Source organism: Simochromis diagramma, unplaced genomic scaffold (genome assembly GCF_900408965.1).
Source record: "Simochromis diagramma unplaced genomic scaffold, fSimDia1.1 OVJJ01000107.1, whole genome shotgun sequence".
Taxonomy (NCBI): domain Eukaryota; kingdom Metazoa; phylum Chordata; class Actinopteri; order Cichliformes; family Cichlidae; genus Simochromis; species Simochromis diagramma.
The window spans coordinates 5,760,902-6,041,202 of record NW_024387209.1 but is presented as its reverse complement, the minus strand read 5'-3'; the positions used below and the strand labels follow the sequence as shown (position 1 = coordinate 6,041,202).

The window sequence follows — 280,301 nt, the reverse complement described above, 5'->3', positions numbered from 1 at the left end:
CTAACTGACCTAACTGAAAATGGTATTAATACAAGGGAACAAACTTTCTAATGATTTTGCTCACCTTGACTACATGTGATGTAGAACAAAGTGAATTTTTAAGAATAGCTCTATGCTGTTGTTGAGATAAACCTAAGATGGAAAAAGAATCACTTAGAAATAATTTGTAATAATTTAAACTGTGAGTAGATTATGTTTACAGGCTGTGATCAGCTGACCTGTGATGCTGCTGCCTGAGGAATTCAACAAGATCTAAGCATGGAGACAAAGTCAGAGAGGCAAGGACTGGACATATGCAGAGGACGGATAGTCGATATAATGGACAAAGGTGATGAAGATGGAGTTGCAAGAGAGAGAAGAAAAGAGGAAGTAAAGTAAAAAGTAAAGTAAGAACTTCACTTCAATAGCACCTTTCAAGATATTTGTCACAAAGTGCTGATCAGAAGCAAGAAAAAACATTACACATCAGTACACTGAAAAAGTTACTTAAAAGCAGTTGTAAAAAGAAGTTTTTAGTTGCTTTTTAAAAAGCTCAACAGAGTCTGCAGACCTCAAACTAAAGGGGAGAGAGTTCCAGAGTTCTGGTGGTACTATTGAGAAGGCTCTGTCACCTTTAGTTTTCAGGACCTTAGGGACCCCCTAGAGTTCTTTTTCTTTAATATATGCCAGTGCTTGACCATTTAGAGCCCTATAAGTGAGAACCAAGAGCTTGAAATGTTTTCTGGAAGCCACTGGAGCTGGACGAGTAGTGCTGTGACATTAGAAAATCTCTTTGATTTGGCCAGAATTCTGGAAGCAGTGTTCTGTACAGTCTGCAGATGGTCCAATGATGCTTTAGGAAGGTGAATAATGAGCTACAGTAATCCAATCTCGAAGAAACAAAAGCATGAATAACAGTTTCAAGTTTTGTTTGTGAGATAATACTACTTAACTTAGCAACATTTCATAAGTGATAAAAACATGAATAAACCAGATACAGTAATGACCATCTAAAGTAAAACCAGAGTCAAAATTTGATGGAAGGTTTAGCATGAGATGCTAATCCATCTTTTTGCACTGTCTAAGCACTTGTGTAAGACACGCAGTTGTGATACCTCATGAGGCTTAAAAAAGAAACATATAACTGAATCATTCCAGTAGCAGTGATATGAGATATCTTTAAAAGTGCTTAAAATGTTCTGTAGAGGGAGCACATAAATCGGAAATAATATGCATAATAATAATAAGCAGCCACATCAGAAAGATATGATGTAAAGGATTGTAAGGCAGTGGTCTTGGGAATATTTGTGATTGGGGTGGTCTGCTCATCTCCACTCCAGAGTCTGGACTCTGGAGTGTGTGTACAGTGTTCATTTCTGTGTGTGTCCGTGTTGGGCGAGAGCTGAGTGTTTGTGTATGTGTACGTGAGGATGGGAATAAATGTTTGTGTCTGTGTCAGGTCGGGTCTTAGATTCCACTCCTCTCTCCCGCCAGGTATGGGGGTTTAGCTACCCCCACCATACTCCCTGCCAGTGGCTGGTGCCCCACCCGCAGGTACATTGGTGGTTCTCTGCGTCCAGGGCTGAGTGCTCGGGTGTGCACTGGCTCACTCCTGGTGACTGCTTGGCAGGGCCTGTGCAATATCTCAGTCTGCCCCCCCGGCTCTGTCTATCTTTTCTTTCCAGTCCCCCGGTCCTCTCAGTTCTGATTGTAAATACTTAAATAAATAAATAAACAATCCTGATAAAAAACTTCTAAATATGACAATCAAGTGGTCCAGTATAGCAAAAGAACACTTAGGAAAATAAATATTAGACAATAATTCTGTTTGCTACAGCGCTGTAAAGGACAGGCAAAGAAACCCCAAACATAAATAAATAAATAAATAAATATTTGTGATTGGCTGTCCAATGGGGAGAGGCCAAGGTTTAGCCTCAGCACTCCCTGATTTGTTCTCTTCATAGTCCTTCCTCATGGCAAAGACAAAGATTTAATTTCAGTGTGAGCTCATCTGAGATTGTCAGAAAGAATCAACAGGAAGAACATTTTAATGACCTTTTACAGATTAACTGAACATGAACATTTGCCAGTGCTCAGACACCTGGTTAAACTTAGGTCTAACCCTGAACTAAGTTTTTTGGCACAAAAAAAGCAGGTCAGAGTAGATTCAATCAATTCTGAGTATTTTCAGTATTACTTATCATCCTGGTGCACTTTATCATAAGTCAGAGTCCATCACTGTAATCATGTTTTATAGTGGAAACCAGTGCTATTTTGATGTTAGCACATTTCCCCGTGTCAGACTTTACACAGTGCTCTGTCGGTGTCTGAATAATGAACTGTTTCTTTGCCTGTGTTGTCTTTGGGGAGTTGGACAAACCCAAGTACTGCATCGAGCTGTTGTCTCACACAGTGTGCCTGGTGAGAGTTTGGAGGGGCACGGTGGTTGGCTACACCAATAGCCTGCAGGGCTTCAAGCTGAAGGTGAGCACCACCCCTATGTGTGAAGAGTAAACTTTGCAGAGGACATTGCGGCAAACAAATCTCAAAAATCTTTTATATAATCAGATTTTATAACTTAGAACATCAGACACAACAGAATGCTTGTACAGTGTTTGTATTAGATGTTCTGAGTAGAAACTTTAGATGACCATTTTTGCCATTCCTGCCTGCCATCAAACTCTACTTTAATATGCTGGAGTCCAGCCTTGCCAAGATGCTCAAGATGAGCACCATGGTTCAGGGTCTGGGTCTTCAAAATGACCCTGAATGTCCAGACCATCAGGATCACTTACACTAAGTAACGGTCATTCTGTTGATGAAGAATCAAACTGTAGTGATAAAATATTGTGGATTAACTTCTGATCTGTGAAAGTTTTAATTGCTCTTTAGTTTTTAATTTTGGTTTTAATTATATATCCAAAAGCAGCATAAAGAGTAATGTTTTCTTTTCTTTTTATTGAACAGACACTGCTGAGATAAAGCAGCAAAGATGCAGTTCTTATGCTTCAGCAGAGCTATCAGACCCTTCAGGTGTCCAAAAGACACACAAAAAACTGACCCTCAGACCTTCCCTGACCGTTGTTCTTTCACTCTGTTTTTAAACATGTTTCCAGTGTGTCTTGTTTCGCGACATGTCTACCTGAACCTGCTAAAAGTAGTAATAATTAACCGTGCCCAGATGTAACTATTAGCTTTCAAGGACATCCAAACAAGCGTTTATGGAACCCCTCTGTGTCAACATCCGAGTGTTACAACAGAAGAGAGAACACCATCAAGTGTATACAAATATTTAGGCATAATAATAAATTCAACTTATATCAAAAACACAAAAAGGTTATGAATAGAGTAAAATTATTTAGCTTGGCAGTATTATTAACAATTTCACTAATGAGGACTCAGATCTCAGTGCTTTGATTCTCTTTCCTAGGTTCATCTGATCAAGTCAAGTCAAGTCAAGTTGGCTTTATTGTCACTTCAACTATATACAGTTAGTACACAGTGAAGCGAAACAACGTTCCTCCAGGACCAAGGTGCTACATGCAACATAAATTTACAACATAAATTAACAGAAAAACATTAAACTAGCTAACTAAGAGGCCTAGTTAGCTGGCTAGCAGAGACAAGACAGACTGACCTAACATAAATTACAACATAAATTAACAAAAACTAACTATCTAACTATCTAAGGAAGACTTTTTTTTTTTTTTATACAGACAGCAGACAACAAAGTGCACGTGCAAATGTGCAAACAAGAGCAGCAAAGTGACAGTGTGACAAAAAAAACCACAATGTAACATAATAATAATAATAATAAGGTTTTGTGATGATGAGTTGAGGTAGTGGAGGAACAGTAAACATTCCTTAGTGTAGCAGCAAAAATTAGGAAGTAAAGAAGTTAGTGCAAAAAGACCAGTAATAATATTGTGCAAAAGAGCATTTACAGGTTGGTGTGTACGATAGTTACATCAGCAGATGAATAGAAAGCGTGTGTGTGTGTGTGTGTGTGTGTTCCTGTGTTTGTGTTTATGTTGGGCGGGGGGGCGCATCTCATTTGCATTATAATTATAAAATTCTACCTAATACAGCTAATTATAGTGAGGAAACATGATTCGACTTGCAGATAATTTTTACTCCTGAATAAAATATCTACATCTGCCCAAAAATTTTCAGATAAAATTTTGGCCAGTCTTTAATTATCAGGTAGCAAAACCTGAAATAATAAACCCACAGAATGAGGAACTTCTTTCTGCAAATCTTTAAAACCTATTTTTGGGTAATCAAATATAATCTGAAGTAGCTTATTTTTTTAACTCATTGCGTATTTTGGGTACTGTGCTAATGTGCTTTAAATTGGAGATTATGTATCGGAATTTCAGGAGCAGGACCACGCCTCCAAACACGCTCCTTCCGGCTGTCATCTATATAGGTTCCCCTAGTTCTGCAAGCTGATCATTCTTGTTTACGTGCCCCACCTCCCCTCCCTCCTTCTTCTCCAGTCTTCAACTTCTTCACTTCTATTTCGTACATGGGGATCTGCCCGGCCCGGGAGCCGCTGCCAGTCCCCTTTGAGGCCTTCCCCAAACCACAGCTCAATTCATGTCAAAGCATTCACCTTTACCTACTAAAACACTGTCAAACTTAAAATGAGGACGTGGGCCCAACTAGTGACGTATGAGTTTTTATAACTGATTTTAATATTTGATGTTTAATATGTAATGGGAATGTTTTCTTTTGTTCGGTACCTCTCTCAAACTCAAAAAGCAGAGAAGAGTATCCCGGTATCAAACACTCTTATCATTAAATGATTCTTAGATGCTTAGATGATTCTCAGTGTTCACTTTTTCTTTATTGTCGATAAATATTTTCAGTTTGCAGTGACTGCAGTAGGAAGTTAGCTTGTGTGGCTAAATCTGTCATATTTACATAAAGAACTTAAGTGCTGTTGTTAATTAATATGTTCTACTCCTTTTGAACTTAATACGAAATAAAGAATATATAATGTATTTTATAATAAAAGAAAAAAAGAATTTACAATCTTAAAATGAATCTGATAAAAAATTTGCTTAAAAGACTGATAGACTCATCAGAACATAAGAAATGTGTATGAGACTGCAAACTTTGTATCAATCCGATACAGAGTAAATACAGGGCCTGTATTGCCGACACCATTACTGATACTAATACTTTTAGCTTACATATTTAACTTTTGAAGTTCTTTACCACAGCTAAAGCCATAGAGTTAGATTTAGTCTCTTGTTTGGATTGCAGAGACCTGGACCCTAATAAAGACTCAGATTTGTAAATACTGGGATTACTTGCGTAACCAAGTGATGCAACACAAGCACAAACAGACTCAAGAGTTTCATCATCAACATTTGAATAATCAAAACTCCAGAATGTGTTTGTTTTCAGCTGCTGACACATTCAAACTGCAGGCTATATATGCTGTGAGAGTAACAGCAGAAACTCAGTATCTGGATCAAAGCTGAAGGTCTAAAGATGAGACGCATCCTAGTTTTACTGGGTGAGGAAATCCCAACAGCGATTTAGCCGTTTACATGTTAAACCTGTTAGAGGTCAATATTTCTGAATGTTTCGGTGGTTTTATGCATTCAATTTGTTCCTACCAACAACATATAACGTATAAAAATTCACTGCGAATGACAAGAGATCAGAAGAAAAAATGAACTTAAAACACAACTTTCGTCAGTAAAAACATAAACTTACATTTGGGCTTGTGTCTGTTTACCTGAATGCACATTTAATTAACATATTTATAAACTGTTTAAGTAAAACTTTAACCAGTCAGCTAATAAAATTGTTTTTAGATGACCAAATTTAGTTTATTATTAAGATTTATAATAAAACATTAAGGTTGCATCTATGAAAGTCTGAGTATTTCTGTGTATCTCCAGCTGTGGTGTGGATGTGTGATGCTGTTAAGTTCGGTCAGCTCTGCAGTGACAATGTATGCAACACCCAGAGGACATCAGACAGCTGGGGAGAGGGACACTACGGAGCCTCGCGGTAAGCTGTGAACACATTTTTGTTTTTAATGCAAGGCTGGATGATGTGAAGCAGCTGCTCACAGTTGGATGTCTGCTGGATTTCAGGGGTGGGAGACTTCACAAAGGTGTGGACATCGAGTGCAGTGACGGCTCAGATGTCTTAGCCCCGTTTGATGTGACAATCAAAGGGAGCCTGATTGTCTATAATGACCCCAATAAGAAAGCTATCGACGAGGGCATCAACCTCTCAGGAGAAGGTCAGCCCACCGCCCATCTTGTTACTGATTGTGTTATTGATCCTGGTTTTGATTTAATGACTGAGTGGTTGTGTTTGTGTCCTGCAGGTCTTTGTTTCAAACTTTTCTATGTGAAGCCAATCAAAACCTCAGGAACGGTGGACAAGGGTGAGAAGATTGGCACAATGCTGCCCATGCAGAGCGTTTACCAAGGGATCACCTCGCACATCCACGTCCAGATGTGTAACAGAAGTGAAGACCCCACAGAGTATTTCTCTGACTTATGTCAGACTCGTGTCCCTTCTGAAGAAACTGAATTAATACCAGGACGATTCTGGTGGTTTGATTTGCCACACTATTACGCCTAAGAAAGAAGCTTTTACTTATTCTTTTCTTAACTGTGTCTGTTTTATATAAAATGGCCTGCACAGCTTTAACCCTTTTGAAAATGGAGCATTTATTCAGGCTTTTGACAATTAAAAAAAGTGAAATATTAATTTGCTTTTGACTTTGACTTTAGAGCTTTTATTGTCATTGTGCTGTTTCTTGCACAGCGAAATTGGGTAGCTGGAACACAAAGGTGAAAAAGCAAGGGAAACAATATACAATGAGGAAAATAAGCAATATATATATATATATATATATATGTGTGTATACACATATGTGAGTAAATTATATACATGGTGTATGCATAGAAACATTGAAACAGAAACATTGTGGGGCTGTATACAAGTCCAGTTATATAATATAATAAATAAATAAGGCTATGGTCATTTAGGATGGTAATTCCACTCAGACCAAAAATATTGCTTATGGGCTAAAAATATTGCACAGAACAAGGAAAGACTGAGATATTGCACATGAGAGGGCAGCAACATAGTTGATCAATAGTAGCGCCGGCGTGGTTGTATGGGAGATGTTTGTTCACACTTGCATTAAGAGTTCTGACAGACCACATGAAGAAGCTGTTTTTCAGTCTATTGGTTTTGCACCTGATGGATCTGAACCTTTTTCCAGAGGGCAGGATGCTGTTAGGTGGTGGTTAGGATGGAGGTAGTCTTTTACAATTGCCCTGGCTCTGGAGAGACATCTCAAGCTGGCACGGTCGAGATGTCCAGGGAGACCGTTCACAACCTTGACTGATTGTGAACGGTCTGTGAGAAAGTTTTTGATCCATGCACATGTGGCGGGGGGGGGAGTCCAAGTTTACCACCTTGGCTATAAGAAGGCCTGGGATGATGGTATTGAAGGCCGAGCTGAAGTCAACGAAGAGCATCCTTACTGATGTTCCAGGATTCTCCAGGTGATGCAGAGCAGAGTGGAGGGCAGTGGAAACTGCATCCTCAGTGGACCTGTTTGCCTTATAGGCAAACTGGTGGGGGTCGAAGCTGGGTGGGAGGCAGTCCTTTATGTGCTTTAGGACCAGCTTCTCGAAGCACTTTGCAACCACTGGAGTCAGAGTGATGAGTCTGTAGTCACTGAGGCTACTGATGGTGGTGGACTTGGGGACTGGGACTATTGTTGCTGATTTCAGGCAGTGAGGGACAGTGGCATGTGACAGGGAGAGGTTGAATAATGGTGAACACAGGAGCCAGCTGGACAGCCCAGGCTTTGAGCATTCTCCCAGATATTCCGTCAGGGCCAGCAGCTTTCCTCTGATTTACTGCTCTTTACACATTGCGAACCTGGTGTTCTTGGAGACTAAAGGTGTGAGGGCTGTGCTCAGAGGAGGCTGTGGGCAGGGCGGTGTGCATGGTGGGGGTGTCTGCAGTTTTCTCAAAGCGGGCAAAGAAGTGGTTAAGTTCCTCTGCTAATGAGATGTCTATATTATCTGTATTTGTCCCTGTAAACATCCACGGCAGACCCAGTGGCATTTTGATGCTTTTTATTAATGCTTTGACGGTTGCTGTCCACAATACTCACAGAGCTGCAGCTCTCCCGCTGCCCGCTCAACATTATCACAACAACCACGCCAACCACAGGACCCAGTACAATATGTAATTCGGCGGGGTGTGATTGCGGATGCTGTGCAGGTGCGTCCGCCTCCTCTGCACGGCACCGCAGGCCACGCCCCGCCACAGTCCCTTTGCCTTGTGATGTGTTTCAGGCCCTCCCATACCTTTCTGGAGTTGTTATCAGAGAGGTGATCCAATAGCTTGTTCGAGAAGTCCAGTTTTGCTGCTCTGATGCCTTTTTTAAGGTCTGCTCTTGCTCTGCTGTACATATCCTGGTCCCCAGATTTGTATACAGAGTTGTGTGCCTTTAACAATGCCTCAACCTAACTTGTTATCCAGGGTTTACAGTTGGGGTAGACCCGGACACGCTTTTCCATGGTGACAGTGTCCATGCAGTGCGTGATGTAACCTAGCACTGCGGTTGTGTGAGTCTCTAGGTCAGGGGTCCCCAACTCCAGGCCTCGAGGGCTGGTGTCCTGCAGTTTTTAGATTTCACCCTGGGTCAACACACCAGAATCAAATGATTAGTTCATTACCAGGCCTCTGGAGAACTGCAAGACATGTTGAGGAGGTAATTTAGCCATTTGAATCAGCTGTGTTGGATCACGGACACATCTAAAAACTGCAGGACACCGGCCCTTGAGGCCTGGAGTTGGGGACCCCTGCTCTAGGTCATCATGCTCGAAGACACTCCACTCTGTGAGGGCAAAACACTCCTGCAACTGAGCGAGAGCTTCCTCAGAAAAGGTGCTAATGGTTCTGATGATGGGCTTTGTCCTTTTCCTGAGTGGTGTGTATGCCGGGACAACGAGCAGAGAGAGGTGGTTGGACATACTCAGGTGGGGGAGGGGAAAAGATCTGTAGGCTTGCTTAATATTTGAGTAAACATGGTCCAAGGTGTTATTCTCTCTCGTAGGGCATTTCCCATGTTGAACAAATTTAGGCAGCACAGTTGTTAAACATGCTTTGTTGAAATTTTGTTTTTATAGCTCACCTGTTTTAATTACAGCTTAAAGTTTGCATTATTAGGGGTGTGATTTTCTTCAGTTTAAGAGGTCAGAATAGTATTTACAAAGAAACACAAAAATATTGTTTCCAGGCAAATGTGTCTGATTAAAACATATCATTTGAGATGCTTGTCTGCACTTTCCATAGACGTCTACACCTTTCTGCACTCCTTCCTGGCTGAAGAAGTGTAAATATAATTACTTCCATAATTATACACTACGTTACTAAAAATAATTTGCGAGTGAGAAAAGTGGTGGAGGAACATTTCAAATCATTGCTTTAGGAAAAGAAGGACTAAAACTTTTTGAAAACACTTAAGTACACATAAAACTGTATTATTGGAAAATTGATATCTTATGCACAAAGTAAAAATAATTATTATTTATAAATAATTATTATTTTTGTTAGCAGCCTGTGTCTCTGGTTTCAAAAGGTTAATATGATGACACTGGGGGTTTTGCGGTTTATTTAAAATTTCCACAACAACACACAAAACACAAAGCTCCAAACCAGTGAGTGGCATCAGAGCGGTTTTAAATAAAGGGCTAATAAGCATCACACAACAGGACACACATTGTTTAATTGGCCTTTAATGACGCTGATTCCGTCCTTCAAATGCTGCATTATTAAATGTTCCTTATTTATTCCACAGTGTAAAAATATCTTTTGCACAGATTTCTGAAAGGCTCAGAGTTTTCAAACTTTAAACCTTTCACTTTCAGTTTTCTGTGAACTCCATGGACACAAAGTGTGACATTAAATCCTTATTTATACTTCAAAAAAGATGAAAGAAAACGTGCTTAAGCAGCAAAAAAGTGAAGTCCGGATAGCACAGACATTCAGAATCAAATTTATATGAAAAAAAAAAAATGTGTCATTAAGGGAAAAAAACAAAAACAGCCGAGTTTGATAGCAAGGTTCACCATTTCATTCATCATTGAAGAGAGAAAAAAAATCAAAACAAAACCATGTGGGAATTAGAAAATGTAAGCTTCACGTCATCTCGTGTCCTCAAAATGGCCAGTAATATAAATAAAAAGCTACTGTTCCCTTTTGAAAATCCTACAAGCTCAAGAAACTGAAACAGATTTTGACAAGGCAAGACAGAAACCCTGCAAATAAACTTTGTGGTGTTCTCCAGGGCTCTTTGAGGACTCCTGTAACTTTAGAATAATCACAGCCTTGTTTTCACAGAGGAGGGTCCCCGCCTGGTGTCACAGTGTTTGCTGTATTACAAACAAAATGAAAATACAAAGAAACACTTCATGCAAGGGAGTATGTTTTAAAAACATACTTTTCCAAAAACAAGAAAACATTTTGACATCCGTACAGTACATCCATGACTTATGTTAACTTAAATATGAGTAACACACCACTTTGTGTTTTGTTTGGATTCACCGAAAGTAGAAGAAATCAATAAGTTAAAAATCAAAACAAAAAGAAATTTCAGGACATTTCGATTGAGATGTTAGCACATCGTTTACCAAACTGTCACAATAAAGGATAAAGCCTAATTCTTCATCATCTTTTAACATATATTAATTTTTTAAATACACACTTTTGCACCCAATCATGTTTTGTTAATACATTTTGGTGTGTAGGTAGATACGTAAATGACTTCTTTTGTCTCAGATAAGATATCCGAGGAAATTGTATGAATAGCAGACTTTGCATGTGGCGTAAACCTCAAACCCTCTGGGTGAAGTTTTCGGGGAAAACGCCTTTGGCTGAAATATCTTTCTTCTGAAACCAGTGAGACTCCTTCAAGCCCATGAGCCAGCCATCATCCTACAGACACACAGAGTACAATCAAAGATTTAACATAAAAAAGTTTTATAGAAACTATTTTTTTTCTTTTTACATCATACAGCTCAAAAATAATCACAGGAAAATATGTTACAATTTAAAAAAAAACTCAAGAAAGGGATTATACAAAGGGGAACACAAAGCATAAAAAATATTTAGCTGAAAAAAAGAAAAGAAAAGAAAATGCCTCAATATAAATTAAAAGACAAGTCAGATAACCTTTTCCTGTCATGTATAGTGATGGTAAAGAGAAGGTACTACTAGTAAAAAAGCATCCTGGTCTTTAGCAGGGTTTAAAATTTGGTAAATACAGCCTCAGGTAAACTACATAAATGACTTGTAAAATTGTTATTATTTATCTAAGAAAAAAAAAGTACATTTAAAATTCAACCAATAAGTATTAACATCTCTATGAACGCAGAAGTTTGGGTAGTTTGCTGCTTTACTCATGAGCATTCAGGAGTGTGTTAGCACAATGCCAAAGAGAGAAAGACATCAGCAATGATCACAGAGAAGCAACTGTTGCCGCCCACAGGACCTGGACACCTTACAGTCATCAAGTCGACCATGAACCACTAAAGTGTTCTAGAGTAAAAGATGTGGTGAGATGCTTTTAAATCCTCAAGTTTGAGTAGACGTGGCTAGTCACTTTAAATCAAACTTGAATGTTTTTTTCCAGAAAATGTTTGATAATGTATCGCAAAGCTGAGCTTATTGACGCTATGAGCTGCAGTTCAACATGGTGGCGTTGGAGTCAATTTCACAAGATGAGGAGCTCAATAGCTGTATTTTGCCCATGTGTGCTATATAGTCATCTCAGGCACACCATCTGCTGTTCAAACCTTTTGTTTACGAGGTTTGAACAGCGACGAAAGAAAGATGACACATGGAGGAGGATCTAAATCAGCTTGTTTCAGACAGAGAGCAAACTGATGGGTTCCGGTATAGGATAAAAAAAATAAATTAAAAAAAAGAGTTATTTTGAACTTTGGATCATGCAAAGCTACTCTAGTGTAGTGCAAGAATAAAAACAAGAAGCTGAAATAAGCAGAATGAGTCCACTTAAACTGACCTGTTCATCTGGGTTGTCAAAGGCCAAAACCAACACAACGTCTCCCATCTTCAGTTCCAGCTCATCACCGTCAGTAGCAGCATAGTCGTGTACCGCTTTCACCTGGAGAAAACAAAACAAACGTTTCCCATTTACATCTGATTTGCATATGAAGTCTGTAAAACTGAATCTTTTTAGAAGGTGCAGGATGTTACCTTCCTGTAATTAAGCATAAAAATTTGGTTCACTTACCTTGTAGAGGAACCCTGGAGGGAGTTCGCCATCTGAGCCATTGGTCACCGCACTCTGGACCAACAATACACAGAAAATCAAGATATATAATTCAGGAAGTCTTTGAAATGCTCCATTTGGTTAATAATAGAGAGGTTAGAAGTATGATAGAGTAAAAAGTAGATCAAAGTGGAAGAAAAGAAGATCAGGTTGATGGCTTTTTAGGGTGCTTTCCCCAGATTTGAGGGATTCTTGACTTTTCAGCATCTAGCTGAGGTCCCACCTGCCCCAATCCATCCAACTCTACCTGTGTGTATTGATCATCACCCCAGCCCCCCTGTTCCACATTGGCACCGTCGTTGTCCCAGCTGGGCTCGGTGTATGGCTGAGCCTCATAGTTTGTGTCGTCAATCCAGCCCTCCTCACCCACCGCCGTCTCTGCCTCATCCCAGCCAGGCTGACTATAACTTTGGGTGTTGCTTTGGCTGTAATCCCATCCACCTTGGGCTTCTTCTTGGTACTGGTCATCGTCATACTGCTGTTCAACCTCTGTGGCAGTCTGTTCTTGCTATAAAGGTCAAGCATTGTGGAGCATTGTGACAGGTTTGTAAGCATAAAGGTAGGTGGATGGATGAGGGTGGCAGAGGAGCATTTGGGTTTAAAGAGTGTAACAAGAGTCACGACCCAGGGTTGTGCAGGGTATTAAAAAGGAAGGAGGTTTTAAAGCATGAAAGGAAGAATTGAAGAGCTTATTTCAAAGTCCACAAATACAGAAAAATGTAAGAAAAAAGGTGTAGTTGTGGTTTTCTAAGAGAGCCCTTAATTAAAACATAAAGAACCCATGCTTACCCATGAGTCCCATGATGCCTCCTTGCATGGAGCAGTAAGAATTGAGACAAGCAGTGAGACAGAAGAGTACAAAGAATCTTTTTCATAATGATTCATTCAAGTGCACAATTCATGTGATTTAGCCCCTTTTTAAAAGAATAAACTAAGCCAAACTTCAAAAACCAAACAGATTGCGTAAACTGTTGATGCACTAATCAATTATTTGCTTGCATTATGAACCTTGAGAGAACCATATAAGCACCAATCACTGTTTTTGGGCTAAATCTGGTATTGCCATTCGAGGTTTTTTTTTCAATCGTCGCTTTTTAACCACTTTTAATCAAAGTCATCTCAAAGCCTTCTCAGCCTGTTTTTGTTTGATGGGAAAGAGCTAATAAATACTAAATCCAAAACAAAGACAACAAAGGAGAACCAGCTGAATGCATGAAAATGTTTACAGAACAGCAAAGACATTTCCAGGATATCCCTCTATTGTCAAAAATCAATGAACATCACCAGTCAGTCGATCTGCATGCAAAGCGAAGCTGGAAGAACTTAGACATGCAGTGAAGAGGTTAGATCTTTCCAAATAAAGCCCAAACACACACCAAGAGGCTGCAGTTACATGCAGTCAGAATTTTATTTTATTTTTTTTACTTCTAAGCTTTTCAGATTTAGCTGTAAGTGGTAATTACAACAGCTGCACTTCTGAACGGTACCCTACATTTTTCTTTTTGCACCATTAATTAATGTATTTATTTTTACATAAACGTTTTGAGCCTTTTGCCTTAGATAGTGTTGGGGTGGAAAGTGGAGGCAAAGGGCCTCAGGTTGAGCTCGGGTTTAACTTAAACACAATCCCTTTACCTGGGCAAAGCACACCCACCTGGGGAGCTGGACAGGTAACGGCCTGAAATACATCCACATCCCAGTCCAGCAGGTTCACCCCTGACCAGGGCTCACACTGCTTCACTCACACACACACACACACACACACACACGCACACACACACACGCACACAGACACACACACACACACATATATACACACACCAAATCCATGTTAGGAAGGTGTAAAAGTGGAGACTGTTTACATTTACTACCGTCTGATGATTTAAGTGATGCTGATGTTCTTTTAAACCAGCAACTCCTCAAGTCTATGCTGCCGCTGCACCCTAGAGGATCTTAAAGTTACTGCAGTTGGGCCATGAGGGGTACATTATAATGAATGCATTTGTAATTTCAAACTTTGTAATTCATCAGTATTCATAATTTTAAAGACTGAACTTTTTTCCTTTTTCATGTACCTCTGATGTGCCCGTCTGTCAGGGTCACTCTAAAGTTAAACCTTATTCCCTATTTCACTTTACTTCCTGTTTTATTTTGAAGGTTAGATTCTGGTGTTTTTATGTCAGTCTTTATCAGGCCATTGTTGTATATGCTTTGTTTTCTTCTACTGATTCTCTGTGTTTGTAGATTTAAACTTTTCCTTCCTTCTTTGTGCAGCGCTTTGTGTTGTTGTTTTTTATTAGATTAGTAAATAAGGTGCCATTTTGACATTGTCATTTTCAGTCTGCATTTGTCTTTCTGCAGGGATACACTTTATTACCAAAGATAACACTAACATTAAGACTAAATTAACAGTGATTTTGAATGAGGTTTGGGATTACGGCGTTCCTCAGGGCTTTACCCCAGGCCTTTTTCCCCTTCACTCAGATACTGTAAAACTCGAGTTTCCTGTCAATAATGGAAACACATATCAGTGTGTTTTACTCAGTAGTGACTTTATCTTCCTATCTTCCCAGACCTAGTCTAACAAGGTATTTCTGTCAAAGTCATACTGGATCTTTTTATAAGTACCCAGAACTTAGACATTTGCAGTCAGCCTGACCTGCAGCGTCGTGGTCATGGAGTCTGTGTTAGTGTCGTGCACTGAGGGCTCATCCTCAAATGGGCTGACATTTTGCTGTTGCTGGTTCGGAGATGGCGTCATTCTTGGTGGAGGCCGACTGGGAGGTGGGCCAGGAGGCGGAGCAGACCTCTGTACATCCAGGAGGCGTTAAATCGAAATCACACAGCACCGCACACATGCAAAAGCAGTGAGGGAGACACAGGCATGGTAGTAAACAGAAGTAATGCGTGTGTGTGTGTGTGTGTGTGTGTGTGTGTGTGTGTGTGTGTGTGTGTGTGTGTGTGTGTGTGTGTGTGTGTGTGTAATATGATGTTGCTTTAGAGGTTAGGGAATTCATTTTTTCACAAATTTGTTTGTTAATCATCATAAAAATGAAATACTAACTAACAACTGACAATCTAATTAAAGTGCAAATACTTTCAAACATTCATAGAGACAAATATCATTTTAATCACATTTTAAGTTGATTTTAAAGAGACGTTTACAGCAAAACTTCCTCTAATGATTTGTTACATTTTTTTAAAAAAAAAAGGATTCATCTTATTTTTTGACATTTTAAGATTTTATGAAACCTTTTAACATTCAGTTTAGGGTGTTTGGGGATTATTTAGTTGTTTATCTTTTCATTTTACCTTTGGTGCTGAGCTGGCCGACTCATTGTGGTTGGCTCCCTCACTGAGAGAAGACAAAAAGAGACAAAGAAAGAGAGCGAAAAATGAAGGGGAGAGGAAAAACAAGGGAGGACCTGAGCAGGAAATTACTCTGCACAAATAATAAAACATTAAAACCATTTAAACCATACATGCAGTTCTGAGGTCTGTCCACAAGAAGGCAGCAATGAACTTTAAACGAACCTCTGTATCATGATTTCAAAAGCGTGCACATGACATCACAGACTTTGGTTATCGGGTATCAAACAACACAAATAGGAAGTATTTAATGTGATTCAAAAGGTCACAGCTTGTTCATTATTACTAACAGTTTGGCTGAATTTCTAATGTGTACTTGCAATGTAGAGATGGAGGGATGCCCACATACAGGTTCCAATCTAGGCTGGTGGAAGCACCTGATAACTCCCGCACAGCTTAGATGAATGCTTTTGTACTATATAGATACTATATGTTATTATTCTATATTTTAGCACCTCTGAGTCAGTGACCATGATAATCAACCAGAAAAGCAGGAGGATGTTGTGCCCATCTTTTATATACAGTCTGTAGCCAAAATCAAGCACATGCATCACTTCAATCTTCAGACATGAAGCAGGTGGTTGCATGAAAAACACTCATGCTCATCAGCTTGTTTCCCACCAGGTGACGCCTTAAAGAGCAACAGATTTTACCTCTTTGCACAGTCTTCTGTCTTTGACGCTGCAGTAGCACCTTTTCTGCAGCAGGGGGCATCGTGATGGACATTACTCTCCTTTCCTTTGCATGTTGTTGATTTTTTTTAAAATTATTATTATAACTTTATATTATAAGCTTACTTGATTTGCCTCTGCTCCTCCAGTTTGGTCATGATGTCATTCAGGTTTTCACTGAGCTGTGGAGACGCACAGAGGGCGTGTAGATTACAAACTGATCAGCGTTCACTTCAATTTGATCAGTTAGTTTGACTCACTTTGCTCATTTCTTTGTGGAACTTCTCCTGATGACCTGCCAGGCTCTGGAATGTGTTAACATAGACGCCAACACGCCTACAAACACGCACGCACGCACGCTTTTAAAAATTTGATCTAAGGTGTCAAAAAAGATTTAGATGAAGAAGATGACAGTTTTTGACCTGTCCCAGAGTGCCGGAAGCTCGTCCTGTAACTCCACATTCAGCTCCTCAAAAATTTTCTGAGCTCGGCCCAAATCCTCCTCCGCCTACACACACACACACACACGCACACACACACGCACACACAGTTAATAATGGCAAATTTCAATGTCTTTAACACATCTCTAAATAAATAGAGTTTTCCATAAGCACACAAGCATGCAGGCAAGTACAGGGTTTCATACAGGAGCTACTGCGAGGGTGTAGATGACACAAGCAGAATGCAAACACTGCTGACTGGGAATCAAATTAAAATGAAGGCCTGCAGACATGATCAGCAGAGTCATTTTAATGAGTAACCACAGATCAATGTAGCTTCCAGGTCTGAAAAGTGAAACCACCACGGAAGAGTCTTAAACCTGTTTTTGTTCTAGAAGGCAGCGGGGGGGGGGGGGGGGGAGGCTTTATGACCTCATTAAGTCACTTTCCTGGTGAGTCTGAGGTCTCAGTCGCTAGTCTCAGGTCATACTGCATAAAACACCAAATTAATTGTAAATTATGGTCACTATTAGAGTCAGAAAGAAGAAACACCCAGGATATGCCTGTTGGCTAAAGAATTGCTATTTGAACTGACAAGAGCACACCAATGCACTGTGTGCCCATCGAGCTGTATATAAATGTTGGCCAATCAGAAGCATAAAAACAATAACACAACACACAGACTGATGTATAAAAAGAAGATAAACACATACACTTTTGAGAAAATCCTTGTTTTACACAATGATGACGCAGGGTAGAACATTTAAAGAAGTGGCATTTCTCAAAAGACCTATGTGGATAGGACCTGAGGTCTCAATCTTTTACGCCATCTACAATACTGTGCTAGTAGGAGGACGAGAAATGCAGCAACAGTAACAAGTTCTGCGACTTTGTTTACTTTTCTCAGAGGCCTCTGCTTTTCTTGTACTCCGGCAGTATCCGACAGATCTGGCAGCATCGATCTGATGCTGGGAGAATCCCAGCTGACTCACTGGCTGACGACTTGTCTGTCACAAGTTGCTGTGAAATAACTCCACGCTTCACAATGCTGATCATGTCAAAGGACCTGGGTTACAGTTTTCAAGGTGAGGAGGGGGTTGTCAGTGATGAACCAGAGTTTCACCTGGTTGTAGGAGAGGTTAGTCTGAGCCACCTGGTGAGCTGATATCAAACCCTGAGCCCAGCTGGGAGCCGCCATCTCCAACAGGGCTGCTGGCTAACCACACACACCATGCAAGAGAGAGAGACAGAGAGAGAGAGAGGGAGGGAGGAGAAGAAAGCAAACCAGAATTCAAGACAAATGCAAACATGTTAATGAGGATTTAGTTAGCGAGAGGTCCCACGAGTTTAACAAACGCTATTTAGTTAAACAGTCATTTTGATCCTTTGACTCGAGGTGGTGTAAAGACCAGTGTTTTTTTAACCCTCTGTGAATGCTGTGCTCCTGCAGTATGATGAGGAACTTTTGCTGATTAGCACATCAGTAAAATATGATTAGGTCAAATGAAATTTTATGTTTTGTTTTACCAGCTGAAATACAAGATTTCCTTTTTGCCTTCACACATTGATGATGCCATTACATATAACATAAAAAAGTCAGTCCACCTTCAGCCAAAGACTCTGAACTGTTCCATTAAACATGCTCAGACACACACAAACGTGCACACACTCTCAGTGACGGTTACCTTGGCGATCTTGGCCTCATCCTTCTTTTTGCCTTTCTGCAAGGAGGTGAAGTGATGGCGGGCGCTGTCAAAGTCCACCAACTTCCTGTCGCGCTTTGCTATACGAGCCTGCAGGAGAACACAGCTTTAAATATGTTTAAAGGGTTTAATGTCATACAATACTGTGCAAAAGTATCAACTCAGCCCTTATTTGATTTATATTTTGTGAGGAAATAGAGACATGTTTATTGAAACATGCAAACATACATGTAAATACAGCATATAGGGCAAAAACAGAGTTTGTACAATTCTATGTCAACATTTGTTCTGTTCTCTGTCAGCATGATCCCACACTGCTTCAATAATGTTGAGGTCCGTGCTCTGTCGAGGCCAATCCATGACTGATAGTGCTCCACTGTGTGTTTTTATTTCCAGATATGATTTTACTACTACTATATCACTATCATGCTGAAAAATGAAGCTGTTGCCAATCAAATGCTTTCAGATGGTTTTGCATGGTGGACTAAAATCTGATGGTACATTTCTGAGTTCTTAATTCATCAATTTTAACAAGATCTCCAACACCACTGACTGAAATGCAGCTCAAACCATGACAGAGCCTCCACCGTGTTTTACAGATGGCTGTAGGCACTCACTGTCGTACCTCTCTGCTGATCTTCTCCAAACATACTGACAATGCTTTGGATTAATCACTCCATCAGATCGGTTTCCACTGATTTTCAGTCCAGTCCAGCTCTTGTGTAATTTTCATACCTCAGCCTTTTCTCCCTGTTTGCCTTCATTAAAAATGGCTTCTTGACAGCCAGCCTTCCACTGAGACCATTTCTGATGAGGCTTCAGTGAACAGTGAACTTACGGACAGGACAGAGACAGTTTTTAGATCTGAGACTTGTTCTTTTGTCCTCGACTTGTCCAGTTTCCTCAATTTTTTTAAGGACACACTGCACACCATGCAACATCAAGTAGTGTTTACATGTGTAAGAGATGTCTTTAATATAGGAGCAAATTATCAGTTTTTTAAAGTTTCAAGAAAAGCGGATTTTCAAATTAAATCCCAGTGCGTCTACACACTAAACAGAGTTTTATTATCCACTTGCAAGTTTAGCGGGTGTTTGATTACATCTTTCAAACACTGCGTTTTATTCAAACACAGTATGACAAACACCTTTTATTTAGAAAAGCCAACATGTGCAGTTGTTGTTGTCCTGTGGTTAATTTTCAGAAACATGCTCACCTTGATGTCAGGAAACTGAGACAGGTACATGTCCATGTTCTGCAGAGATTTGTCCGTGATGCTCTGGTGGTAATCCAACCACATTGTGTCTGTATCCTGAAACACATAACACAATTACATAAACATCTACCTTTCTTTTTTTTTTTTTTTTTTTTTTTTACTCACTCTTACATCCTCCACGGCACTTATTCTTCTATTTTTTCTGACATTTTAATTTGTAGATGATTCAGGGGGACCTACTTTTTTTCTTTTATAGTGGTATAATAGTAACTGTAACTGTGGCCTTTTTTAAATTAATATTAAGACAAAGACCAAAATGCCATTGGTAGAGGGCTGCAAACATGCTCATTTCTGCTGTGAAGGTGAAGGTGAACATGCTCTGGGGACTGACTCACTTTGGAGCCAGTCTCTAGTGGCTATCGGAAGTACTGCCGCTCCAAAGGTTGGCACTTAATTTGGTGTCCTCTGTGTCTATTTATTGAATGAAAAGACCATTTTTTAACCTGTAAACAAGTGTAAAATTGATCTGATTTCCAGAGGTTAACAACCTGTGAACTGCCTTGCATTTGCTTTTATGTAGGTCACTGCTCATTTACTTTGAAAGGCTCACCTGGACCCATGAGCTTCCAGCTTTCTCGGCTTGTAAAACTAAAGTAAACTGGAAATCCATATCAACTCCCAGCTTTTCCTGAATGTTTCCTGTACTTCCTTGAAATCCTGTTCATTGAACAGCTACAGTTTAGAGTGCTGCTCACAGTTTTTACACAGTGTTTAGTTGTTGTTGTTTTGCCTGTTAAAATGGTTATTGGCCGTTGTTTTTCAGTCTTTCTGATGATTTGCATACTATTAAATATCCGCTACCGACCAGAATAAAGTGATCCTAAATGCTTTTAAGACAGCTATTCTAGGTTGTTTCTGGATATGTCGCTACAGTAAAGTCTGTTAAAGAGTCTACACTAAAACCAAACTAAAAGCCCCTACTTCACCAGCGTGTCCCACAATGATCACCAGAATTAGTTTTAAGCTTTTACTTTCCATCGGTCATATGTTTAAAAATTCAAGAATGCTCACCAGTCTGAGCTTTTTGGTAAAAGAAAAGACATTTTCTCTCTGTTTTGATTCTTAAAACAATCTGTCCTGATGAGATCTGTGGGACACACTCAAAGTTTTCTATATTTTACCTCCAGGTTAATGTCCATCTCCTTCTCTATCAACTCCTTCAGGGTGGAAGGAGAGAGCCATGCAGTTAAGAAAAAGAAATTAAGTATGTTAGCGGGAAGAAAAAGAAGAAAAAGCCATCGAAGAAAGAGTCACACAAGAGAAATACAGTAATGTATGGAGGACCACAGCCACCTTTTAAAAATTATTGAACACATAAATAAGTAAATAAATAGATAAACAGAAACACAAGTGTTTTATATTTCTTTTTCATATTTGGTGGAATAGCATCTTTATTGTTTATTTGTGTTATTTTGGTGGTTATGGCCCTCCATAGACTGAAGTTTTTATGATATTTTTGTTATAATCAAACAGCTATATCATTTAGCTAATGAACGGATGCTGTTACAGAGAAGAGAGCAGTTCGGGTGAGATGTTTTTATTCCCTGTCTCACCTCAGCCAACGCGTCCATCTCCTCTTTGCCAAACCAGTCCGGTTCGTACATGTCCGCCAGACAGTCCTGCAACCGCCGCGACGCGTCATGCATGGCTGAAACACAAACAGAAAAAACACACATAATTACACACAAGATGACCAGAAAAAAATAATTTACGCTCTTGATTGTAATTTTACATTTTGTTTCGTTTCTCATAGCATTGCTTGTCTCTTGTTGTTTTGCAGTGTTCTCGTGTTGAGTCTGTTTTTTGTGTCTTTATTATCACTTTGATCCATATTTTTTGGTCACTTAACATCTCTTTGTAGTAGAAACGTGCACAACTAGTCCACTAGTCAATTAAATACTGTCTCTTTGTGGCTGAGTTCTGTTGTTCCTACACACTTCCGGTTTGCAGTAACCGCACTCACAGTTGATTGTGGAGTATCTACAAACTGAGTTGTTGTAATGGTGACATGCTGTTGCAGCCAGGCTCAAATTCAGTGAGCTCTTTAGAACGACCCATTCTTTCACAAATGTTTGTAAAGACAGACTATATGAAAGCTTCAAGAAACCATAATAAATGTGTCTGTGTGCAGCATGTTTTGGTTACAGTTGACTTAAAAAGTGATATGAACCGACTGGAGAGTTCAGCATCAAACAAACTAGCTGCTTCGCTATGATACATGTTAAAGTACAGCTTGTAGCCTTTTTGCCAACTTACTTTTTACTGCTGCCAGGTACGCTTTCAGGTCCTTCTGCAGTTTGGTGCCTTCTCCCTGAAACAGGAAGCACAGTGAGCAACAACAACAATGTTTAAAACAAAAAACAAAAATTGAATGGAAATAAAAATGAAAACTACAATTAGTAAAAGCAATTATAAAATTCAAGCAAAAAAAAAAAAAAAAACCCACTGAAACAGAAAGTACAATGCGGTCCTTTAATGTTACTTTATTGTGAAGGGTAAATCACACAGGAAGTCACTGTTGAGGTGCTAGGGATGCTAAAAAGCGTATGACCTTTGGTTTAACTTTAGTTTAATATGTTATGTTTCTTCTATGCTGCCTAGCACTAATGTTAACTGGAAAATTACAAGAGTTGCAACAACTGTTATTAATCTAATTAAAATACTACTAAGCAGATTTATTTATAAATGCTAATTAGAGGATAAACTAAAATAAAGCACTATGATAAAATATGTTACGACATTAACAAGTGCAGTTTATGGGCATCAGCAGCATCAGAGGTGCGGAAGTTAAAAATGTCTCCAAACCATCTGCTTGTTGAAGTTGGCCACCATCTCCTCAAAGACAACATCTCGGGTCTCATCTGCTTTGCCAAGCTTCTGCAAGACCTGCAGAGAACACAAGAGGACACGGTGATTGATCTAGTCACACATTTTATTTCTGTGGCTATTTTAGATCTATAAGTGGAGGTATGTAGCGGTCTATTTTCAGGCCACTGTCATAGCCAGTTGACGTCTGTGGTTAACACCAGCTGTGTGTGTCAGCTTCAGCGAGGACATCTGAGTTAAAACTTGTTTTTAAATTTCAGCTTGAACTCAGAATTAGGGTATTTAGTCCTGCAAGGACTAAAACAGGTTTACACAGCAAATCCATGGAGCCCAAGGACTTAAGGGGACCTGTGTGCCAGTGAATCACTTTAAATTTCACTTTAAATTTCAAGTTGGAAAGCCGTTTACTAAATAGTAGGTTCAACATACCATATACCCATAATTCATTCAGTTGCAGCCTTTGTGGTGTTTAATGGTAAAGAATACAACAGTTTTCAAATATAGGCTCAATGTGCAAATTTGACAGAAAGTCCACAAGTACAAATGGATGATTTTACCTTTGTTACTGATGCTCATCAGGGAAACACAAAGACATTAGATGCTATTGAAAAAAACTTTAGACCCTCACAGTTAATTGTAAAGAGATCCAAAATATTCTCCAGGTAATATTACACCTGGGACTTGATTGCACAGTACGCAGTGATGTCATGCTCATTACAACCCGCTCCAAGAAGATTAGGTATGCACACCATTAGTTACCATGGCAATGTACCCAGGTAAGAATTGGGTAGTACAGGATTCCCTAATGCACCCTCTGGAAGTTACACACCAAAAAAAAACCCCAAAATACACATAAACACGTATAAAATGAGCACAAAACAACCTGGAAGAGATGCAAATGCATCACAGTACGATACAAAAAAATGCAAAACTATACATTTAACATAAATAGAAAGAGGCAAAAACACCCACAAACAAACATGAAGAAAAATTAAGCCAAATAGTTCCTGTTTAGATGAAATGCAAAATAACCCAAAAAAGGAGATATGAATTTTTTTCATGGACACAAAACATGACCACATTTGAAACTGAAAAAAACAAACAGAAAATAACCAAGAAAACTAAAGTACAAACTAAATAACTGTAAAGAAAAAAATGTTTAGTAACAAGAATAAAAATGAAAAATGACCAAAAAGGACAGAAAATTTTAAAGACAGGTGCAAAAGCAGAAGCAGAGACAAAAAGGGACCACATGTAAGAATTACGGACATTACTGTTTGGTCGATTATTTATTTGTTGTAACATTGCTTCATGGCCTGTTTAGATGGTGCCACATTTGTAAGGAAGATGCATTTGAGGGCTGACCAGTAGACTTGAGTATGTGTGTTTGTGCTCATGAAAAACCTGCCAAATGATTGCTGCCAAAGCCAAACAGCATGCCAAAATATGAAAAACACCTGAAGCAAGACAAGAGGTGCAAAAATGAAGCGAAAGATAATAACCAGAAAGAAAAGAAAAATGTCCAGAAAAATTCACAAAGGACGCAAAACAACAAAAAGAGATGCACATCAAAATACTAAACAAGCGCAAAGTGAAGCAAACTTTTTACAAAACAACTAAAAATATGAAAAAATAGACACAGATTCACAAACTACAGCAAACAGAAACTAAATGACAGGAAAGAGACACATAATAACCCAAGAGAGATTCAAGCTGAGCACACACAGAGAAATAAATGGACTAAAAATAAACTGCAAATGACAAACCAATGAAAAATAAAAAAAAAACAAACAACTAAATGTAAATGCAAAGCAGTGAAAAAAAAAAACCCAGACAAAACAAACAAAAAGCTGAAATTGAACACAGATAGAAGCAAACTGATGGCAACAAAACAATGAGAACACATTCATGTTCCAGTCCTTCTGTAAGTCATGAACCAGCTGTATCACAATACATCTGAGTGCTGTGTGTGAGACATCTTTAGAAGAGAATTCACTTCAGCTATGGCATTTTTTAAAATTAGGGCAGAGTCAGCATGTGTGAGGTCAAAGGTCAAAGCCTCTGTGTCCTGTGACCTGACAGTTTTTTGAAATGACAACGTTTTTCAATTTTCTTTCTATATGATGTTTGCTACTTTTTATTTATGTATTGTTTTATGTTTCATATAAATATATTTTTAGTTTTATTTTCTAATGATTTTAATAAAATTAAAAAATTTTTTTTATTAATTTTAATATTAATAATAATTGAATTTCTGGATTTTTGTATGTTTTGGGTTGTTTGATCTTTTCTAAACAGTTTCTGCTATTGGTCAGTTATATTTTCTAGATAGTTTTTAAATGTTTCCCTTACTTTCTGAATTTGTTTCTACAAGTGCTTTCATTTTATAGTTTCTTATTTTGTTCAAAAGGTAATTTAAACAATTTATTTACTGAATTTCTTAGTAATGATAAGTATAAGTGACATCTTTTGGCTTCAGTTTTTTTCTTCTGTTGTTAGTTGAAGGTCAGCAGCTAATCTGATCAGATGACTCACTGCAAGCACATGGACGAGCATCCACAACACCTACACCTCCGCCACCTGCCGCCCTAATCCTCTGACGGATACACAAACCAACATCAACACTCAGAGGGGACTTCCCCACTAGTCTGTTTATAACTCCCCAAGAATATAATCATCACACATCAGGAAAAACTTGTTCTTCATCTAAAACTTGCACGCTGAAGAAAAGCGTAAAAGTCATGGTCCATTCAGGTCAGTAGAGAAAAAAATCATGAATCAAACCCGAGTTTTGCTCTGTAATGGTTCGTGACTGTGCTGGTTTATCTATCTTTGCGAGGACCTGTGCAAATCTCCAACTACATCAGGACACTTTGGTCAGTCCTCATAGTGGGACAAACCTCCAAAGACCTGTTTCAGGACACAGTCTTAGGTTTTGGCTCATAATCACGGCAGCATAACGTCCTCGCAAAGACAGATGTACAAATGTGTGTCATTACTGTCCACTGCATATTGGTGTTGAGTTTCAACCTCCCCAAAATACACCCGGAGCACACACAGAGGGAGTTTGAGGGGTATTAAGAGTGACGAGGAGGAGGTCCAGGGGCAGCTAAATATAGATTCACACTCCCATGAGCCCCACCCATAGCAGCAAGGCATGCTGGGAGTCCTGGGAGGGAGGACAAGTGTTCAAGCCAAGCAGGGCAACTTTGAGGTTTGGTAAGTTTGGAATCAAATTACTAATTTTAGAGAGCTAAAATTAGTGGACTTATTATTAGGCATTAATTTGTAAGATAAACTAATTTTGTTTAGTCATTTTTTATCTAGATAAATTACTTTAACATTTAAATACTTCATTTAAAAATCTCACATTCTGGTTTTATTTTTGTTTTTTTGTAACATTTTAGCAAAAGAAAAACACATTTTAAAACATTTAGTGTCTCTAAATTTTTAGTATATTTTGAATTTCGTCTTTTAATTACTGTGATTTATTTATTATTGATACCATTTTCATTATTCTTTAAAATTCAATAGAAGGAAGGAAACTATAAATAAATATGAAAACACTCTTAAAATAAATTTTGTATTATTTCTCCATTACTTCTTATAACAACTCTAAATTTCATATTTTAAAAATATGAAAATAAAAATCAGAGTATGTTTGTCTTTCTTCAGTCCGATGTAAACATTTTAAATTTACTCTTTAGACCGGAGGGTGAACTGATTAGAATTTCATGGCCAAAAGCCAAAGATGAAGACGCCCATGATGAAGGCCAAAAGGTAAGGGCTGATTTGCTGATAAGAAGCACAAATGTAGAAAAGAATGAAAAATTATATTTTAGATCCTAAAGTTCTGGACATGACTGCTTGATGGAGGTGCACATGAAGCAATTATTCTAGTTCTTATTATTATGAATAACCACATTATTAGGTTAGCATTAGGTAACAGTTCTGTTAACATTGCATTTTTTAAGCAGTTTCATGGAAATTAAAATGTTTTTCCTCATTCTTATTGCCAATTGTGTAATCACAGTATTTTGCTGTATCTTTTCCTTTTGACTAAACTGGTTGTCAGTCTGTTTCCTAACTCCAAATACAATTTAGAGTTAAATCTTTTGTTTTTTCAAGTCCAGAGCCTCAAAACCTGAAAACAGCGTTTTCAATCATAGCCCAGATCCTGCAATAAGGCTTTTGAAACCTGAGCCTCAAGCATTCACAAGAAAATAGTGACTGAGGTCTTTAAAGTAACCACGTACAAGCAGACACAGTTCAGAAAACCAACAAACTTTCAAATCACAGAGTGAGTAGCTGATGTTTTAAATTGAATAAATGCTAGAATAACTGTGATGAATAAAAATGATGAATAAATCTTTTCTTGGGCTTAAATAAAGTTGGTATGGTACCACTATGGAAAAAAACTGAACCAATGATCAGTATTTAGCCCGTTTTTTAAACTAAAGTCGCACTGAACTTTGTAGTTCAGGCAGTTTGACAAAATTACTTAAAGGTGGGAATAGCTATCCATGTAGAGCAGTTTAGGAAGAAATTTGGGATAAAGTTTTCATTCGGTGAGGAGAAGGGAGCTCAGGTGGGGGCGTCGCCAAAACATTAGGGCACTGGTTGGTGTCACAGGTTGCGTCCTCTTTGACTCCAAGTGCCACAACAGGTCTCCAGCTCCAGCTGTTTTCTAAAGAGCACCACCTCCACTGCCACTACGCTCACAGATTCATCTGTGGGGAATTTTCCCAGCATGCTATGCATCACAGCTGACTGGATGATATTATATCACTATGACAGTCATGGCGGCACCCAGGAAAGTCTCCGGATTGTTGGGCCAGCTGGTCCGAATTAAATTATTACTGTGCACCCGGCCGGTACCCAAGTCGAACCCAAAGTGCAGCAGTAGTGTGTGTGTCTTTAAATTTAAGCTTTTAAGCAGTATTTTCTCAGAATTTTCAGTTAGTCCCTCAAAAGTTTGAGATAAAAGTGCAAAATCTTGATTCATCAATGGCAAAAAGTGCCTTTGTTTTGCTTTTTTAGCTTTTAATCTTCCATAGCTTTGTCTGCAGCAGAAAGGACAACTTAAGGGGTCATTTCTGTAAAGCTTTGCACCATTTTCACATGGTTAATGGCTTGATTAACTGTAGTAAGCTTTAATCGTATCTAGCATGCTCATAATGCTAATGCAACAGGTGGTATTCTGTCGGTGTATACATTTGAGGTTTATGTATTTCTATAGTACATCAAAAAAATATTTTTTAAACATAAACATTTAAGTAAAATGCATTTGAAATGTATTAAATCAAGGTTTTATTTATTTATTTTAAATAATGAATAATTAAAGAGAATATGCTTGTTATAAACTGAATATATACCAAATTCCATTAAGTTGTACATATGTAACAATATTAGATGTAAAATTTACACGCACAAAGTAACCGATTTGGACATTCATATTTTTTGAGTGTATAAGAATCAGTCAGTTTTACAAGCGTCTCTTCTTCCTTTGCTTCAGGTAAAGTTTCAACCTGTAGGATTTTGGTCTGCATATTTAAAAACAGTCTGATCTCTCTGCTGTGGATGGGAGGACAGACACTGGAGTTTAACAACGTAAAGCGAGCGTGGAGGGCAGCGTGCCAGCAGACAGACAGCTGAAGCCAGCCCCTCCCTCCTCCCCACCTCCCCTCCGCCTCGGCTGCCAGCCTTCAGCGGGAAGATGATACTCTGACCTTCCTCTTTACTCACCGACAGCTCAAAGACTGAAAGCTCAGGGACAGAAAAAGCTGCGGTCTTTCTGATTTCTTCTGCTGCATGAATGCCAAGATGAATTTCCAGAAAACAAACTACGTATTTCCTGTGTTTTAAAATGCAATCCACTATGTTTTCCTCTTGGACACTGAAATCAGCCAAAGACTTTTTGGTAACCGTGTACCAGAAATATTATTAAGAAAGTTGACTGGACTTTCATATGTGCTGGTATTTTAGTTTTTTAGAAAATAAAATCATAAAAAATAGTTATTAAACCATTTTAAACAATTTAACAAATACTCTTGATTTGATTAATTTGACTTTGAGGTATAATTCATTGTCTGCTTGCTTCATTTATTGGTGTTTGAGCTGAATGTTGGATCTGGATATAATAAAATTTCAGTCGCTGATCAGGTGTATTCACAGACTACAGCTTTAGAAATTAAAGCCACTTTATCAATCAAATCAAGTTTGCTGCAGCTGGATAAAAAAAACCCTGTGCTGATATTTTAACTTGATTACTCTTTGCCCGATTGATGACTTTAACACAAGTGAAGCCTGATAGGTGAAAGCTCTCTTGAACATGCTGGACTTTATCCCTCTCTCTCATTTTAAAGAGTACCCTCCACCTAAATAAGCTCTCCCATTCAGACACGGGGAACATAGGACATGGATGCCATTTCATTCAGCAGCGAGCGACAGTGGCAGCGGCTGCTATTTAAAGTCCATTCAAGAGAAATGATCAATCAGGCTCTGGTGGCTCAAACAGCAGAAGGGCAGCACCATTTAAATTATGCATCCATATAGCCAGTGTTGCTATGAAAAAGTACGAAAAACATATTTGCTCCATTTTTAATATAATGACATGTAATTTCATTTTAAACTTTCTTGTTATATGAGACAAACTTTTTCCCAACATAAGAAGTTATTTTGTTATTCTATTCGTGTTCCCCAGTGGAGGACTCCTACTGACTCCAGCTGCTTGATGTTGGCGTCTACTAGACAAAATAACAACAGGTTTAATTACACATTTATGTTCCCCTCAGGTTAAACTGGTTTATGTTTTGGATCCCATGATCTTCAGGTGCACTTTATGCACACTCTAGCAAAGCTAAACACATTTCCTTGAGCCTCAAATAGTCATATTTCATCCAAATTTTCAGCTGCTCCTTTATTTCCCGAGGAGTCAGGACAGCTAATCTTGGGTGGCATCCCAAAGCAGAACAGAACATGCGAGCTATAGGTCCGTGTCATTAAACCACTGCAGAAGAAGAAAGATCAGGACCTATTCTGATCATTTCCAGCTCTTTATCCTTTTTACCTGGGCTTTGCATGAATAATCCTTATTCATCTTATTCCATACTCCCTCAGTGCACCCTCTGTCTGAAACAAGTCATTTGAGCTCCTTCCTCTTTAAGAAAGTTTTCTTCTGACTTGTTACTCCTCACAAACAGAAGGTTCAAACAGCAAGTGGGTGGGGCTTCTGTGGTTTAGATGACCATGGTATATGCTCTCTGTTACATCACACGGATCCATAAGCAGAAAATAACTGTGTGAAATGTAGAAATTAGGGTAGTCTGTCATCTGAGCTTTTGGTTTTCAGAGCTACTTATGCATAGACTGATCTCATTATCTGAAACTTTGAGCATGATTAATATAAACATCCACCAATGCAACAGGAGAACATGACAGAACATAAACAAATGCAGATTAGGCTCTTTCCAGATCTGAGTTTTATTTGTATGCCAATTTACCCACTTTCACTCAGCGCAATATTTACTTATGAAACATTATAAGATTTTTTTTCTATACTTCCACAGCTTTTAAAATCTTTACCTGATGAAAACAATTTATTGCAGTTCTTGCTACCAAGTGTGGTGCGACAAGTTATCAGGTATTGGGGACAATTACTTTTGCACACTGGGGCAGGTAGGTTTGGAAAATATTTTTCCCTTATGAAGTCAACATTTAAAAACTGCATTTTGTAATTGCTCTGGTTATCTTTGTCTGATATTAAAATGTTTTGGATGATCTGAAACATTAACGTGTCACAAATATGCAAACAAAAATGTAGAAAACTGAAAGCTACGGTCTTTCTGGAGAGCTCCTGTTGCTTTTCCAGGACTATACATTATATTTTTCTCACCACTGACACGTAACACTCAGCAGAAGATTAAGCAAAGTCAAACCTGATAATAAAAATGTGTGATCTGTGTTGCTCAACTGAATAAATTGTTGTTGGCCTGTGTCCTTATTCTTTATGCTAAGCTAACACAGTTCCCTACTACCAACACTGAACAACTTCTTCACCCAATTTCTGGTCCTGATTTTCAAGAACAATTTGTTGTGTTTATATTTTGAGGAAATTTTAACTTTTAGGACTCAAAAACTAAAATGGCTTCAAAAGGTTTGTGGTGGCTAGATTTAAAAATGACCGTGGCTGCACGCTTGTGTCATTTTGGGGAGGAAATCTTGAAGACACAGCAACTGAGACTTGCAGTATATGTGAAATCTCTACGACTGACTGACAGCACTCCTGGTGTGGCCCTGAGGTGATTAGAGGTTAAGACCTCAGCAGGCTTAAGTAAGAAGAGTGATTAGTGCAGACAATAATAACTCAGAGCTGCACACAGACTGTTGATCAGGTTTCATTTGGTCACTTTTACAACTATTTTCTCTCCTCTTTTCTTTCTGTTTTTAATGAAAGACTTTAAAGCCTTTTAAAGTGGCACCTAGATTGCTCCCCAAAAACCAATTACAAGCACGGTGACAAAAAAATTATCACAATGAAATACTGTTAACCTCCTTAAAAGACAGATTTGACATATTTTAGAAATACTTTACAACTTTCTTTATTTAAAATATTTTAATATTATTAAATGTTAGGCAACTGTCACATTCCATAAATTCCGAGCTGAGGGGTTTATATGTGACAAACCCCTCAATCTATTTTAAGGAATTTTAAAGGATTTTAATCACAAAGGGGCATTTCTAAATGTAAAATTGGCCTTTAACTTGTTTAAAACCTAATGAAAACACACTTATATAAAACAATCTATTAGTTCCCCCAAAATAAGGAATTTATCCCAATGGCTCAGATCTTACCCCATAAAACACTTTCAGTTGTGCCTTAAGTATATTTAAAGCACTCTGATATATTACAGTCTGGTAGCTGGCATGTATAAATAATTTCTTTGATTTAAAATACTTCATACTTCAACTTTCTTCTGTGCCTTAAACCCCTTTATCTAAAATACTTAAATATGAAGCAGTCTATTGGATCCATATTGTTTTTATCTCAAAATGCTATATTGTCTTTAATTAAGTAACTGGTGGCTTCCAAACTATTGACAGTTTACCCCTTAAGCCAATTTAAACTATAGTTTAAACCATTGAAAGTACTTTTGAGATATTGCAGTTTGATAATTGTTATTTAAATACCACAACCACCTCATTTTTACCTTAATTTCAAATGTGTTTAAGACTATCACTGAACTGTGCCATAAATCGACCCATGACTGATAAATAAGGGATTAACTTGCTAATATTTGGCAAACCCCTCAATCTACTGTGAGGAATTTAAATGGGTTTTAACCACGAGAATCACCTCTGGGGTTTATTTTAAACTCTTTTTAAATTCTGCAGTACAGTGGGTCCAATTTGATGTGTTACAGACTCTTAATATAACTCTGCTGTTTGTCATTAATAGCAAACAGTTGAGTGATAAATATAGTAAGTAAATGATTAGCCGATTGACATTTATTGTAATGGGTGTTAACCACAAAGAGCACCCTTGTATATGATCTTGGACCCTTTTTAAACCCATTCATTGGCTACACTGGACTTTCACATTAGTTAAAGATATTAGAGCACTACAAATCACAGATAGCTTCCATGATATATTTTTACCCCTTAAAACCACCTTAAACTCTACATAGCTTTCCAGTGTTTGATAATAACCCAGCATTCAAACTTCTCATCCATATATGGTAATTCTGGCCTCCTAAAAACACCATGGAAACAGCTTAAATGCTAACTTTCAGGGTTCAAAAGGCTCCAAACAATTGGGTGATGTCAAAGTGGTTGCATCCATCTTTTATCTACAGTTTATAGTTTCCACCTAATTAAGAGTTAAAAGCTTTTTAAGAGATCTTTCATGCTACTGGAGATTTTACCTCATATACTGTAAAAACTATTTAAAGTGCTTTTTTAGTAATTCAGGAAACAGGGCAAAAGTAAAGATTCAACCTGGAGGAGCAAAGGAACAAAGAGCAGTCTGGTTCCACCTGGAAATACATTTTGTTCCATTGAGTGGTAAAATAATGTTACTGTGCCACATTCAAGCCTAGAAACTTATTGTTTTGCTTTTATAATCCGGAAAAGAGCATTTAAAATGATGCACCAAAACAAAAAAGGGGGATTTGGACCATTTTGTCCTTCTGTAACTTGTGGCTAAGTTGCCCTGACATGACAACAAAAGTTTGAGGGGGAGCAATCAAATTTCAAATCAAATTTCAAATCAAATTTCAGGGGGAGGGCCATCCCAGGCCCTACTTTTAACTCAAGGTTTTCATTTATTAATACTGTGGAATTTAAGATGCTATTAAAAAGGTTTTAAATCTCTGAATATTTTATGAAATACAGTTACATGCGGTTTGGATGTTTGGTGAATATATTACGACGCTGCAGTCGATTTAATGGGACAGGCTGATCCAAACTGAAACTTTCCTTAGAGAAAACCTTTTTTGTAGTCCGTTAACTCTCCCTCGTTTGAAGGTACAAAGTTATGGGATCCAGTTTCACGCCAGGACACTGTGTCCCGCTGCCATGCGAGCCTCCTGTGCTGATCGGCTGAATGAAAAGTTGACCATTCTTACCTTCTCCTGCGCTCTGGTAAGCCTTTTCTGGACGTTGATGGCCAGTTTCCCGGCGGTGACCCCTTTCCCTATCTCGGCCATGTCGCGCGTGGCGTGGAGGACTCCCCTTTGGTGTCAGGACCAGCGAAGAAGGAGTGCGGCTTAAGTTGTGCCTCTTCTGGATGCCGACGGTGCGTAAAACCCCTCCGGAGGGACACTTGGCTCGCTGTGCGTAACTCTAATCCTGCTGACAGCTTCTTAAAGGTGCAATGCGTAATTTAATCCTATTTGCGTTTAGTAAAACCAAAACCGAAAAACTGAACAGAGTTTGGTGAACAAGGAGGAACAGATTCAGAAATCGTCCTGCTCTCGATTCTAACTGATAATTGACAGACACACTTGGGCTCGATATGGAGAGATATTAAGTTTCCACTCAGTCATCCTCTTAAAGGCGCAGCAGGCTGATATTATTAGCCGACAACTGTTGCATACGCGCAACAGTTGTGTTGCCGTCTTTACGCACGGCCCTATTTATGCGCACGGAGCGGGTTTTATGTCAAATGCGAGCGCTAAATCAACCCCGATGCCCCCTCGGAAGGCCGCACATTCATCAGCGGCAGAAATACACCGACAGACACGAGAGCTGACAAAGCTCACCTGCTTCTTTTGTGAGCAGCCAGCAGGTGTCAGTAAAGGCACGTCCAGGTAAAACCTCCGCACCTGAAGACAGGTGTCTTGAGGATGTGTTGTGCATCTAATTTAGTCTCTCGGAGTGTTTTTTGTCCTCTTTTTTTCTGGGTAATTATGTCTGTTTGGCACTGTTATTATAATGAACTTAAATAAAAATGTGAGTTTATGACATCTTTTGAAGAAAGGGGGCACGAATTGTGTCTGAACATAAAATATGTGTAAATATCTCCACCTGAGACGTTTCATGAAGCATATTTTTATTACTAGACCAGCACAGATCAGGATGGCAAAGGGCATCATATCAGAGTTTGAAAACCTGTTTACACCCTGGTAATCCAAGAGCTCAGAGTACAGGATAAACGCACATGAAGATTGGAAAACTGAGACCTCAGCATCCATCCATCCATTTTCTTCTGGAGCAAATCCCAGTTGTCAGAAGGCGAGAGGTGGTGTACACTCTGGAAAGGTCACTAATCCATCACAGGGCTACCACAGTCTATAATTTTATCATTTAGAAACACAAGTTAACCTAACTCTATGCATGTCTGAGGGAATAATCCAGATTACCTGGAGAGAACATGCAAACTCCAAACAGAAAAGGACCGGACCTTCATGCTGTGAGGCGATGGTGCTAACCGCTGCACCACCAAAAGATATTTTCTTTCAAAATCGCCACATCTCCTTCTTTCTTCATGATTCCTGCCACCTTGACAAGATTCTCAGTTCCAGACATGCTGAAGCATCTCCACAGCATAATACTCCCACCACTGCTGGTGCTTCACTACACTTTCTTCAAACATTAGCAGCTCCTTAAGATCTGTCTAATCTGACCAAAGGATGAGCTTCCAGTATGTATATTTTTTCTCCAGGTTGTCCTTAGCATACATAAGTGATGGTGTGTCTTCTGCAGACGTGAGTCTTTTTTTGGTCTATGCAGGGTTGTTTGATTGTCTTATTTGAAACTACAATTCCTGACTTGGGAAAAACATTCCCTCGTAGGTTTTTTTTTTTTTCTTTAGACACATCTGTCACTACTTTTCTTGTCAGAGTCTTTGAAATCCGTTGATTCCTACCTCTGCCAGGCTTTCCTGATGATACTTCTCATTTCAGTTCTTGACACTTGGAAACACTGTGACAACTTTGTTTTTATACCCTGTGTAAATCAGAAGAAAATCCCCAGGTCAGGTCAGTTTTTCAAGGGGGCTAATAACACTGAGCCTAGTAATATATTATTTTTTGTTTTGTTTTTCTGAAACATTTCAGTTTCACTTCTGTGTCGCTATGTCAAAAATACCCTGCTCACTTGGACCGCAGCTTGTAACCCACTTCAGAATATAGTCACAGGGACAGAAATGAGGCAGAACCACTCGGCTCATTTCCATATAATTTAATTTCAAAAATAAATCTTTTTAATATCTCTTTTCCCATAATAATAACTTCATAAACATTATTAGATTTTCTGTAAACAAATAATATCATAAATACATTCTATTATTCATTCTAAAATCTCTGTATTAAAGCAGGAAAGTACATGTGTTGGAGAAAAAAATACATTTTGTCCTTTTACAAAGAGCACAGCCCTCCACCCCAACCCTTTCCCAGGCTCCACTATGAAACAAAATCCCTTAAAATTACACCTTAAATCTCACACTAATCTGCCCAGATTTCATAGTGTAGTAGGAGTAGCTCATTTGAAAACTGGAAACATCCATTAATTAACAAAAAAGGAGTTTTTCAAGGTTAGAGGTTTGGTTTGGGGTCAGGTGAAAACAGATACAATTTCCGTAATCAGGGAGTTTCGAGGTTTACACCAGATTAAGGACAAATTATGGGATAAATTAAGAGATTATCTGAAATTACAGGATGCTAAAACCCCTTTAAAACGTTAATAAAACCGAATAACTTTTCTATTTCTAAAACTATGTTTAATGGTTACAAGTCTTTTTAATATATGTCTGTATTTTAACAGTATCTTAAAGGAAACCCTTAAAATACATCACTTTTTTCCCCTCATGGGATTTTTTGTGTTGTTTAAAAATCACATTAAAATTCCCATAATCCAGAAAATATCAACAGTTTACCATAAACAGCTTTCAAAGTAGAAACCTCTAAAATTATAATCATTTTCAACCTATAAGTATCTTGACCCACCAACATATAACCAACCAATTTAAGGGAGACTCATGTCAACCTTACCATCGTCTTAATTTTATAATTAATGGATTTTTTAATTTACGTGTTTTTAGAGTTAAATAAGGATGTTTTAAGGGATTATTGCTTCATAGTGTTTTACAAATATAAATGTCAAACAACAAAAACATTTGTTTGTGCAGTTTTTTAAATCTGAATGTTCATTTGGTCTCATCTGTGTCACTTCGAGTTTTTTTATTCTTCCCATCAGGCCTCAGCAGGAAGCCAAATGTCTCCCATCGCCGCAGGAAGTTCATTAGGGTCTTATTTGGCTCTTACTTTGCAGTTCAGCTTCCTCACCTGTTGTCCTGAGCCACTCCCAGCGGGTGGAGGCGTCCTGAGTCCAACAACTTCCTCCCCAGCCAGTGTAAAAGCTGCGAGTACCAGTGGATCCCATCACTGTGGCCCCCAGTGGTCCGAGTCCAGCTGTGGATCAGCCTGAGTGGGGCAAAGGCCCAGTGAGCAAGGGAGTGCTGGTCCACCACTGCGTAGCAGGACACTACCACCCCGTCCACCACCACCGTCCCCTGCTGGGTCAGCGGCGCAAACACCCCTTTCATCTCCTTTACTGTCACCCGGCTGATCCGAGACAGACGCCCCTCCCTGTGCTTCTGTCCCGCTTTACCCTCTGACACCAGCACACACTGTCCCGGCTGGGCATTGCTGGCGTACACAGTCCTGAGGGCATTGTGGGCTGGCACCGTCCCTTCTGAGCAGTTCTCTTTGGATACAAATATCAGGTGGGCGGCAGTGAGTGAGAGCTGAGCTCCAGCTTCAGTCTGCAGGGTGTAAAAGAGTTTCCGGGTCTTGGGGTCCCGATCGAGGAAAGTCAGGACCTCACTGAACACAAGCTCACCGCTACCGTCACTGCCTGACGAGACGAGGACTCGCTCACCGGGTCGCAGATCGCTGACGGGCTTCTGACTTCCACTTTCCAATATGACCAAGGCCTCACCAGGGAAACAACCTCCAGACTTAGCCGCCACTGAGTGGTCTGAAGACAGAGACAGAGATAAAAGATAGCCATCAGGTTTGGACAGTGTTTAAAATGTATTCCACTACAGATTACAGAATACATGCCCCAAAATGTATGTAGTACTGTATTCCATTACGTTACTCAATGAGAGTAACGTATTCTGAATACTTTGGATTACTTAATATATTATCATACTTTTTATAATTACATGAATGTACTATTGCTGTGTGATTTATTACTATTACTGAAGGTTACTCGCCAACACAATACCAACACTAACTAGATTTTTAAATCGTAATATAAATGAGTAACAGTAGGTTGGACATTAGGTAAGGCTGCACTTTTTGCAGCAATCTCGTATAGAAAACTATTCTGCGGGTATATAAAACAGGTCCGCGGCTCCGAACGGTAATAAAGGGACCTCTGGCTAATACGTCGGGTTCCATGTCGGGCTCGTAATTTTTTATTTATTTTTAAATTATATATTTGAAAGAAAATGTGAAAGCTTCTGATATTTTGAAAGAAAGTGAAGATATTTTGTTAATCTGCATTATCAAGATAAAAATCTTTATTTACAACAATTTTTTAAATGCTTTTCCATAATTTCAAATTTTATTGTAAAAAAACAACAACAAAAAAAGCATATTTTCTTTTGTGTGAGGGATTATATTTCATTATGAACAATATTTTTAATTAAAAAAACCAACATCTTATAAACAATGTTTTTATTTATTTTTTTTACATTATTTATCACACTCACAATCCCAAAGTTTGACACAATTTTTAGACTAAAGATGCCAATAAATGTTTGAGATTTTCTGTTAATAAAATATTTGCAAAAAACATCACAATTCGAACCTTACCTCATAGTAATGACTTGTGTCTTAATATGTTATGTTATTTTTCAGCTGGTGGCTCCATAGTTAGTGTTTAACACATTTTCTTGGCAAATGAAAGGCAGCTGGTTAAAATCAGAGACACAAATACCTTCAGGATTTGTTATACATTTGAATAAACAGCACAAAATTGGCTTTTAGAAGTAACACTTTTAATCTAACGTCTTATAGTTTTGAGTAAAAATGTATTTAATTTCTAACACTTCGGATCCGTCTCATAGTTTAGACCCATGAGGTCATTGTTTTTTTCCCTCTTTCCTTGAACCCTCCCCCCCCCTCCAAAACAACTAATAACCCAAATTGTTAAGCTACTTAGGTACAATTTCTTTTTACAATTTGGATTTATAAATTCATAACTATAACTGTTTGTTTTTGTTTTTTTATTACATTTCTAACTCCCAATCGTGTTGCATGTGCAGTTTTTGGGGGGGCAGTAATAAACTTCCATACTAAAGTGCTTGATAACATAATAAATCTCTCCACCTCCCTTTAGCCAAATATTGACTCTTTCCTTTCAATCGCTGAACATAAAAGAACAATAACCAGCCTGACAAACACAACCTCCTTCATAAAGGTGCATGTTGGGTCGTACATGTGTCCCCAGCCCAGATTGTGTTCGTGGCAATGAGTTCAGGCACTTGAAAGTAACCCCTGAGGGCTCAAGTCTATCTGGGGATAAATATTTGGAGAAGGTAGGAAAGCCAAGGCCAAGTGATAAGATAAGTCACCTGAAGGAGGAAGGAGCAGAGCAAGAAAACCAGCCAGTCATATCCTGACTTTTGAAATAAAGAAACAACCATTTCTTAGACTAAACTGCTTGGTAACATACTTTTGAAAAAGCAAGTAAAATTAATTTGTAGCTTATTAGTAACCCAAAACATTTGAAATAAATAAGTCAAAATGTTGACTTGACAGCTTATATTTGTGGATCAGTATGTAAGTTTAATTCAGTATTTATTTAATACATTATTTTTTACATTTTTTTCATAACCTCTGAATTTTTTTTAACCGCTTCTGTCCTAATTATGACTTTAAAATTACACATTTGGATTCTAGTAATTTCAAACCGTGAACCTTGTACTCGTTCATGTTTTCCAGACTAAAAACATCACACATGTTGCTCTATCTTGTCTTGCTCTTTATTCAAGACTAAATTCTGTAATATAGAAAAATGCCATGACATGAAATCCAAAATAATACGTCTGCTTTAAGATTTTAAATAAACTTAATGAGAAATTTTGAACGTTAACATGGGATAATGATGTAAATTGTGAGCTGAAAGTAAAAACAGTAGTGTTAGGGAAGAGAAAGGTAAATAATTAAGTATAATTTGTGGTGAAAGTTTTGGCTAAATATGGAATCAGTGTAGCTAAACGTTAAAACAAACTATACCTTTTCTAGTTTCAGTAATCTCATGATATATCTATTCTGAATTTTCTATCATTTGTTGAGCGTACCTTATACTGAGAGCAATAAAAGAACAAAAAAGTCCACGTCTTTCACCCAAAATATTACCTTCCTAACTGCTTCATGACATGAGCACAGTGGGAACAGCTCAAGTATGAGGTGAAATGTGCATCAGTAGGAGTTAAAATGCTCCATCAATCCCTCCGTTTCCTCCTTTTCTCACGTCCACCCCCCTTTTTTTCAGTCCAGTCTTTCATCTATAGCGGTCCAGCACTTTGCTGCCCTCTAGTGGTTGTTTCCTCTTGTTGCTGCCCCGCTTTTAATTGCATTTAAAGGGATTTGGGGGGCAGGGGTGTTTGTTGTCAAAGAGTTCATCTTCCCAGTTTCTTTTCTTTGTCATATTTTGAAGAATTTTGAAGAAAATTAGGAGAAAAAAGAAGAAGAAGAAATCAAAAACATGAAAAAAAATACCAACTTGATTGGTTGCCCTTCTGATCAAGTCAAGTTCTGGGCCCTCGCAACCCGATCTGGGAGGGAAGGAGAGAGGAGCAGGAGAAAGAGGAAGGGAAAAGAGAGGTAAGGTTGGAAAAGGGAGAAAGAAAAGGAAAATCTCAGTTACCACTCAGTGTAAAATGTGTCACTGGGGGTTTAAAGTGGATGCATTTTAACAAGAGGGTGCAACTCTCAGCACATCTGTGTTACTTTTAACTGTAACTTTTCATAACAGACACCCTGAGAACAGTGGCTATGTGGAGAAGTTTGAACCATGATGAGAACGTGCAGTCTCTTCTTTGCACATCCTGATGGAGTCAAGTATTACGAGTTGCATTTCCAGCAAAAATACCTAAAAGTTTTCAAGAAAGCTTGGCATGCGAACTAAAAAGTTCAGGTAGGTTAATTAGCTGCTTTTCTTCACTGTTTCTTGGTGCAGTGAAGTAAAGCACTGCAAGGTCTCAGTAGTCCATCTATCAGATATTTGTGGACAGCATTTAACATTACAGCTCAGTAATAAATGATGAATAGTCTGTCAGGCACTTTATGGTCTCCTCTTCTTTCATGCAAAAGTCCATAAAGCTGTGGTTGCACCTACTGAATGTGAACAAATGTCAGCAAACACACAAGCTGTCCCCGTTCAGTTTAAGTCAAAATATGCTTGTGAGCTAACGTTACATTAGGGGAATATTAATGTGGTGCTGGAGAGAGAGAGGAGCAAAAGATGAGAGATACTTTTTAAAAGCTAAGTAAGTTACATTTAATTTAAATGTAAAGTTTATATGTATGGTCCTGATTCATTTTAATGTTTTTCGCCCAATGAGACACTCAAATCTGTATGTGATGTGTCTTTGAAGTCACCTTTTCGGTGAAAAGATACCGTTTAATACCTGTGAGACTTTTTTTCATAGATTCAACTAAAGAAATAAGAACAAACTATGTATTTAACTATGTATTTTTGTGACAGGCTGCTAGCAACAAAGTGTCGTAAGATACAATATAAAATTGATTCTTTGCTACGTTTTTTGGTAAGTGTAGACACAACACGGGTTCATCCATTGAATTAGGAACCTTTTTTTGCTTCAACAATTCATAACTCAGTGATAAGTAGCTTTACAACAAAAAACATTTATCATAAAGTCTCCAGTTCAAGAAATGGAATGAAAATGAGTAAAAAAGCAGACAATTGTGCATAGAAGAACTTTGAAAGACCTTTAGGAAGTCAGGTTTCCGAACTAAGATTTCTGATTGCAAAATATTATCCTTTGACTTTTTTAGGTAAGTTATAGTTTTTTGCAGTTTTTGTAAGTCTGCTAGCGTCCACTTGTGTCCTTACATTTTTTAATACTTTTGTAATATTACTTATGATTACAAATTTTGTGACAAGGCAGACTCGTCTATGGAGAATGCAATGTTCCAATGCGCCAACTATACACACGCCCTTCATGTATGTTGAGTTTCCAGTTCTCTGTGTCCACAGTTTCCAAAACGCAGCATACAGACGCCTGTTTTTTTCCCCAAACTTTGCCATTTATGGAGGTAACTGTGAATTAAGACTGACATTTTGTTTGCAGGTGGTTTAATCAAAAAAGTTCATCCCACAAAAATAGAAACCTGCTTTAAATTTGCCCATTAACCTCTTCAAGGTCACCTCCTTGTGCACCTCTGGACCACTGCAAATCATTTTGATCATGTTTTGTTCGTAGATAAGATGAAGCAATTATGAATTTTAGTCTTCTTAATTCTTTCCCCCATAAAGACAACATCTGACGACCTCCCATGAACCCTTAATGTCAAGTCTTGACACTTCAAAATATATCAATACAGACCTGGTTTGACGACCATTAGAATATGTTTTCCCAGGGTTTTTTTTCCAAGGAGATCTCTGCCTAAGCTACAGAGGCAAACGTCCTGCATAATTCCTGTTCTAGAAGCAGGCCTAAAATATAACATAAACCGCTCAGTTCAGAAAATAGAAACTAGCTTTACCCCCAGCAGGTATCCAAGCGGTAAAGAGTTAGGTAACCAGGTGTGTGCGGCTGTATTAAGTTCAGATGAGGTGGCTGCTGTGTGAGTAGAGCCAGAAAGCCACAGACAACTCGAAGATGAGTTTTTTGAGGAAGCCTAAGGTGAGTGGTTGTTGTGAGATAAACTGAAGACACAGAATGTAAGAGATAGTGCCTACTTTAGATGCAATAAAGCAGTTAGTGGGCAAAGACAGAAGAGTGAAAGTAAAGCAAAGCAGATGCACATATGAGAAATCAGTTTTCAAGAAATCTAGAGTCCATTTTCTTTAAAAAAATATATCTTGACAAAACAATTCCTAGTATTTGCATTTTTACATTTCTGCTCACACAAAGACTGAAAAAAAGAGAAGGATAACACCTCGCTTGGCTTTCATGAAGCATTTGTAGGCTTTAGAAGATTTGCCCCCAAGCGTGAAAGAGTTCAGTTTCAAGCTACAAAATCATTCAGGGGAAGACGATGGTTTTGTTGACTTTCTGAACAATATTTAACCAAAACCACAAACCTTTTCTAACCTTCACCAAGCACTTTGAGTTAATCGTGTCTGTGGCATCACTAGTTGCCATGACTGGAGGCTGAAAAACAAAACCTTCAAACCTCGCAGTGAACTCAACACGGTTCCTTTCTGTGAGGTCTAAAAGTGAAAAAAAAATGTGGCTCACTGTGAAATGTCTTAAAAAGATTTAACGTCATTAGGAAATAAAAATGATCCTGTTTTCTTTGAGTATTTAAACATTTAGATTTCTTTAGTTTATATTTGATTAAAGCATAAAAGACTTCACCGCGCTTCAGAAGTCACTTCTGATTATATGAATCCTTGCATTTGGACATTTTTGTGCTGCCAGAGCTAATCCAAATAGAGCAGTTTAAGCTTTATTAACAAAACTGCAGTAAAATTACATGCAATTTACCTAGAGGGTGCCTGAAATCTCAGTACATGAATAAATGGCTGAAATAACTACCTGCTTCTAGGTCCCAGGGTGTCAAACTCGATCTGGTCCCAAGTGGATACGACTACAAAAGTCACTGCCTCTCAATTGTTTATCTTATATCTCTGTAAGCATGTCTTTTCTTGTAAGTGAGAAGTTACAAGAAAAGTACTGGCAGCTTGTTGTAATTAATGTGATTAACAGAACATTTTAATTACTTACTGCAGACAACTCAAAATAAAAAAACAGGAACTTTTCTGTTACGCGACAACTAACAATAAAAAAATTGAACGTTTTTGTTATTTAATAGAAAACTTACTACAAAAAAATAACTTTTCTGTTAACTAATGGACTCCTAAAAAAAAAACAAAAACAAAAACATAACTTTTTTGGTATTTAATTGAATACTAACAATAAAAAAAACACTTCAACTCCTGTTTTTTTAATGTTTCTATGGTTAGTCCAGTGCTTCTTTGCTTTAGTGTCTAACAGGGTGTGGGTGATGTTAGTTTGGTGAGTAATAAGAGTAAAACTGACACAATACACAGCTAACGGTTAAAAATTTATGCTCTTCTCATTAACAATTTTCACATTTTCCAAAGTCATCCAGGGGTTGAGATTGGACCCTTTGGTGAGCCTGTTCTGGCCCCCAGGCCTCATGTTTGACACCCCTGTTGTAGACACATTAATATTATCCATGTTTCTGGAACACCTTGCTTCTTACTTCCTGTGATTTGGCGCGCTCGCTCACCTGACTTGACACTGCAGTGGATGTGATATTTGGACTCGTAGTAGACCCAGTCGAATCCAGCCTCCACTGCCAGCCGTGCCAGCATGGCGTACTTGTTCCTGTCCCGGTCCGACGTGGTGATGTCCACCGCCCGGCCCTCGTAGTGCAGCGACTCCTCCGAGTGGTGGCCGTCCTCATCCCAGCCCTCGGTGACCCGTAGCCGGACCCCGGGCCACAGGTTCATCACCGAGATGGCCAGAGAGTTCAGCCTGTCTTTGCAGCGCTGCAACAGAGGAGGCACACAGGACGTGTCTGGATCAATATATTTGCACTTTTTATGTGAATATGTTTGTTCACTGGGGACTGAAGCCTCATCCTCTGCTGCTGCGCAGCTTTAAAACCAACCAGGAAAACACAGACTCTTTACAAAGACCCCTTCTCTCGTGGACTTCACCAAACCCCCTTTGCCTCACCCCTCTCCCCCTTGTCTGTGGCTCCAGCCTGCTGTCCCAGCTCAGCCCGGTGTTTGCTCTCTGTGGTGAGCTAACGGAGGAGGGAGGCTATGACGGATGGAGGGGGGGACTGTGAGGTTACAGGGTGGCTGGGTGGGGGTGACATGTGGTGGCGGCTACAAGAACAAGAGGTCCTCAGCGTCCCTCTAAACCTGGAGTCTGGTCAGGGTGCGCAAACAGGAGGTGAGAGGGCCTATTGAAGGACCCCTCCCCTCCCTTCCCATTGCTCCGGCATACACAAATCTCACCTTCCAGTCTGCCCCGTTTATCTAATCCACACCCGAGCTGCATTGTCAGGGCAGCAGTCACGGCGTCTTGGATAACCTCTCAGACAGGCACTAGTCCTGGTCTCACTGTGAGTAAATGTAACTAACAGCAGTCAAAGACTTAAAGATGGACAAAAATTTACGAATTTTAGATATTCCTCCCCCATTTCATTTTTTTTTTAAACCCCTAACTTTTGAACATTTTTAGTCACGTTAACCTCCTAACACCCGAACTCTTTCATGGCATGCTTTTTTAATTACTCTTTGCTATTTGCGCTGATTGGCACCTGATGAATGTTAAAACAAAGAATTACCAGGTTTTTTCTTTTTTGTTTCAGAGAAAAATGAGATCCACTTATGAGGACATTTGTTTTAAATTTCAATAGAACAGTGGAAGTATAATGTCCTCTTAAGTGCAAATCAGACCCTTGTAGAGCAAAATTTTGTATTTTGATCTAGACAACCCAAAATGTGATGACCACATATGTGGATGCCAGGTCCCAGGAGGTTAAATTATAGAAAATTAAAAACACAACTATAAGAGGCTGATAATTAAAGATCCTAATTTAAGGATGAATATTTTTGTTTATTAACGCGTAAACCAATTCCAGATGTCACCAGAGGCCAATTCATAGACGGGTTTCAGCTGTGACACTTACTGGCCTGAAGAGGATTTGGGTTGTTTTTTTTTTTTTATGAAGCTTAAGCAAAGCTTTACAGCAGAAATAAACATGTTTAGTCTGAAGAGTTGGTGCGTTTGGATATGTGCAGAGGTCTTTTGGTAAAAAGAGCTTTTTCCTGTGTAAATGCTGTGAAAAGGGAGATTTTGAAAAACTTCCAGGGTGAAAACTTTCAGAAATTAATGCTTTTACACGTGGAGTGAAAGGTGCATGCCTTTATCTTCTTTCTGATGTCAGACTGTGAGCCATATTTACTGTTTGTGGACTTTTGATGGCCTAATACTTCTATTCAGTAAGGGTTACATCACCACCTGTTTTGGCGCACTACTGACATTGCTTGATGTCGCTTTGTTACATTTCTGCGTGGGTATTGTTTTTTCAAAACAATCATAGAAAAATCTTTGTTAAAAAAATACATGTGGACAGCTTTAGTTTCCCACTTCATGACAACTGTAGAGAAGGAGATCTGTCGATCGATCGATCAAACTCACCAGTTTAGATTGCATTAAGGCTTAAAGTTTGCATTATTAGTGGACTGTGCAAACAGACCGTCCAAGAAGTCGGTACGCTCTGTCCATGTGATGCAGCTTGTTAACTTAGTTTGATAACCTAGTAAGTCACCTTTTTTTACCCAAACATCATCTGGTTGCATAAAAGCAAGAACAACAGAGTCCAAAATGCAAACATTGAATCGTCAAACTACATGACACTGTGGTCATTGTGTCCATCTTTTATATACAGTCTCCTCTTTGTGAAAACTAAAACTAGATCTGAAAAAACACTTTAGTTTTTATTTATATTTAAGTTAACCAGACTTTTGGGGAAAAAAAATTAAAATTAACTGATATGATTTTGTGAACTTGGCAAACAAACTAAAATAAAACTTAAAAAGTACAGAGAAAATATACTTAGTTTTACCATTTCTTTGATAAAGATTTTATTTAAAAGTTACTGATGAGGGAAGGTTAGACGTGTTTATTGGGACTCTAGATGTCTACAAGACTCTGAGTCAACAGCTTTCAAAGGTTCTGTTTTATTGTAATAACTGTACTTATTTTCCTGATTCTTGCCTTTAGTATAGGTCCAGCTTATAATGATTATTTGAAAGACTCCAACTAAAAACTAAAATGAAACAAAAAAAAATCTATTCAGGAAGCTAAACTGAAGCTAAACTGAGTCAAAATGAAATGAAGACAAAGAGTAATTAGAAAATAAAAAACTAATATTGCTGATCAATAAGTGGAAATTTTAGGTCAGGCTTGGCCAACTCCAGGCCTCATTGGTTTTGATGTTTTTTTTGTTTTGTTTTGTTTTAAAAAGACACTTGGGGATGAATTTTTGTTATTCATTGAGCTTACTTAAAACTGTTTTTTTTTTTCAAAACTTACTCATATTGAGTAATGCGTATTTTCTTTTTAATTAAGTAATCCCCCCCCCCCCCCCCCACCCCCCACACACACACAGAGGAGAAAAGTTCTGGATACATTTTCTCCAAGGAGGAAACATTTCCTCAGTATCCAGTACAAAGATTCGTGGGCATGTTTAACTTCAAATCTCTAATTTAGTCGTGGTTGTGGTATTTATTTCAGATACGCTCTGTTCAGTTTTAATGTGGTTTCTAGTGTTTGTGAAGCCAAGAGCCGCGTAGAGGGTTATCTATCACAAACTTGTAGTGATTAATGACTCCCAGTCGGTGATCATGTTGAGTTTGTCATTTAAATGTTAATAAAACCAGATTTAACGATATAAAGGATACAGTAGCTTCTGGATCTGAAGACTGCCTTAAATCTGCAGTCTTTCTAATGACCACCAGGGGGTGATTCCCTTTGTTGAAAAAAAAAGAAAAAAGAAAAAAAAGAAAAAAGAAGAAGACTTGATTGTATAGAAGTCTATGGGAAGAGGACCACCAGCTCTCCTGCTCTGTGTGACCTCACTAAACTCTTTCATGATGAGTTTATGGGCTCGGTCATTAGATTTAGTTCTCAATCAATACACCATGAAGCTCATTTTTAAAGTTCATAAATTGTGGTTTATATTGAAAGTCAGAAAGAAATCCAAAATTGACTGATAACCTGTCAATCAGGAGTCATTCATCAGTGGTTTGGCCGATTTTTTCCTCCACTATTGGATTTTAAAGCAATCTTGAAGGACGATGCCTTGAATAACAACATTGTCACCAATTTTAATACAAATAAATACAAGTTGTTGACCAAACTGGAGATTTTTAAGCAAAATTTGCCAACAAAACAACACATTTTTATTCTATTAAAGTAATTTCATAATAATTTCATTCCCAGTGCACTGCACATGCATGAAATCTGATGGAAAATCTGCCCTCCAAGATTACACTCACTCCCATCAAATGAAAGGTTAAACAGTCAAACTTTTTTCATCTGCTCTGGTTTTGAATGGAAGGAGATTTTGTTGGTTTTAAGTGGCAGAAATCTTATTAAATGAACTCTGTGTGGCTGGAGGCAGTCTTGTCATTCCGCAGCTGCCACTGAAAGCGTCTCTCAGTGATGCAGCCTTTCATGAATCTCGGCCCATTAAGGCTCCAAACTGGGATTAAACCCCATAAATGTCTTTTTTTCCTCATGTTGGCTGTGATAAGAATAGCTCGTGGCTCAGTGGCCACAGATGCCTTTTCACAGCGTTCAGTGTGGATTTTTTTAAAAACGTCTTGTGTTTTCTCTCTGCGGTCAGAGCAAGGAGCTGAACTTCATAAATCAGACGATAGATTTTGTTGGTTTTCCTTTCAAGGTGTACAGATCGACGGGGGGTTTCTGTAGGAGCGGTTTTAGCACCAAACCGCTGGCTGCACAAACACTGGGCGCACAGACCGACAACATGCGCTTATGCACAACTCTGCGCTGCAAAAAGTGTCCCTCTGAGTCTGAGAAGGTTCTGTTTAGTCTTGTGGGTCCTGTTTTAGCTGGATGAAAGAGATTTAAAAAAAAAAAAACTACTGAAGAAAAGAACGTTCTAAAATGCAAGTGAATGTTTCCAAAATCAACTTTTTAAAGAACAGTCTCGCTTTTTGTGTATCAGTTTTTACGCATCAAAGCTCCAAATAATCCGCAAAAATCTGCGCAGATTTATCGTGCATGTGACGTTTAAAATGACATTAAAACTGCATTTATATCGTTTAAAGTGCCACTTTTTGCAGTGCGGCTTCGACCCCTGAACAGTCGCGTCTGTATGCAGCAGCGCAGGAGCGCCCAGGAAAAAGGGAATAAAATCTAAAGAGGCAGGGGAAAAATCCGTATAATTAAGGCTTCAGCACAAGTGAAGTGGGCTATTTTTGCACAGGAGCACTGCGAAAACAAACAAAAAAGTAACGCGGAATAGTAAAAGACAAACAGGAGGCTGTCTCCTGCGGCTTAGGGCTCATAAATTGTGTGCAGGTCTGCGCCGGTGACGAGCAGCGGCTCCGAGTGCGCGCTGCAAAAAATGTCCAGCTTGGAGAAGACCTGTCTCCTTTATGAGCCTTAAATTCATTAATCAAGCTCACACCAAGGAGGCTTTGAGCTTTAGAGCAATTTTCTGGCAAAGTGACACGAGTAAGAAAAAAAAAACCTCAGCTGGGTCAAGGCAAATATCAACAATATCGATACCAATGATGGTAGTACAATAGGGTCCATTCTTTACCCTCTACATTCAGCATGCAGCCCACTGATGTTAAATTGTAATTTTCTATAGAGATTTAAAAATATAACTCAAGCTTCAACATTTTAAAATTCACAAAAAGCTAAAAGGTGTGTTTTTGTTGTGTTAACTAATTATTGTTGAAAGTAAAATCAATAATTAGTTAACACAACAAATCACGAAACGTGATTTCGTGGTTATTAAATTCGCTAATCAATGAAAAATTCCCATACATCATGACACACTGCTCTCACCTACATAAAGTGCCGTTATAGGTTAAAGCTACCGGTATTAGTATCGGCAATACTGGCCCTGTATTAACTTGGTATGGTTCATTCCAGAATTCGCTCGAGTGTCCTCATTTTGTAGATAACAGTTATAAATCGGGTTCAGTTAAGAACTCGTTCGCTCATGCAGGTGTTGCACATGTCTGTTCAGCCTCTACTTCTTGCAGCGTGTACAGCGAGGTGACAGCTCCAGCCCGGAGTGCGCGCTTTCATTCCCCACGTGGGTCTGTGGACACAAACGCTCAGGGAGGAAGCCCGCGGTCACAAGAGCCAGATATAAATACTTTATTCCTGGGGAAATAGGGAGTCAAATAAATTCCACGCGAAGCCACATCAGTGACGGTGTCGTAAAGATTTCTGACAGTCCAAAAAGGAGACTGTTAACTCGACCAGTGAGGCTAAAAACGAAAACGGTAAACATGAGCACACGCTTGACCCCGGGCTCTAACCAAATACGACTTTTGGCTGTTTGTCCACCGAAAAAACATGATGTAGAAACAGAGGACATAGTGTTTTAATTAAGAGCGACCGCTCGCCGTACATTTTTAGAAGGGGTTGCCCACTTTTTTACGCATGAGCTGCCCACAGTGAACCTCTGATTCCAACCTCTACTGTTCAGCCTTCGCAGGGCTTTTAAACTCTATTCAGCTAATCCGTGCTTCGCCCCCCAAGAAATGTCTGAGTTAAACTTGTAGCTTTATTTATTTATTTTTAAAAAAAGGACGATAAAGTTTAATAGAGCTGCTGCTGTGATTTAAATCAGTGCCAAGTTGGAGAAAATCTGTTTTAAAGCGCATCTTTTTCATTTAAAATCATTAAGGGATGAATGTGATAAAATTATTTTGTTGGCAAAGACCGTTTTTCTTTGAGTCTTTCTTTGAAGGGCTTTGAGTCAACAAGATAACAGAGTCCACGCGTTTAAAGACGGGGCAAAGTGCACAGAGCTCCTGCGCACAAATGCCTGCTTCTCTCTGAGCCGGACTGTAGTCGGGCTTAAAGGCACTACAGCAGCTGGGAGGGTTACCTGCGTCATCAGGCGGTCTGCACCTGTGTTCTCCTCATCCTTGAAGATGATGTCGGGGTTGTAGTTGGGGGTGAGCTCCTTGAAGCGCTCGGAGTTCCGGGTAATTTTCCCTTCGTATCTCCCGCTGGCTCCCAGCGTCTTCTCGCCCACGTTGGGGGTGAACTGCTTGTATGCGAGAGGGACCAGCTTCCGCGGCGGCCGCCTCTTGCCATTGCCTCTGCCCGGTCCGCACCCCTCGCTGACCGGTGACAGGAGGAACGCGCACCCGGCGAGGCACGTCACCAGCGTCGAGAGCAGCATTCCGCCTGGCGGCCGGCGTGTCACCCCCTCCCACCTACTGCGGGAGGCCAATATGTCTCCGCTGTATTTCTGTTGGAGTGTCCCCTCCTTCCACGCGTGGGTTCCCCTTTGTAATCTTAGAGCGGAGACAACAGAGCAGGACTCATCCCAGAGTCCCTAGAAGTCGCCATTCCCGGCGCGTAAAAGTGGCCAGTGCGCCGCTGGAGCCCAGCTGGAGAGAAGTGAACCTGTCCTCTGCGCCGCTGCTCACGCACTGCGTGTCCCGAGTGCACGCGGAGTGCAGGGGCATAAATAGGAGAGGTGAGTTTATCTTGGCAGGCAGGTTCAAAGCTGTGCCTCTGCGTTGAAGCTGTGAGAAACGGGCTCGGAGACAGACGCGGAGGCGCGCGGCGCGTAGGCTGTTGGACACGGCGGTCACGGGGTGTCCCCGCAGCGGTTTCCGTCTCTCGGTTTTCCTCTCAATGCGTCGCTGTGGCGCGGGGCGGCTGGCAGAAATGCTGGCAGGAAGCAAGCCTGCTACAGTGCACACGAGGTGCCGCGGGAGGAGGAGAAGGAGACCGCGCCCTGCTGGACCTGCCCTCTACTCAGTCCTCTCCTCCCATCGCGGCCGCCTTCATCTGTTTATTGTCGGCTCGGGCCTGAGCCGAGGACACGCAAACACAGAGCCACGAGACCCGCGAGGGCCGGTGCGCGCTTACGCTGTCCTTTGGACCCGCGTTCCCAAGGCGAGACGCATGAGGGCGAGCGCAGGTGCGCGCATGACCCCTCCTTCCTCAGTGCAGGTAACAGCTCTGCTGTGGGCAACGAAGCTGTGAGCACATCAAGCGAGAGCAGGGGGACCTCGACGACACAGAGACCTCGACTTACACAAAAACACACTAAAAGCGAACACGTGACTCAGCTACCTTTAAACCAGACCAAGCAAGGCTCAAGTTTGATTCTTGGACCCCAAGCACGGTGACACCAAGTGTGTGATATGTCATACATCAGTTTTTTAAACTTCCACATCATCAGTGTAATTTTCCCCTCCTCAAAGTGCACAATACATTATATTCAATAAACTGGAAAATAAATGTGAAGCTCTGGGCTAAACAACTGTTTCATAGTTCAGGCTTTAAAGGACTAAAATCTTAGAATTCTGCCTCATTATTAAAGGCCCTGAATTCTGAGATCACCTCAAGGTGATGGACACTTAAATTTGGGTTTGATTACCTTGAGTGACTGCCTTTGTCCAGGTTTCAGGCTTTTCTTTTATAAGTGGCTTGCTGAGAGGGGAAAAAGTCAGAAATCATAGAAACTAAACATAAAACAAACCTAAAGGTGACAAATGTTTACATAAATGAGTGCAAAAGCTCAACAGTGACAAGCTGACGCCATTAAGTGCAGTTTTACCTGCCTTATCACCAAAGAACATGATCTACTTTGGTACAGTGCTCCAAAAGGTGCTTCTTTCTTGATTCTGACTCATTTCTTTGTTAAATGCCTTGTTGGAGCTTTCAGAAGCTACAGTATAACCAGCGACACAGTTCAAAGAGTTGGGCTGAATAGCATCTTTTGTGAATTTCAGAGATTACACACATCACAGATGGTTTCACTGGTACAGAATGTAGCTAACTGGAGACACTGGAACAAAATTAACCCTGACATGCTTACCGGCTGCTTTGTTGTCGGGGTTACAGAGACTACGTTCAGGGAGATCACTTGAGGATAACTGAGCGGCTTATTGGACAGATCCGGTTTCACAAACCACCCAACACCGTTTCAGAGCCCATTGAGCCCTCTGCTGATGTCACACCCTCCATCACCAGGGGTCAAACTGAAGTCTGAGGCCTGCTGAGGGGTCCCAAGATAAACCAGAAAACAGGAGACCTTTCCAACAACCCTCCACCAGATCAGGAAACTCATGGAAACTGTCATCTGATGCAACATGTATTGACCAAAAATTTAATTTTAGCAACTATCGAAGAAACTTAAGGATTTCAATCCCTTGTGCTGACTGTTTTTAAAGTGTCATGAAAATTAGGCCAAACAAAAAGCAGCAGCTATGATTTTTACACAGATGACTGTTTTTTGGTTTGTTTTTGCAGATCATCATCTCCGGCTCTGGCTGGATTCTTCCTTAACTAATCCTGGACTTTGATGTACCCCCCCCACCCACCCTGCGGAGAGACTTTGAGGGTTTAACAATTTCCTTCAAACTTTTCTCCAGAAGACCATCTAGAGACAAAGTTACTGTTCTTGATCTTCAATTACTGTATACAAGATAAAAAAAAGCGGATTTTAGAAAATGCTGGAATCAAACATTTGTAAGCTTTGTTTAATAAATGGTGGTTGAAATGCTTTATGGAAACACAGAATAGAATATCTCACCATAAATGAGTGAATGCCCATAGGCTCCCATTTAAAATGTCCAACTTTACAAAACAAACATCTACAGCATATTGCAAAAAATAGTTTTGCTCTTTTTGAATGGTAGAGCTCGACGGATCGATCGTATCGATACAAATGCTGGTATTGGTATCAGATCGATACTAGAATGATAGAGGATAGAAACAAAGTATCAATATGTAGACCACTGAATTGTGTTAAATACATTCTTTTTAATTAAAAAAAAACAAACATACCCTGTGAAACATGTCTTAACCTTTTTGTGTTCACGGTCTATTATACTTACAGCCTAAATTTGCTCTACTGTAGTGATTTTGTAGATAACAGCTTTTAAATTGGGTTCATTTGAATTAAGAACTGAAATGACCGGTATTGGTATTAGCAATATTGGCCCTGCATTTACTTGATATCTGATTGATAGGAACATTTGCAGTATCAAATAACACTACTGGATAGTTTCTCAAAATATCTATTCAATTTCCTCTTCAAAACGTAATCACTTCTGCCCCAAGAAAACTAACAATGCAGCAACCAAAATGCTAACACTGACGCTTCCAAATTGAGTCCAAATACCATTTGGGTGATGCCATAGTGGCTACATCCATCTTCTATATACAGTCTGTGGATCAAAAACAGTTTTTCTGCCATGTTAAACTTAGAGAAGCTTATAGAGCATTAATTCTATTTCCTGGTTGTATTAATTTAATAAACCCTCATTTACATTCAGAAACATCTGTCTGTGTTGTCTGTCGTGAAAGAGTCGTGAAAGAGGGACAATTCTGATTGGCTGGTATCCAAAGTTACTCTCAGGTATCTCTGATCAACAAATCTGTACACACAGGTGATCAAAGAGACAAAATCATGATGTGATATGATTGATTTTTGCAAATAAACAACCGAAATGGAATTACACAATCCTCATGTTTCACCACCTTCTTTCTTTTGACCATAAAAGCAGCATTTGTCACTTAAATAAATAACAATAATCTGCTCTTTCAGTGGAGAAAACTGCAATTTTTTTTTTTTTTAACAAATGTCTCTCACACAGAAACTCTTTGGAGCCATGCAAGCAAACACTGACTTCTCAAACTAAAACTTCAATAGCATTCCCGACATGCTGCAACACCTTGAGTCAACATCTCACTGAGCCCTGAAAAAGGAGAGCGGCTCCTCTATCGACCGCTGTCTGCTCATTGTGCTCCGACTGTCTGGGTCACGGAGAAAGCAACTACTTAAGATTGGCGGAAAAATAGAAGCCTGAAGTTTTAGTGAAAAGTTGTTGAAGCTTTTATTTTATAACATTAAAAACGTAATATTCCTTCGAAAGCTGTTTTTGAGTTTAATCTCTTATTATGTTCAATTTTTTTAAAAATTCTGTGGTTTACATAACAAATAACAAACATAAACACCCATTAAAAATACATGTATACCTTTAATTGGCAATATGACTACTTTAAAAACATTTCACACCTAGTTAAAGATACATGAAGGTTAATCGTTTATTAAAACCTAAAAAGAACAAGAAATTACCTACCTACCAGCTGTCAGTCATCAGTACAATCATCAAAAAGAAAACCTGATCCCACAGTGGTTTTTCTATTTCTATTTTTAACAAAAATGGTAAAAATAGAAAAAAGTATTTATTTAATGACACTTTTAGTCTAAAATCTAAACATTTTTAAAAGTAGGTTTGTGAAAATGTCCTTAAGAGTGTAAAAATTCAATAAGAAGTGTTTTTAAAGGACGGCACTTTTTCTAAATTCATAATTGTGTGTGCGTCCTACTGCTCGAGATCATCTGAACAGGCCCACTTTCTTCTTCTTCGGTTTGGAGGCCGGTCGCTCTGCAGCGGTGGATGTGACAGGAAGAGACTGAGGAAGACAATAAACACAAAAGGAGGAATGTTTTTCATAGTCTATTTCCAATTTCCTGTTTTTAAAATCACTCAATCTCTTCTTTTTTCTCCCCCAAGGAAGCATTTAAGCAGGAGACGCATTTCACAGTTTATCTGCTGACTTGTAATTTGAATATTGTAGATCCCAGCTGATGAATTTGGATTTAAAATCTCTTTTAATCTCCAGCTTTGTTGCACTTGTTCCCCTACAAATAACCCTAGTTGGTCAAATCTTAAAGTCTTCTGTTGTACCTGCTGCATTTTGGGTCCGTTGACCATCTTGGCTCCACGTGTTTCCGGCTCCCCGTTGTTGGTCTGTTTTTCATTCCCATCAGCCGATTCACTGCTGACAGATCCGCCGGCTGAAGGACGAGGATGAAGATGTTTATTAAACTAAATAATGACTCAGAGAAGCACCAACATGTCACATCTGCCATCAGTAAATCAGGATTAAACTTGCTGCTACTACAACCGATCAGTAATTTCTAGAGATTTCAAAAAAGAAAAAAGAAAACAAAAAAAAGACCTGCTGCAGGAGTGGACACTAACACCTGCTAGTGTCCACTCGTGGCTGTATGCCCACAGACTCCTATCTTCGAATGTTCAACTCTTTATAGCAGATATAAACATGTCTACAGCCTGATGCAAAGAATTTCATAGTCTCTAAAGATAGTTTAACCCTTGATATTAGATGGATCTCATACCTCACACATTTGGATTTTGCTGAGGCTAAAACTTAGCATCGTTTCCTCTTTGATTGACAGCAGCTGGTTTGCTGCCTAAAGGCTTCATCACAGCTAACTGGAGTCACTAAACTGGACCACTGGAGTGTGTTTGCACCGCTGATGCTTAAACTGATTGTTTTCATTCCAAAGTTACAGTGCTGTGCAAAAGGCTTGATCCACTCCTCATTTCTTTATATTTTGCTTCCAAGCAGCCAGGCTTGCAATTTGTAATTTTTAAAAGTGCTTTTGACCAGTCGCTCTGCGGGCATTCTGAAGGTCTTTCAAAGGTTTTCTTAAGACACTGGCACCCTTTTCACCAATTTTCAGCTATAAGGACTTATAGCTGATGATTTTCAGAGGAATGATTTTGTATCTTAAGCTATTTAACACTATGACCTATGAATCATCTTAAGCAACTAAAGTGCACTAAACAGACAACTCAGTGAAGAAACCATTTTAAATTGCATTCTCAGACACTTTGTTACTAGCAGCCTGTGACAAAAACACATCATTTGCTCCCATTTTCATGATGTATCAACTCATCAACACAGATCAGCTGATGGGGAGAAAAAACACAAAATGATTTGAAGGGATTTTATTCTTCTTTTTTTTTTTTTCACTAAAGTTGAAAATGCAAAACCACTGGATGACTTATGGGTGGCTATGTCCATCTTTTATATACAGTTTGTTGTTTTTACACAGGAGAGTTTTTAAAAACAAATGCAGCTGGTTGTTATGACCTGAGCTGACTCCCATATACAGGGGTTTAACTTCTGTACCTGGCATATGTATTTATTACATTGAATAACCTTTATCTCCAATATCTATTAGAAACCATGTCTCACTGCTTCACATTGTTATAAACTAACTTCTGTTCAAACTGAAGGCTGTGACAGATGTTTTAGCACATAATAGGAAACTGAAAATGTAAACTGGTGTTCTGATTTATTTTGCTTCTGTATTTATGAACATTTATTTATATGAACAGTTGTTAGTTGCCCTGTCCTTTACGTTTGCATGTTGTAAACTTCCCCTTTCATTCTTGCCGCCATCTTTCTGTTACAAATCACCCCTGATAGGCTTTTAAGTATCTGGTTGACCCCAGATACTTAAGCTCATCTACCTTCACTGTAACACCTGTCTGCCTCTCATTCACACACATATCTTGCTTCTACCAACTTTTATTCATTTTCTCTCCAGTGTATACCTCCACCTATCCAGGCTCTCCTTCATTTGCTCCCTACTGTCATTACAGATCACGGTGTCATCTGCAAACATCATAGTCCATGCAGACTCCTGCCTGACCTCATCTTTCAGCTTGTCCATCACTACTGTAAACAGAAGGGGCTCAGAGTCGATCCTTGATCTAAACCCACACCCACCTTCAACCCATCAGTCACTCCTATCACACGGCTTTCCACTCTCTTTTACAGTCCTCTCTACCACTTCTGACCTCCTCATGCAGTAGGGCAGTTCTTCTCTTGGATTCAACACATTTATTTACTTTTTAGATTTTTGTAATGGATATCAGCCTCAATATGCAAACTGTCATCTGCAAAGTGTGCAGATGTATGCATTCAAAATCAAAAATATACAACCAAAACTATCACAATGCAATTTCTTTGATGAAGATAAAGAGGAAATATTAAATGCTCACATAAACCTGACTAAATCTTTAAATTTGACCATTAAACTTCAGCGCAGTTGTGAAGCTGTAATGTTCACCTGAAGCGTTTAAGACTAGTTCTGGCTCCTTGTTGGCGTGTTCGACCTCCTCAGCAGAGTGCTGCTCCGACAGTTTGCGCTTTCGTGCACTTCCGTGAGTGACGATGGCGGCGTATAGCTCCTGAAGATCGCCATCGAAGCCCAGAGCTTCCTGTTGTTCAGAACAGAGCAGCGGAAGAGCCTGATGGAGAGAAACAGAACGAGGCAAAACCTGCGTGAAAAACTGGCAAAGATTCAAAGCACTTACAAGTTTCATATGTCTTATTATTTCTCCAGTGTTGTCAGAGGTAAAAATTGTTCAAGCTCCAGATTTTCCTAAATGTGTTATAAACCCTTGAACCTTTCAACAAGGCTTTATGCAAACTCTGAAAGGTGTGATAACGGATATATTAAAACAGGAATTAACCTCCATGCATGAAAAAAAAGAAAACAAAAAGGTGCTGCTCTTTTAGATGCAATGAGGTTTTAAAAAGTGCAATATGCACTCAGAGATTAAAAAAGAGGCAGCCATCTACTGTTACTGGTTACGTGGAAAAGGAAAAAGAAGCACAAAGAGGGAGCAAGAACAAAACAAACTATAGGAAAAAAAAGAAGACTAGGGCCATAGCTGATGGAAGATTTACCAAAATGGGATGTTTGAACCTTAAAAACTCTCATGTAAGAATCCTGGACAAGCCCCCAAATTTGTCATAATGCAACTCATGAGCCATGACAAATAACAGGAGAGAGAGACAAAGTGTACCAATTATTAACCAAGAGAAGCAAAATTAAAAACACTAGGACTAAACCAACACTATGGTGGATAGATCGAGAGACCTAAATGCTCCAGATGCTCCCAGTTACACTGATTAAAAGATGGCTAAATGTGACACAGGATCATCACAGTACAAAGGGTGTCTGTTACACAGTACAGCGCCCTGGCATTCCCTCCCATTCTACTCACTCAAATTCATTCAAACTTACTCTAACCACAAATAAGCCAGCAGTCTGAGAGCGAAGTGCTCTGTTGGGGTGATATAGTACTAGTAAGTCTTTAACATACTAAGATGGGACCTGATGATTCAGTGCTTCGAGCTTTAAATTAAATTCTGAATGTAGCAGAAAGTCAGTGAGGACGAACCACTGTTTGAGAAATATACTCTGTCTAGCTATCCTATTTATCTCTGAGAATATTTTTAGCAGAAGCTGCTTTCACATGTCAAGTTAAGGTCGGATATCATCTGAAGCTGTCCTCTTCATCCACTTCAGACATGTTGTAAATGCTTTGTTTGTCTTACATGAAGCAGGACACATGATGCCCACTTACTGACATTTAACAGCACTAATCAGACGAACGCAGGTCAAAGAGTTTTCACATGCTGACGAGACTTTGAGCTGCTTTACATTATAGACCTACTTCAGTAAAGAAGGAGGATCAAGCAAATACACATTGGTGCATTTTAATGTCTCTAGTGCACTAAACTGAAGGCCTTTTATTTGTTCAACTTCAGTGCCTGGACCTGGATTTTTGTATGCCATTTTTTTGGTCTTGCAGTTTTCCTTTTACCTACTTCACTAAATGTTCATTAAAAATCACTCAAGCTGTTTAACTGCTCCAAAGTCCTGTGTCACAGTGTTAAATAAGTGATCCGAACCCCTCCCAAAAAACTGTCACAAGTTCTTCATCTACCTCTGTTGCACTTCTCCAGGGTAGTTGTTGGGTAATCTTCACAACAGAAAAACAGGCAAACAAACAGCACCTAAAACAGCTGGCTACCTTCTTTCTACAGATCTTAATTGTCATCATCATTATTATCATGTCTTCTGCAATGCATGCGTACAATGCATTTTGCGTTTCCATCAGGTGTCTGGAAGCCTTGTGGTCTTCCATTCTGCAGCACTGGGGTCGAGCCGAAGGTCTGCTTTGGTGGGACAGTTGGGAGGTAATCACTGGAGATGTTCAAACCATTGCACTTACTGCTATGCAGCCAGCATGGTGGAGGTTCATGCATTCCCATTCTGAGATCATGGTTTGACACATACAGTGGCTTGCAAAAGTATTTGGCCCCCTTGAACTTTCCCACATTACAGCCACAAACATGAATCAATTTTATTGGAATTCCACATGAAAGACCGATACAAATTGTTGTACACGTGAGAAGTGGAACGAAAATCATACATGATTCCAAACATTTTTTACAAATAAATAACTGAAAAGTTGGGTGTGCATAATTATTCAGCCCCCTGAGTCAATACTTTGTAGAACGACCTTTTGCTGCAATTACAGCTGCCAGTCTTTTAGGGTATGTCTCTACCAGCTTTGCACATCTAGAGACTGAAATCCTTGCCCATTCTTCTTTGCAAAACAGCTCCAGCTCAATCAAATTAGATGGACAGCGTTTGTGAACAGCAGTTTTCAGATCTTGCCACAGATTCTCGATTGGATTTAGATCTGGACTTTGACTGGGCCATTCTAACAAATGGATATGTTTTCTTTTAAACCATTCCATTGTTGCCCTGGCTTTGTGTTTAGGGTCGTTGTCCTGCTGGAAGGTGAACCTCCGCCCCAGTCTCAAGTCTTTTGTGGACTCCAAGAGGTTTTCTTCCAAGATTGCCCTGTATTTGGCTCCATCCATCTTCCCATCAACTCTGACCAGCTTCCCTGTCCCCGCTGAAGAGAAGCACCCCCAGAGCATGATGCTGCCACCACCATATTTGACAGTGGGGGATGGTGTGTTCAGAGTGATGTGCAGTGTTAGTTTTCTGCCACACATAGTGTTTTGCATTTTGGCCAAAAAGTTCCATTTTGGTCTCATCTGACCAGAGCACCTTCTTCACATGTTTGCTGTGTCGCCCACATGGCTTGTGGCAAACTGCAAACGGGACTTCTTATGGTTTTCTGTTAACAATGGCTTTCTTCTTTCCACTCTTCCATAAAGGCCAACTTTGTGCAGTGCACGACTAATAGTTGTCCTATGGACAGATTCCCCCACCTGAGCTGTAGATCTCTGCAGCTCGTCCAGAGTCACCATGGACCTCTTGGCTGCATTTCTGATCAGCGCTCTCCTTGTTCGGCCTGTGAGTTTAGGTGGACAGCCTTGTCTTGGTAGGTTTACAGTTGTGCCATACTCCTTCCATTTCTGAATGATCGCTTAAACAGTGCTCCGTGGGATGTTCAAGGCTTGGGAAATCTTTTTGTAGCCTAAGCCTGCTTTAAATTTCTTAATAACTTTATCCCTGACCTGTCTGGTGTGTTCTTTGGACTTCATGATGTTGTTGCTCCCAATATTCTCTTAGACAACCTCTGAGGCCGTCACAGAGCAGCTGTACTTGTACTGACATTAGATTACACACAGGTGCACTCTATTTAGTCATTGGCACTCATCAGGCAATGTCTATGGGCAACTGACTGCACTCAGATCAAAAGGGGCTGAATAATTACGCACACCCTACTTTTCAGTTATTTATTTGAAAAAAAAAAAATGTTTGGAATCATGTATGATTTTCGTTCCACTTCTCACGTGTACACCACTTTGTACTGGTCTTTCACATGGAATTCCAATAAAATTGATTCATGTTTGTGGCTGTAATGTGACAAAATGTGGGAAAGTTCAAGGGGGCCGAATACTTTTGCAAGCCACTGTAGTTCGATCCCATCAACAGTTTTGTTTCCAGTCTGCGTAACTCATGAAGCTAAATATTTAAATATCTACAGTTTCCCAGTTTCCGGACCCCAGGTACACAAATGATGCTTCAAACTCCGCAGTGTCCTGTCTAGTATTAACTGATGAAGGACCATAACCAATAAACAGAAACTTTCTTTTTGCTCAGCCTGAGTTTACCTTAAGGCTGAGCTTGGAATATGAGCTGGTTGATTATCAAGCAGAGGGTTAGGGTCTCATGAGGTAAAGCTGGAGATTTTAAGCAATGTCTCGCATACCTTGGACACCAGGTTGTGAATGTTACAACTAAAACTAAGGTAAAGCCTTCAATTTATGGAGAACCCATCAGAGTGTTTCTCTGACATAATCTCTTTATCCAATACTAGATTTCCCCATTTCTTCATCAGTCAGATATTCTGCCACTTCACTTAGAGTATGTAGAGACTCTTTGAAATATTCCTCTGATCTAAAGCTAAATATCAGCTATATTCTGAGAAATGCTAGTACTCAATAACTAGCTTGAAAATGTAGAATTATTCTTACTGAGAAACAAATGCAGTTTACAGACTAATTTCCTGCTTCAATTTTGGTGCACACCACACTGAGATATGACAAGTTTTCAGCTAATACCTCGTTGGGAATCACCTTGTTGGTGCAAAAATAGCATTTTATGTCTGTCAAATTGTGTTATCTTTGACATTTTTCAGAAATTCAACTAAGGAAAAGGGAACAAATAATGTGCTTTTGTGACAGGGTGCTAAGTAACTGGCATTGAATACATGCAGTTTTTCTGCATGTATAGCTAGCATTTCAGGTGCCTCACTTGGAATTTTTATTCCAAATAACTAAATTAAAAATCAACTAAACAGCGTTTTATGGATCATAAAGTCTGAAATTCTTTAACTGGAAGTGGTTTTATGTGTCAGGGAGATGATTTTATATGTTTTTTTTTTTTTTTAGAATTCCTGACTGCTTAAAGTAATAAAAAGTGAACATCTGAGTCATTTCTCAGGTATTTTTATATTTCTATTTTGATTTTCCTGTTGCCTGCCACTAGCTTTCCCTAATATAACATAAGATCCCCAAGAAGTTTAAATTTTGTCATTAGTTTTAATTCTCCATTTATTATTTCAGTAAATCTTAAATATGCTTTATATTACTTTTACAGGAGTACACTCAGTTTTCCCACCTTAAAACCTTTTAAGCCTACTCAACAACAAACTTAGAAGGGCAAGTCACAGTTACGTGTCTTTATTTTTAGACTCTGATGAGATTCTGCAAGTTTCAGGTGTTTATTTTCACCCTGCCCCTTCCATTAATTAAAGCTGATAAATCAATAGAAGTGACTTGCAGCCCCTGCCTTTGGGGCACATTTGCTTTATGGCCCTGCTGTGTGGAGTCACATGTCTGAGGTGTGATTGAGGGTGTGTCGGGGTTGCGATAAGCCTCTAATCAAAGCTACATTATTGGCCCAGCTGACTGCAGGTAGAGCGGCGAGCAGTAACAACAGAAACACACACACACACTCTGTCTGACAGATAAGGCTTCAGGTAAACTCCTGTGACATTATGCGAACGCACGTCTGGCACATAGAAAAACACTCGCCATTCAATAAATCCTTCTTTTTCTCTCAAATGGAGGACAAACTCTCCAAATTAGCTCCTCAAATATTGACCGGGAGAAATTGGTGGTCTCCCCGCTCGCTGTCAGAGCAGAGGGGCTCCTAAACACACTTTGGTCAGGTTTCGAGGTTTCACATTGATTTATTTTCGTTATTTGTTTGTTTAAATATCGTAAAAATAAATGTACACTCTGGCGAGGCTTATTTCTGCTTTGGGCACAGAGAAACCAATGTGCTGAGGGGAGAGAAAGCAGGAGAAAGCAGACCTTATTCTCTTGCTTTTTTATTCACCTTCTCCCTCCCTTCTCCTCTTCCTCCTCCTCCTCTCAAGCTGCAAACCAACTCACTTCATATTAATTGATGTGAAATGCTGAAATCAATTTGTTGGATCCGGAGGCCCCGAAGCGCTAAAATCAAATGTTAAAACTAGTTTAAATCCCTCCTCTTTGCTCCATGGAAGGTGTCACAAAAAGCAGATGAATTTTAATAGAACAATGCGTCAACATAAAGAGGCTTATTTTCAGGCTCCACCACTAAGTGTTAATGGCACACTGCGAGAACTGATGTGTATAAAATGCTAAAATATTGATGCTAAAATCCTTACTTAATGTTGCTTCATATACATTTTACTTGCTGTTAGTAAAAATGTAACTATATTTACCATTTTTATATACGATTCTTTCAGCTGCCCTTCCTGATGCAACCAGAGATTTGAGTCCTTATCACACCAGTTACTTGTAATATAGAGACTCAGCACATTTTCATTTTATATAATATTATACATCATTAGAGACAGAGACTAACAGTCCTGTTGGATTGGTGATAAAGCAATAAATTGCTGCTAACTTTACTAAAACATTCAGTACTGATGCCGCTTGTCACTTAAAGTGTTCATTTTTATTTATCAAGCAGAAGCCTCCAGCGTTTAAACAAGTAAAACTTACACTGAACTGTCAAAAGCTGCAATTCCTGTAATGGCCACCTGAAGCTGACTCCAAACATTGAATCAATCTCCATAGACTCATGTTAAAATGCTCAACTTCACACCAGAAAAAAAAACATCTTTACAGCCTGCTACAAAAAATGGTTTTGGTCTGTCATGTTAAATGAAAATTATATTATTAAAATTCTGAGTTATAAGCTATGGATGTTGACAATTTCATATCAGATCATTTGTATGTCAAAAAAGAAAGTTGGAAAGAAACAACACAAACAGCAACCTCTATGAAAAAAAGAAGAACTACTGAAATCTGCAGTTCCTTTAATATCTACTGGAAGCTCTAATAGTCAGTCCCCATAAACTCGCATATTTTTTCAGGTTTAAATTCTCGGTTTATTAACCTGTTTAGTTGAATTTATTTCTGATGCGTTTAGTTCCCTCAGTGTCCCCTGTCTGTTCCTTCCTCTGCCTCGTCTTTCTATGTTTTTTTAAATCGATGTCCAATAGTTTCCATTACCCGTTTCTAGTTCCCCTGTTGTTTCCAATCCTGAAAAGTTCTCAGTTTAAAAACACTCCCAACTTTCACTTTTCCACCTCCTTTGTTCTCTTTTGTGTCCTTTTGTTTATTTTATTGAGTGTTTTAAAAAAGTTTCTTTTTTTACCCGTCTTTTGGCCTGTGCCTTTTACCTTATCTTAATGATAACTGATTGCTTTCAGTCAAAGTCAATGCAGTTGTTTTTTTTGGGGGGTTTTTTTTTTTGGGGGGGGGGGGGGGGGGGGGGTGTTGTTTTTATTGATTTATTTTTGGTGTGTACAAATTAGCTTCAATACTTCTGTATTTGAGGAACGGCACGAATGTGACTCCCGAGGTGTGAACACAGCAACCGCAGGATTGTTATCTTCTGTTGTTGGCAAGAAAAGAAAACAGCAGATGAGGAATAAAAAAGGAGATTACAGCAGGTCAATAACCTCTTGACCATTTTGTAGAGCTAAGCTCGGGAAAGCTCCTCCCTGCTATTGTGATAGAGCAAAGTCCACGAGGAGAAGGAACGCTCACCTGGAGGCCATGCCTCCTGAGCCCCTCCCCCATGGCTGCCCTACAGTAAAGCATCATGTGTGGGGAAGGCGATGAAAGGACGGGTGGAAGAGTTGGCAGCGTGCTGGTGTTTCTCTATTATTAGCAGGTAAACAGCTCTGATTTTAGACAAGTCGCTGCTGCTGTTTTTTAAGAGGAGGGGTATGGTGCCTCAGAGTCTCACACTCACTCTCCCTCATCCTCCCCAACCTCATGTTTACGCTCACCTCATTCCTCTCGACCTCGTTTTCTCTCATCGTGACCTCAACTTCCTGCCCCGAATCCCAGAAATCGTATGTTTGAACCCTGAACACTCACATCCTCTGGAAACAAAAGGCACATTTAAATTGATGAATGAGTCCTGACTAATCAGCAAAAAAAAGAAAAAGAAAGAAAGAAAAAGAAAAGAAAATCTAAAAAGCTGCAACTACAATCTCAAGATCTGCACAGAATGACGTCTAAGTCAGGTGATTCACTGGTATTTCTGCTAATTGGGCGTCTAACAAAACAAGTAATAACGAATTGGCCTGAGCACTTCTAAAGTCTTTCAGACTCTCCTTTTTCCCCTCTGGCTCCCTTAAAACACTAATATCAACTGTTGAAATCTACTACTGTCCACACAAAAAAATTACTTAAAGTCTACGTATTTTTCTATTTTTTCAATTTTCCAGGTCTAAATTTGGACCTTCATAGTCATTCTACAGTTTCCCCTCATGCTGATAACAAGGATGCATTTATAGAATCTTTTCAGGTAATAATACAATGTCCTTGTCTTTGTCTACTGACACCCGAGCTAAATTACTAACGTATAATCCTCACTGAGGTGTTTATGTGCATAACTTTGTTAAATAAATAAATAATAAATCTGCAGTAAAGGAAAAGGGTGGAGTGCCCACTCCGGGTCGGGGATGAGTTCCTGCCGCAAGTGGAGGAGTTTAAGTATCTCGCGGTCTTGTTCGCGAGATATGGGAGAAGGGAGTGGGAGATCGACAGACTGATTGGTGCAGCGGCTGGCCTCTCCCTTAGAGATAGGGTGAGAAATTTGGCCATTCGGGAGGGGCTCAGAGTAGAGCCGCTGCTCCTCTACATCGAAAAGAGCCAGTTGAGGTGGTTCAGGCATCTGACAAGGATGCCCCCCTGGGTGCCTCCTGGGCAAGGTTTTCTGGGAGGAGGCCCCAGGGCAGACCCAGGACACACTGGAGAGATTATATGTTTCGGCTGGCCCGGATAAGCTGGAGGAGGTGGCGGCTGGGGAGAGGGAGGTTTGGGCTTCTCTGCTTAGGTTGCTGCCCCTGCGACCCAGCCCTGGATAAGCGGAAGAAAATGGATTGATGGATGCTCTCAATCTCGCTCTAAGTGCATCTCCTCACACACAGAGTGGCACACACAGAGGCCGGAGTAATGAGGACATCGTGTTACCTTTAAGGGCAATAACAACTTCTCAAGCGTTAGGCCCAATATGATGACATAGCGAGAAGTCAACAAGTAAAGCGTCATCTGAGCCTTTCAGCAGTCGTGTCGATTGTGAATGTCAGTCAAAACGTTTCACAAAAGCTTCTGACCCTTATTTTGGTTCTCCCACTGATATGTTGAAATAAAAACACAGAACAACATAGAAATGAAACAAATAGATGATAAATGGACTGGTTCTCAGAAAGCGTGTTTCCATTCTGCTTGAGCACTCACAGCACTTTATACTACATGCCTCATTCACCCATTCATATGCCTTTTCTACCTAAGTGCTTTCTATCTAACATTCACACACATTCACAGTCAGATGAATGCATCGGAGAGCACCTTGGGGCTAGTATCTTGCCCAAAACCTACTGGTAAAAAAATAAATAAATAAATGCATCGTACAGCTTTACATAAATCCCAGGGTCTTGTCTGCTCTGACATTATCCACACCTTCACTTCATTTACCTTTTACCTCTGCACGTCCTCAGTGACCGCTCACTGTCGTCACGCCTCCCCTTAGGCTGATGTTAAAAGTTAACACAAAGCTGAACACTCACACTGATTTGTCAGCTGGGAAACTCAATGGGATTCCTCATAAGAGCTCATGCAAACTTTCCATCAAGATTTTCCGGAAGACGCATGAATGCATGCATATGGCTCCTGAATAAACACGCAGTATTTATGTTGATGGAATTTAATCTCTCTTTTCTGTATATTTTCGGATGTTTACACTGATCGACTGGACTTTTTTCCCCCCTTTCAGTTAACAACTTGTATGTTCAATAGTTTTAAAGAACAGTGAAGTATCTTATCAGATTTTGCCAGATATTTTTTTTTATGTTTTCAAGTATAAATATCTGTATGGCTCTCCAAAATCCTCAGAGAGCAACTTTGTTCTCTCCACCATCAGCAGAGTCCAATGATAGGGAGTACACTCGCTCGCAGATGCACAAACACAGCTGCAAGCAAATATTAGACATTTTTCCAAGTCTGCCTGCAAAGCCGATGCATTAAAGTGCATGTCTCGGTAGATGAGTTTGCCGGTTCATGGATTTTATACCTTCGATTGTCAGAGGTCGCTTGAAACCCTAGCGGACCTGTGAATCCTCTATCAGTCAAGTTTTGTTTCAGTGTTTTGGAGTGAATTACTCGAGCTCACACCTGACAAAAGCTGATACTGAACCATAAACTCTTTTTCTTGATGAAAGCTCCTCAATTTAGAGCCGTTTCAGGTCCAGCTTGATGCCTTGCATGCTTACTCCACACTGCTCTAAATGGGCTTATGAACTGCAGGAGTCAGCTGTCGCAAACTGCACCCAATGTGTTCACATGCCAATAAACTCTACTGCTTCTGCCGCTGCCGAGTTTTGTGCCCCTGCTCTCATGTTGCTTGCAGGCTCGTGATGTCTTTGCGGGATGCCGCTCTCGGCCGGTCCAGGCTGGGACACAGCCCAGAGGCCAGCAGCTGAAGAGGGAGGAAGCAGCCAGGCCACAGAGGGCCTAATTACAGACCCAGATCAGGGACAACCCTGTGGAAACTGTGCGCAACTGACAGAAGACGCAGGAGGATCTACTGTACGTACATGGTTTTGTTATGCAGTCTTTTGCTCCTTACGTAAAGAGGACAAACTGCGGCTGTAGATAATGATTATTTTCATTACATGATTAATAATGTAGTCTGTGTCGAAAAATAGCACCATCACAAGTTCCCAGTGCCCAAGAGATGTTTCCACAAAGCCAAAGGTATTCAGTTTGCAGTGATACAAGCCAGAAACAAGCAGCAATTCCTCACATGTGAGGAGCTAAAGGTAGAGGTATTTTCTTCAGTGGCTGCTAATGGCTATGAGAATTTCAACTTTTCATCAGTCCTTCCATATATGCTACTTTCAAGGTATGTGGGCTAATTTTCTTTAGACCTTTCAAGAATATATATATATATATATATATATATATATATATATATATATATATATATATATATATATATATATATATATATATATATATATATATTCGAGTTTTAATTTTGTCAGTACTAAACAGTTTCCATTTGAGTCCAATGCCTTCAGCTTGACAGAAACCTGAAGCAAAGAAAGTTTTCTCTGTTTGATTGTAGGGCCATTACCTTACAATATGAGGCGCCTTGAGGCAACTGTTGTTATGATGTGGTGTTTAATAAATATAATTGAATTCAACTGACGTTCCAGCCATATATTCCAACCCTAACCATAACCTTATTCCTAACCATAACCAGTGCTTTAATGACGTGAAATAGTGTTTTCCAAAGCGATTTGAGAAAAATGAACGTACATGTGTTGACTGATTCCAAACAATTCTCATATTTCCTAATTTTTCCGATCTCGTCATTTAGGAACGTGCTGGGTGCCTGGAAGCGTAACATGTTGGCGATTTGTCACCTAGCGTAAAATATTACTCCTCGGGAGTGAGAACATGTTGAATGGAAAGTGCTCGAGTCAAAGGCACCCAATTTCTTTTAGGTTCATGAAGATGTTTCACGTCTTATCTGAAAGGCTTCTTGAGTTTTAAAAGCTGGTGGGGAGTGCCAGGCTTATATAAACTCTAGTGGGGTCGTCACCTTTGATGTGGTTCAAGCCACTTCCCAGCCTACCATCTCATGAGTAAGGTCACAAGTGCTGAGGTGGCAATGGTGGTTAAATCTCCCAAGAAGCCAGTTTTTGTACGTGGGTATTGCTGGGTTTGATATGCAGCAGGATGACTTTCTACCACATCAGGGAGGATGATGATGATGATGTTCTGTTCTTCACTGGTTCATGTCTAAAGGTCTTCACTGACTTAATGAAGGTCCAGTTTATGTTTTAAGTGCAATGACTACAGGTGGGACTAGTATTATATTGTCAAGTGTCTCACCTGATAATATAATACTATCACAATATTTTACTCATGATACTATGTTATTGAAATTTTTAGCATTCTGCGACATGCTGAGTTTTTACAATAACAGATGTTGTGATTTATCACCTTTCTTCAACTGCAAATTACATCCTCGAAGTTAAACTTTGTCCATATCCGCTTTATCCAATAAGATAACGTTATCTCCCTTCAGTTATTTTTTTGATGCAAAATGAGATTGTCAAGAAGAACAACATGTTCACTAAAAACCTGCCATAAATGTTGCCATAAGACAGAGTCAGTCTCCTATCAGTCTGTTATCAGACCGATATCAAACTGATAACAGTCTGGGAGTAAATGGGGTCAAGCTGGCAATTGCATACAATCCATTTCTGATAATACAATAATTATCGGGGATCATCAAATCATCAAATATAACATGTGTTGCTGTCTACATAGACAGAAATTCACATTTAACTATCACATTTGTACTCAGCCACCTTCCTGTTCTATAGAAATATAACTAAAATGCAACCAGCCGTCAGCTAGCTGAACGGAGTCTTGTTGAGTTTCTTATTAACAAAAACTCATTCAGACTAAAGACAACATCTTGGCAGTCTCTTCACATTTGCATTGCATAAATTAGACAGCAACTACTTGCAAGCTTTCAGCGCAATCTGTCAGAGTGATTGCAGTCAGTCCAAGTCAGACTGCAACTGTTTGTAGAAAGGTTGCTTCCTATCAGGTGGGATGAGCCCTCTTGTTTGTAGTATTCCCAGAATTCATTTAATAAAATATCAATATTTGGTGTCCCTGTACTGATACAATATTACAATGTAGAATATTGCGGTACTATGCTGTTTCAATTTTTTCCCCCCTACCTCTACAGTGTATGTGTGTAACACCGATTTACACATCCTGAGAGAATGGTTACTGTCACATTTTCTTGTACAAAAACTTGTGAAGCACCCGTAATGTTATTGATAAAATGACTCCGCTGACACAAGTTACTGTCTGCGAAGGTTCTCAGTCATCCAGGTCATCGTAGTCTAAGGAGCTTGGAAAGAAAAGCATCTGGACTCCTTTAAGTTTCTTTTTTGAAGACGTTTCACCTCTCATCCTAGAAGCTTCTTCAGTCCTAAGGGCAACTTTTGGAGGGTCCCAGATTTTTAAGCCCTATTGAGAGTGTCCCTATGAGGGTTGTGAAAGATAGATGGCTAATTTCAGTCCTCTATGTCCACTGTGACTGATCATCTTTGAAAAGAGGGCGGGGCTTTAAGACAGCAACTGTCTGCCATCTATAATCGAGTTTTGTGATCCCTTCCCAGACACCTTAACGCCCGCTTACATCTTGGGTCATTTGATCTTAGTAAGTCACATGATAGGGTGGGGCAAGGTCTCACAATGTGTTCACCCGAAACTTTGGCTGATGGTGACCCATGCCCGTTTTCACACCTTGGCTCGTGTGATTAGGCAGAGGATCCATAGGGGGTCCACAGCCCTCGTAAGGACACTCCCAATAGGGCTAAAAAAAAAATCCGTGACTCTCCATGAATTGCTCTTAGAACTGAAGAAGCTCTGATGAGAGGTGAAACATCTTCAAGAAGCTTTTCTTTTCAAGCTCCTTAGACACAAGTTACTCTATTAAAATAAATAAATGCAACTTTGTCCACAGTCTAAAAAACAACAAAATAAATGAACTAATTATGCAACAAAGACCAGAGAATCAGGAGAAGATGTCCGGTGAACATCTAGCCATTAATAGTTATTTAAAGTCTGCTTCACAAACAGACACTAAGACAGACAGTTTTACATTACGGACATTGAAATATGTTCTCATTTTGACAGTTTTCAGATATTCAAATAATTTAAATACTCTGAGTGTTTGAAATAAGTATTTGAGATATTTCACCTTTTCTAATCAGATTTAGTTTGAAACAGAAGCATACACGTAACGGTGAATCTGATTACTTCACTGGTGGGAATTCCAGGATATATTATGATATATATATATATTTTTTTTTTACATTTTATTTTTCCTTCTCTATCCATCCACAAGATTTGTTGCAGAGACACCATTCAAGCAACAACTGGGTTACCAGCAGGGTGAATGCCATTATTGCCCATTCTAGCCCTCCCTATTCCATATGCCATATTTGATGTGCATTTTGACTGGCTGACTGTGATTCCTGACTGTCACTGAGTGAAACAGCTAGTAAAGAATGCCAGCAAATATGAGCTAACTACTTGTCAAATGGTAGTAAAACTTTAAAAAGTGTGACACAAACCAGGAATGGAGACCGTTTCCTCTGAAAGTAAAAGTTGCTCCTTTTGAAACTTGTCGGCTGCAGTGCTGAGGAACAGCTTTTACTTGGTTTGGTCTGCAGCACACTTTTCACATTTTCACTACAGCTCTGAGATCAGCTGGACAGTGTTTGTAGACAAGTCTGCCACTTCCATGCAAACTATGACTGCACCAATATGCTAGCAGCCAAAGCAAGCACGAGGAGGTTTGTGCCAACGGTTTGCAGAATACATACTTTTCCATAGCAACAGGTTGTTGCCAGGGGGCTACTGACTGGTCTGTAGGCCTGTGTTTTTGTGGCTTTAGTAGTCATTTTCCCTGTTGCTGCCCTCAACCTTCAATCACAACAGGTCAAGGAATACTAATTTTTCCCTCATGACTGGTGGTTGCCAAATGGTTGCAGACCAGTCTGTAGGCCTGTGCTACTTAACTAAAATGTTGGTGTTAAATGATAAAAGCATACTGAAATATATTATTCACCCAAAATTCACCCGTAATTTTACTGAAACATAGAAATTTTGTTTTAAAAGAAGTAACAGGCAAGCAGGCAACACTCATTTTCATATGGAAATGACTAAAAGCCTCAGTAAATGACATCATATTATTTTTATCTGTAAAATTTTCTGATAAATGTAAACAAAACCATAAAAAAAAAATTGTAGAAATAAAGACACTATTCAGTCATTTTAGTTGCTACAATAGCTCGGTCACTAACCAAGCAAAAACACTGGAAACAACTGAATATCGAGTCTTTAGATATCACCAAGAATATCAGGTTGAATACGGTGACCAAGAAGCTAAATATTCTCCATCACTTTGCTGCTGAAGAGTGTAAATGCTGCCTCTTTCTAGCCTCGCCTACTTACCACGTAGGCCCTGAATTCCTCAGGTCCATGACACAAAGTGCCGCACACCGCTGTTTATGAGCACAACGGTCAATGATTTACAGAGGAGAGACGTAAAGAGAGAAAAACCTTTCTCACCTTCCTCAAATCCTTCTTTCCTCCTGCTCCTACAATAACTGTCTTGTTTTCTCAGCCTCACATATGAAATTATAGAGTCCGGCGCGCCTCCACAGCAAAGAGAAAACAGATACAGATGTTAAAACACACGGTTGCTTCTTCTAGATCTTCAGTTAAGATACATGTTGGATTATTTAGAGTCCTGGTGATGTATTATAAACTGTTAATCACTCAAGGCAGACTTTATCATGTCTTACATTTTTTTTATTGAAAGGCTTTTGTATATAATTGAAAGTACCTTTCAAGACTTTTCCTTTGCCACCCCCCCCCCCTTTGTTTTCCAGTTTGATATGCTAACACAAAATTACCCTAAAACTGTGAAGCCATTTCCACACCAGCATGTTTTTGCACTAATTTAACTACATTTCCACCTCACTGATATTTAAGGACCTTTTAAATGTATATTAGATGTTTTAGTAGTAAAACTCAGGCCTTGTGCTTCAGTGTGGACCGATCCTGACTAATTCCTGACTTTAGGAAGAGCATTAAAATTCAGCGACTTGTAACAACAACAGGGGAACGACAGGTTAACAATCAATGTTGTTATGAAGCAAGTTTGGGGTTTTTTTCCTCGTATGTTTACAACAGTTTTTGATTTAAACTGTGGTTCATTGTACTTGCACTTGATTCATTTCTGTTGCCATGGCTTCCAATAACACTCCTGGTCATATTTGTTTTTTTAAAGCTCGCTTATTCTCTTTCATGCTCCTTTTTACCCCAGGTTTTGCCTGCAGATATCACTCAGGGCTTAAATTCCTCAGCCTCCTTATCTGCATTTTTTATCTGAATTTAAAAATATTTAATCCATATTAGAATTTACTGTTGACAACAATAAACATAAAGAAGTTAAAGTCAGATTAAATGGGAGACAAGTCCTGTTTTCCAACCATGAAAGCAGTTTTCATTTATGTATTTTACTTGATTTATGCATTTCAGAAACTGTGCTTAAGTTTAAGGAGCTTTTGGTTTTGTCCTTTAATTTTCCCTCATTTGCAGACAGCAAACTGATCAATATCTGCAGCTTCTCCTTATTCTCAAAGTCATATTCAGCTGCTGAAAGTCAAAGTGTGTATTTTGGAATCGTCAGGCTCTGTGGTCAGTGGATGCAAAAATTAAGTTTCCTGCCCTGCTCTTAACTTAGAGACTCTGGTTGAAGCACACAGATATTAGGATTCAACTCCTCCTGTTATACCAGCCGCACAGGGCTTCACGTGGAGCACGATGTAGCATTTAAGGATAATTTCCTCAGCAATTTGAACACACAACCCAATACAGCGCTTTTACTGGAGATGGAAAGCTGCACTGTAAAGAAGAAAGAAATAGTTTCTGATTCATTGTTTGTAAGCAGTTTCAAGCAAATCCAACTCAAACCTGACCAGGAAAACCTTCAATTTAAGCCAGAAAAGCTGGAAATTTGGAGTAAGGAATGCCAAATTTGGAAGCCGCAACATTTTGGCTCAATTATGTGAGTCTGTGCAGCTCAAGTGAGGTGTTTTGGTCAGAAGTGGCCACTAATTGTCAGTGGAGCTGTGAAGCCGCCGTCTCATGAAACAGGAAGCGGGCATCGTTCCCAAACAGTGACAATTCAGTTTAGAGTCAACAGCTGTGACGCTGCTGCTGGTGCTGCGAGCACAGTGCCGAAAACTGCAGAGCATGCGTCACCATGACACACACATGCATGTAAAAGATAATAAACAGGGCCTGTGATACATTCACACACACACACACACGAGCCAACAATTGACTCTGAAAACCAAAACCATGCGTCACAAAATGCTTTGTGTGACACTCCCCTCTGCCAGGTCATCAGCTGCTGCCATCTGACTCACAATAAATTTGTACTTCCATCGCCGTGTGGATCCCGAGGCACATGAGGTCCCTCATCGTGACCCTTACCTAACGTTAACTTGAACCCCAAGATATTAGGAACCTTCAAAAAAAAGTCTCTGAAAGTCGATCCCAACCTAAAGACCAGCCAAGAAAACTTCCCAACTTTATGTCACCCAAAGAAAAAGAAATGAACAAGAAAGAAAAGCTCTCACTCTTGTTTTCATTTTACATTAAAATGAATTCATGTCACAAAACATCCTCACTTTAATTTATACAGAGTCATGGCTTTGTGAAAAGAGGTTGCTTTACCAAACAAATCCTTCATTTCACAAAAAGGGCTTCATTTTGTCACACGCACACACGCACATGTGCCACTTCAGTATCTTTGATGTACTATTGCTGTGTGATTTATTACTATTACTGAAGGCTGCATTACAACCTGCTAGCTGCAAATAATCATGTGCAGTTCTGAAAGCAGACAGAAAGAAAATATATTACTGATTCGTATAGAAAACTATTTCTGTATCAGTAATATATTTTCTTTCTGTCTGCTTTCAGAACCGCCCATGATTATTTGCAGCTAGCAGGTTGTAATGCAGCCTTCAGTAATAGTAATAAATCACACAGCAATAGTACAGTCATGTAATTCTAAAAAGCATGACAATATATTAAGTAATCCAAAGTATTCAGAATACGTTACTCACATTAAGTAACTTAACAGAGTATGTTACAAACTATATTTTGTGCCCGTAGTGGAAAACATTTTAAAAGTAACCTTCCCAACACTGTATTTATAAAATATATAATTAATGTTACAGATGTTGGAAAAGGTTCTAATTGTACAAAAAAAACAAAAACTGATCACTTTTAAATAATTTAAATTTACCAATACCCAGTACTTTATAAAAAGGGTTTTTCAATTTACAATAGGTCCTCACTTTATAAACAACAGTCCTATGTTTACAAAAAAAAAAAAAGGAAAAACCAAACATAATTTTATGAAAAATAATCCTCAATTTCTAAATAAAATATGGTCCTAGCGTTACAAAAAAAGTGTTTATTTGATAAACAGAGTATTTTGCAAAAATCACACCTTACACAAAAAAGTCCTCAACAAGGATACCTCTCAATTTTGAAAAAGTTATAATTTTACAAAAATTATCCCTATTTTTCAAAACTCAAGAAAAAAACAAAAAAAAAAACTTTTTAAATAACGGCACTTTTTACATAAAGTGTGCACTTTATAGAAAAGCGTTCTCACTTTACTAAAACATTCACGCTTTTTAAAAAAGGCTCTTAACCTCATATTAAACAATGGCCATTATTTTACAAAAAGAAATGTCCAAAACTCCCCAGTTTTAAAACGGGGCTTCTCACTTTACAAAAACAAACAGAGAAAAAAAAGTCCTAACCTTATAAAACATGTATTTAAAAAAAAAAAAAAAAAGGGGGGGGGGGGGGGGTTTACAAAAAACAGCTACACTTTTAAAAACACAACAGGTTTTTAAAAGTATCCTCACGCTGTAGAACTGGTCCTCACAGATGCACAAGCGCAGACACACACACACACACCGCTCAAATTTAGGTCCTAAAGGGAAGCTGATGTGATCCTAAAAGGATTTGAACACTTTTTTTTTCATCCTCTGGCTCCATGACCAGCTTTAGCCTGTGCCCAAGTTAATTCCCAGTGTGTGTGTGTGTGTGTGTGTGTGTGTGTGTGTGTGTGTGTGTGTGTGTGTGTGTGTGTGTGTGTGTGTGTGTGTGTACATCAGTGGGAAGCACAGACTAATTCCACCCATGTAAATGTTGACCTGAGCTGGGTGGGGTGTTTGTGTGGTGACCGAGTGGGGAGGGGCTTTGCATGGAAAGCTGCAGTAGAAAATAAAAGCTACAGTTCCTGTCATCATCGTCTCCCTCTCACTGTCCCTCTGCCCTTTACTCCCCTTAATGTGGGAAACCAGAGGCCACAAATGGTACACGCACACACACATGCACACGCACACACACACACACACACACACACACGTGGAAACGGTAAAGGAGAGGGTGATGAGGTGGATGATTTCTGAAGATATTGGTCTGTGCCGCTCTGTGTTGGCACTGTGCACGTAAATAACTGTGTAAATGTCAAAGAAGTTCAAGTTCAAGGAAGAAAAACTGAAGCTGAAACTGAAGCCGGGTTGTTTTGTTGTTTTTTGTTTTTTTTAAAACAGCAACAGCAGAGCACAAATACAGACTGTGTGTTGTACCTGCAGCTCTGATCCGTCTGTTACTGTGACATTTTTGGAAACGGGCTCATTCATTATCTGGCAGAGAGCTACAGAAGATTGCTGACGCCATGACGTCAGGAGAGTAAAAAAGAAACTAAATATAAGTATGATGGGCTGCCGTGGACGTTCTCATGGTGATAGAGATGCCGACACAAACACAACACAGGGATGGCACATTCACGGACATGCACGCGTACAGGTATGCAAAAGCCTGACCCTGATAGATAAATACTACACACACATGCTAAACACACACACACAAATAGCAGTCTATCCATCGCGTGTGTGATTCTCTGCTTGACGCATCGCGGCAACATTTTTCCCAGACACACTTTTATTTCAGTTTGGACTTTGGTCTGAGGGCGGCCTGGTCGCAGCCCGGTGTAATTTGCCATGAGAGAAGAAGACTTTGATCTACTGCAGCACTTTTCTTCTTCTTCTGTGGTTTCTGACTGTCCACTTCACCCAGCCTGGCTCAACACTGATTGCCCAGAAAAAATATTTTTAAAAAAGCAGAAAATAGAGCTTCCACTGTGACCCTGATGTAACTTTCCATGAGTCATAATCGTACCTGACCTGGAGCTTTTCCACCGAACGAAACTGTGATTCTTTCCTGGTTTGTCCTTTTACACAAACAGCATCAACAAACAGGCTGCTTCCCTCCCCGAAAACAACCTGATGACACACAAGCAAGCCCTGCAGCATCTTCCCCGCATGCTCACCTGAGACGGGAAATTTCCCTGAGAGCTATAAAAACCCCACGACATACAAGAAGGCATCTTTTAACACCTCTGGAGACAGTGGATCTTATTCACAGATAGACCGCGCGTATGAACGTTCGACCAAATCTGTGACTCATCTGTATTTTCTTACCACAGTTTGTTTGAACAAACGTAAAAACTTCCACAGACCATGCATACGCACAAGGGATGAAGGTCCAAAAAATAGAATTAAATAAATAAATAAATACATAGAAGATGTTTAAGGTAAAATGCACAAAATACTGCCTGAAAAGCTGCAAGCGGAAGTTTTAATTTAATATACTTAGACTTTCTTTGGAAGATGTTCTAAAAGGTAACAACGTGGACCAAACACAGTATATCAGTACTGGGGTGATGATTTGGGCACCTTGCAGTCATTGAGTTGACCATAAATTCCTCTGTATACCAAAGTATTTTAGAGTCAAATGTGAGGACATCTGGGTCATGAAACAGGACAATGATCTGAACATAAAAGGATCAAGGTGCTGCAATGATCCAGTCAAAGTCCGGACCTCAACCTTACTTAAGATACACCAGCTAACATTAGCTCAGGGAGAAAAAAACAAAAAAAAAACAGTCCACTTATCGCTAAAGTCATCCAAGGACGTCTCCTTGCACACCGCAGTCAGCCCATAAAACACTGATAATCCAGCTAATGGACACTGATTGGTCTTAAGGATTTACAACGGGACACATGGATTTCGATGGTGCTCATTTTCAGATGATAAGTAGGCATCAGATATTAAGTTAAGGTGCAACAACATCTGTGTGCATAAGAAGCAGTTAGTTGTAATGGCCAACAACGCTGCTGCTACTGTAAATCAAATCAGAGGATGCAGTAAAGTGAGTCATGATGCTGCAACATCCTTTTTACCACGACTGAAACCTGTAAAAACCCACATGTGTAGGTACCTCTGTAAATATGACCAAGTCCACTGCAAACTTTAGTGGTGATCCAACATCAAGTAAACACAGGGCTGATTTTTATAGGTTAAAAGTATTTGAAAAATCACTTTATGTAGAGGAGAACAGCGGGTCATGTCTTATGAGATGAATCATCAGTGATTTGGAAATTCTGAACACATTTTAATGCGTCTGTATCAATCATATAACAATATATAGATAATTTGATCGACTCTAGTTCCCGTGAAGGAAGAAAGGACAGACAGACACTTTTTTGTTGTTGTTGTTTTTTGGTTGGATAATTGACAAACAATGAACTGGAATAATACATTTATTCAGCTATTTTTTGTCTGAGTACTGCTCTGTTTGTAACACAGATGACATTTAAATGTCTGAGACATCCAAAGGTTGAAACATTTGGATCCAAAAAAAAAGTAACAAAACCAGCTGTAACCTAATGGTTCAGTCTGTCCCTTAAAATTAAATATTTATTGATTTGCTTTCCTCCTTTTTACCACATACAGTATGACTAGTGTATTTGAAGGTGGACAAATGTCAAGGCAGCAGGGATGTGGGTATCAAAACTCAAATGGAAACTGTGTGAAAAACACACTGAAGTGTTAACATAATAAAAATATAAAAATAACCAGTCGTATCCGTCCTGAAAAATTCAACAGGTGCATCTGAAAACCCAGACACACACCCCCCCCCCCCACACACACACACACACACACACAGTGGAGGTCAGGGGTCAGCATAGTAAGAGATGAGAAATTCCACACCTGAATACAGTGTACACACCCACACACACGGGGACTTAACCTCACCTCATCCTGATTGGCAGGAAGTGGCACACAGCGATTATTGAGCACGTCACACGGCTCAAGTTCCAGCGACCGCAGTGGTTTATCACAAGGAAGCTCACCACAGCAGGTTAATGACGAGGAATGGAGCTCAAACTATAGGCTGCGTGTGTGTGTGTGTGTGTCCGTCCCATATGAAAAAGATATATATAAATCTTATAAAGTTTGTATCTGTCTTGTGTGAAACTTGTATGAAAAGCATACAAGAGTGAAAACAGATATAAGATCCCTTGAAAAATTATATAAATGAAACTTGTATGTTTTGGATACTTAATAAAACAATGTATGAAAGTAATGAGAAAGTGGCCACTTTCATGAGTACGTTTTTACGATTTCTTTTCCATATGTGTGTGTGTGTGTGTGTGTGTGTGTGTGTGTGTGTGTGTGTGTGTGTGTGACCTCTCACCTTTGCAATGAAGTCTTCTCTGTGGGTGTGCTCCTCAAAAACATCTGTCTGCAGCCGTTCTGGGTTCAAAAAGACACACATCTGGATTATAATCATGATATCATGACACTCCACAGTGATCAGACTGAGGGGTCACAAAAGCAGTTAAAGCACTGCTAAACAGTTAGCAACCTATGGGGAGGTACCAAAAACTGCATTTCCGCTAATGTCCACTACAGGATGGCTCCACAAATGAGTGAGCACCCATAGGCTGTATCTCAATTCAGGGGCTGCACCCTTCGGCTCACGTACACCGCGAAGGCCGGATCCTCCGAAAACCGAGAAGGCCAGAAGTGCGAGGCTGTGAAATGGGACGGTCTAGCCTTCAGATTTGCGTCACCAGCTGTCTCAATGGAGTTTAATAAACTCAGCCGTCTACTCCTTGCTCCGTAAAATATAACAGGACATTGGAGTAAATTCTCTACCATCTCACACTTCTGTTTAATCAGTTTTCTGTTTGATGTTTATTCAGCTGTGTGAGAACTATAACTTATCTCAGCCAAACTGATTTACTTAGGAACAAATAAAAATAACATACAATAACTTTTTGAAGGTATCTAAGTGACTTCTGTATCATGTTTAACCTGAGTAGCCAAAGAGCGGACAGAGTTTGAAAACTGCAAAAATACATTTTGTTCTCTATGAACAGTTTTCCAGTTCATGATAGCTGTGCAAAGGTGATTTTGTTTTTTTATAACTCAGATGATTAAATTATATTAAGGTTCAAAGTCATGGAGGCTGAATGTGATCATCAGCGTTTGTGTTGCCGGTCCCTTGTAGAGTAGATTAACGCATTTATCTGACAACTACAGCCTGGTGTAAGGTACAGACTGAGCTTATCATGGTGAACTAAAGCTAAAATAAATCTAAAACTGAAAAATATTTAAAAAAACATTTAACTTAACTAAAAACAAAAACTAGACTTCAGAAAACACAAAATTGCACTGTAGACCAAATTTAAATATGAATTAATGTGCCTTTGTTTTAAGACCTGTCCATAGCAGATCTTAAAATTAGATAAATACAAGCTCTGATGGACAACAACACACAAACCATCACACTAACTCATTCTTTATTCAGTAGAAAAAATCTAACAAAAATGCAGACACAGTGAATAAAAAAGGCATCATTTAGTTTAAGACCTAATCGGTCTCTTACATCATTATGGAGGAATTTTGCTCAACTCTTATGGCACTGGACCATTCTGTTACAGATTTGCTGCTGTGCTGTGGATCATTGTCCTGTTAAATGACCCAGTTGGAGCCAAGTCTTAGCTGCCGGACAGATGGCCTAACACCTGACTCCAAAATACTTTGGTATACAGAGATGGTTGAAGGTGCCCAGGTCCTTCGGCTGCAAAACAAGCCCAAATCATGACCCCCTCCTCCACCGTGCCAACCGTACAGTCTGAGATGGAGCTCTTGGGTTTTGTTTTTTACACTTTCACTGAGCATTGCACAGTCTGACCTTGGAGGGAATGTTTTCCACTTGTGGATTATCTTTTTCTTGCTGCTCCTTACTGTTCCTGCTATTGCTTCTTTACAGGTGCTCACACTCGCTAATGAGCAATGAATCAAATGCATTTGATTAGCAGCACCTGGCCGTTACGTATACTTGTTTTGTCTGCAAGCCGGGTTACGCAAACACGCACCTGTAAAAACCCAATAGTATGTTGTTAAACTGCGCATACACTGAATGTTGATTGGTTGACAAATGAGCTGGAAAAGGAAAGGGTGCAAACATTTCTCAATTTGAGAGTTCACCAGGAACTGCAGTGGACACCTTTCATTCTTTTTTAACATTCTGTTTCACTTCAGCTCTTGGGCCAACACAGTACAAGTGAATTAAACCTGGAATGCAGGATTCTTCTATAACCATAAATGATAAATGATCCATGATAACCTGATGATAAGTGATGCAGACTAATGAAGTAATGATGAAATAATGACAGTGCCTGTAAATGATAACCAAGTAACAGTAAAATAACAGGTTTTCCTCGACAAGGCCCACGCACTGGCTGCACCCCATAATTTGGACACTGCCCCCATCTGCGTATTTAGTTTGTCCACACACTGTTTCTGCATTTTGCTTAGATGTTGTTAGATTAATTACAGCACAGCTTGCTAACCAATATGTTTGCTTCCGACTTCAACACACCAGCCCAAAAACCAGTGGGTAATGTGATGGTGGATTCCTCCAGCTTTCACCAGGTGCATATCACAGTCCCATTACGACAGACAAGGAAGTGCTGCTGGAAATGCTGCGACCTTACAAACAGCCTCTGTACCTCTGCTGAGCGTGGCTCCATTCTCTCTGTAGTCCTGGATCTCAGCGTCCTTCCTCACCAGCAGACCTCCCAGCTGCTCCACCTGCCGCTGCAGCAGGCGGCTCATCGTCAGCAGGGGGCGCACCAGCTGAATGCACACCTGAAGAAACACACAAAACAGTCAGACAGCCCAGCCGCCACGATTAGGGTTTAAAAAATAAATCTGAAAGGCAAGGATGTACCAAAGCCACTGGGGCAGGGGTGCAGTGAAACTCCCAGTAGAAAGGGAGCCCTGCCAGCTCGCTCTTCAGCCTCATGTTGATGCTACCGTCCTCCTGTCTCGTCAGAGAGATCTGAACCTCGTTTTCAGTCTGGCTGCCGACTCCCGCCAGGCAGGGCTTAACCACCTCACACAGGTGAGTGAAGAAGGCTTTGACTGGGGCTCGCAAACGCCTGTTAAGCTCCTGATGATGAAGGACAAGAATGTATTCATCAAACACGGGTTTTTGCTCATCTGGCTTTTAAGAACAGTAAGAATAAAGATTTCCTGCTAAGTAAATTCCACAAGGCCTCGCAGGTTATCTGTTCACATTTGTGCATACCTGTGCTCTGCTCTGGATGACTGCTGTGTCCATCCTCTCCTCCCACACACAGTGCATGTCGGTGAGCAGGATATGGTACGCCGTCTCACCGAACCAGCTCTTGGCCAGGAGCTGGCACCCACTGATGCTCACGGGAAGCCAGGGACGCCGGAAGAGGATGTCCTCAGCAGGAGCTCCGCTTCTCTCCATCAGGGAAAACAGGACGAAAGAGCTACTTAAAGGCAGGGTGGACATGTTGTATTATCATTATTATTATTATCATCATTATTGTTATTATTATTATTAATATTATTAGTATCCCAACTCTTACAACAGAATGTTGCTTTCATATTATAAAAAGGGTTGCACTAAAAACAGTAATTAAAACAACAGCAAAGTATTTTCTTTCACAATAAAAGCACCTATTATCACAGGACTCGTAGTCATATTTGTCGGTCAAAGCAAGCAGGAGCTGCTGTTTCTGAAAGTGAATGCCAGTGAACACATGGTCTAATTTCATTTTATATCAAAAATGTTTTCTAATCACTCACCTCCGAGGAATGCGCCCCCAAAAGCCTGGGCTGAGCTCTGCTGAAGCCGCGTTTTATAGACGCAGAGCCGGCCGCATAATCACCGCACTGCAGGAGGTTCAGACCGCAGTGGCAGCTCCTGTTTTCGGGGAAGGAAGTCGAGTGTTTCTCGTCAGTAAGTCATTAGAAACACACTACACAACACAGAGGTTGACTCAGGATCATTTAGAAAACTCAAAAACACCAAATCAGTCACTTTATGACACCAGTTTACACCGAAAGGACTGTGGACGCACATGCCAGCGGTTTTCTCGGTTGTGTCGTCCAAACTCCGTTCAAAAAATTAGGAATTTAAAATCCCACTGCTCCTTATCACATACTGGTAGGAGTCATCGTGTTATTTTAGAGCATACACACATGAGTAGCAGCTACTCTTTAACTCGGTAACCATCTAGCCTGTATTATAATTAACATAGCATTTCCAGAGACTTAAACACGCAGCGATCGTTGTTAGAATTCAAAGACGAAGCATGAAGAAAAATATAAAAATAAAGACACTGAACACGAGTGTTAAAAAGAAATGTGTGTTGCTAGGTGTATTCATAAAATAAAAGGGATTATAGACGTGGTTTTTCTCACCCTTTTGAGCTTATAACCTAGTAACAAATGACCAGAAAACCAAACTATATTTAAAAATCGAACATTTTTGAGGTTTCAACGTTTCTCATAAAATATAATGAATATTTAGTTTATAACAAACTTCAGTTTACATCGATAGTTCAAATTTTTTAACTCGGCAACAATCTACACGATACTAGAAACAAATTTACTACAAAATGTTTCACTTTTAGCTCTGAATTGCCAGACTTCAAGGTCTGGTACTCAAGGTGTAAGTTAAGCTAATTTTTTGTGTCTCTACAGTTGTAAACGCGCTAAAGTGAAGTTCGGTTATTATTCTAACCCGACAGCTCCTAACACACATAGAGACACTGAGAAAAACGATACTTTAAACGTACTAAAGCTTGCAACAACACACGCTGCTGCTCCTCAGTCGGTTCCTGTTGACAGTTAAGAATTCCAACACCGACGACAAACAGCGGCGCCTTTAAAAGGTTCCGCCAGTCTTGAAATAAATAAATAAATAAAACTCAGCCTCTTAAAATTTACGAGTATTTTTTATTTTATTTCATGCACCCGTTAAACACTTAATGTACTTCATAACAGTGAAATTTAAATGTTTCCTATTAGCTTTTATCAAGTTTTATATTTTTGATTTTTTTAATGTGTATATTTTTGAAATTCCTTTTTCTGTAAGAAAAAAAAAACAAGGAAACAGTAAGGCTGATTAGACATCAGTCCCGAACTGCGTTCCTCATTTATAATCGGCCATTAATGTGTAATGGTAGATTGGCTTCTGGTCCTTCCCTCATTTACCGACACATAAAACTAGAATTTCTCTGTAGCAAACACATAACCAACCACGAAGGGACTCGAACCCTCAATCTTCTGATCCGAAGTCAGACGCCTTATCCATTAGGCCACATGGTCTTCGATAGTATAGCCTGGACAGAGACCAGATGACGTCAGCTGGAAGTCCTGGTGATTCACTATCTGAAATAGTGTCACTTTTCTCTCATTTATCACTCTCTACAACAGTGGTTCTCAAACTTTTCACAACGAGTACCACCTCATAAAATATATGGCTCTTAAAGTACCACCCTTATGACCAACATTAAAGTACAGTAGTATAGGCCTATTTAACACCATATACAGTTTACAAAAGACAATTTTATTTCTTATATGAATATTATTTATTTTAACTGCCATAGTGCTAATAATAACAACTGTACTGCATTAAAACATTCACAGAAGGTAGGATATCCAGTCTTTAAGTGATGATGTATGAACCCTGTTTCTGGGTCCAAACTACTCTGCTTTTATTAAGGCTGTTGTGTTTTATCATGTTTAATGCTTTGTATCTTGTTCTATTTAATCTGAACAAGCCCCTTAAAAAAGGCAGTGATCACTGTTGGCCTCTCTCGGTTTTTATTACCACTATTCATCGACAGCACATTTTATAGCTCAGTTTTTAAAACCTTACGATGTAGCTACAGCCCTTCTGCTACAGCTCTTGAGGTTGTGACTCCTGTCTAAATCAGTTGGCGCAGCATGTCCAACAAATGTGACATGAAACTGTGAATGAAAACAAAACTAAGGCTTTAAAGGATATTTATGTTGGTTTTGCATCGTTAGTAGTCTCAGTTGATTGGAGGTCCAGAATAGATCCACTAGTCTTTGTTCAGTGAAATCCTGGAAAACAAAAACTGTTGTTTGACCACTCTTCATGCAGGTTGGTTAGCTCAGGTGGGTAGAGCATGGTGCTGAAACAGCCATGGTCATGGGTTCAAGCCCCATACTGGCCACTAAAGTGCATGAGTGAGCTCAGGTAAGTAGTAGCTGAGCTCACTTGAGCACATTTCTTATTACCAATTGGGCTTCATTAACAAGAAATAGCAAAAAAGAAGTCAGAAATACTCCACATGAGTGCTTTTATACCTAACACGGGCTTTCCTAAAACAATAACAGCAGTGTCAGGTGACAAGGAATATAAATGACTACTTCCACCTCCATCTGCACAGCTCATCAGCTGAACTCTACAGCTGGCTTCAGATCAGACGATTCAGGCCACGAGTCAGATAACTAGAATATGGTGCTGGTAACACACAAGGTTATGGGTTCAATCGCCATACCTGCTGTTTATGCACCCGTTAAACACTTAATGTACTTCATAACAGTGAAATTTAAATGTTTCGCATTAGCTTTTATCAAGTTTTATATTTTTGATTTTTTTAATGTGCATATTTTTGAAATTCCTTTTTCTGTAAGAAAAAAAAAACAACGAAACAGTAAGGCTGATTAGACATCAGTCCCGAACTGCGTTCCTCATTTATAATCGGCCATTAATGTGTAATGGTAGATTGGCTTCTGGTCCTTCCCTCATTTACCGACACATAAAACTAGAATTTCTCTGTAGCAAACACATAACCAACCACGAAGGGACTCGAACCCTCAATCTTCTGATCCGAAGTCAGACGCTTTATCCAAAGGATATTTATGTTGGTTTTGCATCGTTAGTAGTCTCAGTTGATTGGAGGTCCAGAATAGATCCACTAGTCTTTGTTCAGTGAAATCCTGGAAAACAAAAACTGTTGTTTGACCACTCTTCGTGCAGGTTGGTTAGCTCAGGTGGGTAGAGCATGGTGCTGAAACAGCCACGGTCATGGGTTCAAACCCCATACTGGCCACTAAAGTGCATAAGTGAGCTCAGGTATGTAGTAGCTGAGTTCACTTGAGCACATTTCTTATTACCAATTGGGCTTCATTAACAAGAAATAGCAAAAAAGAAGTCAGAAATACTCCACATGAGTGCTTTTATACCTAACACGGGCTTTCCTAAAACAATAACAGCAGTGCTAGCTGACAAGGAATATAAATGACTGCTTCCACCTCTATCTGCACAGCTCATCAGCTGAACTCTACAGCTGGCTTCAGATCAGACGATTCAGGCCACGAGTCAGATAACTAGAATATGGTGCTGATAACACACAAGGTTATGGGTTCAATCGCCATATCCGCTGTTTAAGCGTTTCCTGGGTAACAAACAAGTTTCATAATCCCATTCTTAAAAGAGTCCTTTAGATAGTGTTTTAGGGTCAGGGATAGCTCAGTAGGTAGAGTGGTGCCCCCATGATTGGAATGTCAGGGGTTTGATTCCCCTGAACAGCTACCCTGAGGTACCCCTCAGCAAGGTGCCATCCCTACACACTGCTTCCTGGGCGCCCAATGGCTGCCCAGTGCTTCACTGAGTGAATGGGTTGAGAGGAATTTCCCCACAGGGATCAATAAAGTACACTTTCTTTCTAATAAATTCTCTTATAGTTTAAAAAAAAAAATGCAGTTCTGTGCAAAAAGCCACCCCTCATTTATCTGTACTTTCATTCCAAGGGGCCAGACTGTCTTCCATTTTTTGCTTAACAGTGATCTATTGATTACTAAAGAATTTGTTATAAAATGCACCTAACTCAAGGGAGGAACCAGTGTTGTGTTTACACATGTGAAAAAAAACTGGGGGACTGAAAAAAAAATTCTTCACATGAAGTAATGATTTTGAGTGAAAAGCAGCTAAAATAGTTAAAACAAAGTTTTATTTATTCGAGTGATCAATCATTAAGAAAAATGTGCTTTATATTAACTGAATGCATATTAAAACATGTGAGAAACATTTACTCTCTAGCAACCGCCTCACACAAACACACCGGCGCTGACCATGTGGATTTGAAACACAGGGAGAGGTCACGTCCAGCCTGCATGTCCACTGCTGTCACAGACACGGAATATTTTAAAAACCCCGTTAAAGTTTGTGCTGTCACCAGGCTGTCCGTGATGGTGAGTAAGAGACGGGAATGTAAATGTGCATGTAGCTTCACTCGGCTAGCAGAGTGGTCACGTTAAAGTGAGCAACACGTGAAAGTTTTCAGCCATGTGGATTTTTTTTTTAAAATACTTTGTCATTTCATTCATTCAGCACAGCTGTCCAGCTCTTTCAAATGCAGATAAAAATAACGTGTTTTTCCCAGTGTGGAGCTCACTTTCTTTAACCACAGCACCGGAAATGACTTCAGGTTCCCATTTGTGCCACATGATATATAAACAAAAACAAAAAAAAAAACGGACTCTAATGATATTTTATATCTGGATCTGGATCTTGTCAAGTGCCTAAATGCACTGAGCTGCTGCCATGTGATTGGTTGATTATACAGTTGTGTGAACATGCTGATGGTTTTGTTTTTTGTGTAGAATAACCTTTGCATACTTAACAAAATCATGCGAAATTTAAATGTCATAATATACATTTTTTCCCAGTACAGTTATTTGGACACAAGAGGAACCATAGTGGCACAGCCGCTCAAATGTCACCTTGTACGTACGTTAAGAAGTTTGTAATGCCGTGAAAACAAGTGCAGAGTGCAGGCTTTTGTTATCTGCCCTGTTGAAGCACATTTTAATATACTTGACCACTATTTTGAGTTATTGTTTGTTTTATTTATGGGGATATAGTACATTTGTTTTATTCATTTCATTGTTCAGTAAAATTATTTTAAATGTTTAGTCAAAGGTTTATGATTTGTTTCTGGTTTGTAAAAGAATAAACTGTATAGTTTTAAATAGCTCTATATAGCATTATTAGTGAATTGAACTTAAGATCAATCTGTTGATCTTGCAGAGATGTGACGTGATATTTTATATCTTTATAGGATACTTTTTATATGTTGTCAATACACACTATAGTTGTAAGAATCATAGTCACCTCCATCAAAGAGCGGATGTGTTTGTTAGTGTGTGCTTCATTCTGTTTGCAAACACAACAGCTGGAAAAGATTTGAATGAACTTTGATCATACTTTGTAGGGCTGCAGAGTAGATATTGTGGTTTCTGTTCCTCTACCTCTCAGACATTTAATTGGTTACTTTTGCTATTGAAACTGTGGGAGTGGCTAAAAGAAGCTTTAATCATAAACAACATTCTGGTCCACACTCTGTACCAGTCAGTGGGAGTACTGGATGTGTGGGCATACAGTGGGTACGCTGCTCAGATCAAACAGTCTGCCCAACATTTCACAGCAATACTGGGGCCCACAGTGGGCAGTTCACAGTGGGCCATATGAGTCTGCCCAAAGTGCAACCATGTGGTTGCTGGGGAAATGTCGTCTGGCATTAATATCAGCACACAAAAGTGAGCCAGGAGCTTTGTGGCATAGGTTTTCATGGCTGAGCAGCTCCTGTAGGTGGGATGTGGATGTTACCCCAGTATGTTTATCCATACACACTCATTAGCCACTGGCATTAGTTTGGACCTGATGTTGTCTCCAGAGCTGTCTTAACTCGTTGTGGCACAGATTCAACAAGAAACCAGTTTGAGATAATTTGAGCTCCGAGACAAGGTGTGTTATCCTGCTAGAAGCAGCCATCACTAAATCAGTATCAATTTCTTCTATTGTCCACTTTTGATGAGCCTGCGTGAATTCTAGCCTCAGTTTCTTTTCATGAGTAGTGAAATAGGTGTATCTAATAAAGTGGCCTATAATTGTAGCATAGCTACAATATATATTCACATTATAACATCTAAATTTTGCACGGTTTTATTAAATATGCAACATGCAATTTTCACATCAGATCAGATTTGACATATTTAACACGTGTTATGTCTCGTATGATCTCTGACAAGTAGGGATGGGTACCGGTGTCCGGTGCCATGGTGGCACCGGTTCTGACATAAACGGTAGTAACCAGACCGAAAAGCAGCGCACATTTCGGTGCTTTATTTCGGTGCTTTTTTTCCCCTGAGCTGTGATACACTTCTAGCCAATAATTTTACGTTTCCGAGGATAGTAGGCGGGTCCAGGTACGTGCGTTCTTTTAGAGCAGAGCTACAGATTAAAAATGCCCAAGGCGAAGCGGTCAAAGTCTGGCTGTACTTCACAGCAATATATGCAAACTCAGCAGCCTGCAACAAGTGCTTTAAGCTGATACTGTGATACTGTCAAAGGAGGTAACACCTCAAATCCGATGAAACACCTGGCGACGCATAGCGGTTTTTTTTTTTAAAAGCCCAGAAATGCGCCGTATGATAGCTTGCTGCGAGACCTCACACCGAGCACATCTACTGTGCGTGGGTTGCCTGTTATCTGACCCGGAGTTAGCAATATCCCCCAAAACCCCCGAAGAGGAGAGTCCTGGCCCCTAGCCCTGCCAGTGTAGCAGAAATGATGAGGATGATGATGCAGCAGCAGCCGTTCTTCTCTGCGTGAGTAGCTTAATGTTGTTCATGTGTAATTTACGTTGAGTAGGCTAACCACGTTATTACATTAACGCAGGTAAGGTGAACTAGCAAACATCATCATAGCTACATGCGGCTGTCTTCTTGTTTGATGGCAGATACTCCCTTCACCCTGGCCAAAAAGGCTAAAATGACCAAAGAAAAAGTGGAAAACAGTTAAACATGAGAGGTTTTGGGCAAAGTTTGTGTTTTTTCCATTGATTAAGCACTGCTTCCAGCCAAGAGTGATGCCATATATGCCCCATAGCTGCAGAAAAGGCTAACATTGTTATCTTTTTACAAAAAACCAGCTGAACATGAGAGGTTTTTGGACCAATTTTGTGTTCTCCATTCTTTAAGCACCGGTTTGAGCACCGTTTGAGCACCGGCACCGTTTCAAAAGTACCGGTTTGGCACCGGTATCGGATAAAACCTAAACGATACCCATCCCTACTGACAAGTGTGCCTCTATGAGGCTATAAGAAAGACTCTCTAAAGGTGGGCAGTTGTCAGTTTTTTGGTCATCAGAGGAAAACGGAACATGTCTTTCTAAAAATACATATTTATTTAATAAGACTTAGACATATAATTGTAATGATAAATTGAAATAAGAGTAAAGTGTATAAAGTCATAACAGCACCCTGTCTGTGTCACTCATACACAATCTTAGTGTCCGGGTTTAGTTGAACCAGGAGAGGGCGACATTGGTCTTCTTATGTATGATTTCCATGTATTTCTTACAATATCAGTCACAAGGGACCATTCTAGTGCCATTCTACCAAAAGAAACAAATACCACCTCGGGGGAATCTGAAGTCGTGTGCAGTGCTGTGGTTAAAGACTTGAGTGCTGCAACTGAAATATGTATAACACTTTCCTCATCTACATTTAAAACAGCTGCAAAAAGACATGTGCACTGAATGAAGAGGTCTTTAGGCTACGTTCACACTGCAGGCGAAAGCGCATCAAATCCGACTTTTTTGGTCGGACACTCTGAAGAGCACAAATCCAGTATTTTCATATCCGATCTGGGCCACTTTCGTATGTGGTACTGAATCGAATACATATCTGATGTTTCAGAAAGCGACTGCTGTTTGAATGGTCACGTCGCACTAAATCCGTCTTTTACGTCACTGACACAAGACAGACGCCATCAGCGCCGGAGAAGACAAACGAGAAAGCATGAAGACGGAGCGAGTCAATGGACAGAAACTGAGGTTGTGAGACTGTGCAGAAATTGCTAGACTGTTGCAACAACACCTACTAGCTCTGTAGCCGCCATTTTTACTTCCGTAAACAGACCGCGTTGTGTGTGACGTCTTCTTTTGCGCATGCGGGCCAATTTGAGGTCCGTGAACCGTTCACACCAATGATTGGTTCACACTAGAGCGCATTTGGTGTCACATTTTATTTGTAGTGTGAACAACCAGACAAAAAAAAAAATCCGATTTGATCAAAAAATCGGAATTGAGCATTAAGACCTGCAGTGTGATCTGGTGACATATGGAATAGCATTTCATTAGCACAGAAACATTGAAGGGGTCTTCAAACAGCTGGAGGAAAGCATCCACTTGCTTGTTTAAGAAGCTACAAACAGCAGAGGAGAGTGACGGGAGAATAAAATAATTTTTAAAAATGCTTCGATGGCCCGATGGTTTCTTGCACTGCTGTAACTGGAGCCTCGTCATCTCGTCTCTATATACTGTACTGTACCTGAAAGTAAGAGCTCGTTTAGACTCTATTCTGTGAACAGGCTTGCTCCCACGAATATGTGAATTCATCTGTAAAAGAAGTCTCGATGCATCAAATCAAAATCAAATCACTTTTATTGTCACATCACATGTGCAGGTACATTGGTACAGCACATGTGAGTGAAATTCTTGTGTGCGAGCTTCACAAGCAACAGAGTTGTGCAAAATACAATAATGTAAACAAGCAAAATACAAGAATGGCTACATCTGAAACTAATAAATATATGTACAATATATAATAGTATATGCATTTCTGGATGTGTATACTAAATATTTTTCTACGTGTGTGTGTGTGTGTACACATATTTTACAAATTAAATAGAGTAAACAATAAATAAAATATATAAAATAAATAAAATAAAATATACAGAGTGAGACATGTGCAAAACAGTGGCATTACTGTACAGTATGGAGTGCATAATGTTAAAGTTCCAGTAGTGAAGCTGAGGTGTCTATGAAGTGTTCAGCAGTCTGATGGCCTGATGGAAAAAGCTGTCTCTCAGTCTGCTGGTACGGGATCGGATGCTGCAGAACCTCCTTCCTGATGGAAGTAGTCTGAACAGTTTATGGCTGGGGTGACTGGGGTCCTTGATGATCCTCCCCGCTTTCCTCAGGCACCGCTTCCTGTAGATGTCTTGGAGGGAGGGAAGCTCACCTCCAATTATCCGTTCAGAGCACCGCATTACTCGCTGGAGAGCTTTGCAGTTGTAGGCGGTGCTGTTGCCATACCAGGTGGTGATGCATCCAGTGAGGATGCTCTCAATGGCACAGTGATAGAAGGTCCTGAGGATGCGGGGGCTCATGCCGAATCTTTTCAGTCTCCTGAGAAAGAAGAGGCGCTGCTGCGCCTTCTTCACTGTTTTGTTTGTGTGTACTGACCACGTAAGATCCTCAGCCAGATGTACGCCAAGGAACCGGAAGCTGCTCACTCTCTCCACAGCAGCGCCGCTGATGGTGATGGGGGTGTGTACTTCTCTGCACCTCCGGAAGTCCACTATCAACTCCTTTGTCTTTGCGACGTTGAGGGTGAGATGGTTGTCTTGACACCAGTGGGTCAGGGCGCTGACCTCCTCCCTGTAAGCCGTCTCATCACCATTGGTGATAAGACCCACCACTGTAGTGTCGTCCGCAAACTTCACAATGATGTTGGAGTTGTTAGTGGTTGTGCAGTCGTAGGTGTAGAGTGAGTATAGGAGAGGGCTCAGTACACACCCCTGTGGAGCACCAGTGTTCAGTGTGACGGGGGATGAGGTGATGCTGCCCAGTCTGACCACTTGGCGTCTGTCAGACAGGAAGCTAAGGATCCAGCTGCAGAGGGAGCTGCTCAGTCCTAGATCCTGCAGTTTCCTGTCCAGCTTCGAGGGAACGATGGTATTGAATGCTGAGCTGTAATCTACAAACAGCATTCTCACATACGTGTCTCTCTTCTCCAGGTGTGACAGGGCAGTGTGTAGTGTCAGGGCTATGGCATCATCAGTGGACCTGTTGTGGCGGTATGCGAACTGTAGAGGGTCCAGTGAGTCGGGTAGTGCAGAGCAGATGAAGTCCCTGACCAGCTTCTCGAAGCATTTGCTTACGATGGGGGTCAGGGCTACAGGTCGCCAGTCGTTCAATGAGGAGATGGTGGAGGATTTGGGTACAGGGACGATGGTGGCCATTTTGAAGCAGGCTGGGACTACAGACAGAGAGAGGGAAAGGTTGAAGATGTGCGTGAACACTCCAGCCAGCTGAGCCGCGCATGACTTGAGGACGCGGCCGGGAATCCCGTCCAGACCAGTAGCTTTGCGTGCGTTCACCTTCCTGAAGCACCTCCGCACATCCTCCTCAGACACAGTGTGCGCACTGACGTCATCCGCGGTGCGCACACTGTCCGGTCTCATGGTGTTCGCTGTGTCGAATCTAGCGTAGAATACGTTTAGATCCTCACACAGAGAGGCCGTGGTCTGCGGTGTGCTGGTTTTCCCTCTAAAGTCTGTGATCGTGTTTAGTCCCTGCCACATACTCCGAGGGTTGTCAAACTGTTGCTCCACCCTGTCCCTGTACTCACGTTTGGCTGCTTTGATCGTCTTCCGGAGTTGGTAATGTGCATCATCCAGGAAAGTAAATCTCCAAAAGTTGATTCTGTTCATCTGGACGTAGCGTTTTGTGGGAGAAACGTTTCGTCACTCATCAAAGTGACTGCAGGTGTCCCCAATCATATAAACAGTACATTTGCATAATGACTGAAACCAGCCCACTGAAGGAACAATGGGCTGGGAGATCAGTTCCTTAATCTTAATTATGCAAATTCTCATGACCATTGACCAACAACCACTGACCAAAACCCACTGATCAAAGACCACTGATCAATGGCCATGAGTACCATTCACAGAGAGTTGGGGAATGGCTGCAATCACAGCATTGTAAGTTGGCGAAAAAATGTACCCTTAGGTCTCCTCCTCGATTCAGAGATGGTCTTTCCCTTTTCACGTAAATGGCCTCCTTGACTCCGCGCTCAAACCAGCGTTCCTCCCTGTCCAGGATGTGTACTTCCTCATCATTCAAAGAGTGTCCACTGGCCTGTAGGTGTAAATGCAGAGTGCAGACTGCAGAGTCCTGGCCTGACGAGGTAGCTCTTCTGTGTTGTGCCATCCGCTTCGCCAGAGGTTATTTGGTTTCCCCAATGTATAAATCCTGGCAATCCTCCTGGCACTTAACAGCGTGCACTATGTTACTCTGTTTGTGTTGGGGGACCCGATCCTTGGGGTGGACCAATTTTTGGTGCAGCATGTTTTTGGGTTTAAAAGCCACAGAGGAAAAAATGCGTCTCAACTGCTCCGATACTCCTGACACATATGGGATCACTACAGCTTTTCGCTTGGGCAGCGGTCGTCCTTCTCTCCTGGATGGGCTGGAGCTTTCCTTAGGTGTCTTTCCAGCACTTTTGACAAAAGTCCAGCTGGGATAACCACATTGTTGAGGAGTACTTGGTGAGGGCTAGTTCTTTTAGGTTCAGCAGCTAACAAGATGGTGTATCGGTCAGGATACAGGAAGGAGGACAACAGGCTTCCACTTTGCTGGATTGTCACCGCCAGCTGTTTTATTGCCACCTAGATGCTCAGTGTTGCCAGCAGTCTGTAGTAACAAACAAGTTGCCATGAGTATATAAATATATACAGCAACAGCTTCACTAAGATAAACATAAAGAATTAAATGAAATAAACCAACACATCCATCTGAATATACACATAACAGGACATATATAATTTGAACTATGCCAATCTTACATCTCTTGCTCCAAACACAGAAAGGACACAATTAAACACAGTGAGAATGTCATACAAAGCCGAAACATCCACTCTAACTGTAAACAAAGGACTTTGGCGCCATCATGTGGCTGAATAAAATTACTACATAATGGCGGCGGCCGGCGGCACATGCTTCGAGTCACGAGATGAAAAAATGCGGTGCTACAATGCCGTAGAATGTAACTAAAGCCGCGGCCAACATCAGAATCGGAAAATAAACATATTCAAGGAAACTTACTTCCAGTCATGAACTTAACACTCGGAGCATCACCGTGAAGGATGGCAACCAGGAACACAGCTTACGAGGTAAACAGAACTAACACGGAAACAATCTCCCCTTCTCAAGTAGCCTCGCGTTACCCCCAACTTCTGCCTACGTCATTTCCTACGACTCCACCCCACACAATATTGCAGAACATAGACATAAAATCCCAGAGCCTTTTATACAGCCGCCCCCAAATGTGGTTACACATTTGCTCCCCGAAAAAAGGCTCCCTAATCAGTTGAGGGAGGCGACTTGCTATTCTGCTTAGTATCGCTGTCTTCCGATGGCACGGCAGGTAAAACTACCAACCGAGCAACTGGTCTGGTGTAAACACGTCCATTAACGTTCACATCAGCAGATCGGACAAGTCCATCATCACTACGATGAACCTTAATCACATGGCCTATTGGCCACAAGGCTCGAGGCAGCTGCGGATCTGCAACCATAACAACTGCCTTTTCTAGAAGTTCAGGAGGAGTTGACTGCCACTTCTGCCTTGCCTGTAAGCCAGGTAAGTATTCCCTGATGAATCTTGCCCAGAACTGATCAGCAAGAATCTGTGAGTGCCTCCAACGTCGCCGACTGAGGTTCTCTGTCTCCGAGTAGACCACCTGGGGTAGTGATCCATCAGGCCGCCCCATGAGGAGACTATTGGGTGTCACAGGGTCCACATCGGCTACGTCGGTGGAAACGTAGCCTAAGGGCTTTGCGTTAAGGATCAATTCAACCTCCAGCAGAACTGTACGGAGTACCTCCTCGTGAAGAGGTTGGGAACCCACTTAGGTGCGCAGAGCTGTCTTCACTGAACGGATTTCCCTCTCCCATACACCTCCGAAATGTGGGGCTGCCGGGGGGTTGAACTGGAATCTGATCTTCTGACGGGCGAGCCTCTCTTGCAATGTCTCTGACATGTTGGCAAAGGCTTCTCTGAGTTCTCGTTCTCCCCCTTTGAAATTGGTCCCACAGTCAGACCATAACTCTGCCGGTGTCCCTCTTCTGGCTATGAATCGCCTCAGGGCCATGAGGAACGCATCCGCGTCTAAGCTACTTAGGAGATCCAGATGTACCGCCCTCGTCGTCATACACTTAAAAATGATTCCCCAGCGTTTCTCGTGACGTCTTCCTACCTTCACAAACATAGGCCCGAAACAGTCAACACCGGTTGAGTAAAAGGCGGGTTTGTACAGTCTAAGCCGAGCAGCTGGAAGGTCAGCCATCTTGGGAACAGAGGGTTGTGCCCTCCAACGCTGACACTCGGGACAGGTTCGCTGGTGCTTGCGAATTGCCTCTCTTCCACGCAGTATCCAGTAAGACCTCCGCAGCTCCGCGAAGACCCGTTCGGGGCCTGGATGATGCAGATCAACATCATATTTCTGGATAAGCAGGCGTGTGAAAGGGTGTGAAGGATCCAAGACAATCGGATGCAATATAGGTCCGTCAAGACCTTCTAGGCGTCGCAACCGACCCCCTACTCTGATGAGGCCCGCTGAGGTATCCAGTTCAGGTGCCAGGGTAAGCAAGCGGCTTCTGGATGAGACAGGTTTCCTTTCTGAAAGCAATCTGCACTCCTCGGGAAATGACTCCCGTTGAGCCTGCCGGAGGATGGCCTGTTCAGCATTCTGATAGTCCTCGGCACTAGATGGCGCAGTCGAGAGTCCCTGACCACAAAGCTCTATAACAGTAACATCCAAGAGCTCCTGCCAAGTCTTGCACGCCATTCCATCCTGACAGGTAGGTGTGGAGGTGATAGAGGTTCCACAGAAGACTGTTTTCCGGAGCTCAAGTTCGTCATTACTGGGCTCGGAGCTCGGGTTCTCTGGCCATGTGTCAGGACTGTTGAGCAGAAAGGTGGGTCCATTCGACCACCGATTAGGCACTTTGAGCTCAGCCAGAGCCTTCCCTCTCGTCAGGTCATCCGCTGGATTACTCTCTGAGTCTATGTAGCGCCAGGTACAGTGTTCCGTCAACTCCTGTATCTCAGCTACCCTGGCTCCTACAAAAACCTTGTAGCGGCAGGACTGTGAGCTCAACCAGGTAAGAACAGTGGTCGAATCAGACCACAGAACTGTTCTTTCAATCGCTGAGGTGAGTTCCTTATTCAGGGTACTGGCCAGCTGCGCTGCCAGCAAAGCTCCGCAGAGCTCGAGGCGGGGAATAGAGAGAGCTTGTTTGGGGGCTACCCGGGAGCGAGCTAGGATGAAGGTGAGGTGAACTTGCCCATCCTGTTCTACAGTCCTCATATAGGACACCGCTCCATAAGCTTTCTCAGAAGCATCCCCAAAAATGTGCACCTCACGAATGGCCCCCTTTAAGTTAGCACTGGCAGGAACATAGGCACGTGGGACGGTAAGGTGAGGTAAAAACTGAAGCTCCACCTCCCAGTCAGACCAAGCTTGCAGGAGGGTGGAGGGAAGATTCGAGTCGTCCCAACCATGCTTCTTATCCCATAACTGCCTGAGGAGGAGCTTGGCCCGAGTGGTGAAGGGTAACAGATAGCCCAAAGGGTCGTACTGTGAGGCTAGGACTCTATAGATGTTTCTGAGGGTTGGCATCTCATAGGACACGGGCCTGTGCTTATAACCCAAGGAGTCGGTATTCCAGTCCCAGCTGAGCCCGAGCGTGGTCTCTAGCGGGTTGGATTTGTCCTCGGCTAGCCACAGATCCAGACTCTGTGATCTAGCTTCTGGAGGCAAATGGCTCAGGACACTTGGATCATTACAAGCCCACTGACGTAGCTCGAAGCCAGCTGATTTCAGCAACTCTCATAGCCGATCCACCAGATCTCTCGCTTCTTCCGGTGAGCCAACACTCTGTAGGCAGTTGTCTACGTAGAAACACCTCTCGATGGAGAATCTCAGGCTGTCGTCAGGCTGTGTGTGCTCCATCACGTGATGCTGCAGGGCGAAGGTGGCGCAGCAGGGGCTTGAAGTTGTCCCAAATGGCAGGACCTGCCACTCGAAGATTTTAGGGGGTTCATTCACCTTTAAGTCCCGCCAAAGGAACTTCAACAGGGGCCGGTCTTCAGGGAGGAGCAGTACCTGATGGAACATCCCCTTGATGTCTCCACTCACAGCTATGGGGTGTTCACGAAACCTGACCAGCACCCCCAGCAGGGAAGCTCCAAGAGTAGGGCCAGGCAACAGGAACTGGTTCAGGGACTGTCCAAGGTATTCATGGGAACAGTTAAACACCAGGCGATTCTTCCCGTTATGACTGATAAGATGATGCGGTATGTACCAGTTCTCCTTGGGCGAAGTCTCATGCGTAACTTCCTTCACGGCTCCTGATTGGATCAGCTTCTGCATTTCTGCCCTGTAGGCATCAGCCCGACTGGGATCCTTTAACAGGCGCCTTTCTGTGCTTCGAAGCATGGCCATGACTGATTCCTTTGGTGCATTCAGTGGCGGCATCTGTGGGTGACGGAGTAGAGGTGTAGCATACCTGAAGACTCCATCGACCATCCTGCGAGTTGTTCTTGCCTTGAGCAGGGCCAGAGCCTGCTGATCCTGTTTCGACCGAGTGACCTCTTTCTCGGATCGGTAAGGCACCACGTCCACCTGCCAGAGCCGCTCCACATGTTTGAGCAACTCGTCTGATTGGGCGGATGTATACAGGGATAGGACAGGCTTGGTCTGCCGCCCCATGAAAAGACTTGGCCCTTGAAGGGTCCAGCCAAGCCGGGTGTGGACTGCTGCTGGGCTTCCAGGTGGGCCGAGGCGGACTGGTTCTATGGGGGTGATCAGGTGTGGCTGGTCTGAACCAATGAGAAGCAGAGGCTTGGCTTCCTTCAGGGCAGGGACCGGGATCCCATGCAGGTATTTGTGCTTCCTTCTCAGCTGGTCGATAGGATAGGTATGGTGAGCTAAGTTGAGACGATCAGCTGTAAACGCTTCATCAATCTTGTAGTAGGATCCAGGGTTGGTAGCAGCAGAGACGCTGAAGGATACGGTATGCCCATGAAGCATCTGAATATCTTGGCGGACGGTTCGTAATGGCAGGTCCTCCGGGATGCCTGCCAGACCAAGAGTCTTTGCAGCAGCAGGGAGCAGCATGGTCCTCTCTGAACCGTCATCAAGTATAGCATAGGTGTCTAGAGTCCGCTCTCCATGGCTCAAAAGCACAGGTACAATCTTCAGCATGACACGATTGCCAGCCCCATGGCGATCAAGGTAGAGTGAGCCCGAAGCCGAACTGGTTAGGCAGCTTTCCTCCTTTGCAGCCATGCCAGCGTTGTTTCCTTCTGTCCTGGCATTTACCTCGTGAAGAGCCAGCAGATGTTTACCCTGGCAGCGGCTGCAGGGTTTCTTTAGTGTGCACTGAGCAGCTAAATGAGTTCGGGCACAGCGCCAGCATCGTTTGTTGACCTGTATCCAGTCCTTTATTTCCTCTTTGGAGAGCTTGGCTACATCATCACATTGGCTGAAATAGTGTTCTGTGCTCTCACAGTAGGCACAGTAGGCTTTGTTCTTGACCTTCCCTCTAGCTCAACTCTCCTTCACTGGTGGAAAAGTGTGTTCTGATGGCCCCTTTAGGTTATGTAGGACTGTCACGGTTTGTCGGCCTGGACGGGCCTCAGCCTTTACACTGGTCCTTTCTCTACTGCTTCTTACACCTGCTTGGCCGTCAAATCCTTGACACCAGGACTCCTGACGAAGCCATGCAGATAGGTCGTACAGAGTGTAGGTGCTCCTGGGCTGCTTAAACTGGTGTCGACGAAAATCAGCTCTCTGTTCGGCAGGAAGCTTACTTATTAGTCGGGCAACGTGGGACCCACAGTTCAACTCCACTTCTCCTTCCAGTCCTAATGTTTGTAACAGCCCAACTAGTGACTGCACCTGAAGGGAGAACCTTTGGAAGGCTACTGTGTCACCTCGCCTTATTTCAGGACCATCCAGGACACTTGCTATCTTTCTCAAGGCGAGCTGATGAGGTTGTCCAAATTTGTCGTGGAGGGCTGCCATGGTGTCAGTATAAGGCTTGGGTGAGTTCAGGTAAGCATCGGCAATAAGTCGAGCTTCATCTAATTTGAGGTGGTCCACAAGTATCTGATACTTGAAGAGCTCAGTAGCATTAGGAGGGAGTAGGTTCTCTAAAGCCATGTGGAGCCTAGCAAACTCAGAGGGATCAGAATGAATGAACCTTGGAATGGTTGGTTTGGGCCCCCTGTACACAAGCTCAGCCGAAAGAGGAGCAGATGGGTTGCTGCCGTGCCCACTGGTTACTCCAGTGACAAGAGAGGGGGAACTGGCTGGAACAGGCTTGGTTGGGAGCAAATCTGTCTTACTTGGTGCCCAGCAGGGGGATGGCACAGAGTGTTGTGGAGGGGCATGAAACGTGTTTCCATCCTTAACCACAGGGTCCTGATATGGGGTGCAGCGATGACTTGGCAGCGAAGGCTCACCAGCGAAATATGCTGTGCGGGGTAGAGGGTGGTACTGTACACCATCATCGGAGTATTGTTCGTCAACCTTCATTTGGGAGAATCCCGTGTGCAACTCTTCCATCGGTTCAGGCCATGGCGGTGGGTCGGGCCACACCTCCTCATCCTCCTCCTGTGGCATTGTCTCAGGGGTGGTGTATACCTCTCCTGAACCGCGTTTGGGGGGATGATTGGTGCTAGGCTGTGAGGCAGTCAGGTGAGCCATATCCTTCCTCAGCAGGTGAGCCACTTCAATCAGCTCTCTGAGGTCACTCTTTGCTTCCTTCAGTTCTTTGAGGCCCTCCTGTAAAACTTGCTGTGATTGGAGTAGCTGCTCTCTTTCGGCCTGCAAGGCTCTGAATTCTGTATGAAATGTGTGTATTGAAGACCCTGGCAAATTGGAAGGTGCAAATTCAGGTGAGAGGCTCTATTAAGGTCCACATCTTGTTCACTTCTTCCCAGTGGAGGGGGTGTATTGTAATAGGCCCCATCCCTGTCGCTGTAGAGGGGTGGCGTATGACTATACTGAGGCTGAACTCTGTTGCTTCTTGTGTGAGGCTGTGGGGTATCCCACTGCAGCATTTCCCTAAAGAGGTGGCCTGTATAGTTAACATCAAAGTCCTCAAACCGGCTTGGTCGACATGTATGGCGTTTAGGCCTTGCATCAGGACATGTCGCTCCATCTGGCTCCATCTTGATAACTCATCCAGCTCAAAGGACCAATGTTGAGGAGTACTTGGTGAGGGCTAGTTCTTTTAGGTTCAGCAGCTAACAAGATGGTGTATCGGTCAGGATACAGGAAGGAGGACAACAGGCTTCCACTTTGCTGGATTGTCACCGCCAGCTGTTTTATTGCCACCTAGATGCTCAGTGTTGCCAGCAGTCTGTAGTAACAAACAAGTTGCCATGAGTATATAAATATATACAGCAACAGCTTCACTAAGATAAACATAAAGAATTAAATGAAATAAACCAACACATCCATCTGAATATACACATAACAGGACATATATAATTTGAACTATGCCAATCTTACATCTCTTGCTCCAAACACAGAAAGGACACAATTAAACACAGTGAGAATGTCATACATAGCCGAAACATCCACTCTAACTGTAAACAAAGGACTTTGGCGCCATCGTGTGGCCGAATAAAATTACTACATAATGGCGGCGGCCGGCGGCACATGCTTCGAGTCACGAGATGAAAAAATGCGGTGCTACAATGCCGTAGAATGTAACTAAAGCCGCGGCCAACATCAGAATCGGAAAATAAACATATTCAAGGAAACTTACTTCCAGTCATGAACTTAACACTCGGAGCATCACCGTGAAGGATGGCAACCAGGAACACAGCTTACGAGGTAAACAGAACTAACACGGAAACAATCTCCCCTTCTCGAGTAGCCTCGCGTTACCCCCAACTTCTGCCTACGTCATTTCCTACGACTCCACCCCACACAATATTGCAGAACATAGACATAAAATCCCAGAGCCTTTTATACACACATTTACTCAGGGCCTCCTTGATGTGCCGTTCTTCTGCCTCCCTGGCCGCTGTGTCTGTGGGGATGGTGTTCGCTCTGTGTTGTAGCGTCCTGATGACGCCCAGTTTGTGCTCGAGGATATTGAGAGTCAAACCTTAAATACTGATCCATATGCGTAGGTTTACAGTACACATCAGCTTTTAGATGTCCCTCATTACTGATGGAAGTCTGACACTCTAAGAAGGCTAACCTGCCACTTTTCATATCCTAGGGGCCAGTTAGTTCTTCCCATTGGTGAAAGCTGGGTCTTCAGTTCAGCATGGTACAGCTCCAAAAATTCTGCAACATCAAACCCTCTATCTGCTAATATTACATCACCTGGGCTGAGGCAGTCCAGGTAATTTCAACAGTTTCTATTTTTATATTTAAAGTTTAGATATAAACAAAACAAGAAAAGTTGTGGGTATAACCATCTCGGGTGTTCTGCATGACCTGGAAGACCTGGCCTCTGCATGTGCACTCTTAATGGGTGGGACATATGCATTGAATCTCAGTTAACCTCAAGACTGAAAGCTATATTTGAAGTACTTCAGAAGCTCTTCCTTCATCTGTATGTCAGCAGACTCTTGACCAAGGTACAGATGCTCAAGAATAAACTGAATGAATAAGCCAACCCTTAATTTGGATGATGAATGTTCTGTCAGATGGACAGAAGTTTTTCGGAGGCTGAATGGGAATAAAATGGGAATTTGTTGAAAATGACAGATAAAGGGAAAATTACATTTAAGAGAAATTTAGAAAATTTTGTAAACTACTACAATTTGAGAGATTTTACTCTTCTGGGGTGGGGGGGGATTTAATTGAGATTCAAAGGATTTAGTCGAGAGATGATACTGCACCAGAAATGTTGAAGGGTGGTGTGTATATTAGCGTTCAAGGCATATTGTTATGTACGGTGGCCCCTAGAGACAAAGCACGTACAAACTCCAAAACACTTGCAAAATCCAAAACACTTACAAACTCCAAAACACATGCAAGCTCCAAAACACGTACAAAATCCAAAACACATGCAAAATCCAAAACAGGTACAAAATCCAAAACACGTGCAAAATCCAAAACACACGCAAACTCCAAAGCACTTACAAAATCCAAAACACGTGCAAACTCCAAAACACGTACAAAATCCAAAACACGTGCAAAATCCAAAACACGTGCAAAATCCAAAACACGTGCAAAATCCAAAACACGTGCAAAATACAAAACACGTACAAAATACAAAACACGTGCAAAATACAAAACACGTGCAAAATACAAAACACATGCAAACTCCAAAACACGCGCAAACTCCAAAACACATGCAAAATCCAAAACACACGCATACCCCAAAACACATGCAAATTCCAAAACACAACGAAGTGCTCCAGGACGCTAGGGGCAGTGTTGAGCTTTTGTTACCTAGTAACTACACAAGACAGGAAGTACCAATGACCGGATTTGGGGTCTGCAGCCTTAAAGGCCGCATTTTAAGGCCGATTATGTCACAGCGACACGACGAAGACTGTCCCAATTCAAAGGCTGCTCGAAATGCGGCCCTCAAATGCAGTCCTTAATTTCCCTGAATTTTAAGGATGGGTCGGTGTAGCCTTCATGGCCCAACATATCCCAGACTTCATAGCGCGGCGGTGGTGTGGATAATTTTGCCGAAAAAAAACGGCGGAAGCGGAGCGGACGAAGAGTAAACTTTCAGAAGTAAGTACTGAATATTATGTCACTTATTTATGCGCAAATGTTTTTATAATGAAGAACATTAAAACATTACTGTTGGCAACATGTCGGGAAAGTTATGTGACATTAGCGACGTTTGTACTAACTTGGTTTTAAAGCCTTTACTTCAAAATATTCGCCGTTCAATAGCTGACTTTAATCTTACAGAGAATGTGATGATTTTATGCGTAATTAAAGTCAGTCATGTCAGTCAGCTGACGGTTCACTCGTTAAGCTGAAAGAAAGATGCTTTAATCACAGGAGTCACACATGTGTCCACTGCACCATCTGGGAACTCTTCTTGTTTAGCACTGGTAATGACACAAACACTAAATCCTCCTTCTCTGGTGCTGTTTTGTAGCAGTGTGTACACCTGAGACTGTCACCTGTCTGTCTGTCCTGCACTCTCTCTCTGTTTCTTTCTCTCTGATTGTGGAATAAAAGTATGAACATGTATTTATAAGTCACACTTGTGTTTGAATCCTGCAGCTTATCACACATTTGATTTCTATGTGTGACACGTGCAAGTGTCCAGAGTGAGGACAGACTGAGGGACCCACTGCTGCACATCATCTGTGAGGCTTTGCACCCCTGATGATCCACCAGGACAATCTCAGCAGTATGTGAGGAAGAGGAGGAGGAAGAGCCAGCAGCGGCTGACAGATGGAGAGAATAGACAGACTGTTCCCTGTTTGTGAAGGACTGCTAGAAAAGTTTAAAATAACTAATTGTCTGTCCTGAATCAGTCTTATTAGGTAATGTTCAAATAATTTTTATCATTCCCGTGTTTTCAGTGTGGGAGAAAGTACTCAGGGCCTTCAGGTTACACACTATGAAAGGCAGCAACAAGTTTAATGTTCAGAAACCTAAAGTATGTATCAGCAGCAGAATGGAACTAAAAATAAATGTTTGTTTCAGTTCTATGAAGCTTTGAGTATTTTGGATCAGTAGCACTGCTGTGTTTGTTGCATCATATTGCTGTAATTGTTTATATGCTTTATATATTCTGAGGTAAGTTGATCTATAGTGTTACATCATATTCTATAAGGATGTTATGTGTTTGTATACTTTCTGCCCAGTTTGACCCATTTAGCAGAAGTCAGCCTGTTTAAGGCTCTGATATCTATTCTGTATGACTTAAAGCAGTTATGACATGGTCTGATTTTCTCACCCAATAAAGGAATATTTAATACATCAGTCTACTCTTCATTTTATCAGAAACGGTTATCACAGCTTGTACATTTTCTTTTTACACATGTATGTAAGCATTGAGCCAAATTTAGTAATGCCAACATACTGAAGGAACAACATTTGTCTCTTATATATGATACACCTATATATGCACTGTCAATATACATTTTGAACCAGCTGCAGATGTCAGAGTAACAACTGACTGACCCCCACATAAAGTGCGTTACAGTAGCCCACAGGGGAAGAAATAAAAGCATGGATCACGGTTTCAAAGTGCTGCCTAGAAAGAAAAGATTTCACTCTTGCCAGTCGCCTTAAATGATAAAAATGGACTGGTCCAACTTAAAACCTTGGGCAGTAACAACAGGTTTAAAATAAACCTCCAGGGGTTCCAAATGAAAAGAAGAGGACTCACAGGGGCCACTGGGTCCAAACACCAACAAATCTGTTTTCTTTTCATTCAAATTTAAAAAGTTTAGAGCCAACCAAGCTTTAATGTCATCTAGGCATGTCAAGAGAGGTTTTATTCAGATGCCATCCTTCGGCTTCAGTGGCAAATAAATTTGGCAGTCATTCCTATATACTTGTCTTTGAGTGAAGATTTAAGGTGGTAAGACATGTAAATAACTGCAACTTGAATCTGTACTGAAGCTCAGTATTTGACACAGAGTTCATGTTCACTGCTGTAATAGCTAATAATGACTAATATAATAACCATAATATTGGCCATATTATATTTACATTACCAAAGTGATATGACTTTAGTCTTATGAACAACATTAGCTAATTGTTATTTACTAGCTAATCTTAAATGACTGTTCAGTACAGAAATGAAGCCCAAAAATCATGTTTTACTGTCCTGTGGTCTCAGCCTCAGATACTTATCAAATCACACAAAGCTCTTGTAGAAACAAACAAACAAATGAAAAAAATATGTTCTCCTTCATTTCTGTCAAAAAAAGTTGTATGACACGTTTCCAGCTGTTAGTATCATGGTTGCTAGGCAACCTGGGAAGCGCGACGGAGACTAGAGCCCATGTGTTTGCAACAAACTTGCCGTTTATTTTGCAAATCGAGCTCAACACTGCCCCTAGCGTCCTGGAGCACTTCCGTTGTGTTTTGGAGTTTGCATGTGTTTTGGATTTTGTACGTGTTTTGGAGTTTGCACGTGTTTTGTATTTTGTACGTGTTTTGTATTTTGCACGTGTTTTGGATTTTGTACGCGTTTTGGATTTTGTACGTGTTTTGGAGTTTGCATGTGTTTTGGAGTTTGTACGTGTTTTGGATTTTGCACGTGTTTTGGATTTTGCATGTGTTTTGGATTTTGTAGATGTTTTGGATTTTGTACCTGTCTTGGTGTTTGCACGTGTTTTGGATTTTGCGTGTGTTTTGGATTTTGTACCTGTTTTGTATTTTGTACCTGTCTCGGTGTTTGCACGTGTCTTGGATTTTGTACGTGTTTTGGATTTTGTACCTGTTTTGGAGTTTGTACATGTCTTGGAGTTTGCATGTGTTTTGGATTTTGTACGTGTTGAGGAGTTTGTGCGTGCTATTTGGAATTTGTAAGTGTTTTGGAGTTTATACATGCTTTGTCTCTAGGGGCCACCGTAGTTATGAGGTGGAAATATGTTCATATTCTGTTTGTGCTACATTGTGTGCATTGTAAAGGTAATTGCAATACATACTAGGAATAAGGGTAAGTTAGGAATACAGGATGAATGTATATTTTGCGGACTTTTAAAGACGAACAATTGTTTCCATGTTAAAATGTTTACAAATTAAGCTTTTTGCCCAAACACTGGTAAAATAAACGTTGACAGTGGCAAGTGTTAAATGGTTACTGCTGTGCTGTTGCAAAAAAACTGAACGCTGACAAGCTGTTTTATTGTTAGACCATAATGTTGGCATGTTTTATTAAAGTTTTATTTGGGATGGTGATATAATTTTCTTTGATTGCTAATATCAGTGGACTATTTATTATTATTATTATTATTATTATTACATTAATTTTTTTTAATTGTGGCTGTTGAGGTGGACACTTCACTTTGCAGTGTTAAAGGAAAGCACTTCATTGGCGTTGTGTTACTGGACTGACCCTAAGCAATCATTGCAAATAGCAACTTTGCTATCCATTTTAGACACTAAAAGAAAAAACACTCCACAGACCTTACTAGCATCACATGTGCATAACTCAAGTGTCATCTTATCAACATGTTATGTGGTCTTCAATGTTTTTTTTCTTCTATTTCTGGCAGATACAGACATTTAATTTAAAGTCGTGATGTTGCATCTGTCTACATACTGTTAGTTACTAACCCTAATGAGCTGTCGTGTTTTGTTTCGGACCGGTTTTACACAAATGCTCACTGAATGTGTTGTCAATAAAAGAAATTTAAAAAAATAAGTTGGATGTACTTAATTCATTTGTGTGGAACCTGTTGACAAAATAGATTTATGTAAAACTAATTAGTAAAGCACAAGGTGGCTGAAAATATAATATTTGAATTAATCTAACTTAAATTTAACATTTTACTGCCACAAATAAGAAATGTGTTGAAGTAACTAATCTAAACTATCTAACCTGTAAATATATCATCTATGTTCATACAACATAACTTGATTTAGGTAGTCTTAAATATCTGTTGTTAATCTGAAGTAGTTTTTTAAAATTAGATGAACTAAACATTTTTGCTTTAAACTAACACAATGCAATTTCGTGGAACCTGTTGACAAAATAATTTTAATTAAAGTCAACTTTTCATTTTTTTTTAGTGCAAGCAGTCGGTCCAGCTGACTTTCTTGAGGCACTGAGGGCAGTTTGAGTGCATTACAGCAGACTGATCTTCTCTGTTATCTTTCCAGTGTGAGTGCACAAAAGGATCTCACAGATGAACATGTGGTCCCTGACACTCCAGCCACCTCTTCTGCACCCGTCTCACCTCCAGCTGAGGCTCAGAGGAACAAATCAAAGAAGGCTTCCTGGTGGCGCAGATGGCTTTTTTGTAAGGTGAGTTTACCACTGCAGAGAATAAGCTCTGAACAAACAAATGGTGCAGGAATTTCTGCATCTATTTGTGTTTAACTGGATTTATTTGTAAGTGGCAAATCTGAAGTATGAGGTCATTTTACTGTGTTCCTGTTTAAAGCTGATTCATTGCTTTGTGTTTCTTCTCCTGTAATGTCATCACTGTGATTACACTGTTTGTGTCTTTCTATAATGGTAACATCAGCACTGAAAAATGTGAAGTCAAGGACGTTGGTGTCCAGATGGAAGTTTCCTGCCCCCCCAAATTGCTGCTGTTTTTCTGCACGGTACATTCTACAGAGCCGAGTATGAAACGTGAACAGCCCTTATAGGAACATATGAAGTCTGAATGTTAGGATTGACACTCAAATTCTCATTATGTCGTCCATTTTGGTTGAACTAACTGGTGATGTGTTCCTCAAAGAAAAAGGTGACCTTAGATGATGAGCCGTGTTGGCCTGAAGTCAATGAGAGAGATGAGCCAGTTTCCAGGCCGTCTACCCCAGCAGGTTACGGTGGGTAGCCAGGGGGCTATGTTGGAGACAGAGTATGCACAGCAAAAAGACCAGTGTTAAATTAGCTCCAACAGAATTATTTTCAACACTTTTTCAGGGTTTATATATTATTTATACACTCTTAAGAGTTAAATCAACATTTTTGAAATAGTTATAATATTTAACACCAGGCCAGAGTTCATGTTTTAACATTTTTAACCTTCTGGTTAGTGTTGGCTTCACTCCCTATAGTGTCAGGCTTTCTACACTGAAAAGTGTTAAAATTAAATTCTGAGAAATAATTAAATTCCACAAAATAAATATTCCCCAAAAGGACATTTATTGTGTCTTCAAAAAATTGTGAATGACGGTACAATGTACACTGTCTCATCTGAAACATTGTATGACCTTTGCATGTCAAAAGATTTATAAAACTTTAGATCTGACATATTCACTATGCATCTCTGCTTAGCATGTACGACTCTGAATGCATATAGATGGTTATCAAAACACTCTGTAAACAACCTGTTTCCCATAAAAAAAATTTTCATCTTCAACCAAAAGTAAGTCACTTATTTGGCGAAAGACAGGCGTGTCTTCTTCCACTGCACTGCAAATAACAGGTCCAGTTTTATATTCACTTGGGACAAATTAAACACAAAATGTGCTTTGAAAAGTTCATCAAATGCCCCGAGTGAGTGGCTCGCCTGGTGTGTGTCAGTCTTGCTCTTCTTTTGCCTGACAGCGAGGAGGTATGGTTGCCGACCTTGTTGATTGCAGAGATGCTCTTCCAGACTCCAGCATGACTGGGGTTGACATAAGGAAACTAATAATTATTCACAGAAATGGTGTCTAAATACAGAAAAAAATGCAGAAGAGATTGCTCAAAGACTTTGATATTATTGAAATTTCATGATATAATTACCTTATGAAAGACTACAAGTCTCTGACTTGCATCACTCGCACTGATTTTTGGAGACCTTTGTCCTCCTGGTGGTGGTGGAAGGAGATGTAGCAACAACAACAGCAATGCCATTTCTTGTTCAAAGGCTGAAGATGAAAACACACAAAATTAATACCATTTCATCAAATGTTTTGATCTGTTTAACAATGAAAACAGGGGAAAGTTAAGAGACTTCCATCTCTCCCATGTCTATTGTTGAAAGTTATCAAAAAGTAGATGAAATCGTTAGAGATACCGAAGAAGAAAAAAATCTATAGGATTATTAGTTCAGGATCATCATACAAACAAAACGGACAATGCTTTGTTTGACTTTATATTACATTCTAAGATCAAAACTAGAAAAACTGGACAAAGATTTACTTTGTTAAAGGGTGTTAAAGTGAGCTTTTCAGCCTCTTTTATGGCATTTGGCCTGAAGAATGTCTTTCATTTCTGAAGCAACCTGGAGGATGTGTCATCAGCGAACAGGAGAGTGAAGTTTTGCTCCACCTTTAAGAAAGAAAATTGTATTTGAAACAACTGCTAGCTCCAAATTCCAAACATTAAAAAAAAAAAGAATTCTAACTTACCATTCCTTTTGTATCCAGGAATCTTGGAAAAGTGGATAGGATACCAACGCTTCTGCTTGGGTCATTAACAAGCCTCCAATAGTGCTGAATGGTCTCTTTCATCTTCTGGAAAAATCACAGAGTTGTCTGTAGTATGGTTGAGCAAAGACACGACCTCCTTGCAAGAATCACCATCAAGCTGGTGTGTAACATTCAGTCCTTTCGAGATTTGGACCACCCGAAGAACTGTCTGTCAACCTACAGGGAGTGCAGAATTATTAGGCAAGTTTATTTTTGAGGAATAATTTTATTATTGAACAACAACCGTGTTCTCAATGAACCCAAAAAACTCATTAATATCAAAGCTGAATGTTTTTGGAAGTAGTTTTTAGTTTGTTTTTAGTTTTAGCTATTTTAGGGGGATATCTGTGTGTGCAGGTGACTATTACTGTGCATAATTATTAGGCAACTTAACAAAAAAACAAATATATACCCATTTCAATTATTTATTTTTACCAGTGACACCAATATAACATCTCCACATTCACAAATATACATTTCTGACATTCAAAAACAAAACAAAAACAAATCAGCGACCAATATAGCCACCTTTCTTTGCAAGGACACTCAAAAGCCTGCCATCCATGGATTCTGTCAGTGTTTTGATCTGTTCACCATCAACATTGCGTGCAGCAGCAACCACAGCCTCCCAGACACTGTTCAGAGAGGTGTACTGTTTTCCCTCCTTGTAAATCTCACATTTGATGATGGACCACAGGTTCTCAATGGGGTTCAGATCAGGTGAACAAGGTGGCCATGTCATTAGTTTTTCTTCTTTTATACCCTTTCTTGCCAGCCACGCTGTGGAGTACTTGGACGCGTGTGATGGAGAATTGTCCTGCATGAAAATCATGTTTTTCTTGAAGGATGCAGACTTCTTCCTGTACCACTGCTTGAAGAAGGTGTCTTCCAGAAACTGGCAGTAGGACTGGGAGTTGAGCTTGACTCCATCCTCAACCCGAAAAGGCCCCACAAGCTCATCTTTGATGATACCAGCCCAAACCAGTACTCCACCTCCACCTTGCTGGCGTCTGAGTCGGACTGGAGCTCTCTGCCCTTTACCAATCCAGCCACGGGCCCATCCATCTGGCCCATCAGGACTCACTCTCATTTCATCAGTCCATAAAACCTTAGAAAAACCAGTCTTGAGATATTTCTTGGCCCAGTCTTGACGTTTCAGCTTGTGTGTCTTGTTCAGTGGTGGTCGTCTTTCAGCCTTTCTTACCTTGGCCATGTCTCTGAGTATTGCACACCTTGTGCTTTTGGGCACTCCAGTGATGTTGCAGCTCTGAAATATGGCCAAACTGGTGGCAAGTGGCATCTTGGCAGCTGCACGCTTGACTTTTCTCAGTTCATGGGCAGTTATTTTGCGCCTTGGTTTTTCCACACGCTTCTTGCGACCCTGTTGACTATTTTGAATGAAACGCTTGATTGTTCGATGATCACGCTTCAGAAGCTTTGCAGTTTTGAGACTGCTGCATCCCTCTGCAAGATATCTCACTATTTTTGACTTTTCTGAGCCTGTCAAGTCCTTCTTTTGACCCATTTTGCCAAAGGAAAGGACGTTGCCTAATAATTATGCACACCTGATATAGGGTGTTGATGTCATTAGACCACACCCCTTCTCATTACAGAGATGCACATCACCTAATATGCTTAATTAGTAGTAGGCTTTCGAGCCTATACAGCTTGGAGTAAGACAACATGCATGAAGAGGATGATGTGGACAAAATACTCATTTGCCTAATAATTCTGCACTCCCTGTATTAGGTTGTGTTGGAGATCCACAACGAATCTTTCTTTGGACAGTTTTCAGAAACTGAAAGAAATGTATCCTGTACCACTTGCTGCATCAAAGAAGTGCTCCTGGATAAGTGAAAATACAAAATATTTTGTCAGATTTAGCTCATAACAAAATATCAGATAATTTTTATGTCCAGCATTAAACAATTTTGTGTTGACTATTACATAGCCTTTGTCTGCATATGGATCTTTGAGTGAGGGGAACAGCATCACAATGCCCAAAGCATACTCCTCTATGAGGGGAAGGTGCCTGAGAGTGTCACGACCCGTGGCTCGGCATCCAGGGAGCCGTGGGAGGCTGCAGTGGCCTACACCCTCGGATTGGGCCGCCTCCAAATCACCTGCGTCTCATCTGAGGCAATCACCGGAGGACTACTGCAGCCAGCTCTGATGGCTTCTCCTCGCCAGTCTGTAAGTCTCCTCCCAGTGTGACCAGCATTAGACAAAGTGAATCTGTGAACTAAGGTGTAGGTCTATTAGGTTATGTTGTGGTGATCCTCGGGTTGGGGGATGGGTGTTCATACTGGAGTGCAAAATTAAAACCAATGGAGATGGACCAGAAAAGTTTAAAGCCATCAGGTGCTCAGTTTAGAAAAAAGAGAAAAGGAGAGGAGAAACAAGCAAAAGATACAGGTAAGCAGATGTGTCCTGTCACGACACATCTGCTTACCTTACACATAATAATTAGATGGAGGAGTTGTACAGGGAGATGGCCACGGGCAGGAATGATTTCCTGTGTCGTTCAGTGGTGCTTTTTGGTAATCTCAGTCTCTCACTAAATGTGCTCCTGTGACTTGCCAGGACGTCATGGAGTGGGTGGGAGGTATTATCCATGATTGTCCTTATCTTGGACAACATCTGCCTCTCAGACACCACCCTAACAGAGTCCAGCTCCATCCCCAACACATTACTGGCCTTGTGGATCAGTTTATTTAGTCTGTTGGCATCTGTGACCCTCAACCTGCTGCCCCAGCATGCAACAGCATAGAGGATAGCACTGACCACAACAGAGATACAACAAGATAACATCAATTAGTAGGGATAGTGAAAACTTCTGTTTACGTTTGTAAGCCACTTGGCTATGATAGTAAACAGTAGACACTGATGCAGCTTACTGAATCCTTTGGACTGTGTTCAGCACAATAGTAATTAGTCATTAGCCAGAGGGAGTGTTTGCCCAGGGTGCCAAACAGGCTTGGACCGCCACTGTCGGGACTTATATTTCTGACGTGATCTCCTCCTTTTTGCCCCTGGTACCGGGGGCGTGGGGCTTAAGTGGTTTAAGCTGCCAGCCACGCTAGTTTCCGATCCTCCTTCAGTGGCACAGAGTGTAGTGCGTAGGGTGGTGGGCACAGACAGGCCTTTCGAAGTTGTTGATGCTCAAGGCAAAATGTTTCTAACGCGTTTTTCAGTTTTCTTGAATTATTGTGGCGACAACAGCACACGTTGAACCCGAGCTCATCCTCGAACAGATAAAGCCGTAAAACATTAGCAACGACTGAATGCTGGCTCTCGCTTTGAGTAACCGGAAGTATAAGACTGGACTGCAGAAGTAGTGGTCTGTCATGGCAGCCTACGTACGCTCTTACAGAAACCTGTGGATAAGGAAACACAACACATTAAGTCGTGGCTCAAGAGCTGGCAGTTCATCTTGTAATCGGAAGGTTTCCGGTTCGAGCCCCGGCTCCGACAGTCTCAGTCGTTGTGTCCTTGGGCAAGACACTTCACCTGTTGCCTACTGGTGGTGGTCAGAGGGCCCGATGGCGCCTAGTGTCTGGCAGCCTCACCTCTGTCAGTGCACCCCAGGGCAGCTGTGGCTACAACGTAGCTTGCCATTACCAGTGTGTGAATGGGTGGATGACTGAATGTAGTGTAAAGCGCTTTGGGGTCCATAGGGTCTAAGTAAAGCGCTATACAAATATAGGCCATTTACTTTAATGTCAGTCACAAGGGTGGAACTTCAAGAGCCATATATTTTATGAGGTGGTACTCATTGTGAAAAGTTTGAAAACCACTGATCTATAGTTTCAGTATTAGATCAGTACTACCACACTTGGATCAATACTTTGTTTCTATCCTCAAAGTCCAGCATGTATCCCACCATCCATCCACACATTCTCTTCCGCAATGACAGGTTGCCAATCTGGCGCAGGACTAACACAGAGACACAGTCAATAATTCACACTCACATTCACACCTATGGGCAATTTAGCATCGCCACTTAACCTAACCCCACTGCAATGTTCCCTCTAAGCTGCGCACGTGTGCAACTGCGCACTGCTGGCACGGTCTCTGCGCACAGAAAATCTGTGTTGCGCACAAAATTTTTTTTTAACCTGAATTGAAATTAAAATAAATACGTTAACAATTCTGTTTTGCAGTGTGAGTCAGTAAGTGACAGGCTGCTGGGATTAGTTATGGGATTATCCCATAGTCCAGCCAATAATGCGATTCACATTCGTATATACGCAGCTAATCAACGTCGTTGACAGGCTATGACAGCGTCCTTATGTGCCGACACCAGTGTTTTAGCTAGCAAAGCGGCGTGGCTGATGTGGAGTGAAGCCACGTTAATGACAACGTGTACAACCATTGGAGAAGTGAGCAGGACAGACGGAACAATTGAAAGTGTTGACTTTATACCAGTTTTTAAATTGTGTTGATAGGTCACGTAAAACCAGAGTTATGTTAAAAAATATATGCAATGTTTGTTTTCTTCCTGAATACTATCATTGTTTATATTTACTGTGGGAAGAAATGGTGAAAATGGCGTTTTATAAGGAAAATGCTCAAAAGCCTGTGAGCAACCCCCCCCCCCCCCCCCCCCCCAGCCTTTCCTATTGGTGGAAAAATGTACTATGTGGACCAATCAAAAAATGATATGGCAACATGGCATTTAGTTGTTTAGGAAGGGGAAAGTTTTAGGAGTGACGGCGGTGTTTTGAGATGTGAGAGATTTGCGACGTTTAGCGCAAATCTTGTGTCGTTAGTGTGTAGTGTAGTCAATAGTTTTGTTGTGTGTGTCAGAACAATGAGGCGACTACTGAATGTTACAGGTGTTACAGGAGTGATACATCTCCTGTTGTCAGGCCTGCAGGTATCAGGCTGTTGTTCTCCTTTATCTCATAGTGGACAGAAATTATTTTTTGGAGGGGCACTAATAATTTGTATGGCATCAAATTTGATGCAGAACAGCTGATTGTTCTGTAAATAGTTTGAAATGTTTATTTAAAAAACCCACCTTGGCTGCATTTTTAGGTAAACAGCTGCAAAACATTTTGTTGTTTGCAAAACTCAGTTACTTTTTTGAAGAAGTAACTATATAATTAATTGCCCAACATTGGTCATTATATATTGTATTTTACAGACAGAGACAGACACACGACTCTCTCCCAGACCACAGACACATACTCATAATACAAGTCAGAGCAAAAAAATAAAAAATAAAGTTGTGTTTTCAAAATTGGAGTTCAATTTATTTTTACTTCCAATAGTGTTAACATACTATTGGAAGTGTGAGTGAGTGTCTCACTATGGGAACGCCTCCTGTGTGACCTCATCAGAAGCTCAAATGACCTTACAGGCTGGCTAAGTGACGCCCATGTCAGGAGGGGCTAGTGCCTCCCTATATAATAGGCTGATATAGCGTCAGATGTCATTCAACACAAGCCTACCTCTTCCTCGCTTCCATACCAAGGTGGACGGTCTGGTGAGACACTCACTCATGCTACTCAGAGAACTGAGGTTATATACATAACCTTAAGTTCTCTTTCATAGCATTCGTTTTGTGTCTCACTATGGGAGAAATACTGACTCCCGGATTGCCAGACATGCCTGTTAAGAAGACAACTGTCCCCATCAGCATTTCACAGGGGAGAAGCTCCCACCTGGGAAGAACCTGCACTGAGGACTGAATGCGCTAGGTTAGGTGCTTTTACATCTAACCTATAAAACCTAGCAAATGTGTGAGGTCAGGCCCAGCATGCAACTGCACACACCTCCTGGATACAAACTCCCCTAAAGAGAGCCCATGAGGTTGCCAGACCTCTAGTGGAATGCGTACGCAAGCCAGCGGGAGGCTGAAGGATCCTGCTAGTATAGGCCGGGGCAATTGCTCCTACTATCTACTCCTACTATCCTCATATTATCCGAGGAGAACTGAATGCATGACTGATGCACTGAGAGAGTGTGGATCTCTCCTACACGCTTAGCTGAAGCTAAAGCAATTAATAGAGCTGTCTTCAAGGACAGAAATTTTAACTCAACCTGTTCCAGGGGTTCAAACGGGCAACAGGAGAGTGCAGCTAATATTGTGGGAAGGTCCCACGATGGAGCCAGTGGCTTAGATGTAGGCAATTTACGCCCTGCACCCTTCATGAAACGGCATATTAATAAGGGATGCTGGCCAACAGTCATCCCCTCAAATCCAATATGGTAGGCTGAAATTGCTGCCAAATATCAATCAGGGCCTGAAGAAATGACAGAATCACTGCCACAGAGCACTGAAAAGGGATGGCCTGTGCTCATATAGCGTCCTAGTAGATGATACTCTAGAACACTGAATAGTGTTGATAACACTATGAGGGAGCCCCAGTGTGTTCAGGTTAAATCACTCACGGGCCAAGCCCATAGAGCTAGCCTCTCTGGGTGGGGGTGGAATACTTCCCCCCGTGCTTGAGACAGGAGGTCTCTGCATAGTGGTAACGGCCAAGGTGGGCTGTACAGCAGCTGCAAAATCTCCCCAGCCAGTGCTTCCCTGGTCAGTGTGGGGCTATCAGGATCATATAGTGACCTCTCTCTCTCACTCTGGCCAGAGTTGGAGAAATGAGGGCCACTGGGGGAAAAGCATAGGGGGGTTCTATTGTAGCAGCGGCCGATAATAAACCAGTCCAGTCCAGGCATGAGGTTATGGCTGACATTCAGCGCTTCCATCAGATCTCTTCCAAGAAGAGGGGTTCCTTTTTTTTACAACAAAGAACACAGCTGAGGTGGATGCATTTCCTCTGCTCACTGTGACTTGCAGGCACCCTGCAGACACAGGGATTGTTTTCTTTGTGTATGTAACCAGTTGAAGGTCAGGTGGTTTTAGTGGCGTATCACTGAAGTGCTCTTCTTAGATGTGGTTAGGCAAGATAGAAACTGCAGAACCTGTGTCCACAATCAGTTCAATGTCCTTAGCTGATGAGGTAGGTGTGCTCACATTTATGCTGCATTGCAATCCTTTTGATGCATAAGAAGGATCTGTTAAGTAAAGGGCTGAGTTTTGGTAAATGGACTTCCCGTACATCTCTTGTCTTGGATGAGCAGCAGACACGAGCAAAATGTCCAGTTTTATGACACAGTTTACAAGTAGCTTTGGCAGCAGGACACTGACGAAAGTTGGCTAAATGACTGTTTGAACCACATCTAAAACAGTTCTTAGATGGTTTTGTTGCATGAGATGGCTTTGCAGGGTGAGCATTGTATTTGTGTTTCCTCTGCATGGAGTATGAGTGAGACTGCACAGCTTGGACTGGAGTACTGCTGTTTGCAGCTATGGATTTAGCTTGTTGAACTGCAGATTCCATTTGTATTGCCAGTGTAACAGCTTTATCTAGTGTCAAATCAGGTTCAAGCAAGAGTCTTTCTCTTATGCTGGGGCTAGACACATGTTCAACTAGCTGATCATGGATCATTTCTTCTGTCCTGTCATCAAACACACATTTAGAAGCAAGGTCACGTAAGCTGGCCACATACTGGATAACAGTCTCATGTGAAGCTTGTGTTCGCTTTCTGAAAGCATGTCTTTCCACAACAACATTTACCTTGGGTGAAAAGTGTTCTTCTAGGGCAGTAACAGCAGAGGCGAAGGTATCACCTGTATTTGGCAGTGAGTAGAAAATCCTTTGTCCCTCTGTTCCTAAGCAGTGAAGTAAAGTAGCTCTTCTTCATGCTTCATTCCCTGTTGCAGTGATCACAAGCAAATAATTGTTGAACATACACATCCACATGTTGAAAGGCAAAGCAGGATCTCCAGGGCAAGGCAAAAACATGGGCTGTGGATGGACGTTTGCAGCCATGATGACTCAGCAAAAAACTAAGCTGAAAAAACACGCAGGGTTACTCGTCGCCAAAATGTAGCAGCGGCTGATAATAAACCAGTCCTCATCAAGGAACAGTGCTCTTTAATGAATTCAGCACAGACTTTACATCGTAGAGGTAACAGGCGCAGTGTCCCTGGCTTTGTAGTCCGTAATGGTGCGTAGTCTGTGCCACATACTCCGTGTGTCGCCCTGGTGGAAGCGAGACTCCACATGCTCCCGGTACTGGCGTTTGGCATCTCTCACCACGTGCAGCACGCCGTATGAGGCCGCTTTGTAGGCACGCATATCGCCAGCGGTGAGACTCGCGTTGTAGGTGGCGGTCCTGGCGTTCACTGCGTTCACTTTACTTGGTATCAGATTGATACCAAAATTTGTAGTATGCACAGCACTACTGTTTGTAGATATTTTTACACTAGGTGTATGGAGGGCCATGAGTAGCAAAATGAACGAATATGTCAGGAAATAATTCACTAAATAAGTAAATAAGTAATTAAAATATATGTTGATTTATTTTAAAACATTGAATAAAATATTTATTTCTATTTTCAAATAATTAATTACACATTTTCAATTAATTTCAGTTTTAATTAATTAACATTTAATTCATTATTTAGTCAGTTCAATTTGGCACTTGTGGCCCTCCATACAGGGAACTAGCACAGTCGTCTCCTTTTTACGAGTGTGTAGCGGGCCATGCCACCATTGCTGGTGGGCCCTGTGAGCTAAAGTGGTGAACAGAAGACCCAAATATACTGAAAGTGGGCTTGCACCTTGAGGTCCTCTAGTGGCTGCTCTGTGTATTTGCATAAACATGCATATACAGTAGCAAGACACAGCGTCTTGACAGACTCTGCCACACACTGAGCAGAGCCTGTCATGAAAATTGGTGCTAAAGTTTTGGTAAGTGAAATTCTTCATTTATTTTTTCATTAGTTTGCGTCAATGGCCAGCGATAAACCCATGCAGCTTAAAGATGCAGTTTAAAGATGCAGCATGCTAACCAAGCTTGCTGCTGCACATTCTGAGGCACATATGGTCACTTCTGGCTCTAAGAAGCATGAAACAAAAGCTGAATGTGACTATAATGATGATCAGTAAACACTTCTACAAGTTACATGTGTGTAATACAGGGCCATGCAGAGAGGTTTAAAGGGGCGGGTGCTCAAAGTTAAAAAGGGGCACATTGAACCAGGCTGAATAACAACAACACACATTCATCAAGAATCTAATATGGGCAACAAGGCAAAGCAAATGTAGCCGATGTTTTACCTGATGGGTACAATGTTGCTGTTGAGGGGTTGCTGCTGATAGTGCTGGAGGGCAGGGCTGTGTTGATCTGAGACTGTAGACATTAAAAAGTCCATAGGAGAGATGGTAGCTGATTAAATTTCATGAGATAATAACAAAATACAAAGATTGGTGACAGCGCTTGGAACCATAAGGCAACAAAAAACTGTGAGAAATAATTTAGGCTCTGCCTGTGAATCACTCTTTGCTTCTCTTCTTCCTTCCACCCCATCATTTCATATATCACTCTCCACTTGCTGTCTATCTGAGAACAAGGCACAACTTGCTATTGCAATAAACTATAATCTAATTATCCACACCTAACAACTCCAGCACTTAATCTATAATAAAATGATGACAGAAAAATGTTATAGCCCTGCCTTTAGTAGCCTCACACAGCTCCTGCTGTTTCCTCCTCATGTCCTTACCAGCCATGTCTGGACAATGTTATATCATGAGTAATAATTAAAAAAATCCATATACATAAAACACACACATGCACGCGCACACAGTGACATTTTAGACCTTCTTCAGAATACTGTATATACTATGGGCATCACTGTGCTGATCCAGAATCCTTACATTATTATTTATTACTAGAGCTACAATAATAAAGCAATGAGGAGGGGGAAGTAATAAATATGAAATAATGTATTTATGATGATTCCATTTGTTTCACTATCCACTCTGTGCAGGGGCAAAGCTTATTACATTTTTAAACTGTAGAGATACAATCATTTTACTGCTGTAAAATCCAAATTTTGTCTTATTTAAAATATAAATCTAATATAATCTGCTTCTTAATGTATGTTCTTTAAAATACAGCTTGTGTTTTTTAATATATTATAATTATAATAATGCATAATTATGTGGACATGCATATTAGATCGTTTTTTAGTGAAATATAATCCCCCCAGAAAGGCAGGAAAAGCCCTGTAACTTGCTTTAAAACTAAATATGTTTCTAAATACTTTAAAACTAAATATGTTCCCTAAAACGGTGACAGAGCTACAGACCCATGACAGCCTTACACAGGTAGCCAGCAGCTATGACCAGCACTACTTGTGCAGTTAATACAAGGACAGGTAATGTTTGTCACGCTGTTGCACACACAGCACGCTCATTTGTTTCAGTTCGTCAGTTGCAACAAGACAGCTTACCAACGTGTACGTAATAAGCTAATACTCCTGTGTGCTATACACTACAGTTTACGCTGTACACCTACTTACTGGTTTTGTCGCATCAGTCTGTGTCTCTGAGTTAACTTGTGTTTCTCCTACAGCTCCGGACCGCTAAAAATGCGCGTGCTTTTTGTGAGCTCGTTCCCGGCTTGTAACTAGCGCGTTCTGCCGTCAAGGGCGATCATTGGTTAATGGTGATCATGTGACTAATGCAAGCCAGATCCTTTTATTTAGCAAAACTGTGATTAATAGTTAAATATTATTGTTGAGGGGCACAGACAGGACTCCGCACGCACACACACATTAAAAAAAAAAAAAATTAAAAAAAAAAAGTTGACTCAACAAAAGGGCACTTTGGGCACCCATCAGGAAAGGTGCGGGTGCTCAAGCCCCTCTAGCCCCCCCCTCTGCACGTGCCTGGTGTAATAAATACTAATTTAACTAATTGAATGGTTGTTATCTATGTAAATAAACAGAGGAGTAGCACAGAAAAAAATATTAGTACAAATTATGGTTATAAACCTGTGTTCAAATAAACAGATGGCACCATGGTCTGTATTTGTTTTTTTTAAAAAGACTGTGTTGGCTTAAATGGCAGCAAGTTGTGCATGGAGTTTAAGCCAAGAGCTCACTGAAGTTGGCTTAATTTGCAGAATAATATATAGAAAAACTGTGAGTGAATAAAAATCTTGGACCATTTACTTGATCTGCCTTCAAATAACAGAAGCAACACATCTGCCAAGCTTCGGATTTCCCCACATGCAGGAGTCATGTGGTAAGAGACACGATCAGTTTAGAGACAGTCTGGAGGATCATTTTCTTTTCAAAGTGCAAAAAAAGGCCTGAGGTAGCCTATTAGGGATGTCCGCTCATACTGACATCATCAAGAGCCGCAAATAGAAAAAAACTGTCTGAAGAAGAGCTTTAGGCTCACTTCTTTAACTCCTGCTGGCCTTGTTATTTGAATCTTTAGACATTTTTAAATGGAGATAAACTGCTGGTAAACGTATATATCTATCTGAAAATAAGGAAAAGTATAATACATCCACTTTATATGACTTAACCACTGCAAGAGTAATATTGATACAGACTGTTGTACTGTATAATTTAAACAGTGCATTTGAAACCAGACACAGGACCCATAGGTACTAATAAACTCAGGAAGTTCGCATTAATGTCCTCTTTTATTAGTCCACTTATCCCTCTGATGGCTTTCTACACTGCACCCATATAACCTTTCAGACTTTACATCTTCATATTTACCAAGCACAGGATGCAAGCACTTTATGTTTTTGTCTCTACCGTGCCTTGTACTTTACAGGTGTGAAAATGAAATCTGGTTCAACTTGAGTGGAAACAAACGTAGCGGGAACAAGCACAGCGGGGAATCCACAGTCCCATTAGAACGGTACTTTGGAAATAACTTGCTGTCTGATCTGCTGACACACAGAAAATGCACAAAACTGGGTTCTGTGTGACGGAAGACTCGTTTGTGAAGGAATTGATTTGAAACTGTTTGCAGTGAAGAAACTCTGCTAGGTTAAAAATCATAATGACAGCTGAATTTAATTCAGTTGCATCAGTTTGTGGGTGCATCAGGTTCGCCAAGGGCTTTGTTACATTACTACTTTTAACAAGTTCCAAGCATCTGAGGCTTTCCTTGATTTAGCATCAATGATGATCGCGTGCAGCTGTGTTTTCTTTAAAAGCGCTGAAGAGAAGAGAAAGTGTGATTAGGAAAAAAATAACTACTCAGTGCAGACTATTGCAAAATTACATAGTGATGCAAAAAAGTGCAATAAGACAAAAGATAACAACCAAAAAACCTCCTACAAAAATAATCACACAGAGACGCAAACAGCCACAGGAAGAAGAAGGAGTTGGGATTCTGACTTTTTTTCCGAATTCCCACTCTAACCTCGGAATTAGGAGATTGTCTTCAAAATTGTCATAATCTCAGAATTCTAAGGAGGAAGATCAGAATAATGAAATTAAAGTGAGAATTTTTAGATTAATCTCAAAATTCTAAGGAAAAAAACAGACTTCTGAGATTAAAGACAGAAATATGAAAAAAAATATCATAATTCTGACTAATCTCAGGTTAATTTTTGAGATTAATTGTGAGATTAATCTCCAAATTATGAGATTACAGTAAGAATTATGAAAAAAATCAACCTGTTTTTTCTCAGGTTTCTGACTTTAATCTGAGAAGAAATCAGAATTAGAAATGAAATATGGGGGGAAAAAAATTCAGAATTCTGACTTTAATCTCAGAATTCCAAAAGAACCCAATGAATTTTTTTTCATTGGGTCTTTTCTTTTGGTCATTTTTTTTGTAACTTTTTTGTGTTTAAAAAAAGATAAACTCATGCCCCAAAATGTAATGCAGTAAAATACAATAAAATAAAATAAAATAAAATAAAATAAAATAAAGTTAAAAATCAAAATGGAGTTAAATTATAAGGGGCTAAGAAGACCGTGCAGTCACTACATAGATTTTGATGCATAATGCTGCTTTCAGCCAGGAAAGGTGGGAGGTAAACCTACAAATGTTACAAATGTCTTGGCATTTCTTCGGAAATCGTGCACTTTAGGCAACAAAGTGCTGAAGTACTTTTTCATGCAATGGCTAACTCTAAATCAGGCATTTGTCTTGATTAACCTCAGCATCCTCGCCTCCTGCGCCGCTGCTGTAATTAAAGATGTCCCACTGTGATTAGTAACATTTCATTATTTACTGAAAATCAGCACAGTATGAATTTAACTATATTCTTAATTGGAGGAAAATAAAACAAACTAATGATAGATGCACAAAGTGTGAATTGTATGGTTGGTGAGAACTGAAAGTAGGAATAAATAATGAAGATAAATGTAGCAATTAGAACTGCAGGGGAACAGTGTTAAGATTAAATACAGATTAATTTGGTTTATGTATGTGTTCTCCAAAGTCTGCTGCTTCTTTGCAGGCTTCTTAAACCTCTTCCAAGAGCTTGTTAGTTAAATATCCACGTACTTAGGTATAATTGTCTGAGACAAGGACTGCAGGTAAAGTATAAAGATATCTCAGATGTTTAAAATAGCAATGTTTTCTTATTCCGTGGCATCAAATTCTGCTGCTAACAGAAATAGTGCCAGCCCAAGACAGTAATGATTGCTTGGCCTGAATGCAGTTTACTCAGGGGCACATTCGACACTGACTGACAGCACTGACTCAGCTGAGCCTAATACGAGGTTAAAGAGTTTAAGATCATTGCTGTTGTCCTTGTGGACGTCATGAATGCTGGCAACCAGTTTGGTGTCGCTTGGTGTTGCACGAGTGTGGGAGCAGGTCGCTCTGCATGTATTTCATACATACAGGAGCTCGGAGATCTCCAGATGGCATAGAGGAAGATGGGACTGCTTGAAAAGATGAAACCCTCTGCAGACTGTTTTTTTAATGAATCAAAAACAAGAAAGAAAGAAAGAAAGAATTCTATCTATCTTCAGACGTAAATTTGCATTTCGTCTGAATGTTGCAGCAGAAACTGTAACGTGTCTATTTTCAGTCTGACCATTCTGTGTGGTTGTATAGGGAAATCTCAGCAGATCAGCAGTTTCTGAAACACTCAGGCCAACAATCATGCCACATTCAAAGGCACTTAAATCTTCCTCATTCTGATGCTCAGCTTGAACCTCAGCAGATCGTCTTTGTCACGGGTCTGGGTCCGTTGGACCCAGTATGTGGAGTTTCATGTTTTTGTTATTCCATGTTTGAGGTTATTATGTTTTGGTTTTAGTTTGCATCAGGGATTGTTTTCTTGTTCTCTTGTTGTGTTTATGATGATGATTATGATGTTTATTATTTGAGTTTCATGTTTAAGGATTTGTTCTCGGTTGTATCTCACGTTTAGTTTAGTTCAGGTTCCATGTGTCATTCTGTCTGTCTCTCAGTGTCAGGTCTGCGTCTTGGTGTGGTGTTCTCATTTCCTGTTTTATTGTGAAGGTCTGGGTCTCATGTGAGTGTATTCAGTTTTACCTCTGTCTCGTCTTGTTGATCATTCCCAGCTGTGTCCACCACCTGTGTGTAATTCCCCTGTGTTTCTCTGGGTGTATTTAAGTCATGTCCTCCGTCTTTGTAGTTGCTGGTCCGTCTGTGTATTCCACCCTGCCTCATCTGCGTTTCTACCATGTCTCACCCGTGTGTTCTCCCTGCTGTCCGCCGTTAGTCTCTTCTGGTCGTTCTCGTTAAGGTTTGTGCTCTGTAGTTTAGTTGATCCCAGTATAGTTTAGTTCTAGCTCCATTTGCCGTTTGTATTTACTTTCATGTTCAATAAACCACCTTTACACCTTCACCACTGCCTGCATTTGGATCCTCCTTCATTTCCTCCACACGGCTCACCTCACTCGCCGTGACAGTCTTGATCAAGCCCACATGCCTAAACCCATGGAGTTGGTTTAGTGACTGATTAGAGCTTTGTGTTAGTGGCCTCCAAGTGTGTGTATATGAATATAAATGACACTGACCTTTTTCTCCATTACTAATTCTTTTTTTTTTATCTTTATAAGTAAAAAATATATATTTGTGATTTTTTTGCTTGATAAAAAAGCAAAACTGAAAAGCTAAAGGTTGTGCAGTATGGGCTCCTGGATATTTGAATTTCTTTTCAACCTTTGACATTATCTGCAAAGTGAATTGAAATCCAATACAAGCAGGCCAGTGAGTGTTTGTAGAGATAAAAGCTTCATGTGCTCAATGAGGGTGATTGTACCAACAATAAATATGATTAGTCTCATGGAAACTAGCCAGCTCATCAACTATGAATCAGCATAATACATTTTTAATGGAGGCAACAGTTTACTGTAACAAATAATAACAAATCTGGGAAGAGAGGCTGAGGGTTTAACATGCTCTTTGTATGGTTAGTGGGAGGCAGAGTCATGGCAACATTCATTAATCGTTCACATCCTGTCAGGAAGTGATTTATGATCTGCACATGAGACCTCTTACACAACCCGATGTGTAAAATAAATGATTGATGTCAACAACACTAAAGCAAGGGCCTCAATTCGCTGCAGCTGTAGCACTTATTGGATATTTCCGTGTAGCCATGGTGGCTGAGAGCTCCAGTAAATTTATCCAGATTAAACTTCATGAACCTGCATCTTCATACCTGTACCATTGGACAACTAATTAACAAAAGAACTGCAGGAAATTAGTGCTTAAAAAGATAAATGTTTGATATTTAGGATGCCTGTAGAGTCTGAGATGTAGCTCTTATGCTTTTTTACAGTCCTTCGTTATTGGCACAAGTGAACAGTTGATGACAGTATGAACAGAAGAAGACTGAACGAGTGTGGCTTTTTTGGGAGCGTTACGAGTAGAAAGCCTTTTCGCTAAGAAGAGCACAGCAGCACATGTTAGATTTGCAAGACTTCTGGAACAGTATCCTTTGGACAGATGAGACCAAAGTGGACATGTCTGGTCAAACACAGCACGTCAGCACAAACAGCACATACCAGCTGTCAGCAGGGTGGTGGAGGCATGAAGATTTCGGTTTGTTTTACAGCCACAGGACCTGGATACCATCAATCATGAACTCCTCTATATACCAAAGTATCCTAGAGTCAAATATGAGGACAGACAGATAAAGCTTTGCCTTAACAGGACAACTATTCCAACTACAGCAGCAAATCAAAGTGTTTCAATGGTCCAGTCAAAGTCCAGACCTCAACCTGATTGAAATGCTGTGGTGGGATCTTAAGGGAGCTGTGCATGAACCTCAATAAACTGAAACAATACTGCAAAAAAGAATGGGTCTAAATTCCTCTCCAATGACTGAGTGACTGATAAAGTCATAAAGAAAATAATTACTTCAAGTTGTTCCTGCTGAAAGTAGTTCTACAAGCTAGTAAACAATGAAGGCACTTAGTTTTTAACAGGACTGCAGAGTCCTAACCAAAGCTTCTTTTACACAGGACTGCTGATGCTGGTGGCAGCTGGTGACAGAGAAAAGTGGGGATGTCTGTTGAAAACTGAATGAAATGAAAGAAAATGTAGTTTCTGGAAAGTTCCTAAGAGATGACTGATGGACGTCAGGGAACAAGCAAGCAGGACTGAGGTGGTATTTATATCCTGCTAATTATTCAACTTGGCGGAAATGCAGTAAAATATTGTATTGTACTGTGTTACTTTTTTTTTTTCTTTAGTGGACATTTAGGATGACTTTTTTTTTTAACATAAGCATGTTTTTAATGGCTCCGTTTATGTTTGTAATATCGTTCATTGTTTTCTTTATTTGTGACAAATGTTGGTTACGTGTTTTAATGCTACTAATTCTGGTTTTCAATCATTTTTGTGCAAAAAGTATTTGTTGCTCAGATACATCAATATATTTTTACACTTTCCATTATCTTTGTCACAACAAAGAAAGAATAATGGACAAATTCATGGTAGGTGACATTTTTATGGTTAAAAACAACCCCAAACCAGCTGAGGTCATAAATGTCCTAACTCAAGATGACTCTCCTTGTGGCAGGGTCACTTGGTGTGGATAAGATTCGCCATGAGCTCCTGTAGGGCTGTTCTGGTTGACATGCCTCTCCAATGTTACGTGGAGACCTGGGGTGGTGCTTCCGGACTGGCATACTGGGGTCGTGATTTGCGTTTGTTAACCTTAGGTTCTGGAGGAAAAATGTGGTTTTCATCCTGGTTGTGGAATACTGGACCAGCTCTTTATCCTCTTGAGGATACTCGACTGTGGGTGGAAGTTTGTGTGTAAAGTATACAAGTGTTTTGATGATCTGGAGACAGCATTCAACTGCATCCCTCAGGACAGCCTGTGGGAGGTGCTTTGGGAGGATGCGGTGTCTGGCCCACATCAATGGGTGTCTGGCTCACTGCTACTGCTACAAGCCATTCGATTCCGGTATGACTGCAATGAGAGCTTGGTCCACATAGTGTTTGAGTTCACCAGGCCTGCCTTTTGTCACCAATTCTGCTCATAATTTCAAGGACAGAATTTCTAGGCAAAGCCAAGTAGAGAAAGGTTTTCACTTTGGTGGCCTCAGAATTTCGTCTATGTTTTTTGCAGACGACATGGTTCTGTTGGCTTCATCAGGTGGTGGCCTCCAGCTCATGCTGGAACAATTCTGAGCCAAGTGTGACAGCTTGAAAAGGGCAGAGTGCCCAGGTATGTAGTATCTGAGGGTCTTGTTCACAAGTGAGGGGAGCAGAGAACAAATTGGACCCACTTTTTTCAGTAATAACCAAAAGAATGAGATGCTTATTTGGTAGGGACTCAAAGTAGAGACAGTACTTCTCCATATTGAAAGGAGCAAGGTAAGGTGGTTCAGGCTTGTCCTACTGTAAGGAGACCGAGAGTTAGACCCAGGACATGCTGGAGAGATTCAGAGAGACTCAGTGTTCCCCCGGATGATGAAAGGAGGTCTGGGCTTCTTTGCGTAGGCTGCTGGTCTGCGTCTGAATTCTGGGAGAGAATAAGTGGGAGAAAATGGATGGAATTCCCATTTTCCTTTTAACTTTTTTATACTAGCTAAGCTAAAGAAAAGTTAACTTTTAAAAAATTTTATAATTGCTTTTCAAATGTTAAAGTGAAGTGCTGCTGGGTCTAAGAAGGGAAGTCAATGTTGTAGTGTTTTAAACCAGCATTTTTTTCTAATGGCCAGCAGGGGGCGAATCATTTCTGGCTGTTTCTAATTCTATGGGAAAATGAGCCTGCTTCTGTCTTGAACTGGTGAGTTTGTCATCCCAATCATTACATTTAAGTTGTAAGATTGTCCCTTTGACTTCTCAGTTAAATCCACCCAGTGGGACATCTCAAGGCCTCAAGATGGGGCTTCACAAACCAATTGGTGACTTCACGTTGGCAATGCCCATCTTTTATATACAGTCTGTGGCTCTAATAAAGTTTTAATGCCTCTTAATAAAAAAATGGCTAAACACATTCACCAAAATATGCATATGCATGTAATAAAATGTGGCCTCTGTTTTTTCTTCTCTAACTACCTCCTCACAGACCTCCTATAAATGGCATTTGGGTGGGAGGATTTGTTGAATTATTTTCCATTGTGCTTTTTGTAGATCCATCAAGAGTCTTTCTTTGCGTTGCTTTTAAAGTGAAGTGTATTCTTTTTGTGTGTTTCACTGAAAACAAACCGTCACCCAACTTTCAGCTGAAATAAACGCTCAAACAGCGGCGGGTTCTCACTGGGTCAAAGCTGAACATGAATTCATCAATGCGAGTCCTCCAAGAAAAGAAAAAGAAAAGAAAAGAAACGCTGAAAGAAGCTTTGATGTGTGAGAAACACTTTAACCAAACGCCTGCAAAATCTTTGCCTGAAGCAAATTTGCATTCTGATGAAGGAACATCTTCGCATGTGGGAGGCACTGGCAAACATCCTGGTTTATGAACTGTCTGTCAGGCGAAGCAGCTCGTAGTTGCCATAGAGGGAAAGAGAAGAAGAAAAAGAAGAAACGAGAGGGAGGGAGGAACTGCTTTCAAATGCACTGAGAGCATTTACTGCCAGAGAGAGAGCAACAAAGGAGGGAAAACAGATTGTGTGCTTAAATGTGTTGTCTCTAGTGGAGCTAGAGACGAGGAAGAGCGTTTCCAACGAAGAAGCTCTGCAGCCTCTTAGTATTTGATATCAGCACCAGATTGGTGGCGTGGTCAGCTCAGAGCTGAGAAGCAGCTCAAGGGGGAGACGAAGGAAACTTGGCCAGGAATTTTATTTAATCTTTTTTTTGTGATCCTGTTTTTAGATAAAGGAGCATTTGGTGGAATTTGTGGAACAACAATGAACCAAACTGCATCAGTCTCCCATCAGATTGAGTGTCAACCTGTCAAGGATATCAAGGTAGGGATGATTTTCCTTTCTTTTCATTGTGTTAAGGTTGTTTCTAATCTTTATCAGCTCTTACTTCTCATCCTCAAAGAGCTTTCACACTTTTAATTACCACTGCACCGCACTAACACCTCTAAAACGCATCTGAACCAGCTTATAAATGAAGCTGACAGAGTTACTTTTAGCTTTCAGGCTCATCCTAACAACTGCTGCTTATTTATTTATTTTTACAAAGCTTCATAGTAATGCTCCATAATTCTTCAAAATGACAAATCTTAGTTTTTGCTTGCTAAAATGATGCACCCACTCCCTCAGTCTTAAACTTCACTGTGACCCTAACCTTTATACACGTATACACTAACATGAATAAAATATATAAAATAAATAAAAAACAGCAGAAGATAGCCATTTCATTATGAAACACACTCGCCTTGTTGATCTCAACTGTGCTTTTTTTAGTTCTTTACTGACTCGATACTAAACTGTTGTCAGGAAACTAAATAAATGAAGTACTCTACACAGAGTGGTTCTTGAATGGTTTATTAGATTTGCTTTGTTTTGTTACATTTAAAAGTATCAGGGCTGTAAATTTAACTGTTGTTGGAACAATCCAGAAGATTTGACCCTGTAATGCCAAATGTAAAATATTTGATACATGAGTTTTTGTGAGTTTTTGAGATCACTACATCATCAGTGTCACTTTTTCTCCGCAAAATGCATTTTAAGCATTTTTGAATTGCACAAAATTGCCAAATGTAGCACAAACGATACAAATTAAAATGTATGTATCCGCATTTATAAATAATTTTTTTTTTTAAAGTGTCAGAAGGTTAAATAAACACTGAATTTTCAAAACAAAAAATTAATTTTCTTGCAATTATTTCATGGTTCAGATTTTACAGAGCTGATGCCCCAAAGGCCTAGAGTCCAGCTAGCAACCACTTGGCAACCACCTGTTGCTAGGGATAAAATGTCTTCACTGATCAATTGGCAACTGGTTGCTGGGGGGGTTGCTGTGAAGTTGACTGCTAAAGCCCCAGTCACACAGGCCTAGAGACCGGTTGGTCATTGTCATATGGTAGACACTCATTGATAAGGAACAATGTGTGTTTCCCAAACAGTTGTGAAGCAGTTTCTGGATGCTGGGGGTTGCTAGAAGTTTGCATGGGAGATGCCAACTAGTCTGCAAACACTTGCTAACTACTTGCTGAGTGACAATTTTTTTGTTGATGGTGAAAGGTCTATTCTTCAATGACCAAGCCAGTCACGTGATGTTAACCCAAAAGAGGAGTATTTCAGTTATTAAATAGGAAAGTAAAAGGCAGAGAGACCCACAAACAAGCAGCAACTAAAGGTGTCTGCAGTAAAGACCCAGCAGGGCATGAGCATCAGAGGAGGAAACACTATATGGTGATGTCTGTGGGTTCTTGAATGCAAAGTATTTTCATCCAAGTTTGGAAACAATCCTTTTATTTAAAATTAGTCTTCAGTTGCTGAAAATGGGGCGGTGTGTATAAAAATGACTGTAATTCCTAAAAAGCTACTGCAGAATATTTGTGAAACCCCTGGACACCCTTGATTTAAAGCTGAAAGCCTCCACTTCAATCACATCTTGGTTGCTTGACTTAAAATCCTCTGTAGTGGAAAAACTGCAAAATAAAATTATACAAGAAAATATTGACCAAATACTGGAGAAGAGCTGATGGTGTCACACTAAGTAGGAATGTCTGGTCTCTTATCAGTGTTCACACCTTAGTCTTATACAGATATATATGATAGCTAAGTGTAGTTTTGCAGAAAGAAAATTTCTCCTACATGAAAATGCTCACAGATGGAAAGAGACATGTCTGCAGAGTTTTTCAAATGAATTTCTGTGGCACTTCGAGCACTTCAAGCCACCCTTCTTCTTCTTTTTCTTCTGTACAACTCACAGCAAAGCAATTCAAGTATTGTTTGCACTACAGTCCAGAAGGAAAACGCTTTGATTCTGGGGTGAGCTCTCCCTTTAAGTGATCACCCATGTAATTTAAAGGCAGAATTGGAGCATTACTATGACAGCTCCAAGGACATGAAGTGACCCCAGATACATAAAGTCTGAAAAGAGTCACATTCTTTCCTTTATTATTAGAAATGAAAGTAAACACTCTGGCTCAAAGTCTGTGTGGCTGACTTTATTTGTGATTTTTTGTTTTTGTTTGGGGCTGACTGACACCTTAAAGACCCCAAAGTGCTGTCAGCCAATAAAAACATGCACTAATATTGGCTCTGGTTGTCAGAAAAGTCTGATACCGTTTTTTTTTTTTAATCCAAGGTAAAGCATTGTTGTCATCTTGAGGGACAGAAATCCCCCCCCCCCCCTTTTCAGTGTTTGATCTTTTTTCTTATTGTATCTTAACCAGCTAACAAACCGGTTTTATTTCCTTGATATTGTAAGACTGTTTGGCAACCTCACCGATCACTCAAGACCTCAGAGATTATTTTGTTCTATTTCTTTGTTCTAACGGTGTATGCATGTAGAGTGGGGATGGATAACACAGATTCACTGGATATCTTACCAATGGGCCTGTCTCCTTCGATCTCAATTACAAGTAGAAATTTACGTAATATATAGTATGCAAAAGTCTGTTCATCAGCTCAAGATAGTATTTTATCTTCTTTTGTCCTTTACTTGTCCTGTTTCCTCAAATGCTGGGGGACACACTGCATGTCCATGGGGGACACACTGCACACCATGCTGAGATATGCACAATTTTCAGCAAATAGCTCTTTTGGAATTATCTTTTTGGTGCAATAAGACCATTTTATGTCCTTAAAACCGTGTTATCTTTGGTATTTTTCACAGATTCAACTAAATGAGAACAAACAACATGTTTTTGTGACAGGCTACTAATAACATAGTGCCTAAAGATAAAGATAACCAGAAAAGAAACCATACGTGCAGCACGGTCTACCTGACCTTAAAGTTAAGATGCCGCACAAAACAACGCGCTGCACGCTTTTCCGTGAATGAGTTGTATCAAATAAATCTCCATGTGGAGCCAGTAGTAGGAATTTTGTTTTGATATAAAATATAAAATATTTCCCTTTTTACATCTTGGATTCAAGATGGCTGCTAGGGTGTAGACACACAGCTTGGCAGGTCCTATGCTTTTGCCAAAAAAAAAAAAAAACACCTAAAAAAACATCTAAAAACCCCTGGATCTTGACATCAACTTGTCTTTTTGTTTTTATACATTTTTATCTTCTGTGGAGTTCGACAGGTCCAAGAAAGCTGGATAATTATACCATTTTCTCAGCCAAATGAAGTCAACATCTTTTGTTCACAAGATTCTTGGATTTTGGTCATGCTAGACCACCCCCAGGTAAACATGAACAATTAAATACGCCACAATTGTCCCTGGAGATTCTGAAACTTGTTCTGATGCTACTTTTGGCTGGTGATATAGAACTAAATCCTGGACCTAATTCAAACATCAGTGATTTGGACTGGCTACAACTAATTAGCCTAGTTAGCCTATGGGCACAGCTATCTCTGCATTGCTTTCCACCTCAACTAACTGTGCTCCAACCACCGTCCCAGTTAGTAAGGCTACATCTACAACTAATAGTGTTTATGCCCCTGTTGTCCGGGCCTCCGCTTCTGCTGTTTGGGTTACCACCTCAGCTGCTTGGGCCTCCACCTCAGTTGCCTGGGTTATTGCCTCGGCTGCCTGAGCCTCCGCCTCAGTTGCATGGGTTTCTTCCTTGGCTGCCTGGGACTCCATTTCAGCTGCCTGGGCTGCCATCTCGGCTGCCTGGGTTTCCACCTCAGCTGCCTTGGCCCCCACCTGCTGTACCCCAACTACAGTCTCCGGTAAAGGGTTTCTCATCATTAAATGCTCATAGCATTGTCAAGAAAAGGACAAGAAATCCTGCTATTAAAAGTTACAGAGGAACAAAGATCTGCAAGACATTTAATCAGGCTAAAGTAATCTGGGACACTAAAAATAAACCAAAGGGGCTTCTATGTGGACACATTAACATTTGCAGTATGTTACTAAAGCATGAGTAACTGGAACATATTCTAAGCAATTCCATTATTTCTATTTTGGGTATCTCTGAATCTTGGCTCACAAGTTCTTCTCCTGAGTCTGTGGTTGTCTTTCCAGAGTACACAGTATTCAGAAGGAATAGAATTGGAACAAGAGGAGGAGGAATACTTGTGTATGTAAAAAAAAAAAAAAAAAAAAAAACACCTGGATTGCTCTTTACTTAGTTCACCAATAGATGTTGAAATAGAACATATTTCTGTTAAAATCACTCTTTCCCCAGAAATGTCATTTACGTTGATCTGTTTATATCGCCCTTCTTCTGCAAAGAATATTTTTTATGAACAACTACAGATATTACTTAAATATCATACTATAAATAATAAGTCTAATGAAATACTTGTAATGGGAGATTTTAATGTCAACTGGGACTGTGAAAAGGAGAGAAAAACACTCAAGGACATAATGGAGACTTTAAACTTTACTCAACACATTGAACAACCCACAAGAATAACGAGACACTCTAGAACCAAACAACCAAATTTCCCCTTGTGGGACAATTAAAGGATTATTCTATTCTATTCTATTCTATTCTATTCTATTCTAGAACTAAAATAGATCTGGTTTTCAGTAATAAGGCCGAGCGAATTATTAAATCTTATAATTTTATCACTGGTATTTCAGACCACAATTTTATATTATTTTCTAGAAAACTTATAAAATCACGGGTTAAGAATCACTTTCATAGTTCATCTAATAGGAGAACCTTTTATGAATTTATACCAAGAAGTCAGCGACAAAATGTAGCAGAAGCATTAGCATCAGCTAACTGGGAGCATTTATTGTGTAGTGATGATCCACAATTCTGCAGCAGTCACTTCACTGACATTGTCAAGGATGTTATATCAACATACTCCATTAGAGGTCAACAAAAAATAGAGACAACATCTAATCTGCCGTGGTTAAACAAAGAGTGCAAGAATCTAATGAAAACAAGAGATCAATTACTAAAACAGTTCCTGAAAACAGGTCTAACTCTGGATAGACAGAGATTTACTTCAATGCGGAACAAAGTAACAAGAAGTTTAAGACAAGCCAAAGCAAATTTTTTTTATAAATATAATTGAAAGAGCCAAAGGTAATGGTAAAATTATCTGGCAACACCCAAATAAATTACTTGGCCGTCATTCAAACAAAAGCAAAAATACAATTGAACTTTATGTAAATAACTCTATTGTTAGAGAGCCTCTATCTATTGCCAGTAACTTAAAAACTTTCTTTATTTCATCTGTTAAGGAGATCAGTCAGAGCTTTGACTCAGTCGTATGCTCTGATAATGTGAATGATGCTGGTCAAAATTTGTTTACCATTACTCATATTTCAGACACTGAAGTTGCTAAACTAATTACAGGTTTAAAACAATCTAAAGCACTTGATGTATATGGTATTAACACAAATTTCCTAAAGGAACATATGAATTTACTTTTACGTCCAACAACTCATGTTTTGAATATGTCTTTCAAACACTCCATTGTTCCAACAGATTGGAAAATTGCTGCAGTTACACCAATTTTCAAAGCAGGTGTGAAGACTGACATGGCTAATTATCGCCCCATAAGCATACTCCCGGTCATATCTAAAATAGCTGAGAAGTGGGTGGTTAAACTCCTCACTGCTCACCTAGAAAACACCCAACCCTCATTACATCCGTTGCAGTTTGGCTTTCGGGCACATCACTCCACAGATACTGCCCTGTGTCTGTTAGTGGAGAACTTGAAGAGCTTGCTGGACAAGAGTTCCTGTGTTGGAGCTGTATTTTTAGATCTGAAGAAGGCTTTCGACTCTGTAAACCATCAGATATTGTTGTCCAGATTGACTCAGTTTAATATCTCCAGTCAAGCTCTTCAGTGGTTTGCCTCATATCTCTCTCAGGAAACAGTGTGTGGTGTTGGACGGGGTTAAATCTCCATATTTAGACTGTGATACAGGGGTTCCTCAAGGATCTGTTCTTGGGCCCTTATTGTTCTCTCTTTTTATCAATAACTTACCTGAAGTCTGTCCAAATATATTTACTCAAATGTATGCGGATGATGCAGTTACATATACGCAAGCAAATAGTGTCCAGCAGGTGGCAAAAGATCTTGCAGCTGCTTTAGCATTAATGCATAGCTGGCTGGAGGACTCATGCCTAATGGTGAACACCTCAAAAACTGTCTGTATGTATTTTTCAAAGCGCCCCTTAAACTTGAAGCAGTCAAACATATTCCTGGATGGAGTAGAGCTTGAATTAGCTCCAGAATTTAAATATCTTGGGGTCATTCTAGACCCAACATTATCCTTCAAGAGTCACATAAATAAAGTGTCCCAGGTACTTAAATGTAATAATCGAAATTTTAACCATATACGTAATAATTTAAATATGACTGTTGCAAAAACTTATTTTTACTCAATGATCATCTCTCATATGGACTATTGTTTGACGTCCTGGTCACTTGCTTTTCCAACAACACTTAAAACTATTGAAAACATTTATAAAAGAAGTTTAAAACTACTTGACAAAAAACTGACTTCCCACCACCACTGTCATGTGTTTAAAAAAAACATAAATTACTGAACTTCAATAACTTAGTGAAACTTAAAAGAGTGTGTTTAATATATAAAGTCTTACACTCCCTTGCTCCACCACCACTAAAGCAGTTCATTAGGCATAAAGAAAGCTCAGACAGGACCACTCGAGCTACAACCCGAGGAGACTTGTTTATACCCCACAGACGGACATCATTTGGGCAGAACGTCCTCTCTGTCCAGGGTGGCCATCTGTGGAACAGTCTTCCTCAATCCATTAGAGAATGCTCGACATTCAACTTGTTTAAGGCACAGGTTAAAAACTGGTTATGGACAAATCAAGTGTGTGATCATGTATAAGTTGTATAGTTTTAATGTTTTATTTGGGAATAGAATGATGTGTATGTGTGAGTTTGGTGATGGAGTTTTTATTATGAATGAATTTTGAATTTTTTATGAATTATTATGTCTATTTTTTTATGTTTTATGGACAACAGATGGAAATTAGCACTTGGCTATAATCTGGTATGTTTACATTCATGTAATTCTTTTTACATGTATGTTCATTAACATGCACTGTCCTAAATAAATAAATAAATTAAATTAAATACTCCTAAAAAAAGGAAATATTTAAGGTAAAAAGCTTCAAATTGTTACTATAGGCGGATCTACTATAAATCTTGGACGAGTTCAAATCTCAATGACCTGGACCTCAACGTAAGAGTTCAAATTTTCTGAAAGTTGTAGATGTGATAACTTGAGAATGCAGTGATGTAGAATTTTAAAACTGATACCACAGATATTGATGCATGCTCAATCATCCAGGTAAGTAAATCTCAATCAAATCTCAATCTCAATCAAAGCCCCCAGCATCCAACATCACCATGGAGGAGAGGAAGGCACTCACATCACTTAGTAATGACAACAACATTATCATCCTTCCGGCAGACAAGATTAGGTGCACAGTATTGCTAAACCAGAAAGACTATCATGAGAAAATTTTGTCACTGCTCAGTGATGAAAATAATTATGAGCCCCTGAAACGGTGTAACCACTTCCTGTAACCCAGGAAGTGGTTACAGGAAGAGGATGATAGACTGTCTGAAGCAGTTAGAACAAGACAATGCTATCGACCGGACCTCATACCACAGGCTGTACCCAGGGGAATCTACACCAAGTCTGTATGGTTTACCGAAGACACATAAACAGGGTGCACCTTTAAGACCGATTGTCTGTATGATCAACTCGGTCACCTATAACACCTCCAAGTCTCTGACTTTGATCCTCAACCCGTTGGTAGGCAGCTCTGAGCACCACATCCAGTACACTTTGGATTTTGTTGAGAAGGTGAGAGATGTCATGATGGAGGCAGATGAAACCATGGTCTCGTACGTTGTTACATCTCTCTTCACATGCATCCCAGTCACGAAAACGTTGGAGGTAGATCGTAAGAGATTACAGGATGACCCCAACCTCAGCAACAGGACCACTCTCAGCATCGACCAAGTGTGTTTGCTTTTGGAACTGTGTCTTAATTCCACCTATTTCACATACAAAGGCCAGTTCTACAGGCAGAAACATGGGTGTGCCATAGGCTCCCCAGTTTCACCCATCGTGGCCGATTTGTACATGGAAGAAGTGGAAAAAAGGGCTTTGCTCTCCTACCCTGGAACACCACCAAGTCATTGGTTCAGATATGTGGATGACCAGTGGGTGAAAATGAAATCTCAGGACGTACCACAATTCACGGATCACATTAACTCGGTGGACCAACACATCAAATTCACCAGGGAGGATATGAAAAGTGGCAGGTTAGCCTTCTTAGACTGTGAGATTTCCATCAGTAATGAGGGACATCTAAAAGCTGATGTGTACCGTAAACCTACGCATATGGATCAGTATTTAAGGTTTGACTCTGATCATCCACTGGAGCACAAACTGGGCGTCATCAGGACGCTACAACACAGAGCGAACACCATCCCCACAGACACAGTGGCCAGGGAGGCAGAAGAACGGCACATCAAGAAGGCCCTGAGTAAATGTGGTTATCCCAGCTGGACTTTTGTCAAAGCTGGAAAGACACCTAAAGAAAGCTCCAGCTGATCCAGGAGAGAAGGATGACCGCTGCCCAAGCGAAAAGCTGTAGTGATCCCGTATGTGTCAGGAGTATCGGAGCAGTTGAGACGCATTTTTTCCTCTGTGGCTTTTAAACCCAAAAACACGCTGCACCAAAAACTGGTCCACCCCAAGGATCGGGTCCCCCAACACAAACAGAGTAACATAGCGTACGCTGTTAAGTGCCAGGAGGATTGCCAGGATTTATACATTGGGGAAACCAAACAACCTCTGGCGAAGCGGATGGCACAACACAGAAGAGCTAACTCATCAGCATAAATAGGCAGTCTATTTACACCTACAGGCCAGTGGACACTCTTTGAAGGATGAGGATGTACACATCTTGGACAGGGAGGAACGCTGGTTTGAGCGCGGAGTCAAGGAGGCCATTTACGTGAAAAGGGAAAGACCATCTCTGAATCGAGGAGGGGGCCTAAGGGTACATCTTTCGCCATCTTACAATGCTGTGATTGCAGCCATTCCCCAACTCTCTGTGAATGGTACTCATGGCCATTGATCAGTGGTCTTTGATCAGTGGGTTTTGGTCAGTGGTTGTCAATCAATGGTCATGAGAATTTGCATAATTATGATTAAGGAACTGACCTCCCAGCCCATTGTTCCTTCAGTGGGCTGGTTTCAGTCATTATGCAAATGTACTGTTTATACGATTGGGGAAACCTGCAGTCAGCTGAGACTGAAGAAGTCACTTGGATGAGTGACGAAACATTTCTCCCATTGAAAACGCTACGTCCAGATGAACAGAATCAATTTTTGGTGATACCACAGGTGTGTCTACTAGGAGGCTCAGAGGTAGCACTGACAGTTTCCAGTAATTTTATAAAGTTAAGTTTTTGTTGAGGAGATACTTAGACTTTGTAGTAAAATCTTGACCTGACAGTGGATTTATGCTTCTGCGTAATCCACTACAAACCCTTCTGAAACCTTAAGCTGTAGCTTGAAATGCACTTCCCTTGAAGTGTAATTACATTTCGCATCAGTGCAGCTTACAGTCACTATGACTGGCCTGCTCAGTACTGATGTTTATTTCCACCCACTTCAGCTTCTGCTGCCATTTTATTGAATCAACTTGAAGAGAATGGATCAAGTTGAAGGGAAAAAATCCACCGCCCCATAATGAGGGCTTCCCATAATGCACTGAGTGTTTCTCCTTCACTCACCATGTGTTTATACACCACTCTGCTTTTAATCATTAGTTCCACCCTGAGCCTTGTTCTTCCAGAGGTTTCTTCCTGTTAAAAGGGAGTTTTTCGTTCACACTGTCGCCAAAGCGCTTGCTCGTAGGTGCTCATATGATTCTTGGGGTTTCTCTGTATTATTTTAGTGTCTTTACCTTACGATATAAAGTGCTCTGAGGTGAATGTTGTTGTGATTTGGCACCATATAAATAAAACTGATTTGAATTAAACTGAATGAACTCTCTGGAACTTTGGTAATGATGATGAGCGTTTCTGTAGTCTCTAGATGGAGTCAACAAACAATTAAAATGCAGTAATAGAGAACAGACAGTATATAAGAGACAGATATAGCCACCATGACACTTTAACTGTGAATAATAAAATTTCAGGATTTTAATTGCAGCAAGTGCTTAAATAATATATACAAGTTTAAAGTAAAGATTATTGTGCTTTGGTCTGTATTATTTCCACATATACATTCATGTGGTGCTAGTCTTTTACACTTCTGCTTACACCTCTTTTTCCAGTGCTACAACACACAATAAGACACCTACTGTTACTATATAAACATGGGAATTAATTTCTTCACACTATAGAATACATTTTCTGACAAAATAACTTAGATTATGAGGTTAAACATCATATAGAAGGAAACTCAAGCCCTCATTAGACAAAGCCAGTTTCTGTATTTGTCAGTGATATGAAGTGATCACAGCGGTGATCATTTTTTTGTGACCTCTTTATATTTTTTTCATTAATTTTCTCAGTTAAATGCAGAGACAGAGACACAACACTAAAGAGCTTCATTGTTGCTCGCAGTTTATGCAAAGCACTTCTAGGCTGCCGGCAGATCCCTCAGACAGGCAGAGGAACAGCCAGCCGAAGTATAATCCCGTATTGCTGCAGTCCCACATCAGCAGGATGGGGCTAATCTGGCAGGAGGTAGTTTCGATAAGAGAAGGAACTTATGCAAAGAAATATGCGGAGTGTTTCCTCAGATACATGAGGAAAAAATGGTGGAAAAAAGTTCTTCTTGCATCAATATCTCTTTTTCTACCCCTACAACACTTTGCTATGTGGTGCCAAACCTCCTAGAAAAATAAAGGCTTGATGGGTCACGGTAGCTGAAATTGTGGAAGGCAAAACCACAAGTTTAAATGTAGAAACTTTACCCCGCAACGAATAAAAGGCCAAAACTTGGGAATAAAAATTTCTGCTTGATTAAAATTGCCCCTTCACATCTTTATGTCTCATAAAAGTCTGAAATAACATACAGGTTGTAGTGTGAGTGTGGATTTGTGTCTTTTTTGTATTTTGTAGAAAAAACACCAGAATTGGGCATAAATCTCATTTTAGATCAGAGTAAATGTTATTTTAAGTCAGAAATGGCATGAAATGAAACCCTGTGGTGAAGGTGGGTTGCAAAGTGGAATGCAGATTCAGAACAACCCAAGGCATGCTAATACTACCGTCACACAAGAGAAAACAGTGTTAGCATGAACTGAATTCCTGTGTGCAATGAACTTGTAATATTGTTGGCTTAGAAATGGCTGCTTTGAAGCAAGGGACCAGGTCAGCAGCAACTCGTAGTCAGTTGCCTGATCAGTCAGAAATGCATATTTCTGTAAGAAAAATTCAGACATTTCTCTTCAAATAGTGACGTCACTGCAGAATGTTCCTTCAACTCCAGAATGACATGTGTTCAGCAACTTTGCTCATAACCTGAATGCAACCAGTTGGAAACCAGTTGAGTGGAGCTGTGCGCATCGGCGCCAAAATGTTGGCAATGAGCCCAGCAGGTAGCATAAGCAACTTAAAATCACACCTTGCTTTATTTATTTTGACTCTAACTTACAACTTAAATGTCACACTGCAATCAATCAGACTTCAACAGTTGTGATCGAGCTCATGAGCTTCTCGTCAGAAAGTGTTTACTGAGGTTGTGCTGAGGTTTGCACCCAGGGTTTTCTGCACTGGAAGCTAGGTCCGTGTTTTCAATAAGAACAACAGTACAGTCACTGGTTAGGTTGTGTGTCACACGGGCTCTATTGAGATGTAGTCAACCAAGTCCAACAAAGCAGCTATGGCGACCTTTGATTCATGAGCTTTAGCTAAACAGTTTTACAGCACGGCATTCATTCTGGAGGAGTGAAATGTAAATCACTAAAATCAGGAATATGAGCTCTAGTAGATTAAGCTGTAAACATTAAAGATGCATCATCAACACCGTTAATCAGTGTTACGATCCTTTTCCTGTTTTCCAGCCTTGCCTACCATCTTTCTAATGGCTTTATTGGTACTTTGCCACATAATCAGTATTTCTGAGGGGGTGTAGCTAGCAGATATTTGAAGCAGCTGATTAAAAGGGCTTGCATTGTTGCCATTCACTGGATGTCAGCTTTGACCTGCTTTGAGTTCATATATGGTGTATTTTAGTTGAATCTGATTGGATTTCCAGCTGTGGGATAAATATCCCATAACAAGTTGAAATCAGCATGCATTTACTGTAAATGCCGACTTGCTTTACTCCTGTTCATTATCTCTCCCTCTCTGTTCTCTCATTTTCAGTTGCTGCCATGATCATTCTGGTTGTTGCTAAGTAACTTGTTATTTCAGGACATTTTTATCATATATATATGTATCAGTCAAATCCCATTTGCACGGGGTCAGAAGAGTGGGAGCGCAGTCGTACACTGGTGTTTGCAGTGAGTCAGTTGTAAGAGCAACGAGCATCACTGTAAAAATGACAGGACACTGAAAGTTTTCTTTCATCTAAAAAAAGATCGAGCTGGCACCATGAAAATTTGCTGACATCGGAAAGAAAGCTTCTTTTTCTCTTTTTTTATGCTCCTCGTACAGAATTCAATACACCAGAAATGGTCTTTTTAAAAAGCATAACCTTGAAGTCAAAGACTGAATCATAACCAAGCAAACAGACAGAAAGGCTTTGGTGTGTAGGAATTTTCAGATCTGCCACAGGAAAATCTAAAACACTCAGCTTTGTATGCCCACTTGCTAAAATGCCCTTCAGCAAAATGCTACATTATTACCTGCTTATTCAGCCTTTATTTCACTTCAAAAAGTGGCGTTTACTACAGCAAATGCACATAACAAATTCAGAGTTTGTGAAAATGAAAGCAAAATCACTGGTAGGCCACAGTGTATGGGTTTCTATTATATTAAAGTGGTCGTATAATACCAACTTGTAGCAAAGTAAATGTGACCTACACGTCACCAGACTGTGTTGTTTCAGATTTCTTCCTCAGGACACCAAACAAACCGTCCATGAACTGCTGTTTCTAAGTGCAGAAATAAACGCAGCACACGTTCAGCTGATAGTGTGGCAGCAGACATAGACACAAAAGACATTGCGACGCCTCTAAATGTGATCATTTTATATATAAAAATAGGTGAAATCAGAGTCTAGATGTTGTCGACACACATGTATTTTGATTTTGAGACCTGACACCATAGTTTTGGGATCTAGATTTTAATGGTGCAGAGCAGCCTGAAAATGGCTGACACATAGTTAATCCTCTACGTTTCAGTTACTGTTTCATAAATCGAGTAAATGCAAGAAAATGCAAATTTTTAATGATGATTTCATTTATTAGGGGAATAAAAAAGCTATCCAAATGTACCTGGCCCTGTGTGAGAAGTAATTGCCCGCTCTTGTGAATCATAAATGAACTGTAATTAAGCACAGTTTTTGGAAGCTGATTTCAGTTTCACTTGTCACACTCAGGCCTGATTACTGTCAGACCTGCTGAATCAATAAACCACATAAACAGACCCTGCCTGACAAATTGAAGCAGGTTAAAAGATCTCACACAGCAACACATCACACAGCAATCTAAAGAAACGGCTGAGAAACATCTATCACTCCGGAAAAGGTTACAAAGCCATTTCTGAGTCTTTGGGACTCCAGTGAATCACAGTGAGAGACATTATCCACACATGGAGAAGACTTCCCAGGAGTAACCGGCCTACCAAAATTACTCCAAGATGGCATCAATGGCTCATCCAGGAGGTCACAAAAAAACCAAAACAACATCTAAAGAACTGCAGGCCTCATTTCACTGATTTAACAATATGACAGAGACTGGGCAAAAATGGCATTCATTGGAGAGCTCAAGGAGAAAACCACTGCTGACCAAAAAGATCACAAAGGCTCATCTGACATTTACCAAAAACATCTCGATGATCCCAAAAAAATATTCTGTGGACTGACGAGACAAAAGCTGAACCTTGTGGAAGGTTTGAGTCCCGTTACATCTGACATAAAACTAACAGCATTTCATAAAAAGATCATCACAGCAACAGTCAAACATGGTAGTGGTAGTGTGATGGCCTGGAGTTGCTTTGCTGCTTCAGGACGACATGATGGAACAATGAATTCTGCTCTCTACCAGAAAATCCTGAAGGAGGATTTCCGACCATCAATTCATGCCCTGAAGCTCAAGAGCACTTGGGTTATACAGCAGGACAATGATCAGAAACACGCCACCAAACTGCACCAACCAAAAACGTAATCACTCTTAAAATAATAGGTTATATATAATAAGGTGGCACGGTGGTTAGCACTGTTGCCGCACAGCAAGAAGGTCCTGAGTTCAATTCCACCATCAGGCCGGGGTCTTTCTGTGTGGAGTTTGCATGTTCTCCCCGTGTTTGCGTGGGTTCTCTCCGGGTACTCCGGCTTCCTCCCACCGTCCAAAGACATGCAGCTTGTGGGGATAGGTTAATTGGATAATTCAAATTGTCACTAGGTGTGAATGTGCGAATGAATGTGAGTGCGAATGGTTGTCTGTCCCTGTGTTGGCCCTGCGACAGACTGGCGACCTGTCCAGGTTGTACCCCGCCTTTCGCCCTATGACAGCTGGGATAGGCTCCAGCGCCCCCCGCGACCCTGAAAAAGGATAAGCGGAAGCGAATGGATGGATGGATATAATAAGGTTTTGGAGTGGAATAGTTGGAAGTGTGGACTTAAATCCAACTGAGATGCTTTGACATGAACTTAACCAGTGATGTGGCAACCAGAACTACATCTATGGGTGAATTAACTGCTGCCAATGCAGTTTAGTAAATGAGTTTAGACTCAACAACTTTTACCGAATGAAACACCAAAGACGCTGACTGCCAATGAGCAGAACCAAGGTGCCTGTTTCCACTCTGTGTGCTAAGGTTCAAACTGGCCTTCTGCTGATACAAAAGTGGTAAAAAATGAATATATTTTCTTATAAACCCAGTTTGTTAAAGACTGAAAACAAAGACATTTAGCAAGCTTTATTCTGTTTGAAGCAACCACCTCAGAACTCCTTGTGAACATGAACAGATTGGCATCATAACAGAGTTTGGCGGCCTGCACGGTGCCGAATAACAGTCACAATCACTGAATATTAACATTAGTCCCAGGCCGTCACTGCCATCTGTTACTTTGGACATGGATGTGAAATAAAGAAGCTCATTTACATGTAAGCAGTGAAGATGACTAAACCAGTCTCAGCCGCCATCATCATCACCATCACTGGCTTTACTGCTATGAAGACGCTGATAATGTTTGTCTTTGAAATACTTCAGCAGCTAATTTTAAACCCACCCACTCCCTCACTGGAAGGCTGATCATGATTTTAATGAGTCCATTTCATGTACATTAAAGGTGGACGAGGAGGAGGAGGAGCGCCTGCTTGACTAGTTTGAAACAAGGATATGAGGATTTGTAGTTTTTAATTCCCAAATGCCGAGCTGAGCTGTTGGCATTTGCACAGCCTACACTGTTATCACGTGGAAGCTGGGACATGTGTGAGTCTCACTCAAGTTCCTGACTGTGTGATGCTCAATAATATTAACAGTGCATTAAGGCAGAGTGGCAGAATGGAAATCTGTGAACAGCTCAGAGCACAGAGTTAATATTCACTGTTGCCTGCAAACAGTTCAGTTTTTGATGCACACTCTCAGAGCTGTTTGTACTACTACACAATTGCTGCAGCTATTACACTTATAGAAGAGGACCACACACTCATCTGCACTCTTACATACACTCTTACTCTTACACACTAATTCACCAATCTTCTACGTGACAAATTGGAAATCCTGATATTTTTTAGTCCAAAAGCTGTCAGGATTTATCCAGATGTAAACCCAAGGAAACTCTTTTTTTAAAAGCCGATAAACCAAAATCCAGTAATGACGTTGCTACAGCTCTGTAGCATTTATAGCAGCATAAGGGCATAAAGCACCACCCAACAGGTCCCCTACACCAAGAGGTTCAAACTACTTTGGTGGTTCAAGCTGAACTAAACATAGGCAGCTAATCGGTGTCATACAGTTGCTTAATGTGATTCATATATCTATATGTTGGGAACATTATGTAAATATTGTACTGGGAAGCAACACTGTAGCTATGGCTGGACTGAATTAGTTACAAAAAACCCATAAAGCTCTCTCTTTTGTAAATGACAGGATAGCGGAGACCTGACAGGGTTTGCCTGGATTGACTTCATGCAGGATTAAATCAGTGATTGCATGTCTGTCTTCTGTCAATAGAGGGCAATCTTACACAAGTCTCCTCTACACTATACTGTCACCACTCTGGCTGGATTTATACTGACATCCTGTGAACGTAACTGGATATCAGAGTTGCTGCTGACCTGTAGTCACATCAAAAACATAAATATACTAACAAAAATGAGAAAATCATCAGGAAAAACAACATACAAAGAGATAAAAATAGTGAATCTTCCCTTGAAATACAGCTTCATGCATAGCATTTCATATAAAAAAAAAAAGTGGTGCTTAAATGCATCCAAATTAAACTTAGCTCTGAGGAAAATATCCTTGTTGCATTCACCAGTGTTTAGTTTGTGTTTTATTTTTGGGTCACTCGGGGCCAAATACCACCTCAGGATTCATCTCAAGTTAGAGCATTTCAAACTATAATTGCCCAAACCAAGGTCACTGCTGCACAGGCAGCAGTACAGCCTCACAGTGCTCACATCACCAGATTGGATTTCTCTTTTCTCAGCTCGCATATGGCCAAACACTACGTCTAGAGACTGTGCAGTGTATACACTGATAACTCAAGGCCAGAATCGAGCAGCCAGGTCTGCTGCCATTGTCTGCATGCTCAAGTGCATATGTATTGTGGAGTGAGATCTGAGATATCCACTGATAACTTCAACAGAGAATATCTATAAACCTGAGCTCGTGTATTTACAGAAAAAGTCCCAATTCATCTTAGAAAAAAAACTGTGAGAGAGCTCAGGGCTTCTTTTGTAGGAAGGTTGAAAATATAATAAATATTTAAAATTCTGGAGCTAATCCCTTTGTTTATCAGCTCGTTGTTGTCATTTTGGGCAATTTTGAACTTGTTTTCATCTCCCAGTCTCCCAGGTTAGACTTGTGTTCCACTTCTATGACAGGTGTTGGTTTATTAAGGAACCTTTGGATATAATCTGATATCTGATATTTTCTGAATTATAAATGGGAGCCTGGCTTCTTAAACAGCTAACTTTGGAAGTAGACATCTTAAGTAATTATCAATCCATACCAAAGCTGCCAATCATTGACTGGAATATTCTTCTCTGCATCAGCAGCTATGATATCTGGAGCTCCACAGGGCTCTATCTTGGGACTTCTTCTATTTTTCTTTTTTTTTTTGTGCATGCTCCTTCTAGGTCAAATTATTTGTAAACATAACATCTCTTTCCATTGCTCTGCAGATCATTTACAACTTAATTTACCTTTTGAATCTTAGAAAAAAAATCTAAGGATTGTTGCAATTTAGTGTGTGAACTGTGATTGGAAGAAAATGGATGGATTATTACTTTTTTTTGTACAAAAACTTTTTTAAGGACCTGATATGTTGAAAGTTCTTATTTTTGTACTAATGTCTTTCAGCCTTGAGTTTCATGTTAATGCAAGCTGTAAAATTACTCCCTTGACCTAATGCTTTATTTATGAGTTCATGGTCTTTAGTTTAATTCATTACTAAATACAGTATAATGCTCATTTTGTAAATTATTGTCCCATTGAGCCACAAAAAGGGTTTGTTTTCGGGCAGGCCTGTGATTGACAAGCCATTGCTGTAGAATCATGTAATGTCCGTGTAATCATGTAGTGTCCCTCAGTTTCTTAGTAAGAAGGCCACTCTAAAATCACTCAGCTCAAGCCTTCAGAAGAAAACCTCATTAACTGATGGGTGATGTAATGGTGACAGCATCCATCTTTTCTATACAGTCACTGGTAGAAGTGCTCCAGCTATGAGTCGTGTAATATTGTTTACAGAAAAAGACAAATGGGACTCTCATTTACAGCTACATAGCAAAACCTTAATGATGGTACTGACCTCTGAAGAAACAGACAGAGACAGCTGGAAGAGCAAAACAGAAAAAATCATTATAGTTGATATGCTGATGATGTTGATGTGCCTTGGGGTACACGTTCAAAGATGCCAAACACAATTTACAGTGAATATTATAAATGTAAATCGTGTTTGCTTTTTAACTAGAATTACAGGAGCATACACATTTAACTTGTAGGTTGTGCTGAAAAAGTTATATAGCCTTTTCATCAAGAAAGCAAATTAACAGGGACCAAGGCCTGTAGACATGCTGTAGCACCAGGCAGGTGCTTAAAATCACAAAATGCTTTCACCTAAAAGAGGGATCCAACTGGTTAAGATTATAGGTCATTTTAGGGGGACGTTTGAGTAAAACACGACGAGGGTCTGGTCAGCGAACCCTTAGTAACCTGCAGTTGCTGGAATTTGCACACCAAAAAACGTGGGATTGCATTGGTTGCCAGCAGTTTGGGTTTTTTTTGTTTAATAAGCCACTTAACAGTGGCAAAGAAACAGGGAGAAAAGGCTGAGGTAGGCCAAATTATGCAAGAACTGGACTGAAAGTCAGTGGAAAAGGGTCTGATGGAGTGATGAATCAAAACTTGAAGATTTTGGTTCAAATCATTGTCAGTATGCACAGGGGAGCTCAGGAGAAGGGCACAGTGATTGTCTACAGCCATCTGTAAAACACGGTGGAGGCTCTGTCGTGGTTTGGCTGCATTTCAGTCAGTGGTTTTACAGATCTTTGTCAAAATTGATGAATTATGGTCCTAAAGACACTGCCCAATGCAGTAAAATCATACCTGGATAGAAAAACACACAGTGGAACTCTATCGATCATGGATTGGCCTCCCCAGAGCCCGGACCTCAACACTATTGAAGCAGCGTGGGATCTTTTCTCTGTCACACACTGTGACAGAGAAAAGATCAAAAGCCAGAAAAATCCCAAGAAGAGCTTTGAATGTCCTTCAAAAACCCTGGAGAACTATTCCTGAAGACTACTTAAAGAAATGATGAGAAAGCATATCTATTGCCATGAAGTTTTCCAAAATCTTCTTTTTTGGTATGTTTTTTAAACAGGAAGCTGAAAAATAACTGCTGTAGATCTAGAAAAAATAAACTTTGAGAGGTATTGTACCTGACTATCTTTAGCAACAGTATCTAGGAGATTTTCTCTTAGCCAACCAGCTAAGGCATCTTCCAAAAGGACCAGGCCTTTGGAGTTTGGCAGTTAGAGAAAAAGCCAATAGCTGCAGGCAAAAATTCCAAACCGTGAGAAGAGAGACGGCATTCATTACCATCACAACAGCCACAGTAGAAAATATAGTGTACGGAAATCCACAGTCAGCACGTCTGTCCTCAAAGTCCTGGCAGCTTTGTGTTTAAGGTCTTAGGTCTGGTCTGCCTTTAGAGTGAAATAACAGAGCAGGAGGAAGACGTTTTATTAAATTACAGGAAGACATTGCTGTAGACTTAAGGCTATTAAATCCCTACTAACAGAGCAATTTGCAGCTATTAAGACAGTATCCATAACCATTAGGAGCACTGTTAGCATTCATCACAGAAAACAGCAGGTACCCTCGGTTTGTGCCACACACCACCTGCTTTAATCACCACAAAATAAACATTATGAGGTGGCTTCAGTTTCCAGTGGTGCTACTAAAAACACCTCATACTGTTCAGTAATGAGGTCCTCTGCCTATGGGTGTCAAAACATCATTTTGGAAAAGTTTTATTTTATGATCCCCCTCATTGTGAGCTCATTTAATCAAAATGTGATATTATTTGTTATATTCAACTCTTTCTGAGTTTTTCTTAAATGCCTTCAATGCTTTTAGCTGTGCTTTTCAGCCTCTGACGCCCAGTTGTCACTATTGTCCAGAATAGAGCTGAGCAAAAGGCGCAGAGAGACCAAGATAAGGAGGCTCTGTAATGCCTCTGACTAATATAAGCTTTTCTCTTAATCGGTGATGAACTCTGTGATCCATGGCTGCTCTCCAGGTGGTAAAATGGGAGTTTAAGGAGTCAAAGAGGAAACGTGTGTGGGGAGAACTTTAACTGAAGTCTTTTTTTTTTATCTTTAGGTTAAATTAGGCCTGACAGAACAAACCAACCTGGGCACAGTGTCTTAAAGGATTATATTTAGAATATTTAAGAAACGTATAACTCGTTGGCTCTCTCGATTTGAAGATTACTGGCACATATAGCCAGAAAGTTTACAACCATAGCCTTTAGCTAATTTATTTCTGTTTAAAGGTAACATTTAAATGAACAAATACACTGGATTTTCTTAACCATTAAATGGGAAATTTAATTAAGACAAGGATGACTTCTGACTTGTAATACTTCCTCGGTACACCTTGATGTTACTCTGTTGCAGACACAGACAGCTGAGTCCTCATTCCTGTTAGACTTCTTTAAAGTCCACTTGAAATAGGCCTCAGGAACATGTGTAGTTGGTGCATTGTCATGTAAATTCTCTGCAGACAAATCCACATGGTCACAAAAAAGCAGACAGGCCCAAGGATGTCCGCATAGACCCTTGCACTTTCTGTCTGATGATAAAATTTGTTCAGGCTGACCCAAGTGAATTTGTGGGTGCAGAAAATACACTAAAATATTCACTCATGTGCCTTCACACACACAAATATGACCTTGTGTGACATCCTGTTCTTAATCAATAGGGTTTAATATGATATCAGATCACCCTTTGCAGCTATAACAGCTTCAGCTCCTCTGGGAAAACTTTCCACAGTTTTAGGAGTGTTTGTGGGAATTTCTGACCATTCTTCCAGAAACATATTTATGAGGTGAGACACTGATTTTGAAGTCCTGGCTCACTTTGAACTTTAATTCATCCCGAAGGTGTTTTGTCAGGTTGAGGTCAGGACTCTGCACCAGCCAGTCAAGTCCTTCCACACCAAACTCTCTCCTCCATGTCTTGCTTTGATCTTTGTTCAGTGGTGTGCAGTCATGTTGGAACAGGAAGGGTCCATCCCCAAACTCAGACTCGTATAGATGGAAAATTATGATTCGTCACTCCAGAGAACATGTCTCCACTGCTCTAGAGTCCAGTGATGGTGTGCTTTACACCACTGCATCCAACGCTTGTTATTGTGGGTGGTGGCCACTTCAGAAGTGATTGAAACACCTGGATTTGGATAGCAGAGTGAGTTCTTTTGACAGTGTAATTGAGGCTTTAGACTCCTGGTTCACAACCCTAGAGACCAGTCATTAACCTCCTAGCAACCAGATAGTGAAAAATGTGTATTCCCCTGAGTGCTTGGGAAATCATTGGAGGCTGCCAGCAGTTGCAAGGTGAAATTGATAGAAAATAGGTATATGGTACTGCAAGAAAGACATCCCTGTGATTGCTTTGGTCTCCAGCAGACTGCTGCAGTTACTCGTAGTTTGCTCAGTGGGCAGTTGGCGAGTGTTTGCAGCCTTTCAAGCGACTGCAGCAGTCTGCAGCTGTTTTTTGGTTACAGCAGCTTCTTTGTGACTGATTTCTCCCAGTGACAGCCATCAACTTCCAGCCAACTGACTCAGGAATACACATGTAACAATCACAGAAAGTCAGGTGCTGGTCATTGAGTCTTTATGAGCAGTGCAGAACAGAAAGCAGAAATGTTCCAAAGCCAAAATGGAGTGGTTCTTATATACCGCTTTTCTACTCTTCTGAGCACTCAAAGCGCTTTATACTACTTGTGCATTCACCCATTCACACCCATTCGCACATTTTCTAACTAACATTCACACACATTCATACTCTGATGGATGCATCGGAGAGTAATTTGGAGTTAGTATCGTGCCCAAGGATATTTGGCATGCAGACTAGGGGAAGCCAGAAATCAAGCCACCAACCTTCCAATCAGTAGATTACCTGCTCTACCGCCTGAGCTACAGCCACCCCACAAAGGGTGTAAACAAAAATTGTGGTCTCTGCTCACAGAGTAAATGCACGTGTCTGTTTTTGAGTCTTTAATAAGTTTAAATTCAGATGGAGTCTCACTCATCGCCTGGAAGTCGGCAGCATTAGTCAAAGGCAAGTTCAGCGTGTCTCCTCCAGAGCGGCAGCAGCACCTCAGATTTTAATTCCTATAATCTGTATTAGCAGGCCGGCCTGACTGTGAGCTCCTGCTGTGCAGCAGAGTCAGCGTCTGGGATTGAATCCCTCACCACGGATAGAAAAAAGCCCTCCAGGCCTTTCCTCACTTTCTGTCAACTTTTCTTCTCCTTGCCATGGCTTTGATTTACAGATGTCATGAATTTGCAGCTTTTAATCTTCTTACTGGCAGATTTAACAGGAGGATTAGACTGCATCGTAGGTTCGTTTGAAGGTTTTTTTGAGCAGGAAAGAGAAGTCACCTTCCAGGTTTGATATGACAAACGATATGAGCTCACTTCAGCTTTAGCGGTGTTTTTAAACCCACAGAAATATCAGTTGTTTAAAATATAAACTGGAAATATTTAATGTCAAATATCAATAAACTCCAAGGCACTCTCTCTTCATATGAAATTAAAATATGTTTCGTTTCTTAAGAGTCTTAGGAATTTACTATATATCATTTTATTAACTGTAAAAGCTCATTTATAATTGATGTCAAACTAATTTTCCATTGTGGCCCACATACCGCCCACTCCAGACAAGGGAAATTCTCTTTTCTGTCAGTGTAAAGAAATTTAACTTAACACGTAATCCCTGAGATGTCTTATTACAAGAAAACCAAGTGCAGCTTCAATAATAAGTGTCAGTTTTCTATGAGATAAATGTCTAAAATAACAGAAAAGGCACTGATAGCCCCAGACTGCCCTGTATTTATAATAATGCTGTCTATTTTTTTCTATAGTAGAAAATAGAAAGTTAGTAGACAGGTTACTATTTGGTGTAGTATTAATGTCAGTGGGTGGGGAGGTCTTTATTAATTGGGAAAGCTGTAAAACCTGTGAAAAAACAGTTAAAAGTTTAAAATCTGTGGACTTTGTCACGTTCTAAAACCATTGTCATGATCCCTGGCAATGGTTTATATAAAAATGTTTTTTTTGAATTTTGAGAATATTTATGGTTTTTTGATTGTGTCCATCGTAATGGCACTCTGCCCTAATCATCTCGTGTGTATATATTGTTTGTGTCCCTCTGTTCTTTGTCATCTCCTCCCTCATGGTGCGTGCAGCTCCTCTGAATGTCAGGTTTAATCCTGCCTTACTGTTGTTTTTACTTCCTTGAAATAAAGCTGTCTGCTGAGTCCTGCACACTGGGTCCACACTTTGTTCCCCACATACACCCATTCATGGCATCCAGTGTGGCAGACTGGAGACTTTGCTGGGGTGATTCTGGCCCCTGGGCCTTAAGTTTGTCACACCTGTGTTAGTTTCCCAGCTGCATGGGTTTTTACACTGATAGAATTGACCACTTTCCTCTTTTAGCACAATGAGGAAATAGATTAGTCTTAACTAAGGGTAAGATTTTTAATTTATAAATGAAAGGGCTTAAATGAGGATTAGATTCAGATTTTACTTCTTTGTTATGAACCTTATTTGCCTTAGAAGATGCATTTATGTTCTCTGTGATGGTGCTGTGTGCTCTTTGTCTTGTCTGATTTGAACTTGGGTGAATGTTATGGCCTCTTGTCTTGAGCTGTGTGCAGAGTTTTAGGTTAAATATAGCCATGTCATGACAATAAAGGCATTTTAATTTTATATGAAAGGAGATTCTGGAGGATGTTGTATTTTATTGTATTTATTATATTCCTTCCAATGAGCACCTCAAGAAAAAGTGCTTTCTTTCTTAAACAGTTGGAAATATTTACTATCATAACAACAAAGTGGTCTTAAGGATTTTTTCTAAAAAATTGCAAGCACAAAGTAACTGACACAGACACAGGAGAGATACCTCTGTGTTGTTGGAAAAGGGGTGAAAGAGAGTAGGATGGTGGTTTAATAATAATAATAAGTTTTAAGAGCGGCTATAAAGACAGCCAAGGACACTTAACAATAGAATAAAACACATAATAGAACAAAGACAATGAAGAACAATAAAAAATCAAAAGCACAAGATAAAATAAACAAACAATAAGTTCACAGTGAATATGCAGATTTGAACAGATGGGTTTTGAGTAGGGATTTAAACTGGGGAAGAGAACCAACGTTTCTTATATCTGGGGGTAGAGAGTTCCACAGCCAGGGAGCAGAGCAACTGAAAGCTCTGCTTCCCATGGTGGTGAGGTGGAAAGAAGGCACAGCAAGCTGGATAGAAGAAGAAGAAGATTGAAGGTTTGTGGCAGCCTGGTGCTGGAGGGTTGGGGCCCATAGCAATGGCAGTAAATTTTGATAGGGATGATTTCCTTTTAACCCCAAATGTATCATATTTGACAGGGTTTTTTTTTTTTTAGATTTCTACATCACCACTGTGATTTTCCCCGCAAATATGATATGAATTTAAAACACACATTTATGCAAACTGGTATTTAATTTGCTTATTAAAAAAAATAGTCCCATTAACAGTCCTGTTTCAAAAAATTTGAATTTTCAGCGTTAAAATATTAGATGGTGTTGGCTTTGGCAGCAGTTGCTGATAGGTCTGTCTAGCACAGGCCTATTGCTGGAACATTTAGAGACTATTTTACTACAATGGCAAAAAGCATTGGACACCAGGCAGAACTCTTTGTGTGATCTTGTGCACGAGGGAGAGAACTGTGACTAGCGCTGCTCCTGACACTCGAACCCCAGTCACTCTCAGTTAAATGGTAAAATGGTAAATGGCCTGTATTTGTATAGCGCTTTACTAGTCCCTAAGGACCCCAAAGCGCTTTACACATCCAGTCACCCACCCATTCACACATTCACACACTGGTGATGGCAAGCTACATTGTAGCCACAGCCACCCTGGGGCGCACTGACAGAACTCCCCGGTAGCACTGCTCTTTATTGTGGTTACATGAACATGCATAGGTTCATTAACATATGACATCTTACATAGGCATACATGTGAACAAAGAGTACCGTCTGTGTGTACGTGTAGGTGTGTGTGTGTGTGTGTGTGTGTGTGTGTGTGTGTGTGTGTGTGTGTGTGTGTGTGTGTGTGTCTAGATGTGACCCTGTGAACGACTCCCCAAAGCTGGTGTTAGGAGCCCAGCGGTCCACCTAAACAAATATACCATAAATCAGTAAGAGAAGGTACGACCTCTCTCATGACCTTAGGATGTGTGTGTATATGCCAGAACACTCTGGAAGGCACACAGAGTCTTTGCAGACTGCTAAGGATCAGACATCCTATCAATATACAATTGATTATATACCTCTAAGCATAAATGAGTATATGTTTCTAAGCATAAATGACAATCCAACAATATAAACCTAACAGTTGCACTGTCTGAGAGCCCTCACACATTAAGATGATCACAGCAGGCTCAGAGACATTGGTTTTCCTTGAATGAACATCAGCTGGTTCTGTGTGATACTCCAAATGCTTGTATCGATATAATACCAAGTAAATACAGGGCCAGCATTGCAGATACCAATACCAATACTTTTAGGGAGAGCAGTGTGTCATGATTTATGCGATGACTCTTTAATAATTTTCAAATTTAAGCATTATTTCCTAAAAAAATATATTATTCAACACAATTCAGTTGTTTAGATACTTAACTTAAAGGACAGACACAAAGTATCGATCCTGTCATGCTACTATTGATCGAATACCGATACCAGCGTTGATATCAGTACTATCAATATTCCCCCCACTTCTAACTTCACAACCGCAGATCTAAGCGTAAAGGCACGACCATCAGTGCACCCTAACGTTAAGATGTGTTTTCTATTTTTCTCCTTGCAGCTTTTTATAAACCTGAACTAAAGACTGATTTATGCTATGTGAATTCAGCTCACCGGCCTCCACCGGGCGAATTCCCCCCGAAACAGAATTAGATTATCAGACTAACGATGCCAAGTGAAACTGGGTTGACTGATTTCACTTGTGAATGACACCATTTTTTAAGTGATAAAATCAGAACAGAGGGGTTTTTGTGTGCATGTGTGTGTGCCTATGCCAGACGTCTGTTTACTCTGAAGAGAAACCCCAGACAGACACGTTGCTGGCACGAGCAGGAGATCTTCATTTTTTTACTCAGTTGTATTGCAAAGCAGATACTCTTTCTTTTTTCTTTTTTTTTGCTTTTGTTTTTCAGAGATTGTTTTTATTATTTTGGACAACCTTGCCCAGTTTTGCTTAGCTTCCTGCTTCAAATCTGAGCTTTTTAACTGAAGAACGTCAACACGATGGACCCAGAGCTCAGGTTCGTGGAGGTGAGGTCTCAGTGTGCTCTTAATATATAGATATAGCTGACAGCAGTTCACAGCTAGATCTCTTCAATTGATGCCTGTGTATGCATACATAAGATCAACTCTGTCGTGTGTAATAAGTTGCATAACGCGGCGCGGTGGCAGACCTCCTCTGAAGCTAGTGACGTGTCCTTTACCATGAAGCCCCACGAGAGTCTGCTGCCTCCAGGGAGAGCAGAGACTCTGAGAAACAGAAACACGTCCTCTGGGACTCAAAGTGTGTCAGACTGTTGTTGTAAATGATGGCTGAGCTGCAGAGCATGATTCTGTGACATGTGATGTTGCGGTTATATGGTGCAGACTTCAGTAATGGAAAAACAAGAAACTCTTGCCTCAGCTTGCTTTTGCTCACAGCTGAAAGACACTTTGTTGAGATGGATTTTGAAGTGGACGAATGCAAATGTAGGGCGACAGGTAAAAGAGAAAAAACATATTTCCCAAAGTCAAATATAATCTGATATCTTCAGATCAGGCCAAAAACCTAACAAGGCAAGGCAAAAATTGAGAAAATTGAGAAAGCTTGAATACAATGAGCTTATAAAATAGCTGCTACAGGTCTGTTATTTCAGACTACAGGTTTGTCTCATGGTGTCTAATAATGGTCAGATTAACATAAAGGTAAGAAACATAGCAAAAATTAGGACAACTTAGTCTCCAAATATCACATGAAAAGGAAAAGAAAGAACATTCTTGTATATAAGACCTCAGAATGAAAATAAAACTACAAAACTACATTTTTTTCTCCAATCTTCACAGGATCAAAGTTGAAGTTGAAGAATTTGGAAATAGTCCTCCTCCTTTATTTTTCCATCCATTTTCTACAATGTACCAGTACTACTAACAGCAAAACAACCCCAGAGCATGATGCTGCCACCACCATGCTTGACAGCTGACACAGTGTTCTTAGGTTTGAAAGCCTCACCTTTACCCTTTTACATGATCTAACGAACTAAGTCAAATGCTACAGTCAGCAATGAGAGCTAAGAAAAGTGTTTTTACAGGCCTCAACACCAAATTATTACTCTACTATCTGAATGTTGCAGCAGAAATACAAACTCATCAGACCAACCTTTTTCCCAATCTTCTACTGTAAGCTTGTGTGAGTTTTAGCTTCATTTTGCTGTTCTTAGCTGACAGGAGTGGCACCAGTTGTGGTCTCCTGCTGCTGTAGCCTGTCCTCCACAACCAGGCTGCATTCAAAGTCAAGTAATCACCTTTTTCTGCCAGTGCAATGCTCGGTTTGGACTTCAGCAGGTTGTCCTGACCATAACTACATAATTAACTGAGTTGTTACAGGAGTCAGTCCTTGGTCATTCTATGCAGATTGTATTGTTTAATTACTAAAATCAAGTCAAACACTTTTGTTGATGGCTGGTAACAAAGACATCTACAGTCAAGATTCAAGGGTCTCTTCAGAGGATTTATGCCATAAATCCTCAGCTGCATGGCTGAAGCCCAGCAGACCCTTGGGCTGGTTAATGGGTCGCTCAGGAAATCTTGACCTATTTCTGTTATGTTTTGCACTTGTCTTTCGTTTTTTACATATCCGTGTCTCTTTATTTTACTATCCGTTTGAAATGTTTTGAGCAATCACAGTGGTAATGTTACACACTCATTGAAATACACTTCATTTCAAACAGTTCTGTGTTAAATTAAATGCTGCAGTGCGCTTAAGGGCAAACTGTCACTAAGATAAATGTAAAATTATGCAAATACATTTCTGAGGGCCCGTTTACATAACTCTTAGTCACGTAAGCTTTTCATAACTGCTGAGTAAACCGACAAATTTGAGGTTATTTATTCTATAAATTTTACTCTCTCATTTATGCAGCAAAGAGGTGTGGCGTTCTTATGAAATCCCTGTGTGTAGATTAAAATATCCATGTGCATCATCATGGGCATGACTAATATGTTTTTCAGGTACATGGCTTTCATCTGCCAGCAGCACTCCACTCCCACTGACAGTGTACTGCCTTTGTGCCTGGGCATGTTCAAGTTTCAAAGCATTAAACCTCAGTTTTTAAGATCTCTGTCAAAACTAAGAATCCCAACCAGTAAATTAAAATCATTTATAGGTTCCCTGGGGAGGACTACGACTGTTTTTTTTCCTGACATAAATGAGTGTGAGCATAAAAAATTGTAATTAAAATTATAAGGCTTGAACTTTGATTTGATACAAAAATGTCCATGTTATGCTTATTTGCAGGCTTGTCATTTGATTTGTGGGACATACTAGAATAGGTTTGGTTGCTTTCATGTGGAAAAAAGATACAGTATGTTCTGCTCAGTTTTAGCTCCTGTCTCCTTAAAACCCAGTGACTGAGAAGCCCAGTTGACTTTGTATTGGTCAAAAAGGTTTTGCCATCTTGGATTGTTAGCAGTACTTTGGCATTGCAGTTATCAGTGCATAACTGATAAAAGTGGATGGCTCACGGCTGTGAGCGCAGTGCAAAATTTAGCTTTGTCTTGACTCTTATGTTTAGAACACAAGACCCATATATTCTTACATAACATGGTCGAGTATTTAAATGACAAAGGGAAGAACTGAAACAATATTAACATGGAGCGTCACAGGCAGCAGGGATATCCTGACATGCGAGGGTGCTTGTTAGACCCAGCAAACTTAATTTTTAGAGTCAGCTGCTGGGTTCGCAGTGTTTCAGGGGTTTAGTTGTATTTCTGCTCAGAGATTGCTCAGAAATCACTCTCACAGTAGAGGTCATTCACTAAGTGTCAGAGCACATTAATAACAGATCGACTTAAATAATAGCTTACTAATGCTAACTAACAGCAGCTAACAGAGGTCAACAGCAGCTAACGACAGCTAACACCGGTTGACAGTGGCTAACAGGAGACAACAGTCTCTTCAGACTACAGTTTTTGGTACTTCTGCATTAGTTTTATCTTTCAGCCCTGGAGGCTGCTGCTTGGGAAGGACAAGACTACATTATAATTAAATAGTTGAGTTTTCTGAATGAATAATAACTTGAGGCGAGAGTGATATTTTCTGTCTTTTAGTAACCACCATCATGTGTATGCCACAGAGAGCCAGAGAAGCACTTCTCCTTAGTCTTTCAAAACTTTAAACCTGCTCTTATCAGGAACCTGGCTTTAAACACTCCACTTCCTTATCAAAACACCAAACATTAAACTCGGAGCCCTGCAGGTTTCCGTCCTGGCAGCAGGTTAATTACACCTGGTGTCCCAGGTGTTAACCAGTCCCTGATTAGATGGCTGGAGCAAAACCTTGAAGGGAATCCGAACTGCTTTGGTTCGTGACCCATTAACGCAAAGTTAACAGGCTTTTTGGTGTTAATCCCAGCACTTTAAAGGTTTGGATTATGAGTTAACGCCCAGTCAAAGTAAAATTGGTGTTAGAAGGTGAAGAAAAGTGAGAGAGAAGAGGCCGCGAGGCTCACTCAAAAATCAAGGATAGACATGATAATAAATTCACGCCGTTGAAGACAGTTAAAACTGTTTACAGTGCACAGCACACAGGAGCACTGTGCAGAAGCACACGCATCCACATGATGCACGCATGCATCATATAGAGGCACCGAAGCACCAACCAGCTTCCTGTGCACTGTAGAGAGGATTTCTGCCTCAGGGACATCAGTGAACTTCCGAAACGCCAGCAGAGGTCAGAGAGGGAGGGATAGAGCGAGATCATTTCCATGTGCTCTCTGATCCCGCCTCTTAAATATTTAATAGAGGAGGCAAGAGAGTCCAGTCGAGGCTTTGAGGATCATCCCTGCCGTTTTTCTTTCATCTCCCACCACCCACCATGTCTTCTGTGCTCCACAGCTTCCATCTTCTTCATCCTCGCTCTCTCTTTTTTCTTCCTCCTTTTCAGCCCGCTGCCCTCCTCCTCCCTGCTCGTGACCTCATGCCTTTTTTCTTTGCATTTTCATCCGAGCGCTGCTCATTACATCAAGCTCATTCACACACACACACACACGTGTTACTGCATGTCTGATCATTGTTACTCACTTTACCGTAGCCCTTGAAGCTGAACTCTGAAGAACATCTCTATTCAAAGATGCATTAGGCTGTGGAAAGCAGCTGAAAGGATGAGGACGGAGAAAAGATGGAGTTATGTACTGAAAACAACGAGCATGCTTACCATATCCATGGCAGCTTTTATGAAAATGCAAATTAACAAATGAAGGTTTAGCTCCTGCTACAAGTGAATCTCTCACATCTGCTTGGCTTTAGGGGCGAATCCTGTTATAAAGACTAGAGATGGACTGTTACGATATTACATATCGGCATCGGTCCGATACTGACGTAAATTACTGGATTGGATATCGGAGGGAAATAAAAATGTAATCCGATCCATTAAATATCAAAAAAGCACCTCACAAAACTTGCGACACGGCGTAACTCTCCTCATAACCGTAGCACGTCGGAGCAGTGTGCATCACGTGATAGAGCGGCTGCATGTATTTGTAGCCTCGCTAGCAATCTGGCATTTCATCGCCGAGGAAGTGATCCCAGAGAGAAGTAAAGCAAGTGTGTAAGTTCATCTCTGAATGTTTATAAAGCATTTTTGCGTTAAGCTTAACAACCGATATATGGAGCGACTGCCTCTCTCTCCCTCCCTCTCCTGCTGCTAATTCAGTCATGAAACTGATCAATGATCAGCTGATCGGCTTTTCTGTCTCGAGTCCGTCTCGCTTGCTTGTTTGTTTATCGCCCACTTCGAGCCAGAAAGAGGAAACCAGCGGCTGAACAACAGCAGCACGTTTAAGCTTGATAAGCTGTTGTTAGAATTTATTTAATATTACTTTCTACACCAGGATCCTTTTCTATGCAGCTGACGGCTGGTAACTGTGCAGGGGCGGATCTAGCAAAGTTTAGCCAAAGTTTAGTAAAATGTATAGAAGTCCATTACTGGTAACTAACCAGTAATAACTAGTAACTATTAAGTCTAATATACCCTTGTAAGCTATAGTACTTTTTCCTTTGGGAAGGTACCATCTGTGCAGTCTGCAGTTCTGTCGAAGAAAGATGTTGAATCTATTTAATTATTCATTTCTTCAAAAATAATTTATTTCTGTGCATTTTTTTTTCCACACTGCATCAAATTAAAGTTGATTACGTAGATTAAGCATCATGAGGTGGAGGGTGGGGGGGTGGTTCCCTTTTTTTTTTTTTGCTGGGAGTTTGCAACCCTATTAGTTAGGTTGCTTACTCTTTAAAATACCAGAATAGGGAGGATGGAGCAGGTTTAAGTTTATTAGGTTCATCAGTTTTGCTGAACTATGAAATATTTTGGGTGCAGTGTATTTTTTGCATACAGGTATAACAGAATAGCTTTAGTGTTTTTTTGGTTTTTTAACTTGAGTATGAACTTATACAAAAAGCAGCAAGATATTAAAAAAACAGTTTTATTGATTAAAAACACACTATATCGGATTCATATCGGTATCGGCAGATAGCCAAATTTATGATCTCGGTATCGGACATAAAAAAGTGGTATCGTGCCATCTCTAGTAAAGACATCTGGTACAAAAGCTGTCCACTAATTAAACCTGAAATACTTTCAAGATAAGAGTTAAAGATTTAACAGGACAAAAAAAAAAAAAAAATTCAACTTTGTAATGCTGTTTGTGAGAACCTGTGTTGCCATAGAGGTTATCAAAAGCTGACTACAAATTGACCCCGATGTGTCTGAATCTGCGTCCATCAGCTGACACATTTGATGTTGTCGCACACTTCCAAATAAAGAGGAGCAAGCTGGTGAATCAGAGCGGAGACCCAGCCGAAATATTTCATGACGAGCAAATCAATCATCAAGCTGCATACCGGGAGGGTAAAACTGCTTTGTCATCTGGCCATTTGGCTTCATATTAAAGCTTCTGGGCCTTTATACTACACGTGCAGACCTATTTTAAGCTCTGCTTTTATTTCAGTTAATGGTGGCTAAGCTACATATATATATATATATATATGTACATATATATATATATATATATATATATATATATATATATATATATATATATATATATATATATATATATGAGAGAGAGAGAGACTAGACACTAGAGAGACTAGACACTAGTGGTGTTGACTAGACACTAGTGGTGTTGAAGATGAAGACTGAGGCTTGGATGGAGCTCTGACTGAGGTGTCTGTGAGGTGGAGATGGGGAGGACGTGGGTTGCACAAATGAGAGTCTGAAAAGGGGAATGATGGAAGAGCTCTGAGAGCTAAACTGCGCAGAGTGGAGGCTGATTGGCTCAAAGAAGACAGGAAGAAGATGATTGGACTAGAGTAATGATCTATTTATCTATAGCAAAACTGACATGAGCTCATAGAAAAGCATCTGAAACCTGAGCTTGTGGGTCACAGAGGTTTCTGTTACACACAGTTACAACATTATGTGAAAGTTTCAAATGTAGTTGGAAAAAGCACTACGACCAACTACTGTGCACAGCCAGCTGAGCAGCTTTAGATTAGAAAGTCCGCCTTACTCCACTCCAGACATGGATGTGGACAGTGTAGTTTGCACGGGAAACACTGACTTGTCTGCGCAACACTGGTCTGCGAACACTGGCCAACTATCAACCGAGCTGCAGTGAAACTGAAAAGTGCGACAAACCTGAAATGGAGCACACTCACCTTCAAAGTAAAAGTTAGAATAGAATAGAATAGAATAGAATAGAATAGCCTTTATTGTCATTGTACAGAGTACAACGAAATTGGAGTGCCACTCCCTTGGTGCAAGATTCAATAATAAATATAAATGTAAAATATAAAAAGTACAATAAAACAATCGCAAGTACTCAAACAATAGTAAGTACGATATATACAGGATAGCAGCATTAATATAATGACAGTATGAATAGCAGCATGATATAATGGCAGTGACAGTATGGTATAGCTAAGCAGGTTCAATTGTTTTTGTGCTTATTTACTACGGTGATAGCTCTGGGAAAGAAGCTATCCCTGAATCTGTTTGTCCTGGTTTTATGTGACCTGTACCGTCGGCCTGACGGTAATAGTTCAAACAGTTGATTGCTGGGGTGAGAGTGGTCCTTGATGATATTGCCAGCTCTGCTGAGGTACCGAGAGTTTGCAGTGACCTCCAGGCTGGGCAGAGAGCAGCCAGTGATCTTCTGGGCTGTGTTGATGACCCTCTGCAGTACTTTCCTGTCCGCAGTTGAGCACCCTGCATACCATGATGTTATGCCGTACGTTAGGATGCTCTCTATGGTGGCTCTGTAAAATGTCACCAGCAGCCTCCCCTCCAGGTTGTTCCTCCTGAGCACTCTCAGAAAGTGGAGACGCTGCTGGGCCTTTTTTTACCACCGCCGTGGTATTTGCAGTCCAGGAGAGGTCATCAGAGATCTGCACGCCCAAAAACCTCATGGAGCGTACCCTCTCCACACAGTTCCCATGAATGTAAAGTGGGGCCGGGTCTGCTCTGCCCTTCCTGAAGTCCAAGATAAGTTCTTTAGTTTTCGTGGTGTTAAGTTGGACGTTGTTAACTGAACACCACTCAGTCAGTCTGTTGACCTCATCTCTGTAGTCCGACTCATCCCCCCTTGAGATGAGTCCAACCACTGTGGTGTCATCCGAGAACTTTATGATGGTGTTTGAGAGATGGGTAGGGGAGCAGTCGGATGTGTAGAGCGTAAACAGGAGGGGACTCAAAACACATCCTTGTGGAGACCCGGTGCTGAGTGTGATGGTGCTGGACCGGTGGGGGCCGAGTCTGACAGACTGTGGTCTATTTGTCAGGAAGTCCTTGATCCAGAGGCAGATGGGGGTGGAGAGTCCCAGGTGAGACAGTTTCTGGACCAGGATCTCCGGGATGATATGTTTGAATGCTGAGCTGAAGTCCAGAAAGAGCATTCTCACATAGCTTCCTCGGTGCTCCAGGTGACTCAGCGCAGTGTGGAGCGCTATGGTGATAGCGTCCTCGGTGGATTGATTTGTCCTGTAGGCAAAATGGTGGGGGTCCAGAGTGGGAGGCAGACCGGCCCTGATGTGCTGACAGACCAGTCTCTCAAAGCACTTCATCACTACAGGCGTAAGTGCAACAGGCCTGTAGTCATTTGGGCTGGCCACAGCTGTCTTCTTGGCGATGGGGATGATGGTGGAGGTTTTGAGGCAGGGCGGAACCGTGTTTGATGACAAGGAAAGGTTGAAGATTTTAGTGAAGACTCCGGTCAGTTCGTCAGCACATGCTCTGAGAACCTTTCCATGTATTCCATCAGGACCTGCCGCCTTCCTGGGATTCACTGACCTTAGAACACACCTCACTTGATGCTCCCTGAGTGTTAGTGTGCCAGTGCTGGGGGCGGGTGGAAGTGGTGTGGCAGCTGAGGGCCTGGTCGTCTCAAAGCGGGCGAAGAAACGGTTTAGATCCTCAGCCAGCGAGGCATCAGTCCTAGATGTCGCCTGGTTATTGCTTCTGTAGTTGGTAATGTGATTGATCCCCTGCCACATTTTTCTGGGGTCGTTGTCAGCAAAGTGATCTTCAATCCTCCTCCTATAGGCAGCCTTAGCTTTCCTGATGCCTCTACTCAGGTCTGCCCTGGCCGCCCTATACGCAGCCCTGTCCCCTGACTTGAAGGCAGTGTTGCGGCTTTTTAGGAGGGATTGCACTTCGCTATTCATCCAGGGTTTTTGATTTGGAAACACCCTGACCCTTTTGTTGACGGTGACATTTTCAACACAGTTCCTGATGTACGAGAGTACAGTGTCCGTGTACTCCTGGAGGTTGTGGCTGGAGCATAAATCCCATACAGTTGTTGAGAAGCAGTCCTGCAGTTGAGAGAGGGCTCCTTCAGGCCAGGTTTTTATTGTCTTTGTCTGGGGCTTTGTTTTTCTCAGCAGGGGGGTGTAGGTGGAGGTGAGGGACATGCAGAGGTGGTCAGATCCAGCCAGGTGGGGGAGGGGTGTCGCTCTGAAAGCATGCCTGATGTTTGAATAGACATGGTCCAAAGTGTGTTCTCCTCTCGTAGCAAAGTCCACAAACTGGACAAATTTAGGAAGCACAGTCTTTAGGCATGCTTTGTTAAAGTCGCCGGCGACAATAAAAACCCCATCGGGGTGGGCAAGCTGTTGATTGTTTATGGTGTTGAGCAAGAGGCTGAGAGCCGTGCCAACGTTAGCATCCGGCGGTATATAAACAGCTATCACAATAACTACTGTAAACTCCCTCGGGATGTAAAAAAGGTCTGCACGAGACTGCCAGAACCTCCAAATCAGGAGAACAGTGTGTGTGAATGATCCTGCTGTTACAACACCACTCGTTATGCACGTAAACACATAGCCCCCCTCCTCTGCTTTTACCTGAGTTGCCGTTTCTGTCATGCCGGTGTAGTGTGCGGCCTGCTAACTTGACTGCAGCGTCGGGAATCAGCAGGTGGAGCCACGTCTCCGTAATAAGAATAATGCTGCAGTTACGTGCAAAGCTCGTGGTGGCTATCTGTAGCTCCAATTCGTCCAATTTGTGGGTGATGGATCTGGCGTTCGATAGGAAAAGGCTCGGAAGTGCTGGCCGGTGTGGATGTTTGCGTAGCCTAGCGTCTGAGCCCGACCGGCATCCCCTCTTCTGCTTTCTTTCCCTCCGTTGCCTTCTACGCTTGCTGGGCGGGCAGACCATCCACAGTGACCCTGGCGGTCCCGCTATCTCCTCCAGGATGTTGTGTGTTCGCTGATAGTCGCCAGAAACAGACAAACTATATTTAAAACCTAGGTCAATTAGGTTCTGGCGACTGTAAGAGATGGCGGCGTTGCAAACATTCAAAAATATCCACATTAAAAGTAAAAACGAGCACCAAACTGGAGCGCTAAGAGCCGCTGCACCCGTGCGCGCCGCCATCTTGGATAGGATTCCAAGTTGCACCTTGAGTAGTGCTGGTTGCAGTTGTTGCACCCTGTTCTCTATTTGTTTGCAGGCCAATCTGCACTGCAACATTTCACTGATTTTTTTTTCCTCATTTCAGAATTTTTCAAACTGGAAATTCCTATAAAGTTGGTAAACTGAAGGCAACCAATTTGAGAGCAACAGCTTAGTGTTAGAAGAAAAAGATAGAAATCGTCAGAGTTTACTGATTTCAGGGGAGGGGGGTGAAACACACCCTGCACGTGGGATGGGATTGTTTCCTACACTCTTCTCAAACTGGAGAGCAAGTATGGAGGGCCACAAGTGCCAAAATGAATTTATTGTTTCATTAATTAATTAATATTAGAAATGAATAATGTAGTAATTGTATTAGAGTATATGAATCGATATTTAATTAATTCCCATTTTAATCAATAATGACACATGTAATTAATTATTTGATGATGTGTTTATTTACTTCATTTTTGCACTTGTGGGCCACCACAGTCAGTTCCACCAGACCAAAAAATAGTGATTACCGTATTTTCACGACCATAAGACGCACCGTACTAAAAGGCGCAGTCTCAGTTATGTGTGCCATTACTGTATTTAACACACACATAAGGCGCACCTGATTATAGGGCACATACAAGTATGCGTGTTTAAAAATGAAGCGGGAGCAAAACTGAGTTTGGTACTCACATTTTTATTACCGGTAATTGTATCATAACCGAAGAGGGAGCAAAACTGAGTTTGGTACTTACATTTTTATTACCGGTAATTGTCATCATCATCAGCATACAAGTATGCGTATTTAAAAATGAAGCGGGAGCAAAACTGAGTTTGGTACTTACATTTTTATTACCGGTAATTGTCATCATCATCAGCATACAAGTATGCGTATTTAAAAATGAAGCGGGAGCAAAACTGAGTTTGGTACTCACATTTTTATTACCGGTAATTGTCATCAATCAAACCCATCAAAGTCCTCATCCTCTGTGTCTGAATTGAACAGCTGCGCTAAATCTCCATCAAACATGCCAGGTTCACTTTCTTCACCGTCAGAGTCACTTTCCGTGCCGTGCGGCTCCTCGGAAATGATGCCGGCTTTTGCGAAAGCTCGAACAACAGTGCCAGCAGACATGTTAGCCCAAGCATCTACAATCCATTCGCAAATTGTGGCGTAACTCGCCCGGCGCTGCCTTCCACTCTTAGTGAAACTGTGGTCCCCATCGGTCATCCATCGCTCCCACGCCGCTCGCAGCCTTACTTTGAACGGGCGGTTCACACCGATGTCCAGCGGCTGGAGTTCCTTTGTCAGGCCTCCCGGAATGACAGCAAGCTCACAGTTCATTTGTTTCACTTGTTTTTTCACATCGGCTGTGAGATGGGCACGCATAGAGTCACAGATCAACAGCGATGGTGATGTGTGGAAAAAACCACCTGGTCTCCTTACATACACCTCCCTCAGCCACTCTTTCATCATTTCCTCATCCATCCAGCCCTTTTCATTTGCCTTAATGATGATTCCTGCTGGAAACTTCTCTTTAGGCAAAGTCTTTCTCTTAAAAATCACCATAAGCGGCAGTTTCTGTCCATTAGCATGGCAGCCAAGCACAACAGTGAAAGAAGACTTTTCGTGCCCCGTTGTGCGTATCGCTACCGTGCTGGTCCCATTCTTCTCCACAGTGTGACTCACCGGGATGTCGAAAGTGAGCGGCACCTCGTCCATGTTAGTGATGTGGCTGGGCTGGATGTGTTTGTCGGCGATGTGTTTGCTGCAGTAGGAGCGGAAGATGGCCAGCTTTTCATTATAATCCACTGGAAGTTGCTGCGCTACCGTAGTCCTGGTCCGGATGGAAAAATGGCACCGTTTCATGAAACGAAAGCACCAAGACGGACCTCCTCGGAAATGTTCAATTTTCATTTCTTCTGCTAGCGAAACCGCTTTTAGTCGAATGGTGACCGTCGAAATGCTTCTCCCACTCGTTCTTTGCTCGATGATCCACCGCTCGAGTCTTTCCTCCAACTCGGGCCACCTCGCCTTATGTCCGCGGAAACTCAGCTGCGTCTTCTTGACCTGTCAGAGCTTGTTTTCCAGCTTCCTCCATTTGCGAACCATCGATTCGTTAATCTTAAATTCTCTCACGGCTGCTCGATTTCCATGTTCCTCCGCGTAGCTGATGGCCTTGAGTTTAAACTGTGCTTCAGTAAGCGTGTCTCTTTGCCATTTTCAGGGTTGTTAAAACAACGATGTTCCACATAATGCACATACCTGTCCTTTTATACAGGTATGTGCGATTGTCCGGTATATACAATCAACGCCCACACTTCACCCTTTAGCGTTCTCATGGTGTTCTCTACTACGTCCACCTTACAACACACAGGGCGCACTGCACTATAGGGCGCGCCGCACTTTTTAAAGAAAATCTAAGGCTTTTATGTGCGCCTTATAGTTGCGAAAATACGGTATGTTATTTATTTATTTTATATTACATTTATTGTTATTTTAATTAGGTCATTACTTATTTTAATCATTATTAGCACTGAGAACTAAGTAAGTGGATCTTGTTCTCCCATGTTTTCTGTGAATGACAATCAAAGCTCCCTTAATCCTTGATATGATCTGACTTTTCGAACCACTGGACCGCACATCAAAAGCAACATTTCTAGACTCTTTGACATTTAAGTTTTTATTGATTTTGCAGCATATACTTAAACCTGTATAAGAGGGAGGGAAAAACACACACACACACACACACACACACACACACACACGCACACACACACACACACACACACATACACACACACACACACACACACACAAGAAAACTGCTGGTGTGCACCCCTGCCCTTACAAGTCTAAAAGAAAGAAAAGAGAAACTAACTAACAGTGGGTTCCAAGAGAAGAAACACAGAAATGGGCAAATAAAAATGACGGTAAAGTAACATTTGGACCGGTGGTCACAGTTAATAATCCTTCAGATTATGATAATATGGTCATGATTTCCTGTTTGCTTCAGATAGCTCCATAAGTAGTCCCAATGTTCATCTTTATCTTCTGTATCGTTTTTAAGTTTATTCAGCATGGAGTCATAGGAAGCAGTCTCTGCCATTGCTCTGATCCAGTCTTTCAGGTCAGGATGTACTGTAGTCTTCCAGTGCCTAAGGATAATCCTCGATGCAGGTACCAGTCCAACCATAACAACCGTAAAAATATCATTATGAATACTTGGAATATGAGAATGGATTCCTACCAAACACAATTCAGGAGTTAAGGGCACTTCTAATCCTGAACAACCTTTTAAAAGTGTGACGACTTTCTTCCAAAAAGGAGCTATAAGGGAACATTCCCAAAAACAATGTAGGAAAGTCCCCGCCTCAATTTTACATTTCCAACAGAGATAGTCAGGCATAAGCTTCATACAGTGTAATCTTGCTGGAGTATGATAATATCTACGCAGAATTTTATATTGTATGCATTTGCTCCTCGCCTCCTTAACATAAATCCCATTTTCTGCCAAAATGCCCATCCATTTTTCGTTTGGAATTGGTGCATTTTAAATCTTTCTGCCACAAAGTTTTAATGTTCGAACATTCCCCACTTCTGTTATCATTTACCAACCTATAAAAACATGATGCTGTGTGGTGCTCCTGAGGCATATTTATAAAATTTAGAACAAGGTTTTCATGTCCCCTTCTGAACTTCGATGTCACACAGTGTCTAATTTGCAAATTTCTCCAGAAATTTTCCTTCCCTTCCAATTTGTATGTTTGAACAAGGTCTCCATAGGACATAAATTCCCCATCTTCAAATAAGTCACTAATAACATTTATGCCATGAGACTGCCACAGTTTCCAAAACATTTTTTTCCCCTATACGAATAGCTGGATTGTTCCAAAGAGATCAGTAAAACTGCACATGAGGTGATATTTTAAGAATTCTATGTATATTGAGCCAAACCTGGCTAGAGTGAAGCAAAATTGGGTTCACTGAAGTGCAGCTTTGAGACAGCATACCTTTTGGATCGAAAGGAGTATAAATCTCAGACTCTATACTTAGCCATTCCTTTCCGGCTGGATTTTTTCCCCAGTAATTAACCAATTTTGCCATCTCGAACGAGACTGAATATAATCTTGGATCAGGTAAACTTAATCCATCCTTCTCTCTAGGAGCATATAATTTACTTAGCTTGATTCTTGCCATTTTCCCATCCCACAGAAACTGCTTAATTAAGTTTTCACACTGTTTAAAGAGACTGGGCAGTATCGCAATTGGTAACATCATTACTGCATAGTTAAATTGGGGAGCTATAATCATTTTTACAATATTTATTTTGCCCCACAATGAGATTTTTAATTAGCCCCATTTTTCTATATTTGTTTTTATTTTTAGAAGGACTGGGTCAAAATTAAGTTTGGGTAGGTCCTCCATATCTTGGTTTAGTCTAATCCCGAGATACTTCATCCCTCTAGGTACCGATTTAAAATTGAATTTTTCTACCATGTATGGATAGCATAGTGGGATAGTGGCATTACTTCAGACTTTCCCCAGTTAATAGTATAACCTGACAGCTCAGAGAACGCCTTTGTGGTGTCCATTAAATGCGGCACTGATAAGAGTGGGTCTGTTATAATGGCAAGAATATCATCAGCATAGAGGAGGAGTTTGTGTTCCTGCTGCCCACCTATGACGCCTTTAATCTCCTTGTTTGATCTGATACTCACTGCCAATGTTTCTATAAAAATTAAGAACAAAAGGGGGCTTAAAGAACAGTGCTGACGAGCTCCACGTGACAAACTAAAGAAGGATGAAACCATACCATTTGATATTACCGCCACCTTTGGTTCTTTGTATAGCACTTTAACCCAGTTTAGAAAGTGTGGACCAAACCCGAACCGCAACAAGGTTGAAAAAAAAAGCTCCATTCAACTTTGTCAAAAGCCTTCTCTGGAGGAGAAAGCTGCTATCTTTAGACTGGCTCAACTATATCAAAAGGAGTAGCTTTCGAATGTCATCTGAGGAAGAGCGTGTTTTCATAAATCCAGTCTGATCTGGATGTATGATGACACCCAGAACCCTAGACTCTCTGACTATTTGAAGCTGCATTTTTGTGGTCAGCGGGTTTATGAGCTGTAACACTGTCACAGAGTTAAAGGTGCCTATAACAGATTAAAGGCGAGTTTTCTGCAAAACTGCTTTGGTTAGTGTATGATGGTATTCATGGTTCCATGTTAGCTCCATAATATTTTGTCTTTATAGAAGCTGTTTAATAAAAACATGGTTAGAGGAGCCTTGGAAGCACTTATTGAATGCATGGAAGACTTACTGGCCAGGCCTCCTGATCTAAGCCTTTTTAACCCCCACATATGGAAGTTGGAAACTGATCTGTGTCTTCTTCCTGTCCTTAGACGTACACACACACACACACACACATTAGGGCAGAGAGACACCTTCAGGCTGGTTTGCCTCTCATCGTCGGCTCCTCCATCTTCATTTTTTTCCCATTTCCTCCTCCAGCTGTACTCATTACTCTGTAGATGGGATGGGGGGCCACCGATTGCGTGAGTGAGTGTGGGTTGTGTCTTCAGGGCTTTCTCTCTGACACCTATCTGTTTGCATTCAGACATTTGGCAGTGGTGAAGGGCCAGCTGGCTACCAATCTCCTCGATTGTCTCGTCTTGCTCTCGTCTGAGGGGATTTCAGATGAAGCGTTGGTCCGATTTGTTCTCCGATGACACGCTGAGCTATAATCCCGTAATGTATTTCTGAGGGATGCTGAAACACTAGATATTGCAGAAGGCCTCTTAGTCCCTGAAGTGATACTGTAGGAATAGTGGCATGACATCATCGCAGGTAAAAATACCACAAAGTGCTACACTGTAAGCCTCTATGGGAATATTACTATAAGTATGGCTGCAGTTATCAGGTTTAAATGTGCAGCCAGACTGAGTGAGAGATAAACTCCTGTGGAGAGCTTAAAGGGGATCATTTCATAGCGAAACTGATGGGCTGTGTTTAACTTGACTTACAACGTGACTTCAGGTCAATATTCAACATAATATACAGGTTTATTTGGGGGGAAAGGCGTTGTCTGTTCCAAGGAAGTTGTCACCCATATTATCTGTGTTAGTGAAGGAGGATGATTATTACACAAAACTTCTAGATACACATTAACTAACACTTTCTGGACTTCATGGGGATGGACTCTCATGAATACATGGGGCTCTATGCCCAACTGTTCACTCAGTTGTTGGCTAGTGGGGTGGAGGTAAGCTTGGCAGTTTTCTTGAAGAGTTCTGAGTTCTGTTGGTTCATGATTTATGATCAAGTTCCAGGCTGTTAGTTCTTTTAATTTTAATATTATATCCTGGCTTATCTTTGTTTCTAGTCCTTGGTTCCTGTGTTGAGTATGTTTCTTCTGCATCTTTGACTCCATTCCTGTCTTGTTTTTTTTTTCCAGTAAAAAAGTTGAGATTTTGGAGTTAAGGTCTGTTTCTGTATCATATCATGACAAGAGCTTGCAGTAAAGTACAGCCACACAGATGTTCCCTTTGCCCACAGTGTAAAGTATTCTGCTACCCTGATGAATCGCATGCATAAAAAAAAACTTCCTCAACCTTGAGATTTAAATTTTGTGCTGAGAGCTTATGTAGCAAGCTGGACTTTACAGGATGTCTTCATGTGTGATGTGATTGGTTGTCATTCACATTTACCTGTTACTACAGGCTACAGTATGACTTCCCTTTTATGATAATCCTGTAGGTGTGTGTTGTCGGCTTGCACCTGTTTGCATAATCTGATTACCTTTTTCTTTTTGTCATTAACAAAACCATGAATTCAAATAAAGTAGTTAATGTAGCTGAATATGAATAAGCATGAGCTGGTAAAAGCAAACATCATCTTTTTGTGTTTACAGTAAAAAAAATAAAAATAAACTTGAGCTTTCTTGTAAATGTGGTGTCCTGACTGAAGGCCTAAAAGAAAAAGAAAAAGAAAATAAATATTATAAATAATAAAATTATCTTTGTTTCTAATGAGCAGTGACAGGAAAAAGGATTACAGTTAAAGCTTGCTGCTGCCTATTTTAAGCTAAAGTCTCAGCTATTGTGGATTTCAGCACCATGGACAGCTCTGCTTAAACTGACACTTGATGTTTGCATTATTATTTTAATATTTTATAAATGTTTTTGGAAAAAAAAAACTTTATCACCGTGCACTGAATCTGAATACTCTTCAAACTGTGTTTTGGATTTATTCTCTTCACTCAGTATCTCTCCACATACTCTTATTTCCACACTGGTATATGTCCCAAAAAACATAAAACAAAATGAAACAACTCAGAGTCAGAGTAATATAAATTTTGGCTTGGTCCAGCATATGAGTAGCAGTACACTCTTCATTTACAAAAGTCTTTATGCTATATAAGTAATTCTTATTATTTATCTTCAGTTCACTTTAGTTTCTGTCATTTTAGAGCACAGATTTGTTTGTTTTAGTTGCCTTTCTATTTATTCATCTTAAGTTTATTTATGTTAGGCTCTGTTTAGTTTTTATTAGTTTCAGTGCCAGTTTCAGTTTTAAAAAAAAATCATTTTAATATTTGTGGTGTTTTTAAACTATTAATATACATTAATTAATAGTTTCAGTAATTGCTATTGTTTAATGATTGTTATTAATTAGTTAAATAATTATTAGAAATGTTCACATAAAGCTTTTAGCATGTAAAGCAAAAATGAATTAAACAAGCAAAATTAAGAAGAAAAATAAAAAATGAATTTAACACAAAAAAAATAGCGACAGTTATTGACGAAAAAGGTGTTTCCTGTGGAAGGACTTTTATTTTGAAGCTGTTGCCGGAACCTCGCGTTGATTGTTAGCAGCTTTGTGGCTCGCGCAGCTAAAATCGTCGCGCGGCAGGTTTGTGATGTTATTACCGGGCAGAGACAGACCGAGACTCCGAGACGATGACGGCCGCCAGCAAGAAGAAGCCCAAAGAGTCTCAGCAGGATGAGGTGGGATGACTCGCTAAAACCACACAGCGACACAGACAGACATCTTTATTTTTAATTGATTTTTTTATTTATTTCTAGCTATAATTAGATAACGTTCAGGCGCGTGTGGTCTGCGCGATAGCTACAGTGGACAGGGACCCCACGCTTTATTTTAAATCAAATTTTAATGAAATTATTTAATTTTTACTTGTAAGAATCAAATCTGTAGAAGTTTATCTTTTCCTTCAAGGAGCTTTCCTTTTCCTCCTTTCTCTCAGTAATTTCACACTTTTCCAACTTCAGCCTGAATCCGCGGAGCTCAGGCACGGCTGCAGCGGCACAGCGAGCCATCAGAGCCGGCTGACAGGGATGCAATGTTCGCGGTGTAACTCCAACAGGTTGTCCATGATCATGTAAATAATTCAGGGCGCGTTTGTGGGAAAAACAGGCCGGGAGCTCCGTTTGTGGCGACACTGGTGACTTTGAGTCCTGTTTTGTAGATGCTTTGGCTTCGCAGTTCTTTAAGTTTCCTCGGGTTTGTTTTTGCGTCTTTCTGATCAAATTGTTTCGTTTTTGGTTGTTTGTTTGTTAGTTTTTTAGATTCTTTCGTGTGTTAATCTGCTCAGTCTGCGCATAATTGTTGTGTATTCATCACATGACACAGACAATAATAACAGGTACAGCATATTTATGGTTGAGTGGTGCAAAGATGTTGGAATAGATTAGGAATGGATAACTCGTTGCTACATATACAGTATATATTGACTATTAATAAGTATATAAGTGGTATACAAACATGTACAGCAGAATAAAATATTCCCATTTGTGTTCATTCTCAGTGTTTGTGTTTCGTTTTGTGTCTCTTCATTGTCATCTTTTTCATGTTTTGGTGATTTTGTGTCTTTTTTGTTGTTGTTGCTTTGAGTCTTTTTGTGCTCTTACAGTTTCTTATTTTAAATGTCTTCCTGTTCATCTTCTTTCTTACTTCTTGTGTTTGATTCCCTTTTTGTCTCATTTTGGTGGTTTTGTGTCTCAGTTTTTGCATCTATTTTTTTCATTATTTTCAGTCTTGTTGTGGTAGATCTGGCAGGTTTTTGAGTTTAAATGTTGTGTGTCTTGTTCTTTATCTCTTCATTGTCATCTCTTTTGATTTTTGTTTCTCATCTTTTTGTGGGAGTTTCTGCCTGTGCTCTTACTGTTTATTTTAAATCCTTTGTGTCTCGTTTTTGCATTTTTGTATTTCTTCCTGCTCAACTTATTATTTCTTAATTTACTCAGTAAATGTGTCACATTTTGACTCTCTGTGTGCTAGTTGTGTCTAAATCCTGTCTCCATTTGCTTGTTTTTCATCATTGTGGTAGATCGTGGTGTTTTCTAGTTTAAATGTTGTTTGTCTCATTTAGTGTCGTCATCGGGTCATTTTATTTTGCTTTTTGTTCATCTTTATTCTCATTACTGTCACGTGTTTGTGGTAGCTTGGCATTTATGAAGCCTTGTGTCTAATTTGTCGTCTCTTTGTGTTTGATTGTCATTGTAGCTCCTGTTTTAGTAGGTTCGTGGGTTTTTTTGTCTTTCTTTTGCTCATTTTCAGTGTTTTGTGTGTCACTTGGAATCAAATTGTGCACATTTGTTGCTAGTTTTTCGGTTGTTTTGGATCTTTGAGGAGCTTTGTGCCTCCTTCGGTCGGTCTGTTTTGCACATGGATGTAACCAGGGTTTAGAAATTAGTGTGGTACAGATAACGTTTTTGCCGTTACGCTTTGCTCTTTTGCAGGAGTGACTATGTCTGTAGAAACATGTAAGATGAAATAACAAAAGTAGAGAATTATGGCTTCATTTAAAATGAAAACAGCACAAGGGAGGAAGTTACTTACTCGATGGCTCCTGTCCTGCTGTGCCTCTGATTCATTCACTCCTCCTGTCTAAACCAACCAGTTATCATTTCTCATGAGTCATCGGCCTAAACGCGCCCCAATCAGGCGCAGTGTAGGGTGGGCCATAATGCTGTAGAACTGAAGTCTTTTCAAAGTAAAAGCCACCTATAGCATCTCGTCTCTCCTAAAACATCTGAATCTGATATCCCGAGCCTCTTTGTGGTAATTTTGCATATCTGTGGTCATCGTTGTTTACATTCGTGTACCAAATTTTGTATTTGCACTTGTTTATGCCCCATTTTACTAATTTCTGACCTACTTATGGTAGTTTTGCACATATTTGTGGTAAAACTGTTTCTCATTTTGTATTTCTGTGTTACACCTTATTTTGTGTCATTGGCTCGCAGAGATGTTATCTTTGTTGTCTTATCTGTTATCTGTTGTTTACTATCTTTGGAGTAATTTGTTGTTGCTCTTTTATCTCATTTAAGTAATTTTGTATTTGTTTCTGGATGTGTTTCATGGACGCTCTGCATTCTTTTCCCCACCAAACAATAATCTTGATTTTATTTTGGGTCTAAAAGTTGATTTTTATTTATTCTCTGTGAGTTTGAAGTCTGTTTTGCAAGAGAAATAAACATGCAAAAAGAATGCAGCTTAGAGTTTTCTGCATAAGAACAGACTCTTTTGTCTTTAAAACACCAGGAAACGATAAGTCTCAAAACATTTACTACCATGCAAGAGAAGGATGAGCCGAAAATGATCAATTTGAGAACATTTTGGGCATTTTTAGCTTGAAGAAAGACTCAAATGTCAAATCAGTTGACACGACTTGGATTGATTTGGTTTACTGATTAAATCACTAAGCGCCTGCTCTACAAAAAACTAGCACACAACAGGAAAAAGTAACTGTACAAAAACATTTAAGTTTTTACAGATACTTAATTTACTCGGAAATAATCCCACCTTATTGTTTTTTCAGTCTTGGCCTTTGTCTTTGCATTTTTTTTGTCTGTTTTTGGTGTCTGTTTGCTTAAAGTGACTGGATAATACTCCTGGTAATAATGTCTTGGGTTTTTATTTCGTGGCATATGTCCGAGGTCGATCTGAGAGGCTGGAAATTTTAGCCTTGAATTCGTGTTCAGTCTCAGCGTGACCCAGTGAAAGCCTTTGTGTGGAAAGCCATCGCCTTGGCTTTCAGCAGGTTCGGTTTGTCGATGTGTGTCTTTGCGTCTGTCCCTTTAACTCTCTTCAGTGCATCCTCAGCACACAAACACCGACACGCATGCTTTGATTTGCTCGCCTGCCTTACTTCCCACTGAAGGGAGTTTGATCAGCAGACTGTTGCAGTGAACTGTGTCTGCTGAAGCACACTCACACTCTGAGTGTACGGTGAATTAGCTCCGAGATGTTGAACCAAACTCAGAGAGGAGTCGATGGCCCAGTGGTGTGCAAAGGAAGCTCTACCCACTGCTGAGCGTGTCTGAGGTTTTCCTGCTTCGGTAATTGAACAGTTTCACCTCTCACAGCAGTGGATGTGATATAGATTGTTCTGGACACATTTGTGCCTTTTATACTAAGCGTCACACAGATTTATTCAAAGTGGGTTTGTCATAATAATCCTTCAATAACACTAAAGTCGGCATCCCGCAGCAGCGTGCAGCGATATGAACAGAAGATGAAAGTGTTGTTCATCACAGAAGATCTCAAAAAGATCTAAAAAAAAAAAAAGGTTTATTTAGTTTACTTAAACTGGCGAATCTGTATCCTACCAGAATGAAATCGCCGCTAGTGCTTTTTCGTTGAGGCACAAACTGTTTTTACAAGTCTTAGGTTGGTTTAGCTTCACACTGCACAAAATCAAACCCTTTCTACATCACTCGATTAATATCACAGCTTCTTTTCCAGTCTTAAACAGTTGTGTGCTTGACTGACAATAGATTTAAGACTTTGTATATAACCTTACCAGCCACTTTATTAGGTATAACTTGCTAGTACTGGGTTGGACCCCCTATTTGCCTTCAGAACAATAGATTCAACAAGGTGCTGAAAACATTCCTCTGAGTTTTTGATCCATATTGACACGATAGCATCGCACAGTTAGTTGTGTAGTTGTGCTCTCGTGTGTATGTGTGCGTGGTCATATTTAGAAAGGTTTGTGGCTGTATTTTTTTAGATTTATACAAGAATTGTGTAAAATGAAAAAACTGGGTGTATACTGTGAAAATGCATTGGTTACGTTTGTTACCTTTCAGACTGAATCTACACTCACCAAACATTTTATTAGGTACACCTTGCTAGTAAAGGGTTGGGAGCCCTTTTACCTTCAGAGCTGTCTTAAGTCTTCATAACAGAAATTCAGCAAGACTCTTTAAAGACTTAATGTAACTAGAGCCAGTGATCCAGATCTTAGTTACTCTTTGGTCCTTGTGTGGTTTCATGAGTCTCCACAAACAACAGAAACAACATCCAAACAAAGTGGAGCTCAGAGCAAAGCTCAGGAGCCGAATAGACATGTTCTCCATTCTGCTGAAGGTCACGATGGATCAGCTGTACACTGAACATTATGCAGCATGTTTGGGGTCCCTTTGTGCAGCCCCAGTGGCCTAATGGATAAGGCACTGGCCTCCTAAGCCAGGGATTGTGGGTTCGAGTCCCATCTGGGGTGATTTTCAGCGCAGTGGTGCAGTGGAAGCAATATGCAGTACAACCATCATACTGGTCTTGTTTTAGAGGTATTGTAACATAAGAACTACACATCTCAGCTTACTTGGCATTATTCTTCAAGTTTTCTGGACTTACATAACCATAATTAGTTTCAGCCATAATAGTAATCAAATAGTTTCTTGCTTTTGTTATTTGACAGCTTGTGTTTTGAATAGAAAAAACATGCAGGATTTTAATATGTTGTAAATCTACACAGGTATCCATGTTTTCTTTCTGTGTGTGTGTGAGCTGTTAGGTGGCAAAGTCTGAGGTTGTAATGGTTCTGTTGATGTGTGGGCTCAAGCTGGCAGAGGCAGGGTTATAAAGGTGTTTTTTGTCGATTGTTAAGGCCTTTGCCTTAATCCCTTAAGCCCTCGGCTATTTTCTGAAATTTCCACCTGGAAAACAAAAACCTCCCAAATTTAGTCAGTAACACGTCCACAGCTGTGAGGCCAAAATGAACAGCCCTGGGCTCTATTGATCAGAGGCACTTGTGAGAATTTAGAATTCAGTAAGTCGCCAGACGAGAATAGGATTTGACAAACTAGTAAAGTATACTTAGTGTACAACTTCCAAATGGTCAAGACTGTAAATTAGAAACTAAAGCCAGTGTTGGACTCAGTTGGGAGAGTCAACTGAGGTTTTGACATGCAGCACACAGCACAAAACTGTTACCGCTATAATGAAATAGCCGAGAGAGCGAGGTTGCACTACAACACCAATTTTGCCTTTCTGTAGCAACCTGAAAAACCTGCAGGATATGAAATGTGCAAGAGGTAAGAATTCTGAATCAGGTTGGTGATTTAACAGTATGCGTTTCACTCCAGTTGGCATCTTCAGCGATTCTGGAGGTAAGAGCCATATTTTTCTGCATTTCTGTTTTTAATAATCTGCAATAATGAGAGTTAACCGAACAAATATCTAAAGATTGCAATGGTGAACCCGCTGAATGAATAACCATGTAAACAGGGTAACATTTGGGTAAAATCCTGTATATTTAACTTTTGATCAGATTCTGAATTGATGATCTTTGATGTCCAGCTCTCCCACAATATCCTGCACTCACAATGTGCTCAACGATCGGGCTTGAGTACACATCTGTTTGCCTCAGCATCTTGGCCTCTCTCTCACGCTTGGTTCCTTCCTCGTACACATGCTCTTTTGAAGCCTTTCAACAGAACACCCATATGGAAAAGAAATAGTAAAAACGTATAAAAGACTTGCATAAGATGTGGCCTACTTCATATAGTGAATCATGAAAGGCTTATATGATGTACTCATGAAAGTGGCCACTTTCTCATTACTTTCACATATTGTTTTAGTAAGTATCCAAAACATACAAGTTTCCTTTATAGAATTTTTCAAGGGATCTTATATCTGTTTTCGCTCTTGTATGCTTTTCATACAAGTTTCACACAAGACAGATACAAACTTTATAAGATTTATATATATCTTTTCCATATGGGCAAGGTCCATGACTTTATGCTTTTTGTGGCACTCATACGTTACAAAAGCAGCTACTTTTATGCAGGATTGCAGTGCTCGGGCACTGATAGCAATCATACTACATGCATGATGTGCCAGTTTGAACTGAAACTGGTCCCACCTCTTAAAGCAGGACAGGGTTCCTCAGCTGTTACCAGGCACAGCATACAATGATTACACTAATCAAAACAAATTAGACTTTGGGCGTCATATGTGCTGAGCATAGTATCATTGGTAAGTCTGACTACAGTCTAAACAAGTCCTTCACATAGGAGGCGACATATGCTGTGCTGACTGCTAGCTAGTGCAAATGGCCCGAAATTTGCGCTAAGCTGGCCGTTGAGCTCTGCTTGTACTTCACTTTGTTCCACCCGCTGTACTTGTACTACACGCGCCTGCTCTGTGTTATTTCAAAACATGCATCTCTCATTCATGAAGAAGAAAGCTTTGAGGGGTGTGTCGTTTCCACAACACTGCTTTCCTTCTGAGGTCCCCAGAGCCATTGAAAGGAATGACTTTAAGACTGGAGGTCCCTATAGATGCACGTAAACTTGTGTCAGAAAGTTCACTAAACTCTGATACACACAGAATCTTTTCGTTCATCATGAGGTTTAACTTAGCGTGGCTCTAGGTTTCTATTGGTTGCACGAAGGTACATCACAGTGCACAGCGGTCAAAGTTCAACCGGGTTGAACTCAACTTTGACTGTGCAAAGCACAGCGGGGAACCGCTATTGCCCAGTGCAAGCAATAGAAAGGAGAGCGGTTCAGAGCACAGCAATGCGTGAGCTACATCCTATGTGAAAAGGCTTTAAGGCTGTGCTGAATCTGTGTAAAGCCTATTGTGTACCCTGCAGAAGTAGCCAACTCGGTTGCCAGTATTTATGTTGCATTCCAGTTATGTTTAATGTTGGGAGTCTACAGTGATGTCAGCCCTGAGTTAGTCTGTTCCAGTAGGAAAGTCAGAAAAGCAATGAAAAACAAGATTTGTTGAGCTTCTTAGCAGGGCAGAGCCATTCATGTATCTCTAGCAATGCAGAATAATACTTGTGTTTTTAATGGTAAAAAAAAACTGCTGCAACATATTCATGAATAGAGCCTGTGTATGGTTTATTTAGCAAGTCACAAATACACAGCAGTGGCGGTATAGATTCAAAGTTTTTCTGTTTTATTGCCGTTTTATTCACTGTCGCCATCGTGGATTGTTAACTTGGGGTTGGTGGGGCTAATTTGACTTTCTAAAACAGTGATTCTTAACCTGGGTTCGATCGAACCCTAGGGGTTCGGTGAGTCGGTCTCAGGGGTTCGGCAGAGCCTCCGCCATGACATGCATGGTTCATTTTGTGCACCAGTAAAAAACATATCTATGTCTTGAATTTGAAAAAAAAATCACATTTTATTTTTCACTAAAGGGGGGTTCAGTGAATGCGCATATGAAGCTGGTGGGGTTCGGTACCTCCAACAAGGTTAAGAACCACTGTTCTAAAATCAGAGTTGAGGGCACATTGGGGATGAAAATTATAACTCTGGACTTCCAACTTATTCTGGAACCCAACAATATACAACGCAGTTTATTAACATACTAGTTGTCGTTGGAGTTGCGCTTATTGAGCAGTCCAGTCTCTTCAAGTTGATGTGAAAAATGATGAGAAAAGAGGAGGAAGAGGAAATAGTGGTACTGAATTGTGATGACATGTAGTTGCGCTTTTATGATGGTGCACATCAGGCTTCAATGTAGCGTTTCAGCATTAAAATATATGCTCGAGATTTAATACAGACATATAAATCCCACTTAGCTAAATTTTTTCATTGATGCTGAATGATGCTTTCACAGGCTCTATGCAACCATGTGAAAAACGAACTACCCTGTTACTGCTTCCATATGAATGAATAAACTCGATTAGCTGTTTATCAGTAAGTGTGACTACCTTATGAAAACAGAACATTTAGCGGTTTGCAAGTCTGAAGCTTTCAGGTGTGTGTTAACACAATGCCAGCGAATTTACCCCAAACTCAGAGCACACAACGCTCAGAGAAACTGCAACATCCAAGAGCTACTTCTCAGACTCTACAGGCATCAGTTAGCTTGTTAAATGTTAAAGCACAGCACTGAACATGTATGGCTTATTTGAAAGGGTTTTCGGAAAAGACCGGGGCAGCACAGCTTAGGTTTGAAAAGTTACATCTGAAAAAAACCACTAGACTTCTAGAACAATGTGCTTTAAACAGACAAGACCAAAGTGAAGATGTTTGACCATAATGCACAAAACCAAACTCGGCTTGTTTTGTAGACCCAGGACCTGGACAGCTTTTCTATACTGAAGTATTCTAGTAAAATCTGAGGACATCTGTCTGACTGCTACAGACCAAACTTGGTCATGGGAGGTTAATCTGGTTTGTTTGTTTTGTGTATTATTGTAGGGTCTTTACATTACAAAAGAAAGCACCTCGAGACAGCTGTTGTGATTTGGCACAATATAAATCAAATTGAATTGAATTTATTACATTTTGCCTTTATTTTTGAGAAATTCCTGATGAGAAATTTCAGTCCACTTTGAACGTTTAAGAGACTTCAACCTGTGCCTCACAGATTTTAAAGTGGAATACCTGTTGAATGTTTAAACAGTCTAGCATGACAGTAAACATTAGAGAATTGGTGATCTTTGATGCCCACCTACGAAACTCCTTCAGGTTTCAGGTCAGATACTTTAAAACTCACAGCAAGAGTCCTTTTAAGCTTCCAAATTTGAACATGTTTTCCATCTTCTGCCTGTCGGAGATAATTAGACACCAAACAGCTGACCAAATGAAGATTGTCAGGATACTTAACAAGTCAAAAGTAACACGAGTTTTTAGCTCGTCTCTCCGGCTCTACAGAGGGCAGACAGACTGCTGGAAAACATGCAGTTTGATGTGTTTGATGTACGAACAAGGCTTCATGCTGTCTTCCCTTTATGCTTCTCCCTCTCAAGCTCAGAAGAAAGGCCACTTAGTCAGCATGTGACAGCTTCCTATTACAGTCCCCTGCAGTGTCGCTGCTGGAAACATCCGAGTGCTCGTCCGCAGCCATCTCCTGGCCCCGTGCGAGGTTAAACTAAAAACCCTGCTTGCATCATTTCTTTCTCATCTTTTCTCTCACTTGTCAACGTCTTGGCTGCGGGTTCAACTTTCATCATCGGAGGCTGGAGTGAGGAATGATGTAAGCTGGTAGCTTCTTGAGAAGCTACGGTTCATTGGATGTCTTGGAATCCTTAAGCAAACTTTCAGCCTAAGAGCACAACGTGTGAAAGCTCAGATCAGATTTTCCACTTTAGCTCGGAGGATAATCACCGCTCTGTCTAGACGACGGGAGTGTTATATGACCGTAAAAGTCAAAATTCAATCCTGACTGATGCTGGAGATGAACGCCGGCGAGTCTGCTCTATTTTTATATGTCGCGTCCATTAAAAATAGTGAATTCCTTCTAATGTTTTCTAAATGCACTCCAAACAATAGGAGGAAATAAAGGGACTGTTCTTCCTACATCATTATTTTACAGACTGATCCATGTTGTGTGCTGGCTGACCTGCATTTTTCTTTCTTTTTTATTCAGTCATTTCATTTTACAAAGAAGTGATTCACACACAAATCCGTATTAAAACAGCTGGATACCAATTATCCAAGTTATATTAGTTTTTATAATGTATTCATTTGTAGTATGCTGGAAGCTTCTCATCCATACACACACACACCGACACAGTAAGCTTGTGTATTTACTCGTGTATCTTCCTTCAGGTGTTAGAGTAGCAGGAGTCGGTGAGCCGATGCGCTTATCCTCTTTTTTTCCTCATTATTGCGCTACTTCTTTCTTTGTTACACAATATGTACATTTATGTCGATAATGATAATAAATAAAGCAATAACAATCACATTAAAAGAATAAGACTAACAAGAGGAGCTCCTCCTGGCAAAGCAAACATGTTTGGCACAGGTTCAGACTCTGTTGTACAGGACACAGATTATGAAACAGTGGTTCATAAGTACATGATTTCTGTTTGCTTTGTGTCTCTGACTCTGTAGCCTGCTGATATTTTACCTGATTTTGTATCACTCTGCATGTTTTTTTCCCCTGCTTAGTTTTAAATCTCGTTGTGTGATTGTGTGACACAGTTTTGTTTTTGTTGCATCTTTGCTTGTGTTTTATATCTCATTTTAGTTTTTGAACAGTTTTGTTTTTGTAGATATTCTCTGTATCTTTTTGTTTCTTATTGCAGTAGTTTTTGTCTCCGTTTGACACATTTTGCGTCTCTTCTGCTTATTGGATGTTTCAATTTCCTTTTAGCCAGTAGTTCAAGCCTTTCTTAACCAACGGTTACATGTAAAATATGTATAAAAATAAAAATATGATCACCTGTCCTCAGTAACTCACTGTACTATGTGACTTTTTGTTTGTGTGCCCTGTCATGAGGAAAACAATGGAGCTGATGAAGAGCAGGTGCCTCTCAGCATTGAGTGTGCACCAACAGGTGTTCATTATCACACTTGACCTGACTGTATCTGGTTCTGCATTATTAGGGAAGTGTTAAACATAACAGTGTGTAACCTAACCTCTCCACAGATTTTCTGTGGCCTCTGAAGCCAATGTGTTGAATGGAATGATTTACTCAAGGGCTCTGGAGGTCCATATGCACGTAAACTTGTGTCATAAAGTTCCTTGTGTGGTTGAGCTTAGCCCGGCTGTACGCCTTGTTTCTATTGGTCGCATGAAGGTAGGTCACAGAGTGGGCAGCATGCGCGAGTACTCTTTGCTGGTGTGGTTGTGGGCAAGCAGTACCTTATGGTACTGCAAGATTTTAGTCCATTACAGCGTAGTTTGTTACCAGCGCTGTTCTTGGGTCCTGTGGTTTCAGCTGCCTTCAGATCATTAACGAGCTCCTCCCATGTAGTTTTGGGCTGATCCACCACCTCACCTTCTTGCTGATGGCCTTGTAGCCCACTCCAGGCTTGTGCGGGTCTACAGTCTTGTCCCTGATGTCCTTTGACAGCTCTTCATGGAAGAAACTGATCAGAATCAGAATCAGAAAGGGTTTTATTGCCAAATGTTGAGCGGGTTTACAACATTAGGAAATTGCTGCGGTGCTTCAGTGCAAACATACTGTTATAAATACTGTTATAAATTAAGCTTAAATAGACATGAAAATAAAAATGAGAATAAGAATTAAAAGTGCTAAGTAGATAGATAGATATATACATGATATATACATGAGTGCAGGTGGTGATCAGTGCCAAACATGGAATGATGCAGTGAACACAGCGTAGGGTCATGTGTTAGTGGTGGGAACAGTCATACGGTTATTGTTCATGTGTCCAACAGCAGAGGGGAAGAAACTGTTCTTATGGCGAGAGGTTCTGGTGCGAATGGACCGGAGCCTCCTGCCTGAGGGGAGCAGGTCAAACAGACTGTGTCCAGGGTGAGAAGGGTCAGCTGAGATCCGAGCTGCACGCCCCAGTGGGAGTCTGCAGCCAATCACCTTCTCAGCAGAGCGCACAACACGCTGCAGTCTCTGTTTGTCCCTGATAGTGGCTCCAGCGTACCACACGGTGATGGAGGAGGTGAGGATGGACTCGATGATTGCAGTGTAGAATTGCATCATCGTCCGTGTTGGCAGGTTGAATTTCTTCAGCTGCCTCAGGAAGTACATCCTCTGCTGGGCTTTCTTAATGACGGAGGTGATGGTGGGCTCCCACTTCAGGTCCTGGGTGATGGTGGTACCCAGGAAGCGGAATGAGTCCACAGAGGTGATGGGGGTGTCAGTCAGGATGATGGGGGTGTCAGTCAGGATGATGGGGGTGAGTGGAGCTGTGTGCTTCCTGAAGTCCACAATAATCTCCACTGTCTTCTGGGCATTCAGCACCAGGTTGTTGTGGCTGCACCAGGACACCAGACGTTCAACCTCCCTCCTGTAGGCAGACTCATCCCCGTCCGAGATGAGTCCAATAACGGTGGTGTCATCTGCAAACTTGATTAGCTTGACAGACTGGTGGGTGGAGGTGCAGCAGTTAGTATACAGGGAGAAGAGCAGGGGAGAAAGAACACAGCCCTGAGGGGAGCCGGTGCTGATGGTCCGGGAGTCCGAGACATTCTTTCCCAGCCTCACATGCTGTTTCCTGTCCGTCAGGAAGTCAGTGATCCACCGGCAGATGGGATCAGGCACATTCATCTGGGAAAGCTTGCCTTGGAGATGGTCTGGAAGGATGGTGTTGAAGGCAGAGCTGAAGTCCACAAACAGGATCCTGGCGTAGGTTCCTGGGGAGTCCAGATGCTGCAGGATGAAGTGTAGGGCCATGTTGATGGTGTCATCTACAGACCTGTTGGCTCTGTATGCAAACTGCAGGGGGTCCAGGAGGGGGGCCGTGAGGGTCTTGAGATAGGAGAGAACCAGGCGCTCAAAAGACTTCATGACCACAGATGTCAGAGCCACGGGTCTGTAGTCATTTAGTCCAGTGCTTTATTCTGTGCTTTATACAGTTGTTTGGCATTGGCAAAGAAGTTTTTGATGGTTCAGCCCACATTACATTTTCCTTATAAATGTGGCTGTTACGTCCCCCCCACCATGGTGTTGGCAAAGGCAGGAAGGAGACAGCAACACTGGACAACCACAATCAATGAAGGAGGAGGACAACAGGACAGTTAAGAATCAGGCAGGATTTATTGAAATCTATAAGAAAAAAGGTGGGGGAGGAGGACTGGGCGGTTGAGCCAAATCAAAGAAAGTAATAAAACAAAAAGAGGGCGAGAGCTCCCAGGGCCTAACTAAAACAAAAATGCAAAACAAAAGGCCTACCCAGCTGCTCGACAAAAGGTCAGTGAAAACATACAAAAGTGGCATCAACCGCATACCCTAGTGTGTCTAACAGTTTAACGCCTGCAATCAGTGAATAGGGTACCCCAGCTTACCTGTCCAGCCTCCCACCACATATAATATAAAGAAGCCTGTTCGCAAATGTTTGTCATAGCAGAAGTCAGCAGCCACCAGCTGGGCAGGGAGCTGCTCATTTGTAGTAATCTTCGGCGTGTGATTGGCCAACTGGGCCCAGACCAGCCAATAGACACATGCCAATCACTTTGAACTGGCCAATAGGTGGAGGCTTGACACCTGAAAGATAAATAGAACACAAAAGCAAAGCCACGCCTCTTGGCACGTAACAGTGGCACAACTTAAGGGGAAAGAAACAGGCTTTCCAACTGTATAAAAAGAGAGGTAGTATTGTTACAACAAAGGAATAATCAACCAAATTTCTTTGATTAAAAAAAACAATATCAAAGTTTGTCTTCCATGATTTTTCTCATTTATAAAAAAGTTCAGTTACCTAGCTGGAAGTTCTTAAACTGACCTCTCCCCTTAGAGGTCGCCACAGCAGATCATCTGGTGCTATCTCACCTTATCTCACCTCTGCCACACCACCTCTGCATGTCCTGCTTCACTAGAGCCATCAAACTCCTCTGCCTGGCAGCTCCGTCTTAAGGATCCTTTTACCAGTATATCCACTATCCTTCCTCTGCCCTCTGTATACTCATTTCTGATCCTGTCCATCCTTATCACTTTTCATCTTCAGCTCTGCATCCTGTCTTTTTGCCGCCGTCTGCAAATCGTACATTAGATCTCAGAAGATCTCAAACACACAGTCACAAAAGTCACAGAATCAGTGAATGTGCAAATGATTTTCATTTTCAAGTCTCCACTACAGGATATCAGAGGTGCTCTGCATCACGCGTCACACTGGTGTTAGTCACAGTGCAGCTGTATAAAGGACGAAGCTTTGATAGATTTGGGGGAGTTGCAGGTGATGAATTTTTCAGAACCATGAGCGCTCAGTGGACTTTTACAAATCTCACTCTGGCCCTGTGATGAAGACAAGGAAACTTATTGTATTTCTAAGTTCTCCCAGGTGTCTCAGATCCATAGAGCCTGAGGCTGTTCATTAAGGCCTCAAAGTTGTGGAGCTCCTACTCACTGAACTTATATATTTTTTCCTGGTTAAAATCAAAAAGTGGGAAATGCTCAGGGGGCTAAGCTTCACTTTCAAAAAACTTAAAAAAAAAAAAAAAGAAGAAGAATCTGAAAACTGGCTGCTAGTACCAAGCTCAAAGGTAGCAAAACAAGGAGTTAGCCATTAAATCAGCTTCAGTGCTCTGGAAATTTTGTGTTAACTTCACAAATTCATATTAAATTAAAATGTAATTGAAACCTGGAGATGTATTGTTAATGCTCTACAGCAAGTATCACACAGTAATCTGGACCCAGGGGCTCAGTTCATACATGATTTTTAAGCCTATGCAGTCTCTCTCTGCTATGTTTGATCTTTTTATGATGGTGGTTGGAGCACGCTCAAGCATCTCAGTCCCAAACGTCCTGTAGATGTTCAGTGTGAAGGCCACAGCATCAAATTCAGTGAGCCTTTATTTCCTCTCTCATTTTGAAAGAGAGCACAGATTACAGCAGAGCCACAATTTTCTGTCCATCATTTAGTTAGAGTGAAATGGCCAAGGTTTCTTTGTCCTGTCTTCCTTTTCTCACCCCACACCAGTGGCAGATGGCTGTACCTCCCTGGCTCTGCCGGAGGTTTCTTCCTGTTAAAAGGGAGTTTGTCCTTCCCACTGTCACCAAAGAGCTTGCTGATAGGGGCTCGTCTGATTGGTGGGGTTTCTCTATTTTCTCTGTATTATTGTAGAGTCTTCACCTTACGATATAAAGCACCTCGAGCTAACTGTTGTTGTAATGTGTCGCTATATAAATAAAATGTAATTAAAATGAAGCATCAAACTTTATTTTGCTGGAGAAAGGTACAATTTTTGTATTTTTCCTTCTGTACACCAAACAGCAGAGTTTAAAACACTCAAGATGTGACTGACGTGGAAACCTTCAGCTTTAATTTAAGTGGTTTAACGACACTTTTGAATTAACTGTTTAGGAATTACAGCCATTTTCATACAAAGTATCCCATTTTTCAGAATGATCAAAAGTAACTGTATTAAGTTAAGAGTTGTGTGTGTGGTTGAGGCTTGTGGGGAGCTTCAGGGCAAATCCCTAACTGGTCCACAGCACCTCCAACTCACAGTGAGCTGCCAGCTGGTGCCAGATGTCATAAGACACCTTCACAGGTCTTGCAGAGCCCATTTCTTTATAGGTCAGTACTGGGATGATATTTTATTGTCAGCGCCGTGTAAAAAAAAGTTTTCCTAGTTTGGTCTGGAAGAAGTTACACATAAATTCAAACTCAGCCACATGCAACACCTCTGGGATGAAGTGCAAGCTGGACCGCATTAAACAGCATCACTTCTGACTGAATGAGAGCAAAATCCCACAGCGAGCGTAGAGGCTGTTAGGACTGCAGATGAATTCTCGCAGTGTTCGAGTGACTCACACGTGGAGGCACAGTTTGTGATGATTAGTGTTTGTTTCTGACTTTCTGTGTTTGCAGGAGTATGTGGACGTCAGCCCTCCGCAGAGGAACTGGAAGGGCATTGCGATCTCTTTGCTGGTGATCGTGGTGGTCTGCTCGCTCATCACCATGTCTGTGGTCGTCCTCACACCCGGTATGTCAGCCTGTGGAGAGAGACAGGATGATGTGTCTAGCTTTCTAAACCATGCAAATATGTGTTTGTCAGAAGTACATGAATATGCTTTATAAGACACTTATAATCTGCAGCTCTGCGTTGGATGAATCTCTCACTGTAACCTGGAGTTCACCCATTTATTTGTTTTCCAGTTGAACTTCCCGGCAGCAGCAAGTCCAGGCTGACTGTGGCAGATCTTTACAAACCAGAGTTCAGCATTCACGACCCCGAGGCCAAGTGGATTAGCGGTGAGTGTTTACATGAAAAACAAAAAAAACCCACACAAAAATCCTCACACAAACAAACGTGTGTTGCTGAATATTTCGAGTCTGAAGTTTTAATCCCGGACGGCAATATAAGATATATATCTCGATATATTTTTTTAAGCCATAACGTAAGAACAAAAAGAGAGTTCTTAGTCAAAGCTGTGTCCCAGATGTCACACAGGCACTTTTATTAACATACAGCATAGATGTACATGAAAAAAACTACTCAAAAATAAATTATGAGCATTTATTAAATAATAATGCTCCATAAATAAAAGAAAACTATGTTGTTTTTGTGCATAACAAAGAGCTCACAATTGTGCAGTCAAAATGTAAACTAAAAGACGCTGAGCATAATAACAAAGACAGATTTCACAGCTGCTCTGTTCCCAACTTCTACTGTGTGACTGACAGCCTGGAGTTTGAAATCCTCTTCATAACCATGTCTCTTAACAGGTGCCATTTATGGTCCTTATACACACACAATACGGTAATATTACCTTGAAGCACAGTACGTATCACTCCGCGAGGCTCCTCGGTAGCCGTAATGCTCCGACAATCCATCAAGCGGTGCAGCTCCGTAGCTTACCAAAGTCGAACTAAAACATTTTTTGACAGATTGGTGAGCGCCGTGTACCACATACAATCGGTTCGTGGCCATCAAGCACAACCAGAATTCATACATAAGGCGCGCTGTCGACTTTTGAGAGAATGAAAGGATTTTAGGCTTAGCTCGTTAGCGTGGTTAGCTCGTTAACAATTTGGCGCCGTCCAGCCCCACGCACGGGGCGATGCGCAGTAACTCGTTAACAGAGATTTGCCGTGTCCATCTTGTTGCTGCCTGCAGGTGAAGCGATGGGGAAGGAGGGGGAGCTGTGTTCAGTGAAGGAGAGGCGAGGCCGAGTAACGTTGCGTAAAGACAAAAGTGGACGAAAGAGAAGCAAACTTGTGGCTCCACAACTATAATTATAACGTAACATAGACTATATCGATATAAACGATATTGTCACATCTTATATCTGGTATAAAAATATATCGATATTTTTAAAAAAAACTCGATATATAGCCCAGCCCTAGTGCTGCCACTCATTTGACATTTCTTCCATCATGTTTGTTTTTTTGTTTGTTTGTTTTTTTGTTTGGAGACAAAAGTGACCAAACTCCAAAGGACATTAAGGTAAATAAGGTAAATGCTGTTCTTCAGAGTGGGAAGGTCATCAAATGTGAAATCTCACTTCCTGATGTGTTTTTGGATCAGTCTGGGAGCCCTAAATATTTGTTCCTAACAAGCAAAAGTAGCAAAGGTAAATGAGAGTTACTTCTAGCTGTAATTAAGTAACAATAGTACATTTACTAGATTGTGCTTTTTTCAAGCTCTGGCCATTTTTTTCTGTATATAAAAAGTGAAATTGATTTCTATAGCTCCTACTGACCAAGAAAGGTGACAATTAACTTCCCCTCCTTGTCTGATGGATGGATGGATAATATCAGGAGAGAATAACACCTGATGTATGTTATAGACAGAGAAACACAGTTTACTCGTGGTTCAGTCTGACAAGAGTGAAAACAGGATGACAGCCTGTTGAATGACAACTTGAGAGAAAGCCCAAAAAAATAGTGTTCACATTCATTTATTTCCTTTTTCGCAACTGATTGCAAGTACTTGTGCCAACCAGCTGGTTGCCTAGAGGTTGAGCATGCAGCATGTGACATCCTCAAGCTCTGGGTGATAACTCTAAATTGTCTGAGGGGAGGCAACCTGTCTCCGAACCATCATGGTCTCTCTTGGACTGACTGTAATCACTCAGACTGGTGAAGGTTTGCAAACAATTGCTGTTTAATTTGTAAGTGTAGGCAAACGTCAACATGTTGCACTCAATCCGAGTCAGTCTGTGCTAATAAGCGCAACTCATCTACGTCTCGTCTCTTTGCGAAAGAAGACTCCACTGGTTTTCTGCTTTTAATCCTACATCAAAGTAAGGTTGCAGTCAAACTGCTGTCCTGCAGCAACTATGTCACAGTTTCAGATCTTTGAGTTTCTTCCAGGACTCTGAATGTAAACAATTGATATGAATTTTTGTGTATGCAGATGGAACCAAATTTGTGATTTTTGCCAATTTATCGCTGTTTATCACCATATTATCACAAAGAACTGCATGTAGTTGTCAACTTGATGCCATTTAATCACAAACTGACAGGGGCTGATCAGTCGTGGTGTTTTACCACCAACCTGAGGCACCAAAGTTGCTTTAAAGATGGCACCTACAGTAACTAGAAGTGGTTGCAGACCTGATCCCGTCCTGATCCCAGCCATTTCAAAGGGATTCAGTCCTCTGTGCACGCTAACCACTCTGCCGCCCGACTTTTTATCTGCTGATTTATCCTGATTTATCATGTGTTTTACTCTAGATTAGTTGGACCGTAAACTCATCAGTAAAGTGGAAAGTAGAGTCATTTTCTTATTTGACTTCCTTATAACCTGAGGAGGAAGAGTCACTTCACTTTGGCTGTCAGGAAGAATGGCCATTGGTTTCATATTTCAGACCTGGAGGTTATATCTTGTTAGTTTTGATGTAGTCTTAGTCCAAGAACACATAGTACTCCATAAGCTAATACTGAAGCCTTGTGCAAATAGACACCTGATTTTTGTTAGCTGCCTCCTCATGTTTGTTTACCAGCACTTTAAATTATTTTCATCTAGATCTCCTTTCACTGGAATCATAGACCTTTGTGACCATCGATTTCCATTGCAACAACTAACTTTCATATGTTAAGAAATAAAAATGAAACATTTGCATGCATTATTTAGGTACACTTGGTTTTGAAATAAACACATATTTATATCTCCAAACATCTGCCATGATGGATTTTTAATCAGTTTTATGTAATGGGATAATGGAGCAATCCTAGCTACAATAGCACTAACTTTTTATGTGCCTTTATTTTTGGAAAGAAAAACAAAAGTATTGCTGCCAATATCTGGCTTTGATGCAGAGGAGTATAGTTACATTTTAATTGTGACCCAAGGTCACGAGTCGTGGCCCTTGCAGAGTGAGGTGAAGATGATGTAGCTCAGGATGGAGGAGGTGAGGACAATGTGTGAGGAAAGCGACATGTGATGCAGTGCAGGCGAATAAAACTGTGCAAACAGCACAGAGGTGAAGTCTGTGTGTCAGTTCGAGAGGCCTGATGAGAGGTGTCGTTTGGTATTTTTATCTTTTGAAAGAAAAAAAAATCAGTTCTTCAGTTTCAAGAACAGCTGCTCGTGTAGAAAACTTTACACAGTTTTAGTTGGTGCACAATTTCCCGTCTGTCACTGAGACAAAGATCATCTTTAAAGGTAAATGTTTTAAAGCTGGGTGTCTGGAATATTAAAAGACTTCATTTACATTTCATTTTAATTGAAGATAGAATTAAATGTTGGAAGCACAGGTTAGTTCCAGAAAACATTATTTATATTTCCCCTGTTTATTCCTCATGTGTTCCTTTATTTAAAAAAAAACAACAACAACAACAACAAGTTTAATAATTTAAACATCCATCCTGTTACGCTTAACCAGTTCAGGGTTGCTGTGGCATGAAGTTTATCCCCACGGTCACTGCTCGCCGTGCTGCAACCACTAATTTAAAATTAAATTAAAAAATTAAATTAAAACTACTCTTAATTAATATGACTTCCTATATGACTGTTAAATATTGCATTCAAAGATTAAAAGACTAAATCAATAAACAGCTGATTTAAAATAAATACAAATACACAATAATGATATTTAATTTAAAATAACATTTATACTTGCATTGGGTAAAAGAGTTTGTACAGCCACGATATGTTTTCCTAAATATGTTTTGTAGGGAAATATAAATGCTGCTGTAGCTTTTTCCTGGGTACTCTGTTCTTCATCTATTTTTGGTCCCCACCAGCTTTTGAGGGAAATATGTTGATGTGTAACTGCTGACCAGCTAGTCCACCACTGTGCTCATCAGCTCGTCTCTAACTGGGTCTGCTTGCTGTTTTGTACTGAGCAGGTAACATACAGGTGCGTTTCTTTAGGTTTTTCTATGAGCACAAACTCCACCTGCAGTCAATATAATGTGTTGCTGTAGCTGGTTGTGAATAAAGAAAACAAACCAGACCACCTTCATTTATATTCATAAAATACTCAGCTTTAAACAACATTACGCTATTATGCTTTTCCTCATTTATTGTCATATAAATACTGATGTATGTATTAGAGATGGACCGATCCGATATTACGTATCGGTATCGGTCCGATACTGACGTAAATTACTGGATCGGATATCGGAGAGAAATAAAAAATGTAATCTGATCCATTAAATATCAAAAAAGCACCTCACAAACTTGAGACACGGCGTAACTCGGCTCATAACCATAGCACGCAGCAGCAGTACCCCTCACGTGATAGAGCCGCTGTGTGTATTTGTAGCCTCGCTAGCAATCCAGCATTTCATCTCCGAGGAGGTGATCCCAGAGAGAAGTAAAGCAAGTGTGTAAGTTCATCTCTGAATGTTTGTAAAGCATTTCAACGTTAAGCTTAACAACCGATATATGGAGCGACTGCCTCTCTCTCCCTCTCTCTCCTGTTGCTACTTCAATCCTGAAACTGATCAATGATCAGCTGATCGGCTTTTTTGTTGCAAGTCCGTCTCTCTTGTTTGTTTTTGGCCCACTTTGCACCAGAAAGAGGAAACCAGCGGCTGAACAACAGCAGCACGTTTAAGCTTGATAAGCTGTTGTTAGAATTTATTTAATATTACTTTCTACACCAGGATCTTTTTCTATGCAGCTGACGGCTGGTAACTGCAGGGGCGGATCTAGCAAAGTTTAGCCAGGGGGGCCGATAGGGCATTAACAGGGAAAAGGGGGCACAAAGACATACTTTTCTTTCTTATTCTCACTTAAAATGTCTAGCTTTTAATCAATAATTATCTGAATCTTACACCCAAAGTTTTAATCTGATGTAAAATGTATAGAAGTCCATTACTGTATATAGTAACTATTAAGTCTAATATACCCTAGTAAGCTATAGTACTTTTTCCTTTGGGAAGATACAATTTGTGCAGTCTGCAATGCTGTCGAAGAAAGATGTTGAATCTATTTAATTATTCTTCAAAAATAATTTATTTCGGTGCATTTTTTTTCACACTGCATCAAATTAAAGTTGATTACGTCGATTAAGCATCATGAGGTGGGGGGTGGGGGGTGGTTCCCTATTTTTTTTTTTTTTGCTGGGAGTTTGCAACCCTATTAGTTACGTTACTTAATATTTCTGCTAAGTATTCTTTAAAATACCAGAATAGGAAGGATGTAGTAGGTTTAAGTTTATTAGATTGATCAGTATTGCTGCACTATGAAATATTTTGGGTGCAGTGTATTTTTTACACACAGGTATAACAGAATAGCTTTAGTGTTGTTTATTTAAACTTGAGTATGAACTTATACAAAATGCAGCAAGATATTAAAAAAACAGTTTTATTTATTAAAAAACACACTATATCGGATTCATATCGGTATCGGCAGATATCCTAATTTATGGTATCGGTATCGGACATAAAAAAGTGGTATCGTGCCATCTCTAGTATGTATATATTTACTGAATCTTCACAGCAATTATAATTGTAAACATGTACAATTGCTGCGAGCCAAAAGCTTAGGTCTCAGACATCTTTAAAGTCCATTTTTTCTACTCTTAGCTGAGTATGATGTCATTGAAAGCAGATATCCATTAGCTCCACCCAACTACTTGTTTCTAAGAGGCAGCCAATCACAAGAACGTTGGCTTAAAGGGAGGTTAGACAGCTGCAATTGTTTATTTGAGACACAAACCAAACTTGAGATGTGGCACCAGGGCCCAATGCAAGCTAAATAAAGATTATTTTGGACTTTGATTCATGCAAAGCTACTCTGGCAGAGCCCAGGAATTAATAGATGGGGATGGAAATGAGTCAGATAGGCCTGTTTGAAGGCTAGAGAAATATAATGGTTAATTAATAAACTTTCCTGTTTTTATCTAACCAAGACAATTACATTTTTCTAAACTTGAAATCCAAAGCAAACTTCTGTTCTTCTCTTCAGAGCTGGTTAGAGTGGATTGGTGAGCTGATGAGCATTTAATAAAGTATTTTCCAGATAAATTCAGCTAACCACAGGATGGACACTTTCCTCCCACTGGGGGAGAAAAACCGCATTGAGAGAGCCGTGGGTAAAAAGTTCAGAGCACTGTGGGAAGTGCATTAGCTGGAAATGAGAATCTCTCCACCTGAGGTTTCATGACAGACTCCAAACATTTGTCAGTGAGCAGAGGGGGTCTGTTATTGTTTCATAAAAACACTTACTCACTTTTCATGATAATTAGTTTAGTTTTAATACTTTTTGCCTCTCTGTTTGACAAACCTCTGGTTCATTTATTGACATCAAACTGCCTCAAGCGTCTCTAACTTTCACCATTTTCATACTTTGTGAATTACTTTTTAGAGCCAAAGGTTGTTTTTTTGTTTTTTTTATTGAGTCCCTGATTTATTTTATTTTTTTTATGTCTGTCACTGTATAAACACATAAGCTAGCTGGAGTGACTCCTGCTGACCTGCATATTCAAATGCAGATGGCTTCTCTGTGTTGGAGCTCAACAGCCTGCAGTGACTCAACATAAACATCCACAACCCCTGTGACAAACTATGGTTGAGGAATAATAATGACTGTAACTGTGAAAAAGCCAGAAAAAGTCACAGAAGGTAATCACTGTTCATGAACACATGATGCTAAAAATGCAGATATTTTTACACGTCTAGGAATCAGATATTTTGCTTGTACAAGAGGAATTTAAATGGCCTTATTTCCTGATCTTCATGATGAAGTCATCAAAGTGTAGCAGGGTGACATCGTCACCATAAGGAATCAAATACGAATAAACCTCAAGACAGTTTTGACTTTTACTAATTGTAAAACTGGTACTAAGAGTTGTTGAAAGAACTTTTCTGTCTGTAAGGTCTTTGGCTTCTATTGCTGTTAGCCTGTGTTAGCTGGTGTTAATGTCTGTCAGCTCTTCTTAGCCTCTGTTAGCTCATATTAGCTGCTGTTAGCCACATTTGTGAAACTGTTTTTTAAATGGATGAAACATTGTTGAGCTTAGAGACTTAGAGAAGTAACTCTCATATGATGTGATAATGTAACCAAACTGTTTATCTGAGGGAAAGTTTGACTTTTAGGACACTTGAGCATAACTTTTGTTGACGTAAGGTTAGCTGATAACCAACTGTTGTTGTTTGTTTTTTTCAGCGGCTTGGTCTTAGTGTTAGGAACAAATAAGTAAGTAAGTAAGTAAAGTTTATTTATATAGCACCTTTCACAGACATGTGTCACAAAGTGCTTTACAAGAAAGGCAAGAAAACACAATACAGTTATAAATACATCATAAAACCCCCGGTCTAATTAAAAGCTTTTTGAAATATGTCCCTGTAATGCTCTAAAAGTTAAAACTAGAATTTTAAAATGGATCCTAAATCCAATTGGGCTCCCTTGATCAGGCGGGTCAGTAGCCTCGCTGCAGAGTTTTGAACAACTTGTAGACGAGCCAGCCCTTTCTTGTTTAGACAAGTAAACAGGCCGTCACAGTAGTCGAGTGAGTCTTGTAGAGACAAAAGCATGTATTATCATCTTGAGTTCACTTGTTGACATGATGGATCTGAGTTTTGAAATGTTCCTCAAGTGAAAAAAGCAGGTTTTTACTATCTGATTTAAATGTCCCTCCAAAGAAAAAGCTTCATCAAAAATAATGCCTAGGTTTCTAAGGTTATGTTTCTGTGAGGAACCTAAATCATCCAGTCGATGTTTAATAACAGGTATTTTAAGTTTCTGTTTTGGCCAGGTTTAGCTGTAAGCAATTATTGTTCAACCATTGTTTAATGTTAGTTAAACAGTCAATCAGATTGGAGAGCTTATGAACTTCAGAAGGCTTAAATAAATAGTATAGCCGAATATTGTCAACTAAAAGATGATAAGATACTTCAGGAAACTGCTGTATTATCTGGCTTAAAGGAAGAATGTATATTAAGAACAGAATAGGTCCCAGCACGGAGCCCTGAGGAACTCCACACAGCAACTCTGTAGATTCCGACATGATCTGGTTTGCAGACACACTAAAACTCCTTTCAGATATATAAGATGAAAAACAGTCTATAACATAGCCAGACATCCCAACCAGGTCTCTCAATCTGTTTATAAGGATTGTATGATTAACTGTATCAAAGGCTGAGGTAAGGTCTAACAAGACTAGGACTGTGTATTCTCCGGAGTCTGCTGACATCATAATATCATTAGTGACTTTTAGTAGCAGTGTCTCAGTGGAATGCAATTTATGAAAACCAGATTGGAAACTGCCTTCTCAAAGAGTTTTGACATAAATGGGAGTTTGGAGATAGGTCTAAAATGTTGAAGTAGTGTTGGATCCAGGTTGGGTTTTTTAAACCTTGGTTCCACAATGGCATATGTATGCCCGTTTTTGCATGTTAGAGCCCTGACCTTCAGTTCAGAAAAGATGAGGTTAGGAGAAAGAGATGATGAAAATATACATGTACCAATGTTAAATGGTCATAGCTCTCTCTTGTTCTCTCTCTGCTCCTGTGTGTTTTTAATGGATTAAAGTTTATGGGAACGTATCAGTTTGTTGGAAGATGTAATTACTAGACTCTTGTTTGAACTCCAGTCTCCCAAAATTTCTTACAGTGTTGTGTGGACGCTCAGGGAATTGTTCGACGATAGTCGACAGTGCAGCCAATTACGCAATTAACACGACAGTCGTCAGAAGGAAGAGCACAGGGCAAGCTAGCGAGACAGAAGTTAAGCTCTCCTTACATGGCAAATTGAACCTCCCCCACCCTCATTCATATCTGGCGTTTGGAATTATTTTGGTTTTCATGTGACGTATGACCCTGAAGGTAAGCGAGTCATGGACTAAAGTAAAACAGTATGTTGGATGTGCCATGCAATGCTCAATTACATGGGTGGGAACTAGTGTGTTAGCGCAGTTAGCTCGTTAACGTGTTGGCCGTCTAGCCCCATGCACGGGGCGATCGGCGGTAGCTCGTTAACGGAGATTTGCCATGTTGTGGCGTTAAGGTCATTTCAACGAGATTAACCTGAAAGCACTAGTGGGAACACAACGAATATGACTGCACATTTACGCCGACATCATCCTAGTGCAAAGACAAGTGGAAGCAGAAAAAAAACAAGCAAGCATGCTACTAACTTTAGCCGAGTCATTTAGACAGCTGTTAGCACATGATTCTCCTTATATGTTTAATATGCTGCTGAGAATATAGCCCAGAAGAAGCGGATAGTATAGCTTTTATTTTGGAAAGGGACATTTCTCTGTAATAAACTCTCTTTTCCAAAGATGAGTGATTCCTCAATCAGATACAGGGCTCGCAATATCGCTAGCCCGACGTCCCGGGGCTAGCGATTTTTTCAGTCGGTTTACCAAAATCTATCTGTGCCCTGCCCGTCGGGCTATTGTAGGAAGGAAAAATATATGTCAATGCTTTTGCATTCTTTCAGAAATGTAGCTGGGTAATTATGTCATTGGCATCGGTGAGCCACTGTCAATATGTGACATATTGCAATCGCGTTTGAATTTGCGCTTGTTTTTTTGCTTTCACTTTGCAATCGCGCGAACTGTGTATAGAGAGCTACAGCACTGATCTGTGAGTGATGATAATTTGTGCACCAATTCCTCTGACATCGTCTTATTAATCGTTAGCTTACTATGCAAACATGACAAGTGAAATCTCCCGCAGCAAGCTTAAACATGTGAGAGGTTGATCGCGCAGAGAATCGCTGAGCTTATGTGAGTGCGTGTGTAAAAGCAGCAGGATATATATTTGACTACGATGACCTGGATGACTGAGAACCTTCACAGACAGATATATATTTTAGTTCTGCTGAGCCAAATAAGACAGGTCAGGGTGAAGAAGTGACAGCCAAAGAAAAGCTTACCACAAAACGGAGAAGTTATGACAAATCAGACTATAAGGCAAAAAGAAAGTGCAGCTTCATGGTTTCATGGACAAAAGAATTTCTGTGGCTGCAATATGATGAGCTAAATAACCAGGGCTGCACATAAGTGGTCCGCAGGTGTGCATTCGCTGTCAAAATAAAAAACACGCACAAGGGTTAGGGTTAAATTTAAAAACTGTACCTTTGAGTTAAAATATATATTTATAATTTTAATAAATGACAAATTAAAAAGGCATGAACATTTTTTTGTATCGAAAAAATATCGAACCGTGACACCAAAGTATCGAACCGAACCGAACCGTGAATTTTGTGTATCGTTGCACCCCTAGTAATTACACATTAATCAATGTAAACTGACGAGTACAGCATTCTTGTTTTCTATTAAATACTTAAACAATGACTTACTTTACCTTTAAATAACCAAGAACATATTTCTTTAAAATTAAAAGTAATATTGTTTGTTTAACAAAAACAAAATAGAGATGATGAATAGCAAAGGTGGAGTGGTGAACTTGAGCATTTTACTTGTAAGTTTTAATAAATTTATCAAAGAAAGCATGAGTAAACCTTATTTTTTGCCCCAGTTACACAACAAATGGACACTGCAATGCGAAAAGAGTTTTCACACGACGGTGTAGAGTCCTGTGAAAACTTTCTTTTTCACATGACCCTGTATCTGTGATCTGTGACACACTGTGGTGGCCAAATGACATGAAGGCATATAAAGAGTGTGGTAAAATGACTTAAGTGAAATGCTTTATAGTCATGCTTTTGGTAAATATCAGCATGGCAGCAGATAGTCGAATGGAGTCAAAGTGACACAGACAAATAGACAATAGGGTTCAAATCCGGCTGATTGTTGTTTTGTGTTTTGTGGGGTGTTTTTGTCGCAGCTGCAGCTCAGCTGGTCTGTTACTAATTGTGACATTTGTGTTAAAGTGTCCTTGAGTCAAACTCTCAGTGTGTGTATGTGGGAGAAAAATATCTGTCACTGAGGATAATAAAAGCCAATTCACAGCTCTCAAACATTGCATCACCCCCACCACCTGAGTTCACTGACTCTTCTCCTCTTCAATCTTTCCCCGGGCCACGTCGCCACCGCCTCCTCATTACATTTTTCACCCGTGTTGCATAAGACTCGGCCCGCGCTACAACACAACCTTGATCTGCGGTCGAGGGCTGTATTGTGTCATTGCATCCCTCCACATCCTCGAGCTCCTGTTCAAGTCTAAATGTGGACAATCTCAAAGGCTTGCGTTGTTTAACTGGCTCCGTGACAGAGTGACAGATTGTGTTTGTATCCAGGCTTGGAGAATGAAAAAAAAGAAAAACCAAAGAAGAAGCAGAATGTAAATAGCAGCTATAGATGGCAGAGCTGAAGAGGAGGGACTCTGGCAATGTGATAGCTAAATTATTGCATTTGTGGTAAATTAGATAACTAAATACACCCATAACACCTTTCCGGAGACTTGCTGAGAGTGACAGAAGGTGAGAGGAAGAAAGACAGACAGAAGGACAGAGGTGGAGGGGGACGGTGAGAGACGGTCCTCCTGCTCTGGCTGTGAAACACAGACTCACCTCCTGCTGTGTCCTTCCCTTCCACAGAGAGATAATACTAATGGCTAGTCTTGTGGCCTGTGGCTTTTCATAATGGGCTGTGGATGTTTAGTCCTCTACCACACACACGTACACACACGTTGATGTATGTGTAGAAGCAAGCAAGAAGCTGGTGTACGGCTAACTGCTGTTGTTTTTTCGGGTAATTATTGTAATTTTATTAAGTTAATTCAATGATACACCTACTTGAGAACCAATTTTAGTAAATAAATCATTGTTACAATATAATTTATAGTGTGTGTTATGGGAAGTGGCAGTGCAAAGAATGTCAGCGACTGCAAATGACACATCTTTAGTAGTTGCTGATTGGTGCTGAAATGAGATCATCAGTCATGTTTAAGGTCTTTTATAGCCTTTGGTATCACTACCTGCTAATGTAGGCAAACAGAAGCATCCTTCACCTGATCTGTAATTTTAGGTCCAGTATTCCAGTATCACCAGTGTGTGAATGTGTGTGTGAATGGGTGGATGATCGCGTATAGTGTAAAGCGCTTTGGGGTCCTTAGGACCAAGTAAAGCGCTATACAAATACAGACCATTTACCATTTTACCATTTTACTGGAAAACCAAAATAATCCTAGTTTGTGACTTTAAAAAGAAATGTTTTCACCCAGTTGGGCTCTTCCATTAGTACCGTCACTGAAAATAGGATTTGTGGAGTGAAGATTCGCTTACTGTATGTTGCAAATATACCAGCAATCGTCAGCTGTTGGACAAAAAAAAATGACCATATCACCAAAGTCTTTTGGAGAGAACTTTGATCTAAATGTTATTTTGGTGTCATGACTATACAGTTGTGGTGAGAAGTTTATATCTGTTTATTATGGGCATGAATGAAATGATTTTTTTTTTAATGGTTTCTTTGAACTTCTCTTTTTCCAGAGTGGAATGATTGCACAGCATGCAATTTAATAACAAGAAGCAGGTGCATAACTTTGAATTTATTTTGGATTTTCTGTAATCCACACCGATCAAATTTATACACTCAGCCACACTAATGTTTGGTGAAATGTCCCTTAGCACGTTGACCCTCAACCAGAAACTTTTGGTAGCCATCAACAAACTTCTGGCATAATTCTGGCTGAAATTTGGCTGCTCTTCTTGGCACAATTGGTAGAGTTCATTTCAACTGGATGGTTTCCTGACACAGACGGACTCTTACGTTTTCCTGACTTTTAAGTGTAGTCCACAAATTTTCAACAGGGTTGAGTTCAGGGTTTTGGGAAGGCCATTCCAGAAGCTTAATGTAAGCCCGCTTTATTGATTCAAAACTAGTTTTGATGTATGTTTGGTATCATTCTCCTCTTGTGTCCAAGTTTCAACTGTGAAGTTGAAGAATTTGCAGGTAGTCCTCCTCCTCTATTATTTCATCCACTTTGTGCAATGTACCAGTACCACTGGCAGCAACACAGCCCAAGAGCATGATGCTACCAACATCATGCTTAACAGCTGGCGCAGGTTAGGTTTTAAAGCCTCATCTTTACTTTTTCAAACATACCTCTTGTCAATTTGGCCAAAGAGCTCAATCTTTGTCTTGTCTGAACATAAAACTTTTCTTCACAAGGCATTTGGCTCTACTCTGAGCCCCTACTGGATGAGAGCCCTTAGAGTCTTCTGAGGAATCTAATTTCTGTCACTCGTATCCGTCATCTTTTTCTGTCAGTCACTACCCGGGGGTCGTAAAGCAGGATAGGAACATAGAACAACCCAGAGTGGTCACTCCATCCATTTCCAGCTTATTCTATGATATTTATAGTTTTATTTATTGAATCACTTTGAATAATTTCTTCCCTTTATAGATAGATAAAATGTTTCTTCTTCTTCTTTAGATTTAGACATATGTCAGCATGCAGACAGTATGCGTATGTAACATGAGGATTTAGGTGTGGTAGTCTTGTTTTGGGAACAATACTCTTGATCTTTTCAGCAGTTTGAACTTAAAAAAATTAGTTATTTGCATCCATCCTTCCTGTGTTTGCTCTGGGGGTACGTGCTCTAAACAATCAGGAAGAAGATTTGGACGTGTTTGTTTTGCTCTGGTTTCCTGACGAGGCTGAGATTACATATTATTTTAATGATATTCAGAACTTGTTTGGCAGCGACTGAACTCAAGAAGCTGCAATCTCACAGCTTAATTTTTTTTTCTGTTATTATTATTGTTGAAGTGTTTGCTTTATTTTCACTTAATTTGTCAACCGTGTCTCGAACTGCTTTTATTAGTGTCCTTCATGCTGTTAAATTAGGGCCGAGCAGCTACTGAAGCCTAACAAAGTTATAAGAGGAGAGAAAAGGAAATAAGTCAGAGGTTGTCAAGGAAGCAATTTCCATCATGTGTGAATTACACCCACAACATCTCCAGGAGGCACGGCAGTAAATTCAAGCCCAGGCCTCGCTCGTCTGCGCTGTCTCTGGGCTCTCATTGCACCTGATCGACATTAGATTTACACCACGCTGCATGTCAGGCAGCAATTTCCCAAATTTATCATCAATCTCAACAAAACAGCTAATGGGGCAGGCGACTCTGTAGGTCTGAAAAATTAATTACCACCAAAAACCCACAGTGCAGCGTTTGCCAGAGCGAAGAGCTAACTGCTAACTTTATAAACGTGTTCATTATTTTACATCACTACCATCTATACGTCCTCCTCCTCACTAAACCTGCTCTGTCGGTTTGAATGTGCACCTGTTTATCTGCATTTGTGGTGTATTATTGTAATGTATGGACAACTTATGTGTTTTTGAGCTGAGGATGAAGAAAACATCCAGCTGCTTATGCAACAGAGCGATAACGTGTGTGTGTGTGTGTGTGTGTGTGTGTGTGCAATCACTTATGGGTGAGTGCTGCTCAGCTTGTCATACATGATTGCTAATGAGGTTTGGACAAACGAGACTACATCCTTAGTAGAGACTCACATGAGTAAAACATGATTACATAACATAAATAATGTGAGAACAATACTGCACATCCTCTATAAGAGTTCAGGTCGATCGCTGTTACTGGAGCACAGAGACTTCCAGTGGATAAGGGGGCTTCAAGACATGGGCAAAATGGGTATGTGGACACCTCAGCATTAAACTTTTATTCTATATCATGTTGAAAATAAGCAGCTACCTCCGGAGTTGAAAATAGATGCAAAAGCTGCAGTTCCTCCAGTGTCCACTTGAGGGTGCCTTGAAAAGTGAGTCAGTCTATGGGGACTATGTTTACAGTCAAAAAAAGGTTTTGATCTCTGTTAGATAATTTCCTTATTTAAATATATGTGATTAATTTTTATTCCATGTTTCACTTCAAAAAGTTACAGTAAGTATTTTTTTTAGGTTATTTAATATTAAAAAAAACATTGTACTCATAAATACACACTGATGAGTATTTCATTGCATCTTCCAGCAAACTGATTCATTCTCATAAACTCAGAATTAATCCATTCAGAATATGTAGGTTTGTGGAGATGAACATCACCATTTTCTGCTAATCACACTTTATATATGTGGCTAGAAACCAGACACATATATGTAGTACACCTTATCAGCATTACAAAGTGTTTCCTACACACCTTTAAGTTTTCAATTTGAAATGGAATGGTTAATAAAACACACCTTTTGAATGCACACTGCAATTTGCTGTCATCTAGTGGTGAGATATTACACAGTGTACCCTTTAAACTTTAAAGGGTACAAATAAAATCTACCTGAACAACACAAACAGAGCTACCTTGTGGTGATGCCCTTGTGGTGATGCCCTTGTGGTGATGCCCGTAGGTAGATTTTATTTGTACTTGTATTTGTACTTGTACTTATTTGAACTTCTGGGGCAGCTGGGGGTGGATTCCAGCTGTTGGTAGCTTCCAGCCAAGTCTTATTTGCTTCCTCATATTTAGATGTTGGCCAATATGGTGGTGGAGTGGTGATCACGATTACTTCACAGCAATAAGGTCCCGGGCTCCAATCTACTCACCAACTGGAGCCTGTCTACATCGAGTGTGCATGGGAATTTTCTGGGTCCTCTGGCTTCCTCCCACACTCCAAAGATGTACATGTTAGGTTAACTGGAGATTCTAAATTGACTGAGAACATGAATGGTTTTTATCTCTCTGTTTTAGCCCTGTGACAGACAGGTTATCTGTCCACAGTGTACCCTGCCTCTCGCTCCATGACAGCTGGGATAGGCTCCAGCCCCCTTGCAGTCCTGAATTGTATAAGCAGTTTAAAAAGTGGATGGCTGTTAAGGTGGTTTCTTTTGGAGATTAGAGTCTAGGCAGACCTTTGACGTCATCGCTGCTGGGTTTTTGTGACGCAGGAAACGAGCCTCTAATTCAACATGGAGAATAGTCGTAATGAGGGGTTGTTCTCAAAGCACTTCTTCTTGAATATATACGAACTCCTGCCATTTTCTTCTTTCTCTAAAATTTAAAAGGACAAGGGGAAGGTCAGTGATGACCAGTGACTGCTAGCTTGCGCTGTTGGTATATATTTTTTTAAACAATAAGCTCTAAAATATCTTTATGAATTACTTTTTAGTCATTATCAGGTGAAACATGCCATGCAAGTTGTATTAAATATATAATTCAATACATATCAGCCCATTTAAATACTGAATTTGACTTCATGGGGAAAATATCTGGTTGTTTGCATGCTAAATGCTACTTAGTGATCCACAGCAAGTTGTTAAAAGTGTGGTTTTTTTGTCATAAGTGTTTTCAGGCCCATCTTTGCCCACTATTAGTAACAAAGAGGTAACAAAAGCAGTAAGTTTCCAGCACCAAAACAAAGAGGTGAGCAGCAGGGGCTCAGTAAATAGAGCAGATCATCAACTAATCAGAAAGTCAGTGGTTGAAAAAATTACCCAGCTCCTCTAGTCTGTATGTTAAAGGTGAGTTCGATGTAGCTGCACGGTGTGTTCATTTTCCAGCTTTGGCATTTTTCTTTTCAAAAAACAGAGATAATTGTAGCCACTTGCAGTTGGATCAAACCAGCAATATTACGTATTTATGCTAAAAATGGTTCCATCTATTCATGTGTTTGTCTTCTCTAACAATGTGAATGCACATTAGCTTTTTTACGCTGCATTAGAGTACATTCAGCCAGAAAGCTGCCTCTGCTCGTATAGCAGTTAGTGAGTGATTGCCGCTCCTGCAATCAGGCACAAATTCACTCTAAATGAGTTTCAGGAGCTTGTGAAGAGGGAAGGCGAGGGAGGCACAGCTGCTTCTGGTTCAGTGTGGTTAACATGTGAAGCAGAGTGATTTTTCAAGAAATTCAAATCAGAAGTTTACACCATTTTTATTCTGACAGAAACAGACTAAACTTTGAGTGAGAGCTTTTTTTAAATTCTTTATTAATTCAGGCTGTCATCAGTTCACTTCATCTCTCCATAAAAGTAAAACACGGTTGTCATCATTTAAACTTGTGACTTGTCAAAACTCAAATTAAAGTTTAAAGTACATTTTAAGTTAAATTTTATTCCAGATGTAGACGATAGGGACCAGGTCAGCTACCACTCAGAGGCAGTTCCTGTCTTGATATAATTACTTTGGTGCCTCAAGATGGGAAGTTAAGTTGGTCAAGTTGGGAATTACATGCAATTCTTGAAAACTGTCAGTACTGTTTGTGGCATTACAGCTATTAATTGTAATAAACTGGTGAAATTTGCAAATCTGCTACTGTCTACATAGACAGAAGGTCAACCAGAATCTCATACACTCAAAAAAAATATGCCCCAAATTGCTGACTTGAACTAATTTAATTACATGTAATATTTGTGTGTGATTTTGTCACAGAAGTCCAAAGTAATGTTAAAATTAATGGAATCTGATCAAGGGAAATTTACTTGATTGTTATATATGTAGTTATATGTAGTGCAGAGTTGCACTCAGACTGATTGCAACACGTTGGCATGTTGGAGACAGGTTGCCTCTCACAAAGTGAAGTATGCAACTATTCAGAAGGTGAATGTGTTGCACACTCTCAGACAACCACTATTTTTGTTTTCCTAGTTTCAAAGAGGTTGCCGTCCTGTTTTGACTCCATGGTCATCTCAGCCACAGAACACAGAATCCACTTTAAGGGCACAAAATCATCATCAACCAGCAAACTTCTGAGGGAAACTTTGTCTTTAATGCATTTTGAATGAATCGCTGGTTCTTTACAGAGTAATGAATACATGGAAAATGTACATTTTAGTCCTCTGTACACTAACGATCCAAGAAAGTCTGCAAGACTAGAAGTTCAGTCAAAGTTTTTTTTCACTGAACATCTTCTCATACTCCTTCCCGATGCCGTCAGCTGGGACAGCCACATTTATAAAAACTGCCTTTTTTTTCTCCCGTGTCTGACGTATCTTTCTTTGGTTGGTTGGCCAGCAGCGGCTTATCTGTCTGGAACTTGAGGTCCCACAGGACTTGAGCGCTGGAGTGGAGTGTCCCAGTGGGACTTGTGAGCTTTTAACGAGCACAAATGTTCCTGTACACTATTACACAGTTACTGTCATGAGGAGCTGGACTGTCCCAGAGCTTCTTTGCACACGTGCACCTTCAGTGCTGCCTCTGTGACACTTACTGTGCTCAGGGCATGAGTTTGCAGCCATGATCAGAACACTTGCCTTTTCTTGCCACTGGTAGGACTTCTTGAAGTCAGACTCATCCTTTATCTGTTGATGGTACATGAAGAGGTTTGGTCTTCATGGTGTTACCACTTACCCCTCATCACTTGTCTTCTTGTCCACATGTTCTTGTTGTCTTGGTTCTGCACTTTGTCTGGAACCCTCCACATATTGAGTCTAAAATTTTTATGGTAATTTAAAATTTTTTTAGCAAGATAACAGACAATCACATGAACTGAACTTGGGCTTTATTGTGGTATCTTGTGGTCTGTATCTAATTCTGAGTGTACTGTTTTTTTAAAAACATGTTTTCCTGGCTCTTTTATGTCTTACGTATTTTTCTCTCCATTATCAGATTCACAGGTGGTTTACAGGAACCGAGATGGAGATGTCATCAAGTTTGACTTTGTCCTGAATGACACACACATTCTCCTCAGCAACAGCATATTTGTGAGTGTTTTTACACTTTCTTTATTTAAACATATTAAATATTCCAATACACGCCCATGCGCCTGAGCTGTTATATTCTATGAATGCCATTTTACTTCACTGTCAGGTGATTGCCAAGGAATGTGATGTGTGAATATACATACTAGTGCAGGGGTCTGCAACCTTTAACACCCAAAGAGCCATTTGGACCCGGGTTCCACACAAAGGAAAACACTGGGAGCCGCAAATACTTTTTGACATCTAAAATGAAGATAACACTGTATATATTGTTTTTTACCTTTATGCTTTGTGTGAACAACTAAGGTGTGTTGCTTATGAAATTCATGAAGTGCTACAGAGAAAATTACATTTTATTCATGTAATTAACACATTTTGAACTCTTAAAGAAATATAACAAAAGGAAAGACACCCAGCTGAACTAAAATGATCCAGCAAACAAAAACTGTTGTGAGCCGCCACCCTTATATCGCCTTTGGGCTTTTGGAGCCTTGACCTGACTTTTAAAAAATAATTGGAAAAAAAGCACTATGCTGCTAAAAGATGAAAAATAGATATTTGCAAAATTCTGCCTAAATATGTATTTTACCTGGTTAATGTGTGTGGCGGGGCGTGGTCTGCAGCACCGCTGCAGGGGAGGCGGACGCACCTGAGCGGCACCCGCAATCACGCCTCGCCACCTTATAGCTGTGCTCTCTATGCTGTTGTGTTGGTGTGTGTCGGGCTGTGAGCTGCAAAGCTACAGCCGGCTGTATACGTACAGCAACCGTGTGTGAAAAGTGGTCAATAAAGAGATGCTGAAAAGCATTTTCATGCAAATATCGTCGGGTCTGCCGTGATATGTTTACAATGGGACTTCTACTCCTGATCCTCTGCGCACAGCGTCTGCAGATCGGGGCTGTACGAAGTCAGTTTCATCTTTACGCAGGACTGTAAGCTGTCATATGTGAGGCGTGAGCGGTGTTTATTTTTAGTTCACGGAGGAGAACAGCTGCTGACATAATGTGGATCCGAAGATCTATAATTGGCCTACCAGGGGTTGAAAGTCTCGATAAATGCACAGCATTTCGGTGGGTATACTGGCTTCCGCGAGTGTGACGCTTATTTTGAGCGATGAAAAAATAATAGAATATAATTTTATTTTTATATTTCAATATCACAATAATCTTCCAATTTAGAACTAAAAAGTTAAAAAATGAACTAACACAAAAAATACACTTCAGCTAAATACTTCTAAGTTATTTTCCCAAACCACGCGGAGCCGCAGTATAAGGACTAAAGAGCCGCATGCAGCTCCGGAGCCGCAGGTTGCTGACCCCTGTACTAGTGTATAGAGTAGGGCTGCTCGATTATGGCAAAAATGCTAATCACGATTATTTTCACTGAAATTGAGATCTCGATTATTTGACAATATTTATTTAACAATAACAATGTATTGAATAATGACTTTAAAGATTGTCAAAAAATAATATAAAATAGTGTGCAAATACTGATAACAGTGCAAATGTTTGCAATATAAAAAATAAATGAAAAATGTAAACATCTATGTTTAGTGAACTTCAAAATACTGCATAATATTTATGCATACAAATCAAGGCAGGCTGTGTAGCCACACAATGCACAACTGCATCAAACTGACATTGAGGTATGTCAACTAAAGTTGCTGCTCCTTCATTCTTTGATCGTATGTCACTTTGTGAGCGGTCTTCAAATGTTTGAATAAATTTGTAGTGTTGCTCTGTGGTGCAGCTACGACACCGTAGCAAAGTTTACACACTGTCTACTTGATCCACGTCTGACTCCGCGAACCCATAATGTTTCCACACCACTGAAGGTTTTTTTTACCTCTCTTTTCAACCAACGGCAGTCACTCTCCTCCCCAAATAACTTCTGCTTAGCTTTCCGAGCTTCCCTCGGGTCCTCTTAATTGTTGTGACGCGTGTTCGAATCGCAGAGAGGTGCGCTCGTTTTACCACACAGAGCAGCGCGAGAGTAAAGCACGAGGGAGGTGCTAATAATCGGCTCAGTCATTTTTAATGATCGTTGAAAGCCCAGATCGTAATTTAGATTAAAATTCGATTAATTGAGCAGCCCTACCCAAAAGTTATGTTTTGTGGACATAAAGGAGATCATTTCATTAATTTGAAATGATATAATGGTTTTAGAAGGTGCTCTAGATGTGTAAAAGCTACAAAAGGGTAATTTTAGTATGTTGGTAGGGTTAGTAATATCTGATTTAGATAAGAACCTAATATTCAAGTTTTGGGGATATAAATTAGATGTTAATGTTATAAAATTAAAGCGATATAATGGTTTTTAAAAGACTATAAATGGCACATTTTAGCCTAATGCTAGGTGGTTGCTTTGCAGAATGATACCATCTTAATATCAGATGTAGATGAAAGCCTTCAGGGGTCAAAGATGTACCTCTATACAAAGTTTGATTACTCAACCTCTGATCATGCACACGTTAAAACACAAATATCATCTTTTAGGACTTAAAGAAAACAGAATTACAGAACTGGCACAGTAAATTGGACACTGGCCTTGCGATCTTACTTCTGTCTAGTGCTCATCACAAAGCTTTCTCTTCTACTGTCTGGCTGCTGGGTCCCCAGAGGCTGCAGGAAACAAGTCTCATCCCTGCTTTATCTGCACAATAAAAATACAGTAGCGTCCTGGTGAAGATGCTGGTTGCCCGGCTGTCTGCACTGCGGACAAACTCTAGCTTTAAGGTTGATCCTCACCTCAACTTACCTGGAAAAGAGGATTTGACGTGTGAATTATAATTTTAGATAATTCTCTAAAACCTGATGCGAGCACACAAATGAACATTCATCATGAGTTGTCACACATGTATTACTTCCAGGAATTTTAAATTATTCCAGTGCAGGGCTAAATTGGCTGCTTTCTAATTGCATCATTATAATCCTGTTGGTGTTCCATCATCACAATCATAAACCATTTATTCTCAGCCGCGCTGTCACCGGGAAGCATGTTTCTACATCAACATGCTTAAATGAGTAGCTCCATGATGAAATCAAAAGACTGAGGTGGCCTCGGTGATGAGAAGTCATAGTCTTGACCCATGCTCGATAGCTGCATAGACAAACAGCTTCAGCATCTGAACCAAGCACTGGCCTGTCTGGCTGCACAGCTTCCCTCGGTCAGCTGTGCACCTCATTTTTTGCAAATAATTGCAAAAAACACATAAGGCAAAAAGTGGCACTAGAAGTGATGCATGCTGTTTAATTTTTAAGCCTGCCTAATTATTCAGACTCTGCACAATTTTGAAATGCTGTCTATAAAATTTTGGTCTACCACTTCGTATACCAGAAATGTCACAACCTGCTGAGGTTCCCGTGTGGTTTTTTGACCTTTATCTGCCACATTAGCTTCTGCCTGCTGCATTAGTTTTCTTTTCTTTTTTTCATCATTGTCCTGGGGCAAAACCTGGAAAAAAGCTGGGGTGAAAATAGGACAGCAACCTCCAGATTTTACCTCAACTAGGAAAAATCAGAATCAGAATTTGACGCTTGACCATAAAACCCAACACCCTCCTGTTGGTGGCTCAGCTCTCAGCAACTTAATTCTTCCAGCCCTTCTCCTCCCTTTGATACCAGCAAGAGGCTCTTTCTGCTGCTTCCCTAATCCTGCACACAGCTGTCTTCAATTCATTCTCTTTTTACCCCACTTCTACAGAAAACAGCTGTACTTGCCACCCTCTCTGTCTGCACTCTTTGATGATGTCTTGGTATTTATTTATTTTAGGGTTTTCCTTTCCTGAGCCTCATCACAGCCTTCTTCCAGTGGCACAGTAAAGTCCATAAAGATGACCTTCTTAACCTGGTCTGATCGTGCTGGCAGAGGTCTGAAAACAGCTGTGTGTTTGGCTGATAGAGTTTGGGAGGTTGAGCAAACAAGAATGGGAGAAACTTCCCAAAAATAGGTGTTCCAAGCTTGTAGCATCAAAAGTCTTGAATACCTATATACATATTTTGTTTGTTTGTTTTATTTTGAATGAAGTTGCAAAAAATTTCAAGCTAACTTTTGTGACTTTGTCAACATGGGTTATTGTGATTGGAATTTTGAGGTACAAAATGAATTGAATCCATTTTGGAATACAGCTGTAACATGACAAAATGGGAAAGAGGTGAAGCGTTGTAGACTTCAGTGAAGCATCACAATAAGAGCAGAGTCCCAACATTGGTAGGAAGTAGGACAGCAGCCTGGCAGTTGTGGAGATGAAGCAAGTGGAGAGTTGGGTCAAATGGTGAAATATATATCTGCCCTATGGAACTTATGTTTAAGCTAAAAAACAAATACAGAACTTAATCGATTTAGGAGGAAGTTTATCTATTAACACTTGGTAACTAACCTTATCAGGATGCAATATTGCCGCACAATACCAGTGCTCAATTAATTTTTGTCGCCCCACTCCTACCAGTTGTCCATTCCTGCCTCCTGAGTGCTTGAGCTCTCTGTTATCTTTTTTTTTTTGTTATTGTTTGCTTACTTGTTATAAATGTGGACTGAGCAAAAAAACATAAACAAAATCTTCTCCTCTTCATCTATTTCTTTTTTTTTTCAATCAGGTTTCTTTCAAGGTGGCAAAGTACTCCCTGTCTGCAGATCTAAAGTATGCACTCTTTGCCTATGACGTCAAACGGGTGAGTTTTACATTAAAATGCATCCACAACCCACTATGATAAATCAAAATCCCCTGAACATCACATAAAAAAGAGCAAACAGAACAGATGGTGCATTTTTTATTTGCTTCCTCGTGAGCACACACCCTGCGGCAGGAGTTCATCCTCACTGTCACAAGCCTTTTGTTTCATTTCCAGCCAGGACGGTACTGACACTGCTGTGAAATACCGATTCTGCTTTCATTCACTTATATGCATGCAGCAACCTGATGTTTTTATTCCTAATCATGCTGTTTTGTTCTCAGACAAACTGTTTTTCAAACCCATAAAAAAATGGAAGCGACATAAATTAAAAGCATTCACTTTAGACTGAGCATACACCAGCTGATTGCAAAACACAATACTTACCGCGCTGCACGTACCCACCGTTTCTCTGTGAATATAAAGAGCAGCACCTGTGCTGAGCAGGTGTGTGTTTATTTGCTGTGAGGCTGTGTGCCTCTGCCCTTCCTGTGCATTTTCACTCTGTCTCTCAGTATTTTTGTGTTTTTCTGTTTGTTAGCGGTCAGTCATCCACCACGAGGCTCTCCTCCCCTCACAGGTTTTCCATTGATTTTTAGATTTGTTTGCAAACCGATGCATCCAGGCTTTAGAAAGTCTGCAGCAACTGAAAAACTCTGAGGTGGATGTTTGTACATCCTGCACTGGGGTCTGCAACACCAGTTTAAGGGCCTCTCAGCAGGATGGATCGGTGTTTGTTACCATAAAAAAAAAAACCCCACACCTTGGAACATCTTCTGTTTATATAGAAACATGTAAACAGCTTTATTTTCAATGAGCTTTACGTTTTTAATATACCCTCCACTTATCGCACCCCTGTTTACCATCTACTGCAACATGATATCCCCTTAAGTACAATTAAAGCTTCTTCCTGAGGTTTTTAGTTGCACTCAGTTGAATTTCTTCCAGTTCAAGTTTGTTTTATTCCTTAGTTAATATTCCAATATTTATATTAAGCTTGGATTACATAGTGAGGGCATACTCAATATATTCAGATACATGGTGCTGTAAGAGGAGTCTTCTGACTTTAAAGGCACTTTTGGGGGAAATTAAATCAGAAAACCTAAAGTGTGGTTTGTGGTTTCCAGTGAATTAAATCCTTCATGCAACTTTAAAGGGCCAAAATTGCACAAACAACATGATTTAATCTCCTGTATTTTTCCAGTATTTGAGAATTTTAAATTCCTACCTCAAGAGCAAGCAGTTTTTAAGTGATACCATGGATTTGAGGGCCAAAAACACAAAAGATAAGTGTTAGGAGAGAGATCTGGACTAGGAGTCAAACTGCCGGTGTTACAGTTTAAAAGCAAATGTTTAACCACCCAAGCCTCCACTGCTTTACAGTCGGCATTTATAAATGTGCCACATGATGTGAAGTGGTATCTAAAATGTTGTAACAAAGAGTGAAAAAACATTTAGTACTTTCCTTGTTCAAGTTGTCAAATTTGCATTTTTATGTGTTTTTGTGACAATTTCATGGCCCCAACTTTGTGGCAACAGTTTAGGGTTGGCCCCTTCTTTTTGCAGCATGCACACCAGTGCACAAATCAAGGTCCCTAAAGACATGGACTGATGTCACAAATGTGCTTCTGGAAGAACCGGTCAAAAATTCCCAGAAGAGCTGAAGCTGTTATAGCTGCAAATGGTGGACTGACCTATCAAACCCTATGGATTAAGAATGGGGCATCACTCATGTTCATACATGTTTGAAGACAAACAAACTAATACTTTTGGCTGTATAGTTTAAGTCCATTCTCACTGCTTCCAGTGTAATTAAGTGGGTAAATAGCACCCTGGTGCTGCCAATCAAATGGACTTGATTAGTTAATGATCAGCAAGTATGAGCACCTCTATAAAAGCAGAACTTTTGGCATTTTGCATACTCAGAAAAACTGCCAAAAACCCAAGAATTACACCTCAGACTCTACAGGCCTTAATTAGCATATTAAATGTTAAATTTCACGGGAGTACAATTAAAAAAGACTGAACAAGTATGGCGTGTTTGGGAGGATTGCCTGAAAAAAAACTCCTCTCTATAAAAAGAACATGGCAACACAGCTTAGGTCTGCAAAGCTACATCTGAACAAACCACAAGATTTCCATAACAATGTCCTTTGGACAGATGATATCAAAGTGGAGTTGTTTGATGATAATCCACAAAACTAGACCCAACATCAGCACAAATACCTCATACCATCTGTCAGCACGTGGTGGTGGGGTGTTGATTTGGGCTTGTTTTGCAGCCACAGGACCTGGACAGCTTGCAGTCATTGAGTCGACCCTGAACAACACGTAAAGTATGCTAGAGTCAGATGCGGGGCAAGTTGAACAGCTAAAGCTTGGACCAAACTGAGTCATGCAACAGGACAATGATCCCAAGCACAGCGACAAAAAGCAATGGGTGGAAAAAAAATTCAAGATGCTGTAGTGACCAGTCGAACTTCAGACTTCAACCTGATTGAAATCCTTTGATCTGATATCCTTAAGAGAGCTGTGCATAAATGAAACCTTGCAAACTTCATTGAACCGAAGCAACATTATAAAGATGAATGGACCAAAATTCCTCCACAACATTGTGGAGGATGATAAAGTTAGGCAGAAAACAATTACTTCAAATTTTTGCTGCTAAAGGTGGTTCTACACTTTTCACACTTGCCTAGTTTATTTCACCACATTCATTTGTTGGGTGGGTGGAATCGATGGATCCGGTAACATTATTCTTAACTTAAAATTGTTGAACAAAGCCTACAGTAAGAGCCAGTACCCCCAGTGCTTCTGATAAAATACAGTATACCCAAATTTGCATGATTCGTTTCCCATTGACTTGAAGTGAACCTGGGGGCCAGTCCACTGGCCAGTGGTAATTCATGAATATGCAGATGTTCTGTAAATAGCTTCTAAAAATCCTGCTCGAGGACAAGAGGGGAATCTGGGCTGTAAGGAGAGATTGATGAAGATAGATTGAGACAGCTTTTGCTGAGCAAAATGTCAGTATGATCAATATTTGTAAGAAAAAGCAAAACACAAGACAAATAGTGCAATAACACAAGATATTTAAGCCAGAATGGATGACGTGTCAGTTCATAGCATCATTGGGTCGATAAAGATGACTTTACTGAAGCATTTGTAAACATACATCATTTTAAGCATCATAGCGAAGGTCAGTCAGTCAGCCGCAATCTGTGAAAAGCAGATTAATCTGTAAAGCACAACTCGTCCAGTTTCCTTGGTATTGTTTGATAAAGATGTGTTACACCTATTCCACACGTCAAGATCGTTTTTGTCATTATGACCACATGAACACATGCCATGTGTGTTAGTACGTAAAAAAGAGCCTGCTTTTATTTTGACCACTGTGTCCTGAAATCCTCCTATTTAATAGAAGTTAAGTACAAATCCTTGGAGTGTATTATAACCCTTAAGTTTTACACTTGCATATTTTGCCAGCAAGCTAGGTTTTGTTAAGTGTGTTATTAGAAAAAGAGCCAAGTACAAAAAGAAGAATTTTAAGCTGCTTAATGAGAGAAAAATCAAAACAACTAACACTGAAAAAGACTGTTATAACCTGTTTCTACCAGAAACACACAAAAAACATGATGTCCGTTACTCAAATTTTTGGGTTAGCAATTTAAAATTAGAATGAAACACAATGGGAATACAAAAGGAATAAACAAGTGCTTGGGTGTGGCTGTGGCTCAGGTGGTAGAGCAGTTCAGCTACTGGTTGGAAGGTTGGTGGTTCAATTCTTGGCTTCCCCAGTCTGCATGCCAAATGTCCTTGGGCAAGTTACTAACCCCAAGTTGCCCTCTGATGCGTTCATTGGAGTGTTAATGTAGTTTAGTTTGCACTTGTGTTTAGAAGTGCTTGTATGAATGGTTGAATGAGGCACGTTGTATACAGCTTTGAGTACTCTGGGAGAGGAGAAAAGCGCTTTATAAGAATCAGTCCATTTACCATTTACAAACCTATCAAGAAAAGCAAGTGGAGAACAAAAGCCAATATAGAAAACAACCAAAATACAAAACAAAAAAACCACCAAACATCCCCAAAAGAACTCAAACATTAACCATACTCAAAACAAGAACAACCACGAGCTCCTAAAATAAGAACACAAGCAGAGAACAGAATTTACCAAAATAAAACAGGAAGTGACAGCAACGGAAACATCGATAAAACCATCAAAGACATACACATATTCTGCTACATGGATTTATTATGCCAATGCAAGAAGCAGAACAATAACAGAACACTCAGGTTTGCCAGGGTTTAAACTACATATGTACTGTCAGATTTGATTCAGGAACTCATTCAGCAGTCACATAATTATTAAAGGTATCAAACAAAACCTCATGTCACAAACAGCCAGCTAAAAAAGCCAAAACTACCAGATTAGTTGGAGTATTGCAATCAAACAGGAAGCAGAATAACGAGATGTTTGCAGACGACTGTGACTTCAGCACGTATATCAAAGTTTTCCCGCTGCAGTTGGTTTGTCTTTGCTCAGCAAGGCTGGTATCAGTGATGGATCAGTGTTTGCATTATGTGATGGCTTGCTCTCTCATTTCAGATGTACAGATATTCATACACCGCATCTTATATCTTGTACAACATCTACACGAGGTAAGCCGGTTTAGACTTTTCATCATCACCTGCTCTCTGCACGTGACGGCATTCAGGTTGTTTTATTTCTGTGTGTGTGTGTTCAACAGGGAGGTAAGGGAGCTGAATCCTCCCGAGGTCCACAATGCTGTGCTCCAGCACGCAGCCTGGGGACGACAAGGACAGCAGCTGGTAAGGCTGAGCGTGTCTGTTTTTAAAGTGTGATGCTTTCTCTCATTTCCTTTCTTCTGTCCTCGGCGGCTTTTTATAAATTCACGCTGCCCAGCCGCTCCAGGGGGATCTGCTCCACAGGATAGGTTGTGTTTACACGTTCTCTGTTTTCGTCTGTAGTTAATTTCATATTTTTACATTATGTTACACTCGGGGTGCTTCTTCAGACTTATTAGTAGAGTGAGGAAGTCTCTGGGCCACCTGTTTTCATTTTAGCGCTGTGCTGTAGAAATAAATTCAGCACTGTAAAGCAAGCAGCAGCTTTCAGCACAACCTTGAATGTCTGCTGATGTAGTGCAGTGCCTTTTATCAGTAGTTGGAAAGCAATATAAAAGAATAACATATATGTTTTGTATAAATATCTTTTATAAAAACTTTGAGGGGTTCTTTTTTAGTCTTCAAACTTGGAGCACAAGTCCAGAGCTCATTCTCACTTCTGAAGGTTAACACAGCCAGATTATTTCATCGTTCTTAGCCAGAGACCAGATTAATTCTCTTTTACTTCAAGCTTTGCATTTTTGCTTGACGAGACATGTAAGAATCTGTCCTTTTGTGTCATTTTTAAGCACCATGAGTTGAGGGCAACTTTAATCATTTCTTTGCAAGTTCTTTTAGATGTTTCTATGGTGGCTCTAAAAGGTCAAATGCACTGCAACATACAAAAAACAGGAAATATAAAAATGCACATAAGAAATCGACAGAACAACAGAAGTCGAATAAAACACAATGAAATGCAAAACTGTTTCACAAAAAAGATCTCATGACACTGATGAACCCTCCACCTCTTGGTCCATTTTTCCTAAGTTGGTGTCAGTGTTGTAACATTTGTACAGCTATTAAAACAACAGCTGCATTAGGTGTATGTAAGCCAGAGGAGCTGCCATGGAGCTAATGACATTTGACAAGAGAGCAGTGGAAATGAAGCAAATGCAGCGGGAAATGACTTCAGGAAGATTCAGGATATTGGTGAAGATGCAGGATCCTGTTTGTTCTTCAAATGCAAATATTAAAACACTGATGAAATATGGTGAACAAACAGTGCACACTGGGTTTTAATATATATAAAAAAGAGATGTCATCAGAGAGGAAATCAAAAAGAAAAACAAATCAAGTGGACGAGCAAAAAGCAGCTTCACACGAGGGTGAGAAACGGCAGAGAGGAAAAACAAACTAAATTTGCGTGTTTGTGTCTGCTGTCGCTTCGTCTTCCTCTCCAGATCTACATCTTTGAGAATAACATCTACTACCAGTCAGACGTGAGGAGCAACTCTCTGAGAATCACCTCCTCTGGGATGGAGGGAGTCATTTTCAACGGGCTCACTGACTGGCTATACGAAGGTGTGTACCGCAGAGTGTATTGACTCTGAACGTTGAGTCCTTTGCATCTTTTATGAGCCCTTTAATCACTACAAGTGCAACTTTTTATGTATAAACTGCACTTTGGGCTGATGCACCATAAATGCCAGCTCTGACTTAATGTGAATAACTGTGAAATTAAATCTTGCACAGACACTGAATGTAAATGAGTTATAAACACGTGTGAACTTTACTTATGACTAAATTCCTCATGACATCAGTCTCAGTTGTGGTTTCACATATAGATACACACATTAGCCAACATGAGCTCCTCTGTATGCCAAAGTTTTCTAGAGTTCAATGTGAGGACATCTGTCTGACAGATAAAGCATGCAACAGGACAATGAACACAAGCATACAAACAGAAAGCAAATCTCCAACACAGTGCCTGAAAAAGAAAAGAATCAAGGTGGTGCAATGATCCGGTCAAAGTCCAGACTTCAACCTGACTGTTGTGGGCTGCTGTAAGTTGTTCTACAAGTCACTGAATCGCAGGATGGACGTTGTTTTACAGGACTGGTAATGTTAGCATGCAAACCTCTCCGCTGGTAAATATGACAACAAATAACTTAATATACAGTCTATGATTATAACAAATAAATAACGAGCAATGCAATAAAAATGTAAAACATTTACTAAAATTCACACATTGCAATGGGCCAGATATCATTATCTTACAGTGTTAAATGTTTATATGTTATTCATAAACAATGAGCCATTCTAGTGTCTTACCTTTAGGATATTACACATTATACTGGAGGCTGGAGTATGGCTACAGCGGCTGTGGTTTTACTAGATTTGTAACGTGCACTACAATTTTTCAGCATGAGATCTTTTCCTTTTACTTATTTTGACATATTCCACTGATAAAGAGAGAAAAAGCACATCTATGGACACAGAAACAGCCATTTATGAAAGGTGGCATTGCTCCCATTAGCAGTGCGCTTGTAAATTGCATTTGGCTCACTGCTCTTTTTGTTACTCTCTGACTTTCTCTTAGTAAAATGCTCATTTAAGACCTTCAGAAAGTCAGTTATAAAAACTTTGTGACATTAATAATTGCTAAGTTTAAATCGAGGTGGTTTGAATTTTTGCCATTCTCTCTTTAAATGCCAGAAGGCGAAACAGGAGAGTCGCTGTGAGCTCGTTGGTGGAGGAAACAGTTTCAGGGTGCACTGTGGATTGTCGGTTTTTCAAAGATTTGTCTTTGGCATTAAAAATGCAGCAGAGCAGACTAGACAAACTCAGCAGAGTGGCAATGAAAAATCAACAACAAGCCTCTACGATCCATTAAGTCTCTGTGTAAACAAATTCAGTAATGTGGTGATAGTGTGTGCAGTGTGTGCAGTTTGCACAGAGAGCAGCACAAACGCTGTCTGAGAGAGATGGGGAACATTACAGAATAATTTTTGTTTGTAGATTTACTGAAAGCTGTTCATTTTCACTGTTTCATTTGCGTTTACTTCAGATTGCAGCCATTTGGCTGATGTGTTCTGACAGCAGAGGAGCACAACTCCATCAAATAGTGTGCTTTTGACCAGTTTTTGGATTACATTTTAAATAACGTAAAGTGACCTAGAAAAGGCAAAAATGAAAGAATAAAAGAATAGGAGTGCAGGTGGGGAAAACCAGCAGGTTCATAAGATCTATCAATTATCTGTCTTAATGTATGTAAGTAGATCCTCAGGTTGCTTTAAATACAGAATGAGAGGAAAAAAATCTAAATAAAGCTGTTTTACAGATGGTTTTGTGTGTTTTATTCCTGATCAGAGGAGATTCTACATTCATATTTGGCTCACTGGTGGTCTCCTGATGGAGAACGACTGGCCTACCTCACCATCAACGACACACTGGTACCCAACATGGTTCTTCCCCAGTTCACCGGCAGCACGTACCCCCGAGGCCTACAGTACCCATATCCAATGGTGAGGCTGGGCTCTGAGGAATAGACAGTCGCTTTCTTTAAGGCTCTTTGCAGTATTTTCATCCTTCAACGAATACACAGCTAAATCTAAATATACCAGAGGGAAAAGGCAATGCCACATCAATAACCTTAGCTTAGCAGAGTAGCAGTAAGTCACTGCTCTGCACATCTGGCTCAGGTGGAATCATTTTAAATTATTTTACTGTAAGTAATTACCTTAAAGTGCAGTTTTTCGATGACAGAATCATGCCTGTTGTTAACGCAGTGCTGCCCGAGGGCCCGAAGATCACAGGCATCCGTGTTGATTTTGGGCTTTGTCCTTGCACACAGAGATTTCTCCAGATTTTCTGAATTTTTCAATGATATTATGCACCATAGATGATGAGATATTCAAAGTCACATTTATGTAGAGGAAAATTATTCTGAAATCTTTCCACAGGTTGAAGATGCAGGGTTTTTTCAGATTTGTTAAACTCTACCTCTTAAAGATGCTCTTTTTATACACAATCATGTCACTGACGTGATGCCAATGAACCTAATGAGCTGGCAAAAGTTACTATTTTAGTACTGCAATCAGTGTGTTCTGTTTTTGTTCACGTTTGACACAGCATCCAAACTTTTTTGAAATTGGTGTTGTCATTCCCATCGTGATATCTTGAATTTATACTGAACGCATCAATACTTATGGACACGTTTGCACTCAACCCACAAGCGTTAAACTCGGAAGTTGGCTGAACATTCATACAAACAAAGTATCTCCCTGTTTTTTAGATGATTTGTTGATTGTTGTTTTGGGAATTAATTTCTCACTGTACCTGTGATACCAGCAATTCCCCAACCAATGTTATGTCTGACCGTTTAAATGATCCTATGACCTGAAGACCACAGCTGTAGTTATTGTACAACTGAGGATGCAAAAATCTGCTATGTGGAAGAGTAGAATTTGTAGAAATAAGTCATGAACAGTTATTTATTTGATGCTAGCTTGCATATTCTCTCTGTGATATATAGCATTGTCTTTTCATTTTAAATGAATTATTCAGACTTTTTCTCTGCTTTTATGTATAGATGTCAACACCACGGTCTCGTCTTATGTACATTAAATTAAAAAGCTGATTCTAGGGGATGTTTCTGTGTCCGTCCCATCAGGCCGGTCATGTCAATCCTACAGTCAAGCTGTCGGTGGTCAGCCTGGTTGGTGCGACGCACACTCAGGAGATGCAGCCTCCCGATCAACTCGCGCTCAGGTGACGACACACAAACATAAGCTCGGGCTGGCACAGAAAGGTGTAAAATCCACAATTCGAGTCTCCTCTCTGTATCTTCTCTGCAGGGATTTCTATATCACCATGGTGAAGTGGATCAGTAATACTCACCTTGCCGTGCAGTGGCTCAATCGGCCCCAGAACGCTTCTCTGCTTACTGTGTGTGACGCAACAATAGGAGTCTGTCTTCAGGTTAGTGCTTTTGATTTAAACCTCAGGAAGGAAACTTAGTTCAGAGTTTCATTGTCCGCATACAGAGCAGATTACTTAGGTGTACCCCAAAGCACTGCTGTGAGTTGAGAAGAATCAGACTCATTAAAGTTGTACTGTTATTTTACTCTCTTAGGGCCAGCTGTTCTGCTTTTCTTTATTTACAGTCAGATATATACAGTCAGCGAGTCCCAGTCTTTTGTGACACTGAGGCATGTAGGCCACTCTGATACAGAGTAAATTGTAAAGTGGCAGAAGCTCTTTGCTGCAGTCTTGACTATAAGAAGATCAAAGCTGCCACTTTACAAGCGTGTGACCCTTTGCCAGGACTTATAGGCAGATGGTGCTGTGCTTGTAATGGTGCACACTTCAATCAGTGCAAGTCAGTGTGAGCTGCTGCTAGGTGAGAACTAGGTGCCAGAAAGCACTGGAACTTCTCTAAGTGTCGACTTTGCATCAGGCCGCCACATGGCCGATGAGTCCACTGATACACCAAAGTAGCTTTAAGCATGCTTGCTCCCACTTGCGCTCTCTGTGAATAAAGAACACTGGCATTCATTTGTCAAGACCCAAGATGGAGAAACTGTCATAAATGTGGTCATTTGGTTCTAAAACTGAAATCATAGGTATCTGACATTCACCTCCACACATCCAAAACTGGATGGACTGATAAAAATGGAGTGGTTGTCAGACGGGTTTAAGGATGGTGAAAAGCGGTCATGCTCTGCGGATTTTGGTTTGGCAGCTTGGCAGATGGTTTGAAAGAATGACCTATCTCTGTGACATAAAGTCCAGTTTATCAGACACGGAGAAGTCCAGTTTGGCATAGAAACAGTCTTTGGTCTTCCCTGCCTTCTAAGGCTGATGGCAGTGGTGGACTGCACTGATGGGCATAGCCTAACCACTCTTTTCAGACCTACTGGTAAGTTCCTTTAGCTTCTCAAAACCGTTGTTACAGTCTGTGGTAGGGGTGGGAAAAATCAATCAATCAAAACATTTGATTGATTGACTGCAAGCTAATAGCTTAGTCGCACAAGTAAAAATAGGACAGCAACCTCCTCACATCTCCAAGAAGATCAGTAGCTGCCTGACGATTGTATTGAATTGGTGATTGAACTGTTGGTAACATCATTGGTGGCTGCCAGCAGTTTGCATTCTGGTAATGTTCCTACAGAACAGGAAGGCTGCTGAGCGCAAATGTGATAGTTAGATATTCATTTCTTTCCATGTAGACAGCAACAGATATGTGATGTGCAATGATTTATCAGAGTTAATTGCTGATAATTGTGCTGGTATTATCATAAACAGATTGCATATAACTGCCAACTTGACCCCATTTAATACCACAGTGATTGTAGACTGACTCTCTCATGGCAACATTTATGGCAGGTTTCAGTTACCACGTTGGTGTGCGTCACAGTCTCAGTACCTGAAGTGAGATAACTTTATCTTACAGAATAAAACAGATACTGACTAAATCTAATTTGCAGTTTAATAAAAGGTGATAAATCGCTGTACGTGTTATTACTATACTCACAATAATAGTTAATGAGTGAAGTACTGTAATAATATAATATTATTAATAATATAATAATATGATAATGTTATTTCTACCTGAAGTATATTAAGTGATTTTGATGCCTAGTGGGGGGAGGGGGGGTATGAAACGTGGCTTATTTAACATAACTTGAGAGTAAATGTAGTACTTATAAGAGTATGACCCACTTTTACTAACTTGTGTTTGTACTTATGTGTTTTAGTTTGGCGTCCTTTGTTTTGATTAAAAACGCTTTCTTCGTCTTTTTCTTGTTGCTCCCCTCATCCACTAGCCCCTTTTTGCAGCTGTAGCTGTGACAGGTACATGACATGCTAATGCTAGCTTTACCAGATGACATTTTAAAAACTTCATTTTTATTTTTCAGTTGTTTCACACTTTTTTGACCACTGTCGTCACCTTTAACTTTCCGTGTTTCTGCTTTCTGTATAGTCGCATCCAGTGTGGCTGCGCGTGTTCTTCTGCTTTTATTATTATTAAGTGACATTGAAGCACATTACTCCCACCCTCTGGTGAGATTGGTGCATTACATCCTAACAAGTGTCAATAAAAAAACAAGTGAAGAAATAGTTGCATAAATTATTATACTTTTAAGTAATTATAGGAATATTCAGAAATCATAACCATACCTAACCTTACAGAGACGTTTAATGGACACATGATTCAAGCTGTGTCAAACCTTGGATTTTATTTCCTGCTCTTTCATGCAGAGACATGAGGAGTCTTCAGAGACGTGGCTTTCCAGACAGGTAAGTCTGAATGCACACATTTATCACAGTGTCCCATATGTGGAATCAAACCGTGAATACCACACAAGTGATAAGTCTTAGCTTTAACTTGCAAAACTAACTGGACAGGCTTCTGCACTCAGACCTTGTCCAGAGCTGTCTTTATTACACAATTAGACATGTTTGTAGGACTGGAAATCATCAGTGTGGTTCAGGGGAGGGGCATCTCTGGACAAGAGGCAGGTCACATGACGCCCATTCACACCTGACAATCACAAGGACATTGTAGCAGAGACATCGGAGGTTAAAGACCATTTAAAGTATGAGCTGACCGTGTTTGACATCTGTGTTCTCACATGCTCCTCATTTATATGATGTCTAGAAAAGTCCAGGGTTCCTGTGGATGTGTGAAACTGGCGTAACTTATTTTTGGGGTGTTACTGGCATTCTTTTTAATGCTTGAATAAGTGCATTATAGCGTAAAAGCCTGCAAGAATAATGAATAAAGATAGATTTTCAAGGTTTGTGCATACAGGAGCATCCCCTGTGCTTGGATAAGGGGTTTAACTCATGGGGCGGGTTAGTTTTCACAGTAGGCGAGACGTGAAGGTTAAATCTCCTGCACAGCCGCCTCCTTTAATGTCGTATCCATCGATAAAAATATGCGTAGCTTATTTTTGGACTGTGTTGTATTGCTGAGTCAGCATGCAGCAGGATGCGTCCATGCGTGAAGAATGTGACCTCTGAAGTCTTGAGTTTCTCTCTGCAGGGACAGGATCCACTGTTCTCCAAGGACAGGAGCCGGTTTTTCCTCACGCTGCCTGTGAAGCAGGGAGGTCACGGAGACTTCCACCACATCACGATGTTCACCAAGAAGGTGATTTACAGACGACACTCTGCTCTTTTCTCCACGTCCTCGCCACAAGTGGTGTTGCCAGGACCGGATAAGAGTAGGACGACTGTTTCATCAGTTACTTGGCTTTGATTTTAATCCCAACCACAGTTTTTATTTAATCAGAATCAGAATACTTTATTAATCCCTAAGGAAATTATGTAATTAATCACAAGTAATTTAAATTTAATCCCGTCTGGAACCCTTTAAACCTTTTATGTTGCAGAGGTTTTCTGAACTATATTTAATTAAATATTTTATTGAAATGTTATATTTAAGATTAAACTGTTTTTGGTTATCCTGAGAGGAAACTATTTTTTCATGATGAAATAAAATGTTCAGAAGAGCTTTAAAAAAAATTCCCTTTCATGTACACATTAAGCTGGACTTTACTAGTAATTAAAGTGGACCATTTATGCCTTCTCCTTATTTTCTGGATATATACTCACTGGCCACTTCATTAGGTACACCTTGCAGCTGTCAGGTTGTATGCTTTTCTTGCCTTCAGAGTTGCTTTAATTCTTCAAGTCACAGATTCAACAAGGTGCTTGGTGCATGTTGACAGCATCAGACGGTTGTTGCAGATTTGTCAGCTGCACACCCAAAAGGTGCTCTGCTGGATTGAAATCTTGTAAATATGGAGGCCCTTTGAGTACAGCCACACACCATTACACTACCTGAAGCCAGAATCACTGATATAGGGCAGGATGGCTCCATGCTTTCATGTAGTTTAGATCAAATTCTGACCCTACCATCTGAATGTTACAGCAGAAATACAGTGGGGCAAAAAAGTATTTAGTCAGCCACCGATTGTGCAAGTTCCCCCACTTAAAATGATGACAGAGGTCAGTAATTTGCACCAGAGGTACACTTCAACTGTGAGAGACAGAATGTGAAAAAAAAAATCCATGAATTCACATGGTAGGATTTGTAAAGAATTTATACGTAAATTAGGGTGGAAAATAAGTATTTGGTCACCTCAAACAAGGAAAATCTCTGGCTCTCACAGACCTGTAACGTCTTCTGTAAGAAGCTTTTCTGTCCCCCACTCGTTACCTGTATGAATGGCACCTGTTTGAACTCATCATCTGTATAAAAGATAGGGGTGGGGGGAAAAATCGATACTGTGTAGTATCGTGATATTTTGTTTGCTAATAATGTATCGATACAGGGACAGCAGAAATCGATATTTTGTTACAAAAAAGGTTTTTGTGCTCTGACTTCAGAGCATGTTGATCCTTTTTCTGAGCAAGAATCCTGACATTCCTTCACTGTCCAAATGTGTTTAACTTTTTTTTGGCAGCAATAAACATGACAGTTTACTTATTTTAATTTAAGACATGTTTTATTTTAATTAAGTTTAAAACTTTTTTATTTAATGTAAAATTATATTTTGTTTTAATTTACTTTCAAATTCTTCAGTTGCTGAATGGGCTGCATAGTTTTCATAAATTGCATAGTTCAGAATAGCTATAATTGTACCAGATGGTTGCATTCAGTTAAGTTGGACTAGACTGTAGTACAACAATAAAAATGACTGAAATGAGAGAAAGACTGAGTGCGAGACTTTGATATTAGATAAAATGAATATTGATAAAGTTTACCTTTATGTACAGAATCTGAATATCGCAAAATATTTTTAAAAATTGCAATAATATCGTATCGTGCGTTAAGTATTGTGATAATATCGTATCATGGGATGTATGGTGATTCCCACCTCTAATAAAAGACACCTGTCCACAGCCTCAAACAGTCAGACTCCAAACTCCGCCATGGCCAAGACCAAAGAGCTTTCGAAGGACACCAGGAAAAGTATTGTAGACCTGCACCAGACTGGGAAGAGTGAATCTACAATAGGCAAGCAGCTTGGTGTGAAAAAATCAACTGTGGGAGCAATCATCAGAAAATGGAAGACATACAAGACCACTGATAATCTCCCTCGATCTGGGGCTCCACGCAAGATCTCATCCCGTGGGGTCAAAATGATCATGAGAACGGTGAGCAAAGATCCCAGAACCACACGGGGGGACCTGGTGAATGACCTGCAGAGAGCTGGGACCAAAGTAACAAAGGTCACCATCAGTAACACACTACAACGGCAGGGAATCAAATCCCGCAGTGCCAGACGTGTTCCGCTGCTGAAGCCAGTGCATGTCCAGGCCCGTCTGAAGTTTGCCAGAGAGCACATGGATGATACAGCAGAGGATTGGGAGAATGTCATGTGGTCAGATGAAACCAAAGTAGAACTTTTTGGTATAAACTCAACTCGTCGTGTTTGGAGGAAGAAGAATACTGAGTTGCATCCCAAGAACACCATACCTACTGTGAAGCATGGGGGTGGAAACATCATGCTATGGGGCTGTTTTTCTGCCAAGGGGACAGGACGACTGATCCGTGTTAAGGACAGAATGAATGGGGCCATGTATCGTGAGATTTTGAGCCAAAACCTCCTTCCATCAGTGAGAACTTTGAAGATGAAACGAGGCTGGGTCTTCCAACATGACAATGATCCAAAACACACCGCCCGGGCAACAAAGGAGTGGCTCCGTAAGAAGCATTTGAAAGTCCTGGAGTGGCCTAGCCAGTCTCCAGACCTCAACCCCATAGAAAATCTGTGGCGGGAGTTGAAAGTCCGTGTTGCTCGGCGACAGCCCCAAAACATCACTGCTCTCGAGAAGATCTGCATGGAGGAATGGGCCAAAATACCAGCTACTGTGTGTGCAAACCTGGTAAAGACCTATAGTAAACGTTTGACCTCTGTTATTGCCAACAAAGGTTATGTTACAAAGTATTGAGTTGTATTTTTGTTATTGACCAAATACTTATTTTCCACCCTGATTTACGAATAAATTCTTTACAAATCCTACCATGTGGATTCATGGATTTGTTTTTTTTCACATTCTGTCTCTCACAGTTGAAGTGTACCTCTGGTGCAAATTACTGACCTCTGTCATCATTTTAGGTGGGGGAACTTGCACAATTGGTGGCTGACTAAATACTTTTTTGCCCCACTGTACAGACTCATCAGACCAGGCAATGTTTTTTGAATATTTTGTTGTCTAATTTTGATGAGCCCGTGTGAATTGTAGTCTCAGTTTCCTGGTCTTAGCTGACAGGAGTGGTCTTCTGCTGCTGTAGAGATGCTCTTCTGCATACCTTGGTGGTAATGAGTGGTTATTTGAGTTACCGTTGCCTTTCTATTAGCTGAAAGCAGTCTGGCCCTTCTCATCTGACCTCTGACATCAACAAAGCATTTTCACCCAGCGAACTGAACATTTTCTCTTTTTCTCTGTTCTTTTTGAAATACTTAGATCAATAACTGTGTCATGCTCAAAGTCACCGTTCTTCCATTCTGATGTTCAGGTTGAACCTCATTAAGTCGTCTTGATCATGTCTGCATGCCTAAATGCACTGGGTTCCTGCAATGTGATTAGATTAGTGTATGATAATAATGTCATCCTCTAATCGCTCAGTTTAAGACCATCTTTTCAACCCAGCTGCTGTTTAGACACTTTATTTATTTATTAATGGCTACAAATCAGAAGAAAGCTGGGTTTAAAGTGAGGTCATCACCAAGGTCCACAGAATGATTATGTAGATCTTTGAATGATGTAAAAATACGCTGCTAGAGTCACACAATATAAACCTGGAAATGAGCATAGTAGGGCCACTTTAAAATAAAAATACAATCTGGATTTTTATGAATTAATGTTAAGAACAGAAGCTCTTATAACTGTGTAATTCCACATGATGTATAAGATGCAATGAAACAAACTGCATTCGCAGGTCACTGAACTTCAATTATCAGCTCAGTTTTATATGAAACTTTAGGACATTTTAAAAAAAATTGGTCATTAAATACACAGAAGCTTAAAAATTGATCTAATTTACTTCAGGTTCTTCAATTGTTTTGAGTTATTTTTCCTTGTTGGCATCGCTGAAGGTTGTAGTACACAGACAGCTGTCACTGTGCTGCTTTGCTAATAAAGAAAAAATCAGGGATACAGGTGGGTTGGACCTAAGAAGGAAAACATTCTCACAATAAAACGCATATTTGCATATTTGCAACTGTCAAGAAAGAGGAGGCACAGAATCGGGGCTGGCACCAAATGTTTAATTGGAGAGAGACAGAATATCAACCAAAAATCCAGAAACACCATTATATTAAAGTTACAAATTGATCTGTATGTTATTGATTTAAATAATTATTTGAAGTCAGTTGGTAATGCCGTTGGTGACACACTACGCTGTAACTGACTGAAATCTGAAGACTCAAAGAACACCATCTCCACAGTCAGGCACAGACGTGGAAACATGCTAACTGTACAATACGACTTCATGAGATCCTGCTTCCCTCAGCCAGGACGCTGAAAATGAGTCATGGATGGCTCTTCAAGCAAGACATTGACCCAAAACATATCACCAAAGCACCAAAGGACGGGCTAAAGAAGAAGAACACTGTGATAAAAGAGTAGTCTAACCAGACTTCAGACTATATAGAGCTGAAGCTGCTGAGCTTTAGCCAAAAAACCTAAAGGATTTAGAGAGTTTCTGTAATGTGGAGTGGACCAAAACACTTCCTGGGATGTGTGCAAACCTGGTGACCAACAGGAAACAGCTTACCACATGACTCTTGTTTTGATTGGGGATCAAATACTTATTTATTCAGTGACATGCAAATCAGTTTTTAACTTTTATGTAATGTGGAGCCTGAATACACAACCCCCAGATTTAATTTTTTTATTTAACCTTCTTTTCATAAGGAAAAAATAATCTTGAGATTAAAAGTCTCTTTTGTCATGAGTGTCCTTGCAAACAAGGACAGCAGTACAATCATAGGCTACACAAAACAATATGAAGCACACACATCCAAATCCATACACCAGTTAAATATGGGCAAAGGATGAACATTAACAGAGAAATTTCTAAACTTCACTGTCAATACAAATGATTATCTTTGTCAAAATAGTAGTCGAATGCCAGAAACAAAGATAATAATATTCAGACAGCATGAAGTAGGTAACTTCATCAAAGTCGTTTAAAAGTGCATTTCCTAACTAACCAGTCTGGGATGAGAGACTCCAAGTCTTATCAGTTCTTCACTTTGTTTTCACTTCAGCATGTTTCCATCAAACTGTTTGTCTTTCAGCTGCGAAGCGACCAGGACGAAGTTCGCAACTTGACGTCGGGAAACTGGGAGGTGACAAAAATTGTGGCGTACGACGAAAACAACCAGACTGTGTAAGACTCAAAATCATAACCCGTGTTGTCTCAGCAAACACTGATTGATATTTGAGAGGAAGATGTTAAGACGCTTCTCATACAGCCACGAAAATGAATGTTTTAACACAGACTGTGTGGCTTTTCGTTGCCAGGCTGTAATTATAACGCTGGACTCAGAAAGCAGTGGCTCAGATGTAAAGTAGACGATGAGAGAAAGGAAAAACACTCCTGCTAAAAGCCTCATTTTTATCTAGATGAAAGCCTTTTTTTCATTTTCCAACCAAGAAACAGAATAAAAACTCTTCTGTCTGTCTTATTTATTTTTTCCCATTATCACTGCTAATAATAATAATTCAGCTTCATTGAGGAGGAGGAGATAAATGTGAGAAAACAACAAGTGCTTTGTGAGCTGCCAGTTTCATGACAGCACAGATCTTTACTTACGGTTGGGCGGACACAGAGATGAGTGCAGGCGGATGGATAATGGATGTGTGACCTTGTCCTACTTTAGCTGCTCTGCTTTCCTTCACACAGATACTTCCTGAGCACAAAGGACGCTGCAGAACACAGACACCTATACAGGTGAAACACACACTTAAAGCCTTATTCCCCCAGCCTTTGTGTGTGTGCGTGTGAGGCTCGGTAAACATTTTGTCCCCTTTCCTCTGACAGTGTGTCGACTCTCAGCTCGTTTCCACGGCGATGCCTCACCTGTGGACTGCGAGAGGGATGCACCTTCTTCGATGCCAACGTCAGCCCAGACGCACAGCACGCCATCGTGCACTGTCAAGGTCAGAGAGGGTCGATGCACATCCCGCTCGGGGAAGCATCACACACACAAATTATGAGGTCTCCTGTGAGCAAGATTTGGCATTTTAATGACAGAGTGTTAATGAGCACTCTTTCTGAGCTTATGAGTTCTGACCGGCAGAGGCTCACCCTGTAACACACGGTGAGACTTTACGCCATGAAAGACAACGTTTGAATAGAGAAATATTAAGAGTTATGTGTGAAGAGGGAAGTCCTCTTTCAGTTTTAAAACTCTATATATGGGGGCTTAATGAGAAACCATCTGGTCCTCAGATGAGAAACAACATGATTTATTGCACAGTGTAATTATTTATTTAACAGAAACTGAGCCAAAATGCAGAAACAGTGTGTAAAACAAGCATGGATCACCTCACTGCTTTCACAGGAATGAAAGTGTTTCTGCTTTCTATCAGGCCTCAGTTAGCATGTTAAATGTTAAAATTCATGACAGTCAAAGTAGAAAAGGATGGGACAGGTATGGCTTCTTTGGAAGGTTTAGCAGGAGAAAGCCCCCTCTCTCTAAAAAGAGCAGGTTTGTAAAGCTGCATCTGAACAAACCACAAGACTTCGGCAACAATGTGTTTTCGAGAGACGAGACCAAAGTAGAGATGTTTGGTCAGGATGCACAAAACCAAAGACCTCATACCAGCTGTCAGCACGGTGGTGGAGGGGTCATGATCTGGGTACCTTGCGGTCATTGAGTCGACCGTGGACTCAGGACAATGATCCCAACCATAGCAGCAGATCTACAGCTGCTGCAATGATTCAGTCAAACGTCTCACCTCAGTCTGACTGTAATGCTCTGGTGGGATCTTAAAAGAGCTGTCCATGAACCTCAATGAACTGGGATAATTGGAGATAAATTATCTGAATTTCAGGAGCGAGACCACGCTCCTTCTGGGTATTATCTATTTATGGACCCCATCGGGGGAGTCCTATTTCACTGCAGGGCAACCTGCACGTGGCGAATAAAGCCTTGATTGATTGATTGGACCAAGTGTCCTTCACAGTGATGCTGCTGAAGGTGCTTCTACAGGCTGCTGAATCCTGAGGTGTGCTTAGGTTCAGCATTTTGGTTTTTGTTAAATAATGACACAGTGTAACATGTCGTGCTGTTGTTCATCTGAGGTTTTATTTAAGTAACTTTAGAACCTGGCGAGGAACACATGACTGTATTATGTCCCCATATGTAAAATCTTATAATTTAATTAGATTTTCCAGTGTAAATCAAAAACACTTGTTTTTATTTTACATTTTTAACAGACGTCATACACTAGAACTAATCTGGGTACCTGGAGCAGAGGTTGTTTGTCTCACTGTGTTGTTTATAAAACTATAAAGCCCTGTTTGCATTTTTAAATCAGTGATCCAGACGTCTATTAAACCTCCAGTGGTTTCCAAATTTTCTGCACCCAAAGCTGTCCACGATACACTGCATGCTTGCTTTTATATTATCAGAATAGTATTTTATTCTATTCTGTACAGTTGTGTACTGTATTTATTCTTATTGTATTCAAATTTTTGCCTCATAACTTTTGCACTGTCCACTTCCTGCTGTGACAAAACAAATTTCCCACGTGTGGGACTAATAAAGGTTATCTTATCTTATCTTATCTTATAGCAACAGGAAGCAGCCTTATTCTGGTTCTTCTTTTTGATCGTGTTGTGAAATGAAGCCACTTTCACTCATGATGCCTACAGTTTTCTTTAGTTCAGGAGCAACATGTGGTGCTACAGCCTATCACAACAGTCAATCACATGCCAACAAGCTTCACTAGCTCATAAAATCTGCTCATTCTTGCTGCCTCTGTTTCCCTCTGAAGGCGTGTTTGGTTTCCGGTTGGCTTTTTGGCTTCTTTGGCTCCATGCTAGCCATGCTAGTTTATTTCTCCAGACAAATAACGCACTCAATCTAAAGCCAGACAACACCATCTATCGACAACATTGTTCACTTTTACTTTCTAATATGGCAAATGCAAAGGAAAGCTGCATTTAGAGCTTGGCTGAGAGAATTAAACCTGATTGAAATCTCCAGTTTCACTCTTTTTGCTTTAATCGCATAACAACTGCAGAAATAAAAATAAAAATACTCCTGATGTTCAGAATAAGTTGTTCTTTTTTGCTTTTGCACGACTGATAATTGGTCAAAACACAACCTAAAGCAGGCTGCATCAGCATGGAGCTTTTTATTCACAAGCACACAGTCATCTCTCTCCCTCTCTCTCTCTCTCTGTCTCCCATCGCAGGTCCCGGAGTTCCAGCTGTGCTGCTCGTCAGTCTCGCCGACGTGGACTGTGAGTGGAGTCTTTACTCCGCCTGATGGTGTTTGTGCGATGTTTGTGTAGGGCGGGCAGATGTGCTTTTTTCTCACTTCTGCTCTGAAATGGAAAATAGTTTTCTGCAATTAGGCGACATCATCTCATTTGTGTGGAAACATGAGCAGCTGCTGGATTTGGTGCCAGACCGCGCTCATAATTTCTGCATTTTGGAGGCGTTTAACGTCTTTGTATCACAGTTTAAATGGGCGGGTGTCATCGCTTAGTGTTTTAGAAGAGCTAATCATCAGCGGGGCTGCAAGGGGAATTCATTAAAAGATTGTGAAAGAGTGGATTTGGATACCATCTGTGTAAGTTAGTGGTGCACTGATAGAATGCCAGAGAGAGGACACCTACACTACATTTCCAAAAGTATTCACTCAGCCATGGTGTTCCAGTCACCTTCATGGCCACAGGTGGATGAAATCAAGCAGCTAGCTGTGCAGACTGCTTCTACAAACATAGTGAAAGGAGAGGTCACCAACTTCATGCACAGTCAAGGTTATAATCGCGGCAGTGACACCTTTGCTTTGCCGTGTGCTTGTGCTTCTTCAAATGCACATGAGCTGCAGAATTTTCCGTTACACAAAAGCAGGAATTAAAAGCTGAATTAAAGTACAGTAACAGTTTCCATGTGTCTGTTTTTAGGAGAAATCACCTCAAAACTACAGGGCAGCCTCGTCGTGTCGAGCCACATTGTGTTGTGTTAAAGTCAGGCTGAAGTAACAAACGTAGTTATGTTTTCTGGGGTTCCTTTTGTGAGAAATTCTTCCAAATGCTGAAGTTTTCAGAGATAACAAACCAGATGCTTGTCGTGAGAGGATCAACTTTCTCCAAAAAAACGTGCTTGTTTAAAAAACATCACCAAGCTCACTGTTGTTTCTCAGTGAGTGTATTACTGCCACTTGCTGTGGCACTTGGAGACTATGGGGGGCAGACGAGAACCCACTGAAGGTCCAGGGCTGAAAAATAAATCCACAGCTGAAGTACCAAAAACTGTAGTTCTTCTAATGCCTGTTTGAGGTGGACTCTGTCAGAGGGCTGATTGGAGTACAAGGCAGAGGCAGACACTCGAAGATGGAGAGGAAAGGAGCAAATTCACCTTTTATATACAATCAACCAAGTTTCCTTATGCAAGTTTTCCTTAGAAATAAGATGGGGGGGAGGCAGTATGAGAAATCAGATATAGTTCATCAGAGAACACCACCATGACTGGTCTGCAATATGGATTATTTATGTTGCTTATCAACAAATGCTTTCAGCCTGTTCATACAGTGGATTTATAGCCAGTTTACCCAGCAGCCTTTGCTGAAGCCTGGTGTGTTTTGCAGCCACATAGAAAATAGATGAATTACGACTGAAGGTCTCCCAGTGCATTTGCTGCATAAATGAAGCAGAGAGAAATTAAACAGCCAAGAGTGACAGCTGTCAAGTTAAGTCTGTGATTTTTATAGTCCAGTATTACAAACAGCAAATCTTTCTCGCGGGGGTTTCACAATCTGCACCAGCTGCACTCAGACTGATTTGAAAAAGGCAAAAACACGCTCAAAAAACATTTTGTATTAGGTAATTTGGGAAGAGTGACTAATGAAGCATCCCTCTGATAAGACCCTGCTTTGCAGTAATAGCATCTTGGGAAACCTCCTCAAATAATGAGTGTAAAGGGTTTCCTATAAAAGGACATTTTCCTTAAATAACAGGTAGAAGGTGAGTGGTCATATTCTAAGCAGGGTCATGTTATATTGAGGCCTATGTGGTGTTTTTGGAGAGAACTGCAGGTGTGGTGGGTGTTTTTCTCCTCAAAGGTGATTTTGATGTGTTGCCAAGCCAGAAAATATTTACTGGTTGGTCTGGTTCATGGTCATCAGTAAACCAGTCTTACACTGCAGGTTTTTCCCTGTAATCCATACAGTAATGAACTTTCTGAACTCTTCTAGCTGATCAATCATACATCAGAGGCAAAGCTCAAATGAGAAACTGTGAGCATGTTAATAAAACTGCAAGTTAGACCTTTTGCTATTAATCAATGAGGACCTGATGGAAAAACACCAACACAATTAGCTGCTCATTACAAACTCACATATGAGTGTCGTGTACCTTTTAATAGACACCTCCTGTATGAGGCATCTATTTATGACACTGTTTAGTCTTTCTAGCCACGATATCGGCTGTGTTGTAGTTGGATAAACATTAGCAAGTTTTACATTTTACTCAAGCAGGCTCATAATCCATGCTACATGCAGCGGCCTCGGTCTGCAGACCCTCAACTGAGATAAGTAAAAACACCATGCAGATCTACACAGCTGTTTGAAGGTAGGGGTCATCCTCTATCAGGGTCAATATTTGGTGAGAACAGAGAGTCACGTGCTGGGTTTTTCCACCCACAGGAGGTAACAGTGAAAACTACCACACTATACCAACTTTATTTGTAAAGCACTTTACAAACAACCACAATGAACCAAAGGAGAAGATGCAGGTTTTAACGAGATTTAAAAACGGACAAAGAGAAATTGTTCCACATTTTAGGAGCTGCAGCAGTGAAGCCATGGTCCCCTCTGAGCTGAGTAGAACAAAACTGTAACGAACAATAATTTCCCCTAGGGATCAATAAAGTATTCTGATTCTGATTCTGATTAGAAAACGAATTATGCCCCATGATTCAGTAGTTTGTGAATACACCTCTAACAGCAATAACTTGAAGTAATCTTTAGCTTTAGCCGTTAGACTGATGGACTCAGGGAGTGCAGGGTGTCCTGTGGCTGTAAAGCAAGCCTAAATCATGACTCCTCCACCACTGTGCTGACAGCTGGTATTAGATGTTTGATTTTGTGCTTTCTGACCAAACATCTCGATTTTGGTCTCTTCTTTCCAAAGGACATTGTTCCAGAAGTCATGAACTTGAACGTTTATCATGCTAACTGAGACCTGTAGAGTCTGAGATATAGCTCGTGAATAGCAACGTCAAGTCATGACTTCTTTTTACTGTGCCAGCTAATCCTGAGGTGAGATTTTGTGAAGTTTTTGTATGTGGAAAAAAACCCTGTTTCAGTCCATAATAATATTTACATAAAAAAATAACAGTGGCGTAGTAACCAGCAGTCGATGAAGTCTTGATAGAAAAACACTCAGAGAATTAACTGCTCCGCTCCGAGCATCCTGGACCTCTTAGCACCTTTTAATGATTTTTCTCGTCTTAATAACAGCTTTGTTGCACTCTGATAAACATGATTTCTTCTTCACAGCATATTTCGTCTTGGAGAACAACCTCCCCCTGCGCTCGGCGCTGGAGACTAAAAGGATGATTCGGACGGAGATCACTAACACAACCTTTGGTACAAATTATCTGCACTTAACAGCTGTGCTAGTGTGTGAGCTTCATGAGATAATTGAGCCACTCCGAGAGTAAATGACACGAGCGTGTTTGAGTCTGTGCACCTGTCGTCATGTTTGTGTGTCTGTGCGTGCATTTTTTTTTTTTATCCCCGCCTCGTCTCCAGCTAATATTTCTGCATGTCTTCTCACAGGGCTGCCTCTGAAGCTCATCTATCCTCCTGACTTCTCTGACTCCTACATCTATGGCCTTCTTCTTATTGTGTAAGCCTTTTCCACTTTATTACATTTGCCTTTTTTATTTTATTTTATCGCAGCACTGTGAGCTTCAAAGGCCAGACTCTGTGAGGACAGCTAAAAATGAAACTGCAGTGTAGCTGCAGGCTGTCGGACACATTTGTGGAGATGAAAATGGATGTTTGAGAAAAATTTAAATGTCATAGCTAAAATCAACCTGCAGTTTTATATACATGCGGACTGGTTTCAGAAAGACGTGGTTATACAGAAGTCTAAACGACCTTCAGTTCCCTTCATTTATGTCCTTAGTTAACATTTTTCTCAGGGTTTATGCCCTCGGTGGCTAGTTTTAAGTCTTTCTCAGTACAGCATGATGCTCATTTTGTAAATTATGGTGACCATTAGAGCAAAAATGGGTCAGGGCCAAGGGTCAAAATGCTTCAGTGAAGCGCCACTCTCACACAGTAAACTACAAATATGTCCGGATCTAAGAGTCAGTACATTAATGTGAGTAAAACAACCTTCCCGACAGCGACAGCTCTCCAGGCACCCAGACGGTGACGGAGGAGTTCAGGCTGGAGTGGGACTCGGTGCTGGCAGGATTGGAGCAGGTCATCGTGGCGCGGATTGATGGCAGGGGGTCAGGGTTCAGAGGTCAAAGGTAACAGTTTTTGTTTTTTTTAGTAACAGAAGTTGTTTCAGTCCTTCCTGACCTCACAGGTAGTCTCTTTGTCTTTTGTCCTCTGGCAGTTTTTCACAGCAGAGGCTCGGCATAGCGGACGTGGAGGACTACATAGCAGCTCTGAAGTACGTAGCGTCCACCCTGGAGTACCATTTCTCTGTTAGACAGAGATTTCGTCAGAGCTTCGCAGATGACTCTGTGGTGTTCTTGGGCGGGAAAACATAAACAAGATGCATACGTTAAAAAAGTTAAAAAGCAAAGCAAAACGCTTAAATGATCTATAACAAGAAGCTTCTGAGTGCTGCTTTGTATTTTGTATATATTCATTTCGTTTTCTTTGTTATTTTTAAAATTATTTTAAGAAGTTTGAAGTATGTAGTGCCATAAAACCCAAGGTCAGAGTGAAGTCAGAGGTCAGATGTGACACGATATTTGTAGGATGTTCATAATTCTTTCCTAAATGTTGCTGATACAAACAAAGAAAGTTTGACCTTAATAAACTTGTCAGAGTTCCAAAGTAACGTAATATATTTAAAATCCTCCTGTTTGTCATTCCCTACATGTCTATATGCTGTCAATACACGATATGGCAGTAAGAAACATTAATGATCACTTTGACTTTCAGCTCAATCTGTTGACCTTGAAGAAGAGGTCAGAGGTCAAATGTGATTTGAGGTTTAAACCTTTATATGTTACTTTCTGTACTGACGACACACCAAACTTGTGAGAATCATAGTTTCTGGGTTCTAAGGCTTTTTGTCATTTTTCGACCAGTAAGTTGACCTTGAAGACCTCGATGGACGTAAGGCTAATTTTAATGACTTGTTAATATGAGTGCACCTTACTCGCCTACAGAGTTTTATCAAAATTCATTTAAACCTTAAGAGCTTTCATGTTTACAGACAGAATGAAGCACACATGTAAATGCTACCGAAAACATAACTCCTTGGCCCGAAGCAACTAATTGAGTTTGTGAACAGAAGAAAGTCAATCGAATCTCTGTTTCCAGTTTTCTGGATATAAAGGTGCTTGTTTTGTGAGCTCTAAACATCTTTGAAATGCACATTTTAGAGCTTGTCACTGTTTCTTAAAAAAAAAAAAAAAAAAAATCCATCCATTCGCTTATCCTTTTCAGGGTCGCAGGGGGCGCTGGAGCCTATCCCAGCTGTCATAGGGCGAAAGGCGGGGTACAACCTGGACAGGTCGCCAGTCTGTCGCAGGGCCAACACAGGGACAGACAACCATTCACACTCACTCGCACATTCACACCTAGTGGCAATTTGGATTATTAACCTATCCCCACAAGCTGCATGTCTTTGGACGGTGGGAGGAAGCCGGAGTACCCGGAGGGAACCCACGCAAACACGGGGAGAACATGCAAACTCCACACAGAAAGACCCCGGCCTGATGGTGGAATTGAACTCAGGACCTTCTTGCTGTGTGGCAACAGTGCTAACCACCGTGCCACCGTGCTGCCCACCTTAAAAAAAATAAAACATTTAAATGGTCATTTTTACAGCTGTTACACCTTTTATTAGAATACTGGAGGCCACACCGCTTGATGAGATGATTAGAATGAGGTCTGGTGTAAGTGATTTTTGTTCAAAACTTTGGAAGATGTAAAGAAAAAATTTATTTCTTTATGAATAGTAATATTTCTGAGAAAACATAAATTTGCATTCAAAAACTTCTCTCACGGCTTTGACCTTTGACCTTCCTTATGGAGCTTCAGCCGAGTGTGTGATGTGTGAAATGAAATATAAAGTTATAATTACCTCTCTTGCTTTCTGATACCCACTTCCTCTCCACTCGTTAAAAATAGCCGCTGTGTTTTTCAGTTTCCTGGCGGAGCGGCCGTTCATCGATCGCACTCGTGTTGGAGTCTTCGGCGAGGTTCGTCTCTCATGCCCTGACCTAACCCTGAATACACGTGTGATCGGTACAGTAACTGTAGTGGCTGCCCAGTCAAAACTCTGATTTCTGTTTCCTCCTCATCCAGTGAATTAATCCCACAAAAAAGAGGAAATGAGATTTTACAAAGAAAACATGGTGAAAATGTACACTGCCATCATTAATTATAACAACTCAGTGAAGCTTCAGTCTGCCTATTTAAGAAGTAGAAACCAATGTGAATCCATTTCAGCTGCTTTGGTACAAAAAAAAAAAGAGGTGCACTGGAGTATGGAGGGCTGTGAGTGCCAAAATGAATTTATTTGATGTACTGAGGTAATTAAATTCCTCATTAAATTATAATTGAATATAATAATAATTAATTAAAATAATAAATGCTGTATTAACTGTTTTAAATGAAATTACTTAATATTAATTATTTGTATATTTAAATAATTTTTCATTTACAAATGTAATTATTTATTAATGACACCTTAAATGAATGATTTAATGATGTACTCAGTTAATTCATTTTGGCCCTTGTGGCCCTTCATTAGGAGGCAACATTTGTCATCATGCATTTGTCATCCAGGAACTACTTACAGGTTCTGGCCATAGGAGACTAGTTTATGACCTGTACCAGGAGGAACAGGAGTTTCTCTTGGTCTGAGTAGTCTGGGTACCGCTAGCTAGCACATGAAGGTCTGTGTGACCCTCCAAGGATACGCCTCCCCAAACCATCACTGCCAAACGGGCCACACTGGATGATGTTGAGCAGTGTATTTACTCTTTGAGCTACTTGTAATATAATGCTCCTGTTTTTAAACCCAGAACAGCCCACTAATACCACAAAAACCCAATTAAATTACACATTATTCCCTAAAATTTAGTTTTGTCTTTCTTTATTATTTTGTTAAAGATATTTCAACAGTTCTTGCTGCCAGCTGCTCTTGCTTGAGACCATATATAAATGTAATGAAGTACAGATCCATGCAGAGACTGCCATTTTTTGATGCTGTGTAAACACGATAGAAACGTCCTGTGTTTTCTCGGTGCAAGTGACGCTCCTCTAATGTCTCCCTTGCAGGGCTACGGTGGCTACCTTGCGCTGATGATGCTGAAGTCGACAGAGAAGCTGATCAGCTGCGCAGCTGTTCGCGCTCCTGTCACCGACTGGAGCATGTACGGTGAGCAGGAATTTGAATCCTCTTTAATACAACGCTCCAGAGACGCGGAAATATTTATTACTTCCGCTGCTGCTGCTGAACCCGGCTAGTCATTTCTCAGAACACAACATCTTTATCCTGCACAATCTTTTTCATGTGCACTGCCGGGGTAATGTCACTTTAATTATCCTTTGCGTTCGCTTTCGGGAATTCAGGGTTATTACATTTAAAGATGAAAAAGTTCTCGTCAGTTCTGGGAGGGAATGCTGGGCGTTAGCACTCCTGTCCAGCTCAGGACTTCCTGCTGGCTGTGAGTAGAGTTTAATAGACTGAAGTGTTGCTGCAAAGCCTCTGCTTCAAAGAAAGCGTCTCTCTCTGTCTGTCTTCACTCGTAAAAAGCAGAAAGAAGACGCCTTTCCTCCTCCGACTGTTCTTCCAGCATGAGTCAAAGAAGACTTCAACTTGTTTTTTGCCAATATGCTCGAATAATAAACTTCAAATGTGTCCTCTAACATAATGTGTGGCTTCTAGCTTATTCCAGTGCCATTGATCTGTCAGATCCTCCAGAAGGTCCATGCAGCACTTCTTGGTTTTATGTAAAGTTCTCAGGTTGTTGCTGACGTCATGTAACCTCTTTGATTTCCCTTTTCCCCTTCAGCCTCAGCCTTCTCAGAGAGATACTTCGGCTCACCTTCAACTGACGAGAGCAGATACCAAGTGAGCGTCTTCTGTCTTTTACCCACCTGCTTCTTTATTAACGGATGACTTAGATTCATTTCATTTTAGTCATAGTTTAAGCATTTAAACTCTTTTATTTTTATTCAACTAATTGTTGTAGCGTGAGCGTTCCTCCACACGGCATCTTATTTTCCTTTCCATCAAATGTGAAACGTGTCCATATGTCCGCTCGTCTCTTCCTCCCAAGCGTTTTCGAGAGAAACTGCGAGCACGTGAGGTGGTTGAGTCGTTTCCCGAGGGCAGCTCAAATGTGTATGTCTGATTACTTCTGATTGGATTACTTCCAAACTCGTCCCGCCTTGCTCACAACTTCATAAGTTCTGATTGGATCTCGTCTCTCCAAAGTGTCCATCAGTTTTTGTTTAGTTATCATTTGTTAGTTAATAAAATTAACACTGCTAAGAAATTCAGCTAAATGCGACTGGATCTGGGAAGTTGGATGTCCCTCATCAGATGTCGTGTCATGTTTGACCTCTGACCTCACATCTACGTTTCACATCTGCCTTTTTTAGGGGACGTCAGAAAGTATTACATGCTTAAAGAAAGTAGGGTAAGCTGCATATACTGTAGTGTAAAGAGTGAAGTAAATATCTCTCATGCTACCAGTATCTGATTTTTTTACTGCACTACAAACTGCTTAAAGTACGTTTAAAAATAACAAAGAAAACAAGATGAATGTATACAAAATACAGTACTGTTCCCTTAAAAGTAAATATTGCCCAGAGAGTGAGCCGGCTTGGCGGAGGTTTGTGCTCTCTGAGTGCTTCTTGTTATTATTAAATCCTTTATTTAAACAGGCAGTCTTATTGAGATCAACATCTTTTTTTTGAAAAGACAGACCTGTGTACAAAAAACATATACAGAAATTGAGACACATTATACACACAAAAAAAGAAAAAGGTGTGCTGGGGTTGTTGCAGGGAGACAAAGACGACCCTTTAAAGCGCTCCAGCGAAATCAGAGAATAGTTTTTTTTGTAGCTTGTTCCATTTATAGACAGCAATGTGTTTAAACAAGAAGCACAGCTGATGATAAAATGTCCTGTGACTTGACACCTTTATCTTTTTATCTTTACTGTGTTTAAACCGAGGCGTGGAGGTAAGCTGGCAGCCGTACAGGCTGCTTCATGCAGCTCAAATCTCTGAAACCAAGGAGAGTGCAAACTTAGAGCCACTTTAATGGGAAATGCAGCTGGCTGATGATGCAGGTGGCTGGGTGGGTTTCACCTTTACCTGTTTGATTCCCAATCATTTCTAAAATTTTACAATATAGCAGAGGTTAGACAGCCAACACAAATGATACAGCTCCCATTTTTTAAAAGTAAAGAACAACCAGTAAAGAAGAAGAAAACATTTAGGAACAGAGAAATGCCATCCTAAAAAAAAAAAAAAAAATCACCCAGCTGTCCTCCAAGTGAAGGTTGCAGTCAGAGAGTGTTTTTCTTCCTAAGTGGGTTGCCTGTAACTGGGCCAGAGAGCTCTATTTTTGTGACTCTCGCAGCAGGAGGGGTGGTCTGCTTCAAAAGTCACCCAGAGAAGGAAATGTGGCACGATCTGATCAGACAATAATCAGCAGGGCATCATCACTCACCCAGTCCTCCGAGATGCAGAAACAGACGGGTGAGAAAACATGCCGTGGTTGATGGCTGGCTGCGGGTTTGAATTCCAGCTGGGAACAAAATGAATGACGGCAGTGAGACTGAGACATCCTGTAATATTAAAGCTTCGCCCTCCCAGAGCAATCGCTATCAGTCTGGCATCTTGGTTTAAAAAAATGTTTTTTGCTTAGTTTTTAAATATCTTAATCCAAAAAAAGCAAATCAAAGAGCATGAAGGACAACAGACGGGATCATCACACTTAAAGTGGCTCACGTTACATCATGTGAGTCTAGCGCCTTTATTTCAGTGGCTTTAATTCAAGCAGACTAAAAATATAACTCTAAGGTCGAGTTTTTCCAGGCTAAATAAATATAAGAAATGACCTCAGATGGAAACACGAGCACTCAGAGAGCTCAAGTCACCCTCAAGGACAAGGGCTACACTGAAACTTTGTTTTCATTACAACATGCCGACGTCAATGTGTTACACTGTCATTGTGTTGCTAACAGTGATATCAATATCAAATGTTTTTACTCAACCGAGGTACTCGTGTCCCCCAAGTCCTGGTATATTGTTGTGAAGTTTGAAGACGATACATAAAAAGTTGTGGATAATCTAAAGTTTTTACTGATATTCACATTCGGTGTGACCCTGACCTGATTTTCACTAAAATTAAATCAGATTGAGCTATTGTTGGTAACTACCATCACACAATAATATCCTGAAAACTGTGGACGCTGGACTGCTAACAAACAGACAAACAAGGGGAGCTGATTGCATACTTCCTCGCTTCAGGGGGTGAAAAATACTGATGGCTGTCGGTTCTACCCCTCAGCCTCCTATTAGATTAAAAAGGCACCTGCAGCACAAATGCAGTGTAAAGGTCCAGTTTAGCGACTCTGATTAGCCAAGGTGAGGACTTGCAGGCTTAACCTTCCTGTTACCGCATCTTTGGGCTACAAGCCAGACTACAAACCAGTACTCCTAGTTTCAGTCCCAAGACTGAATGAAAGAAGAAGGTTGTGTCAGGAAGGGATTCCAGTGAAAAATATGCACCTAATCAAGCAAGCAGATAATCAATAATGTGAACCATGGAATGACGTGGAAACTGTGCTACTGCTGGCTGAAGAGGGAAGGGGAAGGCATGTTCAGAGGCAGTTAAAGAGAAGGAAAAGCAGGAGCGCCGGAGTGAGAGGAAGACCTCAGAGGAGGTTCATATAGTGAAGGATGGGCTGGTGTGACAGAGGAGGATGCCAGGCATAGCGTGAGATAGATGATCCAAAGTGGCGACCCCTTGAAGGAGCAGCTCAAAGAAGAAGAGACAAATAACCTATCATGCAGTTGTCATGCAGGGGGAAACAGGGCAGTTTGTGGCCTATAAACATGCTTTTTATTACTGTAAAGGTAAACATTTTAAAAAGTTGAATGGAGATGGATGCGCTTACTAGAGGAATGACAGGTTTGGCACGTCTACGTTGGTATAATTTTTCATCAAGAAGATGGTTACTTGCTTTAATAATCTAGTGATTTCCAGTATATTTAGCTTAAAGCTTCTGTTTACTGCTTAACTAATTCAGAGTCACGAGGGATCTGGAGCAGGGTAGACCCCAGATAGATGGACAGAGAAACATCTCACTCTCACATCCTCACCTAGAATCACCAGTTAATCTAACATGCCTTTAGACTGTGAGATGAAGCCAAGCTTGCACAGAGAGAGCATCAGCCAACAAGAAAAAATTAGCTTCTTATATATTTTTTCCTGTTAATGATCTTACAATCCGCCTCCTCAAGTGGAAACTTCACGATTAACTTTTCTTACACTTTTGACCCTTCAATCAAATTCTGATGCTTGTAATGTTATGACCTGATGTTAATGCGACAAATAATTTGATCTGTGTCCAATCTTCAGGCTTCCAAAGTGCTGTCCGGCATGAAAAATCTGGGAGGAACTCTATTCCTGGTCCACGGCACTGCTGACGGTATGCACATTTCCTTCATCCTCCTCACAGAACAGCAGAAACGGAGGATGTAATTTGACTTCATTTCACAATAACATCGTAGTAATGTGGGCTACTGAAGGTAGGCGTGAGTCTCACGAGCCTCTCTGCTATGCTGAGCTTTAAAACTTGACCTCGGCGAGTGCGGCGCCTTTTATCCAGTGGTGGAATTAACCTCTCCGACACTTATTTGCATGTCCTGTTTTTTTGTGTCTCGGCAGCCAATGTTCACTTCCAGCACTCGGCCGAGCTCATCAAGCACTTAATAAAGATAGGAGCCAACTACACTATGCAGGTAAACACTCGGCTCTTACAAAGAGTCTTTGCAAACAGCAGCTGTGGCTTTTAATTAAAATGGGTCATTCTTCATTATGTATCAGTGCACTGTTATGCAGAGTCTTTATTTACTCCAGTGTGGCACAGGAGATTTGCTGTCCTGTACTTGAGTTCTGAACTTCATTGTAAAAGTGTGACTTTTAGGAATTTTTTTAATATTTAAAAACTCACTTTACCCCACTTTAAAGGTACTTATGAAGAGCCATCATTCAATAAATAGCTTTAGTTTTGCTGATTACCTTATCACAGCTTAGCATGGTCACAGCTGGTCCATTTTTCACTTAAACATGTTTTAAAAACCTCTCTGTGCCAAACTTCACTGAAAAAAATGTGTTTTGTGACAATACTCGAAAACGGTTACGTTTTGGAAAATATGCTAAAGAACAAACCTGTAAACATGTTGCTTTTATGCTTATAGTAAAAAATATATATAATTAAAAACATAACTACCGGTAACGAGTAAACTTTAGAGATGCTGCTAGGTGGGTATTGCTGCCATTTGACTGACATTTGCTTCTGTTTCCAGTGTTTGAATTAAGCTAAGGTAAGATAGCATATAAGCTAGCAAAGGTAGCATATTTCTTAAACAGTGATGCATATCATCTGTTAACAAGAGAGCAATTCAATCATATTTACCTAAGTACAGCTGCAAATACTGTAAATCATCTCTTCCACAGTCTTACAGTGTCAGTAAAAATCCACCTTTGCTTTGGTTGCTGGAAAATTGCGACCTGTCGTCTGTAGTTTTTCGCATTAGCAAATTCTTGCCAGCTATTCGCTGAGCAGTTGTCAAACCGAAGAGTAAACGCTGCACTTTCTGTAACATAGTTTGGTGATGTGGTAAAACAAACTTTTACTTAGACATTCTCTATTTCCAGTTTGCGTTACACTCTTCAGTTTGACAGTCAGTGAATAGTTGAGGAGTGTTTGCTGACAACTTGGTGTCTTTCATACAAAAAAAAACTACAGACGACTGCAGTAATTTCCCAGCAACCAAAGCAATCACAAGGAGGTTTTGGTGCAGCAACTTCTTTGTAACCAGTTTCATCTGGTGATAGCCAGCAATCACTCTAAAAGCCCAGACTCAAATCTAAGTATCTCCCCAGAAAGTAGAGGAACCTGATTTTCTCTGATCCACAGATTTGCTCCTAGTTTTTCCACAGACAGATAAACAGATAAAAGCTTCTCACATATCTTGTTTCAAAGTGAGCTACGAGATAGGAGTGGGCAGATTGATCCAGATGTTGACAGTATTGATACTAAAGCTGGTATTGGTATCGGATACTAGCACGATTGGATTGATGCTCTCTTTGTCTCGTCTAAATTCAGCGCTTTGCTCCTGTTCATCAAGAAAGCAGCAACACTTTAAGCTGTTAAATTTTGAGCACTCAGAGGATTTATTTGTTGGGTATCTGCAGTCCAGTCACTACAGGGAGTGCAGAATTATTAGGCAAATGAGTATTTTGTCCACATCATCCTCTTCATGCATGTTGTCTTACTCCAAGCTGTATAGGCTGGAAAGCCTACTACCAATTAAGCATATTAGGTGATGTGCATCTCTGTAATGAGAAGGGGTGTGGTCTAATGACATCAACACCCTATATCAGGTGTGCATAATTATTAGGCAACGTCCTTTCCTTTGGCAAAATGGGTCAAAATAAGGACTTGACAGGCTCAGAAAAGTCAAAAATAGTGAGATATCTTGCAGAGGGATCCAGCAGTCTCAAAATTGCAAAGCTTCTGAAGCGTGATCATCGAACAATCAAGCGTTTCATTCAAAATAGTCAACAGGGTCGCAAGAAGCGTGTGGAAAAACCAAGGCGCCAAATAACTGCCCATGAACTGAGAAAAGTCAAGCGTGCAGCTGCCAAGATGCCACTTGCCACCAGTTTGGCCATATTTCAGAGCTGCAACATCACTGGAGTGCTCAAAAGCACAAGGTGTGCAATACTCAGAGACATGGCCAAGGTAAGAAAGGCTGAAAGACGACCACCACTGAACAAGACACACAAGCTGAAACGTCAAGACTGGTCCAAGAAATATCTCAAGACTGATTTTTCTAAGGTTTTATGGACTGATGAAATGAGAGTGAGTCTTGATGGGCCAGATGGATGGGCCCGTGGCTGGATTGGTAAAGGGCAGAGAGCTCCAGTCCGACTCAGACGCCAGCAAGGTGGAGGTGGAGTACTGGTTTGGGCTGGTATCATCAAAGATGAGCTTGTGGGGCCTTTTCGGGTTGAGGATGGAGTCAAGCTCAACTCCCAGTCCTACTGCCAGTTTCTGGAAGACACCTTCTTCAAGCAGTGGTACAGGAAGAAGTCTGCATCCTTCAAGAAAAACATGATTTTCATGCAGGACAATGCTCCATCACACGCGTCCAAGTACTCCACAGCGTAGCTGGCAAGAAAGGGTATAAAAGAAGAAAAACTAATGACATGGCCACCTCGTTCACCTGATCTGGACCCCATTGAGAACCTGTGGTCCATCATCAAATGTGAGATTTACGAGGAGGGACAACAGTACACCTCTCTGAACAGTGTCTGGGAGGCTGTGGTTGCTGCTGCACGCAATGTTGATGGTGAACAGATCAAAACACTGACAGAATCCATGGATGGCAGGCTTTTGAGTGTCCTTGCAAAGAAAGGTGGCTATATTGGTCGCTGATTTGTTTTTGTTTTGTTTTTGAATGTCAGAAATGTATATTTGTGAATGTGGAGATGTTATATTGGTGTCACTGGTAAAAATAAATAATTGAAATGGGTATATATTTGTTTTTTGTTAAGTTGCCTAATAATTATGCACAGTAATAGTCACCTGCACACACAGATATCCCCCTAAAATAGCTAAAACTAAAAACAAACTAAAAACTACTTCCAAAAACATTCAGCTTTGATATTAATGAGTTTTTTGGGTTCATTGAGAACATGGTTGTTGTTCAATAATAAAATTATTCCTCAAAAATACAACTTGCCTAATAATTCTGCACTCCCTGTATAAAGCAAGGAGACTCAAGGACAGACATTTCTATTGTGGTCAAAACCTTGAGCACATTCGAGTAAAGTGAACCTTGAGTGAAGAAAGTGAAGAATAAATCTTAAAGCTTACTACAAGAATTTTTCCAGAGGTTGTTCAGATCAGATAAATTCTCTCCTCTTTCTGGGCCAGATCTTCCCAGATGAAGGCCACTTCCTATCAAGACGCAGCCAGATTCAGCTGACTCACTCCCTAATTGGATATTTCAGAGGATGTCTCCTCGATGCGTCATCGTTACTCAACCAACGGGATGACGAGTGAGAGGGAACGGGCTCGCTACTGTTTCTGAGCGTGTGTGTGTGTGTGTGTTTTATACCTGTAGCACAATGTTTGACAGACAGGAAAAGCTTCTTATTGACATATCAGAATAGTCTGTGTCACCTCAGTAGAAATAAGTTTTCACCTGCTGTCAGAGGTTGTCAGTGACTGTCCCTAGATTTATCACCTCTTTCTTTTTTTGTCCTGGTGGCACAAACAAGCCTGTGAAAGAAGCATTTAGAACTGTTCAAGCTTCAAACTGTGAGAAAACTGTGAGATCTTGTTGGAGTTGTTAATCGGAGTTCAAATATAATTGAGAAATTGCATTTTTTTAACCTTTAAGGTTTAGATTAGTTTAAAATCTGTGAATCCTTGTTGCCTAGAGTTTAACGGCTGATTCAGAAACCTGTTGTTCAAGGTGTGATTGAGACGTTCCTCCGTCAAAACAACTTAAAATGGTCCATGTATTCAAATATCACCAACCAGCACAAAAACCAACTCCTTTTTCCAGTTTATTCCTGATCATTAGTAGAGGAGGAGCTGTTTGAGGCAGTGTCCCAGTGAGGCAGATGTGTTAAAATACAGCTAATGCTACAGTCACACCAGGGAAAACAACAGCAACAAGTGGACATCCAATCTTGTTGCCTTTTAAATTATTGCTTCGACTTCGGTGCGTCGAGGCAGTGATGAAACTGTAAGGTGTTTATCTTACGGTTTAACCCTCTCAGGCTCAAATTAAGTTTTTGTTGCTAATGCACAAAAGAATACCTGCAGTGGTACTTCTGAGTAAAAAAAACTCATAAAATATGTATGTGGGGAAATCAGGTTGTTAGCTTTTACTTGTTGCAAATCTGCAGCGCCTGCCTTGAGAGGGTTAAGGCGCCTTGAGGCAACTATTGTTGTCATTTGGCGCTATATAAATAAACCTGGATTAAATGGCAGTGTGATGGAGTCGATCTGCTTTCAGTCTGTGATTAATTGGGGTCATGTTGACAGTTTGAGTTTGTGAGAATACAGCCGTAAAGGCTGATAAATCAGATAAAATCAAAGATCTTTTGCCAACTACATGCACAGAAACTCACACCAGTTACAACATCACAGATTTGAAACAGAAATTCCTCCACAGATAGTAACATAGGGTTTTTTTTTATTTTTAAACAATACAACCAGTTGAGTCGAGCCTCTTATTGCAAAGCATCTCAGCGTTGTACCAGGAGTTACTGCAACTTGTTGGCAATCAATCTGAGAGCGATTGCAGTCGGTCAAAAGGCAGCCTGCAAGTGTTTGGAGACAATCATCACAGTTTGTGCTTTGGTGTCATGGAATCATTACACTTTTTATTAGCAGTGTTGGTGGATATGTAACTCATTTTTACGAGATGAAGGGACTCGAACCCTCAATTTCCTGATCCGACGTCTGACACCTTATCCATTAGGAAAGTGGTCACACACTGAAGCACAGACTTACTTCTGGTATGGTTTGTAAAGACGGGACTCTTGGCTCACACCTTGCATCAACTGTTGTGTCTTTCTCAAAATATTAAAGCATAATGATACCAACGATACCAACCTGACCCAGAGGTCAAGAATCTTCCAGAGCTGAGAGGATAAAAAAGTAGAAAAACATCAGTTTTATAGATAAAGCCATGATTAAAAAACCGACTTCAAGGGCGTTTTCAGGTCATGTTGTTACCTTCTTTTTCCTTTTGATCTACGTCTCATTTCCCCGGGTGTTTGTGATGCTATCCTGTGGATTATTTATGTGGGGGCAGCTTACAAAGTTTGACTTATCAAGCTTATAGACAGCAATAGTGCTAAACAGATGTACGACAGTTACAAGATCTTTTTTTAAGCACGCTATGTTTCCTTGTCCTTACTGAAACAGAGAGTTATTTATTTATTTATTACATCTAAGAGTAGATATTTACCATTTCACACCAGTTTTTTTGGTGTTGTGCAGGTGTGGAGGAGCTTAATAGCTACTCATAGTTTGGCCTGGACTACATTTCAGGACAGCCTACTTTGGTTTAATTTTTCTCATGGGTATTTGAGCAGCTCTGTTGCAGGTTAAATTGTGACATTTGGCTTATAATGTATATTTTATGCTGTAATTTCTTTTTTTTTTAGATAGCTGCAGGCCGTTCTGTTTTTGTATATTTAAGTATGTGGTCCAAAACTTGGTATAGAATCACCTTTGACTGATTAAGTGCCAGAAGTTTTCACTGTATTTGGTTCTGTTGTTCTCCAACTTCAGTTTATGCATTTCCAGCTGCTTCAAGCCTTTTCTTTCGTAAATACATCGTGGTTGTAGTGTTATCCAGAAAACACTGCAATAAAAGCATAATAAATGTTATGCCAATACGACACCCGAGAGCGCTCCTCACTGTGATTACGGCTCTGAGAGCGATTCCCACAATTACCGCTCGGCCGCTCACAAGTGCCATCAATCACAGAGACGAGCATCCTCGGCGAGGTTCATCTCCACACGAGGATAAAAACAGTTGCAGGAGTTGGCGTGCGTCGGGGGTGAAAAATCCCCCCAGTGCTTGGCTTGCAGGTAGTTGCCATGACAACTGTTTTGGTAGCCCAGGATACGGCCACTCTCATAATTCATTCAGAGATGAGCGCTGTGCATCGCGGAGCGAGCAGCTGCTGATGCAACATACTCAAAGCCATATGTATCTGTGCTTTGTAACATGGAGTCCGTGAGGGGATGGATTTTGTTCTGGGGAGGGTGGGAGGGAGGGGGGCAATGTGGATGTGGGATGAGTGATGAGAAGCTTATTGTAAATTTTTTTGCTGTTTTAATATTAAAGAATGATGAAGAAGTCATGTTTGAGCTGTGAGAGTTTCTTTGTTAAACACAGGAACACCTCGGATCTCAGTTAGGCTCATAAGCATGGACTGTATACGAAAGATGCAAGGCAACAAGTTAAATCAACACAAAAAGTGTCCAAAAGTTGATTCTGTTCATCTGGACGTAGCGTTTTGTGGGAGAACTGTACAGTACAATGTACTGTTTATAAGATTGGGGAAACCTGCTGATAGGTTTGTAGCTTGAACCTATTCGCTGGAACGTTGAAGACAATATAATTACACAGAAAGCAAGACACGAAGTAGGCAAAGTTCTTCATGTTTCTTGTGCTCGGGAGAGAACCGGACAAACGCCGTTCCTTCGCTTGACCCCAGTTGCTCTCGTCCGCTCCCCCGTAACACTGCTCTTTTATTGAGGTTACATGAATATGCATAGGTTCATTAACATATGACGTCTACATACAAACAAAGAGTACCTTGCCTGTGTGTGTGTGGGGGGGGGGGGGTCAGACTGTGGCCCCATAAACGACTTCCCTTAACCTGCTGGTCTGGAAAATCCAACAGTTCATCTATATGTAAAAAAGCACTTAGACTAAAACTGACATAGCTACGTTAATCCTACCGTAAAACAATAAAACAAGGTACGACCTCTTCCCATGCTCCCAGGATGTAGGTGTGCATTCCTGGAATGCACACAAAGCCTTTGCAGCCTGCTAAAGATCAGACATCCTATCACTACACAATTGATTATACACCTCTAAGCATATATGGTTAAATATTTCTAAGCATAAATGAAAATCAACAATACAAAACCTAACACCTGCAGTCATCTGAGACTGAAGAAGTCACTTGGATGAGTGACGAAACGTTTCTCCCACAAAACGCTATGTCCAGATAAACAGAATCAACTTTTGGAGATTTACTTACCCGGATGATTGAGCATGCATCAAGACAAACACAAAAAGTGGTTAAGCCTGAATTCTCGCTAATGTCCAGCAGGGGTGCCTGGCTGGATAAAAGCCTAAGATCTCCGCCACAAGGCGTAGAGGCTGCTTAACAACCTTCAGTCACTAGGGAAAGATGTACAGTATATTTGCAAGAGGCTGATGCAGTTTGCTGACAGTTGGCAGGACATCAGCTGCAGAGAGATGCAGTTTGCACTTGACATTCACTCTGAGCTGTAGTGAAACTTGAAAAAGTGCAACACAGACTAGAAATGGAGAGCGTTCACCTTTGGCAAGCAACCTGCTAGCAACCAAGGCAGTCACAAGAAGGTTTTTCAGTGCAGTATCATATATCCTCTTTGTTACCAGTTTTAGGCTAGCAACCCCTAGCCAACCGGATGGCGAATGCAAATTTTGGCCTAGCAACCAGATGGTGGTTGCCAGATGACCACAGACTGGTCTCTAAGCCTGTGTGACTACAACTTAAATGAAAACCGCCCTCTGCATCACTGGTGTCTTTCTGTGAGAGCTTCAAAGCACCTTGGGGGCATTCCAAAAGCGGAGCTCAGGGGTCTTTTATTTTGAAAATTGACTGGATTCTATATGGTATTCCTGTGTCTGACTTCCTGTCCTGTGCAGCTTCTATCAACAATAAACCCAGCTCTAATTTGAGAATTTGGTAAATGGCCTGGGTCTTACATTGTGATCTTCTACTCAAAGACTCGAAACACGTTTTACAACATGTCTAATTCACAATCTCAGTCCTTTCTATCTGACTCACCTATTCTCATAACGATCGTGTAATTTCGCAGGACGAATTTGTGCCATTTAATTTTTCTGGAAAACGCTCACTGTTTTAGGATTTTTCACATTTGAATAAACAATAAACAGCTCCGGTACTTAAAAAAAAAAAAAATCTTGCTTAAAGATACTTTGAAATGCAGACTGGAGCATCCTGGGAACAAACCACCAATTTTCCAATTGGTAGATGACCTTTACACGTGTGAAACTAAAGTCTCGCAAGTTTAACGTCTTACTGAATACAACATGATACTCAGTAAATTATTTAAATTATCTGTTCTGGTTCAGAAGGAAATAGGAAGTACGTGCTCATTGGCTAACACAAGTTATAAGTCTTAGAAGATGGTTATTTTTATGTTTGTGTTTAACTGCGGTACCTTACATTTTGTGGTATTCCTTTACTAAGCTTTTATTGTTCTAACTACCGTATCTAAAGTAAGACCAATGTCTTACTAAGGTCTATAAATATATTAATATTGAGTTAAGAATAGTGTTCATAGCTCTCTCCGCAGAGCAGAGATTGTTTTCAGATGCATCAGGGGACACTCGGCGTCTTCAGTAGCATCATACACATAATTCCTGCTGTCATTTCAGAGTCATTCATGAACATGTCCGCAGTGTTTCCCAGCCTCATCGTCTCCTGTCCTCCATCCTCTAACCCACATTCCTCAAGCTACAAGTAGGTTCTCGTATTTTCTGTGTAAAGTGTCTGTTTGGCATTAAAGTTACAACAGCTGTCTTAACTTTCAGCATGAGTTGATATTTTAAATGTAGACACGGGTAAAAACAGCAGACTTGTTGTCCACAGGCATCAGTTTTCCACCAGTGTGTGGTTAAATCAAGTTTTCCTTTGTTAACTTCTTGGGCCTTTGTACCTGAATAATTTCCTCCCTTCATTTGCAGCCAAAGTAGTGTACAGTCAGCATTTTCTAGGTAGAAATGATTAGTGGCTGTTGTGCACAAATCAGCAGCATTTCCCTATAGACCACTTCAGGTCTCGGCTCAGTAGCAGAGCCTGAAGATTAGTCAGGAACTCGATGTGAAGCCTCCACCCATCGGTCACTGCTATGACTAAAAATGGTGCCACATTTGGCTTTACAACCTAGAGAAGTGCACCTCTTATAAAAATTCAGACATGAGCTGAGGAAGGGTGAAAATGCTTTGTGAACATAATAAATTAGCAACAACATAGTTGCCTTTAAAATTTTCCAAAGTTTAAATTATTTTCATTTTTTTTCTTATAAAAATGAAACAAAGCAACTGTGAACTTCACATATAGAGTATAACTTATGCAAAATGTGGTTAGTTTGCACTAATGAGACTGGGCTTTACATATGTGCTACTTTCTCTGGATATATTTGTTGCACAGCAAGGTAAATTTGGCACATTTTATATTTACATGACCTTGCTGGCATTGGCCTGTTGATGTGGCACTAAACCTATTTCCAACAGCTGTTTGTCCAGCTGCTGCCTCCTGAAATCCAGTCATTTTCTTAAGCTGGGTGCACACAGGACAGCTGATTCTCAGACTTGAAGGATGGACAGCATTGTCTTTAGATGTTTGACATCACAGAGTTGGCTGCTGCAATGGACTCTGGACACAGTTTGTGGACAAATTTAAATGTAGACAGTGTCACGAGGACCATCTCACAGTGTGACTGCTGCTACAATCTGTTGGTCCTTGCCCAGTAAGAGAGGTTCATAGTTGGTGAACAAAGATAACCTGGGGAGGAAAAAAAGTCCATCATGCAGTGATCCAACTTGAAATGGCAACTTAATACTGGCAAAACAAGGTTGAACAGATTAGAAAGAGTGGAACCCCCTGCTCTTATACACTGTTGTGATTTAGGAATGTTGGTAACAAGAAACAATTGTATTGATATATTTGATAATGCTGCCGAAATGGTGATCTGTCACTGAGTAAAAGAGACCTTGCTGTAAAGTAACAGAGCTACCACTGCACCACCAGTTCATCATCCATATTCTGCTTCTTATCTGGGTCCAAATCAAGGCGGCTGCAGGCTAAGCAGAGATGGACCAGGCTTCCCTTTCTCCAGCCATGTACTCCAACTCACCTGGAGGAACATCGAGGAGTTGCCAGGCAAGCTAAGAGACATAAATGAGCCCCGGTTCTGCCCCTGGGTTTCTGTCCTGTAGGGAACACATAATCTAGGAGGCAATCTAGTCAGATGCCCAGATGCTCCTTTTCAATTTGGAGGAGCAGTGGCAGTACCCTGAGTCTGAATGACTGAACTTTTTACCCTATCTCTAAAGGAGAACTCTGTTCTGCCGCTTCTATCTGCTGTCTCCAATATCGCGACCATAGGTGAGGGTAGGGATGTAGATCGACCCCAATTTATCAGTCTCTCGCTCCCCTCTCCTTTCAGTCATGAACAAGACCCCAAGATACTTAAACTTCTCCAGTTGAACCAGCAACTCGTCCCTCACCCAGAGTGGACTCTCCACCTTGTTCCTGTGTTCTACCAAAAAAGTGATATCCAGTATTAAAACATATTGAATGGCTTGTTGCCCTTGAATATGTCAAACACGTGCCAAACATGTTTCTCATGAATGATATCAAGTCATTTTGAGCCAAAAAGAACAATCCTGTTACAAAGTAGGAGGTGCAATCAGTTTTTGCCAAAGAGTCTTGTAGGTATCCTTTATTTATGCAGGTAAAAGTGTAATTGATGTTAAAATGTCTTTTTCAAGAGAGATCTGACCAAGGGGGCAACAGAAATTGCAACTACAATAACAGTTCTGTACATATATTGTAATTTTTCCACATATATATAACCCTTTGTAATTCTTATCTACTGTCATTTATTAATATAAACAAGGAATTAATTCAGTTCAATTCAGTTGCATTTATGTTGTATAGTAAAGACCCTACAATAATAATAGGAACAATTTCACATAGAAACATTGGAAAACACCTTCTGACCACCACCAGCTGAGAGCAATGGCCTCAAACTCAAGCCAACAGACTCACATCCTCTGCAAAAAAAACGAAGATGAGGTCCTGAGGCCATGGACACATTCCTCCACTTGGTTCTGTCTAGCAATTGTACCCATTACTAATTCTTCCCCTGTCAGAAATTTAGAGGACCATCTCAGAAGTGCTGATCAATAACATACCAAACTGAACAGATGGAATTAAAACATGAAAAATTTGGGGGTTTTAATTAAACAGGGAGAGCATCTAGTTGAGCATTGGCAGAGGAAACTTGTTTGAAAGACGTGTCCTCCAAGTTAATCAGAGAAGGGCTTATTGAAACAAATCACAGTTATGTTTGTGCAGTCTGCATGCATTAAACCATAATATCCATAAATTGCTCACATCACAGCATGTATGCACTCTTACAGGTGTTGAAGGCCACCATTGTAAACTCTATTGCATTTCCACCAGCCCCAAAAAAGGTTGAAGAAGGTTGATTTCAGTGACCTGATTGTTCTTATTTAAGTATTTTTTGAGCTGCTGAAATCTAACCTATCAAATATCATCTTGCAGTTCTCTCTTCTGTTCAAACTTGCTATAATCTGTCCTCATTTGACACTTGCAGCAGCAAACGTCAATACTTTATCCATCTGTGCACGACCAGGCTGCAGCCTGTCCCGACCCTGCTGTGATTATTTATCGATATCAGCACCTTGTAATTTCCTTTTTTGCCATATTGAGCAGGTGTGTTTGTGTGGCAGCCTGAAACCCTGACAGATGTGATTTAGGGCCTCACAGCCACGTCGAGAAAAAGCGAGTAACAGTAAAAGTTGGTGGACTGTGGCAGCAGACTTATGAAATCCAGGAGAAAAGAACATTTATCTTTCTCTCTCAGCCCTCTGTGACCTTTATAAATCCCCCGTCCGCGCTGTGCCTACACTCCGCTCAAATTGAGCCTTAATTACATCAAAGCAATTACAGAGCGCCTCATCCAGGGAAGGGAGGAGAAGCTGCGGCGGAAACTTCAGAAGATGTAAGTTAAGTTCGTCTCTGGTGGTTCAGCAGAAAATTTATAAAGACCAAAAGAAAAAAACACTTTGTACTGCAAGAAATGAGGAATTGAGCCTTGCTTTGACAGTTTTAGAGTACAAAATCTGCAGAGGGGTGACCGCAAAGGTCACATGTCTGTACAGTGTAAACCACATGAGCAAATTTAGACCTGTGAAAACAAACAGACATGTTTCAGTTTGCTTTAAATGCTTTAAAGCAAACTGAAACATGTCTGTTTCTTGATTCTACATTTAAAGCAAACTAAAGTTTGCTTTAAATGTTAAATGGTAACTTTGAGGTAATAGTAGCTCACTAATATAAAATGTTGCTTTTGATTAATCCATCCTGATTAAATGCATACATTTAAAAATAAAGTACGGCGCAAAAGTCTGTTCTGCGTAAAGTCACCCCACACTGACACCTAGTGGTGGACCACCCACATTATAACCCAGAAGCCAAATACAGCCATTGAACGGTTTAGGGAAAATTTTAGTGTTGTTATCTTATGGTTAGTTATGTAGTTACAGAAAAATAACAAAATATTCGTTTCTATTGGTAGAATAGAAAATGTTTAAAATTTATGGATCTGAATGGGGTTTTTTTAACCTTTCCATTGTTTGCTCTTTCCTACACCACTTATCAAACTCTCTTTTTATCTTTGCGTCACTTATACTTTGAACTTGATCTTTTTTTCTTTTTTTTTTAAAAGAATGACATATTATTCTATAAAATAAATACTTCAGGTGTCATTCGATCTAAAAATGTGTAATAGGATGCAGATTATTGGACAGCCTGTTCAAAAGCCATTTTCGTTGGACCAGAAAGCTTCAACATTTCCTAAGAAGGGATTTTATTGGTCTATTAAACCAGTACTGTAATAATTAATCTGCATATGAACATATACTATTAGGCACACATTATGGTTTTATAACTTCCTTTTTTTTTAGTGCCTGGCTTCTAAACCTTCATTATAGATCTGCATCATAGAGTTTTAATAAAGTGTTGATGAGGACAAGCTTGATAGGTGCGAAGAGTTTTATTAGAAAAAGAAGATACAGACACAGTCTCTCTCAGTGGAGAGTCGTTCTTCAATAAAACCAAACACCGTGGGATTGAGCTCAGACAAACTGCTGCTCTGCAGTCTTTATTAGTGGTCTACAGTCATTAAACTGCTTCTGCATGAGACTGATAACAATGACATGAAAAAAGCTCTTTTTTTAAATAAACACCTCCTGTTTTTAATACTCCTCCCCCTCTTCATCTTCTTCGAACGAGTCGATGCCGACCTCCTCGTAATCCTTCTCCAGGGCAGCCATGTCCTCTCTGGCCTCTGAGAACTCTCCCTCCTCCATTCCCTCTCCCACATACCAGTGGACGAAGGCCCTCTTGGCGTACATCAGATCGAACTTGTGGTCGAGTCGAGCCCAGGCCTCTGCGATGGCGGTGGTGTTGCTCAGCATGCACACTGCTCTCTGCACCTTGGCCAGGTCTCCTCCAGGAACCACGGTGGGGGGCTGGTAGTTGATGCCCACCTTGAAGCCTGTAGGACACCAGTCCACAAACTGAATGGATCGCTTCGTCTTGATATTGCCGATAGCGACATTGACATCTTTGGGCACCACGTCACCACGGTACAGGAGGCAGCAAGCCATGTACTTTCCATGGCGAGGGTCACACTTCACCATCTGATTGGCTGGCTCGAAGCAAGAGTTGGTGATCTCAGCCACAGTGAGCTGCTCGTGATAGGCCTTCTCTGCTGAGATAACAGGGGCATAGGTGGCCAGAGGGAAGTGGATGCGAGGGTAGGGCACCAAGTTGGTCTGGAACTCTGTCAGGTCCACGTTCAAGGCTCCATCGAAGCGAAGGGAGGCAGTGATGGAGGAGACGATCTGGCTGATGAGGCGATTCAAGTTGGTGTAAGATGGGCGCTCGATGTCCAGGTTCCTCCGGCAGATGTCATAGATGGCCTCATTGTCCACCATGAAGGCACAGTCGGAGTGCTCCAGGGTGGTGTGGGTGGTCAGAATGGAGTTGTAGGGCTCCACCACAGCTGTGGACACCTGAGGAGCTGGATAGATGGCAAACTCCAGCTTGGACTTCTTGCCAAAGTCTACAGAGAGACGCTCCATGAGCAGAGAGGTGAAACCAGAGCCGGTTCCTCCACCAAAGGAGTGAAAGACGAGGAAACCCTGGAGACCTGTGCACTGGTCAGACTGACCGAAAAAGGCACATATTAAAATTTAAGAATCAAAAACAACATTCAAAGCCCATTTATTTCAGCAGCCCCACACTCAAAATCTCTCCAGGTTTCTGCTCTTCTCTCACCAGTTTGCGGATCCTGTCAAGAACAGAGTCGATGTGCTCCTTTCCCACAGTGTAGTGGCCGCGGGCGTAGTTGTTTGCAGCATCCTCCTTCCCGGAGATCAGCTGCTCAGGGTGGAAGAGCTGGCGGTACGTTCCTGTACGGACCTCATCTGAAGGAGAGCAAGAGAGAGCGAGCAATGCTTTGACTGTTCATGCTGAGTGAGAAAATTTGCTCTTAAAAATCGAACCGCACTATTAAAATGGATGCCAAAACATTAAGAGTCCCCCTGAAGGTAATTTGGGTCCAGTTTCTAGTTTCTGTTAATGGCGTTTGGAAGAACAGAAACTTTACAAAGGCTCTTTTTTGCTTTTGTGGGTGTAAGTAAACAATAAAAAGGAGCCAACATGCAATAAATATTAACACTCTTGATGCAGCTCTAAGTCTGTATTAATTCCATCTGTAGTTGCAAAGGCATAATGAAAATATTGAGTGAAAGAAGAAGAGTGGATCTGACTGACTGATTTAAACTCAAGTGGGCTGGGCTACAGAGAAACCCAGCCTACTTGAATGATTTGAAATGAACTTCGGCCAGGAGATAAATTCATAAAAGTGACTGTTACAGCATCAACATTGTCTAGGAACCACCTGCTACCGATAACAGAAAATGATTAACTAGTTTTAACTTCATAGCTTTGGACATTTTTATAGCTCAGTTTACACACACGTTATGAGTTTTTTGGCCACTTGGGGGCAGCAGAAACAAATATTTGCCCACTACATAAGAATCAGCTCCACTTAGAGCCGAGCTCACGTCCTCTTGATAAACAGAAGTTGAGATTCCCTCTTTTTAGCTCCTGAGGAAAAACATCGGGCTCTTCGACTACTAAATGCTCCACTATGTTCACCCGCTGGACTTTAACCGCGTCCCTCTGCGGCCAAATGCTGAGCATTGAAAGTATGTAACATTTCAGGGTGAGGCCTATCTTAGTTCATTGTGTCTGCAATCTAGTCTATTTATAAAAGAGTGCGATGACAAACCACTGTATGACAGCTTTGTGATACTTCACAGTTTGCCTGTGTCTGCAGACCGCAGCAAAAACTCAGACAAAAAGCATGAAAAGGGTCTTTTAGCTTTTTTAAAAACTGATTGAAAAAGTTAATCACTTTAAACTCTAAATGACAAATAAAATAACAGCTCCCACCAACCTTTCGACGCCCTAAACCCTTAGGTCTTAAAAACCCACTCAGAGTAAAACCCTCACCGATAACAGTGGGCTCCAGGTCCACAAAGATGGCTCTGGGGACGTATTTCCCAGTGCCGGTCTCACTGAAGAAGGTGGTGAAGGAGTCGTCATAGCCTCCGGTGGGCTTGTCGCTGGGCATGTGGCCATCTGGCTGGATGCCGTGCTCCAGGCAGTACAGCTCCCAGCAGGTGTTGCCCATCTGGACACCGGCCTGGCCAACATGGATGGAGATACACTCACGCTGTAGAGGAAGAAAACAAAAAAGACATTTTAGTCATTAATATTCTTCTTATTTTTGTTGTAATATACAGCTGTTGTCAAAAGTTTACATCCACTAATCATTGGCATAAATTTCATGGTAATTTGGGACTTTTAATGATTTTATTTAAACTCCCCTTTTTACATGGTGGAATGATTGTACAGCATACATCTTTAATCACGTTGTTTTTTTAAAAGAGAGAGAAGAAAAGAGGCCACAAGTTTGAATGTATTTTGGGATTTCTCTAATCCACACAGGGTCAACAGTATAAATACAGACTCAAATAAGAAACGAACACTCCGACTAATATTTGGTCAAATTTCCCTTAACAAGTTGAACCTCAACCAGACACTTTTGGTCGTCATCAACAAGCTTCTGTCAGAGTTGGAACACCCAACTGTGCTCAAGTTTCAACCATCTAGCTCACAGGTGTCGAACTACAGGCCTCGAGGGCCGGTGTCCAATAGGTTTTAGATGTGTCTTTGCTCAAACACAGCTGATTCAAATGGCTAAATTACCTCCTCAACATGTCCTGAAGTTCTCCATAAGCCTGAATGAATGAATGATCATTTGATTCAGGTGTTTTGACCCAGGGTGTTATCTAAAACCTGCAGGACACCAGGCTTTGAGGCCTGGAGTTCGACACCTCTGATCTAGCTGTTAATTTGAGGTGAAGTTGAAGTATTTGGAAGTTCCTCCTCCTTCATTATTCCATGCACTTGCAGTGTACCAGTACCACTGGCAGCAAAACAGCCCCAGAGCATGATGCTACCACCACCATGCTTGACAGCTGGCACAGTGTTTTTAGGTTTGAAAGCCTCACCTTTACTCCTCCAAACATACTTCTTGTCACTGTGGTCAAACAGCTCAATCTCATCTGACCATAAAGCTTTTTGGCTTGTCCATGTGGGCTGCTGCAAATTTAAATTGAGTTTGAAGGCATTGATTTTGAAGGGGCTTCATTCTTGGTCGACTCCATCTCAGTCCATGGTGATGTAAGACTATCTTCACTGTGGACAGTGATGTTGATGTTTCAGCAGTTTCTAGTTCATGGCATGCTTAAACTTGATGATTCCTGATTTGTCCCTAAACATCCTAACCAATTTCCTCTTATCTGAGGGTGACAACTTCAAACGTCAGCAATGTGGTGACGGATCTGAATAACTCGTACTTAAATACAGTTGTTTGAATTGATGATCTTGGAATATGCAATTGTTTAGAAATTACTCCAAAAGGCCTTTCCAACTAGATTAAATCTACAGTTCTTCTTCTTGGATCTTCACTGAGTTCCTTGGACTTTCCCATTGTTTTGAGTATTGATCAGTCTAATGAGTTCTGTTAAATAAATTGTTTTAAAGTTGCAAAGAGAAACTACCAGTTGGAGTCAATCATGATCACTAACAAGATAGGCCTCATATAGGATATCATAGAATCTTCAGTACCACTTATTAAAAGATTTAAGTGTGTTTATGTATATATGTGAGGCAGTATCTATATGTTTGACCCTGTGTGGACTAGAGAAAATCCAAAATAAATTCAAACTTGTGCACACAATTCTTGTTTTCCAAAGTCATTAAAGATGCATGCTGTACTGTCATTCCATCCTAGAAATTGAACATTTTTTTTAAAAAAAATGTCGCGGATAAATACAACAAAATAAAACTAGTACCGGTACCGAAAAAAAGAAGATTTATTTATAACACACGTGAAAAGACCCAGGAAAACCGAGTTAATGAAAAAAACGATAACAAAATAACGCTAAAAACTGATAAAAACCCTGAAAACCATACATTTCACACCCGAGTCTCAACTCTCGCGGCCCGGTACCAAATGACTCACGGACCGGTACCAGTCCGTGGCCCGGGGGTTGGGGACCGCTGCCTTAGACTAACAAGCAGTGGTGATTAACACAGTCTTGTCAGAGTGTGTGTAAGGTCCAAAGTGCTTCCACTCCCTGCTCAAGTATTTTTTTGCTGCTTATAAAAGATGTGGGTGAGAGTGAAAACGTGTTTGGTCTCATCGTGCAGAAGCAGCCTGAGGGAAAGTAGGATGCAACATCAGCCAACCAGTTTAGGCTGTCAAAAAGCAACATGGATATGAAATTAGCCTCGTTCATGAATTATTAACCCGAGTCATATTTATCTCTGCAGATGATTTTGTTCCACACTGTTTGCATTGTCCCAGCAGTTTCCCTGTCAACAGATGACCATCTGTCCATGAAAAAACGAGAGCACATGCGTCATGTGTTGCTCATACCTGCTAAGACAAGACTTCAGGTATTCACACCCTGATGTATTGATGGATAAGAAACAGCTTCATGTTTACAAGGTGTCTCAGCAGGAAAGCGGATCTCAAATTCTTAAAGCCAAACATGCCTGTTTAAACCTATGGCTAAGCCTACAAACACATTTAAAGAAACCCTAACAATGCCGCCAGGCATGTTCGTTATATAAGATACGATTAAGCTGATAATCAGTCTCGAGGCATGTTTTACATTTGAGGAGATAAAGGGATTTCAGTGGAGAGATATTTCAGGAATTTTCTGAATGCAAGAAACCAAAAGTTAGGATTAGTCACCACAAACCAAGCTCAGACACTCAATAAGCATGATTTAAAACTATTTATCAGCTCAGCTTTGGGCTTCTTGTGAATTATGATCCCTTCACCCACCACCGTCCCCCTCCTTTGTAAAAGGCTCGTGATCAGAGGCGGAGGAGGGGAGGATAGGGTCACCATGACAGAGCTGCTAAGTATGGCGATGGTAGACAGCTATTTTGAGTGTCATTCAGTGTCATTCAGACGACCCTCAGAGAGCGGCGGCTACACTTTTACTCCGCTAATCTGCAAACAATCTGACGCTTCCAGCCTCTCTGCAAACATTACATTACACTGCAAACATACATGAAGCTAATTCAGCAAGAGCTGTTGTGACATCTGTTGGCTGAATGTGAGGAAGGTGGGCGTGACGGCCTGTTTGCTTGCTGGTGTTGCAATATGCCTCGCAGCCTTGAAATACCCACTTCCAGGAAAACATGGGGGCTGAGGGGGGTGTCTAGAGTGAAACTGTGCTTCCTGTATCTCGTCCCCTGACTGAAACCACGTCATGTTTGACGTCCGGGTCTCCATGCTGGTAAGCTAACACAGTAGAGAGCTTTGTGCTGCAAGAGTGCGCGCTCAAACAAAAATGCAGAAGTGGCTATGAGTCATTAAAGATTTTGGAGTTTCCTGGTTTCCTCGGATGAAAGTGAAGTGGATTGTTGTTGTTCGTGTGTATTTTGGTGAAAGAAGGAACCAGGTGGACAAATCAGAAGCCGTCCAGACCAGACGATGCCAAGTATTCACTTAAAGCTCACTCTTTAAGGTGGAACTGAGTCTCTGAGCTCTCTGCACTTCCCCCTCCTCAGTAGGAAGTGTCACAAGAAACCGTTTTCTTGCGTTCATTCACTTCTGTCTGCCTGCATTTTCCAAATGACCTGCAAATGTTACACCACTAACTGCTGCAAAGGGAGCAAAAGTCAGGGGGGGGGGGGAGGTCAGAGTCCTGAAGTTTATGCACAGTTTCTGCTGATTTCCCTTATCTTTAACATTTCGAGCAACTTTGCTCAAAATGTTGTGCACTCCAAAGACCCCGGAGGTTGGAGTTTCTGCAGCTTGTGAGCACGCTGCTGAACAAAAATAAATGCAAAATACACAAGCGGCCTGCTGGAAGCCACATCAGCATTCCCAACCGGCCGGGCAAACAAGCACGCCCCTCCTGACAGACACACAGTCCTCCAGGCCTCATATGGAAAAAGTTAACCTTCCCCTGAGCCGGAGCTGAAGCCAGCTACCCGGTAGCTTGTTTCCACTGACTGACTTTATGTTTTAAACATACATTTGTTTTCTGTGGCTGAGGTAGGAGGTATTTCCTGCATCAGCTCAAAAACAGAAATGTGTTTTGAGAAGCAGCCTGGGGCCAGTAGAGTAGAAATAGTAGACTGAAGCTTGGGTTTGAGAAGAAAGTGTGAAGATATAAGAGGAAACCTTAAATTATGAAGAAAATTCAAGTCTAATATGTTGCATTTTGGGGTAATTACGGCTGAATAGAAGCAGTTCTGTACTAATAACAGTAAATAATGTCTGGATTGATACTCACCATTGTGCTGTTTTAATTGTTTTCCAAGGAGAAGAAGTAGTTCAAATCTGCAGGTTCTCACAGTGCACCTATAATGAGATCTCTGTGAGGGAAGTCTCATCAGTGTGTGACACGCACACTTTTATAGCTACTACAGGAGGTGGAGGAAAAGGGAGGAGGAGAGGTGGAGCCACCCAACAGCTGAAACTTTGTTCTTTTTTTAAGAGCAAGAGAAGTCTTCCTCTGTGTCCTTGTCATAATAAAAGTCCACAGGAAGTACTCAGATTATGTAATCTTCTGATAGTGATCGCTGTTTTTAGTTCCACAGGTGTGAAGTACATGTATTTAAAAACTCTCATTATAGGTTTGTTCCACTATGTCAAAATAAATTTGTGTTACCTAATTTTCTGTAATATAGATCTCCTGTTCCAGTACTGGATCCTCATATTAAACATTAAACATTAACTGAAGTTTCAAAAATGTGCAAGTAATACATATGACTCAACAGCTCTAAATACTCAGTTTCAGGCAGTTGTTTTTCTAGCCTTGGCTCTGTATGATGTCATAAAGAGCAGATTTCTTCCTAATATGGTCGTCTCTTAAATTTCGCTGTCATGTTGTAATTGTTTTTAGAAGTGTGCTGTTGTTAAACTTCCTCCCCCCTCCGGGGCCAACACCGTTACATAATAATCTGCTCTTCATCACATGCCTGGTTAAATAAAGGTTATGCTGGCTCACTGCACCATCTTGTGACAAAGTTGTAAAAAGTCTATTCAGATCCTTGTTAAGTAAATAAAAGATTTCCGACCCTCATCAACCCCGTTATTAGGAGCACACTCCTCTGAGAGTGCTCTTTAATAGGTCTATAATGATCTGAATGACTTTGATGCAGGGCATTGTTCTGTGCTCACTATGCTAGTCCTGAGTACTGCCTTTGATCACAAAATTTTACTTAATGGTCTTAAAATAATACTTTGGCTGGTGTCTCTGACTCTGTGTTAGACTGTTGGCAAATTATCCTGTAACCCTGCTTCTCCAACCTGTGGTGTTCCTCAAGGCTCAATTTTTTTTCCTGCATTCTTCTTTCAGCTGCCATCATCGGACATCATTCTGACATTTCTTATCATTTCTATGTTAATGACATTCAGCTGTATATGTCTTAAACCCCACCGGCTTATCCCAGATTAGTGACCCTAACAATGACCTTTCCAGTAACACTAAGGCCCCTGTACTTCCTCCTGAAATACATTAAAGAATCAGTTAAACACTTGCTTCCTAGATAACTCGTCTAGATAACTTGTAATGCCCCGTTTACCAGCTTAGACAAATCATCTTTTTCACAGCTGGTTATATGCTTCTTTTGTTTTAATTAATTAATGAATTAGTTATGTTTTTTTAACAGCTAATTAATGTGTTTAAATTTAATGTTATACTTAATTATGATTATTACTAGACTTTATTTTATTGCACAGCACTCTAAATAAAAAAAAAAACTTCACTTAATTAACAACTTGTGGTTAAACTAAATAAATAAATAAACTGGGATTACACAGAAGTACAGCCCAGTCCTATTTAAATTTAATCTGATATCTCCTAAACAGAATACAAAGATGTTTAGGACATTCTGTTGAGATTCACTATATAGCGCAGTATTTAACAAAAAAGTCCCCTTAAGGAAGAGGCTCTGAAACAACATACTTTAGAGGTTGGAACTGAAAGGCTGCACGAGGTACAAGAGAAAAAGGTTACTTTGAACTGTGCTTGATGCAAAGAAGCTCTAGTGAAGCCCAAGAATAAAGATACGAAAGTGGAAATGAGCAGAATAGGTCTATGTTAAGACAGTCAGCTTAATAAATTAAATATGATTAATATTTAATGCAAGTGAAATGATCTGTAAGTATATAAAGCAATTCAAATAAACAAAAAGGCACCTTTCAATTGTTCTTACAATTTACTTACATTATCAGAATTATAGTGACTCGTTTCTGTATATCTGAAAACATGCTGAGTTTAAATTTTGTGTGTTATTTCTTATATATCAAAAACAACAAATGCCCTATTTTTGTTTCAGTCATTTTTAACTTTAGGTTTTGTCACATAACTTAGCAAATGTGTTATTTTATCTTTTCTGTTGGAGTTAAATATGATTTCAGTATAAGCCTCACAGAAACTTGAGCTTCTTTCCTCATGAAATATTATCACACAGAAGAGCTTCACCATCAGTCCTCCTGCTATAATGAATAGATGTTGTAACACTAAGGCTGAACCTCTGTGGTTAAACTGTTTATAGAGTTACTGACAGTGACATACTGCATAGATGCCTTTTCAATAACAGATCAACAGTGCTCTCTTCAGGTCAAATGACGCAACTGCATGTCTGCAGCTTAAGGTACAGTTGTGTTCAAAATAATGACAGTCCAACAGGAGTAACCAGATCAATCAGTATTTTGGTACAAATCATATTATTACAAAGCAAATAATTTATCAGTCGGTGTAGTAGAGTCAGAGAAACCAACCAACCCAACACTCATGATATGAATGCACCTGAGTCTGCGTAACTGAATTAAGTGAAACGGGCGTGTTCAATATGATAGTAGTATAGTATGATGTTATGTAAAAAAAAAAAACAAGGATACAATTTGCCAAAGAACATATCAACTGGCCTAAAGAGAAATGGAGAAACATTTTGTGGACTGATGAAAGTAAGATTGTTCTTTTTGGGTCCAAGGGCCGCAGACAGTTTGTCAGGTGACCCCCAAACACTGAATTCAAGCCACAGTACACTCTGAAGACCATGAAGCATGGTGGTGTAAGCATCATGATATGGGGCTGTTTCTCTTACTATTTAGTCAGGCCTATTTATCGCATAGCAGGGATCATGGATCAATTTGCTTATATCAAAAGGTTATGCTGCCTTATGCTGAAGAGGAAATGCCCTTGAAATGGGTGTTTCAACAAGACTATGGCCGCAAACACACCAGTAAGCGAGCGGCATCTTGGCTCCAGACCAACAAAATTCAGGTTATGGAGTGGCCAGCCCAATCCCCGGACCTTAATCCAGTAGAAAACTTGTGGGGTGACATCAGAAATGCTATTTCTGAAGCAAAACCAAGAAATGCAGAGGAATTGTGGAAGGTTGTCAAATCATCCTGGGCTGGCATAACTGTTTACAGGTGCCAGAAGTTGGTCGACTCCATGCAGCACAGATGTGAAGCAGTTCTCAAAAACAGTGGTTATACAACTAAATGTTTGCTTAGTGATTCACAGGAATGCTAAATCTGAATGGTTTTTTTCAGTTTATTGAGTAAATATTTGAGTTTGTAATGAAAAATGCAGACACTGCTATTTTTTTGAACAGCCCAGTATCAGGTTTTGCTTCATTTTCTGTAAAGTAATTGAAATATTGATACTTTGTTCTTCATGTTTTGATGTAAAATATAATGTGCAGTGTTCCCAATGAATGGAAATAAAAATATTATACGGATTTTGAGCTTTACTCACGTTTTAAAAGCACACTGTTATTATTTTGAACACAACTGTACACTACACTCACTGGTAGGGATGGGTATCGAAAACCGGTTCTTGTTGAGAACCGGTTCCCACTGTTTCAATTCCTTGGAATTGTTTGCCATTTTTGCAAACGATTCCCTAATCGATTCCAGTCGCCCCGAATGACGTCACCACGTTGCGGAGCGTCATTTACCTGGCAGGAAACACGGCACGTAAGCGGCTCAAACGCTCAAAAGTTTGGTTATACTTTACGAGAACGGATGACAACAGGGCAACTTGCAGTACTTGAAAAGTAGATATTTCATTTAAGGGAGGAAACACTACAAATATGTAAAAGCATTTGCTCACAAAACACGCGATGACCTTAAATGAATGTCGTGTTTTTAATTCCGCTCCGGACTCGTGAATCTCAACCCAGCAGCAGCGGTAACGTTTGCACGTCCTCTCCCGTTAATGCGGCAGGTAAATAATCAACTAACAGTGCATATTATGTTAGTGCGATCTGCCTTATTACAAAACCTGCCATTACTGTGCGTTTAGGTGACCACGATGAGACAGAGTCTGGCTGGCTCAGATGCTGGTAGTTCTTGCTGCAGTCTACCGGTAGCGTCTCCTTTCAGGCCAGGGTAGACGAATGTCACCGAGCAGTGACTAAGTTTGGGGTAAAAGGCTTGAACCCATTTGCCACAGCAGATGCCCCGATTTTCGGTAAGTGAATGTGTTTAATTGTAGGCAGGGACATTACTGGATATTCTTGTGTAATTGCTACAGAATAATTTATGTTATACTTTGTTATTGCTACAGAAGAATATTTATTTTACATTTACAATATTTTTTCCTGGGGACCCTGTGACACCACATTGAAGAGCCATAGGCTGGATCTCTTAAGATCTCACTGCTGGGTTTGTAGCCTGTACTCAAATTCATCTGTTCAAAGAGAAGATTAAACAAGTTCCGCTAATCGACTTTGCAAAAAGATCGAATCGCCTAAACAGAATCGAAATGGAGTCGGACGTGAAACTAATACCACCCTTTGTTAGGTACATCAGCTACTACTTAATGCAAATATCTAATCGGCCAATGACATGTCAGCAACACAGTGTATTTTAGGTAGACATGATTGAGACAACCTGCTGAAGTTCAAACTAAGCATCAGAATATGAGAGAAAGGTGATTTAAGTGAGTTTGAACGTGGCATGGTTGTTGGTCTGAGTATTTCAGAAACTGCTGATCTACTGGGATTTTCCCACATAACCAGTACTGTTTATAGAGAATGGTCTCAGGTCAGAGGAGGATGCTCAGGCTGCTTTAAGCTGCCAGGAAGCCAACAGTAACACCAAAAAACAAAAAACCACTTGTTACGACTGAGGTATGCAGAAGAGCATCTTGGCGGCAGCAGAAGAGCACACCGGATGCTGCTCCTATCAGCCAAGGTCAAAGAATGAGGCTACAATTTGCAGGGGCTCACCAAAATTGGACATGCTAGCATGTTAATATCAACCAGAATCCGAGGAATGTTTCCAGCACCTTGTTGAATCTATGTCATAACAAATTAAAGCAGTTCTGAAGGCAGAAGGAAGTCCAATCCAGTACTAGCAAGATGTATCTAATAAAGTGGCAGATGAAAAGGCAATGAGTCTTTTTAAAAATAACCAAACATCCATTTTAAAGCATTAACATCTCTTTCACAGAGCTCCCGTCACAACAATCAGAAAATTTTAGAATGAATGAAAATGGCAACAAAATATTTAAATGAAGTTGTTTTTTAATCAATTTTCAGATTTATAATCAGCAACAAAGAAAAAAGCCCACCGCTCACTTTGAACAACAGAAAACCCCACAAACAATAATCACCAACATCTGGCTCCCTATCAAACAACTCCTCAGAAGTGGGCTTCACTCTGAACCTTCAACACATTTTCCCCCCAAATACCTCGCACACTTCTTCTGTACCGTCTCTACCTTTGCTGTTTTGAGCTAACAGCATGCTCATTTTCTTCCCAGTCTTGGCTCTCATCTATGGCAGAGCTGTCTTTGGCTCTGGTTCACTGTTAGGGATGTTCAGCCCACAGAGACCTGGTTTAGTTCTTGCCCTCAGTAACCTACCAGGTTTTCCAGGACCTTGTGTGAATCAGGATCCAAACTGGAATAAATCAACATATGAAAACAACAAAAATGGAAGAGAAACATGTTGCCTGGTGATCTAAAGAAACTCAACTTTTAGTGTCAATATGGACATGTGCTGAAGGCTTCACTGGGAACGTAAATGTGTGAAGAATGCGCAGTCAGAACCAAACAGCCCTTTGATTACTCCCCCCGTAGATAAGTAAGGAGTCACCATAAAGTTATTAGCCTCCTGCTTGTCCCTCATGCCAGGTGCAGGTTTTCTCCTCGTCCTCTTTAATCCGTGACCTCTGAGTCCTTCTGGTCCACACTGGAGTTCTGCTCCTGGTTGGAAACCTCCAACTTCTTCTTAAAAGCTTGATTGTGTGGGTCATCTGGAGGGAGACACACACAGAGACACAAAAAGTGACGAGAGTGATGAGAGGACAACACAAAACAAATACATTATAGTAACAGCAGAGGTCTGATGGCACAGATGGTAATCATTTGTTTGGGGCATTCTGTTCATAACTTTCACAGAGAGTTTTCAGATGTAACCGAGGGAGGTGGAGGGTTTGTAGGGTTTGGTGGAGTTGTCGTTCTGGCCTCACTGAACATTGGCCTGCAGGTTGCACTGGGGCTGTTTCCAGTATTAGCACCTCCGAGTCTGAGGAAGACGCTTGACTTGCTGCCTCGGGGAGGAGTTCAAGCATCTCAGGAAGGAGCGGTACTCATCCACATTGAAAGGAGACAGTCGGGTTGGTTCAAGCATCTGATTAGGAGGAGATTCCAGCTTAATCCTCAAACAAACTGAAGATATTCTATTCCCTAGAAGAGTTGGAGGAGGTGGCTTGAAAGAGTTAGAGCTGTGCTCTTCAGCTGAGACTGTGGCACTGTGTCCTGGGCTTGCATAAGCGACAAAACATGGATGGCGGGATGGACAAAAATCACACCAGAAACAAAGACTGATTGTCAGTGACTAGAACACAGATAGGTTTTTGTTCCCATATTTCCAGGAGTAAGAGGAATATCGTATGTAACCTGGAGTGGGTCCGATAATGCCGTTTTTAAGAAACTTTAAAGGCAGAAATCTGCACATAAAATCCCTGAGCACAATCCTTTTACCAGCCACAAACATCCCCGCAGATATTCCCAAAAAGGGGAAGGCAAAGAAACTTTTTTTTTTTTTAAGATTGGGGGTGTTTTTTTCCCAAAGTTTTTCTGTTGCAACATCTCCCTCTGTATAATCTGTGGCTCTGAGCTTCTGTGTAGACAGATCATTAAAACGGCAGTAACTCGTGGCTTCAGCCCAACTGGGAGGTTATAAAGACAGACGTGAATAACCGTGGGAAACAACACCAAAAATAACCGAACACAAGAACCTTTAAAGGCACAAAACCTTCAGAGGAAACAAACATTTTACCTAAAATTACCTTTTTAAATTTTCCATGTGTAGCAGCATAGTTTATAGAAAGTAACTCTCTGGACGGTGTGCAAGCGATCAGTCTGCAATCTACACCAGTAAAAGAATTGTTTTACTTTTAAGTTCTGTCGTGTCATGATTGGTCAGTACAGAAACCAATCCAAACGCACCCAATCCAAGTATCGATAGCAACGCTGGTATTGGTATCAGGCCGATACTAGTGCAACAGAATTGACGCTTTGGGTTGTTTGTCTTCCGTAAGTTCCCTACATTGTTCACGCGAGTTTCTGCGGCCTATAGCTAATGTTATATTTTTATATTTGAACCATTTTTGCGGTAAAATAAGCATTTTCTAGCCTAAAAAAACTTAACAATATAAATATCGTCTTACCGCTGAACACCACATTGATGATCCAGCCTATAGAGCAAGGTGTTTTTTTCCGTGCATTTAAGGCGTCTTATATACGAAACGCCCTGCACCAATGCCCTGCTGAATACATACAGATGTGTCTCAAAAGTGTCTTTAAAAGTGTCAGGAGGGTTTTTATGGCTTTAAATTGATGAAAATAATAAAATAAACACATGGTTTCTGATTCGCAGATTTTCCACGTCCTGGACCATAAACCCTGTGTTAATCCAGGGGATGCTGTATTTGGTGGGGTTGTATTTTCACACACAATACTGTAATACGATACTGTAGTGGCCCCACCCACTACTGCATAGCCCGGCAGGAATGGACTCTTTAGCGTGCCACTTCTGGGTCCCCAGGCCATATGTTTGACACCCCTGCACTCTACCCTTTCCTCTGTTTTTTAATAATGGGGTCTGGGTGCAGCAGACTGTCTCTGCCTGCAGCTTTATAGCTTTTTGTTGGTGACCTCCTCAGCAGACTCTGCTGATCTCCACCCGGTCCTGTTCCTCACCAACATCCTCGGTGTCACCGTCCTCGTCCCTTCTTGTCAACACAGCGCAGTCACGCCGTGTGTGGTTAAATCAGGACCTTTCACAGCCGTACACACCTATTCTGTATAACTTTACTTCGGGTTTCCAGATGACATCCAGCATTTTCCGTTGCTGCTCGATCTGCGCCTCGTACCGGACGGTGGTTTCCTCCAGCGCCGAGCACAGGTCATCGCCCACAGCCGACATCCGCTGCTTGAGGCGCTCTCTGAAAGACCCAACCGAGGACATCTTCACTCCCACCGACGGCTGGGTTTAGTGCGAGCACACAACAAAGAGGTCCTCCAGCCGAAAAACACCGAGATAATGCCGGTAGCGCCTTCTTCGTCTTCAGCTCGGCAGCGGTGGCGCAATGCTGCCCTCTGCCGTTCACTTGTGAAATCCACATGGAAAAACATGCGGGACACTAACGCTTTTCCCTGTCTGTTAAATTTGATCTGTTTTATGCTGATGTCACTGATACTGAGAGAGTGGTAGAGAGAAATCGTAACACATTTGGATTTTGTGACACTTGGAGAAGACATAAAGTTGATTTGGTTGCATTTTGAACCCTTGGATTTCTTCTCCTGTACTTCTGAAGCAAACTTGGAAGAAAATAAAAGGTGGAATTAAAAAACGCCAAATACTACTTCAAGGGCTCGTAGGATATTAGTAGTGTGGGGAACATTGCATGCTTCCTTTTAATATGTTCACTGTGTGAGCCTCCATGTTACTCACCAAGGAGATCTGGGGTGTCAAACACAATATTTATGCACTTACCTGTCCTTTGCGCACAGAGATCTCTCTATATTTTGTGAATCTTTTAATGATATTATGCACTGTAAATGATGAGATATTCAAAATCTCTCCCAGTTTTACGTTGATGATTACTCTGAAACCGTTCCACAATTTGCAGGTGCAGTTTTTTGCTGATTGGTGAACCTCTGCCCATCATTACCTCTGAGAAACTCTGCCTCTCTATGATTTTAGAGGACGCTTTTTATACACCAAGTCACATTAATGAACATTAATTAACTAATGTTTAGGTTAATTAATTAACCTAAGTAGTTCCCAAAAGTTCCTCCAGCTGTTTCCTTATAACACCACTCACTTTAAATTCATTATTAGCTCATATTTTTCTTAAATTTTCTAAGTTTTAACATTTTGTATGTTTTCCGTGTTTTAAATTAGAAAAAAGGTCCATGAGATTTGCAAATCGGTGCATTCTCGTTATTTTAAAAGCTATGCAATACTTAAAATCACTTACAGTACACTTATTTCTTTGTTTCCTGTAAGGACCTGATTTGTTACACTCATTAAGCAATTGTAAGTAAATATAATTACATTGTAATTTCTAATAAAATACATTGTAATCCCATTTAATCAAAGGTTAATTATGCCCCTAGTTGCAGGTCATATTTCAAAGTGTTGGCTTGATTTACATTCCTGACTGTGAGGAAATGACACTGGAACACTGTGTAACATTAAAGCAGTGACTTCTTTATGCAAACCCAGACTGAGCCCAGGGTGAGGACTCTGTGTGCACCAACACTTGTGGGTGAACTGAAACCAAACCAAAAAGAGAAACACTGTTTTTTTCCCCCTTGTGGTGTTCACATCAAATCATTTCTCATTAGCAGTGTGCCTTTGTCATGGATGCATGCACGTGGTCAGCATGTATGAGGAAGAACAAAGTCTTGGTGAACTTTAGCTGTCCATCACTCTTCACAGGAACGCAGAACTGATCCAGGAGCTTTCACAGGCCTGAGCCCATCGCACCAGGCCGCCACCTCTGAATGTGAACGTCCTCATAATCCTCAAAGTCCTCCGGAGCCTATAGCTCCTTCATTCCTTCCTTCAAACAGTCCCCTAAGCATCTTTTTTTTTTCTTTTTTTGGAAAGGTGCGAGAGTTTGCGATAGTGGAGATCTTTTTCATGTCGTGTGTTTCGTCCTCCTCCCCCTCGGAGGTCCACAGATGCTCTTCTGTTACATCTATCTCACTTTTTCTGCACCCGGTCCTCATGACTGCTTGAGTTAGAACGTGACAAGAACGCCAAATCTCAGGTTAAAGTCTTTTAGACAAGTCACTTTATTTATAAGAAGAAGCAACACCTGTATAAAAAGGAGATACAAGCTGGAATCAATGATAACAATTACAGAAAAAAAACCTTTCAGCTTAGGAAACAGTTATGCAGCGGTAAGACGTTAGATTGGAGGTGATTGTACTGAACCCACATTATTACACTGTGTGCATTCACAGGGAAACAAACTGTTTAAAGTCAGCTCATTTACAGAAAATAGAACTTTTCTGTGGTTATATTTCACCTGCATCTGGTTTCCCGTGTAGTGAATCTAACACAGCAAAGCTGAGAACATGCCACAGACACCAAACGAGTCGTGCACACTTAAAGTACATCAGAAATTCAACGACTTTCCACTTTAATGAAAACAGTTTGCAGTACCAGCATAGAGGAGGAAGAGGGGGCTGGTATTTCAGAGTAAAGTGGAGCTCATAGTGGGCTCAAAGAAGTGAAGAACTCCCACATTTATTATTATTATCATATACATTAACAGTGATCATGCCGCAGGTCCCAGCAGAAGGCTTTAAAGCCACATATTCCCGTCAGATTCAGATCTAGGCTTTGGTTAGCAAAGCAATCAGTGGATTTGGAATATTTTGCCATCATGAAGAGCGCACTCAGCAACTCTATCTCTAAATCTTGTGTCACCGAGACAACAGGTAATAATTGGAAGGGATTAGAGTGCTTTATTTCTGAGGGGTAAACCCCTCAGGGAGCTCCTCACAGTTTACAACTGAAATTAGCATTGTCTGCTAACAGGGCAAGAACTGAACACTTGAATCACCCGACTGGATTACTTCAGCCCAGAGGTAAAGGACAGAATACACACAGAAGAGCCCAAGTGATGCATCAAGAACCTGATTTATCGATTCGACTTTTAACCTCCAATCCGCAGCTGATTCATAAACAGCAATTTAGTTTCTTCTGTGAATTTGTGCAAAATTTCATAATGAGGCAAGAAGGTAAGACTGAAAAAATGGAATTATATCCTATTAGTTTAGAAATGAAATCATTTGGCTTAGTATTAGAGTCACAGCTTGTATTTGCTTTGTGCAAATCTAACAGCCCTTTGGTGGAGCTGCCAATAAGGCCATGGTGATAAAATTTAAGAGTTTACTGATCAACATTTTTATAGTCTGGCTTATTGGACAAACTCTTATTATGAAGAAAGCCAAAGTATTTCTTTCTTATTAGAAACAGCATGCATTTGGTTTGTTATACACACTCACTGGCCCTCAACGTTGCTATTACGGGATTAGTCCCGTTTTGGATATGGTCACCAATCTTATGTTGTCCAATTTTCTGTTTTGGTTCAAAGGTTCCTCTCCTAGGCTAACAGGAGTAGTACCTGCTGTGGTCTTCTCCTTCTTCTGTTGTTGAAGAGTGAGATGCTCTTCTGCATACCTTGGTTGCAATGAGTGGTAACTAGAATTGAATTGCTGTTGCCTTCCTATCAGCTTAAAGCAGTCTGGCCGTTCTCCTCTGCTCACTCAGTATTTTCTCTTTTTTGTCTGATGATTCTCTGCAAAGTTTGGAGATGGTTGTGTGGAAAAATATCACGAGATCAGCAGTTTCTGAAGTACAGTCACTTAAATCACCTTTCTTCCTCTTTCTGATGCTCACACTGAATCCAGCAGAATGTCATGACCATGTCTTCATGCTTAAATGCTGCCATGTGATTAGCTAATTATACATTATTGTACATAACCTTGGCTTTTCTATAAAGTCCAACATGCTCAAGTGACACCCAGAAGACAGCATTATTTCTCAGACATCAGCTTAGCTTAGTTTTCATTTTGCAACTATTTTCAAAAATGTTTGCTGGGTATTTTAAATGTTATGCACACAGAAAGGTAAGAACTTAGAAGAACAGGGGTTTAGCCTCAGTTTGCCTTTCTCAGCTGTTTTTATGTGTGTCCTCAGTAAAAACTATTTATTACAATTTAGAGTAAAAAAAACTATTTAGAGTAAAATATATGACAAAGCAGGATAGTTTTATTCTGCATGTTTACCCATTTGTTTTCTCAGTCAGATCAAACCCTCACCTGTCACATCTGGTCTCTAAGCACCAAGAAGGCAAGGTTTTACATCAGGACTGCCCTACCATTGGGTTACATTATGGGCCATCTTTTATATACAAACTGACAACATCCTCCCAGGTTTTTGGCTTCAGTCCTCAGCCATTTTCCAAGCACAACATTCAGAACACTTTGGATATTTGTGGAGAAGTACGAGACATTATGGAGGAAGATAAAAACAATGGTCTCGTTTGACGTTGAATCTCTCTCACTTGCATTCCAGTTACTGGAGTAGTGGAGGTAGTTCATAAGACATTAAAGGGTGACCCTACCCTTCACATCAGGACTAGTCCTCTGTCTACATTTCACACACAACTGCCATTACTACAGGCAGAAACATGGTTGCACCAGTTTTACCCAATGTACCGTAGGTAAAAAAGGGCTCCAATATTCTATCCTGAAACACCACCAAGCCATTGAGTTTGTTAGACTGTGGAACTAGTACTGAAAAGCTGATGTGTACCATAGGCCAATGCATATGGATACATTAAGGCATGAATCTCATCATCCACTGGAGCACAAATTAGTTGTCATCAGGATGCTACAGCACAGCGTGAACATCATCCCCACAGATACAGAAGCCAGCAAAGCAGAAGAACATCATATCAAGAAGGCCCTGAGTAAATGTTGTCATCCCAGCTGGACATTTGTCAGAGCTGGGAAGATAACCCAACAATGCTCCAGGCGATCCAGGAAAGAGTATGGACAGCCACCGCCTAAGTGAATACCACTGGTGAGCCCTTATGTGTCAGGAGTTTCGGAACAGCTGAGACTCAATTTTTCAAACCCAGAAAACACGCTATGCTAAAAAACGATCTGCCCCAAGGAAAACAGAGTAACAGGAAACAAAGTAATATCGTGTACATGGTGAAGTGCCCAGAGGATTACTGTGAATTATAAATTGTGGAAACCAAGCAAGCTCTGGCCAACAGGATGGGAAAACACAGAAGAGCTACCTCATCAGGCCAGGACTCTGCAGTCTTATTATGCCTACAAGCTAGTGACCACTCCTTCGGTGATTGGCTGTAGCTCAGGAGGTCGAGCATGTCATGTACTAATCCAAAAGTTTGTGGTTTGATCCCATGGCTGCTCAAGTCTGCATGCCAAATATCCTTGGCAAGATACTGACCTGATGTTTTGTGAATGTTAGACAGAAAGCACTTAAGCACTGAAAAAAGTGCTTGGGTGAATGAGGCATGTTGCATAAAGTGCTTTGAGTGCTGTATGAGAACCAGTCTATTTACCAGTAAGTGATGAGGATGTGCACATCCTGGTAGGAGTCAAGGAAGCCATTTGTGTGAAAAGAGAATGACCATCTTTGAACCGAGGAGGGGGCCTAAGGGTGCCATGTCTTTGTATTTATACAACATTTTAATCATTATTTATTATTAATCTCCATCTCTTTTTGACAGTGTGTGTTTTGTCCTCCTATGACTCCCAACTCGATGCCTAGTTCTGCCAGAGGTTTCTTCCTGTTAAAAGGGAGTTTTTCTTTCTCACTGTTGCTAGGTGCTTACTCATACACAATACAATATAAAGCGCTTTGAGGCAACTGTTGTGATTTGGCACTGTATTGCAAGCATTCCCCATCTCTGTGTGAATGGTACTCGTAGCCATTGATCAGTGGTCATGACATTTTGCATATTAGCAATCATCAAATTGAGCTGGTGCTAGTTTCAGTCTTTCTTTAATAGCACGTTTTTTAAGATCAGGGAAACCTGATCTTGAAACCTGCAGTCAGCTGAGACTCATGTAGTCAGTTGGATTAGTGATGAAATGTTTGTTCAGATTGACAGAATCTACTTCTTCTGATTACTGAGCATCCATTAAGACATACAGTCCATAATGAAACCAAACTTTATTTTAAACTGCGCTCCAAGCACTGTAAGAGCCAAACGGCAAGAGAGAACAAATAAAATGTATGCTTTAGAGAAGTTGAGTTTAATCCTCATCCTTTCCAGATATAGTTACAGTATGTTACAGTAACTCCGGCCTGAAAACACCAACTCAGCTTTGTGTTTATCTGCAGAAGCAGCCAGAAGGTGAAGCTGCACGTCTACAACATGCTTCATGCTATAAATGATAAATGCTGAAATTAGAGTCCAGTCAAACTGTGCAATCATCAGTGTGGTGACTTATTTTTACATTTAACGAATATGTATTGATTTCTGGATTATCCATTCTTAAAAGAAAAATGACTATTGATTATTGAAAATGTTTGATAAAAGACTGAAACAATCCAGCTTGTTGTTTTTGTCTGGGGACCTCTAAAAGTGGTTCATGCATGCTGTAGGAGCTGTAGCGACTTCAAATGGAAAGTATTCATTTATAATTACGACAGCTATTGATGCATCTGTCCAGTAATCTGTAATAATCTGCAATGGATTACATGTTTAAAGTAACAGGGGGGGCCCCTGCCTATAAATCTGTCTGCGGTGGTCCTGATGCTGGCGGGCTCTGGGCTGCTAGCGATAAGGGTTAAGCTGTATTGAAGCTGGATGGATGCAGAGATCAAAGTCAGAGCTTCAGAAAAACCCCACGAGTTGTGCACTTGAGATAAAATAGTTGATGCTCCTGAGCAACCACGGCCAGCCCGAGGGGCTTCAGGAGCCCCAAAAGCAGCCTATTTCTGATGGAAGTTCAGTTGTTTGGCAGTGAGAGCCAATCAGAGGTCTGTTCTCACTGCTGCCTGAACTCTCTGACCTTCTGAATCTCCATACTTTGTCTTATATAAAATCCTTAGCTTATGAGGATTCCTGTTGGTGTTCTCCCCTGTTTTCCTAACATTTATAAAGCATACCCAAAGTTAACTTTTATAGTTGTGGCTCTTTTTCATTGATGATGGGTGAAAAAT

At 40.6% G+C, this 280,301-nt stretch overlaps 7 protein-coding genes, 2 long non-coding RNA genes and 4 other non-coding genes across 22 annotated transcripts; 5 read left to right on the top strand and 8 right to left on the bottom strand.

Moving 5' to 3' along the window:
- Positions 1-5,379: 5,379 nt before the first annotated feature.
- Positions 5,380-6,723, top strand: LOC120746071 (leukocyte cell-derived chemotaxin-2-like). Its single transcript, XM_040051299.1, has 4 exons — positions 5,380-5,506; positions 5,898-6,009; positions 6,096-6,247; positions 6,335-6,723. The coding sequence occupies exons 1-4, from the start codon at positions 5,482-5,484 to the stop codon at positions 6,592-6,594; spliced, it is 549 nt and encodes a 182-aa protein (XP_039907233.1). The 5' UTR covers positions 5,380-5,481; the 3' UTR covers positions 6,595-6,723.
- Positions 6,724-9,761: 3,038 nt separating this feature from the next.
- bin1b (bridging integrator 1b) lies at positions 9,762-33,871 on the bottom strand. Of its 6 annotated transcripts, XM_040051507.1 has the most exons (20): positions 33,248-33,871; positions 22,602-22,682; positions 22,053-22,107; positions 21,350-21,444; positions 20,918-20,953; positions 19,737-19,832; positions 18,503-18,610; positions 17,941-18,033; positions 16,800-16,885; positions 16,638-16,713; positions 16,504-16,559; positions 16,360-16,404; positions 15,650-15,692; positions 14,997-15,146; positions 13,992-14,072; positions 13,127-13,147; positions 12,585-12,845; positions 12,299-12,352; positions 12,068-12,169; positions 9,762-10,977 (listed from the first exon to the last, which is right to left on the bottom strand). In XM_040051507.1, exons 1-20 carry the CDS (start codon positions 33,326-33,328, stop codon positions 10,876-10,878), a joined length of 1,722 nt encoding a protein of 573 aa, XP_039907441.1. In that variant the 5' UTR covers positions 33,329-33,871; the 3' UTR covers positions 9,762-10,875. The 6 variants fall into 6 exon arrangements, with proteins under 6 accessions (XP_039907441.1, XP_039907442.1, XP_039907443.1 ...); XM_040051508.1 differs by lacking the exon at positions 13,992-14,072 and having other exon boundaries at positions 33,248-33,869; XM_040051509.1 differs by lacking the exons at positions 12,585-12,845; positions 13,992-14,072 and having other exon boundaries at positions 33,248-33,862.
- Positions 33,872-35,298: 1,427 nt separating this feature from the next.
- LOC120746189 (indian hedgehog B protein-like) lies at positions 35,299-52,445 on the bottom strand. Its single transcript, XM_040051516.1, has 3 exons — positions 49,976-52,445; positions 43,583-43,844; positions 35,299-37,100 (listed from the first exon to the last, which is right to left on the bottom strand). The coding sequence occupies exons 1-3, from the start codon at positions 50,273-50,275 to the stop codon at positions 36,403-36,405; spliced, it is 1,260 nt and encodes a 419-aa protein (XP_039907450.1). The 5' UTR covers positions 50,276-52,445; the 3' UTR covers positions 35,299-36,402.
- A 121-nt stretch (positions 52,446-52,566) lies between these two features.
- nhej1 (nonhomologous end-joining factor 1) lies at positions 52,567-83,469 on the bottom strand. 2 transcript variants are annotated; one of them, XM_040051515.1, is made up of 9 exons: positions 83,406-83,469; positions 82,411-82,528; positions 81,881-82,094; positions 81,521-81,742; positions 81,300-81,438; positions 78,974-79,032; positions 57,008-57,188; positions 54,810-54,919; positions 52,567-54,534 (listed from the first exon to the last, which is right to left on the bottom strand). In XM_040051515.1, exons 3-9 carry the CDS (start codon positions 82,067-82,069, stop codon positions 54,457-54,459), a joined length of 978 nt encoding a protein of 325 aa, XP_039907449.1. In that variant the 5' UTR covers positions 82,070-82,094; positions 82,411-82,528; positions 83,406-83,469; the 3' UTR covers positions 52,567-54,456. The 2 variants fall into 2 exon arrangements, with proteins under 2 accessions (XP_039907449.1, XP_039907448.1); XM_040051514.1 differs by having other exon boundaries at positions 81,881-82,091.
- Positions 83,470-83,864: 395 nt separating this feature from the next.
- On the bottom strand, positions 83,865-83,937 carry trnar-ucg. Its single transcript has one exon. It is a non-coding gene; the product is annotated as a tRNA-Arg (tRNA).
- Positions 83,938-84,738: 801 nt separating this feature from the next.
- Positions 84,739-84,812, top strand: trnaf-gaa. The gene has a single exon. It is a non-coding gene; the product is annotated as a tRNA-Phe (tRNA).
- Positions 84,813-85,620: 808 nt separating this feature from the next.
- On the top strand, positions 85,621-85,694 carry trnaf-gaa. The gene has a single exon. It is a non-coding gene; the product is annotated as a tRNA-Phe (tRNA).
- Positions 85,695-93,967: 8,273 nt separating this feature from the next.
- On the bottom strand, positions 93,968-97,151 carry LOC120746086. Its single transcript, XM_040051357.1, has 2 exons — positions 94,541-97,151; positions 93,968-94,129 (listed from the first exon to the last, which is right to left on the bottom strand). Exon 1 carries the CDS (start codon positions 97,117-97,119, stop codon positions 95,347-95,349), a length of 1,773 nt encoding a protein of 590 aa, XP_039907291.1. The 5' UTR covers positions 97,120-97,151; the 3' UTR covers positions 93,968-94,129; positions 94,541-95,346.
- Positions 97,152-107,854: 10,703 nt separating this feature from the next.
- On the bottom strand, positions 107,855-109,717 carry LOC120746089. The gene is made up of 4 exons (XR_005698773.1): positions 109,480-109,717; positions 109,271-109,399; positions 108,872-108,996; positions 107,855-108,752 (listed from the first exon to the last, which is right to left on the bottom strand). It is a non-coding gene; the product is annotated as an uncharacterized LOC120746089 (long non-coding RNA).
- A 17,823-nt stretch (positions 109,718-127,540) lies between these two features.
- Positions 127,541-254,040, top strand: LOC120746085 (inactive dipeptidyl peptidase 10-like). Of its 4 annotated transcripts, XM_040051354.1 has the most exons (28): positions 127,541-127,605; positions 128,634-128,728; positions 188,669-188,783; positions 188,957-189,052; positions 207,671-207,765; positions 212,358-212,432; positions 217,039-217,091; positions 217,181-217,262; positions 218,519-218,639; positions 220,428-220,582; positions 221,731-221,828; positions 221,915-222,038; positions 224,322-224,360; positions 225,109-225,216; positions 230,381-230,472; positions 230,989-231,036; positions 231,127-231,245; positions 233,511-233,558; positions 236,822-236,911; positions 237,104-237,173; positions 237,679-237,807; positions 237,897-237,953; positions 239,667-239,721; positions 240,806-240,905; positions 241,543-241,601; positions 245,130-245,199; positions 245,439-245,512; positions 248,719-249,295. In XM_040051354.1, exons 2-28 carry the CDS (start codon positions 128,669-128,671, stop codon positions 248,845-248,847), a joined length of 2,361 nt encoding a protein of 786 aa, XP_039907288.1. In that variant the 5' UTR covers positions 127,541-127,605; positions 128,634-128,668; the 3' UTR covers positions 248,848-249,295. The 4 variants fall into 4 exon arrangements, with proteins under 4 accessions (XP_039907288.1, XP_039907290.1, XP_039907287.1 ...); XM_040051356.1 differs by lacking the exons at positions 127,541-127,605; positions 248,719-249,295 and adding an exon at positions 253,997-254,040 and having other exon boundaries at positions 128,167-128,728; XM_040051353.1 differs by lacking the exon at positions 127,541-127,605 and having other exon boundaries at positions 128,169-128,728.
- Positions 153,991-167,955, bottom strand: LOC120746090. The gene is made up of 3 exons (XR_005698774.1): positions 167,942-167,955; positions 162,688-162,690; positions 153,991-154,233 (listed from the first exon to the last, which is right to left on the bottom strand). It is a non-coding gene; the product is annotated as an uncharacterized LOC120746090 (long non-coding RNA).
- Positions 177,612-177,684, top strand: trnar-ccu. The gene has a single exon. It is a non-coding gene; the product is annotated as a tRNA-Arg (tRNA).
- A 4,370-nt stretch (positions 254,041-258,410) lies between the features above and the next one.
- On the bottom strand, positions 258,411-265,459 carry LOC120746087 (tubulin alpha-1C chain-like). Its single transcript, XM_040051358.1, has 4 exons — positions 265,334-265,459; positions 260,958-261,180; positions 259,716-259,864; positions 258,411-259,603 (listed from the first exon to the last, which is right to left on the bottom strand). Exons 1-4 carry the CDS (start codon positions 265,334-265,336, stop codon positions 258,629-258,631), a joined length of 1,350 nt encoding a protein of 449 aa, XP_039907292.1. The 5' UTR covers positions 265,337-265,459; the 3' UTR covers positions 258,411-258,628.
- Positions 265,460-280,301: the final 14,842 nt, after the last annotated feature.

What these genes read in the sequence shown, in the direction of transcription:
- LOC120746071 (XM_040051299.1), top strand. Translation starts at nt 5,482, where the DNA reads ATGAGACGCATCCTAGTTTTACTGG. An exon ending in ACGCATCCTAGTTTTACTGG is followed by an intron (nt 5,507 to 5,897) that starts GTGAGGAAATCC and finishes GTGTATCTCCAG; the next exon opens with CTGTGGTGTGGATGTGTGAT. An exon ending in GGACACTACGGAGCCTCGCG is followed by an intron (nt 6,010 to 6,095) that starts GTAAGCTGTGAA and finishes GCTGGATTTCAG; the next exon opens with GGGTGGGAGACTTCACAAAG.
- bin1b (XM_040051507.1), bottom strand. Translation starts at nt 33,328, where the DNA reads ATGGCCGAGATAGGGAAAGGGGTCACCGCCGGGAAACTGGCCATCAAC. An exon ending in AGATGGACATTAACCTGGAG is followed by an intron (nt 19,833 to 20,917) that starts GTAAAATATAGA and finishes TATGTGTTTCAG; the next exon opens with GATACAGACACAATGTGGTT. An exon ending in TTACCTGTCCAGCTCCCCAG is followed by an intron (nt 13,148 to 13,991) that starts GTGGGTGTGCTT and finishes GCTCCATGCAAG; the next exon opens with GAGGCATCATGGGACTCATG.
- LOC120746189 (XM_040051516.1), bottom strand. Translation starts at nt 50,275, where the DNA reads ATGCTGCTCTCGACGCTGGTGACGTGCCTCGCCGGGTGCGCGTTCCTC. An exon ending in CAGACCGCCTGATGACGCAG is followed by an intron (nt 43,845 to 49,975) that starts GTAACCCTCCCA and finishes CCTCTGTTGCAG; the next exon opens with CGCTGCAAAGACAGGCTGAA. An exon ending in CCACTGCAGTGTCAAGTCAG is followed by an intron (nt 37,101 to 43,582) that starts GTGAGCGAGCGC and finishes CTCTGTCTTCAG; the next exon opens with ACCACTCAGTGGCGGCTAAG.
- nhej1 (XM_040051515.1), bottom strand. Translation starts at nt 82,069, where the DNA reads ATGGAGAGAAGCGGAGCTCCTGCTGAGGACATCCTCTTCCGGCGTCCC. An exon ending in CCCCTGCCCCAGTGGCTTTG is followed by an intron (nt 81,439 to 81,520) that starts GTACATCCTTGC and finishes GTGTTTCTTCAG; the next exon opens with GTGTGCATTCAGCTGGTGCG. An exon ending in GAGAAGACTTCATTGCAAAG is followed by an intron (nt 57,189 to 78,973) that starts GTGAGAGGTCAC and finishes TCTCTCCATCAG; the next exon opens with GCTCTTCCGCTGCTCTGTTC.
- LOC120746086 (XM_040051357.1), bottom strand. Translation starts at nt 97,119, where the DNA reads ATGCCAACCCTCAGAAACATCTATAGAGTCCTAGCCTCACAGTACGAC.
- LOC120746085 (XM_040051354.1), top strand. Translation starts at nt 128,669, where the DNA reads ATGAACCAAACTGCATCAGTCTCCCATCAGATTGAGTGTCAACCTGTC. An exon ending in TCAGGGTTCAGAGGTCAAAG is followed by an intron (nt 237,808 to 237,896) that starts GTAACAGTTTTT and finishes GTCCTCTGGCAG; the next exon opens with TTTTTCACAGCAGAGGCTCG. An exon ending in GGTCCACGGCACTGCTGACG is followed by an intron (nt 245,200 to 245,438) that starts GTATGCACATTT and finishes GTGTCTCGGCAG; the next exon opens with CCAATGTTCACTTCCAGCAC.
- LOC120746087 (XM_040051358.1), bottom strand. An exon ending in CCTGGAGCCCACTGTTATCG is followed by an intron (nt 259,865 to 260,957) that starts GTGAGGGTTTTA and finishes GCTCTCCTTCAG; the next exon opens with ATGAGGTCCGTACAGGAACG. An exon ending in TTGACAGGATCCGCAAACTG is followed by an intron (nt 259,604 to 259,715) that starts GTGAGAGAAGAG and finishes TTTTTCGGTCAG; the next exon opens with TCTGACCAGTGCACAGGTCT.